We start from the raw sequence: 284492 nt of genomic DNA, 5'->3' as shown, positions 1-284492 counted from the left end.
TTGTGTCTGTGGTCTGGCCCCAGTGTTCCACACTGCATTCCACACTGCACGCTATTTAGCTTAGCATGTTCATGATAGAAGCTACAGGCCGCATACGGCTGCCGAGCCTGACTTTAGACAGCCGTGCTTCAGAGCCAAGTAGTTTTAAGCTTCAGTATCCAGGAGGAAAAGGTGTTACTGGGATTTACCGTGTAGCCAACAATACACCGAAATGACTGCTCACACGACATCTCAAGAATGCACAGTTTAAATTAACAGGAAACAGGAAATGCGGTGCAAGTGAAGGTTCCTACAGCAGAAACGGAGCAAAAAGTGAGAGAGTTGTGAAGCGTTATTGATGGCAGAGAACCAAGTGAAGTTACAGGTGAAGTAACGTATGCGATTATGATCCACACACATTCCTATGTAGCTTATAGTTTTGCATTGACACAAGGCCTGTCAATGCAAAACCTAGACCTGTCTTTTAAAGGTATGAGGCTTGCTGAGCCTGAATTCATTTCACTATTCTATGTCGACAGAGCGAAGCAGTAACAAGCTTCAATACTGTGACCCAGTTTAAAGGAAGTAAAGAAATAATGGCAAATATTTCACAAGCTGGACAGTTGAACTCGCTTATAGTTTAAATTAATTATTATTTTTTAATATTCATGTCAGTGAGAGCATATATGGAAGAGTACACAGACGCACAATTAAAACATGAAAAAAATGAATTGTCCTGAAGAAAGTAAACACTGTTTATATAACAACACTCTGTGTTACATGATGCACAAACTCGTCTTAAAGGATATGGCAGAATTATTTGATCTTATTACTTCAGTGCCCGGGGCATCACTGCGCTGCAAGGTAGTTAATTTAACATGGTAATTAAACATTCAATCATTTTCTCCCCGTTAAGTTAAAGAGCCGAGGCTTATGCTTGGTACTTGGGGTGAGAGGCAACATCTGTCACAAGGCCCATAACAACCAATCACCATCTCACACCCACAACTGACCACTGGGTTTTTTTAGACTGGTTAAACCAAAGCAAGCATCGGAGAAATACTAAGTCCACACAACAGAAACAGGTTCGCTCCAAAACCAGAGAGTCACAACTTCTTGATCTCTTTAAGTAGATGATATGTGTCTGTTAGACAACCTATGGTCAAATAACAGGTCATATAGAAGTAAATATTAAAGTGTATTTAGAGGTATATGTCAATTATACGCAGTTTTAATTCTCTACTTGTATTTAACATTCATTTTGGAGGGGAAATACAGACTTGAAATGTGGATTAAAAATAAGACTGCATTTTGTCAATGGTGAGAAAGCGATTTCCAGTACATAATTACAAATATTTAAAGAGTATTTAAATATTTTTATGATGCTGTATTAAGAAGAGTACACAGTTTAAAGGGCTTATATTAAAAATAATCACATTTTGATGTTTTCAAAAAGCTCATACATAGTTAACTCTAGAAATGAAATGCTATGACTTGAAAAATCAGCGGCACATCGCAATACATTATGTTAAAAAATGTAACTTTAAAGCTAAAAAAGGTAGCAAATGGATTTTACTTTTTAACACAGACAAGTCAAATGGTGCTTTATTATAGCTTAAATCAAAGTTGATCAGCCGCAATGTAATAGTAAGGTACGATGAGGGTTGAATTCTACAAGCCTGTAAGATGGCTACCATCAAACTTGCTGTTGAAGGTGTATATTCCAAAAGAGCCAAGACTTCACAAGAGGGATCAGTAGAAACAACAGCACTTCTGTTGCAGTTGACTGCTTTTGAAGCCCTTTAGCTTTGGGGATGTGGTGACCATCCAAGATGACACATTCACACTCAGGTCGGAGTGAGTCGGACTTTCAGATCAAAACCAAAGTTCAGCCATCTTTGTCACTCAACGTGACTGACAGGCCTTGAAGAAGAAAAAAAACCTCCCAAAGCACCACCAAGAGCAATGAAGTTTTTGTGGTGCTTTGTTTAAAATACGCACGTTGTTAAAAGATCGAGGTCAAGCTAGTATAATTTGTCTGAGCACAAGCTTTCCTAATGAGACAGAGGGGAAATTCACTGTAGCTGGCCAACAAATAAGCAGAAACTAACAGCGCCGCTACAATAAAAGCTCGAAGCATCAGCCAAACACTCGACCTCCCAGAGGATTCAACACATTTTCACATCTTTAAATAGTCTTCTGGTGACACCTAACTCTGCACAGATAGAGGCAGTTAACCAAGTGAACAGCATTTCAGTGTTTAAAAGGAACTAGAAACCCATTTAGATCTTGAAACCTTATGCATTATGAGACGAGTGGTGGGGGTGTTCATGTGAATTTATGGCATGGGCCATATGTTCTCATACTGTGGGCTGGATGCGGCCCACTGGCCTTGACTTTGACTGATGGGGTTTGGAGTCAACACGACAGGGTTTCCCTCAGTGCTTTGTAGTCAAGACGCTCTCTTTTTCTCACTCACAATTTAGTCAAAATCAGACTGAGTAAATGTTGATTGTAAGCAGCTACAGAGACGCAGCGCCACTTATAGGACTGGCATGTGTACTACATCATTTTATTTATTTATCTAAAGTTGTGTCCACTTGTTCCCTCTGTGACCCGTTTCTTTTTAACATTCCTCTACTGAAATACCACATGCTATGGAACCAAATAAATCTGCAATGTATGACTGCAATTTCAACAAACTTTTGAAGCAAGGAGAAAAGGACTGAACGAAAATGTGTCTTTTGCAAACACAACATTCAATAAAATCATTAATATGAATCAACTTCTAAGACTTGTCATTGTTTATGCCGCTTTTTAGATGGACATGCGTTCATAACTATGGATTTTCTGCAGATGAAGTAGTGATGTGTGTAACTGCGAGTGGTGTTACCACAATTTCCATTCACATCATGTCAACTTCTGCTTAACAGCCATACTGCAGGAGGGGAAACACCATTTTTTTTCCCTTGTTCACTACGGCTTTCTTCAAACCAGCTCAACATGCATTGCGATCGCCTCTCAGACGCGACTCCACTCTGCACTGTACATATTTTTAGACAGTTAGGACCAATTACGGCACATTTGAACCGCCAGTCTGCCTTGTACCGGCATAAACAATGAGCTGCAGGCCAAAAATCGTGAAAGAGAATTCCCTCCCTCTGCGATGGCACCCTTGCTCAGGCAGGAAGTTCACAACTAAAAGCGAAAAAGATGTTATCTGTGGCAAGACGTTGCTTTTTCCATGAAGTCATCACACGTGCCAGAGTACAGTGGCTGCACTGCTCCAACAAAAGGGCTACTGTTTGACTGGCACAATATGTGGCTATATACTCCACTTGGCCGGGCCACACATGCCAGACAGCAGGGAAAGGTGAGCAGCTGTCAACATGTTGAGCCAGAAAAATGAACCTTTTACTTCTGTTTCAGTCGGTGACATGCTCTCTTCATCACAGTCACCTGCCTTGTCTACTTCCTCTTGTTATCCTGTAATATGAACTGCAAAGTAAAAGACGGGCAACTGTTGAAAATGAAAACAGGTTGTTCGAGATTGACTGTTTCATTATCTCCACCGCCTCATCCTCACCTCCCATTCCTGCAGTCTGATCCTGCCCGCACTTCCTGATCCATGTCTGTAACTGGAGGATGTTTGTGCACGCACGCGCACGCACGCGCTCACACACACACACACACACACACACTTTGAAACTCGCATCTATACGGCTGACTTTTTATCACGACCTGGATAAGGTGACGTCACGCTACCGAGAACACCTTGAAGTGGTTCAACGAGGACGTGTATCCACATTCTTTCCAGACGTAAGGTACCACGGTCGTGTTTTGAGGGAAAAGGTGGCATTTCAAGGATGTTTTTTGAGACGCTCGGACTCACCGTTCGGCCCATACTTCTCCAAATGGCTCTTGACTTGCTCCTGGGTCAGACCGGTATTCTCATTCACCCCGAAGTTGTCCAGAACTTCGCTGGCGGGCTTCGTGTGCGCATTTTCCATCTTGCTGGGCGAGAATTACAACAACAGCTCGAAGTGCACGGAGAGGAGACACATCTACTGAGGAGCCGCGGGGGTTTTCTCTTGAGCGGTGAGGCGGGGTGGAGGAGGGTGGGGGGGTTCTTCAACTCGCTCAGGTCTCCCCGCCTTCGCGTAGAAATCCTCCGGTTCGGTGGATCCACACGCTGCTGGCGCTCAGTCGCTGGACTGCTGCTGCAGCTTCATCTCCATCTGAAGGTGTGCTGCGGCTGTGCCGGGCAGACCCGCCCCTTTCCGCGAGGACCCGCCCACCCGCGCTCCTATTGGCTGCTCGCACCTGAGCGCAACCGGCTGTCGAAACAGGTCACCTGACTCGAGCGCACGGTTGCTACATATGAAGACAAGACCATTCAGGTGATGTCATCAGGGTGCTTTTTTTTATTTAATTCATGTTTACACTTGATCCAGAATGAAGCACAAGGACAAATTATAATTCTGCTTGGCAATGGATGGATTCACTTCTACTCAACACCAGTAAGACCAAGGAGCTTGTGGTAGGAGGTTGAAATCGAGTACTCCAACAGCCAGGTGTCCACCTAAACAAAGCCAAAGTCCAGGTCATTCTGAATGAAGTTGAGGTCCTTCAGTGTGAGCAGATGTTGTCGCACTCTCTTGTCACCAACTCACTCTTCCTCTGAGTGGAGAGCTGAAATCTTTACGGGGAGGAGATGGATCTGAGGAGAGGAGGGACAGATTTCAGAGCATCATGATTTAACCCTGCAACATCTCTATTGTAGACTGTGGCAGAGGGAGAGCACCTCAACACGCATCGCCCCCTAGTCTATGCTTAAAGACGTGCAGGACTCGATTGGTCTGCCTCTCAAAATATTTGCAGCTTTATATGGCAGCTTTTTCCAGGACCTAAGATTTGCATCCACTGAAGGACGACAGCAGAGTAAATAAAGTATTTTCAACTCAGAGAGTAGGCCACGTGGTCGGACTCTTCTTATTAAAGGTTGCAAGGTCTTATTTCCTGAAGCTTCTCTGGACTTGATACAGTGACGATTTCCCCCCCATGAAAACAAGCACTCTATGCTGTTCTGGATGAAGTTTCCCAACAGTTAGCAGATTTCTGATGCTGAAGTTTTTTGTATTTTGTTCACAACCCTTTATCACCCATTGTGCTTCCAATTCCGCAGTTTCTACTGCCGATGGGTTTTCATTCAGCCAAAGAGAAGTTCAGTGCAAGTGGGATCAAGATGAGCTCGATACAGTCTTTCCTTCTTAATCTCACCAATGAGCGACTGCATCTTAAACAGCTGTGTTGACGTTGAAACGTTGCCGGCAGACAGATCGACACCCACCTAAATATTTAACTGCCACAGTGGCACTTCCTGCTAAAGGAGTTGTTTCCGGAATACTATTTAGCCAGGAGGGAAACACCAACAACACACACACAATTTAGAGATGAGTGTGGTTTGCCTGGAAAACAAACATCTTGCCTGTGTTTAAGACTATGGTCGCCAAGCCTCGGGACGTTGTACGCCCCCTACTGTTTTAACGGAATCAGAGTTTTGGAATTTAACTGAAGCAAATTTAAAAATACGAAGAGTCAGAAGAGTCAGTGCTTAAGTTCATCATAAATGGGAATAAGTTCTGATTCATAAAACATAAAAAGGAACGATGTGGGATGAGGTCAGTAACCGCCTCCTCAGTGGGGTGATTGGGACTAATAAAGTGCGACACAATTGCTGCCCGCAGAGCATCACATTTTCTGACAGCTGTGCTCTCCGTCTGTGCCAGACTACTTTTGGCCCGCCGCACTTTGTCTCCAAATTGTCTCCGCCCTGAAGATAAACTCTACTCCATGTGAAGTATTAAAAATAAACCACATATTTCTCAGTTTTCCAGTGGATAAAAGCAACATATTCGTCCAGCAGTCCTACTGCTTGTGCAACGGCAGCCATATTAGATTGTCTACTTGGTGTGGATAACTTGTCTGTTCAATAGTTGTCATTCATGATTAGAAATATTCATTGCATAATCTATAAAGCTATAAAGCCTCATGAATTCATTATAGTGTGCCTATTACGGTGCATCAAAGATGAGACCTTTTTATTAAGTGTAACCGAAATGAATGAGGGATAACAAGTGGACAGCATGTTTTGGAAGGTTTGGGCTTCTACAATCGTAAAGTCAGAGCAAAACCCTCCCTGCTATCTTTTGTCTTGAGTACTGAGCTGCTGAAGAACCGCTGGGCTGGGCAAACAAATGGACAAGTTTCATGCCATCTTGTGAAAAGTGATAATATCCTGGAGTGGCCATACTTATATGAACTATATAGGACCCGGGAAAGAACCTTGAGGGACCCCAAAGTGGATCAGGTATGGCACAGATCATCTACACTTTACCAGATTTGTGCCACTTAAAAACAAGACATGATAATAAAAAGTGTTTGATTTTTTTCCATTGTCGAACCCTTGAAGGAATTGACTGTAACATTTTTATAGACCTTTTAATCACATCAGCTCCTGCAGCACACTCACAACTGTATACAAACTAGAGATCAAGCAAAAAGTGAGTTTCAGGTGCGAGTACACAACAGAACAAGGTGCTCCAATTCTGTCAGCGTTCAAGGAAGACCTCATTTTTCCTAAAGTAAAATGAAAAAGGGAACGAAAGGTGAAATAAAATGGAGTTTATGTAACTAAAAATTCCAGCTGAGCTGTTGGTTGTTTGAACCTCTTACTCAGGTGATGTTCATTTCTGCATTGATATTCACTGCTTTCTATTTTGGGATATAACCCCCACAATCTCTGTAGACATCTGGTTTTATTATTTATTTAACTGTCCGCTCAGTGTGGGAGATCGTATCTGTCGTCACCAACAGCTACTTGAGCTTCCCTCAGTCTAGCTGACAACATGAGAGGGGAACGCCCGCAGCAGAAGGAAACCCCCATTAAGACCCCTCCTTCTCTGCGTGTCTTCCCTCAGCAGCACACACTGTGGGACTTGATCTTCAACACCAAGTCACACATTTCCGCACAGCACTTTCAGCAAATTTTGCTTCATTGCCTTCATTTGCATAGGGGAAATGAGTCGTGGCCTCCTGTGGAAGAAAAAAAATTCCCCCCACGGTGAAAGTGAAGCGTCACAATGCAGCATTTATAGCACCATTATTTCTCACTTCCCTTTCTTGGGTGATGGAAAGTTATTCAGAGCAGCACCGGGCCACACTGCATAGCTGACATCTGCCGCTAGATTTGATTGTTGTGGACAAACAGCTGCCGCCGCCATTGACTTTGAGTCAAGGAGAAGCGTCGTGAGGCGACCACAATCTGGAGCATCTGTGGCCGACAAGCAGGCGAAGAGGCGTATCACCGCCTCTCCATTAGCAACCTGGCCCACTTTTGTCTGTCTCTTGCTGCTCTGGGACTCAAGACATCTGACGGAGAGTCACTGCTTGACTACCTGGCTCGCCTTGTCACCCAGGAATAGTTGGAGGTCGGGGGAAACATCACAAAAATAAGTTCAACAATAAGATGCTCTTAATATTTTGACTGTTTTTATAACTCAAAACTCATCACAGAAACTGCCGAGGCTTTCACCCAGAATTATGGAACTGTAGCTCATGAACTGTGGTGCTACAGATTCACGAGGCTTATCTATCATTCTACTTGTAAAGTCTCAGCGACGGATTGTTGTTTTACATTTCTTCAACTTTTATTGGTTTCTGGCTCTGCCGCGATAACAGTTGTGAAGGGCTTTTGAAAGCCATCACCCACCTCGGAGCGTCAGTCTGTTGCTTTGACACATCGTCTGTACCAATTAACTCCTGCACTGTGAGCTGTCAACAAGTGCGTTCCACTTGATGTGACAGCGGCAAAAATATCCAGATGGAGCACGTGCGCTTCCTTAAGCAGAAATAAAGGATTTAAAAAACTGTAGGGGCAATTGCAGTAAAGTGTCATAATGTACTGCAACAACTTGAACAAACAAACTGTACTGCTTTTCCCATAACTAGTCACTGTGTTTTTTCCTCATCTCTGTGATGGAGTGACACATCTCTAAATGTACACTTTAACATTCTATAACTCCTGTAGCTCCGCCCACATCTCTGCAAATTAAGCATTAAAGCCATTTTTGCTAGACATTACATACAGATTTGGATACGGACAGAGCCTTCTGTCCGTGCTCTTCATTCCCTCTGTATTTCTACATGTTTCCACAAAGCTTACGGATGTGGACCAAACAGAGCAGTACCACTGGAAACCATGAGGGGCAGTGTTGTTGTTACTACCTGATACGTAACAATTTTCCGACCTCCACTCACGATATATTTAATGGCCTCACCGACCACCGTTTCCTACAACGCTGCCTCTGTTTTTCTCTTTTGTGCAGGAAGTACATTATCAATACTTCATGTTGGGCTTGAAGTTTGTTGTTCTCATAAACTTTTGTGTCTGGGATCCACCACCTGGTGGACATATTGGTGTACAGCAACACCAACGTGAGGAACACATCTAAGCATGTGATCACAGTAACATTGTGCGGTCACGGTGACGTATTAAGAGAAGCTATCCGAGAGGTAGCGCCTCCAAAGGATCTGATGGATCCTTTGACCGTGGCTTCCAATTCTTTTTCGGTATTAATTATTTTCCACCGTAGATAAACGGCAGAATTTCTGCTTTTCCAATCCGCTATGTCGACCCAACCGAGTCGAACTTTAGACCCGCCCCCAGCAGAATGAAATGCCTGAGAAACAGCGCGACAGGCGTCGCCAAAGGAGCATGAAGCTTCACACCTGCAAGCAGTGGAGTCTAATATGGAATAAGAACAGTAACTCAACCAAAGTGATGGCCCAGAGGCAAAAAGACCGTGGAAGAATTGGCTCTGCATCGATAGAGACTATGGGCCGAGGGACATGAAGGACTGTTCTGTCTTTTTATATGCAAGTCAGATCTGATATTGATCTCCTCTTCTTATCATTTCTACACTCTGCGGACGTTGTCATTATAGAGGATCATAATCTCCCTTCATCCTGTCAACAGGGGCTTTTATGTAAATGAACAATCCGTCCTCAACTGCCAGGTCACAGCAACAATAACCGAGCCGGGCCACGTTCTGTCCGACCGCTCTGGTGACTCATTTCTAACCTCCAGAATTTCTGTGGCTGTGAAGGAGGATCAGGTGGCGCTCGAGGCAGAGATGCTACACACAGAAGGACAAGAGAACGGCTGAGTTCAGGAAAGATTTATTTTGTAGCGCTAAAAAATCAGCGTATAACAAGGAAAAATATTCCTCTTTGGGATGCGATAAGAAAGGTGAAATTTAAAAGCGCGCGGCTGTAAGACAGAACTGAGGGCTTTTGACACACAGCGACTGCCTCTTCAGGCCTCCTAACAAGGAGAAACTCTTATTAGTCTTTGGAGGTTGTCTCGGCAGTCAGAGAGCGGCCCTTGATCCAAAGCCCTGGGGAATGGTGCTGTCAGAGTCTGTGTTAACATCTGACAGCCCATTCAGAATCACAAATTTGAGTCCAGTAGTGACCCCTCTCCTTTCATCTGCTCATCAATCAGCCATCCTGTGAGTACAAAGCTTGCTGTCACCTCCAAGGTTGGCAGTTATTGTATCTAATATGTCGGCACTTCCTGTCACAATTGTCTGTTTTTTTGGTGTTTTTAAATATATTTGTAAATATATTTCTGGTCACTTTTAACCATTCCTGTCATATTCTCATTTTTCCAACATTCTTCATCCTTCATATCCGGTCTATACTTTCCATGAGTCTGGCCTCTCCAACTTTTTACATCTGCTCCACCCTGCCTGCACTCACCTCTTTGCCCCTTGAACTCATCACTCTTTCACATGTATCTCTCTCATTCACTCCAGCAGAATTGCATTGGACACCGCTGACTCAAAACATCCTCAGCATTGTCCCGCAGACGTTGTAGGACCTGAGCCTCCTCAAGAAGTAGAGACGACTGTCCTGTTTTGTAAAGGGCCTTAGTGTTCCGAGCCCAGTCCAGTTTATTGTCTATGTGGACCCCAAGATATTTATAGTCCTCGACCGTATCCACATTGACCCCCTGGGATGGAAATGGGAGTCACAGGAGACTTGGTCCTCCTCAGGTCCAGCACCAGTTCTTTGGACTTCACTGTATCATCAGCAAACATCATCAACCATGGAGACTCCTGGCACATCTTATCAGTCCATCTTGTTCTTTATATTTCTCAGGGGTTCTGGCTACCACCAACACGGCTGTTATCAGTACAGTTGGCGCAGACTGTGCCACCTTGTTGGTACATTAGGCCACGCTCACCCCATGCCTTGGACCAGCACACTCCTACTCAAATTACACGCACGCAAGCATCATGTAACTGTGGAAAAATGTGTTGATATCTTTCGTGACTTGGAGAGGAGTTCCTAGGAGAGTAGGGTTAGTGTTATGGTATAGAACTTAGAAAGAAGGAACGGTGCCTCCACATTAAAATCTTAAGGTGTAAACATAGGGACAGCTATAGCTGTTTTCTATCAACTGTCTCTGTCTGCCTTTGAAAGACCTCCAGGCATTTAGGAGAAAAGCCCAAATGTAAATCATGTGTGTTTTAATGCACGTCTACCAACCACATTTTCTAATGTGGCCAGACCAAACATGCAAATCGAACTGGGGAGAGGCGGCTTCTCGCAGGCAAGGTCAGTGACGGCCAGGTACGACTGATAACAATAGTTGGACGAAACAAACGCATCAGTACCGTTGTAGCTCAGAGGGTCCTTGAGCTTTTAACCACCTTGCGCATGTGTGGGTTTCCTCCAGGGGTTATTTGACTGGTTGATGTGACCTGTCCAGGGTGTACCCTGCCTCCAAATAGCTGGCGTAGGCTCAACCCCTATTACGAGAAAATGAATGAGTGAACAACGTTGAGCGAAAAAGAATCCAATTGAGCCACATATGGGGATCCCTGCCTCTGATCTCTATTTATTCCCATATCCTGTCATAAATATGATCCATCTTCCCAGGGACGACGTTCCACAGCAGACACCTCATAGCGTGGACTGAATATTAAGAGAGGACAGAGCGGATCATTGGGCCCTGTTATGCTTTAATGAGCTGTCACGCCATCACACTCCGCTTGATAATGAGCTTTGAACATTTTTCGTTTCATAATATCAGCTGAAGGGATTCATGCGCAGCTGCAAGCGGAAGAGAAGCACGAAAAAGAAAGCTGAGCGGAGATTAAACTGTCGGGTGGGGATTGTTTTTTCGGGAGCAGTGCCTTAGTTTTGACTCGGTGGTCAAGACCATGAAGCTGCTGCCTGTTATGTCTTAATACAAATGGATGACATTAGGATGAGATGACTCATGGATCTGTTTTAGAACAGAATCCAAGTAGCATCACAAGTAAAGTGCGTCTCAGGTGAGCAGAAATGAACAGCCATTTAAGCCAAAATAACAGGACAGCATGGACAAGGGGCTTAAATATGAAATGCAAAATTCATTTTCGGCTCAACAGAAAAGTGCTGCAGTTGGTCTCCATTTAGAATAACATGAATGGCAACAGTTAAGTGGTAACTAATCTGAAGAGTCGTGCCATTTCAGGTGACATGAAGGATCCTCCTTTGACGCAGAAGAAAACTGTCCTCTAGTCCAGCACAGCCTCGCCGCCCGCCTCCTTTCTCCAGTCAGTGACACAGTGTGTAACTGTCACATCATACCAGCACAGAATTCTGTTTTCCCATGGCACATGCCGCCCCCCCTCAAAAATGCTGTCAGTTTTGGGACGCCTTCAAAACACTGCTCAGGATAGTGGTCACCAGAGAGAATTCATAAAGCGCCATACGTGCTGTTTAAGAGCACAGTGTTGATTCTTTGCCGGTAAAGGTCAGGCAAACTATCACGTCCTCATCCTATGTGTGGTTGATGTTGACAAAGAGGGCCGAGCGGCAGATCTCAGTAAACAGGTCCGGATCGGTGTGTTCATAGTGATGAGAGGCAAAGGTCATGATGGGGAGGACTTGCCGTCATCCACACAGCTGGACTTATAGGCCGTGAGGTTGAATTCAAGATGAAGATTGAATGATTCTACAGAACCTTTGTCAGGTGAAAACACAAGGACATATGACCCTTGGTGTCACAATATTGAAAGAGAATTGATCTTCAACCACATTTCTTGAGCCATTTTCTAATTCAAACCCTATAGAAGGGGCATAAACAGGAAGTTCACAGACCGTTGAAATTCAACAGGCAGAAACAAGATTTTAAACTTCTTTTCTCTCTCTCTGTTTTATCACTCTTAAAATAAAAGGCACCAATCTCATGAAACAAAACAAAACACAAAAAAATCACAACTTAATCTAGCACAACTAGAAGCAGACATCTGGTGTGGGCTCTGCCATCCCCACTAAAATCACCCGACACAGATGTTATCAGCACCTATCAACCATTCTCATGGGCCAGTAGATGTTCTATAGGCGAGGTTTAAAGATGCTTGATCAGTGAGTGTTTGGGTCAGTTTCATGGGTTGTGTGTCCTATAAAAAAGGTCCCACATCCAGAAATAATGTGCAAATAAATAGTGAAAAAACACTGTTAAATGATGGTCTAGTGAAATAATATTTTTGTAAATGACCCACCAGTTTAGAACCCAGTAAATAAGATGAGTTGACAAGAAATGACTAAATGTGAGCGACCTTGATGTAGTGAAGGTACCAGGTCCATGTGAGGGTGTCCAGGCTCAGCCACCAGAAGACCCTTGCTGGAGCCTGAAGCCTTTGTTGTGGTTCATCCTGGCAGTAAAAGAGGGACATATGTGGATGTTCATTCAGCCTCGCTTTGCCTCTCAGAAAACTATGTGAGAAAAGTCGGTTTGTGAGGACTTTTCCAACCACCCACCAGTGTGTGTGGTCCAGTGAGACGTGCGGCCAGCCTCCCCCCGATGACAGCGCTAACAAGCAGCACAGCAGCAGGTAGATTGCTCCAGATGGGCTGCAGCTCAGGAAGCAGCCATGCGTCTGATTAGAGTTGGCATTAGTCATCGGCGACCCGATGGTCACTTGGCACATTCTCTGTTAATGACACCACTGAGGAGACGCATGTCCGTTGTGGACGTGACTCAGGTTTTGTTTCCAAGTCTATGGTTCCTCTACTGATGGCAGCTTTTTATAGTCAGTCGCAGTGGCATTACAGCAGGTTATTCTGTGTGCAGGTTGGTCAGCGTGGATAAGCTTGTCCAGTGGTGACACTCAACATGTCGCAGCATTTTACACTGACATTAAACTTGAGATAATGGCCACGTCACCTTAGCAGCAGTGCAGAGAAGATCATGTGGCATAGGCAGCACACCATAGAAGTATTCAGAGTCATGGGATCCAAGGGGGTGAGGGTCTGACCAGGGCTCAGGTATTGATACTGTGAACGGGTGTGGCCTGGGAAGCTAGCCGGCGATGAAACAGGATACCTGGTTTGGACGGACAGAGGTGGTTTTTATATTAAAAAATAATAATGATAATGATAATGACAAAAAAAACTGTTAGAATTTAGAGTGAGTTCTTCTTTACATATAGTGATGCTGAATAAGGTGCTATATAATAAAATCCGACTTACGACTGGGATCGGTTCCGAACAACCGGTCGGACCAGAAGAGGTCGTATTGGACTTAAGTCAGGCACGTCGTAAGTTAGATGTTATTATGCATATATAAGTCCTTCCTTACGTTAAGAAAAGGCTCAACTGAAAAAGCTTATGGCTGACATTCATAAGTCAGTAAATATTCACAAAGATCATCACTAAGCAAAGTATTTCACAGGTACAGTCGTCTGTCTCTAGCTGATGTGAAAACATTTATGTCAAATACCCATCAAATATTGACAAAATAACTGAAGTTTCAGCAGCTGGTGACCGTCCTCATCCTTGTACTTTTACGAGCTTGACAGTGAAGGAGACAACAGACACCAGTCTGTTTACAGCTTTTGTTCGTGGAAGTCAGCGATCGGAGATGAAAAACCTGCCAGAGATGTTGGAGTCTCCAGATGACAGCGTGTGGGCATCGAACATCCCACTCACGTTGTTGTTCTGTTGAATCGCAGCTAGCGACAGAACTCTGCTGTTCAGCGCAGCCTGGCTTGCTCATTGCCAGGGAGACGGTACGAGTGTATAGTGTGGTGCCACACAAGTCACACTCCTCGGGTCAGACATGCAAAGCGCAAGGGTGAGGCAGAGGATCAGCACGACAGGAAGCAGCAGAAAGCTGTACGTCGCTCATTGGCAGCTCATATAAAACATTGAAGAGATTAGATTTGGACTTGTGTTCTAAACCCCAGCTCAGAATGTTTTTGTCGCACTGGCTCCAAAGGTTTGGAAGCAGCTTTGATCAAAAGTTAGGTGATTTAAAAGCTGAGGTGTCAAAAGTTAGTAGGAGGTCCAGTCTTTTCGATGATGGCTGTGAAGCGCACTAACCCCCGAGAGTAGTCGCTGCCCACGTTGGAGTCTTTAAATAAAACCCTGCCCTGGTTCTACTGCTCTCCTGCCGACACAGACGCACGGCTACACGGCCTAGATGCAGAGCTGCTGCCACAGGACTGAGCCGCCTCTGCCTCATCCACCTAACAGGGCTCCATGCATTTGACTGGAATATTTTGTCAAGATTGTTTCGACTTCTTAAGCAAGCTGCAGTCGGAGACTGCCTTAATGATGCTCCAACTTTGTGGTTTTTCTGTTGCCAGTAGAGTTATGTCAATATTTAACTACATTTTATTTTTATCAAGATGAATCTCCTATCAGTTTCATGCAAAGTAGATGGAATCCAATCCAAAAGAGGCCGTAAATCACATGTCATTTCACATGTCACAGTTATTTTTTGCTAAATGTTTCTGATTGGGTTGTGTTTAAGCTTTCTAACTTTTCAAAATTTTAATATGTCAAGCTCATATTTTAGGATATTTCCCTCTGTTATTTTCAAGTAACAATACTGACTAAGAAGACTGACTAAAAATTGGGGATAAGAAATGAGATTTGTTAAGTAATCAGATTTTGGCGCGTTACGTTACGTCGGGGACTTTGCGCTTCCTATGTGGGTACTGAAAGAGCTGCGGAACACCACTGCCACTATCTGCCTTTTTAATGTTATCGCAGTTAAAGGTATTTTAAACAGATTGTCAATATAAAAGAAATGGAGGTCAGTAATACTGGGTAAAAGAAATTACAATATGGGTGGAAACTGACATGTTCCGTGTCTACTCTCATGCTTTTATTTTGTTATTGCGTGTTCGTTTCTGTTTCCTTTGTTCCCACCAGCTCAATGGCCGTGCAAGCTTGAGCTCGTTTGATGATCAAGCCTCACAGATTTATACGCCTGGGTTCCGGTCTGCATGGCCAGATGGTTGCTTCGCGTGCTCACTGTAAAACTCCTTCGATCTTCGCTTCTCTAGTTTCCCTGTCGTTCTAAATTCAATACGTGCTTGACGACTTTTCTGAGGCGCCTCCTTAGTTTCTCTCGCTCCTTCATTTTCATTTATTGCTGTTCGCTGTTGTACAGTGTGTGAGTGTTATTGGCTTGACTCACTTTTTTTGTTGCTCCGCGTTAGAGTTTTTCCTTGTGTGTGCGTGATTTAGATCCATCCATCTGAGCGCTTTTCATTATTTGGGCCTCGTGAGTAACCGCCGAGTGCGTCTTCTGTTGCCCCCCTTAGTCAGGCTTGTAATTAATAACTGTTTTCAGGTTTTTTCCTGCCCCTGTTCATGTTTCCTCACTCCGCGTTTGGTGTGACGTGCGCAGTTTACAGTTCCTGTTTGTCTTTGTGTTTATATTATTGTTTTATATTATACATCCTAGGCAAGCCACGACAGAAACAAGCGACTCAGCAGAAGCATGTGGGCGTGTCCATGTGTATTTGCATGTTGGACATTTTCTACAGTGACAAATGTTACCGTAAGGATGGACGATGGCTTAATGTAATGGGCAGGATATGAATTTCCCACTCACTTCTTGAACTCTTATCGGACTGACCTAAGGTGAGAGGACAATTGAGTAACATTAAACCTCTATATGGCAAAGTCTTGGTTACTCTAACCTGCAGCGCTATGAATTGCTGTACAATATATCAATATTTAATGACCCACGGGCGACCATGTTGAGACGCATGTTGGTGTCAGTTACACCCCAGAGCTCTGTCACATATTACACTATGCTTCCAGCAGCACAAACATCCGGCTAATCGGTGCAAATACTTAAATCAATATACTATCACAGAATATGAATTCAAGACTTAACCGAGGCTTACTATTTCAGGATGACTTGGGTTTCGCTCAGGTCCGTGGCGAGTGACAGACCAAAAAAGACCACTCTCACAACGTCACAGTGACATTCAGCTGCTTATACTACTACATTTTAGTAAGTGCTTGAATAAAAATCCTGTACACTTTTCTTCATTTTGCACCATTCACTTCAGGTAACTGACCTCCTTGTACCAACAAAGTGATTCTAATGAAGAGTTTCACCTCCAACAACAGAGCCTCCATTCATTGTTGAATCTCATTTAAATGTATGCAAAACTACTAACCCAAGAATTAGGAACTTCTTTCAGTTTCATGTGGAACTTTAATTCACTGATGGGTATTTCTAAATGGATGGAGAGAAAGGTATGGTCTCGTTCAAGCACAGAAAGAAAAGAACGAGCAAGAAAGCAAATTCACTCCTTTTGCTGTGACTTGCTGCAGTCCAACATTTGCCTAACAAAGTGTGGCATGAAGGATGGAGACTGGATGCAAACAAGATTGGCATCTAGCAGACACGCTAGTCTGCTGTTAATTGATCTTAAGGCAGTGATTCTCAACCGGTGGGTTGGGACCTAAAAGCTGACCTTTTCCTTGCTAAAAAAAAAAAAAAAAAAACTGTTAGAATTTAGAGTGAGTTCTTCTTTACATATAGTGATGCTGAATAAGGTGCTATATAATAATAATAAGTATAAATAACTAGATAATATGCTGCTAACACGCATACAAGTAACATCCGACTTACGACCAGGATCGGTTCCGAACAACCGGTCGGACCAGAAGAAGTCGTATTGGACTTAAGTCAGGCAGGTCGTAAGTCAGATGTTACTTGCATATATAAGTCCTTCCTTACGTTAAGAAAAGGCTCAACTGAAAAAGCTTATGTCTGACATTCATAAGTCAGTAAATATTCACAAAGATCATCACTAAGCAAAGTATTTCACAGGTGCAGTCGTCTGTCTCAAGCAAATGTGAAAACATTTATGTGAAATACCCATCAAATATTGACAAAATAACTGAAGTTTCAGCAGCTGGCAGTGGAGGTGAGTTTGGGACAACAGACTTCCTCCAAGAAAATTGAGCATAGTGTGATTTAAATATGAAGGATTTTACACAAAATTTAGAAAATAGAGGATTTGGGGGCAATTCCTCTCCTTGAACAAATAATATATAAACAACAACAACACTGCGTCTTCTTCTACAACTGTTCAGGTGCACTCTACTGACACCCAAATGTGTCGCATAGCATTGCACGGAATGTTTGTGATGCTTTTTAAAAACTCCTTTTTATCACTTTCATTTTTTGTTTGTATTAATCCACACTGATTTCATTCTTCAGTTTTGTTGCCTCAAAATGATCATATATTTACGTTCATGTATCAGTGGGTAGCATCCAACAATGCACTTGTCTTTTACTGACCAGTTATTCCTTCAAAAATCTTGGAAGAGACTTCTAGAGAAGAAAGTCTTCGGGTTGTTGTTGAATGGAAACATGCTGCAGGTCCCAGCAAGGCGATCACTGGTTAAGGCTTGAGGTTGCCCTCTCTTTGGCTCGAGCTCTATTGTTGTGGTGTTCTCACCGCGCTTGAGTGGGCTTCCAGTGGGCACTCTGGTTTCCTCCCACAGCCCAAAATCACCACGGAGGTTAACTGATGATTGAATTGTTGGCAGGTTTGCACGTTGCCTTGAACCAAGCAGCCTTACTTCTCCAAAACTTGTAGGTTGTCCGGAAATTGCAAGGTGCAAAAGTAGGGCTTTGTTATTTTGAATCTGCGAGCAGCTCCATCTTTCTTTGGGGCTAATAGGGGTCACAGTCCAGATCACACTCATTTTGTCGCGACATTGAAGATGCGGTACTTGTTTGCCGTGAGCTTTACAGATGGGAATGAAGAGACTGAATGAGATCAGGACGGGAACTGCCTTCATTATGTCATCGTGTTCTCACAGCGAGGGGCGGGAGTCTTCCACACATGCGGCTGCCACACCAGACTCTGAGGAGCGCAGGGGTGTCACTGCCTGATCTGGCCAGCCGGAAATTCTGGTGCTGGAACCGGAAATTGCACATGTTTTACATTTACTGGTGAGCACTTGTGTACATGGTTATATCAGGCAAAGTGGATGAAGTTTTTTTTTACTTATTACAATATTTTTTTTAAACTTAAAATAGTCTACATTTAGAAATTGTACATTTTTATCTGATATTCTATTTTTTCTTTTTTTTAATCAAACAATATAAATGGACTCAAGCACTGCACCATTGTAGACTTAAGCCTCATTCGGGGACAGAGGTTCTCACTCCTGCTCCTGTTAAATCTATGAGAAACAAATGCAAGGAGAAGTGTTTCTCATACAACAATGATAATATATCGGAAGCAATACATTGCGCAGGTCAAATGTTTTGGTGGAGCTTGAAATGTTTATAGATTCAATTACGCTGGATTTATTTATATAGCGCAAATGTGATGACATTTTTTTTATGAATTAAAACAGTTTATTTTTACTTAAAATAGTCTACATTTAGAAATTGTATGTTTTTATCTGATATTCTGTTATCACCTTTGCTCGATATAGCCATGTACGCATGCGCTTACCAGTAAACGTTCGTTGGTAAAACATGCACAATTTCCAGTTCCAACAGCGGAATTTCCGGTGGACCACATCAGACAGGTGGATCGGATCAAGCAGGTGGACCACATCAGGCAGGTGGACCGGATCATGCAGGTGGACCACATCAGGCAGGTGGACCGGATCAGGCAGGTGGACCACATCAGACAGGTGGACCGGATCAGGCAGGTGGACCACATCAGGCAGGTGGACCGGATCAGGCAGGTGGACCGGATCAGGCAGGTGGACCACATCAGGCAGGTGGACCAAATCAGGCAGGTGGACCGGATCAGGCAGGTGGACCACATCAGGCAGGTGGACCGAATCAGGCAGGTGGACCACATCAGGCAGTGACAGAGGGATCAGCTGGAACTGACAGCGAGCCAGAAAGCTGCACGCTGCGTCCATTATGATCTGGCTCCGTCTCCCCACCTGTCACACACACATGGCGCCGCTCATCAATACAGGTTTGGGAGGAAAACAGAGCTACAGCAAAGGCCATTTTCATTTTTATAGACAATCTAGTATGACCATTATTTCCAGTCAAGCCCGGTGACACAGGTGTTGAATCAACCTTCTTATACCCATGAACCTCTTATATCCATGCAAGTATTCCTGCTGAAATCCCTCGACAGAAGGGCGACCGAACTGAGCTAAGACACGAGCGTGCACTAGTCAGAGACTTGGATATCCCAGTTGAGCACACAAGCTGGTCGTACTGTTTTTGGTCTGCTGCTCACGTCTGAAGTCATAATGGAGAGATTAATTATTAACAAGCTTCATTATGGGCGAACCTTCTTTGTATTCCAGGGTCGTTCAACAGCAGTTTTGAAGAAGTGAAGGAATTAAAGTGTCAGCTTTCAAGTCAATCGGAGGTCCTGGGGGCAGAGGCGACAGCTCAATCGCGACGGTGGTGTGGTAGAGGCAGACGAACAGGGTGAGCTGGATCCGTGTTTGACAGAGCTCCTGGAGGACCACGGCTGGAGGGCAAGGTGCCTGAGGAGGTCAGGGGAAGGCTCGGATCGGTCTCGGCTGGGTGACCTGACCAAAGGTGTCCGAGCTTCATGAGACCTGCAACATTATGAATTCAAGAAAAGTAACATCCCAGCAGGTGGGTAGTTTGCACGTATGTGAATAGAATTCAGAGTTTTACTCTTTCTGCGAGGGTTCTTCGTGTGTCTGCTGCGTGCCTTTACATGAATGAGACGGGAGATGAGGTGGCCTCGATCAGGACGAGGAAGTGAGAAGATTTCCCAGGAAGAACAGATGAGAAGATTAGATGTGACTAGAAAGGCGACGCGAGTAGAAACATGACCAAAACATGTCGCAGCCAAGGCCCTCGTACTAGTTTGTTGGCTTGTTTAGCAAGTCATTTCTGGCTGACACAGACACACCTCGTCAGCTAGGAGGCATGGGTGGTTTTGCCCCTCCACTCCAAGAACATCTCCGATCCCCTCTCCCACTTTTGGTCCATCCAGACTGCAGACGCCAGTGGTGACTGTTGTTGCAGAGAAAATCCACACGACAAGGAGCGATGCTGTGACCTCGTGATGTCACTGCAGCTGCAAGTCCATGGTGGCCCTCGCGCTCCTACTGTCCCCAAGTTTCAGGCAGAGGCAGCAACACAAAACAATGTGAAACTAACGTGACAGCAATGTTCCCTCTAAACTGCGCACCCAATTACGCACAGCTGATACAATCTCAGCACACGAAAATATCTACACTGCTCAATAAAAACTAACCCTGAATGTGTATATATATATATATATATATATATATATATATATATATATGAAGAATCAAGAATCTTCCAATACAATAAGTAAACTAACTCTAGTCATTGAGTAGAGTTATGCACATGTTCCGTTCCTCAATGTGAATTACACAAACTGTAAATAATTTTTTAAATATTTTTAAACGCTATTACAAACTATTGCAGCAGTTACCACAGCTGACAACGACAGGTCGCTCACAGTGGTTCGGGTGACCGCTCAGAGACTTGGTGTGTTTGCTCAGACACATGAGAAATTAGAGGGAACATTGTGTGACAGTGTGGCAGATGTGTTCATGTATAATGGAGAGATAACTAAAGTTGCTAAAGTAGTTGTTTAAGAGAGGCTTTCATGCAAAAATTGAACAGAAAAAACATTTTGCCGATCAGGGCGTGTGCCACCCTTCCCCTTCCTACGCAATTCTTACTGAGCAACTTCATACAATAAGGGATAGATGCAAATGTGTTTTTCCTACTCATTTCATTACTCGTTCATCCACTTCATTCACAGATACATGGCGCCCCAATCCCCCACTTCAGCGGCGATGGCACCCGACTCACTGCACGATCGCATGGTGTGCAGATGACCAGAACAGAAGCGCTGATCGAAATGACTTTTCTTTCCGACCCATGTCTCACACATTTGGCTGTAGTTCACTGTGTTCAGCTTGCTACATACGGACAGAGTCACTGTGCGACAGGCGCCGTATGTAGTGACACAAAAATGGACTTTTTCAAAAAGTCATCGACCATTGGGGGGGGCACGCAGGGTGGCCCGTCAGAATTCAGGGGGGTTACACGGTGGGAGTTTGGCCCATTTAGAGACACTAGTCACCTGGTTGCTGCTGCCTGAACATCCAACTCGACAAAGAATGTGGCGGCATGATCCCATAACTGACCATTAAAACTCACTAAGACTCTTTATGTAACCCCAAAACAATGTCATGAGAATCACTATCATTACTCTCCAAAAACATTCCTCAGTGTGTTGTGACGCACCAGGATCCTTTGTAGTCAGCAGAAGAGCAGGCTTACCTGCAACACTCCCCAACGTTCGCCCCAAAAAACATCCAAATGAGAGCCTCAAAAGAGCCAAGTGTGCATGATGGCAACTTCTATCCATGGACACCTACTTCCTCCAGCAGTTCAACCCTGCATTTAACCTATTAAGTCCCCCGCTAAAAACTGAATCCACATGTCGAGGATTAGCGGTAATGGAGCGCAAGCAGCGAAGCGTCTTCATTCTGCCTCGCTGCAAAGTAACAGGATCAATGAAGCGAACATTTCCCATGACTCGAAACCCCTGAGGTGAGTAACTGATGTTGGGATTTACATGGTGAAATGGAGGCAACATGGAGGAGAGGAGGTGGTCGACTCCCGAGGAGCACTTGGGTATGAGCAGACAAGAAGGGGAAGAGTGAAGCAGGTGAGTCAACAGTCAGCGGTGTGTGCAATGTTTAGGGCAGAGAGGAGGTTGGTGATGCACTGAGTGGGCGGAGTTACGTGTGACTGGACTGAGAGTTTGAGTTGAATATTTTAATACGGAGATGCTGAACAAGAAAATGATCTGTAACTTAACACTGACTGATCCATGCTGCTCTCAAAACACCTTGAACACAGTGAGAGAGCTTGCTGTCGATCGACAAGATTTTAATAATTTAAGTACAGATCCAGACGTCAGAAATGATCTATGAATAGTCTGGTGATCTTCAGTAACTTGGGAAAAATCATCCTTGCAGTCCTCTTCATGTCCTCCTCATGCAGACAGCTGTGCTGCAGCCACGTCACAGCAGTGAAAACAGTTACTGTAGTTACTGTAGAGTGCAGCATTTTTCATTTGAGCAAATCTGTCTGTCAATAAAATCAGGTGTTTATCAGTCTAATAAAGGTGAAAATGTGAGTTATCAAACATCCGCACACATCGCGAGTCCCGGACCACTGCACTGTGCTCCGGAGTGCAATTTTCCTGCAGCTCCTAGCTGCACACTTAAGTGTTCTGGGAGTTTGAGAAGTTGTTTTTGAACGATGTTGTGCGCCCAGACAGCGATCAGACCCTTTACTGCCCGACATTTATCATGTTTGTGTGGAGTCGCCTTGTGCACATAGTTTCCAGCGTCTAGCGCCGAGTCGCCTGACACGAGAAGCTCACCACCTGCTGAGAGAGTTTCCTGAGAGAAAGTGTAGGTCTCCAGCAGGGATCAAGTCGGCGAACCCGACTTGCTTGTGTTCACATCTCAGACTTCTGAGCTGACAGAGCTTTGTCTCGAGACGGAACCCGCAGTGTGAAAGCGCCCTTAAACTCTTGATGGTGAGAGCCAGGATGCTTGCTTCCACCTGTGGTTGTGACCCAGAGTCAGTGCATCTGTCCAGAAGTAATTGTTATTGGTGAGTCAGGTCAGAAAATAGCATGTCGGCTGGTCATCATCTTCATTACAGCCACGAGCTGCTCTGCTGCTAATGATCCAGATTAGCAAAGAGGCACGGTGCCGCAGCTGCCGGGGTGATCCATCACAGGTGCCGGCTCGGAAAGGTGTTCTCATCTAACCCAGTTAAAAAACAGCACAGAAATGAGATCAGAAGCCAGCAGTCTCACATTAGCCTGCGCCGCGCGGCTAAAAATGGCACTGTGGTTCTCACTGCGGTGAATCCTCCCGAGGTGCCTTAAAACAACCCAATTATCCGGGAGACTCACGAGGCACGACCCACCCCGACAGGAAGTAGGTCTCATTATGACAAGGTGGCGAGTCCTCCCCGGTGTTAGTCATCTGTGGCCTCGCAGATGCCAGAGGTGAACATCAGGGGGTAAACGCCAGTCGGGCGAGGGGTCCGACCGAAAACACGGTGACATTCCAACTGAAATAATGAGAGAGAAGCGGCTCCTGAGTCACGCTACAGCCGCATCTGTTGTTGGCTCTCAGTGCCTCCGTATCCACGTCAGCGTTAGGACACGTCAGCGCTGAGAGGAGGACTTCAGTTTGCAGGAGGGAGACTCAGAGTCTGTGTCATGTTGACCAACAGAGAAATCCTGACAAGCATTCCACCACCGTGTCGCCAGGCTGAGCTGTTTCAGGACGACGTCCATCATCAGGAGGAGGGGCCAGTTGCAGCCGTATACCGAACAGTGATGGCGACAGCTGATGCTGTTTTCTCTCAAGTAAATTCAGCAACACGTGACGCATATTTTAAGGAAAAAACTGACACAGATTATATCTAAAATATATACTGAGACTGTTCTGAGGACCGGAAGGGAATATTATTACTTTAGTAACAAGGAAACCATAGAAAAATAAGATAGAAAGTCAGAGTGGAATTACGCTACAAAGAATGTATTCAAATGTATACTGTACATGAATTTATTGTATTTAAGTATTATTAATATACATCATAGATATGTGAGGATTTTCGCCGTAAATATCAATTTTTTTCAATGTTTTATTTTATTTTTTATTTTTTTATTTTGACAAGAAAAACAGTCCTATAAATAGAGTCGTGGGCCCTTGGTTCTTCGGCCCAAGTCAGGTCAGGATAATGTGGAAATTAAAACAAAAAATAAAAATAAAAACACTTCGAGGGAAGAATTGACGCTAGTTTTCAAATGCTTATTGATAGTTGATCGTAGCAGTTTTCTCTGCTTATTGATCTGATTTTCCCTGAACTTGACTTTCCCCAAACTATTGACAAAATCCGACGCCAGGGCTGGAAAGTGCTGTTGCTTTGGTAGAAAACACTTACAGAGGCCTGTAATGTGAGTCCAGAATCAGCTGCAGCGACGTCGGCATTACAGTGGCACTGATTTCCTCCCGGCAGACGGAGCACCTGCTTCTCTTCAGCGTGGTGAGATGAGAACACGGGGATCCTAGACCGACAATCAAGAGCAGCAGGAGTCGGAGGAGGAGGGAGCGCTGACTCACTGCTGTGTGGGGGCTTTGATGGCACACAATCATCTGGAGGCTTATTGAATATAACCTCCATTTGCTGTCATTATCACCGCTGGGATCATCACTCTCCTCATCAGCACCGTCCCTCAGAGTCCCGGTTGCAGCGAGGAGAGGGACATGAGGTCAGGTCACGCCACTTGGGGAGGGAGCCGCAACGGCGGGATAAAAACAGACATTAAGAGAAACCAGTGCTTTACTCTCTGAGCAGATGCCAGAGGAGTGATGCTTGTGATGGGGGACCAAATCAGAGTCCTAGATTAGATTGCATGCGGTGTAGCAAGTACATCTTCAGAGGAAGTAAAAATACATGTTGCGGAGCGAGGAATGTGTCTGAACTGAGTCCCAAGTGGTGGTTAGAGCTCCACTAGAAAGATAGTTCACAGCGGAAGCCGCAACGAATACGCAACCTCACAACAAAAGGAAAAGAGGGAGAAAATCAATCCAAACAAAAGGTTGCTTTTCAAAATAAACCACTCTCAGTTGGTCCTTCTGCAACAAGTCTTTGTGAGTAGGATGCATTCGGGCTCTTTATAGCTCATACACTGTGTGGTCGGAGATAAAATGAAAGGAGGATCTCGTGACGCGTGCGGAGTAAAGTGGGCTGAAGAAAGTACGTGGATTTACCGGGTCACCTTTCTAATCCAGATCCAGGAGAACCGAGGCAAACTTTTCCTTTTTCTTCATTGATGACTCAGCACGTCTCCTTCACACAGACCGAACCCACTGGAGTGTGTGGGCTCACTGATCCATACATCACATGCTGGGATAAATAAAAAACGCTAAATACACACACACGTTTGTCTTCCTATCTTAGTGAGTACCGTCACTGACATACATTGACATAACCCTATCCCAAGCATCTCCCCCTAAACCCAACCATCTAAACAAACCCTCAAACTGAAGCAAGAAGTACAAGCACGCACACACACAGGTCCCCACGAAGATAGTGTGTTGTCAGGAAATGGTCCCCACGAGGCAGTATGAACAAGCACGCACACACCAAAAACGGACGCAGAGTAAAAGTCATTTCTAATTTTATTAGAAATGCAACTCAACAACGCATCATGCATACAAAATCAAAGTGTCCATCTGCCCGATACATTTCTTTAAGGGTTAATTTAAAAGTATTTCCCCAATGCAATCATTATTCACAGATATGTATGTACACACTAATTCTCTTCCAACAAGCGTCCACGTTAAAAAAAAAAGAAAAAAAAAAGATCAAAGGAAAGTACAAAATCTTCAAAGGAAACAAATATATCTTCTCTTTAAAAATAGAATTATCCACTAGAATGAGTTAAATTAGGATTGCTTCATTAATAACCGTAGGCACGTCGTAGATTTGAGGCTGCGTGTCTTCACTGCAGCGGATGGGTGTGTAAACAAAAGAGTTGTCACTTGGTTGGATTTAAAGGAAAAAAAAAAAAAGGATGGGAATTAAAATGAATGTTTCCTCGGCTTCAGTGTCTCACTCTCTGGTGTAAGACTCGCACACGACTCACAATGATCGGATTCTTTGGTATAAACCACTAAGACTATTCTTTCAAAAACAAATAAACAAAACCTCTCCATCATTTCGGTCTCTAGTCCTGGGTGTGAAACCCATCCATTTTTTTTTTATTATTATGGAAGAGTCCTGGATTTTAAAATGAGGTATTACAAGCATCGGTTTATCAAAAATGACTATGGACGACTTGTGTGTGTGTTTTACATAATGTGTGTGAATACAGTCTTCACTTCTGTGTAGCAACAAGGTGACACTCATGTAGTTTATGAACCTGCATTCATCGACGCTATCTGAGGGTAAAACAAGACAATAAATAAATAAATCAGTAGATTAAACTAAAACAAATAAAGTGATTTTAGTTATTTATTTAGGACTTTTTCAATGAGCTGCAGCGTTGAGGTGGACCGCAGTCATGATGCCTTCGCAGCTGACTGTTCTGATGTGTGACAGAGTCTAACTAGAAAAATGGATGCTGAATTTCCAGCGCTTGAACGCCACCTGGACTCCGGCGTTTCTTTGCATCCCGTCAATATGGCCGTGAAAAGGCCGATGGAGTCGGTCAGTGATTTATCTCCGGTGGTGACAAATGAGGCTGCGCTGTCCTGGACAGTATTTTTGGGCCGCTCAACATCTCCGCTGAGACCAGGTCAAGGTGACCTGCTTTGCTGCCGGTTAACTTATGGCAGCCGTTTGGCAGCAAACAAAAAAAAAAAATAAATAAATTTGGCACGTCCCCCTCAGCATGGTGCTCGGAAATAAAGATAAAAAGCTGGCGATGTTACCTGGTGAAAGCACATGCTGACGCGGTTGAATTAAGGCAGAAAGGGCTGTGAGTGAGTGTGAAAGTGCGCTTGGAGGCCCCGCCCCTTCCACCTCTGCAGATAGAGTCCCAAGCATGGAGGAGAGGAGGGGGCCTTTTCATGAGTTTCCTTTTGTACACAGTGAACCAGATCATCCAGCGCGTCGCCGTCCTCCCGTCTCACTGGGAGGTGTCCAGGAGCTTGGTAGATTTGTTTGGGTAATCGATGGCCAGGCTGATGGCGGCGATGTTCTTTAGCGCCTGCAAACAGAAGAAGACCGTCACATGGAGAACACGACCAAACCACATCTCTTCAGAAAGAAGCGACTCGACCCCCACACACTGCTGCCTCAGATACCTCGGACACGGATGTAAACACAGACACCCGACATGCATTTGACTCTCTTTATGAACCTTTCTTATCGTTCCGCATGTCACTTCCTGCTATATAGTGACCACACTGGTTCGGTTGGTGTGGGATATCTCTGCCATTGAGATTTGAATTCAAAAAACCAAAATGAATTAAAAAAATAATAATAATAAAATCCGAAAAATTATGTTTTGATGCCCTGTTTTGGTTTCAATACGAAAAGTTTTACATCATATTGTAAAAAGTTTAATATAGCATGCAAATTAAAAATTAAAGTAGTATGACAGGGGTTTTTTTTCAGTCTCAAATTGTATTTACAAATTCAACAGTTTTTTTTTTTTCAGATTCAAACCTTTTTTTTTACAATTACATTTTTTTTTTTTTTTACGAATTCAAAACTGATAGCACAGAAGTGGGGTTGAGGGTGTGTTCTTGCTCTGTGGGTGGAGCCGAATCAAGACTGACAGCACTCAGCACCGCGGTTTGAGGTGTGATGTTTCCAGGCAACACGGATATTGTGATGCTGTAAAAACACATGAATATGTGGATTAGTCACGTGGATGTTGGGAGAAAAAGTGCAGATGCAACACACTGCTCCAATGTACATGCTATTTAAGGTGCGACTTGCCATCAAACATGATATAAAAGAAGTGAATAATGCCACGCTGTATGATTCAAATTTTTTCAAATGTCCAATTTCCTCCAACGACATTGAATGCACGTCACTAGTGAAAAAAAAATCGTAATCATAAAAAAAAGTTTCGAATCTGAAAAAAACTTGAATTCGTAAATTAAATTTGAAACCGAAAAAAAAAACTTCTTCACTAGTTTTACTACTACTACTTTTCACGCTGTATTGAAAACTTTTTAAAATACTATGTAAAACCTTCTTTCGTATTCAAACCTTAATAACAGGGCATCAAAACATTATTTTTCAGAATGATTTTTTTTTTTCGAATTCAATTTGTTTTTTGTATTCAACTCTTGAAGGCAGAGCTATCCCTCCATGGGTCAACCCGTTTCTCAATTCAACACGACTCACTCGCCATTTCGATACACCTATCCACCGTGACCACCAGGGGTCACTGTGTTCTGAAGCTCACTGACGACAATAATAGCGCGTCCATGCACTTGAAACAGAATGTCCGGAACTGAAATAGAGTAAATATATTCCATAATCCATTAGACTAGACATTAGTTGGTGGTTTCAGCAACTTCAGATGAGACTCGCGGAATACGTTTGTAGCATTCGCCACCATGCTAACCAGTTCCGACACCGCACCGTCAGTTCCAGATCGAGCAGTGCTGCAAGGAGGTTTTTATTCTGCATTTGTCGAGTGTAGAATGTTCTAATGTGTTATCATTTTAAACCTTTTTATCATTTGACTTGGTTTGTTAAATGAGAGCATCAACTTCGTATGTATAAATCGTGATTTCCAGAGCAGAGCAACTCAGTTATATTTACATGTGTTGTGGCATTAATGGTGCTGAATGTGGTGTCTTCAGCTTCAGGGACGTGAGTTTGCCGAGCACACACACGAGTAAAACCATTTTTCTCTCAGTATGTGCGTCACTGTTAGTCAGTGTAGCTGCGACTTCTGCCCTTCTATAATTGTTTTGTTTTTAACGTGGTAACTGTTAGATAACAACTCAACACCCGACCACCCCACCACCTCTACCGCGTCACTAGTCCCCAGCACGGAGAGCGCCGAGCCTCACGCTGCCACAAAATGCTAATGGATCGCAATTACCAAACACATTAGTCCTGAGTGCAGCCCACACACGATGAAAACAAGGAGAGAGCTGCGGGGTGTCAACGGCTCGATGATTCACTGACCAGTGAGATTCCTGCTGCGGGCAGTTTAAACAGCACGACTTGAAGTCAGACCTTCTTATACAGTCAGAGCAGGAAGTGACGCGAATATTTGGTGTAAAAAAAAAAAAAAAAAAAAGTGCCAAACTGACAGAAGACAAACAAACACAGAAATAGCTATAGGTAACATTTACGTACATTTACTACGCAGCTACACTGTCACTTTTCGATTTCATGGTTATGAACTATCAATTCTACAACATGCTGCCTAGTAATACAATTTGATGAGTATTACTTCATTTTTACTGTGTGGGTTTTTTTTCCACAGTAGTGTGTGGAGTGTGCAAAAATGGAGATGGTAATAGTGTGAAAGTCCGCATCCAGGTTTTTACTTAGTACTGTACATAAATAGTGAGTGGCGTCAGAAGTAGGATGTTCATGTGAGGCTAGCACAACTATGCCAAGTGCGTTTGATGTTGTGTGGACATGCAAATAGCTCAGAACAAGGAGCATGTTGGGTCAAGAACATGAAGGATAAAGGTGTAGGATTCTGTGATCACATTTCAAACGTCCAACATTGAATGCAAGCTGGTTTTGTATTCAAACCTTAATAACGGGGCATCAAAACATCATTTTTTGGAATTAATCTTTTGTTCGAATTCAAAAGGTTCAGGATAAAAGTTTGGGGCATGTGACGACCGATTTTTGCAGGTATATTCTCACTGACTGTCAGGTCAGAGAGAAGGTATTTGGTTCAATGAGTAAACACAATACATGACAAATGAAGTCATGAATAAATCAACTTTGAAATTTGGAGCCACATTCAGAAGGGACCAGACGACAGCCACCTCCACGGAAGTGCCCCTCCTTCTACTCAGGTGGAACTCAACGTATTAATAGGACATTTCCACGTCCACTGATAAACATGATCAGTTGAACTTAATCACATTCTGGGCTGGTGATTATCTCATTTTTTAAATGTGTTTACCGCACAGACATTCATCAGCAGTTGTAATTCCAGTAAGAGACTCACCACTGCAGTGTGATGGATGAGCTGCTCGTCCGTGGTCATGGCTAACAAGTACTCCTGCAGCATCCCCTGTGCCTAGAACACAAGAGCACCTCCGCTGTTGAACTGGCTCAGAGCAACGTCCATGACATGACGGCGGTGTCACCAGAGGAAACAGGAGTGTTAACTCTTACAGGGTGGTTTTGTTTGCACGACACAATCGCACATCATTCAGTCGTGAATAGTAAATCCCAAAATACAGTCGATAAAAAGTGACCTCTTAAAGTCACTTTAAAATATTCACTTCAGATGAGTGTGGAGTATTAAAAGAGACATCTTTCCTCCTGCCTTGACTTTTCTCCGTCCCCAGGTGAACGCTGAGATTATAATCTCTAATATCCCTCCAAACTGAGTTGAAGAATGTCAGAAAGTCATTTCCCAGGATTCAGACATACCTGAGGTTATATAAGCATTAAAAGTTTGAAGGTTTGGATAAGACAAAAGAGGCGCTTAATGGGCTGTGACGGGACAACTGGATCTTTTACAACTTCAAATACATAAACCAGAGCTTTGTCCGCCACATCTATCCAAAATGTTTATGCTGCAGAACATCCTGGTGTAATTTGTACGGTCCGCGCTGCTCACCGCCCGAAAATAACCTTTGCTTCCTGAGGTGGTGGGATTGCAGTGAAATGGTCTGTGAAGTTTGTGAGTATAAAACCCACAACAGAAATAAACAAGTGGTGGGGTCGCATGGAGCAGAGCGACATCACAACAGATACACAATGACACGGACGGCTCGGCCATTGAGGTGACAAACTCAATCACAAAGGTTTGAATTCAGGCCGACTTTTTACTTCCTGTTAAAGGCAACTCAGTTTCTTGGCTAGGTAGATATTTTCTGGAAAGCCTGAAAGTTTACATCGGGACTGGAATTAAAAAATATATTGGATGCCAGGCCCAGTACTGGAGTCCAACAGAAAGGCAGTAGTTGTGTAAAGTAGTCTGCACACAGCTTTCTTCAGTATACATGTTCAAAGATCTTGCAGGCCACATGGAATGACTTTTCAGGCCGGATTTGGCCCCGAGACCTCAAGTTTGACACCATCGAAAACATAGTCCTAAATGTTTCTATAAGAATCGTTTCTACAATGAAGATATGATCTCGGTCTGTATAATCACCGAACAATACCTATTTATATTATATTTGTTCAACAACTGGCAGGCACAAATGCTTGCAACCTGTAGCCACTTCCTGCAAGGATGAACACAGTCATCAACAAGGCAAAAAGCTTCTAATAGCGAAGCCTGGCCTTTGCTTTTATTGGTCTCTGAAATGAAACATGTAGCAACCTCTACTTGCGACTGATCCTGTCGCATATTTCAAAGCTGATGCGTCACCTATTAGTGCTGCTACTGCCCCCTGTTGTTCGAGCAGAAAAACTACAAAATTCAGTCTTAATTTGTGGGCACAGTATAACCATGCTCTTTGCCATCAAAAACAGTTGAGAATTCGGATCTAACAATGAGCTGAGGGATTCTTCGAGATCAAGGAGAAGGACGTCTTCATCTGACAGACACGCATCTTAAAAACATCATCAGACATCACATGATCAACCATCAAAATCGGACAAACCTGTTTCTTAATCTCAGATGTAAACATTGCTGACAAAGTGGCAGGAAAATCAACACAACTGGAATTATGACTTGAATGTCATCAAATGTCACTTTGCCACTCCCGCTGCTCAAACAGAGGCTTCCATACAGCAGCGGCTTTGCCTGTTTGTGTTCCAGTCGTGACTCTACATGTGTGTACTCTACTTACAGCGGCGCGATCCTGGGCGATGAAGAAGAGCTCCGCGAGTGCTCGGTGTAGCGGCAGCAGCAGAGTGCCGCTGGTCAGATCCTGGCTCAGACCGCTCTCCATCGTCATGAAGAGTTGCCACAGAGGGCGCAGCAGGGTCAGCTCGCAGGCTCTGGAGCACAGAAAAAGAGTGATGCAGAACGCCGGAGAGATTTTGCATCGAGGCTTTATGAAACATGAGATGAAACAACCCATTCAGTAAGCAATTCACAAAGATTTAATTGTACAATGTGGAATAATAAAGACTTTCCGGGTAGAAACACGTTCCTGCCAAAACCTGTGCGCCAATCTTGATGATGCAAGTGTGAGATAAGAGCAAAAAATAAATGAATTTCAGGTGGAATATATAAAGGTTAATGATTCAATAGTCAAAAAGGGTATTGAAGCCACTGAAGTTGTACACTGATTTGGCTCGTATTAGAAACTACAAATTTTGCTATTTTGGTTTCGGTCACCGACTCATCTCAATAACTTGACTCCCTTACGTCTGTGACTGGCACTGCAGTAGACGAAGCAACAAGTGGATGGCTTTCAGCCTCTGGCTCCCGGTCTGCCGACAGGCCACGCCCACCTGCCACTCCCAGATGTCAGCCAATGGCAGGTGAACGAGCAACTTGTCATCTGCCAACATTTGCTTCAAAATCTCAAAACCTGAGTGAAGAAACACAATTATAAAAATTGAATCTTGATAATGCCGTACTGCACTGTGCATGGAAAACAACCGTACCTGTCTGGAATCGTCCTCTGTGACCACCGGTTACTGTAAACTTGTACCCCCACTCGGTGTTGCTCATATCTGACATAAACTTATAGTAAAGGGTGTCGCCTGAAAGAGCAACATTGATTATTTTTTTATCCAACAGTACAAAAATAATTTATTTTCTGATCTAACCATACAAAAAAAAGTTTTCAAGTTTCCAGTTTTCTCACCTGGGATTTCGAAGTCAGCCCATTTCTGAGGAGAACCGCTCAAGTTGTATGTGTCTTGCAGGAAATCACTGCTGCTAGACATGACAAGTTCATCGCAGCCTCCCTCTGTGTAGCAGCGGGAATCGAACTTGACAGAAAGATAAATGGCTCCGGGGATGTGCACCTTGTCCTGAATAATAGACGAGAATTGTTGCAAATGTTCGATGCACCAAAAAGAACAGCTTGAACACACCTCTATGTTAGTGTGGTTCTCGTACGGGTGTTTGGATTCCCGGATCTGCACTGCCATGCCTGGCTCCTCCATGAATTGACAGGCAGTGAGAGACAGACTGCACAGCATACTCATACTGCAGCCCTTCAGGACCCGCTGAAGAATCTGACCAGACATTTAATGTAGGAGGGTCAGGATATAAACAAACATCCCGTCATGAGTTCCAAGAAAAACTACCTTCTCCCACAGTGACTTTTCTTCAAGCTGCATCAACATATCGAGGATGTAGGCCAGGTGAGAGGCACCATTCAGTTCCAGAGCCTCCTCGCTCAGAGCTGCATCTGCAGGCCAGTCCGCCAGCAGCGTGGCCAGCACGTGGCGGGCGTACAAGGTGGCAATGGCCTGATTGACCTTCACCAGGTACTGACGGACAGCTCGGTTGCTCCGAACATCAAGCTCTTTGTGAAGAAGCGCCGAGCTCTTGGTCCGTCGCTGTTTGGCGTAGCTGAGTTGCCGGTCGCTCTCTGAATTGGTGATGAGCTTCTGAACCACAGCATTGATTTCCTCTGTGGCCTTTTCACAGTGACAGGGTTTGGACTGGAGGGACAAGAAACGGCACAGATGATTTCTAACCATCTCTCTGTGTGTCGTCATAATCAGCTGGACAAACTATGAGTGTGAGACAATTCTATGAAAGGATTTCTCACCACACACGACACCACGTTGATGTCGGTGTCAACAGCTTTGGCGTTCCGCTCTTCGGAGCGAGTGCGTCTGCCTGTTAGCCACTTCTGAGCGAGAGTGCAGACCGTCTCATCAATTTTTATTTCCTCACTGTCAACCCTTAGAAACAAAATACGGCACGTGATTCATCTGTGGCACTATAATTTCAAAACAGGATTGAATTTTAAACAAAAAAAAAAAAAACACTGATCACATACCTCTTTTCCATCTCCTCGAAGAGGGAATCGGTTCTTTTCATCTGCCGCTCATACATGGCTCGCAAGATGGGCAGCGGCGTATTTAAGGCATCCTGAGGTCAAACAATTGCAAAAATGAGTGCGCTGAACATGTGAATATAAGTGAGGTGCGATCTGCGTTCACCTGGATGCACATCTTTGTCTCTTCGTCGAGGCCTTCCAGCGGGTCAGACTTGTGTACATTCCCGTCATCTGTGCAGCTGCTGGAGTGGTCTGAGTCATGCTCCTTCTCCTGCTCTCTTTGGTCTCGTTCAGGATCCAGGGCCATAGAATGAATCTCCCGCTTGGACGAGTAAAGCATGATGGAGAGAATCTCCAGGTCTCTGAGAAGCCAGAGTTTGCTGAAGCCTGTCCCTTTGCTACACTTCCTGACCAGGAGTTGGGTCAGTCCTGACTTCTGGATTGCCTCCTGAGCCTCCTCCACGCCATTCTTCTACACACGAGATTAAAAAAAGATTAAAAAAAAAAGATGTCACTACTTTCTCAAGTTCTATTTGTACTACAAATTTCAGAGCACAAAAACGGAAAAAAATCCATCTGAATTTCATAATGCAGAAAAAATGTAACATCAACTTATTAACACCTGTCAACTGCCTCCTATAGGCAGAAATCAGGTATAATCCGTGTATATTCCAATTGCAATGAGCACAATTGGACAGCAGGTGGCAGTAACGCAACGGAGCTCCTCAAGCACAAGGGAGACGCAAAGAAGAAACCATACAGGAGAAAGTGAAAGAGAAAACGTCAAAACGCTGGTAGTCCACATTTTGTCACGATAGTTATTACTGTTATCTTCAAGGGGAAAATATCATATACAAATATCATATTCACTGAGTATTGCGGTAAATATGAAAAACTATTTTGCAATTACTGTAACCTTATGAAATCCAGCCGTTTAGATTGTGTTCTAAATTATCACCATTTTCAGTCATGACTTTTCTCGGATGCTGATAAACACCGTAAGGAGAGGCAGACGATCATTGGGAATACATTCCTATAGTTGCTTGGGAACTCTGCTGTTGTGTAGTGTTCAACGTGTGTATTTGAGTAATGCAATGGTACCTTAAGTGTGTTGTAGAGACCTTTGAGGGCCAAGGACAGAACCCAGGAAGACTCGACAGCATCAGTAGAGCTATTGTCTAGACTGTTTTGAAGCAGGTGACTGATGATGGAGACAAAATCGCTCAGGTAGAGGCTGAGCAGCGACTTTGAAGAGGACTGGGACTCAGGCTGCCCGGGGAGTCTGGAGTCCTGAGACTGGATCAATTGGTAGTCTTTGACTAAAACAGAGGAGATCACAAGTGAGATTTTGTTTTCTGTGAGTATCTTTATCTCACAATTTGTTTACCGGTTTTCCTCTTGCGTGTCTTAATATCCACCACTGCAGCATGGTTCTTCTCAGTGAAATGTTTCAGCAGGATCATATTGTGTTGTTCGTTGGCATTGTCGATAAATACTGTCTGGGTGCCCACACACAGAACCTTCAGGAGACAGGCGAAACAAAGTAACTCTGGGACTCAAGAACCACCCTATTAAGATGTTTCTAGATTGCTTCTTACCTCGGGGAATCCGACCAAAACCAGTAGAGTGAAGAGGTTGGTGCGTTTGAAAGACTGTGGAAGTTGTCGAACGCAATGATCAGTGAAGGCAACGATGACCGAGCTCCATTCAGGGCAAACATTTAGGCTGTGCAAGATGTCGGCCACTGTGCACGCCCAGTCCAGGCCAATCCGGCTGCGCAAGAGAGTTTTTTCAGTCATGTTTATGTTGGAATTAAAAAATACATTTCTACAATGAATGATCAAAATCATTGTACGTCTACCTGTCTAAACAGACGGCACCCAGGCTGAAGAGCAGATGAATAGTTTTCCAGCCTGGTGAGTCAGAGTTGGCAGCGTCTCCCTGAGTCATCAGCTCGTATTTGTCTGCCAAGGCCTCCGTCATGGCCGAGTCAGCCTCTGTTGGAGTGATTCGCAGCAGCAGTTGGCCGAGCAGTCCCAGCGTGAGGTGGTAGGTCTCATTGACCGAGCCGGCATTAGAGATGACCACTCGGAAAAGCTGGTGAAGGATGGAGATCACGCTGGGCAGAGACAGAGTAATGCCCTGCAACAAGAGCATAAATCTGAATTCAAAGGCGACTGACCACAAATCAAGTGTGTCTTCCTAAATTCTCTTCCCAAACGGCCTTGTCACATTGTCATACCGGTTTCACTGGAGGCAGCATGGCTGCTAATAGACCAAGAATCCTTTCTCTGGAGCATTCAGAGAAAACTTGTTCCTGTAAAGGAACCTGCGGCAACCTCGCGTTGGACTCCTTCATGATGTCAGAGACGGGTGAATTGATCGTTCCTGGTCCAGACTCTGAAGCTGAGAGCAGATCAAACATCAAGTCAGAATTTTGGAAGTATAACAGCAGTGCATCAGTAAAATGGAGGTTCTTACGTCGGACTACGGGAGACAAAGGATCTTCACTGGACACCGACGGAGTCTTACTGAGGCTGTTGGAGTCCAGAGTATCTTGTGAAACCAGCTTCTTCTTTTCCATTTCAATACTGGTCGGCGGTGAGGGTGCTTCTGAAGGTGCGCTGATTTCTTTCTTTTTCTCCTTGCCAGAGGGTTTCCTCTGTGTAAAAGATAAACAACATCATTGGTGGTAGGAAGGTAGACTAGTACTACACTTAATCTGTATGCAAAGACGCATGCTGTATGTGTCACCTTGTCTTTGGGAGATGACGGGGAGCAGATGGCTGCTGTGCTGCCTGGCAGAGACGAGGTATCGGTGGCAGTACTGAGCTCTTGGGACGACTCCGGAGACACTGGACACAGCTCACTGTCTGAGGCTGAATCATTAGACAACAGCAGAGCCAGCAGAGCAGAGGACCGCAGAGCTATCGAAGGAAAGACGCAGAACACATAGCATTGATATTTTATAACATGGTAATTTTCTGGTTATTCAGTTTTACATATATAGTTTGACATTTTCAGTCAAAATAGTTACCCTTTCCTGGCTGACCCTTGAGGAGACAATCAGTGATGAGCTGGGAGCAGCGTGTCTGCAAAGTCGCAGCCTGACTGAGGGTGCTGCTGTCTAAACATTCTCCCTCCGTCTGCATCCCGCTGTTCAGGTCTGACGTGTAGAGGGCCAAAGCAGCAAACAGAAGCCAGGAGTAGTTGTGGACGTAAGGCTGGATCAGTCTGTGACGGTCACTGATTCTTATGGTCACCATGGGATAAACCGTGATCCGATGTGTCGGCAGGTGACTAAAGAAAAGTTGTAATTTAATGTGTGACCTGTGATTGGAGAGCAAGGCTTATGCAGTATGCGTTACCTGTCAGGATACTTTTTGGCGTTGTAGCAACCAAAGCACAGGTCAAAATCCTCACACACATTGCAGTTAATCCTGCTACCCACGATGAGACCTTGGCAGTGGTCACAAGCGTACTCCATGTTCACCATCTCATGGTCGTCTTCGTGTCCCTCAGGTTTGGCGCCACCTAGTTCAGACCATAAATCTTAGGCTTTGCAAAATATAGTTCAGAAGACTTCAGGAGAACTCACTGAGAAAGCAGGTCTTGCAAAGGTCCATATCCATACACTGCAGGCATCGGTACCGGTGCCAAGGCGCCATTCTTTCACAGCCATCGCAGGAGATCACAACGTTGAGCAGGTCACAATAGCGAGCGATGAACATGTGCATCTGTTGACGGGGAAAAAACACAAACAATAGAGCTTAGAACTCTTTGTTTTAGCGGAAATCCAACAGTGACCAACCTTTCTTTTATCTTCCATCGCCTCTTCTTCATCGATTTTGCTGTACCACTTTTCAAACATCCCATCCATGCACTCATCCATCCAGTCTTGATTCCTTTTGTAGTCTGCAATTTCATCGTCTTCTGTCCACTGACTGGAAAAATAAAAACAAATCAAACACATTAATTTAATTCAATAAAACTCACAAATCTTCCACATTTAATAATTTCACCATTGTTTTCATATGTAGTCTGAGAAACCAAGGCTTATGTTTATTTGATTTATTCTCAGCATATTTGACAGCTGCAGAGCCAAACAAAAAAAAACTACACAATATACCTGATTGCAATATCGTGAACACTTATGTTCTCCTGGGACATGCTCAGCAGCAGGTCAGGAAGTTTAATTTTCAGGAAGAGATGAAGGTCCTCAACCTCCCAGCTCATGTCAAGAAGGTGCAACAAGCACGTTTGTATGCAGGACAAAGCTGGAAGAAGGGCTCTGAGGAGGAGCACAACAGAGTTGGTGACACAAATATGTAGATTTAACGTTTAATATTGTCCTCTACTTACTTCTCATTGAGACTGCTGAATCCCTGGACTGCTTCAACCAGCGTAAGAACAAGCTGATGGTAGGAATGTCTTACTTTCTCTCCCAGCTTTTGTCCATTATCGGACAGCTGAGAGAAATAACTGTGAAAGGAAGTTAATGTTTCATTATGTCCATTATGTGCAAGATCTACTCAACAGTTTGAGATGTTCTTCAGACGCACCTGGTGAAGTCCTTCTGGCATGCAAGCAGCTCCTGCAGAAACAGGATGCAGGGGGCTTGGAACAGGTGTGGCTTTCCCAGTGAGTGCAGACATTCTTGTACCATTTCCAGGACTTTGCAGACACTGAGAGCCTGGGCTTTGTTCAGTGACAAGGTCTGCAGAATGCTAGAACAGAACAGAAGAAATGCTGTAAGACTCACTTAATATTTACTAAATATCATAATTTGAATATTTTGTCTTTATTCATTAAGTACTGCAGTCATTTACAGACATAAGTGGAAGTTTCAAGATTTGTTATTTTTAGCTCCAACAAAAACACAAACTTGTGGGTCAAATTGAAAAGTTGCAAGCTGCAATGCTGCAAGGGACAAAAGTTTGTTCAGTCACCTGGATGTTGTCAGAGCCTGGTCTTTAATGAAGTTCAGGATGTCTTTGACGACAGGATAACGCTCTTTGATTGGAGGTGTCGAACGAGGCTCCTCCACAGAACGACAAGACAGAAGACGAAGCCGCGCCCGACTGAACATAGCTTTGCTTGGAAAGGTAGAAGGAGACGCTGGCTCCCCCTGCTGGGGAGATGAGAGCTCTTGTCCGACATGCCCACAAGTCGATGGGGCTTGGGGTTGAGGAGTGGCAGGCTGGCTCTGTTCTTTCTTCCCTTCACTGCTCTCATCATTTACAGACGAGACCCCCTGGAAGTCCTCCTCTGATATCGAACCTGAGCTGTGAAGACGAACAATGGCGCCCTCTGCCGTCTGGCTGGACATTCCACATGGTGCAAATCTGAAAAGCAAAAGGCTTTTCTCGACGCACATCTCAGCTGAGAGGAACAGAAAGACAAAACACTATTAAAATCACACCACTTGATTTTTTTTATATGTGTTAAACTACAGTTCTTACAAAGAGTTTCCAGGGTAACCTCTTCCTGACCGCCTTCTTTGTCATCAGCAACAGTCAGTTTGCCAACAAGATATCTTTGCTTCAACTCCAGCTGCAGAAAACAGGTTGTGTCACTTGGCAATAGGCGAAAACAAAACAATGTGGTATCATCATGCTAGTATCTTACCATCCACATTCTGATGCCATCCGCCACCAAATACAGCTCGACGAAGTCTTCATTTATACAGGATTTGCAGTCCTGGTTGACTATTCAAACAATACAGAATAAAACAAAAATTAGTCCCGAAAACAAATGATGGGACTATTGAAGTAGCAGATGATTACCGTAGGTCTTCAGAGCTTGGACCAGGGATGGTGTATGGTAAACCATGGCAGCCCAAATGGCATTCACAGCATGATCAACAACTGATCCAGTGGCGATTTCATTTCTGATAGCCTGTTTCTGACAGTACTGTATGAGGACCTTAAGCTGTTCTGTTCCACTGTCCGGCTCCTGGTCAGGATTCCATTGGGCAAAACTGAGCAATGACCTCAACACGTCGTCCACACTGCTGCTGTTCATCTAAACCAACATGAAAATAGGAGTAAGAAAATCTGTGTGCTTTCATAAACATCTGAAAACAGATTTGGTAAGAGTCCATACCACAGCAGTCTCATCCGAGCTCCGGCTTTCTAAAACTCCATGCCTGAGAATAGGTTTCCAAAGAGGCGAGGCCTGAACATGCGACATCTTTCCCGGGGGAAGTTCCTTCACTGAGCAAATCTCTGAAAAAACATGTAATATTCTAAGTTTAGGGGGGGAAGAACTGTATCCAACTAAATTAGCTATAACCTATCAATTGACTTTTGACATATTTCTGCCAAGTGCAGCGCAGCTTTCTTCCAAAGCCTAACATCAAAATGACTTAAATGTAATTTTGACAGTTAACCTTCCAAAAGTATGGAAGGAATACATATTATTTACCAAGAAGTAAGGACCTTTTGAACCCCTGCCTGACGTGGTAAGGGTCATAAATGATCTCGAAGTCAGGTACTTTGCCTCCCTTGGAGTAGGCTTTGACAAAATTTCTCTGCTTAGAGACAGTAGTTGCTTCTGATGACCCAAGTTGAACCCCCTAATAAATTAATATTCTCCACATTTGACAATGTTGGTTACACTTCCTTAAATACCCAATCGCTTCGCATCATGACAGTTCCACTTAGTTGGAAAACTGAAAAATGCTAAGAGGAGATCATAGATACAGTGTCAGAACTCTGGCTGGACCTGGCTTTCACACGGAAGCCTTTTATTCACTCCATAGCTGAGACCTAATCCTCTGGGCTGGAGGAAAACAAACCCTCACATTTCCTAATTTGCGCCGGGCTAATTTGTCAATAAAAAATTGCTACACAAGTCAGAAACACATTCTTGATTTTGGTAAGTCAATTAAAAATGGTTCCTGTGATGATCATGCTTTTTAGAAAGGCTAAAAGAGAGAAGCTATAGAAAAGTACTGAGAAAAGGTCCACTGAAAACAAAGTAAAAAAAATTGATGCAGTCTTACGAATCGTTATTGTCCGTACCGGACAACAGACTTGTAAGCTTGACATCTCTGTGTAATTTCAACGCTTGAAAACAGATAGGAAACAACACACTCACCCTGAGGAGACTTCAGCGCCAGAGTTCTGGAGGCAAGACGGCCCATCAGCCGAGCCACCAGCAACTGCACGTCAGACATCCAAGAGATAGTGAAGTCAGGGAGCCCCATGGCCGTGACTGAGAACTTGTATCCCCACTCATTGTTACTGCTGTCAGAATGGAAGAGGAACTGAAGCTGAGGACCAGCATCGAAAGTGACCTTCTGCAGGGGAAAAAAAAATAACAAACAACAATCAAGGTGTTCAGGGATTCAATGAGTTTATTAAACAGTGTTTTTGATGTAAAATTACCTTCGGCCACTTTTCTGTCCCAACCTTCTTATCATAGCGCACCTTTCCACCTCGAGAATCTGTGAACTCCAGGTAGTCGTACCTAAACATAAGTGCACCAAGAGAATAGGAGAGAATAGCTTTAATGAATAAAAATGTAAAAGAAAAATCTGAAATTACTTTGTGAGCTTCATCACCTCACTTCTGTCTCACAGCGCTCGTCGAACTCCACTTCAAAGGAAGTAGCTCCTGGGCAAGCAAAGATGTTGGTCTCATGGCGGCAGTTCTCATAGTTGTGTGGGGACTCCATGTTCCACGTTCTCAGCACCACAGGCAGCTGGGGATGATGCCAGCTCTCCTGGTCCATCTATCAACGAAGGGGGAACATTATCAAGCAATACATGCGTTTAGCATAGAGTCTCTGTGAGAAACATTTTTTAAAAACGTTGCATATCACCCAAAGTTTGCCATGAATGGTACCCTAAGTTGTCTTCCTGCAATGTTCTGCACTGAGGACAGCAAGACTTGCTTGGGGCTGTTATGCTGCCTGATGTGACTCTCTGCACCAGGTGTGAATGAATACAGTAATTTAGACTTTTATAGGTTTTACTTAATGCCACTGTTTTGTTTCACAGTGTGGATTCTTATACTACTATACCTGTTTCTGGGCCACTTTAGATCATTAATGGGGTGAAAGATCCCCTATCACTTCCACACCACTGTCCACAGTACCTGCATGTTAACTTCCAGTACCAATGCTGGCACTGTGTAAACTACTACATGATCTTGGCTTGCTGGAGATATCAACAAAATAAATGCTGACTCTAAAAACGGGGTTGAAATGATGAAAACAACTGCAAATAACCAAAACTGAAAACAATGCTGCCGGGGAGAAACGTCAAATGTCCCTGTTTAACCTGCAACACTGCACTGAACTTCACCTCTACACAAAAGTTCTGCAATAAAATAAGCAGCTCAAGAGCGGGATCAAATAATGGAAACAAGGGCATAAAAACAGAAAAAAAGCTGTCCAAGAAGAGTACGATAAAATCCAGGAATTGACTTCTGGTCTCATGAAAATGATAAAAAATAATAAGAGCGTGACACCACAGGCTCATGTTTTGTTTTATGCAACTATTCTAAGTTTATTTACAGTATCTATTTTAAGTCAAAATGGAAATTAAATTTTGTTCATATTCTTGATCTTACTTTGTGTGGCGGTATTGCATGTTGCATGACCAACTGCAAGAAATGGAACTTTCACTTGTTGAAATGACTAGTATTTTATGCATCACTAAAGCAATTATATTTTAATTTAACATGGAAAAATAGCTATTATTACAAAGAGTTAATTACTGGCACTAAAAATGTAAATACTATCAGAGAATTTTTACGTAACACTACAGAAGAACATACTGTGTAGCATTCATCTTTTTATATTCCTCCAATTGTAAGTATGGACATAATAAATTATTTAATTAGAATGTATTTTTAATACTGAGCAGAATGGTGAATTAAATCCAAACAATCAAAACAAGTCTCTATAGGTCGCTCACCAAACGCTGCAGAACAAGGCTGAACTTCAGACGTAGCTGTAACTTTAGAGCTCAGACAAAGCTGCTCAAAACTGAAGTAAAAGTTTGAATTACTGAAGGTGCTAAACACTCTAAGACTCTTAACAAGGTCGGTACTAAAGTCAGCGCTGCTATTCGCTTCAGTTAATACGGATATTAAGCGGTGGTGTGCAGGGCACTGAGGTGTTGCCGCATCCCTCTCTGAACCAAGTGTATTCAAGCATCAAATTGGTCCACAGTGCTTATCTGAAATCGATGTCTAAGGCAGTTGAATTGCCCGTCTGAAACCTTCAAATAAATCATTGAGAGGTGATCCATTCAGTTTACTGTGAAGCCAATAATCAGAGAGAAGTCCCCTCTATTTAATGGGAGGAGAGAGAGAGAGAGGAGAAATCGACACACACACAAAAAAAAAACTTACTTTTGAAAATATATCTCCTGTATCAACGGACATGCTTCTCAAGAGCACAACCAGAGAGGAGAAACTCTTCAGAAGCAGACTGTGAGGAATGTCCAAGGAGCACAGCTCAAGGAGTAAAATCATCTATCAGGAACAGAAAAACAACATTAGGACTGTCACAGAGCGCATTTCCATAAGGGCAGAGTGAGCGAATGAATCACCAGTTGTCTGAAGACTGTGGCAAGGATTGAGCTGCCAAGCTTGTTGATAATTTCGGCACCGTTGTAGCTCTGCAGGAGGGAACCAAGTGTTGTCTTGATACTTTCCAAGAACAGATCCACATCTAATGAGAGGGCACGACGAAATAAGAAAATTGTCTTTTAACAAGCTTCCCAAATAAAAAATAATTTACTTGAAATATATTTTAAAAAATTACATTTAAGCAGGATCTTCCGTGCGAGTTCCATGGCAGTGGCAGAAGTTCCTCCTTTCAGCTGCAGGTAGCACCAAGATACGAGGCTGCCCTGTAGAGCCCAGAACAAGGACAGCAACACAGCCCTGCTGTTTCCGGCTCCCTCGTCCACCATCATAACATTACACTGCAAGGGAAAGTTGAGATGCGAATCTGAGTCATGCTGAAGGGTTTCAACATAGAGTGACTTTTTTGGACTGCTGTTGCACCTCTCTTGTTGCTACTAGCAATAGGGTGTCCATGACTGACAGTATAGGGCTGATATCAAAGTCAGCTGGAGCTCCTTTTGGGGGTAGAAGGAGAAGGCCACTTGGATCCTGGTCACTGCGGGATAAATAATGAATCAGTACACAGGCACCTGCTGTCGAAAATGATGAGCATATAGTATATATCATGTATATATCATGCTGGCTTACCTGAAATAGTTACACAATGATGCAAATGTTAACTTAACAGACTCAGGCTGATCCTCCTCTGTGATGTTCTTCTGTGGAAACACGAAACTTTGTTTTGTCTCCGGACAAAAAGACAGTACTACCATTGAGGTAACAATATAATCATAATCAATTTGGCAGTATTTGCATGCCCCACGTAAGGCTAGTGAAAACCTCAAAATCACTAACAAATATTCAAATGTAGATTCAATTATTCATCTATCCCTACTATTAATATACATATCTTTTTTTTGTTTTTTTTTGTTTTAACATTAATAATTATTAACTACGATCACCTTTTATTTATTTTTTACTTGCAATTATAATGTAACTATTGTCACATACTTATTGTCCTTCAAAATAAATAAATAAATAATACAGTAGAAAAGAAATAACTTTTTGCACAATTATGACATACACCATTCAAATATATATATATATATATATTATTTTTTTCCACTAATTACATCTTCTTTCCCATTTTGTCTTATGTTTTTAAAATTTATTATTATTATTTATGTTTTCCAATTTATTAAAGATTTTTTTTTTTAATTTTAGTCTTGTTTGTCTGGTTGGCCCCTTACAACAGTCATAGTGTGTCATGTGGCTTTTTAGGAAATTAAATTGCCCACACTGCCCCCGGAGGGTCAATCACAACGCACGCACCACCACGCACTTAGACTACTCACGCAATGCCCGAAATGTTTTTGAATTGTAGGAAGAAACCAAAGAGCCTGGAGGAAACCCATGTAAATTGAGGAGCATTCAAGTAAACCTCCATGTTGTCAGGATCACAAAAAATGAAGTAACTTCAACAGTATAACTTGGTTTACTATTTTTCTTCTCTCTGAGTCCTTTTTTAATCAACTTCTCATTGTGCTCTGGTTCAAAACGCGCTGTGTAATTCCAAGCATGAAATGATTCTAATGAACCACGAGGTTGAATTCTAACCTGCTCAATCACATGAACATACATTATATTAAAATAAACAATCAATGCAATTAGCACGTATTTTACGGTGTGTGACAGTCAAATGAGCAAATAAAATTTAGTGAAGAAAATGAAATCCTTAATGTCACACTTTTACAAGGAAAAAAGGAAGTCAAATTTACCATCATGTGGAAGAGTTTATCTCGTCTGACGTGTTTGTCAGGGAAGAAAATAGACGCTCCATGAAGGACTGCATTTAATGCTTCTTGGTACAAAGCTTTTTCCATGGAGGTCTCATGCTCTTGATCATCCACAACTGACAAAGAAACAACTTGGCTTTAGTCATATTCTCACAAAGTCAGTGCAATATACCGTGTCCATTGAATCTGTTACTTTGGCAGAGGTGGATGTAGAGTTCCTTCACCGCCCTGAGTGAGTCGTTTGGGTGCTCGCTGCCGGATGTGGAGGGTTGAGCTCCTGACAAGATCTTCTCTTTGGCACCACCATTCTCCCCTGGGCTTCTGAGTTCCACTGGGTTTGGTAGCACAGGGAAACAGTTCTGCAGCAGCTGAAGCAGGAGAACTCTGCTTTTCAAGGCCTCTTCTCCTTCACTATGGCGAGAGAAAGATAGAAGTCAAAAGGTTCACTGCAGAGGCCTGATCACACTTCTACTCACATTGGCCTGAGTTTATTGTAGAAGTTCCAGAAAAGGCCAAGGTTCAGACCAGAGAAGTCCAATAGGTACTTTTGTCTCAGCTGAGAAGTATCCTGCAAGAATATTCAGTCATGAATCATAGTGATAAGCATGTTAATAATGTTTGTCAGAAATAATGCTTGGTATGCTACTGTTACAAGTTAACTTGTTTAAGTTAATATGTATGTAGGAAGCATTTGTATAAAGAAAATAATAATTTAAAATAATATTTAAAAGTGGGTGACCCTAGGAAAGGAAAACAACACCAACAAAGAAAATATTTTTAAACAGATTTGCAGGTGAACGTCTGAAGTGAAATACCATGTCCTGTGTTAGCTGCTGGATGAAGAAAAGAGTCTTGTTCAGCAGTTGATGGCCTGGGCATGGATCACTGTCTGATCTGTCTCCCTCAGAAGGCAGCTCTTCTAGGTCCAATAGCTTCTCGTGTCCAGAGGGCAAGTAGCCGCTGAAGGTCATGGACTGTACGCCCAGACGTTCTGCGTTGTCCTGTCTGGTGCAGAGGAACTTCACCATCAGAAACTGTGGGGAAAGAGAGACGTGGAAGGATCAAAGAGAGGTCGCAGGTGACACTGAACAAATGAAAGTGAACAAAAACCTAATGCTAAGGCCAAGAATGTCTGCAACAATATAATCAAAAGGAGTCATTGTGACACAGTTTAACTGGCTTAAATTGAGAAATAAATGCGAATAAAAATTAAATCAGGAAAAAAAACTACTGGGTGATATGTGTACCTTTGCAACACGACACTGCTGAAGCTTTATCTCCACGTCATTCCAGTCATCTTCCAGCTCAAACCAGCCAATCGGCTCGTCCTCGGACTGAGCAGGCATCCTGAGACTGTGGGTCAGGTAACAGAAGTACATCAGCAAAACATTCAGACCCTGCTGCGACCAATGAGAGTGACCTGAAGGAACACTGACGGAATGCATTACTGTTTGTGATGCAATTAATGTATTGGTTTCATTTACAAGTTGAAAAGTTGGCAACAGACTGTCGAGTACTGTTACAATTGTTATTATTATGATCATTCTTATTATATTATGTGTAGTATTTAACTTGACTCTCCACAACATTCCACCACGAACACAGGTTTCTAAATGTTTTGTCCAAACATAGACATAGCTACGATTCATTACAGGGCAGCAGCAAACATTTACATTGATTCGCTATTAATTCATAATAATGAAATTATTTTATGATAATTTTAAAACGAATGAATTTGTCCATTATATGGGGAAAATACTATAGCTTAAATCACAATTCAAACAGTAGAGCATAGACACATTTGAAACATGAATATTTTGAGTTTGCTCTTTCAGCTGCACACAATCCATACACACGGACGTACACACATTCCAACAATGAAAGGTCAATGTTGGTCTCTCTCATGTGTTTTATAGAGTGTACTTCACTCTCCATTCTAGATGAGACTTGTGCAGCACTCTAGCTGACTTAACTGATCATTTATATCATAAGGTTGCCACCTCGGCACAAATCATTCGCAAGGCCAGTTGGAATTGCATTTACACCCTATTTCTCAGTTCCAATCTCCCCTCAAGGAGTAAAATCAATTTCTCAGTTCTCAGCCAATAAACAACATAAACAGGGTAGATTGAATATTTTGTAACTGCATGTGCCTGGTGTAATAAAGAATGTAATATAAAAAATCAAATACAAATAAAACAACATTTTGAATTTTCCTGGCTTATAGTGGTAACATCAGACATTCGAAAAAGATCCAAACTGGCCTCTTAAATTAACATTTACCATTTAACTAACAGCAACTCACTTGTCTCGGACAAAATCTTTGTAGTCCTTGTAGTCCCAAGCATCATACTTTTTAAACCTCTTGAAATGTTTCTCGGCATCAAACACGTCGCGGTCTTTGTAAGCAAACACCAAACCACATTTAGCACCAATGGCTCCTTTTCGCACCTGAGTGGAAACCAAAAACACAGGTGAGAAATATGACAACGGTGAACACATGGTCAATCATCGAGGTAAAATGTCCTTACTATGATCCTCATCTGAGTCACTTGAAAGTAGCTCTGGTCCTCTGTTGATAGAATGATGCTGGCTTTCTTTTTGCCGCTTTCAGTTAGAAATCCTAGAGGGAAACATTGAGAGTTTCATTGAGCTTGAATAAGCACAATGTTTCAGATGAGAGAGTCAAGCATAAAGATGTCTCACCATCACCAGTGGGGGAATCGGCCAACATGTTTTCTGGTCCAGATTTCTCCTCCTTGCTCTTCACATCACATGCCTGCAGATGGAGCTGAAGAGGTTTCCCTGCAACAGGACAGAAATATTCATTGAAGTGACTGGAAACTAACTTATAATAAACCAAGGGAATAGTCTACTGAATGAACTATGAAGCATCTTCTTTTCCCTTATCAACCCTTATAACGCCAAGACTTGACAAGTTACCATTACGATATAGAAGGCGGAGCCGAACAGAGGCCATTGAGAGGATGAGGGAATTTGCCTTGTACTCGCAAGGTACATGGTCACTGATACAAGAGAGAGCCTGCAGGACTTTAGCAACACTGCCTCTTGCAAGAGCGAAGGCCAGGAGGGTCAGTTCTGCATCTGGACTTTCACAACAGCTGAAAGAAAGCAACACTTTAGATTTGAAACCATTCCATTTGACAAGAACATCAACTGTATGCATACAAGATTGACATTTTAGGATTAACATCCATGCTCTTTACATTTTTCAACAGATCACAACCCCCTAAAAAGCTAAATAAACAGCAAGGTTCAACTAGAAAATAGATAAATATACATTTTTAAAAATTGTAAACAGTATTGGGAAATAATTTACATGTTGACAGACGTATTGATTTTGTGCATTCATTGTCAGAAATAGAAAGAGATAAACAATAACAATGCACTGTGTAGCTTTAGCAGACGATACGTCAACGTCCATGACACGTGCTGAAGTATACAAACAGTATTTGTATCTGAATAATTAATAGATAATAAATAATAAACATGTAAAAGGAGAGCAAACATGGAAGACACATCGAGTCGACAATTTGTCATGCATAATCAAGGTAGGGGTTTGTAGCTAAATGAACAACTACAGATTCCTATATAACTATTTATAAGAACAATATTTTAGGTCCAAATAAAAATAATAATCTTATTATTATAATAACTTATTTTTCTTCAGTCTTTGACACTTTTTACTTATGTTTCTGCCCTGTATGTTAAAAAAAGCATTCCAGATTTATTCTAAGTGTTTTACTTTTAAACAGATGGCAAGACAGGGTCAAATGAAAAGAGGATCATTACTCTGCTATCCTGAATAGAAACCCGTCCACCTCCTCCAGGATGTTGGCGGAGAAGAACTTGGGGAACTCCGTGGAAGATGGTGTTAAGGAGAGTGGTGGCATGTGATGTAAGGCTTTTCTAAAAACAAAAAAAAGAAGAAATTATGTTTTAGTCTCTGTAACAGTTGAGCCTTGAACACTATTCATGAAAACAGCCTTACTGTGTGCTCTGAAGTACAGTCTGCGCCAGCGCGGGATTTGTCTCCATCGAGGTGGTGACCAGTGAGGTAAGGAGCGAAAGGTACCAGATGGCTGAAGCGTCCGAAACAGACATTTCTTTGTTCTTAGTGATCTGGTAACCCAGTGTCTTCAAGCCATGGACCCGAGTGTCGCACCCGTCAGTCAGGCACCTCTTGATGTTAATTTGGACATCTGGTGATGAGCAAAATAATTACGAAACTTGAAAAGCAAAGGAAAAATACCCTCATATAGCTTGGGATTTCTTCCAAGATACTGCATAAGATAGATAACTATACAAACTTTAACTCACTTTGAGCCTCAAGTTTGAATCTCTGAAATTGACCAACATTTCACTCGTTTCTTAGTCTTATCGCTGTAGCTTTCTGGCTATCTAGCCATTATTTGTGTAAGGAAAAAACAAAATGATCACTTAAAATGATCACTCAAGGTAAACACTTGATTCTGACTGAACTGTTTCGGCAATGTGCAAAAATAAAGAGGAAATTCTCAGGTAAAAGAAATATGCTTGATGACTCACAGGGGTGTGTAATGTTGGCATTCTCCAACAGTGCTACATATCCCGTGACGTTGCTGGGTATGCGGATGACTCTGATCTCATGCAAGGAATGCCTGCTTTTCCCCACCACCACTGAGACCAGCTGTGGCATGTAGCTGTGGTCATTGGCAGCTACTGCGATGGACAGACGCCTCAAAACCACGTCTGGTTTCATTTTCAATCTGAGAAAAATCAAAGAAACATTTTACTCTGCTGAGTGCACGATTCAATTTGATCTATGTTGCTGTTATATTTGCATGACAATGCTACTGTAAAATACAGTGATTAGATTAGACCTCAGTATCTTTCTGGAGATAATGTAGATTCACTCAACTCACAGTATAAACACTCACACCTAAAAGTACATTCTGATTTTATTATGAGCTTGACCCAATTTTAGCTTGCATAATACAGAATTTATGAAGCCACGTCGTTCTGAGCTCCTGTGCCATCTTGGTGGAGATTACAATCATAAATATTGAACTGGCGCTCTTTTATTTTAAGCACTCATCTTTATTAATAAAAAAATTCAAAATCGGCATTTGGATATTGCAAATTATAGTTGCTAAAAAGCCCGCAATGTTAATATGACCTCCAGACACAAGGGGCGCCGTAGCTTCTGCTTTTAGTGCAGCACAAGAATAGTACATTTTCTTGGAAAACAAACCTTGCATCCTCAGTTTTAATAGTCAAAATGTTGTGCAGTGAAATATATAACAAAAAACTACTACCTTTCCCTTTTCTTCCTGTCCATTCACCTCCTGCTGCTCGTCTTGGCTAACATTTCTCTTCTTTTTCTTCTCCAAACCAAACCAATTCTTGCCTCTTCCCGCCTCCTTTCCTTCAGTACTCTCTACACTGACACGTCCCTAATTCCATCCTGGTACCAGCCACAGAGAGTGGGAGCCTCTTCAGCACCACGATGCACGACACGAACGTCTCACCTGATCCAGTGTGAGCGCGCGCTACCGTCGGACTGCCAGTAAGTGGTTGTGTCACCGCTTGTCATCTTGTAAATATCCGAGATATTGGATGAAGCCTCGATCGAGCTGTAACACTGCTTGACGACTTTTATTTTATCCACTTCAGGATCACGGTCCAGTTCTGCCCGGTATTGGATGTCTGAATCTAGAAGGTCAAAAATAACAAACAAAAAGCTTGTTAAGAAACAGAGAGACACGCATTTCAAGATGATGAAGTACAGGAAAATATAGACCCCATTTGTTGCAGAACCTCTTTATTTAAGTTTATTATGAAAATATAAATTCTAATGTGACAAAAATGAAATTTAAATTAAAAAAATGTATATGACTAATTCCGTAAATACATAAAAAATGTTGAAACTAACAGCTACAGTTGGACCTGAGATAAATACTTTTGTATGTTTATTTGGGAGCACGACAACTACAGAAAGCTAAATTACAGAGCCGTGTTTACAGCATTCCAGAGAGGAAACCAGGGAAACATTTATTTGGAATAGTCAGTAGCATTCTTTAAAGAATCAACAGATGCTTGTGCAGCATTAACTGACAGATGTTTTTTTTTAGGTTTAGGAAGCTCGCATAAATAACACTTAATTTCTTGGTAACACATTTATCAAAGGCAAACCACAAAGAAACTTACACAGATCAGAATCAATGATTTAAACAATTACCGTTCTCTTTCTGCAGGACAAACTCCAGGTAATCCTGAACCACACTGGACCTCATCGTACAAATACTGTTGTATCCCTCCAAAATGGGGAAGGGTATGGCACTGCTGGGAATACGATTTCGGTGTAAAAACTTGAGGATCTTAGATGCATGTGCCCCTAGTCGATCTTTAGTCTTGGAAAATATGTCAACAAATCCTTGAAAAAAAAAAAAAAATGAGACAAAAACAGTGTTAGCGTCCACAATTAGAATTTTTTACCAAATGACACACCCAATGCAAATAAAGTTGGCTTTGTCTTTTACATACACAAATGACACCTCATACCTGGCGTTAGGGAGCACGCCTGTAGCTGCCTTATCACATGACTCAGCTCTCCTTGTAGATTCGCTCCATTGGAGTTCTTCAGGGCCATGAGCATGCTCTCGACATCCACCACCCCGTCCCCCTCAGCATCAAATTGTCCAAAGGCCTGGTACAGAGAAACACAGATGAAACAGACCATCAATGCCCCACATTGATTTGTGTCAACATGACACAGCAAACGAAATACACGCCAATAAAGTATACAAACTCTAAATGAAATCTTTATAATAAATAACTGTGAAAGAGTGTAGAATTTGGTGGTTAATTATGCATGTACTTATTATTCTCAGAAACTCAAACTGTGGTGTGTGCTGTCATTTTGCACTGTCATCAGTTCCTCATAGGTATCTCTTTTTGTTTGGGCAAGACAATAATAAACCCAGTCACAGACCTGACTCCACAGTCCAATGTTTCAGGACTGTATATTGTGTTTGTGTTTAGACATCCAACAAAAAGGCATGGAATTGACTCCATAACAGGAATTGGGAGTCACTGTATTATTGTTAATGCAGAACTTTGATCTTAAATTCAGTGACCTGACGTTGGAATGTGTCAGAGATAATAGTACTGCAGTGTCAATCAGTGGACATTAAACCCTGAGGAGGAAACCCAGCCCTCTGAGGTTCTGAGGCTCTAATCTCAACACTGGATTTTCTAACTCCTGTAACACCACTATTACTCTGGCACGCATCTCACTTGTACTTTCAACAGGTTAAAGTGGCCAACTTGATTCTAAATCACTCGCTCACATTGACGTGGGTTATGAGTTAAATGTTCTGCCAGAGAGTCATGTTGACAAGCACAGCGGGCGATCAGACTAAAGTGCGCATTTATTGGTTCCCTCTGTCACCTTTGGTTAAACAATAAGTGTCAGCAGGCAGGCATGGGAATGTCAAACGAAGCCATTGACAAATCACCCGGCCACCACAGATGACAAAGCTATTTTCACTGCCGCTGTCCCATTGAAAGCGAAACACAGCCCCGTCAAAGTGAGCTACTCCAGTGAAGACTGTGCTATCGAAGTGCATTACGTGACGTGACGGGGGTCTGCTTTCATACCTCTTCGCACTCAAATCTTGGAGCGTCTCTGCTTTCCAGCATCTCGCAGAACTGCTCCACATTGACGGACTCCTCTCCTCGGCTCAAGCGGTCCTCCAACCACCGGACCAGGGCGCTGTCGTTGCCGGCCAGAACCGACTCCCGAATGGCGACTCCTGCGTCGCTAATTCTGGCAGCCGCCTCTCTCAGTTTCACTTGCTCCAGGAGCACACCCGGGCTGGGTGGCCCGTTCGAGGGCACGGGCACTGTACTGGCTCCTCTTCCGCTTCTTCCAGAACCGGAGCCGCCACCGCCTCCAGCATTGGTGGCCGCAGAGGCCGGGCTGTCTTCCGCGAAGCCGGGGCTCTCGGTTTCTACGTCTTCCTCGTCGGCGCTGCCACCTCCGCAGCCACTCTCTGCGTTCCCCATGGTTGTTTTACGGGGTCGAATAAAGCCCGAGGATCCGTGCGGTCTGTGGACGACAGTTTGGGCGCACTAGAACCGGTCTGCGAACAGACCTCTCTAACCTACAGCCCCACTGTTGCTTCTCCCTTACTACCGCATTGACGCACACTACGTCAAAGCGTCGGAACGTCGAAAATGCAATTTTGCGCATGCGCGCAAGATGACACCGGTACAATGCTAAGCTATGTTATTGTTGTGCTGTTATCTGCTGTCGTTGCTTTTTACCTCTTTCCAATGGAGCAGCCATTAACGTTTGGAAATGGAGCAGAGAGACTGTTTAGCAAGAGGGAATTGCCATTATATGACGGGGAGGAAGGCAGCAAAGGGCTGTATGTGGCTGTACTGGGTCAAGTTTTTGATGTACAGAAGGGACTGAAGCACTATGGACCAGGGGGCGCTTATCACTTCATGGCAGGTGACCCATTGTTTATTCCTCCTTTTACAATAAAAAAAACACGTTGACAAACAATGTTTTATTATACAATATAACAATACAGTTATGAAGCGTTTCTAATCATACCAGGTAAAGACGCCTCCCTGGCCTTCATCACGGGAGACTTTACAGAAAGTGGCCTGATCGATGATGTGTCCAGTCTGTCTCCACTGCAGGTGGTGTCTCTGTTTGACTGGTTGGCTTTCTATCAGAGAACCTACCCAGCTGTTGGTGGGTAACCTTTTTTTGTCCAACTGTACTTGACTGGTTTGTTGTGATTTAAGTTTTTTTAATCAGATTAAATGGTTGACATTGTAATGGATAGCTATGGACACTGCTGCATGTGAATATGATTGGTGAATATAATTTGGAATTTATAGATGTAGGTCTCAGCATATTCTCTCATTCTCTCTGCTGCTGGCTTTCAGGTTTGGTCGTTGGTCGATTCTACACAGAGACAGGGCAGCCAACAGAGGTCCTGGAGCAAGTCAGGGCTGATCTCGCAGAAGGGCAGAGGATAAAGGCTCAGTCAAACGCTGAGATGTTGCTGTTTCCACCTTGTAACTCCGAATGGAGCCCTGCTCGAGGAGGACGAGTCTGGTGCTCAACTAAAAGGTAGCATTCATTGGTTGATTTTTATGAGTGGGCGTCAGGAGTAACTTGATTTTCTTCTCTTTCCAGTGGGGGTGTGGAACGAAACTGGGAAGGTGTTCCAAGAAAACTGTTCTCTCCTGGTTCGAGCAGCGCTCGCTGTGTTTGTGTACAAGACCCATCTGCAGCTGACGAAAATCCAAACCTACAGCAATATGAAGACTGTCCTTCTCATTCTGACTCGTGTACCATCAAAGCATTTTAGTTTTGGTAGAAAAAGGACAATATTTTCCCTGTGTTTTAGCAGCCGGTTCTGATTCATATGAGCCTTTAGAATAAAAAAGACAGATGCATGAGCATGTTGTATGATTACCTTTATGTAAATTGCCTTCCCTTTCACTAAAAGGATACACCAGGAAGAGACTGGGCTAGATATCTGAGCGTACAGATACGATACAATGTGCATAAAAGATTAAACAATGTGCATAAAAGATTAACAGAAGCAAGATTAAGGTTTGTCACACTGACAAGCACAAACTGCATTTAAGTACAAAAACAGTTGTAGTGGTCAAAAATATCACACATTTATCTGTACAATACTTGGAGGCCTCACAATCTGGCCATCACTTTACATTTTCCCAAAGCCATCAGAAATATCACATGATCTCAGTAAAGTGCACCTGTAAGGGTTTGAAATCAAGAAAAAGTATCACACGATAGCTTGAGACAGATTGAGAAATAATTGAATGGATCAAGATACACGCACACGCAAACAAAACACTCGTTCTGGCAACTTATGGAATGTGTAAATTGAGCGAAGAACGTTACATAAAGGCTACAAGTTCAATAGCGTTCTAAAGCATGATCTGCAACACGATCACGTTTGATTTTAACCTCATACATAATCATCATTTTTAAAAGTGATGATTAGAATCGTACAGAGTGGCTGCCCACATCAACAAAAATATTGCCACATATCAGCCTTGTGTTTTGGTTCTACTGGGGTCTGCATACTGAGTGGGAGATATGCTAAGTTTTTAGACATGAAAATAGATCCACATTATGGCCATGAATGTATCAGATAAAAAGATGTTACCATCTTTGGGCAGGAGTTGTGACCTCAAGGCACAAATGCCCTCAAGTATGAGACTTCAAAATTTAGACCAACAACTTGATCAAGAACCTCAGGGGGAAAAAAAAGGTTACACCGCCCACTGCTTTCATTAGAATTATTGGATGTTCAAACTGGACTCCTCCAGGAGTTGCTTGTTAGTATTTTTTGTTTGACATATCGGGCAGAGAAAGCGTCTGCTTTTGATGACTGGTGAGATCCAGGTCATGTTGTTACGACACCCCACCGAGAGTTAAGACGTCAAAGCAGATGTCGCACACTCTCACCGGCTTGTTTAAATCAAACTTGATGATGGGAATCTCCTTTATAGAGCACTTGTGGCACAGCAGGCGCCCACAATGGCGGCTGGAGCAAACAGACAAATGGTAGGGAGTCAATAGGCAGGATGATTGAAACATTTGTGTTTTGATGAGCATGCATACCAGTGATGTTTCCGTGTCGTAACTCCAAACTTGGCAGTACATTCATAGCAGTAGGACCCATCACACCAAGGGGGCTCTTTGGACAGCATATCTGGAAGAAGATTGAACCAAGAACAGTTTGTGAGAGTTAAAATTCTGAACTAAAAAGGTCACCATGACGTCTTTATCTATGGCATAATAACATTTCCTAAGGGCCACATTATCTACTGTGACTCTTGTGAAGGGCCATCAAGCCATAAAACAGGAAAGGAAAAAAAAAACAGTCATAAATGTTACTAGATTTTTGTTACTTTCCCAATACAAAACAAGGAGAAAATATGAAATAGGCAAATTGTGTCATGACATTATGACTTGATTAAAATTATTGATTATACATTTTATTTATTAACTTTTTATTCAAGGAAGAACATCCTGGTAATATATGGAAAAACATGTGAATATAATATATTTAGGAACTGTTTTACCCACTTTAATAGCTTTTTAATATCCTTCACTTTCATATGTAGTTATGCATTGACCACACATGGGGCCACATGCAGCCCTTTGCAGGCATTAAGGCCACTGTTTATGCACAAAAATGACACTCCCTCTTGCGAGAAATAAAAAGTAGTCAAAACTCACCTAGAAGGCGGAAGAGCAACTGTTTGGTTGCAACTTGGTAGTTAAAAATGTTGATACCCTGGTTGTTGTTGATTCCCAATCGAGCTCCTGCTCTCACGATGGCACGGCACAAGTTAGCGTTTCCCTTCATATAGGCCAAAAGCAAGACTGGAAAACAAACCGGACGGTCATCACTAGTCTCGCACTGCTGCCGGCAAAGACACGGAATCATCACTCTCGTACCCGTGTTCCCTTCGTTGTCTGGTTTGTCCAGTGGGTACTCAGGCATACACTCCAGGAACAACTCAAAAATGGCAGCAGCATTCTCTTTTCCATAATGGCCGAGCACATGCATTGGTGACTGACCCCTAACCAAACAACACAGCGGCAAAGAAGAGGTGAAGATACACTTGCAAAAACATTCTCTTCCCACAACTACATTTTGTATGTGTGCATTGCCATGTCCTTCTCAAATGTAGCTACCTGAGATTGAAGGCTTCAGCATCAATATTCGACTCGGTAAGAAGAGCTCTGACATTGTTAAGGCGACCCTGCATGACAGCCAGATGTAGAGCTGGAGATACAAGAAGGAGAACAATTTGGACATTGTGGCTGGGAGGCAAAACAAACATAGATCAGGGTATCAAATCTCAAAATAATACCTTTCTTGGTGTACAAAACAAGACATGACATCTAATTAAAGGTATAATCACTTCCTTTGACTTCTCTGTGAACAATAAACATTGAAAATGGAACAGAAAAATTATTTGCCTCTGTACATATCAAAACCTGGAAATTCATTGTAATCCACTCATATGAATTACATCTGATAAAAATACCACAACCAGCTTTTTTATTGAATGACAGCAATGAACGACGCATACCGTTATTGCCATTCTCATCTTCAGCAGCAAAGTCAACACCATTCTCCAACAAAACTGAACAAATTGTGGCCAGGTCCTGCTGAGCAGCCAAATGCAGAGCCGTCTGCCTGTGTTTGGTCAGCTCGTTTACTTTGGCTCCTGCTAGCAGCTGCAGAGAGAAACACAAATGTCATAGAAATTGACTTCAAAAAAATAAAAACAGCAGCAGCATATTTTGTGTCAGTGATGCACATACCAAGTTGCGGACGATGATCTCGGAACCCGCCTGCACAGCCAGGTGGAGAGGGGTGAGTTTGGCTGCGTCCTGAACTCTTGAATTAACGTTAGCTTGAACACTAATAAGGAAAAGGACGCTCTCAATGTCAGAATTCTGTACTGCAACATGGAGAAAGTTTCGTCCTTTGTTGTCGACCTGAAAAGATAAACAATATTGTGGGGCTAGAAGTCGTTCAAATGGAGATGCAACGTCTGTAGAAAACCAATGAGTGCAGCACCTGCTCCGCAGCACCTGGCTCCCTCTTCAGGATGGCCTCTGCTGCTTTATTGTTCTTGTGAGTCATGGCACATGCAAAGGGAGTCATTCCTTGACGGTCGCGAATGTTCAAACGGATGTCTGGATGAGAAATCAGGAGCTGGATGATGACATTGTGCTGGTTGCTAATAGCAGCATGAATGGGAGCTCGGCCCTCGGCATCCTAAGAAGAAAATGAAAATGCCTCACAAAAACAGTGGCAGAAGGTTTGTCTGACAGTGCAGTCACACTAACTTGTGTATTAACATTGGCTCCGAACTCCAGAAGGCACTGCACCACCTCCTCCAGTCCCCAGCTGCTCGCCAAGTGAAGAGGTGTTTGTCCATCTCGGGCTTCTTCGTCTCCCTCCCCGTTAGGTCCTGGTTGTCTGGAGCTGTTCACATCACAGCCACTGTACAAACACAAGCAGAGGAATGGGAAAGAATGTATGAAAGGCTTGTAATGTGACTTGGCTCAACTGGCTCATAAAAATAGACATAAATCAGTGTTGCTTTTCAAACAAAATAAAATTTCTCACACCTCAATTGAAATGTCATTTTAATAAAACAGATGATTGGACATGAAAAAAGACAAACCTGCGGATGAGGAAGCAAGCAGAGACCTCATTGTTTTCATCAATAGCTCTGTGCAGGAGAGTCTGCTGGCAGCTTGAGGGCCCTGGACTCCAACAAGTTGCATCACAACCATGGCGAACCTAAGGAGTCACAAACGTAAGGTAAACCAACTGAAACAATCCAAAAGAAAGGAAAAAAAAGCACCCTTAAAATAGTTATTTCTATACATATCTATTAAATCAGACACATATAAAGAACATAACTGTATCTTTTATCCAGATTAATGACCCATGTTTACAAATGGCATTCAGTAATTTCTCACCAGTGTAGAGGCAATATCTTCTAAACCACTCTCCAAAGCCAGCCACAAGGGGGGATCCCCTTTGTCATCCACCACTGACATGTCTGCACCTCGTGTGCAAATTGCATCCACCACAAGTGGTAACTGGTTACTAATGGCCAGCTGAAGAGCCGTCTGTCCCTCCTGGGTTCTGGAGTAAGAGGACAACATCAGTTTTTTTGTTGAGGTCTCCAAGTACAAACAAAAACGAAACAACCGACATTCAAGAGAAATTACCGAACATTGATGTCTGCTTGGTGTTCGAGAAGGAAAAGGGCACTCTTGCTGTCTTGTCTTTGGATGGCCATGTGAAGCAGCGTTTGTCCATTGGACATAGTGTCATTGATAGAAGCCCCTGAACCCAGCAGCTGAGCTGCTATAGTGTGCATACCTGGAAGGAGGCACACAGAGGTAATGAGCGTCTGATGACGTCAAAATCCGAGAGAACCATTCCACTATTTGAGGTTAACCTGTCCAGAGGGCCAAGCCCAGAACTGTCTGGTCCATCGAGTCTTTGAGACTGAAGTCTGGAATGATCTGGAAGTTGTTGGAGGCATGAAGTGCATTTGCTGCAATTGCATCATAGGAAAAAGGTCAAATATCTCAAACAAAAAGGTAACGAGGTTAACAAGATATGCATGACACAATTAATATTCGAGATATGCACAGAATGAAATCTCATTCAAATACAAGGGCTTAACAAGTAAAATAGAACTCAAGCTTTTACGTTTTCAAGCAACCACTCAACTTGTGAATTGAAACTAGTGAATTGAACTGACCTTTTTGCTCAAGTATGACGGAGACCACATCAGAGTGGTTGTGAGAAATGGCCATGTGGAGGGGAGTCTGCATAGCAACACCAAGGGTGTCATCGGGCAGAGACTTCTGAGTCTGCAGGTTGGGGTTAGCTCCCTGCTGGAGCAGCTCAGCCGTCAAGCTCGCCAGACCACAGCGACATGCTGTGTGCAGTGGACTCTCACCCTGCCAAACAAAAGCCAAACATACTTTGAAACTTGTACATTATTAAGTGATAGAGGGAAGATTTTGAACGTACAAAAACGTACCCTCTTTTTCTAAGGGTATTCTTTATTACAGATGGCAAATGTTATATCGTATATCTGCTATGTATCAAGGACTGTATCAAGTTCATACATACCCATTTGTTGACATGGTTGACCTTTGAACCATGTGTGGCCAGGAAGAGAGCTGCTGCCTCATTGCCAGCTCGAGCCGCTCGCTGCATTAGACAGTTTTCTGAGGGTGACAGAAGTAAACATCAGTGAAGGTACACCAATGTGCTTGTTGTGAAATACAATCTGACTTAAAACAACACCTGCGCTAGTGTCAGGGGCATCTGGGTTACTTCCTCTCTGGATTAGCAGAGCTGCAAAACTATTCTCATCGAACGAGGTCCCATTCATCACAGGAGAATCATCCTCAAATGGATTCACCGAGTTGTCTGAAGACACGGTGATATACTGCAGAGCCAGCCACAGAGCCGTGCTGCCTTCATGGTCCTTCAGCTCCAGATCGAGACTAAGTACAGACACAAAGAAGAGAACAACAAAATTATCATTTTTTTTATTTTGGATAAAACAAGGTGAAAGGTTGCCTGAACTCACTGTTTGCATGCCAGCAGCTGGTTGAAAACCGGCTCATTTCCTGAAGCCACTGCTTCATGCAGGGGAGTTCTAAAGAAGAGCAAAGGTGTTGAGGCCCATGCCATGTATCTTTTACAGTCACAAGACATTCATAAAATCTCATATCAAGTGACCAACCTGCCCTTGCTGTTCTGCATGTTGGGGTTTGCACCTGTTTTGAGCAGCGCCTCTGCTATTCTCGCCATGCCGCTCATTACTTCTGCTGAATGTTTCTTAGGACTAAAAGAGCAGACCAGGTGAAGCGGCGTTTCCACTGCGCCCACCGTAGCTGCGTTCACCTGAGCAGAGTTACGGATCAGGAACACAGAGGCAAACTCATCACCTGAAAGAAGACAAAGTGAATCAATAACCGATCAATGAGCACATTTTAAGTGACACATTTTAAGTTAGGGTGAGAAGCCACACCTCTTTGGATAGCCTTATGCAGAAGACTCCAGCCACTCTGGTCCACCATGTCCACATCAGCTTTGTTGTTCACAAGAGTAGTGGCAATGCTCTCTAATTTTCGAGAAAGTGCCAGGTCCAGTGCCAGATCGCCATTGTTGTCCAGTTCATTAAGCTTCCCAGGCAACTACAAAAAAAAACAGCATATTAAAAAGTAACTAATGGTAGTCAATATGACTAAACAAATGTAAATAAAAGAAAGACAGTGATGTGAAGAAATCTAGGCCATACAGCATGTTCAAAGGGCATACAGTATAACAGGGGTGGCCTCCCAGTCAGAGGCTAAGAACCACATTGTTTTACTGTGTTGCTGAAAAGAGCCACATCATACAAATATGTAAGGCTCACCTGAACAGCTGGTCACGTGACTTAGCAGTTAAAGCACATCCCTGTGTGCCACAAGGTTGATGGTTTGCGTCCGGCCTATGTCTCTTGTGCATGTATTTTTGAAATTAATACATTTTACTGTGATCCTCCTCGAAATATCAAGTGTCGTAGATAGAAATGTGTGCGCCACTTATTTTACTTCACAACGATCACCAATGAATAATAGGTGAAACACATGCCATACTTTTGGGAATGACAAAGTGAATGTCTTTGAACAATATTTTGACATTTCGCTGGAATAGTTCTGGCTTGTTCGTCTTATTTCCTGTATAAACGATCATCTCAATAGCAACTTGGCCAAAATCGCAGCCAGTTCGGCAGCTCATTTGTTACATACATACATGGACTCAGAATCTGTGAGAATTTGACAGCATGATTCCCACTGACCTGTGAATCCATCTCAATGAGATATAGGAAGACCACATCTTCTCGCTCTACTTTGATGGCTTTGTGGAGAGGATAATCTGTTTTGGACTTGATCATCTTGTAGAGAAGTTGGGCACTCATGGTGCTGAAATCTTCTTTCCTCAGGTCATCCTAATGATTACAAGAAAACATTGAGTTTATGGCCAAACATTACAAATCTGAACATTAAAAAAATAACATCAGGAAATAGTATTTAATTACTTTGAATTTTAGCCAAATTGCGTAAAAATATATCACTTGGAGGTGTCTTTGTGCCAGGATTTTTAATATAATGTGAATGTTATAAGAATTCAAACTGTGTTAAAAATGATTAATTTGTGAAATTAACATTCAGTTAAACATTATTTGCTTACTTGTCAAGAGAGATAAAACGTTAATGACATATATCGTGGAGTAACTTTTAGACATATGAGACAGTCAGTGGAGATTTTTGAAAACCGGCTTTCACGTTTTGATGATTTTATTCCCCATATGACCCTTATTCCTTAGACCATGACCATCTCCATCGCAACTTGTCACTGACCCACAGATTTACACGACAATTTAGCACTGCAAAACTATTTAGGAATCATTTTCATTACTGCAGTATATTTTGAAGGATAAGACTTGAGGTGAACCCAAAAACAAAACTGATTTAAATGGCAGAATTAAAGTCCTAAATATAGAGTCCTCCAGATCTTGAGTGTCCTGCTCACCCAGTGGCTAGCGATAATCTCTCCGCAGTAGTTCATCAGGGTCGAGGCATTTAACTCCTCGGCTGTCTGATAGAAGCGAATGCAGTTCCTGACGTTCACAGACGACATTACTCCTTTCTCACAGCTGGATCAAAAGAAAAAAAATACATTGCCCATAGGTTTTCGCACGTATGTGGGTGATCAACAATGAAATGGAAGGATCCAGTGACGCTAATGCTCACCGTTCTCTGAGCAGCTGAAGCTGAAATCTGTTGGCAAGCTTCATCAAGTCAATAAGAAAGCCATCCTCTTCATTAAGTTCAAGCTCATCGGTGTATGCCCAGCGTAACATTGCCATGGCAACCTCAGGTCTGCAGTCTGTAGGTAGTAAACAGTTGATTATTTGTCAAGATATGACAAGACGTTTTACAGATAAACACTATAAAGTATTGCAATTTTACATTTACGGTATATTGAAAAGAATGGCGAGCATTGCATTAAGATCACACAAACAAAAGCCTTCTGAAAAAGATTTCAGGCCCATGATGTCACATACAGAAACCAGGGTTTTGAGTAAAACTTTGGGAAAACTAACCAGACAGGTCCAGTTCTGAGGTAGATGCCAGATTGGACAAACTCCAAGCATCACTGCGAGCAGCCAGCACAAACTTATGAGCCGGGAGCTGGTTTCCCCCAACTTTCACTTTCATATCACTGAAAACACAGTAATCAAAACAGAAAATGAAAACATATTCAGAGATTTCCTGCAAAAACAATGTTGAAATACAAACACTATGGGTACAACAGTGAGTACCTGTACTGGTCTTGTTGAAAAAGATCCGCTACGATTTCCAACAGGCGGCTAATAAAGGTGTCCGCAGACTCTGTGCTTGCAGAACCTTGAGCAGAGGACAGAGCAGCAAGCACAGCACAGCGCCTTTCTGTGTCCGCTAACTTCTGCTGCATCTTTACATACTCCTGCCTGAGCAGGGCCAGATGCTTCTGCAGCTTGGCCACCTCCTCTGCAAAGGAGAGGACAAGAAGGACGGAAATCTTTTAACTCAGAAATAAAAAAAGACAGCCAAATACTAGATAAACAAGACGCAAATGTATAGGAAAGGCTATTTAGCTACAATAAAATTGGATCTTTGCCCATTTTTTTTTCAACTGATTCATTCAAATCGCTTTGTTTATTTCCTAAAGTAGGAGACAATCTTATCTTATAAAATAGAGAGGTTTTAATAATACATGTCTTAAAACTAACGATGAGGAATTCGGGACACCATTATGGCATAATCCCAAGAATTGCACAATGACTTCTTCTCATGGGCCAGCCCTCACCGCACACACCCATCAGTAAACTGCAGCCTTCCCACTGATTCATTAGCAATGTGAAAAGGGCAGCAGATTTGGATTTTGGACAGATGTTCTGATCTGTTCCTGGAGATTTGTCAAATAAGTCCTTTTTTAAGATTTTTATTTTGTAATTGGTCATAATATTCACATTATAGAGGTGAATACAAGTAAAAAAAAAGTAGAAAAGAAAAAAATAACCATGATAACAATAATGAAAATAACATCCCAATAATATAGACATAGATGTATTTATGTAAAGCCTGCTTTTAATACCATACAGAAAGAAATGAGCAAATTACAATTCTAAACAATAACAGTGCAGTGTGAATGACAAACAGACCTTGACAAAAACGTAACATTTTATCTCTCAATGGCACTTCCCTCTGTTAAAACCCTTATTTCACGTCTCAGCATAGCGCCAAGTGAGGCCCATTTCCTTCCTTTTAAACTGTAAAGTTTTAGTGAAGAGAAAACGCTGAGGTGGCAGCTTACTTTGTCCTCACTTGTAAACCGTTACGGATAGTCAGTGGTCACAAGGAGCAGAAGGGGAGTTTCAATGGCAAAAGCACCTGACAGGAAAAGCAACCAACTACTATATATTTTAAATATTTTAACTATATTTTTTGTGAACAGCATACACTGGTTAAAGAACATTGCATATATGAACAACAGCCCTGAAGCGCATCAATGTGGGTAACTGTTTCAGCAGCAGGTCTCCAGCAATAGACCAGCAAGCTTTTTGGGGTGCCCTCACCCCAGCTAACTGGGATGAGTCCCTGTGATGGGAATTGGGCGAATGAAACGAGGACTGTACCTCTCATCGCATTCTCAAAACTAAGAAAGCAACCTCTCACTTGAAGGTTATATCCTGGCAACCCACAGGGCTTTTGCTCATAGATAGATGTTGACAAAGACAATGTTTTCCAATGAAATACCACACAAATGGTGCAACCGCAGACAGTTCCTTCTTTGGATTGAGGTTAGTAAGGAGCTTTGCTTAGAAGGAAGAGCCCAGCTTACTAACCGAGAAGCCCAAGTGGTGTCCAAGAAGGGTGTTAAAAAGCGACAACACCCACGAACAGTAAAAGGGACCAAGCCCGTTATTAAGGAAAGAATGTGCACCGCTAATGTCACAACTAATATAAATGTTGACGTTCGGTGCCACTTTATAGGACCATAACTGGGGTTGTATTTCACCGCACGTTAAAGTATGTATTAGATAGTGTTTTTTAAAACCCAGCTGCTCATTTGCCAAACACGAATCTACAATTTAAATATGCTATACAGCTTATTTTAACACTAACTAACGGGAGCTAATGACTAGCAAAGTGGTGGTGACAAAGCGCTGGTCGCAAAGCTCCGTATGAACAACCAACGAATTGACACTGTCCCTTAATCGGAGAATATAGTGGGTCGCCACTCGAGAAGTTGAAAAAGCCTAAGGGGAGAAAAGGGAGTGGACCGAATAGAGGGGAAAATCAGTCTCATACCTTCCGCCATGTTGCTCTGCGTTTGCTCCGCGGCCTGCAGAGTTGTATCGCGATATGACCGGCCTCCGAGGAGACATGCGTGTTGAGTTCACGTGTTGGTTAAAAGTAGGGTAAAAATAAAAGGTGAATTAAAATCCATTATTTAACGTTGAAGATAAACTCGTAAGAATTCTCGTATAGAGCCTGATACAAACGACAACACAAACTTCCTTAAAATATATATATCTGGTTAAATACGAACATAATGCGATCTCTTTGAGTCAACAACTCACTTCTGTCCGTTTTTCACTGAACCAGGCTTGATTTCGGGTCTCAACACGAGCCGAACCACAATGCCTCCTGATGTCAGCTGTCAACATTTCAAATGAAAACGCATTCACGGTAACTGCAGAATATTGAACATCAACACACACTGAATGATCTCAAAACAGGAATTACTAAATGACCAGTTAATTTCTGACTAAAAATTACATTCTAAACAAAGAGCAATGATGAACTTCTGTATCACCTATTGAATTGTTCTATAAGGCTTTATCAATTACCAATTTTATTATATATGTAACCTATTTATTTGTTACTAACACACAATCTCACCTGCCATGAGTAGTAATTTTCAATGAATTGCTATGAATATCATAAGGCTAATCTTCCAAGCCAACAGAAACAAATTATGATCGCAGGAGTACTTATTACAGGTGACAATTTTATAACATGAGAAACATACATTGGCATTTGTCTTTGTACAGTAGACAAAACTGCAGTCAGCAGCCACCTCAGTGGATCAGAATAAAAACAGGAGATCAGTGAATGTTGAGCATACAGTACTATGAAAAATGGACAAAAAAGAAAAAAAAGCAAACATTCTTTTCTAAGGATGTTATCGCTACAACATATTTGAATAACTTTGCTTGAGTTGTAGGATCCGTTTAATTAGATTTTGCCGCACTTTTTAAAGATTGAACACTTTATTAGAGGGTGAAGTTGCCAAGATTTTTATTCAGAGGCACTTAAGAAAAAAAGTCTAAAACCAAGAGTTTTGCATGCAAAAATGAACCAGCATATTCTTTCGTACGCAGTGTGATGAGCAATTTTAAGAAAATAAAACCAGTTTTAAGCAAAAGAAAATGGGTGTCGTAATTCATCAAATGTAACAGCAACAGGTCACTGAATCAAATTATTACATTTAAAACAACAACAAAACAACTAAGAGTAAGACATAAGGAGGAAAATGGAAAAAGAAAAAAAAACAAGAGCAAGTGCTGTTCATTTGGTCTGTCCAGGTGATCATGGTGAGGGAACGTATATATTATCCAGTTAAGTCTGTGTTATATACATGTCTTTACAATGTCGTCCTGAATGTTGAAGCAGTTCGTAGGCTTGGAAAATGTTGACGTCTCGGTGGTTTTGCTCTTGTGTTGAGTTGGCACTTGAATGACAGTGTTTCATCCGACTTTTTCGCCACCTTTGTGTTCTATTGCAGCCTGCAGTTCCCAGTCTGGTCCAGCCCAAATCCGAGTAGGGGCCTGACAACGTGTGGAAGAGTCTAGAAAACAGTGCTGTGTTGACCTGGTGGACAGGGAAAACAAAGTCAGACCATTTGCACTTTGTAAAAGAAATAAAAGTTGGTGTGATGCACCCCAGAAGTAAAACAATTGAGGCTATCTTGGTTAATACTGCAGCGGTACAGAACAGAGAGATTGCATGCAAGTGTGAGTGAGTGTAAAGTAAATTCAGAGAAGATGACAATGTTCACTTTGGAATGTTCTAATTCAAATTAGTGGGACTTTCATTGCCTAAATATACAATATTTGTACGGGGAAGAACATCAAGCCTTGTGTGTTTGAGAAGACAAATCATCTACGTGCCATTAGTGGAACACTCATACGTTTTTAGAAAGGTATATGACAAACAAACCACACAGTATCTGCTTTCCAAGGTTAAAAGGAGTACAAATAAGAATACTTGCCCTGAAAACATGGAGCTTAATTCCTGCTAAACATCACTCAAATGCAGTCTCTTGGCTTTTTCGTACACAGCGAGCAACTTTCCGTTTGAATGCCCCGTGTCTGTCCTCTCTCCACTCTTTCTGCAGGGAGGCAGAGAAAAACAGGCTCCATCATCGATAACTGCAGGTTTTACTGAAAAAAAATAATCACAAATCCTTACCGCAGCATCTACATTAGCTGGTGAGTCACCGTTTGGGTCTGCCAGCATTGAGATAACACTTATCATAATGGTCTCAACAGTATGGATGGGCAGCCAGCGTTCTTCGGGTTTCTCATAGCCGTACCTGTCGGCTCCAGGCTCATGTAGAATAGAAATGCAAACATCCCCATTCTTCTCCACTAAAGACAAGGTGGGAGAAAAAAAAAACATTGACGCTGTGACTTTTTTTGTTCTGGAATGAATAAGATACATATATTGAAACTGGCATTTTAATTAGCACAATTTCTTTAACTGCGCAGACGAACCAACAAAGCCACCAATTTCAAAGAATTTGGACATTTTATCAATACCTTAATGTTTCAGACTTCACAGGCTTGAGTTCTGATATTTGGAAGTATGCACATGAACCAAGAGCACACGTGAGAATTGTTCTTTCACAAATCAAGGTCACACTCACTGGCTGCTTGGATGTGCAACACAGCAAATGATCGCGAGTGAAATGCAGTTGCAGACCAGATTTGCTGCGACTCCTCCAAAACATAATGAGCCGCTCAGAACATGAACTGATAGCAGAATGGGCCTGTGAACTCCAACCCATCCCTAGAAATGAAACTAGCAGTCACCTTGACTTACCATTAGGATGCCAAATATCTGTGATGAATTTCATTTTGGGTGGCCTGAGAGGATAGTCTTTGGGAAATGTGAGATGAGCTTTGAACACACCACCTTCACTGTACACAAAAAGAAGATAAAATCAAAATCTAATGTTACACATTATAAAGATGCAAGTATAATAACCACAAGAGGTGAACTGAATTATTTAAACAGTCCACCTTCCCATGTAAATGTTGAGCCCTCAGTTTATTGTGCTTAATTTGCACACTGAAATTTTTCTCAAACAAGTTGGAAATGAAGCTTTTAGAACAATGAAAACTACATGCATGCAGAGACATTACTCAGATTCATGCAGTATGTTAAAGCAGTCAACACTGGTTCTTTGCCAGACCAGAGGTGGAATGACGAGGACGAAACTACTTGTAACTTGCTGTGAAAGTAGAAAAAGATTTAAAAAAAAAGTCTATGTTGGGTAATTTTATGTGTTTTTTCTTCTTTTTTTAACATAAAGTCACTTTATTTTAGTATGAAATTCAATATTTTTTTGCTTTAAAAATACAGATATTTCATACATATTGTGGTTGTGATCAGCACAAATACCTCAAGTTCAACCAAAGAATTGGCAATTGACCTTGTCAAATACAGAGGAAAAAATACTTACTAAAGTGTGTCAGGAGGCCCAATGATGAGAACTTCCCATCTATACAGATCGTTATCCTCAATGAGGCCTGCGGAAAACCCCTCCACTGGATTTTTGTTCAGCTCTAGATGGGGGAAAAATATGGAAAATTAAACTGCGCACTAGATGGAATTATCATATGCAAGTTCTTTAAAAACATCCATTTGATATTAAACCGCATCATTGCATTACAGACAGCCTCTCCTCCTTAACAAATCAGATGAGCACGTTTGTTATTAGGCAACATGAATTTCAACTTCACTTTCAACAGTAACTTCAGTAAAGCCAACATGACAGAAATTGGAAATGTATGGCCTCATAAAGAGAAGACGCATGCTTTCATCAAGGCTTGGCTTCAACACCAGTGACCCGAACTGATCGCAGCTCAGAGACAACGCAATAATTTTAAGTTCTATTTTTAGTATTTTTAACCTCACAATCCAAGTTTAAACCTGAGAATCAACTGCATTTAAGGCGTCAACAAATAGATACATTCAGCAAAAGGCTTTCAACTAAATGGTGAAGTGCAATACAAGTGTTCTGTAAACATGGTGTGTTGACTTACTGTATAGAGCCGTTGCAGTTGTCTAGCAGACTTAAGAAAGCGTACTAACCTTATGAAGCGAAATAAATGTAATCTCGTTTTATTAGTAATCTAGATAACAAAGATGAATGTTTGTTTAAAAAAAAGGGTCACCTCGTTCTGGTTGACTTAACATAAGGACTATGATCCAAACGCACCTGTTTGAATGAGGATACTTAAAAACTACTCTAAAATTAACTAGTTAGGATAATGTAAGAATGCAACCGTATTTCGGGCTCAAACGCTTCTATATACACCGTCGACGTTGCCAAAAATACCAGTTCTATCACAGACCACACGCCAACTTTAACCACAAAATGTGCACTTGGTTACACGACTCTGTTAAACCACTTCCATTAACACCAAGCTAGTCGACTTAGCTTCCCTCCTTGCAAATTTAAAGTTTCATTTAATTCCTCAAACTTGAACCAGTCGGCAATTCAGTGGCAGGCAAAGACGAATTCGTTACGGCAGAAGTGGAAAGTCCAATGTCACCCAAACGCAAGTGTTTGTTTCCAATTTCCGCGCGGTGTGAATGTTGTCGAAGACTGTTGAAGAAAGCAGAGACGTTTGAATCGCTAGCTTAGCAGCCAGCGCCACTTCACGCCAAGGTTTGGTTACCTGCAAGCTGCCTTCTAAGCAGCAGCGCTGACTGGGGCTCTGTCATACCTAACCACCTCTATTGGAGCTATTTGAACCACTGATATTTTGAGTGTTGAATTCCCGTTTACTGCACAGTCCTCGCTCCACTCTATTTTCCGTATAGATTTTTCGTCATTCTTCTTCGCACTCTCCCTGCTGGGACTGCCGCTGCTGCTTCTTCGTCTACGGTGAAATGTACAGCAGCGTAGATCCCAGTTAAAGCAACACCGCCATCGTCTGTCCAAAAGAGCGCAATCTCCTGACCGATCCCTTTTTCCAACTTTCTTTCCACACACATTTCAGTCCTCTTCTGGTTTTATAAACTCAGGTAAACAGATTTTGTTTCATTCCATTGCGAGTCTGTTATCTGTGTCTTTGAATCCTCTTTTTAGTACCAATGTCTTTGTGACCCATCATAGCTTCGCTGCTACAAAATATTTTTCCGTATTTATCCATCTGTTCTTTACAGTTAACCCGCTTTGCTGTATTAAGTAGATATAAATAAATTAATACGTCTCCATTTGGACGATATTTTCGATGATTACATCCTGAATTAATATAATAAATATATTTTTGTTGGTTTAATTTATGTAGCAATATGTGGCTGCTTTATTTTAATTGTTAAAATGTCAAGCGTTTATTTTTGCTGCTATGATCAGCGATTTCCCCTTTGTGAGATTAATGGGGAAATAGCGGAAATAGCTGTCTTATCTAAATAACCGAAAACAGGCATGAGATAGAAAGAATTCCTACTTGTTTCTGGGTTGTTAATAGGAATTGTTGTAGTATTTTCTGTCTATATGTTGTATTTAATATCAGAAAAGTAAAGCACAGTTGTGCATTTAGATCATTTAAAAATGCAACATATATTTTTGACATTTAATACATGACCCCCACATCAATGGTTCTTTGGTTTTGGGGTCCTACTTCACAACTAAGTGACAAGCGATCAGAAAAATCAAGTGAGGGATTACTTAAAAATAATGCGGCCTCACATATGACTGTTAAATTCTAATTCAATAAAATGAAACCAGATTTTTGCAACCCCCTGAAAGCGGCTTTCCGATCCACTTTAGGGTCCTGACCCCAGAGAATCTCGGCTGTGCAGTGTTTTTGGACATGAAATATAACTCCACATAAGAATAAAAACTACTACTTCTACTCCTTAACTCGCCTTTTTGTCGCTTCGGTTTGCCACATTTCACCAGTGAATATAACAAAAGGAGGGCGTGGCAAAAGTGATGTGTGACTTGTTTACATCATTTTAAAACAAGGATCATCTGTGCTTTGGCCTATGACCAACCCACAAGGGGCGGTCTTTTAGCTAACTCAATATCTGCAGGCATTGTAAGATTCTTTCACTTTGTCTATAAACCAGCATGAAGTGAAGGAGCCACTGACTGCTTTGTGCATGGAATAACAATATACAGGCCTCTTCTCCAGGTATTTCAGCATCATTTTTATTTATCACCAAACGTTATGTCTAGTATTTGTGACCTTTCGAGGTATCTGTGTGAAGACAGTGTTAAATATGTCCATATTTGTACATTTATGTTCAGTAACATCATGTGCTACTTCCATAAATGAAGTGAATCATCAAGTGAGGAAATAATCGCAGGACACCATGGAGTCGAACGGATCAGTCCAGCCTCCTGATGAAACAGACAGCCCTGAATGGCTTACGAGTTCCCACGGACACTATGGCTCCACGGCAAACAGCATGCTGTCACTGGCGTCCAGGCCGGACGGGAATCCTGTTGTGTCCCGCACACGAGCTCACATCATTGTAGCTGTCCTGTGCTACATCAACCTGCTCAACTACATGGACCGCTACTCACTGGCAGGTCTGGAAAGCTGTTGTGTAAACACAGCTACGTGTTTGGCAATCACAATAGCCACTTGTTGCTGACTCAACTTTGGCCTTTATAATTTTTAGGAGTTCTTCTCAACATTCAATTGTTCTTCCAACTGAGTGACAGCATTGCTGGGCTTCTGCAGACCAGTAAGCTCTCACGCGCACAAAAAGACCACTTCATTTAAGTGTTAAACAATCATGCCAGTCCTTGTGTGTGTGCTTACATGTGTGACATTTGTGTGTGTGTGTGTGTAGTCTGGGTGTTTGAGGTGTTAAATGAACAAGTGGGTAGGTGTAAGGAGGAAGGAGGAATGTAGATGTGAAAAAAACAGTTATTTATGTGTAAAATCTAGGAAAATAGAATGATAATAATGACGTGAAATGTACAGAGAAGCTCATGATCTCTAGCAGTTGAAATTGAAACAGTTATCTTGGCTAAGAACAATGCAGTTAAGATATGTTTATTGTCCAGTAGTACTGGATAAAAATCTCATTTCTGTGGCTCAACACTGCCAGCTTTTGATGGCTGCTTTTGAATGTGTACTTTAACTTGATGATAAATGAATGTAAGAGATTTGAAAATCAGTGTTTCAAAACAAAATCTCAGACAATGCTGATATGAGAGTCTGACTTTATGGCGGCCTCAATATTAAATTATGAGATTTAATCAACACTGTTGTGGGAGATTCTCCTTCCTGAAACAAACATGCTCTTCTAGTCTTTATCTGCAGCTTTCTGCTGGTTGCACCTCTCTTTGGTTATCTGGGCGATCGCTACAACAGAACTTACATTATGGTCTGTGGTTTGCTGGTGTGGATGGTAACAGCGACAGGAAGCTCTTTCGTCAGCCAGTCGGTAAGAGAGAAGTAAATTCACACTGACAAGAAATATTCTGCTGCTCAACCGTAACAACCCAGCTAGTTTTTATTTGCTCAAATCCACACTGCCATTTTCATTTGAATTATCTAAATAAAGAATTAGGTTAGCAACACAAGATTAATACCTGGAGGTTATGTTATGTTCAGCTAATATTTTACTTATTTATTTTATTATTACCCAAGACCTGAGGTCTTTTGAACCTTTTTGAAACAGATGAGGTGTGCAAGTTCACCGCAACTGAAAGCTGTTGGTGAGTGATGGAAATTTATGCAAACCAAGTCAACACGTGATGCTTGATAAAAAAGACACATTAAAGCCAAATGTTTGGGGGGCATGTTAGGAACACATGTCATTCCTAAAAAAAAAAAAAAAAAAAAAAAAAAATTTGTCATGCAGAAACTTTGTTTCAGGGCGGACCCTGTGTGTAGTAAGCGCGGAGGCTACCCTTATGAATCTTGTAGCTTCTGTTGAACACATTTGCATAAGACGAAGTTTGTGTTGACATATGGAGGAACTTGGCTGAAGTGTAGAAAGACACAAGTATGTATGTCAGGCAAAACAAGCCTCCATGTCTGCTGTAGATTCTAGTCTGTATGACAATATACAAATATTATTTTGAGCATACACTCATATGATTCAGCTCCACACTTTCAATCTTTTATTTAACATCATTCATCGATATCTTTATGCGAACATTACCTTTTTTTTGACATACTTTTATTACTCCCTAAAGCAATTCTGGCTGCTGTTGCTGCTCCGCGGCCTGATCGGGATCGGCGAGGCCAGCTTCACCACCATTGCTCCAACCGTCATTGGAGACCTTTTCACTGGACAGAAACAGAGCATTATGATCTCCCTCTTCACCATCTGCATGCCCTTCGGAAGGTTAGATTGAATTATATAGGACACGATGGTACCTTAATTAATGACGAGGACAAACTCAATTGTTCAGTATTGAACTGAGAAACAAACCAAATAAAAATATTTCTTTGGTTTATATAAGAAAAGTTAAGATGTAAAAAAAATGTTCTGTTTGTCATAATTTAAACTTTTTTTTACTTATTTAAATTGATCTATCTATTTCTTATTTAAATCTATTTAAATGGAATTTAAATTAATTTCATTTTCTGATTTTGTGTGTTCATTGTTATTATTTAAATAAATTATTTACTATTTCTTGGTACTTATGGACTTCATTTTGATCCACCCAATTGATTGATTTACTTTGAAAATCCTGAAAATTTAAGCATTTTTTCCCATCAATACTGAGACTTTTTGGTTCAAATTATTTCATACATATCAGATTTATAAATGCATGTCCTGTTTCCTTTCATTTCTTTATTGTCGCATCATATATTTTTCCCAAAAATGAAGGGAATAAACGCCTCAAAATGTAATGTAACATGTGTATTTTCTCATTTTTCAGTGGCCTCGGTTACATAGTCAGCTCATCAGTAGCTTCCCACACTGGTGACTGGCGCTGGGCTCTGAGGGTAACACCACTTTTATCTTTTGTAGCATAATGATTATCTTATTTGATGAACATGCCTGTCTCCACAGGTGACGCCAATCCTAGTTTTGTTGGGCCTCATCTTGCTTTTGATCACATGCCCAGACCTGCCCAGGGGTGCATCTGTCGACCAGCCCACCAGGCCAGGTTCTTACTGGGACGATGTCAAGTACCTTGTGAAAAAGTAAGTGAGTGTGAGCAGATTTTTTTATAGTTGCCATTGCACTAAGACAAAATGATGGTCTGACTTGCTGGTCTCTAACTGAAGCCCACGAATGATCCTCTGTTTTCCCTTTAGCAAAAGCTATTTCTGGTCCACCTGGGGTGTGACAAGTCTGTGTTTCGTCATTGGAGCGCTGTCTTTCTGGATGCCGTCCTTCTTGTACAGAGCTCGGGTGACTCAGGGTCTTTTGGCGCCATGTCTGGTACAGCCGTGCGATTCCACCGACAGGTCAGTAGGTCACCGGTCCAACCACGTCCTTTTAAATGACCTGAATGCTTTTTGTTTGCAACAGTAAGATCTTTGGAGGCGTGACTCTTGTAACAGGATTCCTGGGAGTGATTGTAAGCACCATCCTATCCAGGTGGTTACGGCCCAAAATGCCTAATGTGGACGCCCTCATCTGCTTCGCAGACATGGCGGCTTCGCTACCGTGTGTCTTTATCGTCATCTTTGTGGCGCCATCTAGCATTCCGGCTACTTATGTAAGTGCTCTTCTTACAGACTCATGTGCCCCAAGATGGGTACTTCAGGGTGTCTGCTCTCAGCCCCTTCTTGTTTGGGGGAAGATTAGAAAAGTTAGACACAAGATGATGCTGAAGTTCTATCATCCAGCCGAGATGAAGGGCTGAGGAGTGTAAGCAGGGTTGAACAGGTTTCTAAGTGTCAGCAAAAGAGAGCAGGAAGTGAGACCTGACAGGATGTATGGTTTAGAGAAGAGGTAGGCAACTACATTTCCTCAGGGGGCACGTTATACTGTGATTGTTTTGTGTTTCTGTCAAGCATAATAAGGACAAAATTAGAAAGAAAAAGCTGCAAGATTTATTTGAGTGGTGAGTATGTCAAAAGTAATTATTTATGATAATAATAGTAATAATAATAAGTCAAACAAAGTGAGGAATTCACCTGAGATATGGAGAGGAAAGGCAGCCATAACATTGATATAGAACTGAAGATGTTTCATGCAAATGGAAAGGTTGAAGTTGCCTTCATGCTTTTTGTTGGAGGATCTCCAGGTTATGAGATTAAATTCTCTGGAATTTCTCAGTCAGAGCTCACGGATGAAACTGCTTTACTTACGTAATGATTCTTTCCTGATTTCAGGTCTTCATTTTCATATCCGAGTTGCTGTTGTTTATGAACTGGCCAATCATTGCCGACATGGCCCTGGTAGGTATGAATCATTATGACAGCAACACTCAAGTCGTTTTGTGATTCTTGTTTGATATATTTCCTTGAAGTACGTTGTCGTTCCGAGGAGAAGATCTTCTGCTCAGGCTTTCCAGATCACACTCTGCCATCTCCTTGGCGACGCCACCAGCCCTTACATAATAGGAGCGGTATGGAAAAGACATGAAGGTTATACAACCCTGTGATGCGCGCTATAAAAAGCTTACACAGCACCTGCACCCCAACAGATCTCTGATGCCATCAACAAATCCAAACTGGACGTCACTGAATTTTACGGTCAGCAGTACAGCTTCCTGGTCCTCCCTGGGATCCTGGTCCTTGGCGCGCTGTTCTTCTTCATCACCTCACGCCACTTGGAAAAAGACAGAGTGGCTGCTCAATTCTCGGATGAAGGTACATGAGAAACCTGCCGCTGACGCCAAAAGTGTCAGACCATCAACTTCTCTTTCTCATTGCTGATTCATGATCGAAAGTTAAACCAAGTGTTAGGATCACAATGGCATTCTCACGCTAACAAGAACAATCCTCTCAAATCAATTTCAAGACAAGATGCGAGTCCTCCGCTGACACAACTGCACCATTGTCGCTCTCAATTTGAAATGGAATTGTTGTCATCCTGATGTGGAACTGTGACTCATTTCGAGTCCTGAGACACGAGTTAGCATAACATGACATAACCTGGTGCAGAAATAATCATGTTTAAATTTCTTCAGGACTTAGGATTGCAACCGTACTTATAGATGTTAAATTCATTGAGTAAGAAACGAAAGCGGAGCGGAGGTGAAGCTGTTCACAGCTGGTGATCTTCACTGTTGTGAAACTGAATCATTGTTAAAGTTTATTAAATTGACCTGGTTTATTTATTATATTTTATTAAGAGAAATGATTAGTATTTTGAATATTTATCAAAATATTTTGCCTCAAATTTACCTCATTTCTTTTATTTAAATTGCTATTTGAAGGGGTATAGTGTTCCTATCCTTGCAATAGTTTTCCTTAAATAAATCAAGGTACTTTGGTCATTACTAGCTAAGATTCTTTGTACTCATTTTTAATGAACAGTCTTTCTCCAATTCTAGCTATTCTGCTCCAAAATATAAGATGTTGTCCTGTCTAACTGTATGTGTGGAGTTTTTTCAACTCTCTTCATGTGAAAGAGGAAGTTTCACATCATTTAAATACGGTATTTATGTTGTCAGATTCTCCCCCGTGTGACTCAACGTCTCAACTTCCTGTGCAATCGAACGGCGAACAGAAGATGTGAACGATGGCTGTTGCAGCTGATGTTCTGTTGAGAAGTTAAATATAATGTTTTTAAAACATTGTGTTTAAAACACAATATATTCGTCCTTTTAAAAAAATGTTGAACTATTTTAGTTTCATTGTTTTTATGGCGCACGAACAACACACTCATCTGTTTTCATGTAAATAAATTTCTTTGGAATTCCCAATAATTAAGTCTAACTCTTTTTACAGGCTTCTGGCAATTGATGTCTTTCTAGAAAATGAAACTTTGTATTGTACATATTCTAACACACATTTGCACATTAAATGCTGTTTAAATTTTTGTGTCTGTCTTGAGGTGTTTGTTGAACCATAAAACGTAATAATAAAAGCTTTTTGAAATGGTTTCAGCGAGTAGTTTCTTCTGTTTTTGATAAATTGAATGTTGAATATTTTTTTTTAGATGTAAGTCAGTTGACTTCCATTATTAACGAACTTCATTAGGTAGTTTTTAAAACTGACGCTGAATCCCACCGTCGAAATGGACCTCCAAAAATGCTGATATGAAAGTGCCAACGATGAGAAACATTATTTTCTGTCTACGAAGCAACATCAGCCTCATCATGACCGCAGGGGCCTGATGCAAGAACCTTCTCATTGTATTCAGTGTTTAAAGCGATGAACGCTATAATTTGTTTTTCCTTTGAATTTTCATTCCGGGAAAGACGTTTTATTTTATTGTTAATTATTATAATAGTGCATTTCTACGCCGCACATTACCCTTATGCTGTTACCGTATATGACCACGCGAGGTCGCTGCAAGCTCACTATTAACGTCAGCGACGTCTTCAAGTTGGACCAGCCAGATGTTGGGTCCCCCGGGACTGCAGCAGCGCTGACCTCAGCTTGAGCGTCTGTTTTCATCTGCCAGTTCAGCATATGTGGTGATGGTTCATCTGCGTCCTGGGCAACCGGGCTCCCAGACAACATCCCATCATAACAAGCAAATGGGTTAAACATTATCTGCTGACAAAGCACAGATCATTCCAGCCTTCCTAGCTTTAAGACCTTTAAGACCTAAGAACTAAAAATGTAAAATGTGGGATTGCACATGTAAAACAACAATTACAAAGATGAAGATGAACAAAAGATCAGCTGAATTATAAATTCTACTTAAAGAAATTATTGAGCGCTTGGTTGGCACTTTATGTTAACTGTAAATAACCACCTAAAGTAAATGTTATTGTGAAGCATCACGAAGAGTTTGAAGAAAATATTGTAACATACCAAGCAATTATATTAAAAAGTCAGTTTAAGACTTGTAAATCCAAGTGTCCATCGGCATAGACGGGAAACATTTACATGGCCACCGGCGGCTACTGCATGTCAATCAACCTCTAAACAGTGTGGACAGCTGCTGCTGGTCGAAGGTCCGCTGGTAAATTCTAGCAGCTGCATGCCATCACATGTTCCGATTGTTTTGCTCTGCAACACGCAGATGATTCCACTGGACGTGGAAAGTATTCGTCTATTTGCATTCTTGGGCATTAGCTTATCACCTGAAGCGAGGTTTACACACTAAACCTCCAGTGCTTAAACTGAACATCTTGTAAAGTTGTTGTTTTTTTTTTTTTGCACGGCTGTTGCTGTTGGACACCAGAATAACCTTTGCCATCTGAAATACAAGTTGAAGAATTGTTAGCGCATTATGGCAAAGTTTCCATGGCAGGTTGCATTCATATATATATATATATATATGTATATATATATAGTAAATCTTCTTTGACATCAACACAACTCAAAAATACCAAGGAAGTTTAAATGTGAATAATGTGATTCAAATTCAACAGTGAAAATACAAATAAATAAGTAAACTAGCAAGTTAAGTGAAATTGATTTATCTATTAAACAATTATTGTTGTTGTGTTTAACATATTGAGCATTGAACCTGTTGTTACCTATTTTCAAAAATGTTTTGTCAAGTAACATGTCCTCTCAAGTCTGGAAATGAATATACATGAATATGCAGGTGCTTGCCCCGCACAAACAACGTGCTGAAAGTTCACCAAGAGACAGAAGATGCTGAAGCAGCAGCAGGTGTTTACTGTGACTGGGATTAGAGCCAGATGTCACGCATCAAGATTCCACACCAGGAAGCAGGTACACAAAATAAAAGCATGGAGGAAACAGAAACATGATACTGAACTTGAAAGGAGTGGAGAGAAATGAGGAATTGAATACGCTATGGAGTAAATAATGAACATTGAAACATTGTTTTGGTGGAAGCACGATATTTAAATGAACACTAATGGTTTGACACTTAACCGCTGTGGTGCTAAGTTAATTCTAGGTTCAAGTTTTCCTACAATACATCAACAGTTGGAATCTATTTACTGTATCTGAATCCAAATCTTAAAGTTGGCATCACTGTCTGAACTTGAACTTCTCTGCTTGTTCAAGGGCAACACACCATTGTTACACCTCTTATTCATTTACGGTACACTCTCTGGTATTTCCTTTTGTTTTGGGTCATTTTCCCTCCGAGCGTGTCCTTTTCCAGAACTCCAATGATCACTGTGTATGCCGAGGGAATATAATGACCAGAAGAGTTACCTGTTCAGAAACACAAACGCACAACAAAAGGTATGTGGAAAACATTCTACGGAGGTACCAGTCCAACCTGCAATTAAAACACAATGGGCATTGTGCGACATGTTTCGGAGCACTTTGTCTGCATACCTCTGCGTTTCCCCTGTCGACTGTGGCTGTACAGGAAACTGTCACAATGGCTAATAAATTGCCGGCCCGATCAATGAAGGAGCCGGGAGGCGAGGGGAGAGCGGATACAGACTGTGTTTATACAAGGATGGGGAACATTTGACTCAGGAAAACAGTGTTGGATATGAGGTCGATACGTTTGGCTGAAGCCCCTCATTGGAATGTTGTCACGAATTTGTCTGCAAGTCAGAGTGAAAAAAAAACGTGTTTCTGTCATCCCTTTTGACGTTGACAAAAACACACATGTATAAGTCATGTTTAGCATTTCCCTTATCACCAGAAAACTGCTGCAGTGACATGACATCATGGACAGGATGAGCCTGCTCCACCCACTGTGTGGTAGCCCCATACTTGGAAATTTACATCACGCCAGCCCACTTATCTCGACACCTCAGACTCTAGCCATCGTGTGTTACGCAATAAATAGGTTTGAACATTGGTAGGCATCATATTTGGAGTGTGTTACCAAGTGTATCCCTTTTTGAGACTCTATCCCTGACTGTGACTATAGTTTTTTCAGCCGATGTTTGTGTAGTTCAACCTTCATGGGCTTTCAATGGAACCCTAAAGGTAACTTTAATGTACAATAGTAGTTCAATAGTATACAGGTATATAGTTTGGGAGCTGCAGCAGGGTGGTGCGCTTCTTTCCAGTGTCATGCAAATGACTTTGTCCAGAACAAAGAATAATGATGTGGTCAGCAGAGAAGCTGCAGCCAAAGCTGAGGTTCTCCTATAATGGCATATTCACAATCAGCTCCTATGTATTTAGCATTCCTGGTTCAGAGGCCCGCTTGGCTGCCGGGATGCAGAGAGCTGATTCACAGACACAACCGTGGTAATATATGGGTAATTACAAAGACCCATGTAGTCTATAAATACAAGCCGCGGCACCACATGGATCTGGTCTTTGCAGCAAGTCAACATCAGCCTCAAAGAAGCTCAAATTTCTTCAATTAGACCTGAGTTTTATGTAACTTCTAATGTTGCATAACACAACTGCCGTGAAATTATGAAATAAAAGGAGCTCTAGTCAGGAGCCTGCAGCTTTATGTTCTCAGATCAAAGACCAACAGCTCAGGTCCAAAAAGTCCGGCAAGGATTTGGCAGTTGAATAAATAATGTAAGGCCAAATAAAAGAGCAGACGATCCTTTAATACTATATTTAGTCTGTCTTCTCTCTGCCTCCTGTGGCTGCATTGTGCAGAACAGTCCTCAAGAACCAGACTTCTGAGGAACACAGAGACGTCAGTCCGGGTCTATTCCGATCCTCAGCTGCTCCGCTGACAGACACTGTTGCTTGAGTTGACGAGTAAATGGTGGGTGTGGTGCGCGGTGGGAGGGGGGTGTGTCTCCCCTCAGCAAGCTTACAATCAGGCAGGGACAGCAGAGGTCAGGAGGTCTCAGGGGACGAGAGGAGGTCAAAGTGGCAGAGCCCACACCTCGAGAATGGCTGAAGTCGAGACGGCACCAGATCAAAAACACTAGCTCTGGGAGAGGTTTTGTGGAAGGGTGGTCTTGTGAGACCAGGACCTCAATAACAGGGCATAATGGTCAATGCTTTCATTGAATGAAGAAGTCTTGGCCAAGGTACTGGTTGGGGGTTTCCGTGCCCAAATGGAGTCCAACTTAAGGGAACTCTTCAGATGAATTGGGCCATATAAAAACAACAACAGCACAAAAAGAACCCAATGAACTCAAAGAAACAAAGATACTTATTACAATTTGACTTTTTAATTGTTTATTTCCTTTTTTTATTATTTATATATTTCATTATTTTACTTTTAATTGTTTGATTAATAAAACATAATGTCTGTCATTCATAAATAAAAATCAGACATATGCATTAATATTATATTATATTACCATGGTTATTCCTGATCATTGCGTTGAATAATTACAGTTGCACCATTGCACTGAAAAACCATGCATGAAGACAAGAAAAACAAGTGCATCGACAGCAAATAAAACGCCTTCACTGAAATTTACGAGTCATATTTTAAACAAAACCAGTTTCTGGGAGGAAGTCTACAGGTTAACAAGACATATAGGAATTTTTACTATACTTTAATGTACACAGTGTACTCAGAAACACAACCCTACACAGTGTGTTCCGGAGTGCGGGAAAAAAGGTAAATATGTCTTTGCTGGGCGTAAACAAGACGGCAACAATGGGGGAAGAATCTGAAACGCTCGCTGTTTGTCTCCCAGGCTTTCCATTATGGACTGCCGTTTTAAAATGAAGAAGCTAGCGCTTGTTTTTCAAGACGGAATTTAGAAAACTCCAGGGGCGACACTGGTTTCCAAATGCAAAAAGGCAGAATTTTCTTTCAAAAGATGAAAATATTGCAGAAAATCCCTAAAATAGTTTCTATTTATTGAGCTTTACTCGGACAATCCAGAGTCACCATAGCGGGCAAGAGTCAGAGGACACAATGTTCAGGTGGCAAGTTCAGTGAAACTTACATGTAAGTCTGCGTTGCCATTTAACCTCAGCATATTTCTTTTGGATTGTGGGAGGAAATGGGAGGAAACCATGCAGGAAGCCTGCGCACCACGAGTTAACTGGGATAGAACTGGATCATCCTGCTGCCCGGCTGCACCAGGTATTATAATATAGGCAGCTCACAATAAATGTAGTGTAGGACTGACCATAATACTCTAAATCACAGGGTTGCCTATACGAAACCCAGTCATGTCAGCGTCACATGACATCTCAACTATATTTAAGTTGAACAACGACTGAGCTAATAACCAACAATCCTGTTATTAGAGCGATGGAAATATGGACTGAACCTGCCAATCTTGTGTATTTTAAAACGTTGCCTCACTCAACAAATACACATTAAAATGAAGGTCGAGGAGGTGAGGACGTGTTTACAGCTGATAGACACGTGTCAGTGGGGCATTTAAACTACGCCGGCGAGCTCGTGTCAGACAGTAGATGAGCCTCAGACTTATCATACAGCAGGCGCGGGGCCCAGCGATTAGCAGGTTATCTCCCATCCTGCACTGCAGGCTCAGCCCAGAGCCGGGGCAGGAAGGAAGGCTCGGGGCTTCCACTCCGGGCTGCGTTTCAGAACCATGCCAGAGACAGGTCTTCCAGTTCAGAAGAACACACAGGGTCCCACAGGCATGAGCAGCATATCAAACACATGCCAGAGAAAAGAGGAGGAGGAGGGGGTGGGGGTTCACTGAGGGAAAGGGGATCAGTGGGGTTCTCACTGGCTTCTTTCCCCACTTATATACACTTCGAATTAAATCTTGGTGAGCTGTAAACCAAAATGTATTTCGCTTACTCATTTCAGTCTTGGATTGAAGCCATATTTACTCTGAGGATGTTGCTGTTTGAGTTAGTGATGTACACTTTCAAATTCATAAGCCAGAATGAGGTTGATCATTTGGTTTATAGCTATATGAGGTGTCAGGAGGAGATAATGCTTGTTAGTCATAGCTACGCATGACAATTTTATAACTTCATCAGCAGTCGCAAAATGACTGACTTCAACTGGCTCTTGGACTTGCAGAGGGCCCTGAAACCGTTTTGAAGGCAATTGATAACATATTTAACGCACAGATATTTTTCAGATGCTGGGAAGAATTCAACTTTGAACAAAGAACGCCAGAGAGTTGAGTCTCCAACTGTGATATCGCTCAATGCCAAAAGGCTGCCACGCAGAACAGCAATCCTTCTCGACTGGTGCCAAAATTCAGCCTCAATCTTGACGTCTCCCTGGTGGATCTGATATCAGTTTGAAAAGATTTCTGTGAGCAGGTTTCTGGATCAAGTGTGGTTGTTATTGACATAACTAATTCGATTTATATGTAAGCCATTAAAATGACATTACATAATATCAGGAACGTTGTTATTATCAAAGTGCATCAAAATATTTTTTTTTGAATCGGCACTGTTAGGTTTTCCAGTCAGGAGATGGAATAATGGAATAAATAAACACTTAGCTGGACAGGAGTTGCCGTGACAAAACACAGGTGGCACCAACACAACCATCTGCACGCAGCTCTGGATCTCTTCCAAAACATTCGGAAGCATGTCGCTCCCTCAAGAGCTTTAATGTCATTACAACTTGTTTCGGAAACTTGCCTCCCAAAAAATGTGGCGACGCCCTGCTGAAATTCTTTGACTAGTGAGTGTCGGGCTCAGACAATGTGCAGTAAAAGTGAGGAAAAACAACGAATGATCCAAAACACAATTTCCACCGAACACTCTGTCACAGATGGTGGCGAATGATTTGAACACAAACAAATGCAGCTACACAACTCAAGTGTTTCTATTCCTATTATGAGCATGTGCGGGGAGTAGCTGTCCATCCCAACTACTCTGAGGACACCCGGGACTGTTCGCCACAGACCACACATCAGGAACTCACACCTACAGATGTATGCTCTTGGACAATAGCAAAAGATCCAACATATACTGTAGAAGCTTCATTGAGAAATTCTTTTTACAATTGCCATAGTAAATAGTCAATAACTATCTTAACCAATCGAATCTGTTATCAGGAAAAATAAACCAATCCCTATGAGATGTTAGGCATTGAAAAAAGACCTTCAATATCATAGTGTACTGACTGAAATAGGAGTGGAATGTTGGACCCAAACGCTACAGATTGTAAAGTGAGATTAGAAGGAGCCTGGTCTGACATTGATAAGACCTCATTATTTCCTGTATACACTCTGTATGTAAATGATATGAAAGCTCGCATGTTAAACATCAACATCCAGTTTCCGAATCATTATGAGTTATGTACCGCAAACGTAATCTGAGTTAGACGTGTGACAGGGAGAGCGTTGTGACACTGTTGTGACGCCGGCAGTAGAGCGCACAGCAGTTCTGCAATTTAAATAACTTGGTTGCATTTTTACTTCTTTAAAATTTTCTACCAGGATGAAATAGATAACCACATTATAAACATGAAAACCGATTAAATTACATTGAGTAAAGGCTATTTTTTTTCCTTTTATTTATCAGTGCTGTGAAAATGAACTGATATTATATATCGGAAATTGTGAGACAGGCTTTCATCATGCTTCTTTCATTATCATGACAAATAAATAGCACTTATTCGTCAGTCATCACATTAGGGATTGCAGATGTATAGTAGATATGTGTGTTTGGCAGGTTATTTGCATAGGCGTGGTCAATCATCTGATAAGATTAAATCAGAGAATGCTATCTCGAATTCACAAACACTGGTCGAAACTGTAACCGTGAGTCATGACCTGTTAAGTTATACATGTGATACATGTGACCAAAACGGGCGACTGGAGATGGAGTCCGTCCAAATATGTCATGTTGAGGGCCACGTTTGACTTGTCCTGGGACCAAACTGAAGCTTTTCGCTCCATATTGGTTGGCATTCGTGTGTCATTTAGAAGCATAGCGGTTCACTGGGTACATTTCTAAGATACTCCAATGGACGTTCACAATTCAGATGATCATTATTAATTTCAGTGTATTGAAGTCAACAAGCTTAAACATTTTGCAGTCATGAATTTGTTAGTGATAAAATAAGAAGGCACAAAACTTTACACAGTGCTTCACTCACACATGAAATATTTAATATGTAATAATATAATTATGTTATTATTATTATTTTTATGATGTTAACAATGTTCTGTTGCAGTGAGGAAAATTCTTGAGATTGAATAAGGGATTCGTCGAATGTTGTTCTAAATGAAATTCACGAGGTATTTGAAGTGCTTGGTGGAAGGATGAAGCGACTCTTCCACCCTCCACAGCGACAACAGAGGTGTTCTGCTCCTCTCCCAGCATCTGCAATCAGGTGCGTCTGCGCCATTGGTGGCTGGCGGCGGGGGGCGTGGTCTCCCCTCGGGGGCACGCCCCCTGCACTATAGCACTCAGTCTTTACTGGAGAATAAGTCAGGAGCGCTCAGCCCGTCACTCACCGCGCACTGCTGGAAAAATATGATCCGTAGAAGAGAACCGTCTAAACAACCTCTCTGACTCCCGGAACCCGCTCCAAGTCTTTGTTCAACTCCTCCAACGTCCAGACGCTCTTCTCTCTGCCTGTCGTCTCCCTGCGCTGGAGCGCCCGTGTCAGAAAATGTGCGTGGAGAGCGATGGATGCGAGATCGAGGGTTGTAGTAGTTCGGATGAGGTGCGGACTCTGTCGGGCAGCATGAGTCCCGCGCTGAAGCCCAACCCGGACCTTCACCCCTGCAGACCTGGACACAAATTCCGCGCCGCGCTGCTTCGGTGCCGCTCGCCGGCTGCCGCCGCCGGGATCCTCAGTTTCGGGAACGTCCTCAATTACATGGACAGATACACTGTAGCCGGTAAGACTCTCTCCCGCGTTGCTCGCCTCGGAACAATAGCATCATCCTCACTTGTCATTGTTTGAGCCTCATGATTAAATCACACATCTCTATCAGGGTGGGAAATGACTACTGGGCTGTTTAATCTTGATCTTAAATAGGTCTTTTTATTATCTTATCATAAAGCTGAGTGGAGATGCTCATCTGTGTAATGGACTTGTAACATTACTGAGAAGAACCAAGTGTAGTTCAGACCAGCCGGGATGTGTCGGCTCTCTGCGATGCTGGGATGGAACCATGTGGTGTTGAGCTCAGGTTGATTCTCACTAGGTTTTCCTTGGTTTTACAAGCATCTTATCTTCTCAATAAAGGGGCACTCGTGAGTGAACTGTGGCAGTGAAAAGGTTAAAAATACTGCTGCAGCCCAGTGTGTATTCACGCCACAAAGAGGTGTATCTGTGTGCAAAAGACATCCAAGTAGTCACCTGCCAGCTGCTCATCATCTGAGTCCGGTCTGTCAACTGTCTGGATTCAAGCGACAAAGCTTGAGGGCTCGGTGGATCAGGACGGTTCAGCTGCTCCACTCACAGACACTCGAAGAATGTGTTGATGTACAGTGTGACTGCTCATCACGCCATCGAAGTAGCAGCACTCGCTCAGAGTAGCCTCATCATGCTGGAGATCTTCATGGCTGTAGGAGAGAAATCCTGTGCTGAGCTGGTTCTGGAGTTCCCACTGTGCTGTGATTAGATGAGGAGAAGCTGAAGAGGCGCTGAGAGGGAGGGAGAGTTGATGGGACTGAAGAGTGTGCACTTAAGTGTGGTGCCACAGCAGCTCGCGCATGTGGCGGCGGGAGATTTTCTCTGAAAACATGGATGGTATTAGACGGCAGACTCAAGAAAACCTGCTTCTTATGTGGAATCAAAACATTTCTCTGAAATATGAAGCAAAAACATTGGTTCAGTTTTGTTCCAATATTATATAGAAGAGCAACATCCATTAGCTCTCGTTCAACCTCCCTCCATCTGGACGTTTGCCACTCTTCTGTGTGTGCTCAACCAATTGAGATCTTTTAGCTCAGCTCATGACACGAGTAACAAATTTCATATTATTTCTACGTCCTCCTGGACATGCTTGTGTGTCCAATATGGCCTCCCTCTTTCTCAGCTCCCACTTTCTCTCCTCTCTCCCGCGGTGTGAGCCACTGTGCAGTAGTAATAGGAGCAGTGCAGTAAAGAGTGTGCACAGGGGAAATGGTGCGTCTCTGTAATATCTGCTGTATGTGTGAAACCATGTGACGCTCATCTTGGATTTTCAGGACCAGGTGGGATGGTTGTAAGCTTCTCACACTCACCTACAGCTTGGAGTGGCCCCTCCTTATCCTGCAGGAGCTGAGAGCGCATCACAACTCATAGATCTTAGTGACAATTACTCAAGCACGAGCGCACACCCACCCACGGAAAGCACACCCCGCTACTCCAATAAAGAATGAATAAGAGCGCGAGGCGGGGAGGGAGGGAGGGGCTGCTGCAGAGGCCGGCCATCCAAAGCAAAGTGCACGCGGAATGGATGGTAGCGTTGAGCCGCGGCGTCAAAAGGTCTTTGTACCAACGGCCATTACTGTAGTGTGTGTGTGTGTGTGTGCATCACTATGGCATTGTCGCCCAAACAGAGGGTGACTGCTTCAGACACCGGGGCTATTCTGCTCCGCAACAATGATGGGAAATTTGTACCCAGGGAGGGACAAAGAATTAAAGCTCACTGTGAGTCCTTGGTGTCAGAGGTGAAGCCAAACACACACAGAAGTTGACAAATGAGAAGTTTTCAACGATCAGGGTTCACATAGAAGAGCTAATAGTTTTGAGGGGGGTAGATGGATGAACATGCTTCACACGTCTCTTTAGAGGTTTTGGTGATGGACTTTGTTGTTTTCCAAAGTCTGGCTGGCTTTTATGAGTGTCTGTGATGCAGCCAAGGCAGCACCGGGTAAAGTCTGGGGCAGACAAGCTTTGCTTGTACATGTTTTCTCCATTACTTCAATTACTCGCCCACTGCATCACCGAATGCAGCAGTACACGCAGGTAAATCAGATGTTGATATGACGCTGCAGGATTAAACCGGAGCAGCTGCCTGAGTTACGACGCTGCGTCTCGGCCGCTTTATGAACTTTATTCATACCTTTTTTGAGATTTAAGGGAGTGCTATATTGAATTTAATTTGAGGCGGCTTTGAAACCTTAATTCCCAGGGTGGGTTTCTGGGTAGTCGTGGGGCAGACAGACGGGGCTCCCCAAAGGCTTATCATACAGAGAGGATTAAGTGTTTTTCAAGAGAATATGAGGATAGTTGAGGCAGACACTGAGCACTTAAAGTTATTTGGTTGCTTAGTTAACCTTGATCTGTGTTAACTCTAGACACCCCCTGCCTTTCAAAGCTCCCCAGTCCACAACAGAGCCATTATAATCTTCATTACTTCTCCAGATACACACCGTCATCTTAACTGTCTCAGTCAAGCTGTCATTCTGGAACGAAAAGAGCCTCTTAGTGGACAGGATGGACCTTTGCATGTGAACTTTTGGCAGTTAACATCCCAGACAAAGATGAGCGAGCGCGAATAATCCTCTTAAGACAAGCTGTTTGTCACACAGTAAATGAGATGGGAGCAACTTATCCAGTCTGGCAGGATGTGTGATGCCGTACCTGATTGCCTTGTCCAGCTCCGGCATGGCTACTCATTATCACCGCCCGAGCCCATTCCCTCGCATTCCATCACTCAGTTTTACCCCACTGGTGGGAGTTTTTCCAGTGATGCAGGTTTGGATGCGGGTTATTTGACGGGAAATGACACAGAGCAAAGACACATGAGCGTGTATGAAGCATGTGTGTATCTAAAGGTGAAGTAAAACGAACATAATACTCATTGGATCTGTCAATAGATGCGAAGAGAAGGGCTGAGTGACCTGCTAAAAATACAAGTAGGACCAGCTTTAACACACAAATGCTTCCATTGAGATGGAAATTCAAGAGAAGTTGCCAAATAGAGGTCAGTTACAGGTTTATCAGGAGCTACATTTCATCAATAGTCTTACATAATAGTGCACTGAGATAACAAAATATTGATAGACTGACTTCACATCTTGTGTCTTCCAGTATAAATAAGCTTTATTTTGTGACGGTTATCCATTATTTATTCAAATATTGGAGAATATGTTTTATGAGATAGATGTGTCAGTCATTTTAGAAAGGAAAAGGTGTCAAACTGAAGGCCCAGGGGCCAAATCCGGCTTCCCAAGACATTTTTTGTGGCCGCAGCCACCAGGATTGTCTCAAAATAATTCAGCACAAATTTAAAGTGGACTAAAAAAATGGCATGTCAGTATAGCTTTGCAAGGGGTGGTGATAAATATGCCACAGCTAACTAACCGCAGAAATACTTAATAGTAAAAGTAGCCCTTAATAAAAGAGGAGACAAAAGCTACTCTCTGTCTTCACAACGTTCTCCTGAAAAACGTGTGACAACTATGGCAATAGATGTTGATCCCATTGGAACACTACATCTCTTTTGTTAGCCAACTCTAAGTTAAAAACATCTGACAGCATTAAGGCTTTCTTGTTCTCACTCACAATTTTGCCTCAAAATAAAACTGACTGAAGTCAGTCTGTGAGGTAATACTTTTCAGTAAATGTGGTTAGAAGTCTAGACACTAGGCAGCATTGAAGGGAAGCGGGACATTTTATTTGAGGGTCATTCTTAAGTGACAAAGGACTTCCATCATTTGTCCAAATTGCTCTGAGGGTGTGGGAGAAAAAAAACCTGAAGACGTCCACTACACCTCACTCGAGTTTTAGATGGTAAAGTGACGACAAACCCTTGAGCAAACGCGCTTGAGTGCAGTCTGTTTATTGTCAATGAACCACAGTCATTAGAACTGTCAAATAGAAATAATGCAGCTGGGAGACATGGCTGTGCGCCACATATATACTGTAGTTCAATGACACATTGCTACTGCAGAAGTCTTTCAAGTTTCACCCCTCTCCATTTCATCGTGTCGTGTTTTTATAGCCGTCACTTTAAAGATCCTCCTCGGTGCAACAGCAGCTGCAGTGGCATTCAAAAAGACATAGCACTCCCTTGTAATTGACTTTATAGGACTTCTCCAGCGCCGTTTCCATCTGATGCCGAGCTGCTTCAAATTAAACACCCCCTCCACCATCGTCACTTCTTCAAGTGTCAACTGGCTTCTTTAATTTTGACAGCAGCGCATCAACACCAGCGAGCAGATGTTGAAGCTGACTGATTTTACGGCAGCGACCCGTGCGAGACTGGTTTTCCACAGTCATCCCAGTAATCTCTTTACGTCTGCTGCTTTTCGAAAACAGCCTGTGTGTTCTTGGACTTGGCTGGAGCCAGCGTCTGTCATAGGAATCCGTAGAAATTGTTGAAACTTCGTGGCCTGCCAGCGCTTTCATGTGGCTTCTGGAGCTTTTTGCCGTCATGCAAATATACTTCCCCTCGCTCACAGCGTTTAACCCATGACCCCCTTTAGCTGCGAGTGCCCCCACGTTCCATGGCCCCTTTAGGTTGACTCTTTGACACCGTGCTTGTGTACAGCTGTTATTTTGGCATCAACCCAGCTTTGCATCCCGACATCACTCATCACAGCTTCGAGTTTGTGACGCGTCCTGCATTCTAGGGAGGATATTTTTACTCACCCTTGTCTATGCTACTGCCACTGCATCTTGAAATCATAATCTTTGAACCTCCCTGTGATCCAAAACATAAACAATGGGATTCTATTTGAACCAAATTGATTTAGCTTGAGCCATTTCCTGATTGCGTCAACCCTTATCTTGTTTGAGGACCAGTAGCTTGATGGGCCGACAGTGCTTACTCAAGCTGCCTGTTGATCTTTGACATGTGCGGGAGAGCCGCCGTGATAATCGCTGACCTCCCCTTTGTCATTACAAAAGTGTGAGCCGGCTTTGTTGCTCCGCTCCACAGCATTTGCTTTACCACCGCAGCGATAAGGTAAACAAGGTGTTTGCTGAAGTCCAGTTTGTGGAGCGTCCATTGCATTCCGCGTCAAAATGGCAGCCGTCCTTCCTGACCAATTATCTGGAGAGATACGAGTGTTGACCTGCTGAAAGAACTGAAGTTCATCTCTTCAGGCTGAGGGCCAGATGACAGGAAGCAAGGGGGGAGATTAGGGATGTGTTAAGGACTCTGCTCTGTTTGACAGCCTGTCAAACAACAGCTCTAAAAAACATGTTTGGAAAAATATCATTACTCCCTCCCTTCAGTTCCCCTGAACTTTAGCACCTTTAGCTGAGGAATTTGATATGATAAACACACAAAGGCTTTGGGCTGTTTTTTTCAAAAAGTGGGTGCTAAATAATGCCCCCAAAACTCATGCACCATCCGACTGTCAACACTATTATAGGTAGAGATTTTTAATCTAGTCTATATTCCTGTTAATAGCATGCTCATTTAGAGGAAATCCAATCAATATTTATTGATGACTTGTTCTCTGCCCCTTTCAAAATTGATTTTCACACCTCGGATCTTTTCATTTTGGCAAGATGCAGCTTCATAATGCGCTAGCCAGATGTTGAAGAAGGAAGTTTTACAAGCCGAGTTAGCAGTAATGTGAAGGGATTCTGGCCAAAGTCTCTGTTCCTTTTAACTGCTTCGGTCTATTCAGCAGCTAAAAAACCATTTCACTCTTACAAAGCCTCCAAAAAAACACGCTAAAACAACACTTACTTGCCTCAAGGTGTAATCTGAACTGGCAACGGTGTGATGGAGAATATATAAACCGCAGAAATCCATTTCACGTTGTGACTAAATATCGATCTCTGGAACAAGAGATTCAAGCGATGAAGTTCTTATGACTTAAATCGACTCAAGGAATCTGAGTATTAGTTTTTTGTTTACAGCATTTTGAAATGTTGATCTGATTTCCTCTTACTTTAGGTAGTCGAGGGATTATTTAATCTGCGTGTGGATTATATTTTTGGAAATGTCATCCTGTCACCAGCAGGGTGGTGCTTATGTTGATTGAGAATGTTGACCTCAAATCTTTCCGGTGAGATGTGAACACACACACACACACACGCAGACGCACGCCTTCAGCTCATCCATCTGCTGTGAAGATAGAATTCCACTGAGAATGTGCGACTGAGACATTGTTAACTGCCAGGGGTTGAGAAATATGCGTACATGACGGCATCGATAACATTTCCTCCAAGCCGCACCTTCCTAATTATTTCTCCATAATGCCGCATTCTGCACCGTCAACAGACACACATTTGCATGTGTAGTTCTTCTGCTGGCACTGCAGTGTGTGAGAACGCTTACAAGACAATGACAGGTTGGGTTTGGGTGTTTGTTTCTGCAGTGCACCACAACGCCTGGTTCCACCTCAGTGACCAAGCTGCTTTATTATCCTTTGATTCTTTCGTTGTTTAAATGCTTTCGGGTTGATGTTTCAGCGCTGCAGGCTGGTTCTCACCGCACCACTTCAGAAATACACTCCAGAAACGAAGAGGAACACAGTGAGATTATAGTTGGGCTGGTTGTGGTGCTTGTGGCTCGAGGCCATTGGCTCTTTTTGGACCCAATATAAGTGGGAGTTGGTGTGTAAGAGAATGGGTTTGGGTTTATTATGATCCAAAACAAATGCAGCTGCTTCTGGTCAAGAAAAGTGACGTTGCTGTGGAAGGCAGGTGTGGGTGCTGTCAATTTTTGACTTGGCTATATTGTTTAATGGAAAACAATTTTACAACAAGTTTAGGTCTCTCATGTTACTTGTCAGGTAAATGACTGACCAGGTCAGGCAGTGACGTGTGTGTGACTTGAGGCTGTGTGGAGGTGGAGGAGGAGTTCAGCGAGGAATGAAAATGATCCTCTGATGTGTCTTATTTTGAAATTCCTGCTCACAATTCACAAGCTTTTAGTTTCTCTTTAAAGTTGATGATCCAGTTTATCTTTCAGGCGTTGGTTTACAAAACACAGGAGGCAATGTGGTGTGGCTCAATTCATCCCCGACTCGAGTTATTGTTGGTAAAATGATGTTTCTCAAGTGGTATGTGCACGGATGTAGAAAGGGCACCTTGCGTCTGTCGATCTGTCTTTGCCGTTGGGAAAACAGAGGGAGAAATAGACGCTTATTTTCTCGTCCTAATGATCCATCCTCCGCAGAAGTCATAGTTTTATGAGCAGGCAGACGTCAGTGTGCCCTGAAGGAGGAGGGCCAATTAGTCTGGCTATGATAATAACACTATAATTCACAGTATAAAACAGAAGTCTCATCGATTGTTTGCTTATTGCTGTTAGTGGCGTCTGATGGCCAAGTTTTCCTCCAGCTGCTTCAGAATAGTTTGAGCTCGATGGTAAATCGAGCCTAAAACCTGCAGTCCAGACTCATCCATCATTTCAACGGGGCAGCTATGATCTCTTGACGGCTGGTTTGACACCCGGCGAGTTTAAAGGGGTGTCAGATGATGGAGGTATCCGTCAAAGGGAGAGCCCCGCCGTATAAACTCCCCCTCAAAAAAGACAAGAATGCTTCGCCGCGTTATCTCTGTACAATTATTTTTGGGTTAATGAATAACCAAATTGAACAAAGCTCCTCTGTGATCAAGCATCAAGGCTACCAACCGCAGCGATTTTACTACTTCATGTCGAGACAAGCGAAACAGCCGAAATAAAAAAGCTCATTACAACGCAGTTTGGTGACTCTAATCCTCCTCACTGTTATGTAAAAAAGGATTAGCGAGCGCTTTCTCTGACTTTTGCAGTCGTGGCATTATAAAACGGCCTGTGCCTTATATTGACTGATATTTATTACCGAGCCCTGACCCTGAACTTAAAACCGAGGCTTGCAGGGAGAGCTGGTGACACAATATATTTATGTCCCCACAACACGAGGAAAAGCCTCGGCGTGACTAAGAGACAAACCAGTATATGCACCAAACCTTGCATTTGTGTAATGAGAGGGAGCTCTGCGCCAAACTCCGTCTGTCTCTCGCTGGGCAGCAGGACGTCGCTGCTTGGCGTGACAGTCGGTCAACCACTTTGGTCTAGACGAAAATGTGGATTGCCTTGAAATTACGCTGAGGCTTTTATATCCTGAGGATCAGTCCCTCCCTTTTCATTTTCATTGATCGGTCACATGCAGCGCTATTTATAAAAATAAAAAAAAAAAACAAACAAACAAGAATATATTTTCTTAAATGTTATGAACCAATGGCACAAAAAATAAATATAAAAGAAAAATAAAATTTAAAAATTATAGATCTATTGCAGAGCTTTTATTATTCACATCATAAACTTATGATCCATCTTTGCCTCAGAAAGTTGTTTACACAAACCGTAGCTGCAGGCGTTGTTTTCTCCAGCAATTTTAGCAATTTTATTTTCTTAAATGTTATGAAACAACAGCACAAAAAAGAAAAAAATATATATATAAATATCAAACAAACAAAAAAAAAATAGAATATAGAAACATACAGTGTGTATGTGTATATATATATATAGCAACACTTTTCTTATTGACATCATAAACTTATGATCCATCTTTGCTTCAGAAAGTTGTTTACACAAACCATAGCCGCAGGCGTAGTTTTCTCCAGCAACTCAGTGGGACATTTGGGACTTAGTTTGCTTTGAAACAGACGTCAACTTTAAAAAAATTGCTGTGAACAAAATATAAAATCAACATCTTAAGCATTCCGCTCGGGGAAGATCCCCTGCCCGCGCTCTCATCTCAAATACCTTTGCTGCGCTTCACTGATTCTCCATCCAAAACCTCTGATGCATTATCTCATTGGAACAAGTGGGCTTTCCTTGTGAATGTATTATTGATGAGCTATAGGTCCAGTCTGCTCCCTGCTGCTTCACCATGTATTCTCTGCTGCACCATCAAATATTTAGCAGGGACTGGCTGGCACGTTTGCACCGCGGCGCATCAACGGAGACAGGCTTTTGATTAGTGATATAAAGCTGCGTGTAAAAAGTAAAGAGCCAACGAATGAAAGCGGTGGAGCTCGCAGACCTGCTGGCTTTCACTGTGGATTTTGGCTTTACAAATGTGTATTAGAGTAGAATACTGTCTTTGTTGCTGGTAAGAATAAATGTTGAACTCCTCCACACTGGATTATTTGGCCTTCAAAGTATTAAAATAGAACATTTACAAAGTTTTTTTTTCTGGGATGCAAGATCTTGTCATTCTTTATCCCTGTATGACCTCGGTTTGGTCGGTCATTGTTTAAGGCTTGATCTAAATGGATTTGGAGCCGTTCAACCTTGACTGAATGCTAATTTAAACTACAATTTTGAATATCTTATTAATACGATTTGGGTCAGTGAACCTTGAAACTGGTGTAATAAGATATTAACAATAAGTGTGAGGACTTTTCTTGGGTAATTTGAAATTTTCAGTGGTTTGTTTAGTTACATTTCTCACATGAAATTTAAAGCCTTTAATCATCATAATACAATCACTCTATTGCACTATTAAATAATTAAAATTAAAATTTGATTCCCGTTTTTTTTAACTGTTCATGGTCACTCTTAATTGATTCAGAAATTAATTAATAATAAGTTTAAATTAATAATAAGTTTATTTTTGAAATATCTTGAACACATAAAATAAAATAAATTAAAATGACCATCTTCTTTGTATTATATAATGAGAATATATTCATTTATTTTTTTAAATAATACCTCTTGTATTATTATTACTATTTATATTTATATTTTTTTATTTTTTACAATGACAAGAAATAATTTTGTAAATCAAGTAGCAAGACCTTATCACACATTCCTAAAGCAGTGTTGTACTTAAAAGATGGGATTTCTGTCAGCCAAGTGTCATAAAAATAGTGTTTGACCGACAGAATGATCATGTTTACGTCCATTTCTAAATTTAAAAAGTGCTTCGTGAGCTGTACTGCTGCAATATTTTCTTGTGCAGTGTGCAGCCAGGCTGTAGCAGCTAAGAACTGCTGTGAATCAGGCCTGTCACCAGCGTGTGTTCACTGTTTCCCACACCAGTTTAGCATGTTTCCTTCTGTGTGGCATGAAAGGAAGCGGAATGGAAAAAACGGCCTCCACACCCACTGCGACCACATGGCAAAGGAGGAGAGCAGTCAGGAGCCCACGGGCCACAGTCGGGAATATTTGTGGTCAGCTTTCTCCCCGCTGCCGTCTCCAAACGCTCTGCAGCTCGACCTGTTTTTCACTCTCCAGCCCCAAAATCTGAACACAACCTAACATGCACTTTTCCCTCATTCATTATCTCCTCTGTTCCGCCGGACTATTTATACTGACAGAGCGACACTTGAAACGGAATCACCCCCTTTGCTCGAAGGCAGGGAAACGATCAGCATCAGCAGTGCGGCTCACCGCAGTTCCTCAGACTCGGGCCAGAACCAGTGGCTTCCATCCATTGGCTCCATTTCAATCAGCCACATACACAGAAAGATCCGGGCACAGGCAAACACACATCCTATATAGAGATATATATAAACAATGGAAACAAGCTTTAGTGAGTGATTCAAGCGCCGGGTGACCTGGTTCAGCCACCATCTACTTCCTTCATTTATTTCCTGTCTCTCCTTAAATGAAACTGCCATCGTCTCCTTCCTCTTAGCCTAGTTTCTCTGGGCAGAAATAGATTCTGCCGTTGTCTGTTGGGGATTTGATATGAAATCTGTCCTGGGCACACTGACAGAAGTCTCCCTCTACATGTCTGTGTTGACACATGTGTGTGCACCATGCATGTGTACTGTATTCACTCTGATGCCATTCAACCAGTACTTTTTTATCTTGTTTATTTTCATTGTTAAAATGATGTAGAAACCGTCACCAACCCACCCCAAAGCTTCCCAAAGCTGGAGTCCATGTATTGGGTCCAGACCTTATGAGTTGGACGGCAAAACATCAGCCGAAATGTAGAAAAACTGCAATATTCAAATTCAGTTTCTTTTTTTTTTAGAATTTACTGGAAGCGTGAATGACACTGCCTTTTTTGTTTTACAAGGTGGCTTCCCATATAAACAGCTTAATCATGTTTCAGTGTCATAAAAAATATCCTTTTTGTTACGTCACAACGTCAGTTTGTTATCCACGTGGTTACAATGGCAGGACTTTTGCGGCCTCTCAGGGGCATGAAAGTGCTATTCATATTGAAGAATGATCATTCACCGCCATGAAGGCAGCACTTGTGTCATGTTTACCAACTTGAGTCATTGCTTTTTAAACTTTGTGGTCATAAAGGCAGACCTTTATGAGAGGGTGGAATAAGTGTCAGCTGTGCCTACACAACACTTTCGGTCAGCCTTTAGACTCAGACCTGCCGCTCCAGCATCGCAGCAGCGTCACCAGAGGGGTCATTAGGTGACAAAGCGTGGCGGCTTTGACTTCAGGAAAAACAAAAAAACGGTCAACAAACAGAGGAGGTCTGTTTAAAAACATAAAATAAACAAGATGTAGAACAGTCTTTTTGTATGCCACAAAAGTCCAGACAAAAGGAAACTAACTTCTAGTTTGGGGTTGTGAGTTTAAAAAAAAAAAGGAGGGAGTGTCTTTTTAATGTAGCTGTCACTGAACAATGAAGCTGAATGAGGCCGGAAATGTTATTTTGCGCTCAGTCAGGTAGGTCTGCATTGTTTGGCAGCGGACTCAAAGACATGGGAGGCTTGAGAAACTCATTATCGCTGTTCACGTTAGTCGCCTTTTTGTCTGACGTCGCCAAACCTAAAACACTTGGCCATAAATTCGGACTGATACCTGAACTCACACCACTCCCCTATGACTCTCTTTCACCATCTTCATACACAGACTTCCATATCAGTTTCTTGTATTGTGATGAAGATTCCAGAAGGTTTTGTGATCTTATTCTATTCTTCTGCAGATACATTTAGAGAAGAGATCCTGAGCCTTTGTTGACCTTGAACCACACTGCTACAGTTTTGTATATCTTGCCTATGAGAGCCTGCTGGCAAAAGAGTTTTAGTTGTTGCAAAACCCTTTTTCCAAACACTGCAAGGACAAACTCGGAGATTTAACAACTCAGCTCCATTGGGTTTCATGACCTTTATCTGTTTCAGAGTCGGTGCAATGGTTGCCATGGCAACCTAGCTGCCAGCTTGGGCGAGGGTCCATCTTTAGATTACGTCATCACCTGACAGATTGCTAATTCCGTCTGCAGTCTTGTTTAAAAAAAACAAAAACATGGTGTCTTTGTTGAGTCGGGGGGAAACAAGGAACAAGCTGTGTCATTAGGAATAGAAGAAAAAAAATAAAAAGGTTTGTTTTCCAAGATGTAATGGTCCTTTCGCTGAGAGCGGAGATGATGGTGGGGATAGGCTGTTACACAAACACAGCTCTGCCTGCTCTCTGTAATCCATCGCAGATTAACGCAGTTCATTACACAGCTCATTGCTCTTGAATATACAGTAGAATAAACAGCGGCGCTCTGATCCGACTTCCACCTCTTGCTAGATTAGATTAAGAGCGCAGATTACCCCTCGGCGTTATGCAATTGTCTGAATAGTGACATTTGCGAAAGATGAGATGTTGGCGTCGCAGCTTTGTTTTAGCCAGCGCTACCTTAATTGATCGTCTGGTTAACTAGACGGGTGTGGCACGGACATGCAGTCGACCGAGTCCAGGAGGGACGCTCCACCATCTGGTGCAGGAATCCCCCTCCCAGCATGGCACCTCATCCTGGCTTATTAGAGCACGGCTGACTTTGTCCTGTGTGTTGCTAAACACTGTTGTTGTTGTCGGTGCCTGACGTGGTGCTAGAAAACAGGAGAGCTCTGACATGTGATGTCATATGTGAGACGGGTCGGTCGCAGCATAGCTAGCCTGTGCACTCACAAGTTTTCTCCACTCTCACTCATCTGATCTCCAACTCATGTGATACTATCATTCTTTGTCCTCTCACAACTGAAACCTCTTAGTTCGACTTCAATTGAAGCTGAGTAGCTAGACATTTCTTTGGAGTCTTCCTGTCACTTTAAATCCAAAGTGTGGCTCAGGGGCCGCAGGCGGGTCTCAACCTTTATTTATTCGGTCATCAATGTGGAACTGACTGTGTGAACTGTTGTCATTTAATCTGTTTATTTATTTATTTACTACTAAATTGTCCTTCAAATTGTACTTTTATCTTTATTCTCCTTTAGTTTTTCCTCCACAGATGTTATATGATTAATTATTTAGTTTTCATTATTTATTATTCATGTTTTTATGTATTTGTATTCTTTTTAATTTATGATTAGAAAGTACTGTTGTAAGTACCATACGTGTTCAATTTTATCAGGTGGAGTCCAGATACTGCTACTTTAAAAGAACATCTGAAAACTCTGAAAATAGAATATTTTAAAGAGAGAATATTTTTTTCACTTATATTTTTCATAATTTTTTAATTAATAGTCAGGATCTAATGTAGGAATGAGCAGTAACATGAAAAATATATGCTTAAACAAATGATTAGTCTTTAGCCAAAATATATTTTTATGTCGCTTCATCGCAGTTGTCGCCATTTTTACACGAAGTATTTTTTGATTTATTCACTTATTGTGCCCTGCTCTTTCTGAAAAAACAAAACAAAAACCTATTTCACTTCATAATTATATATCTTTTCCTTTTTCCATCCATTGACTTTATTTAATATATAAAAAACAAGTTTTCCATTCTAAATATTGTGATTTATTGAAGAACTGAAGGTAAACACCCAAATTATCTTAAATATCAATTCTTATTTGCCTTGAAAATGACTGTAACTACCACCTTTCTAGATGGCGGGGCATGTGTTTTTGACTCTGTGATTTGAAGTCAGGGGTCTGAGTTTCGTTGAAACTCGCCGACGATGAGCGTACAATCACCTTAAACCCAGGTCATTATTAAAAGTCAGCCAGCAGTTAGTCAAGCTTCTGTACAAGAATGTGGCCAGCAGTGTGAGAATGTGAGCAGGTGGTTGACTCAGATGACAGGAATCTGACGTATGTCACCGACTCTGGTCTCAGTTCAGCTCCACCTGCCTGCACACCACATTCATCTGGGAAACTGACAAACAAATACAGGCCTTTTATGGCGTTATATCGGAGGAGCGGAACCACAACAGCGAGAAATTGGTGTTCAGTTTAAAGGTCAAGTTATTCAGGTCATGCTCAGCTGAGAGGAGACTGGCTTCTTAAAATGTTAGACATGCTCCTGTGCTTAATTACATCTGCCTTCAGTTTCAGAGAGACTGAAGCATCAAGCCTGACAGAGTTTTGTAGCACAGAGACGTCCTTCACTTTGAATATACTGGCTGGCAGGGAGGCTTTGAACCAGTGGAAGCTGGAGGTTTTATGAAAGGAAGAATTCATTTCATGTTCGTCATCATGTGGAGAGAGAGAATTTCATGTCAAAAGTGATTAAAGGCGAACGTCCCAAAGTTCCTCCTCTGGCTGAACTCCAGGTGACACTGGCTTCAGAGCGACGGACACAATGTGAATTTCCGACATTCCTGCATAACTGCCCTGATAGGGTTACAGAGGAGAAGCTCTAAGATGGCTTCAAAGTCTTTGCTCTTTCTCACGGTAGTTGTTGCGATCCTGCTGTAGGTCTGACTGATGAGAGTCGGCAGATATATTTAACCTCACTCCACTGGCTACTGTGTCATCTGGATCACCTAAATATACTGGCTGAGCTCAGCACTTATTCTGAACGCTCAAAATCTTCTGCACGTTTTAAAAAGAATCAACTGTTCAAAAACGCTATGATTGAATTTGAAAGACCTTGCACAATAAAGAAGATTTTAAAAAGAGGTATTGAGTGGTCCCCCTTGAAATGTGTGGGTTTCCTTGAGGGACACTGTTTTCCTCCCACAGTCCAAAAACAGAGGTGGCTTGAATTATGCTGTTTCAGTGAGTCCACTTGGATCTCTTTGATGCTGACAGTAGCTGGGTAAATTCTAACAAACATGATTTATTATTATTATTATTATTATTATTATTATTATTATTATTATTATTATTATTATTATTATTATTATTATTATTATTATTATTATCATTATTATTATTAGAACCCATTTAAAAGGAGGACATTTTATGGCCAAAATATGCAAGACAATATATAACACTCTATGGTATGATGATTTTATATATATATATATATATATATATATATATATATATATATAGAGAGAGAGAGAGAGAGAGAGAGAGAGAGAGAGAGATATGAAGCTTATGTGATTACAATTTTATGAGGGAACTCTTGAGCTTAATATTTGTCTTGTTATTTAAATAGTGTGCTTCTGGTATATTACTATCAGCCAAAAATTATTATTATAAACATGAATAAATTACAAATACTTCTATTATTCCAATATTTAGACATAATCTCAATATTATAGGGAAAATAACTTTCAAATGTGTTTCAATGAATTGTATAAAATGAAAATGTTATTGAAACAGTTCAGTGTCTAAACATCAAGACTTCACTTTAAATGCTTCTACATAGTGACTGGAATGCTTTCACAGTGCCTCCCTGGCCCACAGTCCTCACTTTTCCCCACATCTGCAGCACCTCAGAGCGCGCAACTTCATTCTTCCCCTTGAAAATGAACTTGAGTGAAAGTCAAAATACTTTTCTCCAGTTCATTCAGGAGACACTTTAACCCAGATTCTTGGGGGATTGCGGTGATTGACAGCTTCAATCTAATATCTACAGTACATCATGACTTCAATAACTATGACAATAGGCCGCGCTACAATTACTTTGGCTCCAAATCAAAGCTGAAATAATATTTGAACTTCAGTAAGTAAGCCCAAGGAGAAGCAATTATCAAGCACATTCCAGTTTTTGTCACTCAATTCGTCTCCTGCCGTCTAGTTTTATGAACTAATATGTCTTTTTTTAATGGCATTTCCAATTCTACAGATTCTTTAAATGAAGGAAATGATGCTGGGTTGTTGAGACATCCCATTATTTTCTGGTGACAGCTACAAACGCTTTGCTGTGTCTTTTTAGGTGGTCGACAATAGGTTGATGGAAGGTTAAAGTGCCCTTTTTCTGCTCTATCAAAATAATGAAGGTCACTGTACGCCTTGTTTTTCACCTTTTCCTGTGTCTATTTGCGCAGAAATCATGTTCAACAATGCAGCATTCACCCTGCTGTGGAGAAAGGTGCTTTCAAATAGAAGCTGTGTGGGTTGTCGTCTGACATGTTGTCACCGTCCGTCAGCACCTTCAGTTCTATTTTTGAATTGTTTCCTTGTTGCGTCAAATGTATTGATGTTTTGCTTGTCGTTGCAGGGGTTCTTCAAGACATCCAGCGGCATTACGAGGTGTCAGACAGTAGCGCTGGCTTGTTGCAAACAGGTAAGTCGTCTTTAACCCCGTAATTACACAGTCCAACCTCAGCTCAACACCTGAACACATCCCACGCATCCACATGTGTAGCTTCTCTGATGTCTGCTGGCATTTCCAAACATGTGAAGGGATCATGTTTGCGGAGTATTTATTAAAAGCCTTCGTAGGCACGCTCCGAGCGTGGCGTTTCCTCACAGAAGCAGCAGTGGCAGGTCGGGTCAACAGAAAAGAAAACAAAGTCAGGAGCCAGGCTGTCTGTTTTTCCTGAATGCCGGCCATGTATGTGCCAATAAGTGGCTGCAGAACTTGGTTCAAGGGGCAGGGTTTCCTCCATTCTCGACACCCATGAATTCAGCTTTTTAGCGGGCTAGCGAGTGACGGGCCAGTGCTGGTGGACAGTGGGCCGTCTTGTCTTTGCGTGCCCTCTGAGTCGTTCAAACACCAACAAACTCCAACACAAAGCCGCATTGAGGGTGGGCAGGCCGCTTGGAGGGAAAGAATACACCCCAGTGTTTCCCTCTCATGGCCTTGCAAGATGCTGCTCTAAAACATCATAAAAGTAGTTTCATTTAATTCACTTTTTATTAACTATTAGAACTGTAGAATAATAGAACTGGAATATGTTGTGGATGTGGACTGGGTTACACCTGAGGTCTTAAGTCGTAGGTCTTGTCAAGAGAGACTGTATTTCCAAAGGGTCAGCAGCCTGAGGGCAGCCTGCTGTGTGTTCCTGGCCTGTCGTGGCCCGTCTCCGCTTGGCCCCTGATCCCCAGGCGACCCCTTTCTCACAACAGCCTGAGGAATGCTGGACGTCCAGGTCTCGGACTGTGGGAGTGGGTGGCCGCAGACAGTGTAAAGCTTGTTGGGTGATGTCATGAGTGTGTGCATATCTGTGTTGACACTCTATACACAACCCTTCCGGGCTCCTGAGCCCCCGACTTCCGTCCAGAGCGCGAACAATTCCAGCCTCTGTGCGCACCTGCATGTCTGGTTCTGTGCTGCCCTCGCTGCACCTGAGCTCACGGATTGCCAGCGCCACCTCCACAACTTTCAAAACATACTGACCACACACTTCAGGACATTAATCTCAGAGCAAACATCAGCTTGAATCTTGAGCTTTCTAAGCCAGGCATGTCAAACTCATGGCCCACAGGCCACAGCACACCGGCAGTGTAATAATACACGGTCATTTCCCATCACTAATATTCACCCAAAATATTCTTGTCTACAAACATAAAGAAAGAGTTTCAAGTCAAGAGTCAACACTTGCCGAAGAAAATTAAATTGAAAAACAACTATTTTTTGAGTGTGGATACTAGTTTCATAATGCACTGCAACATTTTGAATTAAGTTTAATATATGTGATATAAACCATGTTTGTCCCTGATGATTCCTTTTATCCTATTTTAATGTAAACTCTTGACACATTTTGAGTCATTTTTAGAGCCTAGATTATATTAGATTTTATTATATGAGATTAGATTAGATTGTAAACAAACTCTTGACTGTATTCAAAATATACAGGGTATTAAGAGGTGGCTATACAGTATGTACAGTAATATAAATTATTGTGTGTTGAGTCATGTTCATATATTAGAAGCAAAGTTCTGTGTGGTGAGGAAAAATGTAAAAATGTAAATGTATTTTTTTTTTAGAATAAGAATAGAGTGCTTTTCTGTCTATAAATCTTCAGTGACTATATTGAAGATGGTGAATGTATTATTTGCTGTTGTATCCAGGGTTGAATCCCAGACGACAAAGTTCATTTGCACCACAGTTATTCGTGTTATTTGGCCACAACAGAGAACTGACATGAGAAATACACTCGTGCCTTTAGTGTGTGCACATGTGCTATTATTATGTGAGCAGCTGACGCCGGGACTCTTTGTGCGAGGCGCACATAGCTGTCAGTCAGGTGGAGGCGGGGAGGCTGCGCCTGCAGGTAGTCTCACCTGAGCTGAGTAGAGCTGTCAGGGCTCGGGACAGTCTGAACTCAGACCTGGAGATGACAGGCGTCTGTGCTAATGGCCCTGCGGCAGCCACAACACGACTGAGTGACACCCACAGCTGTGAACGGACCTGTCCCCAGGGCAGCAGAGGTTAATGCAGGAGGGGCCTCACCTGGACGCCGGTACCTCTTTAATCACTGTGAAAAATCAGATTTTCAGACTTCACAAGCTTTAAGTCTTAATGGGATAATTGATAGCTCGTGATGGAATTTGCCGTGGTAATGACTCTCCACAGGCGCAGCTTGGACCCTGGAGTTATTGGGGTCAGTGGAGCTTGTTGTGCAGAAGGAGCCGCTGCTCCAAACAGCTCGTGGACTGTCTGCGTCTTGTTCTGTGTGTGGTTTGCCCACCTTGTACGGAACCTGACACCGTAGACTCTCGCACACAGACGCCAACTGACGGTGGCCCCGCCGTCCGTCTCCTAGCACGAGAGGCCACAGGTGCCTCTGGAGACTTTCTGTTTCACTCCTCATGTGAAGGAGTTTAGAGGCTTAGGCCCTTGTTTTGAGGTAATGAGGGTAGAGAAGCTCGTATGATGTAGCATTCTGCCACGCATCAGCTCCACTCTTCGCCTCTTTAAAATAGAACACCGTCTATTTGTAGGTGTAATAAGACCACGGATGCAAGTATCAAAATGGGTTCGCTTAACCGGGCGACTGACCCACTAGAGACCCAGGTCCAGAAAAGCTGCACCCATCAATTAAAACACTGAGCTGATGTCTTCTTATGACAAGATCATAATAACAGTAATAATAATAATAATATTAATAATAAAATATGCCACATGAGTACAGAGAAAACCTATTTAAATTCTGTAAAAATAATAATATAAATAAATAAATAAATAAATAAATTACATTAAATTATTTTTTAATGGGTAATGCTCATTTTTAAAAAAATAATTAATACCAGATATTGAAAGAATAGTGTACCTATATATCATGTTATTATGTCTTAGCCATCTTTCTGTGACAAGAAAAGACGAACTTATATTGAAAGTCTTAAATAAAATTAAATAATATAATCATATAATGATGTATTTATGGCTTTTAGCCACAAAATCTTAAGTTAAATTTATGACTGTTTCTTATCTGTGGACCCAATGGTAACTGGTTCGACCCACCCCTGGACTTGGGCTGTGAACTTCCATTTTATTTGTACTGTTGCTAACAACATTTCTTTAGAAGTGTAAGGTGTGTCCAATTTTATCAGAAGGAAATGCTACTTACTGTAAGTGTTGGTGTGTTAGTCACACTGAAAGAATTGATCACAAGCGTGTTTCACTGGCTCTCGTGAGCAGCAACCTCTGAGTGTGACGCTCTGATTTCTCGTGGAGTTTGATCAGCTGTTTCGGCCGCTCACAGCTGCTCTTATTTTGTCTCCTGTCCTACTTGGCATGGCTCGGTACTTCCTCCCTGCCCCTCTCTCTCTCTCTCTCCCCCTCTCTCCTGGTCGCTCAGTCTTTCAATCTTTTTTGGCAGCTGCTGTTGCCTGTTGTCTCTGCTACTTGCACCTCATAAGAGAGACTGATGGAGGTAAATGGAAGGGAGGAAAGTGCCACCTGTGACTTCTTGAACACAAGCAGAGTCTAATCTGCTGCACTATTGATTCCCAAATCCCTGTAATCACATTGTGATGGTGTTGGGCGCCTCCTTCCCCGCTGAGATCAGAATAGCAGCATGACCTGATGCCGCATCCAAACGTGTGCGTCGCTATATCAGGACATATTTTATAGGACACGTCTCTGAGGAGAGCAGCTGTTGGCCGATGACTGGCACCCTCTCCTCGATCTGTCAACAAACCTATTGACACTGAGTGAATGTCAATCAGAAATGGAATGAAGTTTTAATGGCTGGACTTGTGACCCTCTCTGCTTAATAGACACTCTGAAATGAATTGGGAAGGTTATGCTACGTGTTGGGTATTAGCATATATTAGCATATTTATGAGCTGTTTTTTACTCTGCTATTAAATTAGAGTATTTTTCTTGTTTAAAGTAGATGTAGAGCACCTTTTAAAAACAGGATTTTGACACAAAAAAAATAAGAAATAAATGAAAATAAATTCCATGGCTATTAAATAGCTATTAAACAGCTTTGAAAGCTTTAAAATCTTAAAAGAATGTTGTGCCAAGAGAAGCAAAACCGGCTCTTGTATGCTGTTATCATGGGTTGCCACAGCAAGTCTGCCTCCTCCACCTTCACCTATCTTGATCCTCCTCCCTAGTCCTGCCTGTCCTCTTCATGTACTCCTCCATGAACCTCAAGCTTCCTCTTGTTACCTGGTCTCTATGAAAGGTCTATGCTCGTGCACTGCACACAACTGAAAAGCATTATAATGATGAATAACCACTGGGCAAGTTTCAGACAAATATAATCATGGCCCATATTTCTCGATATGGTATCTCTAAATGATGAAATTCTCTGCAAGAGAACCCAGAATTACCTCATGCTCTCCCCGTTCCAGGTGGAGCTGCGCTGATAAAATCTGAAGCTGTTGGTGGAAAACAATAAAAGTAAAATTTTCAAATTTCCGTTGTTTTTTTCCCAGCATGTCCTCCTTATCTCTAGTCTCCCCTGCTCTCACCGGGCCATTTGAGTGCAAGTATTTATGCAAATGCAATATTACCCACAGCGTCTTGTACTGTCGTTTTATTTTGAGTTTCTCTTGAATTCAAACGAGGTGAAGCCTCACGCTGCAGGAGGCTTCCTCACACCTCTGCCTGAAGAAATAAATGGCACCTACTAATAGCGGACCACCTCTGTGAGTCAGGTCCGAGTCAAAGCGAGACGCTTGTGAGCCAACCCCAGTCTTCAGTCAAACTAACAAGGACGCAAGCGCCTCTAAATGGCTCAGAGCTTCACAGCTAGTTTCTGTTTTCAAGCTTCTCAGACGGGTCGCACCTTTCTGTATTTGCTGCATGTGCTGCAGGGATGGTTTTCCATGGCACCCAGGCTGCCTGGTATTTGTAGCAGCGTGTAATTCTCTCCAGCTGCAGCTCTAACTCCGAGCAGGTAGAGGAGATCTGCTAAAGCCGCAGTGACAAGCATATGCGATCTGCTCTCCGAGAGGCTGAATGAAATTACAGCGGGTTTAAGACTGGGAAGCGCTTGGCGGCAGCTTCTGCCGGAATTAGCTGCTGCGTTTGTCAAAGTAGAAGCAAGTTGAGTGCCGTGGGGGTATTTCCCAGGATACATTTGGTGTTGATCAAACGGCGGCCTGCAGACGGGTAATCCAACACGGGCGAGGTTTTTGCGGGGAGAAGTAGCGGTAATCAGAAATGCTAGGAATGTAAGAGCAGAACGAAAGGGGGAATCCAGGAGGAGGACGCATGATGCATGGGCACGTCTGAGTCCTCTCTCTTGTCCGGCTCCAGACTGAGAAATGTGCCACGCCCTCCTGCGACAGGTTCATTAATCACTGCAGGTGGAGCCACACTGAACACACAACTGCTCTTATAAATACACGCATTGTTGGTTACAATAGCAAAAGGGCTTTACAGAAGCCAGTTTACTGAACTGCGAGTGTAGGTGCAGGTTGTCTGTCACAAATGGTGTTAAGAGTGGGATGAAAATCTGATGGATCTGTTAGCTTACCCAACGAACAGCACGACGCACACAATAGTTGTAACAGTAACTTGAGGCCAAGTCCAAGACCAAGACTACAGAGGGGCACAAGATCATGACCAAGACTGAGACCAATCTAAATAAAGAATACAAAAAGCTAAGGCCTATTTATCGACTGACACAAACGTTTATTGCTGCAAATGGAACAGTCATTTTTCATATGTTTTCTTTAGAACAAACCACGGTCTTGCCCCAGAATGATTTTGGTCTTGACTTGGTCTCGGGTTTGGTGGTCTTGACTACAACAGTATGAGGTTCCTGGACGAGGTTGCCACCACAATTGGTGTTGAGGTTCAAGACCAAGTGCAGACAGACACCTCTTCCCTCTGTGGCCACAACTATCTTGCAGATATGGCCTATGTTGAAACCCCCTCTCCAGACTTGGCCTCCATCTCACTCATCTCTGTGGTTGTGATTTTCTCCCTCACTCCTCTTGACCCACATCCTCCTCCCCCTTAATCTTGGTGCGTCCAATCCAGCCGTAGTGCACACATGTGCGCTTCGTCTTAACAGAAAGCAACCACACAGAGGGTGAAACATGTTGCGAAATGTGTCACAAATGGGTTTATTTGATACATTTTTGCTCATAAAAAGCTCAGAGGTTGATATGTCGACTTGTCTCACAGTGTCACTTCTCAATGTTCTGAATATTGGAGCTGGTTGTCATCCTATGGGTGATAATGCAACTGACAATGTAATTTTTTTCAGTTATTTATTGAACCGCTGAGATGATAGCAAACATTAGTTTTCGGTTTCTTCCTGGTTCTCACGACTCCTCATCTCCAGGTGATTTCCACAGCTATTGCTTCATGTGTCTCCGTGCACGTGTGCATGAATGTGAGTTGTGGAGTTCAAATATTGAGTGCAGATGCGTCAACTGAAATTATTTTTTGAGCTTCACACATCTTTAACAGGTTTTCTTGCTGAGGCGTATGCTAGTAATGGAATTCTGGGTTGGGTTTCTGAGCATCACCACCTGTACTCTGCCCAGAAGAGAGTCGCAATCCTTCTTACTTAGTGGCTAAAATACCAACTGGGCAGCCGCGCCGACGCCTCTGTGACAGGGACGGAAATGAGATCTTGTTCTCACCTTTATTAAATGGTGAAAGATTTCTTTCCTTTGTAGATTGGATTTAGTTTGTCAATAGGAGAGAATTGACGTGAGCTATTTATAACAGGTTAGTCATCTGTAGTCCGGCAGCTGCAGACAGGCTGGGATGGAAGCAGGAACAAAAGGTGTAGGAGAGTCAACAGATACCACAGGGCCACATGTTTGCAGTGTGATCAACACTGGCACACCTTGTCCACGGCAGACGGGTCACGCAGTGATGGACAACGCCTCGTCTGAAGGCAGGTCCAGACCTGCCGAGGGGACGCGCTTCTCCCATTCCTCTAATTTTGTCTGCGGCAGCTGACATATTTAAATTCCTTGTGAGTGTGAGGTTTCATAGCTGGAAGGATGGTTCCTTTACCGTGGGAAAGGTGGAGACAGAAAACGGAAACTGAATTGAAAGACGCTGTCTCAGAGGATAGTAGTTACTGTAAGCAAACAATAGTCCGTCACATTGTGTGCGTAACAGAATAATGTGAGGAATGTGAGGAAGCAACACAGGGGAATGGCACATTTAAATTTAAAAAAGGACACAAAGAAAACTGAATAAAAAGTGGCCTATAAAAATGATCTTTATTTAATGTTTTTGATAGCTAAACCAGTGCCATTTCCAGCATTGCATCGTTGCATGTCATCGGTCAAAAAATACAATATTAATAAATCCCTGGCTCCGGAAGAGAGTTAAAATTTTCATTGGCTATAAGAGGAGAATATATATATATATATATATATATATATATATATATATATATATAAGAGTTTTTGCTGGTTAGTTATAAGCATTACTGTTGTGTGTGAGTGAATAACACAGGTACATAACATAACCTGTGACCTCATGTTTGTCAATCATATTGATTCGATCGATTTGTTTTTGTCAAAAAGTACTAATGAATTCTTCGAATATACAAAAGAATACTAAAATTCGAGCAGTGCTCAGTGTTAAAATTGTGTAATGAACAATGAAAACTACTGCCTTCCATGAATACTGGGCTGAAGCTCTATTATCAGACAGCACCACACATGCTATTTTTCTGGCGTGGTTATATTAGACGGCACCTATTGTCCTTATGCTCCATAGTGGTGCACAACGTGCGATCCACTGTCCTGTCTGCCATGCTACGGAAAACATTTCTTACGCCATGGAAACGCCTATGCGTCAATATTCAACGCTAAAAGTCAATGTACGGCGCAAACCTCCACTTCTCAACGTCAATATACTATGCCATGGAGGAAGAATTTGCACGTCTAGCAAAGTATAGATTGTATAATGATCATTATTCATTGTATCAGAGTCATGAGATTTGTAAACATACGTTAGTTAAACCACTTCATTATGAAATAAAGGGAACAGTATGTTTCATTTCACTTTCCCATTCCAAACTGCTGAGTCATATCGAAATGGCATCTGGTGTACATTACTGGCACAAGCCATTTTAATGTCTTGGTAAACATGAGCCTCGAACGCACCACGTCTGGGGGCTGTTCCTTGAATGTATCAGCAGCTCCGTTCACAACACTTGGCGCATCTTTGACGCCACTGAAGGCAAACGTCCGGTGTTTCCCTGTATTAAGCAGAATAAACACGAAGACAATGGAGGCCAGCTGAGGAATGTTGCTGGTTCGGCTTGACTGCATATTACCCATGATTCATATTCATAAGTGTTTGTCGTACACAGGAAAGACATTTCTTCCTTCTGCCATTCACTGTGATTGACGATTAGTCGAGATGAGCGATGAATTATTGATTGAACCGGCAGTCGCGCCAGGCGTGTCCTTGCATCCCGGTGGACAGTTTTGGGCTCCGTGTGGTTCTCCAAACCTCCATTCACTATTGATTTCAGGATCTTGTGTGCGATGCTTTTCATTCCTTTGTAACTTCGATTATATCTCTGCAAACTTCGCCGTCAAACAGGTGCTGCAGCATTTAATCTCGGACAGTGCGGACTACAAAAGGAAGGAGAATGTCACGCTGTGAAAGTGAAAATAAAAAGTAAAATAGTGTTGACAACATGCTTTTATAAGCCTGTAATGATTCCATTTTATGAGACCTGGCTTATTGCTACGACACAACCCTGGCTTATAATTTATATCTTAGACATATACTATCATTAAGACACTAGGAAACACAGGTTTAATTGATATATATATATATATATATATATTTTTTTTTTTTTTTTTTTTAACATGACAATATTGATCTACTCTTGAAAGATCTGTGTCCTTTCTGTGAAAAGACAGTGGCGCGGATGCTGCTTTTAGCTTTCTAAATACAAAAAAAAAAACCGAATAAATCCATCACAGTTGCAAATCCCATTCAAGCATAATGGATGTGTCCATTTGGGCTTTTAGCCCTCGGTGAGGTCTGACGCAGGAGCGCGAGATCATTTCACAGACGAGTCATGGTGGTGACCATATAACCCAGGAGCGGATGAATCGCCACAACGGGTTATATCATCCGCTTTTACTCACGCTATCTGTTTTAAAGTTGCAATGATTCCGTTGGCCTGAATACATTTCTAATACATTTAATGGAGCGTGTGATTAATTGGAATAAAACTGCAACTGTTGTGCCACTATTGTGCTTTTGCCACTCAATTCTGAAGAAGGGTGGTGAAATAATGGCTTGGAGAAAGTGTTCTGTGGATCAAAAGGAAGGATACAATGTGTTTGAAATTGTATTTAATAATAGTTTACTTTGGTCTGTTGAGGGATTATTAGACTTAGTGTTTTGTTTGTATAGAACCATGGTAACAGAGTTCAGAAAAGATGCCAGAAATACTTGCAAGATCCAAATCCACAGGTGTGTTTCATGACAGTAGGTTTCATTTCCATAACATTTCCAGCATTAAGGAGAACTTTACATAGGATAATAGCTTTAGCATCGACATGTTTAGCTCCCATACTTCTAAATGACAGGAAGGTTGGCACTTCATGAATGAGAACAAGTCCGTGTGACCCCTTTCATTAGCGTCTGCTGCTCCACTGTGAGGTGATAATGAGGTAAATGCCACATCTTATCAAAATACAGTGTAATTACACACTGATCTTTGGTCCTGCTAATAGCAGCTATGTTTTTTTGTCAAGCCACAAAGAGAGAGTAATGAGCAGCAACATGAAACAGCTGGTGGAGGATTGCGCTCTGCAGCAGGCTGCTCTTTGGCTCTCTCTCTCTTTTTGTTTTGAGTGTGTGTGTGTGTGTGTGTGTGTGTGTGTGTGTGTGTGTGTGTGTGTGTGTGTGTGTGTGTGTGTGTGTGTGTGTGTGTGTGTGTTATGAGTGATGAAGCCCTCCGCAGTGTCAGACAGAATCATCAGAGTCATTTAGCATTACACAACAGACCTGCAGCACTTTAGCTACATAAATTCTGATGATGGGACAAAAGACAGATGAGGATGGACACTCCTCCTCCGAGACTGTGACCTAATGAAGTCACATGGCCTAGCTACACTCGCAGAAGGATGTTGTGTTATATGTGTATCCATATCACGTAACACTGGCTCTTGATATGTTTTCAAACCTCCACCTGCTGCTTTAAAATGTAATACAGTTTACATTGCACATGAAAATATGTGGAGCGGACATGGCGCAGGGGGCGCACCAGCCCAGAACGCTCAGTGCAAAATCTCCTGTCTGCGCTCATGTAGCAGCACAAGACGAGGAGACATTTGATCTAGTTCAAATTCAGGGACATGGATTTAGAAATTCTCCACCCTGGACTCTGGCGTCTTGAATAACTGCCACCTCTCCTCCCACCCTCCTGAGCCCCGACACCACAGCTGTCAACTGTACCCCCGACTTCATCCCTCAAACATCTTGATTCCTAACTATCAATATGCTAATATGAACGGGTGATGATGATTCCGACCTTTAGAAAGTGGGAATAAAAAAGTAAAGTTCAGTGTCACAATTGATGCAGTTCTCTGTTGAAGTTATGAATAAAAACCATCTTACTGCTTTGTGAAATCCTCTTTTTGCCAGAAATATCTGCACTCTCTCTCCTATTAGCATTAGCATAATGAACATTTATGAGGCCGTCAAAATGTATTCTGCTGTCAAAACCAATGTTCTGCCTCTTTGTCTCGTCCACAGTCTTCATCTGTAGCTTCATGGTGGCAGCTCCCATTTTTGGTTACCTTGGTGACCGCTTCAACAGAAAGGTCATCCTGAGCTGCGGCATCTTCTTCTGGTCCATTGTTACGCTGTGCAGCTCCTTCATCAGCAAAGAGGTAGGACATTATCCGGCGGCCGCGGCGGCACAATGTGCTTCTGTCCGACTGCCGGCTCTTTGATACGCTCGTCGCTGGCGAGCTAATTATTCTGCTGATGTGGATATGCTTGATGTAGGGAGCGGCGAAAATGACATGACACACTTGTTAGATGACACATCCGCGCCGGTTTTGTGGTCATTTTTTTAATGTAAGTGCCTCTCATTTATTAGATTTAGTCACTTTACTAAAAGGCTTCATTAATGTTCTTGCTTCGTTGGCTTTATTTTGACAAGAATAGTTGAACCAAAAACACCCAGACAGCAGCTCAAAAATATTCAAAATATTGAAATATTAGTGTACAACTTGAGGCCATCCTGACTTGGTGTACAACTTGCTGCCTTTTTCTGTGGAGCTGTGTGATGGGTTACTCACATGGTTCAAAAATTATCGGTGATGATGATGTGCCCTACGATGTAAGGGTCTCCCGAGTCATTCTACAAAAATGATATTGCTAAAGATGAATCAACTTTCATGTGACTGTGGCCATAAAATGTGTTGTCGTCGTTCGTTCGACAACATATATTAGCGTCTTGCAAATACGACCCCGGTGCTTCCCTGACTAAGATCTGATGTCATTTTAATGACCCCACCTTTAACTGTCCAAAAGTACCGTAATTTCTGGACTATAAGCCACTATATATTTTTACGTTGTGACTTATACAGCATCGCAGCTAATATATAGATTTTAAATTCTGCCAAAATATTGAGCCTTGTCGCATCAAACCGATGAAATCTAGGAGTTTTATTGATCTTAAAGCGTTGTTTTTTGCCCGCGTGTCTACGGCTCCGGAGACGAGAAGCAGCAGCTGAGACCGGCTGTGATGTCAGAACCTCAGACACATGCGTTATGCGAGACAAGCTTTAATGTAAATAAAAGCTGTGAGGAGTTCATGATTCAAGTTCAGAACATTGCTGTGGTTGGTTCATGAGTCAGTCTGCATGCTGGACCCTGTTTTCAAAACAAGTTCAGAAGTGTTTCTACGGTGCAAACAGCACCTCTGCACCCACGGCTTTTAGACTGGGGGCGGCTTATGTATGAACAAGATCTATTATCCTTCTTAAATGTAATATTCCAGTGCGCTCTATAGTGAGTATTTTTCATTTGTTGTAACACAACAATTGAGTTGTCCTCCGCTTTTAGTAAGTTTGAAACAAACCTATACATAAGTGACTCATGTTGCGGAGGAGCTGCAGCAGAGAGCTGAGCTTTTAGATTTGACTTCAGTAGAGCAGCATCTGAGGATCCCCAGCGTCGTGTCTCCTGTGAGTAAGCACCTCTGAGACACTGACAGTCGAGAGATGCGTGTCTTGACATTCTCCGGAGGGCGTCCTCTGACATAAATCCCGGGATTGATATGTCCGCTCAGGGACAAAGTAGCAGTTTAACAATTTGTTCTGCCTTGTAATAGCAGAGTCTAAAATAAATGTGCTCCTTCCACTCTGACTAATGCGGCGCTTGTTTGACTGATGCAAAGGCGACAGGAAGGCAAACACAGCTTGCTGCCCTGAACCCTCCACCCTAAAGTCATTTTTCCATTTACGCCAATCAAATGTGACAATGTTGCCTGCGCTTATGTAAGGGCTCCACAGGAGACTTGAGGGACTCGACAAATGAAATGTTAATGGCTGCTTACAGTCCTTTCATTTAAGACATCTCCGAGGCGCTTTAGAAGGATCCGCTGCAGATATTCGATCTTACGTAACCAAAAACATGTGCCTGTCATTGATGTTTCATTTTCTTTCATCATTTCTCTGCACCATCGCAAAAGATGATGGTCTAAAAATGATCCCAAACAAGGAGCTGCCTGACTCTTTCAGGAGATGCATTTGTACAGCTTGTCTTGCTGTTTTAAATCCAGCATGAAGACATTCATTTTCAGCGGATTAATTTGGCGAAAGAAGTGCGACTGTTTGCTCAGTGGGTAGTGAATTACGGATATTACTGACAAATTAATGCGAATATTTAAAAGCGATTTCTCTTTTTATATGCCGTCTCATTTGCGGTGATAGATCTGTCGATTTAGCGTCAAAGAAACAGCTAAACCCTCATCATTCCTCTGGCCCTGCTGCTTACATTTTGGTTCCCGCTGCTATTTACATTTCATTTCCATGCGAGGATGCTGAGGGTGGCGACTGACCGCACACGCTCAAACACAATCCATCATGATGTGGTGGGTGTTTTGAGCCTCGGCATGGACGTAAACACGCCGATCAACATCAGTGGAAGCTTATGAAGAAACATCATTTGAACGTCGCATACAGAGCCAACAATGATTCACTCACATACCACAACAAAGGCTTTAATCGGATGTGTCCCATGAGCGTTAAGAAATATGTGGGTATTTGTTCTGGATTAGGTCTGTGATGTCATGTCCATCCACCAGCCGGAAACATTGAGTGACTGCTGTGGTCTGAAGGGAGAGAAGAGGTCTGTGTTTCACCCCGGGAACCCTCATGAGTCACCCCATCTTTGCACAATATGAGTGAAAAAGATGAGGATCCCTGACTTGATATTGAAACATAAGATGAAAATTCACTCTGAAAAAATGCTCATTTATGTATTAAAATCCTTAATAACATCTCACATTTTTAATATATTGCCTCAAGATTTAGATGTTAATGTCAAGACAGATTAGAGTTCTTTGATGTGTAAAAAGAGTTTTTGGGCCACATTTTGAGTTGCTACTATATTCTTCTTCATTTAGTGTGTTCAAAATACACTATTTTATCAATTACCTTTCATTTACTGTATTTTACAGGGAGTAAGTTTGCTTTTTTATGACCGACTATGCGAAACAACGCAATGAAAAGTGAAGAACAAGAGGAAAATCACAAGTTAATGTAATGAAAATGAAAAGTAAATATAATTTTGGAAACAAAGAAAATAAATTCCATTCACATGAGTCATCATAGAAGCTAATTGCAACAATGAAAACACGCCTGGCATGAACTTCATTTTCGGTTCCTCCTTCTGGCCAAACCCCAACCCTTCTCCACTACTGTTTCCTCTGTTGGTGATTCACCATGATGACTGATAAGACAAACAAAATCATTAACCTTTAAATCTCTTTATGATTAGTCATGACGGAAACACTGTGAAATTTTCTCTCCATTCTACTTTGTAAGAACTATAGCGTGCAATGACTGATACTACCATTACTAGATGCACACACAAGGAGTTGTGGTTGCTATGGAAACAGCTCACAATCCCTTCGCCTACGCCTCGAAACACCTCCTATAAAAGTATGCATCATTTTATGTATCAGTTTCAAATGACTATAAAGTAGCTGCCCTACTAAATAAATTGTGTCATGAGTCGCTCAACATCTCAGTCAGACGGTACTTTTGATCACTAGTTTGGTCGATATAGAAGTGTTTGACTGTTTCCGCTTGTCTCTGTTTCTGCAGTACTACTGGCTGTTCGTACTCTCCCGGGGACTAGTAGGCATCGGTGAGTCCAGCTACTCCTCCATCTCGCCCACCATCATCGGAGACCTGTTCACCAATAACAGCAGGACCATGATGCTCTCTGTCTTCTACCTGGCCATTCCCCTGGGGAGGTAAGAGAAGTGCCATGCAAGTGCTGCATTTTTCATGTTTTTATTTCACTCAAAAAAAGAAGAGAAGGGATCATTGAAAATCCTCTCACAGACTAAGTCAGGTATCTCTGCGGCAGCAGGCGCACAAAAGGCTCAGCCTCTCTGCGGAGAAAGCACACACTCGGCTGTGCGAGGCTTTCAGGAGGGTGGGGAGAGCTTTCTGCGATGTGGTGCAGGGGTGTGGGAATTGGGGGGCGTTATTAAGCCCAAATCACGAGCCTCTGCACTTCAATCAATCAAGAAAAAAGGGGCCTGCGGGAGAAAACAAACAAAGCCCGGGCCATAAAAGATGAACGCGCTTGTGGGTGCAGTGCAGGAGCCACTTGAGGATTATTGTAACGTACAGTGCGGTGCTCGACCTCGTGTGCAGTTGTCAAGAAGATGCTAAGGAAAGTGGAAGTGTGCTGCGGGCGCTTGAAGAGTCCTGCCTCTCACTGAGGCGACGTGACCAGAGGACGTTGGGGAACTTTTTGTTAGAGAGTGCAGCGGTGATGTAACTGTCCGCGATGATAAATCGCCACAGTTTTGGAAGCGCAAAGGAGACGTGTCGAAATGTTTGGGTCGGAGATAGTCGTCTGACCTGCGTTTGTTTTGACCTCAGCAGTGGAAATGGAATCCCCTGCTTGTGTTTATGCCCTTCTATTATCAACTGAGTTATGCGAGCATATTTTTACACCCCAGGTTTATTGTGGGTGGTGGATGCTCTGGGTGGACTGTGATAAGATTAGCAGTTAGTCACTCTGAATATCAGTGTGATAAAGCAGCACCAAAATAGTTTCTCCGGTCTTTATTGACACTGTAACCCAGTGATTCTTAACCATAGGGCCGGGGCCCATGGTTGGGCCGCGAGCGCCTCCTCGAAGGCCACTAGAAGTTTCTTTGTTTTACACCTTTGGGCCGTGAGACGCTCAGTTTTAATACATTAGCCATGTATGGTGGCAGTAGTGTGTCACTGAATTGACTTGACAACTGCAAATCTGTGATAGTTACCAACTATGGAGAAGTTCTTAAAAAATAAAAATGATAAAGAAAGTGATGTCGCCCCCCCAGCTGTACAAAATGTTCACGAAAACACCTGTTGAAACATAAAAATTAATTGGTGATACTGTTATTTACACTTCACTTATATCTTCTTTGGAGTTTAAGTAAAATATATTGTTTTTATTTTATGATATCTAGACATGGTTTTATTATATTTACTTCATTCCGAATTTTATTCCTTTTTTTCCGACTTCTCAATATTTTGCGTCCAGTATTTTTTTTCTTTTTTTCTTTAGTAAATTCGATGAGCATGACTTGCACCTTCTTCTGCTGCTGGTTGGACAAATAAATATCTTTGCGATCACATGGTTTCATGTAATTTCAAAAGGTTAAGTTTGTTTACGTGAATATGGTTGAAATCAAGAGTCATGAATGAGTTCTATGACTTGAATGGGCCCCGGGCCCATTTGTTCGGGGAAAGGTGGCCCCCATATTTTTTCAAATACTGTACTCTATTTGTTCATCTTTCTATTGCACACAGTTTCTTTTCTTTTTTTCCGTAACATGATTGAAGGGGCACATATTAACGTTAAACCCAGATTTATCACTGTCATACCATCCTTGATCATCTCCAGCCCCTTAATCTGCTCTTTAAATGAAAACAGCAGCAAACAGAGACCCCCCCGAGGGGTGGTGAGTGGGGGGGGGGGTCACATGTGTTGCCACATGTTGGCAAGGTGTCGGACCACCGCGGACCTGCGGCGCTCTGCGAGTGTTCCTTGGCATGGACTGTGTGAGTGTGTGCAGGACGACTGTAGAAATGAGAACCATATTTCAAAACAGGCCACTGTGGGAAGATCTGAAGAATGTTAGGCCCTTCCACGTCTCTTGTGTTTCCTGGAGTCTGGAGTACGTTTTCAACTGTGGCCAACGTTGCAGGGGCAGCAATCTGACTGATTCATCACGCAGTTATCCAAATCTCACATCATTCTTCAGCATGAAGCTGACCACACAACAGCAGGCTGGAATCCTTCCTGCCTTTCATCACTTCGCTCTTCTAATCACCTCTTTATTTCCTATTATCATGTCATTACAGATACTTCCGCATTCCGCGCATACATTAGCGAGTTTCAATCGTCTTTGTCTTGTAAACGCTGATGCTTATCCATCTCAACACTCGACACACCTGCTGTTATCTGATAGGCATTTACACAAGCATCTCTTAGCAGGTAAAACAGGAGGAAACCAAGTGACACATCCATAAATAGACCAGCTACAGATCAAAGGACGGTGACTTCAGTCAGATGTGGGAGTTGATATAAATGTGCTGTGTCCTTCATTTGAGATGTTTTTGTGTTTCGGCAGTGGTTTGGGGTACATCCTGGGAGCGAGTGCCAAGGAGGCTGCAGGGGACTGGCACTGGGCACTAAGGGTAAGGGCATCACACACAAATACACACACAGATATAGATCCAGTGGGCGTAGATCACAGGGCCTGAAGAACCAGAGCAAGCCTTTCCTGTTCGCAAAACACCTTATGGCTGTCTGGAGACTCAGAATTGCATAACAAAGACCAGAAATTTCTATTTGAATAGAAACACTTCTTCCATTACACGACAACAATGAGCAGTAGAGTCAGTCTCCGCCTGAGAACCAGAGGTCACAGTGACTCAGACCTGTGTGAACCTTCACAAGTCAAAGGTAGTTACCCTGCCATCAAGAAACATCCATATTAAGATGGAAATTAAAGGATTAGTGAAAGCTTTCATGACCTGAACTAGTGTTGCTGCAGTCACTTAGGGCAGTAAGAGGTTTGACCAGATCCAGAAAGAACAAAAGCCCCACATGTCCAGGAGCATTAATCTTGGACAAGATTAATGAATTAATGGTTTGGTCCTCAGGAGGAAGCAGGTGAACACATTTGGTTAAGTGTCGCAGGTGTTGTGGCACACAGGGTGGCGGGGAACTCTACAATGCTGCTGCCAAAATCTCACTTTATTATGGATCCACCACATTAAAAATATTCAATATTTTAATCTAGAGTTTATAGATTTTTAGTTTCACCAAGTGATTCATCTTGTCAGCTGCTAATGATAAACATAAGCTCTCATCTATTTCTAATGACAGTTGAAGGGAAAATATGAGTTGCAAATAAATAAACTCAAGGAATTACAGATGGTTATGTGAGCATTGATATATTTTAGACTTCACACCCATCTATTCCAGTACATGCTCTCTTATTGATATACTTTTATTATACATTTATTTCCACGTGTGTATTTGTTTTTTTCCCCATATTTATTGTTTTTGTTTATAATAATAATAATGTTAATAACCAACAACAATTATTATCAACAACAATAATAATAAGCGTATTATTATTGCTATTGTTGTTATTGTTATGATTTATTTATTTATATAGCACTTTTTAGAATGCTGTTCATGATGTTCCTTTGAAGACACATTTTCATGCATATCTTTTTTAAATTGTTTTAAATTTGGAATAATGAATCACATTTACATTAGATTATATTTATCATCAGATCATAGTTAGAATTAACCAGGCTCCTCTTGACACCTCCCACTGTCCAAACAAATATGAATAAAATAAAACAGAAATTTTAAATAATACATAAAAATATATAAGAAAAAATAAATAAATGTAAAAAATCTATGTTGTGTAATACCTTTCCCAATAACATAAACATTCTATGCAATTGTGTTTCACACCAGTGAAGAGAAAAATAAATAAAATAAATCTAATTCATGATGATTTAGACATACATATACACTGTATAAAAGTATAAAAATTGATAACACAAGTTATCAAGACCAACATGAACTCATAAAATCATACATTTTAGAGCTTGAGTTGATAAAATGAGACAAAATATGAAGCTCTAAAGCATGAACCAGTTTAAATTGCTCTGCTTATTTGACCATAAGTGACTACAGTTTCCTGTATTCGGGACACAATGCCTTTCCGTACTACGACTGAATTCAGATTCATGTAGTCTAGCGTCTACAAAATCCGGGTGGGGATCGCAGTGGGTTGATCACCTGACCTGAAGGTCGCCCAGGCATTTAGGGAGTGACGACCGACTTGACGTTTCTAACATTTGAAGGAAAACATTTAGCTCTCCCTGATGGACACATTCCTGGATGTGGGAGCTCTGTGGAAACAGGACGTTCATTTGATCTGGTGGAACATTTTTTTATTTTTTTTTTGAACCAACAACCATGAGCAGGTCAGGTCGTTCCACAATGACATTCTTATAAAACAATCTTGAAGAAAAATTAATCACCATTGAGGCATGAGGTGGAGAAAAATGCCAGCACATGAAAGAGATATGCACAACAACATCCTGCTTCCAGTGGAAAAGCTGCCAGCGCTTCCGCTTGTTTTTGCCATGTTCCCGCTGCCTTCCTTGAGAAATGATGAAAAAGGGAACAAAGGGGAGGAAAGTGCAGGAATGAGACGCAGGCGAGGCTCATTTGTTCGATTGCCAACCGTCCATACAGGAAGTTTCTAATGTGGCCTTTGGGAGTCGCAGGTCAAGAGTCAGGGTCTCGGTGAATAAGGATGTAAATTCATAAATTTGACTGCAAACATCTGGAGGGTCTCACACACACATATACGTCTGTCAAATTGAGCAGCTCCGACCAAGCAGATGATTGAGGACGATGCAGGAAACGACGAGTGTAATCCCCTCACCCACGAGACGGAACTGCACTGGAGACTCGTATCATGTTATGAGCAGCACTTCCTTCAGAGACTCGCATCACATATGCATATAAATGGACTTTTATGAGCTGTGGAACATAAGACAGAAGATTTGCTCCGACAGACAAAATTGGTTTTGGGAGTTATTTGTGTGAGTTGGCCCTCTCCCACACACCCTTATCCTGTCTTTTGTCTCCCCCCACACAAACACACAAGCACAAACATGTCTCTTTGCAAGACTTTAAAGGAGATAGTGAATAGCAGATGTCCACCTTTCACAAACAAAGCTGTTCTCTTGATGTATACCACACGAATTAGCGGTCATAATAGCAGAGCTAGTCATGTTACCATTGAGTGGGAAGACCAGCAAACATGTCGAGGCGTATATTGTCTGCTGAAAGTCATATAGGTTCAACAGAGAGTCTGTTTGGTCGCTATTCCAGACGTTCACTGAACTTTAGCAGTAAGAGAAACCACAGAGATGCTCACCCGCAATCGGAATTACCAGACATTATACGTATAATCTTGTGTCGTGTGAAAATAACTGAAGTCCTCTTCTGTCTCCGTAGGTTTCCCCGCTTTTGGGGATGACTGCCGGAACTCTCATCCTAGTCTTTGTCCCGGAGCCAAAGCGAGGCAGCGCTGACAAGATCGCCGGTCACATTAAGACCCGAGTCTCCTGGTTAACTGACATGAAGTCGCTCGCCAAAAAGTAAGTGCTAGTTAGTCATGGGGCAGATTATTCTCGTATACCTGTGAACTAGTGATGGGTAGATGAGGTTTCACAACACACTATTGAAGGGTGGATGAGGTTTCATGAAACAGTGTCGTGATTTTCAGAGGCCACCAGATGGCACTGTCCACTGTAAAATGTTTGGACTTGGCTGACAACTCATTCAATTGTTTAAACCTCCCATCATTTCTAAACCAAGAGCGCCATCTAGTTACCTCTGAAACTGTTTCAGCAACTCTGGGATACTGTCCCGGATCACAACACCTCATCTACGCATCACTAACGTGAACCAATTCCAGGTCCACAATCTTATACAATGTGACGTCGTAACCAAAACATCCGTGATGAAGGAGAATAAATCAGATCCCACTGATAGACGGAAAATTTTAGTTGATAAAAATGTCAGGATGGAAGCATTCATCCAGTTCCGACTACTACAAACTTTACTTTTACTTAAAAAAAAACTGAAACAAATGCTATGTTTAAATGTGAAACCATTTTTGAGAAACGCACGACAACATCTCTCAAGTTTGATGTTCACATTCTGGACCTCCACAGGTTGGAGTCATGAAAACTTCAACTCAGACATATGAAGTGTTTATCAAGCTCAGCTGTGAAGTGCTATTAAAAAGACCAGCAGCTACGTCGGTTCAAATGTATAGCTCTGTTGTTTTATGGCTTCTATTTCGGGGGCCTTCGTTCGTCTGTCGCCCGCTGTGACGCTTTCAAAACACAAACGCCCACATTCACCCCGTCGAAACTTAAAAAGTGTGAAAACAGTGAGCCGTTTTTATCTGCAAACATAAAACTGTCAGCTCCACCTGTACTCATTTTAATTCTGCTTGCCAGCTGCTGTAAATTCTTCTTTTATCACTGCAACATGTGGATCTTTCAGGGTGATGTTGTGAAGCTGTGATTTATTTGGGTTTTTTTTTTTGTCCACCAGCCGGAGCTATGTGTTTTCCTCCCTGGCGACGGCGGCCGTGTCGTTTGCTACAGGCGCTTTTGGGATGTGGATCCCGCAGTACCTGGTCCGGGCTCAGGTGGTGCAGAAGCCTGACGCAGCCTGCACCGAAGATGTCTGCAGCAGCACCGACAGGTAGAAGACGCTTGATATTCCAAGGTTGAAACGTGTTTGACTCACTTTCACATTACTCCAAGCAGCCTGATATTTGGGGCGATCACCTGTGTGACTGGACTCCTGGGAGTGGTCATTGGCGCCGCTACGACGCGCTTCTGCCGTCAGAAGACGGAGCGAGCCGACCCGCTGGTGTGCGCCGTCAGCATGCTGGGCTCCGCCATCTTCATCTGCCTCATCTTCGTCGTGGCCAAGAAGAGCATCGTCGGCGCTTATGTAAGAGACACCACCAGTGTGTTCACAGGCGAGGTCGACTCACCGCGCAGTGACTAATGCTCGAAATTAAATCGTCTTCCAAGAACCATGGTACCTGCTGTCAGGGTAAAGGTGCACCACAGAGGTGTCTTCAGCGCAATGGGTCACAACCTGTTGCAGGTTTGATGTATCAAACTTTAAGAAGGAAAGCGGGAATGCAGAATGACGTGTAAAAGTGACTCTCAAGTCCTCCGTCTATAAAGCTCCATGAATATATACATATATAACTGTTGTATAGCTGCTTCAAGCCAGATGGACTCGAACCCGACTCCACTTCCAATATTCCTCATGCTCACAACTGTGCATGATTAAATCATCGCCCGGCAGCGGTTGTTAGTGATCGACTCAGGTTTCATGCCGGAGCTCAGACAGATGTGGAGCATTATGAGGCATGACATGCTTTTAGCTCTGCTTTGTTGGGCCAAAATGACCCATCGCAGCTGCTGTCTCGCCACACATGAACTGTAGATACTGTCTGTTGCATGGTCTGGTTGTAACATCAGAACAGTCCTGTTTGTGTGCGTCTAAGTTTGTTTGTGTGTGCGCCGGGTCATTCCCCCGACAGGAAAGACACGTTTGCCAACTGAGTTACGCTGCGCCAGACTAAACCAGCTCCTATATAAATATATATACTCCAAATCAAGAAAGTCCCTCAGGGCTGTTTCGCAGCGCCCACTCTATACATCCACTTCTCACTGGATTCAGCTGCGTTTCCAGATTTCAGATACTCAACATGCAGTTATTCCATATCACAGTTTGACAGACCAACATGTTGAATCATAGCTTCATTATATGACATTGCTTTCTGTTTAGATCTGCATCTTCATTGGAGAGACGCTGCTTTTCCTGAACTGGGCCATAACAGCGGATATTTTAATGGTACGTACTGACAGCCTACACTGGAGACAGATTAGGAACTCGAATGTATGTTCAAGCTTTTAAACAATGGAATTAATATCTCAGATATTATGGAAAACATTAGTCTAAATGAAAATGAAAATGGAGGTTTAATGATAGACACCCTTTAAAAGGAGTATACAAGGGATAGAGATCATATTCACCCAATAATTTCAGTTTAAATAAAATTATTTAAATTAACTGTTAGAAAAAATATATATTAAAAAATTACAAAATGCTATAATATATTAAAATAAATGTGTATATACAATAAGAATAATATAGCCCTAAATGTGTCAATAATTATATATTAATTCACCATACTTTGTCTCTGTGCAGTTCGTTGTCATTCCCACGCGGAGAGCAACAGCCGTGGCCTTCCAGAGCTTCACCTCTCACCTGCTAGGGGACGCTGGAAGTCCCTACCTGATCGGCCTGGTAAGACTCTCGATGTTGTTTGTCGGCAGCGAAGGGGTAATCTTAACCCACAGCTATAATGCGCCGCACTAATTCCAGTCTCCACTTCCATACACTTGATGCATTCACCCTTTGCGTTAAGTGGGCGAGTGTAGAGAGACGGACAAGAGCAGCTTTTAGCCAGACTCTCGGGAGACTCGCCGCGCACACTTGTCACTTCACCGTTGCTCTTCTGCACATCAGAGCACTTGCTAGTTAAATTTCATGGTTCCCAGGAGGAGCCAGCGCTGCTGTGAGCTGATTGGCCGGCACACGTGGCCTGTACTTGGACTCTTCAAGGTTAAAGTCAACCCCCATCCGCGACCTCTTGACCTGTTTAAGAGTCAAACAGCGTAGTGCTGCTCAGTGGAGGGTGAAAGTGGATCCGCATCATCTTGGATTTGAATATTTGAACTGAAGGATGATTTATGTTTCTGTCGAAATCACACAAGTGAGTGAGTCACTCAGTTGTAACTGTTTTAAGGAGCGTAGAAGTGTACACTTGTGGTGTTTATTTGTAGTTATTTCGAGCCGGCGTCCCACTGAGAGAGCAAACGCTGGTGCTGTTTACATTATTGCGCTCGGCTGTGGTGCCGCCGGCTGCTGCCGACTGGGAGTCTTTGATTAGTAAATCAAACTCATCTTTGGGATGCTGTCGGCATCAAACTGTTGGGCCTGAACTGCGTTGTTTTTCCTCCGACCGAAATGGAACTGTTGAGCAGATAAAAGAGGAAGCGAGTTTCTCCAAGTTCTGCTCAGCGCTGTGGAAGATGAAAGGATCTCTGTGTGTCTCCTGTTCAGTCGCAGAACTACCAGTGCACTCGAGATGTAGATGAATAAAACATAGAGATTGGGACCTCCTGTTGTAAACAAATCAAATTCCCGAACCTGAACCTTGTTGGAAAAACAAAAAAAATTTTGGATAGTAGCCATAGTATTTTTAGAACAGCCATTGAAAGTGAGTGCTACTAGTATTTTTCTTCTCTTACTTTATGCAGAGACACAGAAGATACCATGTTCTCAGACTCGATGAGGTAATTTTCATGGCAAGAGTTGTTGGTGTTGTAGCTGTGATGCACAGGCGTGATGGAGCTGTGCAAGCTACACTTCAAAATCCAGGTCAAAATCTGTCATTTGTTCCAATATAATGGCACAAGAAATCTAGATAGTGTTTTTTTCCATGTGAAAAATTTGGTGTTTTGAAAGCAAAAAGTCAAAGAGGAAGCAGAGGACTGGGTGAGAAGGGGGAAGATGATCTGCTGAAGGGACAAGTCGAAAGAAAAAGAAGAAGAAGAAGAAGATAAACCATAGTAAATTCCACCCCAAATATGAGATATTAATAATAGCCCTCACTATAACCCAGTTTCACTGTGTAAATGAGGTTATGGACGCACAGGAAACAAGGCATTGAGCTTCCTCCATTGACCGACAGTGGTGAGCCATGAGGCCATGATCCTCACAGACAACACACGTGTCTATAACATTCAACCTATCAAACTTGTGCTTGTTTAATTCAAAGACAGCTGAGCTCTGTTTTTTTTCCAGGTTATTTTTCATCCCATCGATTTATCATTTTGAGGGCTTCCTCTGATGTGGTTGAGTTTTCAAAACAAAGGAGCTTGAGCTCTGTGATGCGGAAGGTCGTACTAGAGCTCAGACATGATGAGTAGCTGAACAATTGTCGGAATCAAACAGTGGACAGGAAGGTTAATGGTGCTGGAGAGCCACACTTCTTCATCGTTCATCCATAGATTCTACCAACCAGTCACATTTACAACATATTCAATTGCTTCATCTCTGACTAAAGCGCGTGACGCACAAATCGAGACGCACACGTGCGACTAGCAAAAGAGAGAATTTCTCAGGGAAAGTCAGCGCTGAGCAACCACAGACCAAAGTTGTGAGTCAGTCTTATTTGGCCCGGCGCGTGAAGGAACGGACCAAAGGATGATGTGTTCCCCTCTGCAAACCAATGTGGTGTTTCCATCGCACCACAGTCGCCTGCAGATATTAGCGTGAGCATGCCACATCACTGCCACTTCCTGTTTGGGTTCGAATGGCCTCAGGACATTAGAAACTCTCTGGAGATTAAGCTAAGATACCACTCCATCAAGCTGGAAGACAGTTATCGCATAGACATCCCCGGAGAAGCACATAATGAACTTCTGTTATACCACCGGAGTACAACATGGCCGCCGGCTGGGGAACGCCAGGAACAATAACTTAACTGTCTACCAAGAGAAACTCTTTCCAGCCAGCCAATCCAAGTGCAACTTTCAAACATCACCAGAGAGAAAAGAATCCAAATTCAAGGTTGCACAGCAGCAAAAAATGGGCCGTGGAATGGAATGGTGCTACCCAACTCCGCTGAGCTAACTGACTAGCGTCCGGCTAAAATCCTTCAGCTTATTCACTTTTAGGAAATAGATGTCTCATATCTTCAGCAGCTGAAACCAGCTATTCTGGTGAAAACTTAAATAGACAAGTATCAACTCCTTGCTACTCCTGTCAGCCTTTCCATGGAGAATCACATTCTGCTGACGTGAGCATAAAATCACCGAGCTCCAGCCTCTGTGACCCACAAGCTCTTCCCATCGCGATCGGCAGAGCAAAGCCCACTTTCCTCCAGCTGTGTGTTCTTCAACATAGTAATCTATCGCTCCTCTCATCTCCACCATTGGAGGGTTGATGGAGGGTCGGCGTATGAGAATGTATTCTCCATTCTATAGCTATTTCTGCATCTCCACGGCAAATCCTTCGGTGGAGTGGGAAGAATCTCGGCTCAAAAAATCGCTGGTTCTATGCTTCATGGCTTTGCTTCTTGTCCTTCAGGGCTAGTTTCAGGATCAAGCCACATCTGTGTGCAACCCTCGATGTTGCTCAGAAATTCATGATTCATTTGTGTCTTTGTGTGTTTATTCAGATTTCCGACGCCCTCCAGGAGAGCTACACAACATCAGCGCTGTGGCGGTTCCTGAGTTTAGGCTACGCCCTGATGCTGTGTCCCTTCATCATCGTCCTCGGAGGAATGTTCTTCCTGGCCACCGCGCTCTTCTTCCTGGACGACCGAGAGAAAGCCGAGAAGCAGTGGGTGACTCATTGTTGTTATATTATTTAGAGTTTCCCCTGCTGTAAATATTTCATACACTTATTTACCAGGTTAAAATCAGGAGAACAAAACCGCCCACAAACTGTGGAGCCCAAAGTCAGAGTCAGCAAAAAGTGGCGGAGAGCTGAGACAAGCTGTTCCAGCCATCAATTTGCTTTAAGTGCGCTCACTCATTCATATTTTCCTCTGACACGCGAGCAAGCGGGAGCGGGCCACTTCCTTAAAAGGCGAAAACAAATAACTCCTGGTGATCGCCGTCCAGAGACACAACTTCTTGTTTTCCTTCTGGTTTATTTGGTCCAACTATTTTATCGCGTTGACATTCTCCTGCCGCTGCCAGCGCACCCAAAAATGACTTCCTTCCTCTGGACGACAAGGGACGTTTTTAGACAGGATGGCAGTCGGATGTCTGACGCCTGTCTGTAATCTCCCTTTCCTCGCCCTGTGGACTCGGCCGCCGCTTGTTCCCACACTCACACGTATTAAAACATATTTTCCTTATTTCCACAAAGGGAGTTCCATCAGGGAGCTTGGCACGGTTGGTGGAAACCATTAACTTCAGGATTGTTTCACTTTTCAAACCAAGAGCGAAGGCTACAATTTAGCTGTTAATATTTCCCCTGTGTGATGTTGATGTGGCTGGTCGTGCTGCGGCTTCAGCTGGATCGCGTCCAGGATGAAAATCGGAACATAAAATGTGGGACAGCGACCAATAGCGCAGTTTTTCTGTCACAGTGCCAGTCAGTGATATGAGTCTGTGGCCGTATTTGTGGATTAAGATATCTAACCGCTTCATGGCTCATGGGCCAGATGGCACATGTTCACTCAGACTGTATCAAACCACAGTCACACACACAGTATAGCCCAGTTCAAAAGTCTCCCAGGGTGTTCGGAATGATTGCCTTGGAAAACACAGCGCTCACTTCACGCAAAGTATTATAATGGAGGGTAGCTTAAGTCATTGTTGCAGCCAAAGTGTTTTAAAGTTTTTTCAAACATAGAACCATTTTACCACATTTCATAAACCTTCTTCAAGTGCTCTGTGATCATGGACGGTGACTTTCAGAGCAGTTCATCCTGAGATGAATAGATACAGATTTAATTTTGAATTTAACTGTTAAGATATTCTTTTGAATCATGCCCAAGTCCAGTGAGTGTGCGAGGCCAAGTCCAAGACTGAGACGAAATGCAAAAAAAGTCCTATAGAATGGCACCTAAATTTGCTCATTTTCAACCAAACCTGAAAGTTTTATTAAAATACGCTTGTCTGTTTAAGAGTTAGACAGACCCCCAATACAAAGTGGCTGACGTAAATAAGGTAAATTTTTTAAATTTATTTTCAGATTTTTTTAAAAATCACAGCTGCTAGGGTTTTGACAAAAAAGAGTCCAGCATAGCTGAAACAGAGACAAGGCTAAATTCCCGAGACCAAGACATTGTAGTTGTGGTCTTATGTCTGTCCTTCAAACCACGACAAGTCGCAGTTTTCCAACACTATCTGTCTGTTTACAGCTCACAAGGTGCCAAAAAATGGCTCACAAAATTAAGACGTCTCTTATGGAATGACAGTTGAATAACAGTTGAAGTTCATAAATTTCGTTAAAATTATGGCACGTCTGGGATTCCATACAGGTTCAACATAGGAATAAATATAGTTTATACATTTTTATAAAAAATGTATAGATTTTTTATAAAACCATTTTTTTTATTTATACAAAATAAATTACTAAAAATAATTTAATAACTTTATATTTGATTAGAGAGTACTGTATAGAATGGAACGTGCACCTGTGGAATAATCTTAATCCTAATCTTAATCTTAATCCTATTGTATTTAATGATAACTAAAACCACTAAATGACTGAATTGTGTTGAAACTTCTCCACCGTGTGCGCCACTGTGTCTTCTATTCTTGCCGTGCTCCTATAGCCGAGCTAATCATTCACCGCTCAGGTACATAAACATATGCAGAGCAAACACTGGGCTGCCTCACAGACTCCGACACAGACCTTCGCTGTGCTGCTCACTTTTCTCCCAAACATCCCATTGAGCCAAAACAGCAGCAGCTCTTATGTAAGGAGCTGCAAACAACACCCCCGAGACCAAGACAGATGACAGCAACTACAACTTGGTACAACTCGACTCGTTCCTTGGCGGGATATTTTTAGATTCCATTCACGCTGTAAAGCCCCTGTTTCATAAAATTCTACTCTTTTCACTCAAGACTTTTTTCCCCACCCGGTTTCCTCCAGTGCTAAAAAAAGGAAAACGGTACAAGTTACTCACTGGAGCAAGGCTGGCTATATTTAGCGTTTAAGTGAGCTGTATTATTTCTAGGTTGTTAGCAATTCTCGCCTGTGGGGCTTCTATTTTTAGCTCCGGTTCGGGATGTTCCCCGTCTTCGCCCGCGTCTTCACCCAGTCTGCTCTTCCAAGGGCTGATGTGCCAACCAAGATATGTCTCAGTACCGCGTTGGGGGTCACAGCGGGCTCGCAGAGGGGAGAAGAGTATTGATGTGTTCCATATTGCACGAGGTCCGACCACAGCAGTGCAACCTTAAAGTGACCTCACATAAATACAATCAATATGTTGCACTTGTAAAAGGTCACGACAGGTCAAATCCAATGTGTATCCCAATCAAAACAGAATGAACTGAAAAAGTGAGCACTAAAAATGTTGCTCTCGCGACCTTTCGCCTATAGATTTGACTCTTTCCAAAATGAAGTGAAGTGTTTCAGGCAGATCTGCAACAGTCCTGACAGCCTTGCGTACATCATGATCAACTCTGGCCAGGAGGTCATGTGATCGTTGGAATTTGTTTACCCTTTTGTTGGCTAAAAACAACAAAAATTTTGAGCGCTGCAGCGTCTTCTTCGTCCTACTGTGTGTGTGCAACCATACTGCCACCTACAGTCCCATTGTGTTAGTCGCGATCAACAACATTTCTAATGTTAAAAAGGCATGAAATTATACAGATAAAAGTCAACTTAGGCTATTATATTGTGTACAAAAGTATTGTTTTCTGGGTTGAAACTGGTGTCTTCAACACATAGATTGTTTCAACTGAAAGTTAGTCCGCGTCCCACTAACATCGGATGGCAAGTGAACGTGACTACTGCGCATAAATGCACCTCTGTTTTGAAGGAAAAGGTGGCCGCGAGGAAGTTATTGACCTCTCTAACACTCATTCTTTCTGTTCGCAGGTTGAGCCAGCTGTCACGACAGGCCGCCTCAGTCAAAGTATAACCAGGTAATTTCATCAACACTTAGCGCTCTTGTAACCAGGGAATCATTAGGAGGCCTCAGGATTCCACTGCATGTTGAAAGAGCCTGGAGCGAACTGGCTGACCGAAGTGTGTAAAGACTTGTGCGGGTCTCCGCTCAGGGTTAAGGTCAGGGTCTCAACAGGGTGCGACTGGTGGACGTCAGCTGCTGTTCGACTCGATGGAATGCTATCAAAAGTCAAGCGGCAACTTCCTGCCCTTTATCAAAGTCAAACACATGTCGGAAAAGCTCTTTAATTATTAACTACAGGGGGAGTGGAGACAATGAAGGGCAGCCCACCGGCCGGACAATGGGGAGCTACTGTAGCAACAACAAGATTAGACTCTGACTCACTGATTAGAGGGACAAAAAGTTCACAGACCTATTTGTTGAGGTTATCGTGCGGGGTGAAAGGTCAAGGCTTGTGTTGGAACTTAACTTGCTGCTGCGACGTCTGATGGGCTCAACAAAGGGTCTTGAATACACACCAGAGTCAGAGAAATGCAGCGCTGTGTTGAAAATGTTCCATGATAAAATCCCACTCTGCTGTGAAGCCCAGTGCAGCATGTGGGTTTGACAGTATGGTTCGAGTTCCGTGGAGGAGGTTTGTCGTCGCTGAGCAAAATTACACCGGCGTGTCATATCTGGGGTCAACAGCAGGAATCGGGTCAGGCTCCAAACTTCCTGCGTGCACTAGACTTTATTCATCAACAGCAACATCTCTGCGCAGGTAAACACAAACAGTGAAAAGCTCCCGTCAAAATTAAAGCCTGCATATTAGTTCTGAAGCAGCAAACAAGGATTATGCATCAGGCAATTTGCATCATGAATACATAAGACTCATTATAATGGAGCATTGTAATTAATTCATGGATTTACATGTTAAAATAATCAACATAATGGGTAATTAAAATGTATTCTAATGAAATAATAATAGTCAAATTGCATATTCATTTTCCAAATGTGCAATATTTGCTATATCTATCTCATGAAATGCAATAAAATTTAATTTAAATTAATTTTGCAAAACCAATTTCTGTTTACTGTTTGCAGGTGGTTCACTGAAAACAACAGTGATGGGGAAAAAAAGAAACAGGCAGTTTAACAGTTAAAAAAGTGATGTTTTGAAAGCCTCTTTTTAAATCACTAAACTAAAGAAAGGAAGACGCCTGACTTAGTTACGGCGATCGACATGCAGATTTGATGTTGTGTTCCACACACCACTTTTGAAGTGCAGCCTGAATTATGTAGAGGAATCTTTGCGAATGCTGTTATGTTAATGTGCAACCCATTAGTTGTCGCTCTCCTGTACTGCAACATTAACACACTTGACGTACGTAAAAGTCTCCCACGCCGTCGGAGCCGACTGTGTTCTAGTCCTCAGTCGTCTGTCACTCATCCTGGCTTTCAAAGTGGGATAATAACAGAGGACAGCGACTACAGCAGCACAGGTCGGAGTTGAAAACGCCTCAGAACCGATCGCGCCACCTCTTTATCTCATTTGTTTTGGACAGTCTAAAACCAGGATCAATACAGTCACCGCGCTGGTGAGAACATGAACACACACAAGGAAGAACTGTTGTAAAACCTGAGCTGAAATGAAGCTGTAATGACTTAATTCTGTTGTGAATTACGAGCTATTAATCTCTGCAGATAGAATTGAAGTCAAGATGGGATCTAATTATTCTCCTCTGGAGAAGCGAGAGACCTTGTCTGGCCACGCTGCCCCGCACGATAAGTAAAGAACATCTCCCAGCTGTATGCTGTCGTGAGGTCTTTAAGCTCATTTATTCAGCCACCACAACCTCCCCTGCACCCCGAGAGAGGAAGTGCACTTTGTGAATTTTGCTCGCAGATTTTCACCTCACAGTTCCAGGAGCGTTGACAAGTGTTTGCACAGCTGCGCAGCTGAACTTCCCTCCTTCACGCTCTTATCGTTCAACAATAGTTCAGAATAGTCAGGCAGCAGAGCGGAGAGGAGGAGAGGAGCGAAACCAGCGACCACACACACATGAGCAAACCAGAATCGAAGCCATGATTCATGGCCCGGCGAATATAATATATCGACCCGTCAATATGTCGGCCTCAATAGTCTAGTACTCAGTGTCTCCTTCTTGTCCCTTGTTCAATGCCAGCTCCCCTACTGGTGGAAAGTGTAATGATAAGGCAGGCCGTGTCAGTCTTGACGCTCATGCGTCATGTATAAACAAGCGCCCGATATGAATGATGCTTCATCGTTTTCCAAAAGCGGCTGATCCCTCTGCAGCAGCTAATTGTTTTTTTTTTCTTTGTATTATGTGTAGCTAATTGTCCGGAACACACCAGTGTGTAAGCTAAACTGCGTGTGCGACTGGGGGGCTCTGGATTGGATGGTTTCCCACTAAGCTCCCAGTAATCCTCCTCCTGCAGCAGCAGAAGTTTGTGTAGCGTAGCATCATAATGTCGGAGCAGCAGGACGCGGCACAATCGCAGCCAAGTGATCGCAGGCGTGGTGCGGCGAAGTCTCGCAGCTGGCACGTTCCCCATGGCAACACATCCACTGTTTTATGTAACTTTCCGCATCTGGAAGTGGTAAAAGTGGAGATTGAATCCTCATAAACAAGTATTATTAGTCGGAGGGTTTATGGGCTCACATTAGGATTGAAACGAATCTGCTAGATCTGCTTTTATGATGCCACGAGAGGACAAAGAGGGCTCACAGACAGGTTCCTCTTTTATTAAATAAAAGTCATTTCTTTTTACGTGGTGAATAATTATGCTCCACTGGACTCATGTAGAGCTCTGCTACGGTTATGGTTAGACACGCTCCAGAGATCATTTGGTTCCTTCAAGATGCCACGGCTGGCTTTCAATAAAGATGGAGCACCCCGATGTCCGTTCAGTCATTTTAGTGACCTGCGTATGACATTTGGCCGTAACATTTGGTCGACAATATTGACAGAACATTAACGTCTGTTCAAAAAAATTAGCATTAGCGTTGATTCGGCATCTGGCCTACTCCTCAGAAAGGAAAGTTGCTATTGGCTGTCTTCAGAAAAGTCGCTAGTCGGCTGTGTCCATGAGATTTTATATTCCCCCCGTAACTCTTGATAGAGAAAAAAGTAGAGCACATGATGCATCACACGGAATGGAACACATTCTGACAGTTGTGACATCACACAGTTTGGGTCCCCCCCAACAAAGACTTCAAAGCATTTGAAAGCAAGAATCAGAGACGTACAAATATTGAGGACAACAACTCGTGCTTTAAAAGGAGATACACATTCTGACAAGGATACAGAACAAAGCACAACAACACTACTCTTTTTGCCCTTACCACCATGGTGATGGGGCTCACGGCGAAACCCACTGTTTGATGAAAATAGCCGTAATATGTGCTTGTGTAAAAAAAGTCTCTAGATGAGTTTCTCAAAAGAGGTCGCCAAAGGGTTCGAAAAATCACCAGTTATTACCACAAAACTGTCAAGTTAGCGACACTTCTGTTGAGACAAGAGCTGCAGCTTGAACGCCATTTTTTTTCTTTGTTTGTTGACTGTGTGTTGCTTAAGCTATTGCCATGTGCCATCCTATTCAGCTCAGTTGAATATGACTATTTTAAATGGTAAAATAATATAGCTATAATAAATGTGGGGCAGTAACATTTTTCGCCTTAACAGAGTGCCTTTCTTGCTTTGTTCATACAGCTGACAAAATACTTCTCTTGCTAGTAGTTTACAGCTTTCAATTTTTGTAGTTGGAGAATGACTTTCAGTTCCAGTGAAAACAAGTAGAAAATATCAGACGTTTTTGTAGCATTTGAAATAGCATTGATGGCAATGAGGCGAGTTGGACAGCTGGTGGCAGTAGCTTTATGGACGTGCGAGGAATTGCTACAAATAAAACTAGCATTCAGATTGTAATTCAAAACTGAATCACCAGTTCCCAGTATCACAATAGATATCACAATTTATTTGAAATCTGTTCTTCCTTTTTTGAGTCGTATGATCTAAATCCGCAGTTAAAGACCCAACATGATACTGTTAAATAATGGCATCGCTCTGCTGATGTATGTATTGTTTTCATCAGGACAACACTGAAACCGTTCTAATCCTAATGCAGCTGGTAGTTCTGTACGATATCCGCATTGATTTAAAAGCTCCATGTGCACATCTGGACGCTGGTGTTTATATCAGTGTGGGGGAGCAGCTCTGTGTTGGTATGCATGGAGGTAAATATTTAGGTCACAGGCTGGTCCGGGTGTGCGGGCATTATCGGGAAGGTCCTGACAGATGGTCCGGAGCTTTCCCGACCTCGCCGTTAATTACACGTCCCGTGGCGAGGAGCGACTCGGACTTCACCTCTTCTCTGTCTCTCTCTGCTTCTCAGGTGACAACCCGGCGAGGAGCCATCTGAAGAGCAGCCAAACTCCATCAGATTTAATGACGATCAAAGCGGGGGCAGCTGAACCCCCCTTTTTTTTTTTCTTCTTTTTTTAAAGACCACAGCTGATTCTTCACGCCGTCATGAACTTACTTTTCCTTCCCTGGTTTTGAAAAAAGGCTGCTCAAGACGAGAGCGAGGAAGCGTCTTGCTCCTCCTGGAAACATCTCTCCAAACTGGTGAGAGTGGACACCGCCCGACAGTAGCTGTCCTCTTCCCCTCTGTCTGCTAGGAGCCACTGAACCTTCGGGGGAGGAGGGGAGGGAGGAGGCGACCATGTGATCCCTCCCAGTCCTGCTGCCATACTACTGAGTGCTGACCACGAACCTGCCCTTCTGCCTGCCTGTAGTGTATGTGTTACCTCGGCTATCAGTCTGCACCAAGTGCCATAGCCTCATTACATTCCTCCAGACTTTGCACTGACCACTAACAGCCCTCATGACGTCGCCGCGCTCTGCGTTTACATGCACACGGTGAGTCAGCAAGTTGAATAAAAGAGGCCTTATTTGAAAATTGGCGCTGCTTTAAATCCAAAAACCAGTTGGGGACACAAAATTTGAGTCCTGTAAGATCCAGAAAAAAGGGCCTGGAGTTGGACGTAAAACATCGCTACCATGTGCATGTAACGCACAGCTGCCAAACCAGGAGCCAAAAAGTGTCACCGTCGACCCGGTCAGTGAATCAGCCTTAACAATTGGAGCTATCACATGATCAGCTGTTTCCATTTTGGACCCTTCTCTTCTTCGCTTTTAGCACTTAAGTCGTTGCGGACGGTGCCGAGATGATTTCTGCACATGACCTTTTTTTTTTTTTTTTTTAAACTGGAGGGTTGCGATTGTTTCCGGAAAAACAATCTGGGTGTTTTTTTTTTGTTTTGTTTGTTTTGTTTGTTTTTTAAACAACACTGGATTACATATTTTATAATTTATGATGCCTGTCGTAACGTTTAAAAAGGGACAGTGTCATTTTCTTGTACATGTTTCTTTTCTTCTTTGTGCGTGGAAGCTTTTAACCCACTCTGCCTTATCAGTGAGCCGGATTTCCCTTTAAAGGGGGGGGGGGCTCTCTGATGGTTTAGAATTTCTGCAGTCACTTTTAATGATGCTGGTTACAATAACAAGTATTGTTGGACGAGACGGCCCCCTCGCAAATGTACATATCCCATTCCACTATAGGAGCTTAGAAGTCAATCGCGAGTGAAGGGAATCACAATCCCGGACAGGAAGAGGAAATGTAGGATAAACAAGGAATCTCCACCTCACTTTGAAATCTTATCAGTCTTCCCTTGTTTGCCCACGTTCCCATGTTTTTATTCTTTGGACATATCTCTCTTGCTACACTTTGACCTGATGCTTTGTGTGAGTCTCGTAGCACTTGAACAATGCGGTGTGGAGTTGTTGGTCAACAACACAGTATGACGTGAGTCATAGATGGACGACTAGATCTCTAACTGATCCATAAAAGGGCCGCAGGGTTGCAGGTTTTCGTTCCAACCGTGTAACCTGATTGGTCAACCAATGTGTTTGAGGACCAGTTTGAGGCCCCAGGACTAGAAGATGGTTGAGTACAGGCTTATATCAGTGGCGTCACACTCAAAAAAGGGCCAAAATCTTGAACACAATCTCACAAAATGTATTTAATAGTGGTCAGACCAGGTCTCTGGAGAGAAGATAAGGCTCCCTTTAAACTTTCGGAAGCTAATTTAGTATATTTATATCTGTGTCCAGTGATACTTCCAGCATGTTGCTGCATAATAATTGCATCTCTGCTGGCTGTCCCGGGTAAGCAACTGGGATTCTCAAAGGTGCTGGTTTCAACTTCATTCTAACTCGATAATTCATCACGAGCAAACCAAAGTGCAGGCCACATAGGTTAAGTTGGTGGGCCGGACTTGGCCCCCAGACCTTTCGTTTAACAAAGCTCACAAGGAAAGGCGGAGAACAACATTCCATTTAAGGTATAGAAGCACTGCAATCTGATGGTCTAACTGCTTAGTCCACCCGAAGCTCTGACCCGTCACCGTAGTGAGGCGACACTGCGTCTCTTTTAGGGGATATTTGTCACTAGTTTGTGAGATGCAAAGCGAAGTGGACATCCATTAGCTAACAGTCGTGTTTCCATCAGCGGCTACTGAGCATCTTCACTGTGGCTCTCAACCGAAAGACTTGGAGGTTCAGTAGTAATGACTGAACAGATCGTGACTGCTCACGCGGCAGCTGAGCGGTTCCTGGGCGTACTAAACCCGTTTATCTGCCAACACTAATGTGATTTTCAATCTTCAAAATCCGAGCACTTTTCAGACCACCGAGGAGATGCGGGAGGTTGCGGTGACCTTGGCGGGGGAATGAAAGAGAAGGTGGATCTGGTAGCATTGATGGGTGACTCACGGTTGCGAGTGGGCAGATGTGTGGGCTCGTGTCCTTGTTGCCGGATGATTAGCTTTAGCTTCTTCTCCAACTGCGTGGAGCTCTCTGAATGTGATTCTGTTTACTACACCTGCTTCTTACCTTCCTCTTTACTTTGTCCTTTTTTTATTGTAACCAAATGAGCTTGTTTTGTTTTTTTTATCACAGAAGTATATACTATATGATGCAGCAACTTTAATATATTGTAAATGATGGCTTGGATGCAATGTATTTATTTGTTACCACGATGAAGAATAATCTACAAAGGGACGTGTGAGGTTGTTAGAAATGCCTGTTTGTTTCTCCTGATGTGCAACCAAACTAAGATTCACCCCGTCGACTGTGATTTCATGTCTCACCAACAGTAGGGAACTGCAGTGTGTCAGTTTCGTAGACTGGATGCTCCACTCTTGTGTATGTTTTTGTTTGTTGTCAGAGCAGCCGATCACATTATTTTGCACATTTTCTGTTCAGGGATTTGTTTGAACCGTAGCCCCGCCTCTGGCTCAGGTGGTGGTGCTGACATCATCAACCATCTGACAGGACGTCGGTGCTGGTCGGATGGGTCATGAACTGAGATTCACTTTTGCCAAATTTAGTCGTTTTTTAGCACCAACCCTTGAGTCTGTTGTCGATGTTAATAATCACTGAAGTGATTTATTGAGAATGTCCTATTTCTTGTTATACAAGAATTATGTATAAAAAAAGCTATTTCTGATGTTGATAGAAAACAGAGGTTATTTTTATTTTTAGTCCAGATAGGAATGAAAGGATATTATTCTCAAGCTGAACTGTGATGCTCCCGTCCGGGGCTGATAGAACATGTACATGTCTGTAAATCAAATAAAACTATTTAATCACCTCATGCTGGTCTCTGACTGTTTCAACTGTTCGCAACACATCCATGAGTGAGTCGCTATCTAGAGTCATCAGTTTACTTCTGTGGGAGGAAAGCAGAGTGCCTGGAATAAACCCACACAAGCAAACAGAAATAAAATAAAATGTGATGCTTTAGCACTAAAATGCATTGCAATTTTAATATTTAGAGGATAAGAAAACTATCAAAATACAAGATAAAATGTATTCTGTTCTCTCCAAAACCGACACGTCTTTCAATGAAACGTAAGGAGTTGGTCACGGCCACTTATAAGTGTTTTGCAGGTTGGTTTGGATTTACAGACGTTCTAATTTCCGTCATTCATTTCTATTACTTCTGTTCACCTGACCAGCTCATGTATAGTTACAAGCTGGAAATTGTGACTTTATATAACACAATATTCAATCGAATCACTATTAAAATTTCATGCATCTGTATCAGCGTCACTCAGGTGTCGTTTTGAACACATTGAATTCTATTGATAAAATGCATGTAGGACAATAATATGAGAATAACAGTTCTGAATTCTATAGTTTGGAAAAAGAGAAGGAACTTATACACTCGCTTCACTACATTCATATTTTCAAGTAATTCAACTTTTTTGGGCCTTTTTTGCAGTTTACTTCTCCACAAGCTATAATTTTGGTCAATAACATTAAACATGTTTGAGTGCTACAAAAAAAATCTATATAATATGATAATATTTTTTATTAGTATTGCAAAAATTTAAGATACAGTCATGAACAAGCCCATCACAATATCAAATCACAGGAAAATATGTTCCTTTAATTGCGTTTATTGACGTTTCCATTAAGTAGCTACTTTGATAGAATGTAGTATAGTAGTATAAGCTGCACTTACTAAGTAACTACCCCAATGTTCATGAAATGTTATATGATAAAAATATTAAGCAATTGTTGTTAAAGTACTTTATGAGTATATATATCAGAATATAGAGAATAAAAGATAGAAATGTGATGTGTGGAGCCAGACTTTTGTGTTGTCGTCTGTGAACTGTGAGTCAGTCGTCCTCACTTTCTCTGCGACTCTCTCAGACTTCCTCACTTGTTACACTTGTTCCGATGTGTTCAAAGGTAGCAAATGAATGGACAGACTGTTGTAAAATAAACACCACTTGGGGGAGAACTGGATCCTTCTCTTCTCCGCTCTCCTCATCTCAGCAGTGACTCACAAAGGCTTGATTTTTATCACGGTGAGAGGAGAGTCGGGCGAGTCCAGGAATGAACTAGCGTATTGTTCAGGGGCACTCAGGCAGGCTTCTGTGAGCTTCAGTTTGTCCAGCAATCTTGTCGTCTCCTCACAGACGCTCTGACACAGGGAACCATCCCCAAATACATAATATTTACCAGCGCAGGAAGTGAGGGAGCTCAGAGCTAAACGCTGTCTTTGTCTTGAGGCTCATTAGAAGGAGCCGCGAGCGGCACTGATGGAGCCGCAGTCTTCAATTAGGACTTAAAACGTAACTCCTTCACTTGAAAGAAGGAAGATTATAAAGCAGCGGTAGGGAGGTCAGCGTTGAGACTGAAGTGGTGGATGACCCACAGACACCCGCACCCTTCCCACAGCCTGGAAAGCATGCACCCCAATGTCAGACGCTGCAATCTGAAAGTCAACACACCTAGTCATGCGGCGGTCAGGAAACACCGGGGCGTCGACAGGAAGACGGGAGCCATTCTAGCGAGCGCTGGAATTTCCATTTGCACTTAAACTTACAGAGGACAAAGTTTGCTCAGCGGCGGGGTAAATTTAGTTTGAAAAATAGCCAGCAGTGGACGTGATGCTTCAAAATGTCAACCCCTAAAAAGCTCCTTTGTGTCCACTCTCCAAGTTTATATAGACTATATTTAAATGTTCACATGAAGAGGGGAATAACATGACGTAAGAGCAAACCTCTAAAATGGCTCCTGTTTTTCTCCCCTATTCAATCATAAATAACAGACAAAATGAATATAAAAGTCTATTCTTTTGGAACTGGAACTACCCCTGCAACTTGATGCAAGAGCCAGGGACACCCTAAAAAGGTTCACGCCAACTGGAATAGAACCAACAACCTTCTCTGCAGCTAGGTTGCAGCACTAACCACTGAACCACAGCAATATCCCAAAAATATCTTCATCAAAATGAATTTAAAAGCCGATGGTGGTAGATGCTAACCAACACTTGCAGCTTTTGAAAACAAAAACTGAGTCATTTCTTTCTCATAGTGGCATCACTCCACTCTAAATGAAGCTGGTGTGATAACTTGCCTCGGAAAAGACTCCGAGCACAAGAGAAATAAAAATAACCTCAGTGACAGCTTCTCACTTCCTCTGTCTCGCCTCTCTTCCTTAGCTGTGATTTTGCCACGGTCACCTCTGCTCGTGGATAAGCACCACAACGACTCTCTTCTTCGCCTCGGTGTCAATACCCTGCTGCATAAATCCGCGGTTGAAAATGAAAAAGTTCATTGAATTAATCTCAAATATCAACATTCTGATTGGAGGTTCTGGTTTGGCTCATTATTTAATTCATTACGAACACCTGTTCGTCGGCACCCAGGATGGCAGCTCTCCAGATCCAGCCCAACAGAAGACTCCATCCATCTGCTGCTACGCTGGAGTGACACATCAAGGCGGGCAGAGATATGAACCGCCATACTGGCTTTTCTGTCCCTACACAGTCAGCAACTTCCAAGAGGAGAATAGACTCACTTGGCTCAGCCTTGTCCAGGTGGAATATACATGACTCCTCCCCAGATGAGATGAGTTTATCGAGTCAGCAAAGTTGTAGCACGTGAGAGACAAGTAGTGTTTTAAGTCACAATGATGCCGCACCAGAGAGTCCTGGAAGTCACAGGTCCATCTATCGAATTGGGCATTCGCCTTGTGAACTGAGAGAAAGAGGAGGATGGGCAGAAAATAGGAGGGACACTGGAGCATCTTCCCTGATCGCCCTCTCACAAAGCTACTTGCTTGTCTTGGGAACACCGCGGAATTCTCCCCAAAAGAGAAGAATTCAGCTGAAGCACAAACTCTGAACAGATCAAAACCACCATGGTATGCTAGCCAGGACACTAACCTTTGTTTTGCTAAATACAGTGGTACCTCGCTTTTCGAACGTCCCGGAATTCGAACAAATCGGAGTTCGAACATAAATGACTTTGTCACGGCCAAACTGCACAGAAGCGCACATTCAGAGCTGGACACGCACCGGGCACCTCTTCACTTCTGGAGAGACGTCACTCACTCGGCAACCCCTCCCACATGCAGCGGCCACACACATAGAGGAACAGCACACCTGCAGCAGACACTCTACATTCACTCCTACAAAAGACTATTTTAAGGCTTGGAACTGTCTCTAAATATGTATCTCAAAATACATACATGATTTGATGTACAAGCTTCAGAATAGCAATATTTGTCATTCTAACGCTTCGTTTCATACACTAAGAATCAGAATCAGCTTTATTGGCAAGATCAGTGAGGATCCCACCAACTAGGAAAAAAAAGAAATAAATAAAATAAAATAAAATAATAACTTTGATTATTACACTTTATATGTTTATTTTATTTCACAGTTTATAAAAATGAATGCCATGAAACAGTAGCCTCCCTTTTGCTAAACGTTGTGGCAACCTGATGGAGGCACTGAAAATGTGGGCCTAAAATGCTGCAGCTGGATTTCCGAGATTCTCGTTTCCAAGAAAAAAGTAATTGAAAGTGTACTTCATTCTTTGTCCAGATTATTTGGAATATTCTGCTTCTTAGTTGAGTGAACTTTGACTTCAAGCATGAGAAAGTGTGTCTCAGTAACACAACACCCTCCAGACACTGCAACAGCCCGAAATAATTCCCATTTAAGTTAAGTAAATTAACCCTTTACTTCTGTGCAGACAGAGTTCACATTTGTTTTTAAGAGTCCACTGACTGCAGCGGTTCCTCAAGTGTGACACGGAGCCCCTCGCCCTGAATACATTCACTGTCTATCAAAGCTATTTTCAAACGCTGGTTCATGCGGCTGACGGATTTTCTTGTCCTCTCGCCTTCATCCTTCCACTGTTTGCTCGACTGGTTTCATGTGTGAATGAGCGGTCAGCCCCGAGGAGGCGGCTAACCTTCAGCTGTCAGAGTCAGCATTAATGCCGAGTGCCGCATGTGTTCCAGAGTCATTAAGGAAGTTGACAGGGAAGGCATGAGACGTCCTCCTCCTCCCTGCTGCCTGCTCGCGTGGAAGAAGATTCACGGGGAGTTGAGCAATGTAAATGAAGGGAGGCAACAATCGTAGGAGGCAGGAGACGTCCTCTGCTCAGGGGTAATGATCAGTCGTCTTATCTTCAGATCCAGAGCATCGCAGCTAATGTCAGGTTTGCGCTGGAGGGCGGGGCTAATTTGATGAGCTTGCTGGCTAACAAGGACGCTACGCAGGGCGACAGTAGAACAGCGTGTGCGAGCAGGAGCGCTGCTCCCTCTGGGCCTCGCGGCGGATGCGGCGCGGGGAAGTTATGAATCGAGTTTTCTGAATTAAACATGAGGGGCTCACGCTTGACTGCGGTGAACGAGCGAATTATGTTGCTTGGCTTTCGCGGCCATTTTTAGCTCGCAGGATTCCATTTTTAGAACAAAAGCCTCCACCGCACCATGAACTGATTCAGGGGAAGACTTCCACGGGCTATTTCTGTTTGTACTTGCTCGACCGCATCTGCCTTTGTGGGTTCCACACGTAGAGCTGCCTGCTCTTTGAATGAGCGATGGATGCGTGCTGTCACGGACGCCTGGATAATGAATGGTACGACCCCAGATGAGTGAACGGATCATTCTGTGTCTGCGTAGAATGTGCACAAGAGAGAATGTGTTGGACACGGAAGCACACTTTCAGAGACATGGATCACATGGTGATTTAGGACCAGACTAACTGCAGTTATGGAGCTTAGATTCCAGGTCAGCCTCTGACCTGAAGAAGCTCACACATGTAGCAAAACGGTCACGGGGATTGTTCAACACTTGCAGATGAGTTTCAAATCACGGTAACACAACACACAAAGATGGTAAGGGGCAAAGTTCCAGAGAAAGTAGTTTAAAAAAACTCTCTTTTTTGAGCAATACCAATACCTGGGTTCCACAGGGGTCTGAACTGGGCCCTGGTCTTCTTGCCTTACGCTTCACCGTGGTCAACATGTTTCATTCCCAGTGAAGGAGGCGGGCTGAACACCCGATGTCTCTCGCCCGAGACTAGGCCAACGACCTCCTGCTTTCACCATGACCACCTGGCACAAACCATATAGACCCTGCAGAGACACTCCCTACTGCCATTATTGTGGCAAAAACTAGCAGCGAGATACTTCCTTAAGGTGCCGTCCCACCAAGCAAGATCAATGCGACTAAAGCGCCAAAAGCAAATGATTTACATTCCCCAACAAACTGTGGCGACAGAACGATAAGGTTGCAGCTTCAGCGCTTTACAAGTGAAGTTTTTAGGCGACATCTGTTGGGTCAAATGCTGCAACTGAACATCCTGTTTTCTATCAAGACATTCATCATTCATTTCACAGTGAAAATCCCTAGAAAGAAGGAGTGAAATGGTCCAACAGCTTGTCATAGCGATTGGCATTCACGACATGCCGTGCGACTCTTACCAATCTGAGGGACCCAGACACTACAGCATCCAAATCGTTTCTTGCTTTTAATAGACATCCACAGTAAATAAAGGGTTACAATTCCACCTCTCTTTCCTCAAATTTAAGAGCAGAAGCAGGCCTCCGCAAGTGACTGCTAATAGCTGAAGAATGAGACCGATTGATTATTGATGATGGAGGGTGATTCAGAGGTCAAACCAGCTGCTGTCAGACACCCACCGCCTGAAGATCAGCCGCCCACCTCAGTTTGAAGTTCACGTTCGGCTCATGTTCGACCACAGGAATTGTCTGCTCCGTCTGTGCACATGTGGAACCCTGTGAAAAAACAAAAAAAAACACTTTAATTTTCCTCTGAAGGAGATGGACTCCCAGTCTGGATATTCAGTGGCACCGTAGCCCTGAAAACACTGTTTAAAGAGCAGGATTCAATTAGCCAGAGGATGTTAAAATAAACCTGAAAAATTAAACCCTGGCAGCTCACTGGAACATTAAAATATACAGTGTAACCCTGCAGAGCTTCACAGGCTCGGGCCAGAAATGCCTCCACGGATTCACAAATCAATGTCATTCAATAAAGAGGGTGACGGTGTGTTTTTCATTTCCTTATTGATCAGCAGTTTCCACCCTGGCGGAATGAATTGATACGTCTTGATAATAACAGCCGCGATAAAGTCTTTCCACCTGACCTTTGAACTGGGAGAGCTTTCAAGTGGGACACTGCGTGACCCGGCACCGCTAAAAGCTTGAGTCTTAAAAACATCCGTCCCTTTTGTTCAGATTCGATAATTCATCAGCTGTAATGCACCAATTCTCACAGGGGAGATTAACGTGCCGCTATATAATGGGAGTATATTGCGATGTAAAATATTAATTCAATCATGCTTCCATGCGTTCTTCACGTTGGTATTGCGGTAATGCGCAATATATCCAGCAGGGGGAGCAGAGTCATGACAATGACAAAGAAGTACTGATAATGTACTGCATGCACAAAAGAGTAAAACAGAGGTCTGTGAGGCTGTTACAGTTCATTGCAACTGGAGGACGGAGAATTTCTGCCATTGTTACGTCTTCTTCGTCTCTCACCAGAGCTACATATCAGGTAGTAACAGCAACACTGCCCCCCATGGTTTCCATGGTACTGCTCTGTTTGGCTCTTGTCTTGGAAACGTGCAGAAATACGGACGAAATGAACACAACGATGAAATGTTTGTATCCAGATCCATATGTAACATGGGCCAAAATGCTACCCCTTGCTTCCAGCTTTTGAGCTGTCCAATGACAATATGCATCCAGCTCACACACAGGGTTTCACACTAGTCATTCACACCTGATTTTACCCGTGTTTTTAGCGACTCATCATATTTCCATTATGACGTTTATGTTTTAAGCAATTCCCAATCGCTTCTTTCTCATTTTCAGTGAGTGCTGTGGTGGTTTAAAATACTTCATTTGGTCTTTTTCCACTGTATTCATGGTTATCAATGGTGTCAAGGTTAAAGTTGTGCTACTTCCTGAGTCCATTTTCTGCTCATTTTTTTCTTATATTACTTCAGAATCAGCTCAAATTAAGAGTGTTTTTGGCAAACGTCTCTATGATTCATGTAAAATAAAACACCATGTCCTCCTTAAGTGCTGCCACAGTAACGTCTGGTTTTGGATTGTGCCGCCAGAGAACCCTGAGATCAGACTTTCTGGGGTGGTTAACGGCACTTTCGCCTCCACACAAACTCAAGTGTCGCACTCACAAACATGGAATTGAAAAGCATTCAGACTGATGCTGCTGCTTTTCAAGATGGGACGAGATCCGTGTGTCAGGTGTGTTGTTGAATGGTGCGTTCCACTTGTGCTCAGCAAATTCAATCAGAGCTATTCACTGTCACTTCAAAATGAAATTGGACATGTTGGTTTCATTTATCGATGTAGCTGTTTCTCAATACACATTTCAAAGAGAATCTGAATTCAGAACAGGCAGCAGGAGTGGAAGACCAGTGTCACGGGACATGAAACATCTAGATCCTGCTTCATCATGCACCACTCACTTCCATTGTCCTCGGAATCTCTGCCAGTGGGACGTCCATTGGACAGGGCAGCATGTCCGTTGGCAGCTAACCGAGGGCACGTCTTGGTTGGCAGCGAGACAGGCCTGACTCAAGGTGCATTCACATGCGGCACAACCTCAGCCCTGACCTTGAGCCCAGGTCTCCTTTGATACAGTGGCCCCTGGACCAGACTTTGAACATGCCTGGCAAAGCATATCCCGTCTGTTGCGTCAGTCGACCTTCACTTGGAGTCAGCACCCCACCAACAACCTGCCCTTTTTATTTCATTTTGCAGTCCAGATTGGAGAGAACCCTGTATGAACCTGTCGCACCCGCTGGCCTTCACTCTCTTGGACATTATTCAAATTCACATATTAAAATGCGCTGCAGCGGTCCGGACCTGATAAAGCATGGATGACCTTTCCGAAGACGGCGGGGACGGGAGAGACATTCCTCGGCCGTCTGGTTTAACACATGGAGTGAAGTCACCCGAGCGCAGCCGTCAAACCTGCCTGAGATGTGTAGGAATAGTCTACAATGATGGAAGTAGACTTCAGTAATGTGAAGGAAATATATTCATATTGTAATTTTACGTTTTGACTTGGTCTTTGCACTTCGCCAGTGTGAAAGGAAGGAGGTCTTGTGATCTCATACATTTTTATTGTTTTAGTGTTTAGTTTCCAACCATCGCAGAATTTAATTTTGACTCCTTCAAGTTTCCCACTTTGTGGTTTCCACGCAGCGATGGATGCGGCGGCGGCGGCGGCGCAGCTGCCTGTGGCGCAGGAAAGGGCAGCCAAATGTGTGCGGCAGGCAAGATGCCACAACATGTTAGCATGCTGTGTAACCTTGTCATGTTTGCTGAGGAGAAGCCAAACAGGAAATGATTGGGACTAAACCCCTGGATCTTTAAAGGGGCGCCTTTTCACTGGCGCAGAGAAATTCCAAGCCATTCTTCTCACTGCACAGATGATGGACAGCAGTGAGCAGGAGGAAGCGCATGTGCCACTAGTGATGACCTCAGCTGGAATCCATCTGAAGGCGTCAGCAGTCAGCAGAGGTCTCCAGAGACTGGCTCGCAATAACGTTGATGAGGTATTAGTTTGGTGACTGTCTGCAACTGAAGAGCCTGACAAAAACATGGCTCTGCAGCAGCCATTGAGAGTCACAAGACTGAAAAGTGTCATGGTATTCTTGCATATATTTCCACTTAAAAGGAGAAGATATGTCATTTAATGAGAGCATTTGACGTAACTTGCTGTTTGCAAAAGACATTTCAAAGTAGATTTTCAGATACCATTTGTTCACTCCCAATTTGCTTTGAACTCTGAATGGTAGCTCCATCTAGAGGCAAGTCTCAAAACTACTGCTATAGAAGAAGTACCAGCAAAGGGCTCATGAGGTTTCATGAAACAGCGTCCTTCATTTCAGAGGCCACTCACTGGTCTTGAAGGCATATAGTGTGGAAGACCTCAAACCATTTCCAAACCAACAGCGCCACCTAGTGAGTTCTGAAAACACTTTGGTGAATCACCCCATCGCTAGAAAAACCTTAACACACCTAAGGAAGGTTTAAAATTGCAAGATTGACATGTGTCACGGCTTCAACAGGCGATGCAGGCAGAAAACAAGCTTTTATAAAGATTTATTTAAAAATGTGACATGAAGAAACGTCAATGTAACACAGGGAATGCTTTCTTTCACTAAAAGGCCTCAGTGATGCACAAAAATTGCTTCAAACTCAGGAGGGAACAATGACTCAGGATGAATTTCCGACAGAAATACAGCAGACATTGTGAGCAGGGAAGACGGCGTCTGCCGTCCTTCTTAATTTAGGGGGGGCCAAAGGCAATTTTCCACCTGACAGAATCATGATACTACGAGGTTTCCATTGGAGCTGATTCTGAAACACAAGAGCAGAAAACCCTAAATGAATTTCATATTTGCTGCTTTATGAAAATGAATTGAAATGTTTCAGTCGGTTTGTGGCGCCATCTAGTGTCTAGTCATCCCATACATCTTTCATACAAGGTTGCTTCGTACTGTTGAGCAAAGGAACAATTTGCCAAAGTACTACTTTCAAATACACCTGGTGAGAAAGAGCTGCAGGGGAAACTCACGTGTTTCATTGAAGAGGAAAGAATCCTGATACTCCTTCATGTACTGAGAGGACCGGGCCTCATCCAGGAACAGAGAGTAAACCCGTTTAATGTCCTCCACCTGAACCTCCGTTCCCTGAGACACGCAGAAACAAGTGAGCAGGGGATTCCAAGTGATGAACGCGAGGGGGCTTCATCTAGCTACCTTGCGTTTACGACACACCAGGCCTGCAGTGCTGATGAGCTGGATGGAGTAGCGCAGCGAAGTCTCCATGCCGATCCGGGTCAGAACAGTGTGAGCCTCCTCGCTCAGCTCCACGTCCTCCTCCTCACAACTTAAGTGGGACACTCAGATTAACACCGCTGTTTGAAATGCAGGGACCACCAGTGGTTGGTGCTGATGCACACGCTCACCGGATCTTGAGGATCTGCTTCATTTCTTTTTCAGTGTACGGCGATGTGGCGATGATGAGCAGCCGGTCCAGCAGGTCGATGGGGATGCCGTGTGGGCTCTGGTAGTTAGTGCCACGGATACTGGAAGAAAAGGTCACAACATCTAAGCTTCATGCGCTCTATAAACTCATCAAAATGAAGAGGAGATATTTACCGAGTGATGCCTCTGTTGGTGGCCATGATGAGGACAGGAGACAGGTCACTCTCCAGCGCTCGATTCAGGTAGGAGAAGCACTCGATGTCCAGCATGTGGACCTCATCGATGAACAACACCTGGGAGCCCCACAAGCCAGTGAGCCACACCACCACAAACCAACACACGACTCTGATCTCACCCCTGGTATGATCTCAGCCTTGCCTTCCTCCCTCCACTCGCAAACTTTGGCGTTGATCTGCTCGCGGACCTCCGACTTGATCTCCCCCGTGTCCCCAGAGAAGAGCGCCAGGAACCCCTGTGTGCGACTGTTGATGACATCAATCTCATGGAGGGACACGGTGTGAACCACTTCCTTCCTCTTCTGCAGCTCCCCCTCGGGACACTGGACGAACTGCGTCTGCAAAACAACAGCAGGGTTAAGAAACGTTTTCTGCACACATGATGAATATTGCGTGGTGTTGTTCTGGAGGGTACCTGAGCTCCCATGGCGTCGTAGTCCCTCGCTCTGGTGAAGGAGCGGCCCATCTTGCTGATCTTGCCGGTGGCTTTGTCAATAGTTATCACATCACTAGAATGAAAAAAGACATTGTGAGCCCACTTCCTGTCAGGTTTATGTGTTGCAATAAAAACCATAAAGATCAAGTTACCCTGCTTGAACTTTCTCTTTCGTGAGGCTCTCGATCATCTTGTTGCCCAGGTCGTATATTGTCTCCATCTCAGTGGTCTTCAGGGTCAGTTTGCCGACTTTAGCACCCTAAAGCCCCAAACCATTAGTTGAGAAAACGCGCTCCACAGATGCCACTGAGAACCTACCGTTCCAGTCGCTGGTCTGTCGATCTGGATTTCCACCACTTCTCCCTCGATAATCTCAGTCTCCTCCCTGTAGGAAAAAAAAACATCCAAGATAAGTTGACTCAAACACAGTCACATGTTGTGTGTCTGCCTACTCACTTGATCCTCACTCCGATGGCTTTTCTGAAAGCCTGGCTCAGTGCCTCGGTCTTGCTCATCTCTAGAGAGAAGATCTCGCTCCCGGCCAGCGCTGTGAAGGGAGTGTCAGGGCCCAGAGACTGAGCGATGCCTGCAAGCATAAACATAAATCTGCGCTCAAACACACCGCCATTTCAATGCAACGGAACAAGGGGGGTTTCTTTCACAGAAGCCAGGATGAATATTTCAACAATCTCCACTGCGACTCACCCATAGCAATAGCAGTCTTCCCGGTGCCAGGCTGGCCAGCGATTAGCACAGCCCTGCCAGCGATGAGGCCATCTTTGATCATCTCCAAAATGACCCCCGCAGCCCGACGGGACGCCAGCTGGCCCACCATCCCCTGGGAGACCTGTGCAAAAACAGCCCGAGTAAGAATTCACTTCCATTTCATAAGTAGGTCGCCGAGCCAAAGTTGATCATTTAAATAAAAAAAAAAAAACAATTTTTAAATGACAATACCGGTCTTGGCTCCAAAGCATCATCCAAGCCCAGGCCACGGATGTGAGAGTGAGCACCTGGGGAGAAAAAAAACTTCACTTATCATATCACATGTATCGTCGGTTATTGCATAATAATGAATAAATATCACTTAGTTTAGTTACAGGGAGGCAACTGGACTTTAGGTTTACTCTTGAAAATGTCAGTGAATGTACTGTCGTTTCTGGGAACAATAATCTGCCTTTTGCTTTCACATTACATAGTGCATTCAAATATTGTACTGCGAACATATGTCTGTACTACTAATATATATACTACAAAAAACTGCAAATCCCATTTAGAAAAAGTCCAAATCTGAACCTAATCCAGTTGCTCCAATTGAATCTCTTTTGACTAGAAAGCAAATTTATGTGAACATCGATTGTAGGAATAATATCAAGATTGTATGACGCAGAAGTTAATTTATTAAGTATCCTCACCAATTCTCTCGATGCGTGTGATGTCACGAACCTCTGGAACCTTTGTCGTCGCCATCTGTGGAGATCACAACATTTAGTCTCCTTTGACTAATATCTGACCACAAAATCCTGTCTTGGATAACTGGTGTAACAGTGAGTTAATCCACTCATAGACAAGCCACAGAAAAATGGCCATGTTTTCTCGCCCACAGTAATTACTATATTTTTAATAAGCATTTGCTTTTTGAGTTTGCTTATTGCCCATTTGATGATTCATAAATGATACGATCATAGCTCAACATTTATATAGACATTTCAGACGGGAAGCATTGATAAACGTAATAGACAAGATTAAACGAAGCAATTTGAAGTAATAGAAGCAATGTCCGATGAACATAATATGTGAAACAGCAACCAATGCGTTATAAAATGTTTATTTCATTTTCTTCAAAGGAGGCCCTGTACTTTTTTGTTTCCGCTTTCCGTTTGTTAGTGACAAACCGTGTATTGTTGTTTTTTTTTACAGAAGTATAAAGGCTTAAACGCTCAAAAAAGATTGAACATATTCATTTCAAGGATATTATCTTTTTTAAATTGATATTTGTGGCACTATCTGCCTGCAGTTTTGTTTTCTAGAAACGAGAGTAGCCGTTGTCATAGAGACCGTTGTATGGAAAACCAACACAAGACGACGAGAGCCAAGTCGTATTTAGCCATTTTGAAAAAAGATAACAAAGTAGCAATGGCAACAGCCTTTAAAAGCTATAGGACACGTTTCATTACAAATTAACTATAAAAAGTCAGAAAAGACCGAACAAAACACACCGTAAACATGAGCCCATGTTGTTTTAGCACGCTAGCCCCGGTTAGCCTCATTCAATTACATTGTTTTGGTGTGGTTTAAAATCAAGAAAAGACGGCTATATGTAATTTCGTGTTATAGACTCAAGCTAGAAGGCAACTGTTGTTGAATATTTCATAAACTATCGGAGTAATGTTTGAGTTCACTCACCTCTGCAGCCACACTCCAGAAAATGTGAGAAAGCGCCGCTTCTTTCGCTGTGTGCTTGGCAAATATGTCCGACGAGAAACGTGGATGTATATATTTTTTTGGTTCCTACTATGACTTTTCTTTTGTATTGTTTTGTGTTTGGATTAAGCTTAGCTGTTTAAAAATCTTAACTGCCGTGTTCTGAACTATTTTTACAGACAAGATAGATTGGTTTACAAATCAGAAAAAAAGTTGAAAGAAAACGACTTTTTCGTGGCCATTTAAATAGCACGCAAGTCTCCAGTAGATGTCGCACTTAAACACATTTTGAAAGGGTTAAAGTGTCGTTATCGGACTTGTCGGGAAAATGTACCATTTTTGCAGTATGATGGTTAAATCAGCCACAGCCAACAATTTTTTTTTGTGACACCAGCGACACAGTATGAAGAAGTAATCCAACAATGCTCACCAAGGTCTCAGGAAAAATTCTGGGATGGTCTGAATAATGAAACATTATGTTTAAACTTAAAATATATGAAGCTTGTTTCCCCAGCAGCAAGATTCAGAGGCACAGTTTTGAACCCCAACATAGTAGGTCTCATACTGTGGCTCTCCATAATCTTACAGACTCCAGAGAACTTTTTAATATCCGCTCTTGAAAGCTGCCCTTCAGGTCACAGCTGGTCTCCAGCAGACAGTTTCATGTTCTCACTCTAGCAGTGATCATCCATGTACAGTGTTAGTGGTCAGTGCTCATGTATTACCATTGGCAGTTGATTAAATAGAAGGATGCAAATTTCTTGAAATCAAGTTTTAGTCACAAAATCGTAGCTGGTTCACAGTCACTCTGAGGTTGATACAAAACCCTTCTGTAATGGCAGGCTTTGCAACACAATGAAACATAAGTCAATTCCAGCTCAAAATCTGTCTGCGAATGAAGCTTTGTCAGAAACATTTCCTCACAGTTTGAAAATGAAAAACATCTAAAGAGGAGAATGAGAAAAGGAGGCCTCTTAGTTTTGAGAAGGTGGAAGTGTGTTTGTTGACTATGTCCAATAAAGCAGGATCTCAATAACATGACCTAAGCTTGTAGCAGTTGGACAGGAAAATAAAAGAAAAAGTGAACTTTTTTTTCTTAGAGGTTCTCACCTGTCAGTGAAATAATATCCCAAACCAAATATCTGGAGGAATGAATGTTTATATGTTGACTAAAAGACTCCCGTTTTTAATCAAACACACCACCATTCAAGGGACTTCATAGTAGCTACACAAGTCACTGAATGAGGCAGTAAGTCACGCGTGAGGAGGCAAACCAAAGACACACACGGTGCTATTAAAGGCATGACTGCGCCATATAGAAAGGAAGCAAAGACAAGAATTAGATGCAACAAAGTCATAGCAAGACAAAAACCAAACTGAAGGCTTAGGTGTTGAATCACATACACACGTGATTTCATAAACAATACATACAAACACACTCACTGGACTAGAAATTTACTTCAAATATATATATATATTTTTTTTTTTTGCAAAGAGGAAATCAACATTATTTGGATAAGAATCAGAAGTAAATAGCACAAACATTTTATTTAGGTATTAGATGCCTTGTTATTTAAAGGTTTCTAATACTTTTCAAGCAACCAATATACATATTTTTACAGCTTTTATTTCCTCATACACAAACCTAAATTGGTTGTTGTAGCGGTTATTTTAATGACCGATGTTTTGTGTAGATATATAGATTTGATTATGCGAATGCTATTTGTAATGCTAACACAAAGAGTAAGATTTGCCGTTTAACAAGTCAGACCTGTGTCCTTATATATCTATGTTCATCTTAATTCAGAGTTAAAAAACACGACACCACAATTTGTAAATGATAGAAAACTTTATTGATAAAAACCTTCATACAGTACAATCACGTATGTAATCTTCATAATCTTTAAATCCTTGCATAAAATCGCTTTATTTTGCTCATCAAACATTGATTTGTAGAACAGGTCATATAAAAAGGAACCTTGGCGATCGAAACAGAAATCAGCGTATTATTTCCTTCATCGATTACTGGCAGCAACTCAGAGCTGAATGAGGGTGATGGCTGATTCGTACCAAACCCAGAAGCCGGGATAGACGGGTTCAGTGAAAGAGGCCTTGAAGCGGTGGATGAGAGACATCCCTTCTCCCACGGCATAGAAAGAGAGAGTCCCCCCGGCGTGATCCAGGAAGACCCCGATTCGAGAGGAGTAGGGGGCATTTATCTCCATCTGGTCTTTGTTGTGGCGAGCGGAGTAGCTTGAGTCGGAGCAGAAGAGACTCCAGGATTTTCGGTTGTATCCGATGCGGCAGCTGTCTCCGTACCCAGTCCTCTTGAGGTTCTTGTAGGTGACGCCGATGGCTGCGCCCTCCCCGCTCCAGTCCACCTCCCAGTAGTAGGCACCACCAGAGAGATTCTCCATGCAGAGAACCTGGGGCAGGGAGTCGAACCTGGCGCTGCTATCAGGGTACGATTGGGGGTCTTTCTTTAGAGCGGCTTTCCTGTTCCCCCGGGACAAGTACAGTTGTCTATAGGCAGTGTTTGGGTCCAGAGTCAGCTGACACGCATCTGGAAACACGACAAACATATGAGTATCCAGAAGCACCATCATGTTATGATGAGCAGAACCGTTCACCAAGACACCAGCAGAATTTCATCTCAACCCTGGTGGTTGTAATGATTTGGAGGGAAAGCAGAAGCTCCTCTGGCTGCACACATGAAAATCAGAGTCACCTCAGGAGTGTTAAGTTGATCACCTGTGGGCTGTGTACCTCCGTTTCTGCAGGTCACAGTTGGTGAGACACTCGACGAGGCCGACTAGATCTGTCCGACCTAGCATCTGGAATACCAGAGGTATCGACACCGCTCGTGAGTTTGAGCCCAAACAGACCGACACGTCATGTAAAATAGTTGCTGACGCTGCACAAAAAAACCCTCTCACCAGGCTCAGCAAAGGTTCACTGGTTTTGCCATAGCTGGTGTAGCTAATTACTGACTAAGCTTGAGTCTCACTTTCACAGTTGGTGAACCTTCATTTTTACCTTCTTGTTGTATTGTTTAATTGCTAACTTTCATTTTAAATCAAAAACATTTTGATGGGATGCTTCCTTTTAACCTCCATACAATCACTCAAAGACTGTGTTTTCACTCTTAAATCCATGTTCAAATGTTACTGAACGTCAAGAGTTTGACTTCTATGAAAAATAAAAATAAAAATAAAAATAAAAATAAAAATAAAAATAAAAATAAAAATAAAAATAAAAATAAAAATAAAAATAAAAATGGATCTGAGCGTCAATTGTCATCAGTTTCTGCCATTTGGGACATGACTTAAACTCTTTCTTTCTTTCTTTCTCTTCGTACGCCGCAGTCATGAGAACTCAAGCAAATACAATGAAAGGAAATTGATTTTCTCCTTGAACTGATGATCTAAGAAGTCCACCCAAACTATTCTCTTTTTTCAAAGCACTTGCTCAGACTTAAATTCAATGCAGTCCAATGATATTTAAGTTTCCTTCTGTTTAAGCAGAGCATTTTGATGCTCTTGATCAGTGTCTTTGTATTTATAGGTAGGCGTTGTTAAAGTGTAATTTAGGTGAAGGAAACACCTGAATACTGCAGTATATATATATATATATATATATATATATATATATATATATATATATATATATATATATATATATATATATATGAAGTCTGATTTTGTGGTCAGCCAGAGAAGCTCTTGTAAGACTCATCAACTGAACCTGGCAGGAAGCATTGCTCAACAGCAAGAAACACAATGAGAGAAGCCGGGACTCACATCTCAGGAAATCGTCCCGGTGCTGCGGCTCCAGGACTTGCATCGGCTTATACATGGGGGCTTCATCGCCTGCTGAAGAAAGGCAAAGTCGAAGGGTTTATTTCTTTCATTTCGTGGAGACTTTTTCTGATTTTACCAAACCTCCTCTTAAACATTTGCCTGTGCTTAGGGTCCATAATGAAAGTAAACATTAACGTCAGTGGCTACTGAGTGACCTCAGGTTACCCTCTGAGGACATCGCACTGGAAACGTGAAACTGTCAATCGCTCTGACCCGCCCTGGTCAAATAAGGAGTTCATGCTGCTGCAACATTTTTCTAAAGCTCTGTAACAGTGACAGGCGTTGTATTTAGATCAGGGGTGAGTGACTCAATTTACTACGGTGCTACATCATAAACGTAAAGAGATGATGAGATTGCCTCTATTCTGGGGGAAATCTTAAACATTCAGGGCATTCACGAAGCCAAAAAAATATATATGTTATTGGATATAATTTAAATATACAGATTATTATACAGATTATTTTAAATAGAAATCATAAAGGGACTATTGACAAAATGTGTAAACATAATATAAAAGCACTTTATTTTAGGAAGAGGAAAAAAAGAGAAATTAGAACAAAGGAAAATGAGCTTTTAAACTTTAAAAAGTCATATTTAGAGTGGAACTAGTATGAATAATGAGGAAGACTAAATCCCATTGTTTGTCAGTTGGAACATTTCCACATCACAAGTGTTTTATAGTTTCACTCTGGCCTTGAGAGGGCCGAAAAATACAATCAAAAGGCTACAAAAGGCCCCCGGCCTTACTTTGTCTGCACCGTTTCTGATAAATCCTCAAGAGCTTCTGTTGTATTTTCATGTCAGCCAAGAAATAAAGCACTGGAAATGCAACTCACCTTTCATTGAACGTTTCTTTTTGGAGTCCTCCAGTTCACAGAAGGACATTTTGTTGACTGTTTAAAAAAGAGAATGAATGAAAACACTTGCTAAGTCGTGAAGTTACAGTATACTTGTGAGTGTTTGCTCACTTGACTTGGCCACCTTCGCCAGTTCATCATTGGCCAATTCGTTCAAATGCTGCTTCATCTCGGAGACGGTTTTGCTCGCTTGGCCGAAGGAGAAATAACGGTTGACGGCAACGTTGGGCAGCTCCTCCGCTTCAGTCTGTGCGATCAGCACGTGGTAGCTCTGGCGTTGAGAGGGGTCTGGGGTTAGAAGACATCCATCTGTGCGGTGATGGTGTCGCGCCACAAACACTCACCTGGATGAAGTGAATGTGGTCCTCGGTGCGGGACAGCTGGGTGATCTCATCGTCTCTCCTCTTCAGGTCGGCGATCTCGTGGCTCAGACGCTCCATGTGGCTTTCGGCGTTGTTGAGCGCCGCCCTCTTGTTGGACGTGACCAGCTTGGCCATCTCCTGCTGCATCCTCTCGATGGACCGCATCATATCTCCGAACATCTTCTCGCATTCCTGCATGGTCCTCTGTGCTGACGTCTGACAAAACACAGTCAGCGGGTGTGAGACTGGTTCTACAAGTGTTACCACACAACCAAGGAATGTTGTTGGCAGGTGATCTCGATTCATGTGTCGGGCCTAATCCCTGTAGTTTATGATTGAAACAAACCTTCAGCGAGTCCACAGCTTGTTTAAGCTCTTCCATCTGCTTCAGCCGGTTGTGAATCTTCTCCTGGATCTCCGCCTGGGTGGCTCCCAGTCTTTGCTACAAGGAAGACAAATATTGCGTTGACGTCTTAACAGGATTAATTTGGGTTAATAAGCGTAGCAGGCAACACAATGTTTAAGAAATATCTCTAAGATAGTGTAGAAAGTTTGATACGAATGGTCTTTGTTTAGCCAAAAGTAGCTCAGAAGAGCTTCTCACCTGTTCGTCGGATCGCTCTTGCTCGGCCGACACCATGTCATGACCTTTATGTTCCTTCACCGTGCACAAAACGCAGATGCACATTTGGTCGGTGCGGCAGAAGAGCTCCAGACCCTTCTGATGCTGGGGGCACACCTGCCTGTCCAGGTTGTCAATAACATCCACCAGCTTGTGTCGCTTAAAAGTGGCTGAGGAGTGGGACCGGACATGCTTCTCGCAGTAGGAGGCCAGGCACATCAGGCAGCTCTTGACTGCCTTGTACTTCTTATCGCTGCAGACGTCGCAGGGGACGTCATGCGGTCCCGCCATGTTGTAGTCCGGGGAGGGAGGCGGCGGCGGGTAGGGGTCGGAGTTGCGTTGCAAGGAAGACTGTCGGGATCCTCCGAGGCGCCTCGGCGTGGGCCTCTTGTTGTAGGTGACCCGACACTGTGGGCAGAGGTAGGAACCAGTGTGGTCGGTGTGGTCCCAGTAAGTCTTCAGACAGATGGAGCAGAAGATGTGTCCGCAGGGAATGGACACGGGGTCCCTGAGGTATTCCTTACACAGGTAGCAGTTGTCCAGATCTGAGGCCATGGAGTCTGAGCTTCAACTCAGTGCGGCTGCCAAGACAGTCAGCGACTTGTGACAGCGGAGAGGCAAAGTGATCTCGCAGCTGATGGTGGTGCGAGTTATAAAGAGTAAACAGAGAGAGAGAGGCTAAACTGGTTAAGCCGAAACCAGTAAAACAAAGGCGGGGCAAGGGAAGGACAAAGTAAATTCCTTCATCAATGACAGAATGTCACTGTAGCGATGGAAAACTTGTGGCCAAAAAATGCATCAGACAGTGTAAGAAAGGTATAATATTTTAATATAAATATGAAAAAAAATAAAGGAGTACAATTTTCCACAAAAATTTAGGAAAACATACATTATTATAAGAGTCCATGAGTCTTCTTCGAATTAAAACATTCATTTGTACTTATCTCAAGTTAAATATTATATTTGCCATAAACAGTATCATGCAGTACTCAACAAACTCAATGAACTTTAATTTTAATCAATTTTTTGGATCCAATATTTTTGTTACAACGAAAGGTACCTAAGTGGTGGATTTGTCTGTTATAACATTAAATAATAATGATAATATCATCATGATCATCACAGGAACATGGGTTGAATGGGTTTCAAGTGAGAAGATTTAGAGATTTTTTCTGGTGCCATATGCACAGATTCATTTCAGTTTTCTTGACACTACATTCAATGGCAGATTGAGCACCAGATTGTTGAACTTCCAGCCTTTTCAGGCTGTTTTCAACCTTCAACTTGTTTCTTCTGCTGCTACATTTTAACTGTGACGTCCTGCACTTTTTCCCTCACTACGAAGAAAGTAAAAGTCAGCAGCGCAGACAGGAATGATGCCCCAAACCATGATACTCCTTCCCGTATGAGTAGGGTTTGGAAAATGTGGCCTTTGTTGAACTGAAAAGGCGTTTGTCTTCAGACAAATTGGGCTGACTGAGTGAAATATGAACAGACAACCAAATCTGTTTGATGCAATTCATGGTGCTGTTTGAACAGAACAAATGATCGACAAAGGGCTCTCGTCTTTCACAAGGTTGATAGTTAGACATGTTTCTTGATAGAGAAGTCTTCTCCGTGTCCCTGTCTGATGACAGAGCTCCACTCTGTGGACTGAGACAGCAGCTGAGGAAATGGATCTCAATGCAAGTTCCTGAGATCTTATCCTTTCAGTCACGACTCAGCACTTTAGATCAGGAAACTGATCTGAAAACAGAGTTGACTTTTTATTTTTAACAGACAAAACACTGTAATAAAGTGAAACACACACACTCTTTAGTACTTTACTTCTCATTTTGTTCACTTGAGGTCACAAATACAATGATCCACTACAGCCACCGCCGGATGAAAGACTGAAGCCATGATGGCTTTAGACAAAACAGCTGTTTTAGGACCTGTAGATTGTACCGTAGCATTTTAATGTATTTATTCATATTTACTTTATTTATTTTAATGCTACTTGTGTTTTTTATTTGATTAATATAAATCATTTAAATTAACTTCAGCAGGACTTTTTGGGATGTTAATTGTCCTTTACAATATTTTTATACTTAGATATGAAAAAATATTTAAATTAAAAACCCATTCAGAAATGCATTTTTTATATATAATTTTACAGAGATTGTTTTTTTTTAAATCATCATCTTTTCTTAATGTTTACCTCAAATGTTTATAGATCAATTTTGAAAGTATTTACATTAACTCGTAATTACAATTATTATTCCTTTTTATTAGCATGTCCTCGCCTTTTTACCCTGTCATGACTTTATTAAAATATAACTTTATATAGCTTTTTTAACTTCCTTCCCATTAAGAAAATCATTCTTAAATTATCCTCTGTTCTTTATAAAAAAAATATTTATGAATTTATTTTGAATGTTACACAAAAGCACCTTGTGCCTTTGTTTTCATGTAAGTAGTGCGCCAGCCCCTCCCAACAGTTCAAGGACATAATATTCTTTTTTCAGAGCTTAAAGTGCCCAACCCTGGCATAAGCTTGTCTATTGGCTGCACCTTTCATGGGTCTCTTTGCCATTGCAGGTAGAAACCACTTCATTTGTTGAATTCTAAAAGCTCATGTTGAGTTGAGTTTCAACTGCAGGTTTTTATGAAAACTTCCTTCCACCAGAACTTGGCCACGGCACAACCAGTGACTGATGTCTCTGTAATGTTGCACATCATTTAGAGAGAAACATAGTCGTATTACTTGTATTTGCTTCCCATAAATCGATTCCCCAAAAGCCAGAGCAGCACTTCAAAGAGGCATCCGTGAAACTGTAGCTGACCACAAGTGCACTTCAATTCTCTATTTCTCTAATCGTTGAGTGCGACAGAATCAAAAGAGACACACTGCGACCCTTCGGGCTCCTGGTGACTTCCACTTGGACGACAATAGAAACTGACCTCACAGTGCACACCTTTTTTTTTTGTCTGTAAAAGATCAACAGGTGATGCGTTGAAGCGTAGAGCTGCAGGATAATGGGGCTCTTGTTTGGGGGAGTTTCACTTGGTGGGAGAAACAAGTGACATTTCAACTCCCCTCACCTGTAACTTGTAAATCATCAACTGGTTATCGATGCGTTTTAGAGTCCAGCGTTATTGTTGGACTAACAATGGAAAAGTCACAAAACTCCAGCTGACTCCAACGCTAAAAATATGGCCAGAATATTGAATGAATTTTACAACTGCCTGTGCATACTACAGCGGACACGCCCCCCGACACACAGAGTTTCAGGGTTGTTGAAATGGAGATAGGAATGCAACTACACTTGATAGCCCAGATAACAGGAGGGCCGAGAAAGCATGCCTGAAAGATTCTATTGTGTTGGAGCCAAGATGGCCGAGCCAAGCGCTCCAGATGCAGCGGCTGTCACTACGCCACACGTCGAAAAAAATTTCTTTTGTCGCAGATTAAATCAGGTTTGGAATGGAGCACAAATGCGAGTATCACTCTTGTAAATGTTTCCAGTAAAAATCAATCATTATCTTTTATTTTCAATGCCATAATATTTCATTTACGCCCTTAGATTTCACTCCACTGTAGTGCGAAGGTTGGGTTTGTTTGAGCTCATTTTATTCAATACAATACTGGCCTTTTGACATTCACTTATATGACGTTACCATACAGTTATATTCATTTTTAACATGCCACTGGACTTTGCAACTGTAACTATAGAAGGAGGAAAATATATGGGGAAGATCGTACAAGGTCCTGTGAGAGTTCGCTTGTTGACTGACTGACTGAGACTGAAGCAACTCCTGTCTGCAACATTATAGTATTGTCGTAAGGCACATGACAAGCACATCACAGTCACGTGACTTTGCTCGCTTCCACCTACGTCACTAAATTGTCAACAACTTTCCCTCTCTCAATTCCCTCGACACAATTTTGGGTTACAATTTCATTTATTTTGCTGATGAAATGGTTTATGAGGGAGATAAATCTGGGATCAAATACCTGCAGGTGACTGAAGGTCCAAGTTGGTTGTATGACGTGTTTAGTTCCAGCAGTTTGTATTTGTGCCTGCCACTTTGCATCAGCTGACCCTGACCAGGACAAAGTCTGGACCTAGAGGCATAAACTGGGAACCATACAGCAATAAAAATGTTGACATAGAAAATGTGCAAGAAAGATGCAATGATTTTTTTTTTTGTACTATCTATTGGTTTTATTCTTTATTATTTATGTGTCATATTCTCATGGGTGGTGTTTTCTTCCAGTGAATCGCCAGTTTTATTTTTGAAATTGCACAAATCTTACTCCTCCAGTTCATATTTCAGTTTAAAAAATATTATTGCATGATACAAACATTTAATTTTAATATCATTTTATCAGTCTGAAAAGAACTATATTCCTTATTTGGAGTAAAAACTATTGGGTAATGGACCAACTCGTGTGCAGTTTTATCAGAAGCCAATCCAAAGTTTCCCCAAAATTCTGCGATATTTATTATTTCTAGCTGGTTTTTTTTTGTCACGCCCACTTTGAGAGAACCATCCCTCTTTCCTGTTATGTAATCTTCCTGCACATACCCCCCCCTCAATTTATCTTAATTCAAGTTGACCTCAGTCCTTGAGCATGAACTCCTGAAGAGTTTCGTTGCTGTTACAAGTAGCTCCAACAATCTTGCGTCAATCACAGAGAGGCAAAACAGCAGTGTTTATCAGCTGAATCCAAAGTTGAGCCTTCACACGCAGGTGGTTAATCTATAAGCATGGGAGCCTCCTAATACTGAGGAAAGGAAGGACGGCCAGCTTATCAGAGACATGACCAAATATGGAGCGGCGAAACTACCTTGTGGATAGAGGAATCCAAGATAAGCTCCTGTGAAGTCTCTCTAGCTTCACACTAAATGTCGGGAATTTGCACTGAAACATTGGACAGGAAACCAGCAGAGCCTGGCCCACGGAGGGCGATGATGTCAGCAGAAAAAAGGCACAACGGGAAGCAGCCGAGCCTTCGCGCTGAAAAATGTAAAACATTTACACACCTGTGCTGAACTGGAATGTTCCGTGTGCACGTGTGTCTACATTCAAATGGCGTTTCCGCTAAACAAACAGATTCCATCTCCCTCACACTGTTACAATTTGACCCGTCAAGGTGACGGGACCGGTCCGACCAGTTACAGTGTAAATACTACAACCTTGCACATCCCAGGCAAACACAGTCGATCCTCAAAAGTCTCCGTTCCTGACGGATAAAAGGAGTCGGAAAGTTGGAAAATTTCCTGTAACTCTGCTTGAGCTCTCTGTGTCTGTTTGTTTATTGGGTGGTCCCTCGAATTCCGTCGGTACCTAAGGCTGAAGCTGTGTTTGTTGGACCGCAACCGGTTTAAGACAATGGCGATTCTGTCCTGTAACAATAGGTGGAAATGCAGCTGTGGCCAAGTGCGCGCACTTCATCCACAGATGAGCCTCGTGAGGAAATTTCAGAGAGAAGGGAAGCAGTGAGGAAAATGGAAGCCCTTTCAGGCACATTTCATGTCACTTTTTATGTCGGTAATATTTCATTCAATTCTCTCATGCTCCGTTTCCTGTCGGAGAGCTCTCTCCCTCCTTCCTTGCCCAACCTGCTTATCTGAACTGGGCAGGGCTCCACAGACTCTCAGCGCAGGGGGAGGGCCTTGCCTGCTTTCAATCAATAACCTCTGGAATTCAGAAATACAAGTAGGTCCGGTCTCTGGCAGGCTGCTCCAGACTCTTGAGGGCGGGCTTCCAGGCAGCCTCGGCGGAATCTCTCGCTGCTGCTGGCATTCACTCTCACAGACTTCCACGGTGCTGACTCCTCCGAGTGTGGGTCACAATGGCCGATCACACCTCTCAAGACTACTTCAGCTGTACCTTATGTCACAGCCTCCTGCGGGATCCCGTGGCTATTCCTTGCGGCCACAGTTTCTGCATGGACTGCATAAGCGGCTACTGGAACGAGGCGGACTACACTGGGATTTACATTTGCCCCCAATGCAAGATCACGTTCACACAGAGGCCAGTGCTGCGGCCCAATGCCACCTTGAGCATGGTGGCGGAGAAGATCAAGAAGAGCGGGCTCAACCTCAACGTCAGCCCTTCTCAGGTGAACAATTACGCCGGATCCAGCGACATCGCCTGTGACTTCTGCTCCGGGAAGAAACTCAAAGCCCTCAAGTCCTGTCTGAACTGTCTGGCGTCCTACTGCGAGAAGCACCTGAAGCCGCACTATGAATCAGCCACCTTCAAAAGACACAAGCTGACGGATCCCCTGGAAAACATGGACAGGAAGATCTGCCCTCAGCACCAGAAATCTCTGGAGCTCTTCTGCCGGACGGACCAGATGTGTATCTGTGCCATCTGTACGGTCAGTGAACACCGGGGCCATGACATCGTCTCTGCCGAGGCTGAGAGGAGTGAGAAGCAGGTGAGAGAGCTTGAACCGAGCACCTGTTTCTTTTGAATGACCGGCCAGGGTGGGATGTCAGCAGTGGATAACTGTAAATCGGTCAGTGCTTGGGGAGAAGTGTTTCTGCCAACTTCAACTTGTACTTTGACCCATTTCGCCAACGCTATCAGCTACCCGGGCAGACATTCACCGCCAAAACAAATCCGGCTCTCTGATTAGCTATTTAGAGGACAGGGGGAGTGTCTGTGTTATCACCTCCTCTGCTCCACAGAATGTTCCAGCTGTGGGACACAGAAACTGCAGCCCCGCTTCCCTCCTGTGGGAGTGGGGATTGAAACAATATTGGAATTTCAGGGAGTCAAGGCCATCAGACCATGATCTTGAAGAGCTTGACTCACAGGACAAGCACGTTGAACAGATACTGTAACATACGTTCACGTCGCTCAAGTTAAGTCATCAAACATGAGTAATTTGGGAGCGGAGCGTGAGGCTGCTGGAAATGACCCGGGGAAAAATATGCTTGTGAATGGTGTGACTTGGCTCAGATCGGACAAAGGTCAGCTATCCTTTAGAAATTCCCCTTCCTTCCCTTCCTTTTTTCTCAGAGCAAAGAATCAGGCACAGGGGGTTTGGCAAAAAAAAAACCAAAACCCAAAAACGAATTTTCCAAATCTGTCTCTGATCTTCTCCAATATTTTTACTGCACACCACTAAGGCTGAATGACAGTTTGTCAACATTTTTGACCCATGTCTTTTGGGTCTCTTCCTTTACAATCCTCATTCACTTTTGCTCCCTTAGTTTCTAGGTCGTCTGGTTTCTCTCATCCGAAGGTCCGAACCTGAGTTTCACACATCTTACTCCATCTCCCGCTCACTCCCTTCCCCCTCTTATACCCCCCCCTCCGGATTCCCTACATTCCTCAAGCTTATCTTGAAGAATGGGTCGGTGGGCTTGAGAAAGAAAAATAGTGAATTAGAGAAGCCCTCTGTCCTGCCTGTCAGTGCTATGTGCACCTTGAAACATCTTTTTAAAAGTCGGTAAGCGGTACAATCACATTCCTTACGTGGCCAGAATTCCATTGGAGATCACCCCCCTGATCCCCACCTCTCTTTTCTCCCCCCGGAGATGAAAGCTGCCTCTTATTGAGAAGATTCTTTGGGTACATTTTATTAGAGGCACAACATGAGCTTGAGTATTTGAGGAATATTTCTTAAAAAAAAAAGTAAAATAATCTCAGCTACAAACATGGTTGTGGTGCAAGTTTCTCAGAAGTCGGGTATTTCCCTAAAGGCTTTATCAGTGCTAGACACAGACTCGGGAAAGGTGAAACCCTTCCTAAAAATCTGCATGTTTGTGTCTGCTAAGGAGTCTCTTTGTTCTCCTTCTGTAGAAACTCCTGGGAATATCGACAGCTGAGATCAAACAAAAAAGCCAGGAGAGGGTAAAGGAGCTGGAGGAGCTCAAGACAGCTGTGGACTCTCTGAAGGTATGACCCTGCAAGAGCGCTTTGGACCCCCATCTGCGGCTTCCCCCCGTTTAAAACCTTGTTCTCTCCATCAGAACTCGGCCCAGAGAGCCATGCTGGAGAGCCAGAAGATGTTCGAGGACATGATTCGCTCCATTGAGAGGATGAGGTCGGAGGTGACCAAGCTGATTGGCATCAATGAGAAGGCGGCATTCAACCAAGCAGAGGCTTTGATCGAGCGACTGGAACAAGAGATTGACGAACTGAAGAAGAAGGAGTCCGGACTGAAGCAGCTTTATAGTACAGAGGACCACATCCACTTTTTACAGGTAATGGACCCAAGAAAAAGAAGGTTTGATTGAAAGAGCCTTGAATACCTTGAGAGACTGCTGACATCTCCAGATATCCTTTTTGATCGCTATCAAGTTAAACCTTCAGTAACAGATAAGTGGTTGATAGCAAGTCACCATGTGAGGGTTCATCTCCAAACTGACAGCGAAAGAGATGTGAAGCCGGTGTAAAAGTCCACCATTAAGAAGCACAAAATAGATTGGGGGATGTTGTTTCCACATGTAACTGCCTGACTAACCATGATTTTCTCTCTTGCATGTCAGAACTTCAACTACTTGTGTACCCCAACGGAAGACGCCTTAATCCCCAGGGTCAGCGTCAACCCGGACTTCTCATTCGGTGGGGTCAGGAAAGCCGTTGCTGAGATCAAGGACAGACTGGAGGAGTTTGGAAGAGAAGAGCTGCTCAAGATCTCCAAGTCAGGTCCGTGAGTAGAGTTAATACTCTGATATAAAACAATAAAAAAAAATGCTTAATTCGTCGTGACTGTGTTGTGACCTACAGTGAACGAAGTTCCGGTCTACACTACTGAGAGCAGAACGTTGGAAAGAAGGAGCAGAGGTGAGCTTCCAGATCCCGAGGCATTGAAGGGTTAATGGTTACAGTTTGTTTGCGGAGATAACAGCTGAACATGGGGGGTGGAAGACGCGTCTTGCAACATAATTTCCCGACGTCAAAAACTCTTGTTTGAACGCATAGACTTAGCTCAGCCTTTCCTCCCTTCGAATGCGCACTACTAGTTTACTGATCAAATAAAAGTATGTTTGTCATCTTTATATTTAGCCTCCTTCAACTGTCAGCTTTATTTGGCGTCTGCTGTATTATATACTGCACTTATATTAGACTACTCCTGCACACATTAGGACTGAGCATTGGCTTGCGATACGATACGTATCACGATATAGGAGTGGCGATACGATACATTGCGATATATTGCTATACTGCAAGTTCTGCAATATATTGTAGTAAAAACCATCTATTTAAGGGGGAAAATAATATAATGCAGCACAATATGATGTTTATGAAAGCTTATTGTTATGACGTCAGTCCAGTTAGATTTCAGTTATATTTTGCACTGAATCACTCACAAAGGCAGAGGCATAGCCAAGTGTGACGTATTGATCGAGCCGACATAAAATTGCGTCATTTCAGCAAAAATATTGATACAATATCGCACAGTCTAGTATTACGCTATTTGAGTGTATCGATATTTACCATGACATACATTAGGCATACTTTCTCCAAAAAGGGAAAAAAAGTAGGTCAAGCGGATGCCAAATATTTGCCCCTAGATTTGACGCCTCTTACGGCACACAAATGTGAATTTAGTGAAATGTGAATTACTCCTATCTTCTTCGCAACAAGTTCAGTATACCATCGTTCCTGGTGAATAAAAGGCAAAGCTTGATTTTGAAGAGGAATAAGTCAAGATATGAGAATGACTACTTTATCAATCATATGCAATTATTAAAATACGTTTTGTTGTTTATGACAGTTCTCAGGAAATAACAAATATATTCACATTGGGCTTTGTTCAATGACTTGTCAAAAATAAGACAATGAGCTCAGCAAAATGAACTGATTTAAAAAAAATCTGCGAAGATAAAGCTCCTCAAATTTCTCTGTTAATGATGAGCTCCGCAATTCAAAATGCAAACATGACATTTGTACGTGCCTCTTTGCGAAAACCATCAGTGTATCCATTTGCGCAATGTAAGCATCTCAGGTGTTTTGGAAGAATGTCTCAACATACTTCTCTCACCCTGCAGGCAGAGACTTGGCAATGACCACTGTCGACAACGCGCCTGCACCAGAGCCCAGAACCAGAGCGGACTTCTTAAAATGTAAGTTTGTGGGGGTAAATAAACCTGCTTGGTGAAGGAACCGAGGGTTACACAGTAATGCAAGCTTGAGACTTAAAGGGGGGAAACCTGAATCTATCCGACCCAGGTGATAATGACATGCTCGATGTTGTTTCACCGTAGACTTCTGCCAGTTGAAGTTGGACCCGAGCACGGCCTATAAGGAGCTGTACATTTCTGAGAGCAGCAGAAAGGTCATCCGCACCAGAGAGCTGCAGCCGTACTCAGACAACCCAGAGAGGTTCGACAGCTTCGCCCAGGTTCTGTGCCGGGAAGCCTTGTCGGGAGGTCGCTTCTACTGGGAGATCGAGTGGAACGGCGAGTTCTCCATCGGGGTGGCGTACAAGAGCATCAGCCGGAAGGGCAAAGGCTCGCTGTGTCTGCTGGGCTACAACGATAAATCCTGGAGCCTCCTCTGCTCAGACACGGGCTACTCAGCCTGGCACAACCGAGTGGACAAAGCCGTCAACGGCCCCCACTCCCCGAGGTTAGGAGTGTACTTGGACCACACAGCAGGCGTGCTGGCCTTCTATAGCATCTACAGCAGCACCATGACCCTCCTGCACAGGTTCGAGACCACATTTGTCGAGCCCATCTACCCTGGTTTCGGAGTCGGAACCTCGGTCAAGATATGTAATCCCAAGTGATCCTCAGTACTTCAGATTAAAATTGCCTATATTATTCAGTTGTGCTTATGGAAAATTATATTTTTGCTAGAACCTTGAAACCGTACCAAACCACAGTATGAGTAAAAGTTATATTAGGCAATGTTAAAGTTACTTTTGTGTTTGTACCAAATCTGCATATGTTGAATACTTGATCACAAGAAAATGCTAAAGGTCTCATCCTGTTAATACAAACTGCTGGATAATGTCGCAACACCTTGCCTCAAACTGGAACGAGAATATCACACATAGCTAGGAATATTACGACAACAAGGGTGTGAGCTTTTATGGCGGGTCACACTGTAGCCAGACAGCGACACGCCACAAAGTCGTTGCATAATATTACAACTTATAATGAAGTTGATCACTTCCTTTCAACGCCAATATTGTTTTGTTAACTGATAAATTCAACGTTGTGATATTAACCGGCAGTTAACTGCTGAAACTCACCACTTGAACTAACTTTATTTAATTCTGTGCATGTTTACTTACAACCTATGTTAATGGACCACCTGCATACTTTTTTTTCATAAATGAATTTTTATAATAACAATAATCACTGGAAGTTCTAAATAAAGAGCTAAATACATGGATGTCTGTGATTTTTATGAATGAATATAGTATTGTTGATCATCATCAGAAGGACACGTGTGGATCGAACCAGCGGCCTCCCAGTTATAGGGAGATCACAATGGAGAAATACATGTTGCTCAAATATTACAAGAAATTTGGATCAAATGTAAAACAGAATATCTAATATTAGGTCACTAAATTGAAGGTGACAACGGAGTTCAAATAGTTAATACATATTTGTTTATTGGTTCCCAAGAATTCTGTAGGAAGTCAAACGTACAATGGCCTAGACACAAATAGAACAAGAGCGACAGTCCAAATTTTACACAGCGTATCCAATCAGGCCTCCTTTGCCGATGCACTCTCCGATGTAGAACCACATCAACACTTCAGTTGCCACCAGCCCGTTCCTTAAAGCGTCCTAAAGAGGGGGAGAAATGAAGAACGTAACTATGAAATCTTTTTTCATGAATCCATGGAACATCGCTAAATAACTAAAACTGGAAACACATTTTAGTAAAGACACAGCATTCTTTAACTTGACTAAATTCTATAACATATTCTTGATGAAATTTTGACTCCACAATATTTTGGTGCAGAGGACAGAGTTGGCTAGCAAACACAAATGTTACTTCATTTAACCTTTGGTTTTATCATTTGTAAGTGTGCATAATGAAGCATTTTGACTCAAGCAGATGGAGCCTTAATTATAAAAACATTAAATAGAAGAGAATCATATAAACATATTATAATAATTGGCAGACTTATCTGGCAATGAAACAAACTTAAAATGCATCCAAAAACTAAGTAACTGTTCGTGCACACCTCCAAAATGTAATTAATGTGTAGTTAAAGAGAAAAGTTAAGATTTAAAACACATATTGACAGTAAATATAAAAACAAATTAATATTTTATACAACAATCACAATGTTTAAATCAAAGACACAATATACATTCAAGGTTTTTGATTATTTCAAACAAATATCTAACAACCTTCATGAATCATGTGAGAGACACGCAGCACTGAATGGGTAGTTGTGAGTACTGAGGAGCTCGACCCATGCGCCTCTCATCTGTGCTTGTGCAGTATTACTGCAGAAGTCCTGTGGCGTACAATGTCTAATAAGAGGTTTCCCAATGGTCACTTTGAGAAAATTATTACTTAATTTATTTATTTATTCGACAACACTACATTAATGAGTTCACAGCTCACATTAAACACTTCACCACAGCAAACGTAGGGGAAAAAATAAGTTGATGAAAATTTGCATCAGGACTGCTTAAAGAGTTCATATGAATGTAACATAAACTTACAATCAATACTATTTATTTGAGTATTTGTTGCGTTTCATGAATTGTTATTAGACTTAGACTTTCTTTATTGTCATTGCACAAAAACATATCACTGTATTATGGCAACGAAATTTCGGTCTGAGGCCTCCGGTTTCCAAAAACAAAAACTATATGTCCAAAATAAATATCAGATAAATACTAACAAAAAATAAATAAAAAAAATAAACAAATTATATATATATATATATATATATATATATATATATATATATATATATATATCGGTAGTGTGTTGGTGCATTTGCTGCTTACTTTGTTTAGAAATAAACATACAAATACAATCACAAAAACATCAATATATTTTACTGCTACACATTTTGCTGCTGTTGCAACTCATCCACCTTCAGCATTGATTGATGGGGGATTCAATTCTGGCCTTACCTTCACAGTGGTCTGACCCAGGCGCCCGCTCTGGAAAGCCTTTACCAGGTTTGATGCCCCTTCAATGGCCTTGGGGATCTCCGCAGGAGACGGTGGGACAAGTTCCACACGAGCATAGTGCCAGAAAGTCGCGAGCCGGGGTTTGGAGTAGGTGACAGCGGCTGACAGACACAACACACACGCTTGTTTACAGCACCGCAGATGATACTTAAGCACGTTGACAATCGAAATATAATGGAAGAAATTCAACAAACAAAGTCTAACGTTTCCAACAGCAAACAGGAAAACGATACAAGGTCAATATTTGGGAAGGTTAGGGTTGTATACAAATGTAGCTGGTAGCTAGGCTACGCTTGCCAATGAAGCTACTCACACATTTTATAGTCTAATGAAACGGAACAGGCAGTAACTACTGCCGAAATTATGTTGGCCAAACTCACCGCCGACTAGTGTCGGTACTTTCGCAACCATTTTCTGCACCGCCTGGGCCATTTTAACAGTTTAGATGTTGACTGTTTCCAATGGTGCTGCTACACGACTGAATGTCACCTCCAGTGGAGCGGAGCGCCGCAGCCTTCCTTGTTGGTTATAATCGTGCCATGCTGGTGCGTGAGTGACTCCTGCAGGTGCGGAGTACAAATTACACCAATCCGATCGAGCATAAAATGTTCATTTACCGTTGTTTTGTTGTCTTGTTGGTATTTTTTTATGGCGAAGACCGGAGTCGTATTCATTGGGAATGCTTAGAAATTCATACAGATTATACTGATCGTTTCTGTATGCGAGGATGTGACTACCACTAGATGGCGATAGCATTAACATGAAGCCCAAACACGACAAACTGAATTCCAGCGAAGAAACAAGTGACGTCTGCTGTCGTAAACAACGTCAAATGGCTTAGCGTCTATAGCTAACAACTTGAGCGCTTTTTGTTTTCTTTTATTTTCGTTTGGCGTCTTTGAAATCTTAATAAATGGGGACGAGCCATTTACCATGAAACTCCGGGTGCAGTGTGACAGGTGAGATGGTTTTCTTGTCTCGATGATGTGGAAACAACTGCGAGTTGTCATTGCTGACGACGGTGTCATAGTCGTGTCGATAGACGGAAACTTCTTTGGTGTGAATGTTCTTGTTTTATGTCACATGTTTTTGTGTTATGATCAGAACATGATCCAAAAGCAAGTACGTCGGTATTCAACAGTACTTTTTGTTTGTAAAATGGAAGGCTGTCGAGACTTCGAGTTTCGTTTTGTACTGTCGTGCCAGTGGTTACAACTGTATTGTTATGAATGTAATATTATAAATAAATAAAAAGTCTGAAGTGACATATTTCTGTCAATTTCAATTCTTCCATAGTAGCACCACCGCAAACTGGTTCCTTATTTTAGATGAGAAGAAGAACCTCTGCTTAGACTGAACTGAACCTACTCTGCAGTCACGTCTTGAATTCCAGACACAGAAACTTTAAATTGATTAAATATAATCGCTATTCATTAACGTGATCACTATTTCAGACATTATGGATTGCAGCTGACATCATAGGAGCCATTTTCTTTAACCAGTTTTCCTCATATTGGGGCCTTCTTTGTGTGATGATATTATATACAGTGGTACCTCGGTTCTCGACCACAATCCGTTGCAGACGGCCATTTGAGAAGCGAATTGTTTGAAATCTGAATCTATTTTCCCCTTTACAATGAATGGAAAAAGAAAGAATGCGTTCCAAGCCTTAAAATAGTCTTTTGTAGGAGTGAATGTAGAGTGTCTGCTGCAGGTGCGCTGTTCCTCTATGTGTGTGGCCGCTGCATGTGGGAGGGGTTGCCGAGTGAGTGACGTCTCTCCAGAAGTGAAGAGGTGCCCGGTGCGTGTCCAGCTCTGAATGTGCGCTTCTGTGCAGTTTGGCTGTGACAAAGTCATAAACCAAGTAACTTAGCTCTGTCCCAGACTCGCCTCATCCCTGTCCCAGCTCCGGCCCACAACAGGACATCAAACCCTGGAGTGAGCTCCAGCCTCGGAGGTGTGGAGAGCGAGCACCTCCCCTGTGACACTCTACCACGGTCCAGTGTGGAGACAGGAAAGGTTTTACACCTCAATATGAAGAAAAAACAGTCAGTAAATGTAGCTAACGGGACACATATGCATACTGAGGCTGCGTTACACACAATAACAATTGTGTGCGGGCGCATCGGGGTCAGCTGATTGGTCCGCGCACCTTATGTTTTTCCGGCTTTTTTCGGGGGCGTTCAAGCGAAATTATTGTTCAAACTCCTATTTGTTCGAAGTCTGGGACGTTCGAAAACTGAGGTACCACTGTATATGATATTCTATTAATGATAATTATATTTCTGGGATGACACAAGCGTTTAATCTAAAGTAACATTATTATCCTGGTAGTTTGCACTCAGCACATTTTTTTTTATGTTGTAGGAATGAATTCAGAAGACCAGCGAATCTGATTCCAACTGTAATGCAGCCTAATTCAAGCCACGGGAGCTCACAGGCAGCTGCAAATGGTCTATCCCTAACTCTGCAACCAGAGCTCCTCAACAGGCCTTTGCCGTCTACAGCCGCTGCTTCCACCTCAGAGATCAACGAAGTGAGAGTATCCATGACAGGGACTGAGTCCAGCGGAGGAGCATCATCCAGAAGGTCAAGAGCCCACTCCCACAGCCACTCACATTCACATGGACACGTGCGGGCTCAGCGCTCCACTTCTGAGCCAGAGCCAGACTCGCCTGAGTCTGATATCGACTCAGGAGAACCCAGTACCTCTCTGTCGGAGCTGCGTTACCTCCTTAGGTGGCTTCAAAAAAGCCTTCCTTTTCTTGTCATCCTGTGTGCTAAACTGGTCATCCAACACACATTAGGTAAGTTCCAGCTCCACTGTAGGAAGCACATTCAGCCTCATTGGTCTAAACTCTTATTCTCACTAGGGCTTGCTGTTGGAGTTGGACTCTTCATGACTTTTCTGTACGTGAATAAAAACATTCAAACGCAAGTGTTTTTGCAGGTGAGACCAAATGATCCAAATCTGCCTTGTCAGATTATTGTCATTCATGCTTGTCTGTTACTGCAGGAGCGACATTCAAAGCCACAGTGTTTATGGCTGCTCGTCTTCCTTCTCTCTTCTACCGCCCTGCTCTACTACACCTTTTCCACGGAGGCACTTTACTACTGGTAATGTAGTTTACTGTTTATCATCCTTTTTTGATGTCAAATGTCACATTTCACCTTTCTAGCCTGGTCTTTCTCAACTCCACGAATGAGCCACTGGGATTCTGGGATGTTTTATGGGCAGTCGGCATCACCAACTTTGTAATAAAGTTCATTTTCATGGGGCTCAAGTGCCTTATCCTGCTGCTTCCAGCCTCACTGGTGACCTTCCGAGCCCAGGTGAGAGCTCCTCTTTTCTTGGTACCGTTGAGGTAGAATATTTACGCGTATGTGATCTAAAAAAACTATGCTTTATTTATTGTTATGCTGGGGATTACACCTGCAGAGATGTGCTAGCATCATGCAAGCACATCTCCCATATGCTTCCTGTAAAGATATTTTGTATTTGTTCTCTAACCGAGTGCATATTTAAAGAAATCCATTTGAAAACATGACAGACATGAAGAACATGAAGAAAGCTGTTAGACATATGGGTCTGTGTTCAGGGTCGTTGGCTGATGATGGCAGAAGAAACGGGTCAACTTCACCAAGCGATGGCTCCTGTCCCGCTGTGGTTCCGCTACCTTGTCACCTACCATGAGGCTGACGGTGCTCCGGGACTCACTCTGGGGATTCTTCTGGCGTTGCTCTACCTCATATTGAAGGTACAATATGGCCCTCAGAAGCTTTGATACCAGATTCCAGTTGTGATACCACCGTCTGTTTTTGTTTTTCTCTCAGCTTTTGGGACTGTATGGGCAGTTGACGTCAATTCTGAAGACTGTGAAGTTGGTTCTGAAGGGCGAGGTAAGTCAGGAATCTTCTTTTGTGTGCTCGTATGTCAGCCAGCTCATTGACCTGGATGGGTGTGTGTGCTCAGCACACGGGCGCAGCAGCGACTAGGAGTCAGTGCAGTGAGGCCGGAGATGTGTGTCCCATCTGCCAGGGAGAGTACAGAGAGCCCCGCGTCCTGATCTGCCAGGTGACTGATGCGACAACAAGCAATTTTAATGAAGTGAGTTTCACTGATGTCTCCAACTTCCTGTGCAGCACATTTTCTGTGACGAATGCATCGCACTGTGGTTCAACCGTGAGAAGAGCTGCCCCCTCTGCCGCACCGTCATCACAGAGAAGGTGTACACTTGGAGGGACGGAGCGACGTCACCACACCTGCAGATTTACTGAGGAGTTCAGCTCCTCGCTTCAATTAATGTGATGTTAAAGTGTCAAGGCCCACTGACTGGTAATGTTGCACGCACTGTTGAGTCATCAGAACCAGACGATTGTTCTGTGAACCGAACTGCAATTTATAAAAAGAATCAGATGGTTACTGCATTTTTCAATTTTTATTTTGGGAGTGTTTGACTGCAGTGTTTTATTTGGATGTATCTAAACTCTCACACTCCCACATGAACACTCTGGAATGTCGCTGCGTTCCAGATGCAGTAACATAAACACCCAAATCCTGGATGCAGTTTCACTTAAGGTTCATGACCGTGTCACATTTTTCTTTTACCTTTTTACTTAGTGTGGTGGTGTTTATTTTTACCTTCTGCCTTTCCTATAAGAAATTTGAAGGGACCTTTTTATTGTATATAAAATAAAGAGTTATATACCTGCAAATGTTTTTCAACATTTGATAAATCGATCATGTATTTAACATGCAAAACAATCCTTCTGTTTTTATATTTTTTTTCCAAAGTATGAACTGGTATTACGCTTTCCTGCTAGCTACATATTTGAACTGATTCATTGGATGTGACGTGGTGAGTCGTCTTATTCAGACTGATGAATATGATGCACATTTTTTTCCTCTTAGGAGAATGATTTACACAGAAATTATTTTTCTACATTTAAGGTTGTATTTTGTACAAAAAGCCAAAGATGAGGAGAGGCATCTATTTTGTTATGAATGAGGACAATTTCACTGAATTTTCAATCCATCTCAATAAAGACTTTCACTTTAGAAGTTTGTGTTGTGTGCACTGTTTTATTCAAATTCGTAAAAAGGACTCAGTACCTTGTTATTTGCGTCGCAACTCGACTTGAAAGCGCCGACTTGCGGGCTGAGGGGGACAGTTCGGGGGTTACTGCTGTGACGTCATATTCATGCGCGGTTCCCATGTCAACAATGGATGAGAGACACTCTGTGATCTGTTTACTTCTCGGCCTGTGGCTTTATGCCAAACGCAGGTCCGAAGAAAGTCGGGAAAGGTTGCGGGCGGCGAGACAGAACACCTTGGCAAAGTATCGGAGAGTTTGGGAAACCATCCTGCAATACGAAGCCGAGGAGCGGAGGAGACGAAGAAGACGCCGTATGTGGGTATGCTAATGATGCTAATGCTAATCACGTTGTCGTAGCTTGAAGTTCTTTTCTAAAACGTTTGTGTATTGTTCTGTCAGGTGGCTCTCGCTAAACGATACCGCTCCAACCCGTCGCTCTGGGCGCATAACAGAAACTCTTAAGTGGTGGGATGTTGTTGTCCCTGGCTTCACCAATGAGGAGTGGCTGCAGAACTTCAGGATGGCTGAAGAAACCTCTTGTGCAAGAAAGTGCGTACAGCAATGGAGAGACGACACACCACTTTCCGCCTGTGTTTGCCGTTCAAGAAGAGAGTGGCTATTGCTATGTGGAAGCTTGCTACTGGCTCGGAGTACAAGGATATTGGAGAGCGCTTTGGAGTCGGCATCACTACTGTGCAGCGGTGTGTGCTGGAGTTTTGTACTGCGGCAGAGACGCTGTTGGTGCCAGAGCAAATCCGTTTTCCAGGTGAAGCCCGGTTCAGAGATATTGCCAGGCACTTTGAGAACACATGGGGGTTCCCACACTGCTATTGATAGTTTCCGTATACCCATCACCACCCCACACGACTGTCTTGATTCTCTGTGATGGACCGGGGTTATTCTGGAACATGTTTGCTGCCCTGTCTGGTAGTTTCGGTGATGCTCGGGTCCTGAGACTGTCCACACTGTGGGACCTCCCGGGGAAACCTATTTCCATCTGACATCAGAGATATCAACGGAGTGGCTACTGGCTATTACATCCTTGGAAACACCGCTTATCCCAGGACTGGCTTTTGAAGCGGTTACGTGACAACGGACCTCTGACTGAAGGTCAGCTCGTGTTCAACCAGGTCTTCAGTCAAAGACATGAGGTTGTCGAAAAAGCCTTTGGTAGGCTGGCAGGAAGGTGGCGCTGCCTTCTCAAAAGGATCGACTGCGGCATCCACTTGGTCAATTCCGTGCTGCTGACCTGCTGCGCCTTGCAATATTTATGTGAAAGTCGTGGAGAGACTTTCAATAGCACATGGGAAGTCCGTGCTACAGCGTTTGAGTGCCTTCCAAGGTGAGGAAGAGGCCGACGAAGGAAAGGATTTAAGAAATGCTCTGATGCAGCTCATGTGTTCTCACACATAACCAGGAACTGAAGCGTTGGAAATGATTCACTTTCTGTAGAATGTCATTGTTTCTGAGTTGCGTTCCAAATATTTCTGGGTTGCAGGTGGGCATCCAATTGTTACGGATGCATTAGCTGTCTGAAGGTGTGTTTTCTAAATGAAGATTGTCTATTTTTTCACGCCTGTTCACTTTATTCAAGAGTAATAACATTTGTTTTCATCTTCAAATAAATGACCAATGTGGGCATTTACATCGTACACAAAGGCTGAAAGTTGTTTTTCCACCATTCTCACATTTTGTTAGGTAGTGCAAATATATAGCAGTCAGTTTATTTTACAGGTCAACAAAAATAGAATATGATTTAGGAATAAAATGCCAATTCGAAACTAGTGTCTTATAGCCCAAACAAGGTCAGACAGAAGAGGAGGACCAGCAGGCAACGGCCTGTGAACTTTCCACCTTCCTTAAAACAGCTACTCTGAGACATGCAACATCTCTGGGACACCTCTCAAATAGCTCTTCTGGCTGTGCCCGGTACAATGTGTCTTCATGTTGCATGTCTTGCAGAACAGGAACAAGATCTACTTTTCTGATTGGCCTTTTCCTGTTCCTCCTGAATCCACGTCTCACTGTTTGTTTGTAGATTGATAAATGCTTTTAGTCCTCGTCGCTCATTCTAGCTCCATCTGAACATCATCGTCCCGATACAATCCTCAATGACTGATATCATTTTCAAACAAGATTCATTTATTCTCTCATGTTGATGAAACATATCCACACAGTAAAACACAAAATAGAACAAGTCTGAACACGTACTTTACATTTTAAAGCACAAACTATATACAACCCCTTGTGAACAAATGACACAACACAAACTAGTGTTGGACCCCTCCCCTATATACAGCAATATATGGAACTGTACAAACACTTTTCTCTCAGGAACAAGGCACAAACACACATTTGTTTTTGCTTTGTCAGGACTGTGCAGCGACACAAAAATTCAAGTTTCAGTCACAGCTCAAAAAGCTTCTGTGAAAACAAAACAAAAACACCGCCCTTGAATGAATTGTAAATATAATACATTTGGACTTTGAAGCATGTGAGAAAAATACAAAAGTCAAACATGATAGAAGAATGCTGCCTTTATGTTAATAAATAACTTGTTTGCATAGAGATTAAAATTCACAATAGAAACTCAACGGCACTTCAAATAAATATTGCAAACACATAAGTGGTCCTGAAAACACAAAGAATGGAAAAACAACAACCAAATCCAACATTTAAGAGGATGACTGTTCACATATTAAGATGAAGCAATAAAAAAAATAACCAATTCAGTTGGTTGCTTAAAACAGTGGCATGGTCAGTATGTATTGCTGTCACCAAGCTAGCAGCTTTAAATGAAGGAGTCGTGGATCTGATGCAGATTATCAGGCTACAAACAATACCTCGTTACGGAACATGGTACCACCAGTCAATATGTGTAACTGAGATCTTATTTAGATATTTAAAAAAAAAAAAGGTGATGAATAAGGTCACTAATTGGCTACATTCAACGTAAATAGACTAGTGGTGCAGTTCAGAATTGTGCTCCAGCGAACTCTGGTAACCTCACCTGTCTTCATTCTCGAGGTTTCAGAAAGTTGTTAAAAAAAAAAAAACTGTGCCAACCGCTCGATCAGATTCCAGAAAGTGACTCGTAAACATAGCATCGTAGGCACTTGTAACACAGGATGATGGTGCCCAGCGACCTTTTTTTGTTTCTTCAAGCCATTATCACAGATGTAGTTGGCGATGCGCCTCATGCAAAAAGTGGCCAGAGTGAAGGCCACAGTGGAAAACTATAACGGCTCGCAGTGAAAAATAAACCATCATAATTCCAGCTGGCCGGGTCACCCGACGGCAGATCAGAAACAGCTGGTGATCGGCGTCAACAGTATCGTTTGGAAAGGAAAAAAAGGAATTTTAAAAGCCCTAAATGTTTCATGAAACCCAAACGTCAAATGTTCATGCGTAGATGTTCGGGTCTCTTGGAGTTCAGGGGAAAAGCTTGTTTTTTGGAAAACCCAGCGCTCACTCCCGGCGACCGTCTGATGGGAAGAGGTGCCGACACCTTGAATGTGCCTGTATCCATGTGCTCCACCGTCGACTGTTCCATTGAAGAATCTGGACAGCTGTAGGTGAGCAGCGGTGAGGTGGAGGTCAGCGAAGGTCCCCGAGGCCAGAAGTCTCCGCTGGCTAACTTCACCGGGCTGCAGAAGGGAAACCTCCATTTTAAATTCATCTGTAATCATGTGACATTGAGTACGGGACACCACTCTCACCTCACAGGTGTCCTTGGACTTCCGGGAAACTTGCGCGGGGATCTGAACTTTGGCTCGTAGGAGAAATTCTCTTTGACGTTCTCTAGCACAGAGGGGGCTACATATGTGAAACCCTGAGGTGGAGACAGAGATGGAGATCAGAACATCCTGCATTACAATCTGCCACACAGCATGTTTGAGTCAGAGAGTGGGACATTGAAACAGTCCAGCAGTGATCTTGAGAGCAACAGTGCGACCGTGTCAGTTGGAGACCACGCATGCGTCACTCACAAGGAAGACTTGATTGGCGCTCTCGCTGAGCGTGGAGTCATCAGGACTGTCCACCGGGGCCTGGCTGGTGAACTTGGAGTCAAACTGGCTGACATCATCGGCCGATTTCTGCCAATAACATTCAGTTAGATTCAAATAACCAAGAGTCATAGGTAGCTTCAAAGAGTGGAAGAGTGTGAACAGTCGACTCACCAGGGTTGGTTTGAAAGGAGGCTCCACTCTGTGGGCCAAGAGGTCGTCCCACTTGACGTGTCGGAAGAACGTGTGCGTCTGGAGGAGGAGCGATACATATTTAGTATGATCATAGTTTTTTTCGCTGATCAGAAATATAAGCCGCTCCTTTAAACACATTGGAATGTTGAATTGAATCCTTTTTTTTTTAAACGTGGGAGGAAATCATAGGAAGCCCGCACTAGCACAAGGAGATCACCCCAAAGCAGCAGACAAGAACTGAAGAAATGTTCTTTGACTAAAACCTGGTCCATTGAAATGACCATTATAAAGTTCACCTCTCAACACTGTCGGCTGTTAGCACAGCTCACGGTTCCAGTTTGCCCACCATGGTCTATATTTTAAAGCAGCCTTTGCTGCCACCTACAGTCAAGATAAAGAATATCAATCCGTTTGTCAGCGGCAGGTTTCTGGGAACCGGATTTGGAGCTGGGTTATGAAGTAAAATAGGATTTGTCTCCCATAAATTGACTGTTGACTGTCTAGTTTCAAAATCATTATCATACTAAAATAGTTTTGCAGAATACTGTGGAGTGATTGCAAAGCAGTAATTGGCACCATTGAGGTACAACCTCTTACAGACATGTGCACCTCTCGCTGCTGATGTCAGCTTTTCTCTGGCTAATAATGAAAGGTTTCCGATGCGTATGATGAACACACCTGAATGTCTGCAGCATCTCCAGGCCCTCCACCGAGTCGGTTGAAAGAATTCCGTTTTAGCAGCTACAACACACCGAAGAAGAAAGTTAACTTCTGTGTGCTTCAGAAAGACTGTGGACGGCTCACCTTTTTCAAGAGGTCGCGAGCCTCTGGCGTGAGGTAGGGTGGAAGACTCAGTTTGCACTTGAGGATCTTGTCGATGGTTTTCTTGCGGTTCTCAGCGGTAAACGGAGGCTGTAACGGAGAACATAAGATAAGCATCCGGCAACAATGTATCAGAGTCAAAAGCAAAAACAAGGAATGCACACGCACCGCTCCTGTCAGCATGTCATACATGAGCGCCCCCAGGCTCCACCAGTCCACTGCTCTGTTGTGACCACTTCTGGTGAGGATCTCCGGAGCCCTGAACAAGACGTCACTTTAGCTCATGCCTACACATCAGTGGAGTCAATGCTCTTGATCTGAGACATACATGTATTCAATGGTGCCGCAGAAGGTGTGTGTGACGGTCCCGTCGTGGATGGACTCTTTGCAAAGGCCGAAATCAGTCAGCTTCACGTGCCCTAGAGAGACATTAGAATTAGACGCTGGAATCTTGTGAAAATCAATCAGATCAGTTGAGGTGAAATAGTAGTACCGTTTTTGTTGAGCATGATGTTTTCTGGCTTCAAGTCTCGATAGATGATGCCTTTCTGGTGCAGGTGACCCAGCGCCATTGAAATCTCAGCCAGATAGAAACTGCGAAAACGAAAGGAACCACATTCCATGTCAGTCCACACGCAAAAATATTCTTCAGGAATGTTACTTGTACACAACCCGCTCTGGTTTCGGTAGTGAGCAAACGTCAAACTGGATTCTTGCCAGCAGATGTGTCAAAAAGTTCACCATGTATAATTCACTAGCAATGCTGTGTCATAGAAACACAACTCAGATTTGCATGAAAACAAAAGAAATGTTAACCATATTTGTATATATCTCTATCAAACTCTCGGAGGAAGGTGTATGAACAGTTTAAACATGCAGCGTGCTAATGCTCTCCCATCAACACAATGCTCAGCTGAGACAGCAATCTGATTAAAGGCTTCTTTACCACACCCAGCTTTGTTTCACTTGTTGATTAACTCTACTCTTATGCAAATTGTCGACCCCCACAAACCCACAACGCGTTGTTTTGTATCACTCAGCAGCAACTTATATAGTGTGAAGCTCCTATAAGCCGGCAGCGAACACAAACTTGACCAATAATAAGAAAAACACGGTAAAATTGGAGGGAAAATAAAATATCAGCATAATAAAAAGTACATATTTTGATCAACTAAAACAAGAAAATACATGTATTTGTCATTAATAAAAACAGATGATACCATGCCGTGTCTTCCATGAAGATGCCTTCCCTCTCCAGCTGCATGAAAAGCTCACCCCCTGTAATAAAACACATTAAAATCTTTAGGAAAACAAACTCCCAAACCACTGGGTGATATTACTTCACACTCACCACTGAGATACTCCAAGATCAGGTACAACTTCCCTCCGGTTTGGAAGGCATAGATGAGGTCCACGATGAAAGGGTGCTTCACTTCCTCCAAGATGTTCCTCTCAGCTTTGGTGTGAGCTGTGTCCTTTGCATTACGCACAATCATCGCCTGGAAATGGAGTGGAAACACAGGATCAAAAACCAAGCGCTTTGATGTTGCCGTGCTGTTCTGAAAACATTAAAGTTCAACTCACTTTCTTCAAGACCTTCATGGCAAATATCTTCCCAGATGTGGTACCAGTCACCTTCCGTACTTGGAACACCTACCAAACCATAGAGAGTTAGTGGAGTCATTGACAATGAAAGCTTACTTTACATGATACTGAGAATCTCACCTTGCCATAGCCACCTTTGCCCAACACTTTTAGCAACTCAAAACACTCCGGCCTGATCTTCTCCGTGCCTTTGTTCACAGTGTTCTCCGAGATTTCAAACTTCTCACAGCCATCCATACTGCGGACCAAAAGTGAGGGCACATTTTCAAACTGTGAATTAATGAGATCACTCATTGTTGACAACATCAATCGTAGGCAGGCGTGAGATCCAACCAACGGAGGTGTTACCACACCCAGCGATCACATTAGCAAGTGTGGCAGCTCTGGTGCCAGGACTTATATGTGACATCCTCTACTCACACTTCATAGCCATTGCTTTCATCCATGGATTCAGTGAAGGGGTCCTGAAACAGCAAAACAAAAGGTTTAAACATTAAGTAAATTAAAAATTTCAACCATATTGGTTTTATTAGCAGGATAATATTCAGTGTTTTGTATTCGGGAGTGACGCCGTTGCCAGTCATGGATGACGCATCAAGCATCATGTGACGTCACAATGTGCTCTTTGACTGAGAGCGTAACAGACATTAAAGTCTTCACTTAATAGTAAAACAATTCACATATTTCACGCATATGTTCAAAGTCTATACAGAAGCTGCTGTCAATATGTTGAATGTGAGATATACAGCAACACATCATCGGACGCGATCGATGAAACGTTTCGAAAGTTCTATTTGTTTCTGACACGCGTGTTTTTCCAAAGCCTTTCGACAACAATGTCGACTGTTGCACTCTGTTTTATGCACTTCAGTGCTACATCCGTGAATATAACAGCGCGCGCCACAGTTGAGAAAACTGCTCACGAAGAGTCGAAGGGGACACGAGCCCATCCGGAGTTTAACTTTACGTTTCATGGCTTTTACTCGCTAAACATGCGTGGGGTTTTGGTTGCCTCTGTGAAAGCGTCGCAAACTCCGTGGGCGGTTTACGGGACAACTCTCGAATCCGCGGGAACAAGGCGGAGGAGGTGGCGTCCGAAAATGGAAGCACCAGCGACGCAGGCCTTGACGGGCTGCTATCCTAGCTTAGCATCGAAGCTAACAGCAACTCACCTCATCCTCGAGTTCGTCGCCGGAGAAATCGATATCCGGCTGGTCCAAATCGATGTCAAAAATCCCGGCCATCGTCCTGGTACTTCGCTCAGAAGGCACAGCGTTTCCCCCCTGTTTCACGGCTGGTCCATCTCCCCTTCCCACACTTAGATTAGCGCCTCCACCACCGGCCCGGCGAGTACTATTGATTAGGGGCGTGGTTAGCCGGTGTGGAGGCGTGGTCTGCGAGTTTCTGGACTCTGATTGGTCGAAACTGAGAACGTGGACAACATCTGCTCTAGTAGAATCAAAGACACAATAATCCTTGTCTTGCTTTTAAACGCCAGCTACGACTCGTGACTTAACTGACGAGTTTAACGTGATTACAATAGACAGTCTTTTTCTTCATCGTGATGAAGAATCAAACACCAAACAATTCAGTACACAATTTCCCGTGGGATTAATAAAGTTTTTCTGATTCTGATTCTGACAAATTCAACTTGTCACAGCAGCAAACTTAAAAAAAAAAACATTAAAGACAAACGCTAACCTTTGATCAGGTTCCATCCTGAGTATTAAAGGTCTTTTCTTTGGTTTAAATCAAACAACCCAAGATGTTCACAGTGTCCAATTATATTATATTATATTATATTATATTATATTATATTATATTATATTACCTTCTTCTGCCGCTTATCTGGAGTCGGATCGCGGAGGCAGCATTCGGAGCAAGGAAGCCCAAACTTCCCGAGCCACACAAACCTCCTCCAGCTCCTCCCGGGGGATCCCGAGGCGTTCCCAGGCCAGACCGGAGACATAATCTCTCCAGCGAGTCCTGGGTCTTCCCCGGGGCCTCCTCCCGGTAGGACATGCCCGGGACACCGACCCGGAGAGAGCGGAGCACCCCCCACAGGACACCATGAGGTGGTGCAGGAGGACCACCCCGGTCTGCAGTACCAGAGGTACTAATATCCAGAGGCCTCTGGATTGGCTCTGGATATTATGTTATATATCACCTTGTTCTCTTGGTCACGGGCAGAAATTGAGAGTTTGAAAACTGAAATTGAGTTTGGCTATCTATATATCTATCTATCTATCTTTCTTCATCCATCCACCATCTGACCATATTTATTTTACATTTAACATTGAATCAGTCTTCTTCAAGTCGACAATTAAACTTTATAAAGTGGCTTGTTAAATTCAGGAGCACAGAAAAGTGGTGAGGAGAGACCAGTTTGACGATCACATTGACATTTACATGAAAAAGACAACACTTTCTAATGTTTTCTTTGCATTTACCGAAAGGCAGACTGACGTGCTTGTGTTCTCTTGCGCTTTAAGAAGCTCATTTACACAATGCTTAGACTTGAAAGAAGCCTAAATCATGTGTTAATTCCTCAACAGCTGTGGTCTAAATTTGCATTCAACCAGTGAAGCCTGAATGGATGAGACTAAAAAGCAGGTAGAAAACAATATAAATGAATAATAATTCAGCCTGACGGCATCCCTTACTGCCCTTTGTCACCGGTTCTGTTCATCACTTTTATGGACAGAATTTCTAGGCGTAGCCAGGGGTCGGAGGGGATCCGGTTCGGAAACCACAGAATTTCATCTCTGCTATTTGCGGACGATGTTGTTCTGCTGGCCTCATCGGACCGGGACCTTCAGCATGCGCTGGGTCGGTTTGCAGCCGAGTGTGAAGCGGCCGGGATGAGGATCAGCACCTCCAAGTCTGAGGCCATGGTTCTCGACCGGAACACGGTGGTTTGCTCTCTCCGGGTTGGTGGAGAGTTCTTGCCTCAAGTGGCGGAGTTTAAGTATCTCGGGGTCTTGTTCTCGAGTGAGGGAAAAAGGGAGCGTGAGATTGATAGACGGGTTGGTGCAGCGGCTGCAGTGATGCGGTCGCTGTATCGGACCATCGTGGTGAAGAGAGAGCTGAGTCACAAGACGAAGCTCTCGATTTACCGATCGATCTACGTTCCCACCCTCACCTATGGTCACGAGCTTTGGGTAATGACCGAAAGGATGAGATCGCGGATACAAGCGGCTGAGATGAGTTTCGTCCGCAGGGTGGCTGGGCGCACCCTTAGAGATAGGGTGAGGAGTTCGGTCATCCAGGAAGAGCTCGGGGTGGAGCCGCTGCTCCTCCACATCGAGAGGAACCAGCTGTGGTGGCTCGGGCATCTGATCCGGATGCCCCCTGGACGCCTCCCTGGGGAGGTGTTCCGGGCATGTCCTACCGTCTGGCCTGGGAACGCCTCGGGATCCCCCGGGAGGAGCTGGAGGAGGTTTGTGCGGACCGGGAAGTTTGGGCTTCCCTGCTCTGAATGCTGCCTCCGCGACCCGACCCCGGATAAGCGGCAGAAGAAGGTGAAGGTGAAAGGTGAATAATAATTGGACGCTGTGTCGGTAAAGGGCCTCGTGTGGCTCACGTGGTCAGAGAACAAGTTAGGAAAAATCAAAATAAACTGCGAGTTCACCTTTACACCAGCAGGTGGGAGCAGACGAGGGCATTTGTTGGTCCCCCATGACGCCCGTCATCGCCTGAGTGAGAGTGAAAGAGGAGGCAAAGATAAAGGTATATCTCTATTATTTAAAATATGACGTGTAAAATCATATTTTCAATATAGATATTTAAGTTCAAATGGACGTCAGCCCTCAGTAGTGTATGTCTGTGCGAGCAAAACGACAGAGCTGGGCCCTTCCATCCGCGCAGGAGCCTTCATTCAGTTCACCCACATTGGAATTAAGTTAAACATTTCAGGTGGAAGTTGCTGCTCGTGAACAGGTTGGGACGTCGGTGCACACAGATTCTTGAACGCACCAAGTGCAGTTGCTGATGATGAAGCTTGGTGAGGAAATGTAGTCACTATTTTTCGTACCATATTATTTTGAAGTCAACGGTTTCACTTGCAACCCATGCTTGAATTTATTCACATTAAAAACACCTCAGACGTTGAACTGAAATATTCCAGAAAGTTGAAAGGAGACGATATTTGCAGTCGGATCCCCGACTTTCGGACGGATATCCTGCGAGCTCAATAATCCACGTGGTAAAATAACGCGCGAACAAACACGGATGAGCCTTGTTCTGCTCAGAAGCAGCAGCGGATCCTTTTGTCTGGCGTGTTGATCGATCGCACTAAGTGACAGGCTGGTGAAATATGAGGGGGCTTTCTTCACCCGGTGCGAGTCTGTATTGGCTCGTAAAGTCTGTCAATCCGGCGTGAATGTGTTTTGGCAAAGACAAAAGGGAAGCAGCCGAGACCTGACCAGGAATTCACATTCATGAAAATGAACTTTCAAGCAGCTAATTTTGATTCGTTTTGAATTTGTGTTCTCTTTTATTTCAAGCTGAGGTTAGTTTGATTTTCAATGATGGCCATTGCCTCTTTCAATTCAGAATTATTTCCACATTTTTGTTCATTTTTTTTTTTAAATTGTGATACCAGTGAATCGTTCACTTGAGAACTAGATCCTGAGACCCATTTATGACTGAGGACCTTGCTCTGGGACTCGAGGAGCTGATGCTCTTCAAGTAAAAAGATTCATTTTCTTGTCCAAAATTGTGAAAAGAACATTTTACAAAGTATGTTTTGGAACCGTACAAGATCAATTTATATGTCTGAGCTCAGCCCGCAACAGTGCACTGAATGATAGGATTTATCAGTCAGCGTTTGGTGGAGTTATGATACTGTTCTCTACTGGAACCCAGTAAATTATGAGATATACGCCGCCACAGTTTAGATGGAGCCCGCGAGCGCGATGGGAAACTCAAACACAAGAATCAGTTTAAATGCTAAGTAATTGTAAAGGACACGGAACTCCAACCTCAAGGCTTCGCTGTGGGCCACAACAGAGCGCGGCGACCATCCACCAATGTCTGTTTTAGTCATAAACAATAGCTATCAAAGAGAAGAACACACAGAAAACACATGTCATTACTGCCGGCAGCTGCTTTCTATCACAGAGCACTTGAAGTTAAACAAACTATCGGTTCTCAGAGCTCCAACCGGATTGATCGAACTTGACGGTGAGAATTCGGATGGACCCAAGTCGGCGGACCTCTGCTTTTCATGAAGCATTCAAAGTTAGCGCCCAACATGTCCGGCCACAAAATGATTTTTTTTTAATAGCTACATTATTAAAATCATTAATAATCAGGTCAACAGCTCTGTGAGACGCTGGGTCACAGTGAAGACTTCTTCCCATTTGTATTCCCGGCACTTCTCAGAAGCGGAATGCTGGAGATGCAGTGAAACATTCCACAGTAAATATTTGGTGGATGGCATCACTTTAAGTTAGATTGGAGCCGTAGAATGTCAGCAATCAAAAGATTAGCCCGGTGACGTGGGCTCATTCCAAACAAGCGTGTGTTGCAGCACATTTCTACGCTGTCAGGCTTGTTTTATGATGCGTTCTTCTCTTACAACAGCGCACACTGCGTGTCGGGGACCCACCTGAATGACGCAGGTTTGCTGGCAGAACATCTCACACAGACTGTGAACTGCTGTTTCGACTTCTGATGAAAGGCACTTGGGTGAATACACTGATGTATAACAGATACAATGACGCTCTCCTGAGTTCCGTCAACAACGGTTGCCATGTAAATCAAGAAAAAAATTGGTCAGGGTTCTACCCTTGTGATAATTCTGACAAAATGATGTGGTTTTCTGCTCACATTTGCTTCTTAACAAAGTACAATGATGTGAGCTCAACAACCTGCCTGTGTCCTACATGTTGAAACAAAACAAAACATTTGAAATATATATTTTTTCTTTTCTTAAAAATTATTTATATTTGGGAGTGAATCCCAAATATCTGATGTGATCGGAGTGAAATGAGAGGTTTTTTTTTCTGGCAAAACGCTTAACTCTACTGGTCCAAACTAAGGGTGTTTATCTGCGATCTACCGTCCTTTGATACTGTACATTCATTTCAGTTCACAGCTTCATAACGCAGGAATAAAAGGCGACCAAAAAGCCGACCTTGTTGTCATGACACAACTAATTTTCTGGGCTAAATTTGCAGGTTTGGACAAGCAGAGTCAGAACATCACAGCGTTTTACTGCTTGTTTCAGCCATAGATATGAGGCCAACTTCTGATTTGTTCAGTATCAACCACTTATTGCAACAATGGGGTCGTAGGGTGAGAGGCATGGGACACCCAGGGCAAGTTTCCAGGCCATCATGAGGCACATGTGGGCAGGTAAAAGTGTTCCTCAAGCTGGACATGAAATATTTCAAAGACTGAGCGTCTCATTGCCCCCAAAAAAAAGAGTAAAACAGTGGTAGACAGCAGAGTAAAATGACTCATCAGTTTTGTTTCAATCATGAAAGATCTTCCATATGGTGCTCGGGAAACTGTTCAAACACAAAATTTTAATTTCAATAATTCACTTCATGAAGTGACAGATCCAACTGAGAACCTTAGTGCGGTTGAAGTCAGGTGAAATGGGGATGTTGACACACACTGCATTGACATGGAAGCCTGAATATGAAATCTGCAGGCATGAAAAAAAATCAACTTCAACACCTCATAATAAAACATTTTCTTATTTTAAGTTACACTATTAAATACATAGCAAAGTTCCCAAACTAATTCATGTAAATTAAGGGCTTTACTTATGGAGCCTAATGATTGAATTATTGCCAACTCAAGCTGACAGAAATGAAGAAAGAATTTAATAAATTTCAACACAAACAAAAGTGAAGTGATGTACAAGAAGTATTTTTTAATCTGCCATTGCATTTGTGAAACGTAGAAGAAACATTGTGTTGCTGGTATTTTTATTAACCTGAAACCATTCAGTCACAATTAAATTAATAAACAATGTAATATATCCATTAAAACAGCACACAATGTAATGACAATAACACACGAGACCTATTATGTAACCACAAACTGAAACTTAATAATTTAATATTTAATCTGCTGGTTGTGGAGTTCCATTGTAGAGTCATTGTTAAAGTAACAGGATTTTTTTTTTACATAATTTATACTCACATAAGTATAGTTTTTTTAGATATTAAAATTGAATACATTTTAACTGAAATAATTTAACTTTTTAACAACTAATGGTTTCTTTATCAATTATCAAGGCAGATAAGCCTCTTTGACTTATCTCATGGTATTAATAATTTAGTAACTTTTATTGTATTTTTTAATAAATTTTGAGGGTTCCCATGTGCATCAGTGTGTGACTCAAATCCTGTATAAAGATTAGGATCATTATGTTTGAAAGTAAAGTATGAAGATTTACAGTATGTAACAATTACTAACATTGTTTTTTTTATGCATTTATTAAGGTGAAAATCTTCAATTACTGCCAAAGCATGCCAAAGCAAGGTTTGCAGAAAGTCTCTGAACATTTTACGTAGTTATCCAAAGATGAGAAATGATTGAGTAATAATTGATTTATTTAGTTCTAGCGTAATGCAAGTTCATTTTCAGCAAGGTTTTATGAAACAGAATGTGACGTGGAGAACAAACAAGTGTGGCAGAGAGCGACCCTTCAGCATCCCACTGAGGACGAGGACTGTGAGGAAGAAGCACGTGATTCGGGCGTCACTGAGCTCATTTCATTTTGTGTGTGTGTGTGTGTGTGTGTGTGGTTGCGGTGGGTGTGTATGTGGGGGGTGGGGGGGTTGGGGGTGCCCGGGAGAGAAACTCAGTGTCATGTCACTCGTTCACCTGGTCAGACAGGAGTCACAAAGGTGTCAGCCCAAAGGCAGGGCAGGTCCAGCAGGTAGACGACTCCATTTTGGGTGTGGTCGCTCAAACTCTTCTCTTCTCCTGGGTCCCTTCAGTGGCCTTTGCACACGTCATCAGACAGCAAGTATGAAAGTGAAATTCTCACAAATATATGAATTCCTATTTGATTAAACATGCTATTTTAGTTATAAAGAAATATACATCATAGTATTATTATAGCTACCACACCAGCAATTTTCTTCTCTTATTATTATAAGTACTATATTTTTTCATCTATAAAGGGCTGATTCAAATGATATTTTTAGTGAATATCAATATCCCAAAACAACCAGGCAGGTAGGAGACTTTCAACAGCAGCATTATTTTAATGCAAGTTCTGTTCATTGTATGTAAAATAGTGGGCCAATAAAAGTACTTTGCTTGTTTGTTGACTTCATATAAGCATTGAAAAAGGTTCAGAGTTCACAACTTGTTAACATTACACTTATTAAAAATATGTATTTATGTATTTAGTTATTTTCTCCTTTAAATATGTGGTGGTTGTGAAACTGTTGGGCCTGATGCCTGGAGGTGAAGTGAGGCTTTACTCGGAGTGTGAAATGGAGATGATGTCAGTGCCGAGAGCGAATCAGTAACACGATCATGTTTTTAACGTGAAACATAAGAGCTGATGCAGACTCGTGATGTTCTCCCCTTCAATCTTGCAAGATTCTTTTGGAGACTTCAGGGTCAAACAGCGACTCAGTGTGGTCAAGATTCACCGCATAATAAACACAAGACAGATTCTCTTTTCGCTCTTTATTGAAAGACAGAATTGAGGAACATACATTTTTACACACACACTCACAGAGCTCATCACTGAAACATCAGAACAACGGGACTTTGTGAGGCTGCCAGGAGAGGAGCTTTGAAATGTTTGTGTGGCGCCTTTAAATCTTTGTCTCCTTTTGTTCCACGAGAAGCAGACAAAAAAGTGTATTGAGCAAAGCTGTCAGTAAAGGAGAAGTGTGAAAGGGAAGAGGAGTGAGAACTGTGTGTGAGTGTCACAACGCATGGTGTTGCAACAATGTTCCAGGATTGACTGCAAATTCAATAGAACCGAGCCAACGCACACACGTAAAGAAACAGACTGACATCACCACATCTGTATTTGAGCACATACCAAAACAAAGACCCCTCGAATGAAGCCACACAGGCGTCAGCGTGGAGGAAATAAACAATGGAGCCGTGTCTACGGTGCCTCACGGGCAGTTGGGATAAAGGGAAGTGACATTGCCGCACACGCCTCTAAAAGGGAACCGAGACGAAGGACAAAACTGGTCAGATGAAAGAGCCCGAAATGTCAGACAGCCTACAGACTGTTGTCGCCTTGCAATCTTAAAAGCCAACACCAGTCTGATAAGCTACCCGACAGGTCGAGAGAGACAGGAGGCACGGCAAAAGAAAAAAAAAAAAAAGGTTAATCCTACTTACCAAAGGACGAAAAAAAAAGATGTGAATATTCTGAGCAGGGCTGGTGAGCAGTGCAGGCTTCGGCGCGCTAAACACTATCCCTCTGTTTTGGATCTACTCGAGTGATTCGTCTCCTGGCGCCGTGACTGGGGCAGTGCAACGAGTTCATTCGAAGGTTCAGCTGAGGTAACGGCAGAGACGCTTTTCACTGAGAGCGGGGAGGATTTTTTTCCTTCCCCCTCCTTCCCCCGCCTGCTCTAGCGCCCACTGCGCTCAGTCCAGCGTAGCACAGCAGCGGCACAGAGTTAGGGAAAAAAAAAATCCATTTTACTGGAAATGACTGCCTAAAAGGAGACCGAGCGCGGCGAGAGCCAGTGAGTAAAAGAAGACGAGGACGAGGAGCTGAAAAATCTCAGCCCGCAAGACAAAGAGAAGGACTTACCACCACCTCACTGACAGAAACCAGACACTATCAGCTCAGCGGACACACTACTCATCCATCACTGCAGCAGAATCTGCTTTAATCCTCAAAAGACTATAGAGAGAGCAACAAATGTGGAAGGCACACACACACACACACGGCACGCACCGTCTCTCTCACCGTCACCCACAGATCTGATTGGAACATGGTTGCATCTGGTAAAGTAGCCCAGGGCTGACTCGCTCTCTCTTCCTGGAAGCGGAACAATGAGGACAGACAAAGAGACCAGCGGGGTGGTACATGGACCATTTCTCATCTTGCATCCCAAAGTACCACAAGCACACACAACAAGGCGGGCGAGCCCAAACAACAACATCCTCGCTATAAGCTGAAAGGGAGCTCCACAAAACATCCATCTTGTTTCAGACGCACGTGTGTTCAACATGGAAAAGAGGGAGCGGTGACATCACCCAGAAGGAGAGTTCTCAAGAGGCAGACTCCCAAACATCCAACGGATTCAAAGCTCAGGAAGTCCACCATCAACAGAGACGTGTTGCTACAACGACAGGAGAGAAAGCGGATGCAGGGTGATATTTAGCCTCCGATAATGGAGGGGTATCAGACTGCAGCAAGAGCGTTTGAAGTTGATGCCTGCTGCGACAGCGAGGCGGCCTTCGCTCACTCTTGACATAACTCCGGGTCACGGAGTTGACAATGGAACAGACAAAGAAGCATACCACGATGACCACAGCCAGCCACGGTACTCGTCTCTCCCCTGCCAGGAGCCACGGCGGCGGGGGGTGGAGGGGGGGGGGAGAGGAGACCGGTCAGCGACCCCCACCTCTCCTTTACGCGCACTGATGCTGTAAGCTAGGTGGGATCCAGCTCCATGTGCAGGACAGATAGAGATCAGGGGTAATAAAAAACGCAGCAGCCCCCGCCATCCTCCCTCCGAACGCCCTCGATGACCCCAGCCTGCAGCCTGACTCCACCACGTTAAATTGCCTCGCTTCTCTCCTGTAACTGCAGAAGGCTCAAGTTACCAGAAAAAAAAGGAACATTGTTCTGGAAAATTCCTTAATCTGTCCTTGTGCAACTGAAAAATCCAAGCTCTTAAAAAAGTGGAAAACAAATGAATGAACTGCCGAAGAGAGGATCAGAAGGCAAAGGAGGAGAAAGCCTTTGAAATCACTGGATCTTTTTGATCCCGGATAGGCTTTTCTGATGGATTGTCATTAGTTAAGGAGGGGGAAGGCCCCCGCCCCGGTCTACAGTCAGTACTTGGTTCAGGCGGGGCACGGAGTGCAAGTGTGTGCGCGCGAGACTCATAGGGGAGTGACCACACTTACACACACTCCCAATTGGTACGATGGAGCATGAGTCAGCACACAGTAGTAGAGTGGTGTCGGACCCCACACTGGCCTCCGTCCCCCACTCCAGCCCGCCCAGAAACGCTCCCAACTATTCTGCCACAAACAAGCTCCTGGACCCTCCTAAGAAGCATTCAAGTGCTATCCTGTGAAGTTCAGGTGGCACATTTCGCCGACATTTCTCGGCAGAAAAGATAAGAAACGGAAAATTCCAAAGAGACCGGGTGAGGTCAATGAGTTTGTGAGGGAAAAAAGGAAGACGTGGTTCAAAAGAAGGGAACAGAAAGTGGAGGGAGAAGGAGTACAAGAGGCATCTGTAAGGGGAACGCATTCTTGTTTTCGGCGCGCACACGTGAATGAATAGACGCTGTGAGTCGGGGGCAGAGGCCCCTGTACTTACAGTTGGGTCCCGCTCTCAGGAGCCGATCGGCCTTCTGAGCCTCCAGCGAGTCCCCTAAGGGCTCCTGCAGTGCCGCACCCAGCCCTGCTTCCACCAACACAGAGGTGTGTTGAGGGGGAGAAAGATGAGAGGGAAATGGGGGAGAAGACATGGGTGAGACAGAGAAGGGAGGGAGGGGGCACGAATCACGTCACATCATTGTTACTCACCAGCCCAAGGGCAGCAACAAAGAGAGGCATGTGTCCTGTCTCCTGTACTGATCCGCTCTCCCTCCGAGGAGAGAGAAAGACAGATAGATGACTGCTCGTCCACACACACACACACACACACAAACCCACGGACATGAAAATAAAACGGTACAAACTGTACCAGCGCCTGAAAAAAAAATAAAAATAAGACATAAAAAAAGAATAGAAAACAAAGTTGGCTGGAGCTCAGACGGCAGCGGCGGCGGCTGTAGTCAAACACATTCTCCCGCTCTGCTTCTCTCTTCTCTGTCTCTCACTCACACACATAGCCAGCTTCCTCTCCCTCACACGCACACACACATCGGTGAACTCGTTCAACTCCCCTGCAGTGCCTCCTCTGCCGCTGCAGTGAGGAGAAATGAATGACTTCTCAGAACTCTCACATTTATCACACGCGGTTCCTGTAAGAACTGGTCTCAGCCAATTAATGAGGAAGTGAGTCGTACTGTGTCATCACTGGCTGAGACCTGGGGGGGTGGCCCACAAGGGGGAGGGTGCTCCTCAAAGACGGCCCATATTAGGAAACCCTTAGATTTAAGCTACCAACTACAAGCCCACTGCCCCCCCACCCCACTCCCCTCACCCCAAAAAAAAAAAAAAAAAAGAGACTGCGGAGACTTAGAACAGTGGATCAGTGGCCCATCCCGCCGATGGAGCGAGTGATTCAAACTCCAAACAAATAAACACAAAAGAAATTCACTTCTCCTGGCTTAATTCACTCAGTGACACAGTCGATCCCGCCGCACACCTTTTGTTCAGGTCGCACACACTTCATCAAAGCCGCCGCTCTGCGTGGGTACTGGTGTCACACACGGTTTAGTTTACAGCTGATAAGTTTCTCTCCCTGAAGACTTCCGACGCACAAAAGACACGGGTGTTAAGAAAAAACTGGTTGTGTTTAGTGAGTTAACAATGAGGAAGTGCCTTATGAATGATTAACTCTCAGAGCAGGTAAAGAAATGACACACAAGCCGAATAAAAGACGCTTCCATTGGAAAGCAATTAAAAACCCTCTAAATAATAACCAACATTTATTTTGTTTTTTGGAGGGAAACCGTCTCACTCTTTGTCCATCTTTACACAAGCTCATCTAGATGGTTGATGGACAAGATGGACAAGAAAATACAAGTTCAGAAAATGCAGAAAATCATCACACAAAAGCAAAGAGTGCCTTTTTCAGAAATGGAGCGCGAATCATCTCCTACACGATGAGCAATAGTGAGTCATGATCCCGGGCAAGTCCACGAACAAAGACGCTGAGATCTACTAGATGAAAAGCCATCGTAAAGAAGGACCAGGTCTCCAGACTTCACCATTGAAACTGCTTTGGAGGACTGTGTTGAGAACTATTTTCTTCATTTTCAGACACGACGGGAGCTTTGAATTTCAACAGTACTTTACAAGTGAGTACCTCAGTGGTAGAGTCAGGGAAATTATTCAATGCTAATTCACAAGAGCAGACCACTGCTATGATGCTGGTAAATAACTTCAGAAGAATTTTAACCTCAATGTTATGAGAGTGTTAGTAGAGACTGATTCAGACGAGAGCTATCGTCAGGTTACCTTTAACATATTTCCCATGTATAAGAAAATGCTGTTATCCTTGTGATACTGTTCATAAAAGCAAAATTAAAAACCATATTTGCACTAGAAGAAAAATACAAAACGCTTTATCTTAAAAATGGTTTCATTAATAATACTAGTAATAGAATTTATAGTGAATTTTGCCTTCAGCGTGAAGTCCTGAACTCTTCAAAAATGACGGTAATATTTGGATTTTGAATTGCTTGTCTATTATCTCAAAAGCTTTTCAGTTAATAAAACATAGAATTGCAACCAGATCTGAGATTATCCGGGACGATAATGTCTGATTCTCCTCAATGCCAACCTCCAAATAGACAGAACACAGCAGTTCGAAGAATAAAGGGCTTTAAAATGAGGTTTTGCAGCTATAAAACACTGCTGATGTCGAGCCTTTCAAACTTAGCCTAACTGTTGTTCTCAAGTAGATTAAATTACTTCCAGAAGTGAAGCGAGAAAAGCACGAGAAGCGTCACTTTTGCTGGGTGATAAAAATGATTCCCAGTGTAGTTTATGTGTCTAATTATTCACTCTTTTTTTATTAACCTGCAAGTATTCTTAAGCATAAAGTGAGTGGGTGACGTTTTATTGGCCAGTCAACGGCTTCCAGATATGACAAACAAACATTTACAGCATCATATTTCAAATTCAAATTTCAAACTCTTACAGAGTCCCAGATCTGGCCTCTGGACTCGAAAGAAAAATAATAACCTGAGAAAGACGTATTAATTCTGATGGACTATTCAGTGTGTGTGTGTGTGTGTGTGAGAGTGAGTGTGTGTAGGTGTGTGTGTGTGTGTGTCCACTTTAGAAACAGAAAACCTACAACCTTTTAACTTTTTATATTATCAATGTTTAGCTTCTGCTGCTCATTATATACTAAAATATGCAAATTAAAATGTCATAGGTCTAACGTTTTTTTAATACGTATATTTACTTAATAGTATATTACAAATACAAGAATAATCAAGTAGAATGGTCAAACATGGACACTTAGTGTGTCCTTGTTTGACCATTCTGAGACACTAATACACACAGAACACTAAATGAATGTTGCCACAAAGTGTGTGTGATAATACAGAGGGATAAAAGTTTACTACTGTATCATAACTTCATTCTAAAAGAATAATGTAACAACACAATTTGTATTTAAGTGAATATATTAGTGTAACAAGGGCTGTACGATAAACCTCTGTGCCACTGTAAATCCCTGAAAATGTGTCTTTATTTTAGCAAGATGCTGATGAATAAATGTAAAATTTCCAAAACGTTTTGGTGTGTTGTGAGTCTTACTCTTTAATTCCAGTCCAAATACAGTGATGGATGAGTTGACGGGGGGGATATTGCATCCACATAGTTACCGTGAGCAACTCTTTCATAAGCAATTGTGAAGGTGAATTTTAATTTGTCGAGCTTTTTGATGACAGTGTATCTGCACGTGTTCTCAACATCATCTAAACAATATCTCAACAGCAACACATCCCATATCAAACACATACCGCACTAGGTGTGTAAATATTTTGAAACAAAGCAACAGTTCCTCAAACACAAAGTAGGTATTCGCTCTGACTGCTGTCACTTTGAAATGACAAGAAATGCATCCTGCCCTGCTTCATGAGAGATGTCGCTCTGACAGTAAATATTTGAGTCTGTGAAGGGCTAAACACTCCCTGACTCTCTTCTCATACGACCTTTGCTTCAACATAACTGTGGCCAGCGTTGGTCTGCTCACCAAAAAGATTGTCGGGGCTGATCAACCATCAGACGGAGATGAGCACGGGAAACCCCCCACATCCACTGACTTCCTGCTGCCACTTCAACTACCATCATTTCCTGCCCTTGTCAACACAGTGGACGGACATGAATTTATAAATCTTGTGTTTGCTGGCCCAAAATTCCACACACAGTGAGTCAAAGTTGACAGTCTTCCCCTGACCAGCGGAAGACTCCAGACAGCAAGCGCTCGCATGGCGGCTCGACCAGGTCTGGTTACAACATCAGCAAAACAACTTAGGTAACTCTCAGTCTTGCCTAACCCTCCTTGAAGGGTCCACAGTTCACACCTAACATAACATCACTTTGGTGAAACTGTACTCTGACCTCAGTTGTAATAACAAAAACTATTCCCCCTCCCTCACCTATCTGTGGTTTTCACTTCATAACTTATTGGGATTAATAATGAAATAATGGAATCGTGGCATGAGGAGAGCATCACGGTGAATAAAGGGAAAAATCTAAGTCACGTGCAGATACTTGTGTGTGTGTGTGTGTGTGTGTGTGTGTGTTCCTCCAACGGTTCAAGCGGGCTTTTTCCCAATGACTTCACCACTTAAATATTAAGCCCACTCCTGGATGGAGATCCCCCAGTCCAGGGTGTTTATCACATCCCTGCTTCACTGCCATCTGTGCCAGACAACAAACACACAAAAAAAGGCGGCACACTTAGACACTCGGCATCCTCAAGGGTGCCAGGAAATCAGGGGGCAACAATCACAGCAGCCCTTTATTCCTACAACTTCCCAGACAGTCACCGAGCCCTCCTCCTCCTCCCCCCCCTCTGAAGTGAGTCCACATAGACTCATTGTTTGTGGTTGTAAAGGTGTGTGCAGCTGGGTCACCAGGTTACACATCCTGGGCCCCGATGAGGTGAGACAGCACCTCAAGACGGGTTGCATTTACGAAGCAGCAGTGACTGGAAACAGGGGAGGAGGAGGAGTGTGACAGTGATGTCACGCCAGAAGAAACGGTCACTGTGTGTGATCTATGCTGGTTCCACTCAAAAGAGTAGAGCAGCCACGCACCTTTCCTAAGTACATTTGACTACGTTGCACACCCTTAAAAACAGAAGCTACTACTTTATTAACAGTCAAAACCTGAATTCTACTTGACACTACATATTCTGGAGCATAAGAATTTACTTTCTTTTGCATTTGATGTCACCAAAAAGAACTGAACACTGACTGAACACTACGAATAAAAGAAACACTGGACTATTATTCCAGTGCAGCACAAAATAAGAAAATAAATTATTCACATCATATCCTCTAAAACAAAACAAAGACTTGACTCAGGCGTCAGGACACATCCTGAAGACGTCTTTATGTCGTTTAAATAATTCCAGTGCCATGATTCAGATGATTGACGACCACATTAAAGCGTTTATATGGTGTGCCATAAACATAATGTATGTCACTAATCTCACACAACAGGAGGGCTGCGGAGCTGTGAATAGGCTCTGTTAGCAGTGTGACATGCAGGCCAGGCGACCACATAGGTAACAATGCATGAAGCCCAGAAATGACACAGCATCACGCTCTGGTCTTATTCAAAAGTACTTTTCAGGAGTATGACAGCGTAAATAATAAAGAAATAAAGACTACTTTGATAACTTTATATGGTTTGAGGTCAGAATTTACTTTCATTCTATATATTGAAGAATATATTCAAGTGTGGGGTCACGCTTTGGGCTCTCATTTACCAGGCGACTGTACTTATAATGACGTAAAGAAAAGTTTGTAATAGAACAAGATTCAGATGTTCAAAAGCAATTTCAATATTCTCACTCTTCTTTATAAACATAAAGCTTACGAACCTATAATTTAAGAGCTAATGCAAAGGTCGACAGGTGGTGTTTACACAGCTTGGTTTTTCCTTTTATATGAGTCGTAACTTATGAATGAATATTTATTTAAATGTCCCGTAACACATTGTAAATATCTTACAAGACACATATGATATACTCAATATTTCTAATAATTTCTATCAGTGGTTGTGTGTAGCTTGTGTCTGTGTGAGTTTTAGTAGTCGACTTTTATCATCACTAAAATCAATTATCATCGAAGCAAAATATGTCTTCAACTTAAAAAAAAAAGGGTGCTGCAGGTCAATACATTTATATAAAAGGCGATTTTAATACATATATACATTTGTGTAAACCCCTCCAGTATCACACTACGACCTTTCTTAAGGGCTCACAGTATGACTAAGAGGCAGACAGGGTGGGGAGTTAGAAGGAACCGGGTGGTGGGTGGACCGGCCTCTGAGTCAGGGTCTGTCTGGTGTGACTCCGCTACACATTCATGACAACTGGTGAAACTACAAAACATATGACAAGATGTGCTCAACAATACTTTACACAGTACAAGGCTGATGAGCAACACAAGGTCACGCGCCGTGCCCCTGACATCCGTGCTGTTCTAAAAGTAAATCAATGGACCTCTGTGCCCCAAAAAAACACAGAAGTTGATTGTCGCTATGATGACTAAGGATATTACTAACTCCGGAGTAATGAGTGTGTGTACACAATACTTGATGAGTGTGCAGCATGTGAAGTGTGCGTGAGACGGAAGACCAGGCTGACGAATCAATAAATACACTGTTATCAAGAAAAGCCCACTGAAGAAAGACAACTGTGTCAGAAGATGATCACACCATGGAATCTGAAGTGGCTGAAAACTTCTGACTGGACAGTGAGAGCAGCCAGCAACTGGAATGTTCCTTATCTTTCAGCTATTTGTACACAACTGTGTTTCAAGCACAGATGTCAGTGCAGCTTATACAGTCAAGAAAAAAGCCGTAATAACCGTGAAACTCACTTTGCTTAACTGAGCCACTCCGCTCGGTGGAAAAGATGAGGAGAGATGTGAAGAACACTGAGGTAGGGGGTCTGTGAGGAGAGAATAACTTCATGAATAACTGAGTAATGGAGATGTAATATTAATTTATACATCAAAATAACATATATTTGTAACACACACACACACACACACACATATATATATATATATATATATATATATATATATATATATATATATATATATATATATATATATATATATATATATATATATATATATATATATATATATATATATATATATATATATATATATATATATATATATATATATATATATATATTGCATTCAACAGAGGTCATTTCAGTCCTGAGGAAGCCATTTGGGTTGAAGGCTGAACTTTCTCAATATCACAAGATCACAGAGTTAATTTTTTAAAATTAAAAGGTTTAAAAGCACAACTGAAGAGAGAACCAAATAAACTCTAGCTTTATTGCCAGAGGCTCCAAAATGTAAACTTCACTCCACTTTATTTCCCCGTCTAACTGAGGTTTTACAATGCATTGCACTTTAGATGCGTTTCAGTAAATCTATCATTCCATTTTAAAGTATTTTTCTTGCCATTTAAATGCAGGACTTGTAGACTTAAATCTTAAACATATAGTGCCACGATTTAGGAACTTAAATTTGTACGTTGTGGCCAGAATAACCTTGAATTTGCTGTGACCTCTATTGAAGTTGCCACAAATAAAAACCTGCTTTTTGAGTGACAGGAAGTTGAGTTTGTGTTTGCAGAAAGACCCTTCAGCTTTCAGTCAGCTCTTTCTCTGACTGTTGCTCTCACTATACTTCTGTCAAAGATTAAACCCAGGTAATTTTGGAAAGGAAGTCAGGGGCAGGGGGGAGGTTGAGAAAAGGGGTGTCCCCACAGGCCTCGCATTAAAGCTAGCGACAGTAAATAAAAAAAGAGAGCCGCTTTCAACGTCAAAACCAATGGCCGGCGCTGTTTGCTTCTGATCCCATCAGGCGTCCAGCGGTGTTTGAGAAGGTCTGGTCCTGAATAGACTGATCAATACCATCTTTGTGTCAGGTCCCTTCTCAGGTGACCTGGGCTGCCGCTGACTAATAGGATCAAAAATACTGCTCGGCTGCAGATTGGGCGAACATGGAAACTTTGACATATATCTCAAAGAGAGTTATTTAAAGTGGCTGTGTATGAATGGTTAAAGACATACGTCGACTTTAGGGGATTTCCGAGAGTTTAAAAAAACAAATAAAAAAGGTGTATGTAAATACGAACTCAGTAGAGGATAGAAAATGCCATTTTATTCCTTACAATTAAGAAGTACTTAAAATAATTCTGAGTAAAAACAAAGTTTGCATTTGAGTGAAGGCATTGAGTTCTACAGATACGTATTTCGCTTGCTGAAACTATCAGTTTATAAATAGTGAAATTTGCATGAACACGGCGAAGTGTTCTTCTTCTTGTAAGGGTCACAAGATGGACAATGTCTTGAAATGTTGCAACAAAATCTCTCTCTATATATAGATATATAATCTCTTAGTCAGGTATTTTGTTAGCGTAAAAAATGATGGTCAAAACAAAACAGAAACCAACAAACATTAACATAGATATAGAAGGAATGAAAAAATGATTTCTTACCAGCAGGATACTAAAAGTGATAAGAAACTTTTGACCAAGATTTTGTTTCAAAAGACAAAACTTGAAAGTAATTCAGAGGATTATTTTATTCTGGGAAATAATGCTGATGTCATCACCATTTTGGTTTGCGTAAAACTGCGTTGTGTATGAGCTGCAGATATTCATTTGAATATAACTGCAGTGGTTCTATAGAGGTTTAGTGAAAACTACCGGCCGAGCTGCTTCATGTTGTCAACCTAGAAAGACGTTCACTTAAAAAGGAAATTACCATTAGCAAAGGCTTAAAACAAGGCTGCTAAAATGAGTCTGATGATAACTAATGTGCCAGGAAACGGAAACATGATGATTTTTTTTTTTTAAGAAGAGAGTTGTGCGACCCCAAGCAAAGAAATTCCACACTGTTTTCAACACATAGTGCACAAAGGTTTATGAGCTGACGCAGCTAAAAAACACATCAATAGTATACACTGAAATTCAAGTTAAAATACAAGGTAATATTTTTTTTTCTCAAAATGTTATCTATTGAATTCAACTAGATGCAGGAACATTTTGCTGTGATTATTATAAAACAATACACCGGGGGAATGCGCTCAAAAGAAACAGTGTTCTCTTCCATTTTATATCTATCAAGAAGTGGCTTCAACACCAGTCTTTGCTCTCTCTTTGCTTGGGGTCAGGGCCACTGACTGGGCCTCCCTCCGAGCGGGACGGCCTGCTGGGATCCCCTGATGCTGCCGGTCTTGTGCGTCAGGAACAGCCATCTGCAGGTCCATTGTGCTGGTAATGGGCTCCTGCCTAGAAGATGGGCTCACATGGAAACGGGTGCATTCTCATGGAGACGTGCAAACTCCCCCCCTCCCAGGCCCGTTTTCAAGTCTTCGCGAATCTCAATGGCTGCCTGTGACGGCGGTCCCCCACCCTATTGACGGATGTGTCTGAAGGATTGTCAGACACAATGTACAAGATAAGGAGAATGGCAGACTTAATCAAGAAGACGGATTCTTTAGGGACGTTGTTTTAAATGAGATTAAAACATGTCTTTTGTAAAATAATTCTCCCTTTCAGTCTCGCAAACAAAAGAGCTGCCGTCAGGTAACTGATGCCCCCAGTTTAAAAAAAAAAAAAACACCTTTTTTTTGTTAATTCACCATTGCAAAGAGGCAACAACTGATTCATACACGGCAAAACTGTTGAGGAACTTGATGCCGATTTTGTTGGAGTAGCTGGAAAGGACAAGATCAGAAAGGCCTGACAGGGACATCTCACGTGAAAAAGAAGAGGAAGGACAATGAGGTTCATGGATGGGATGAATGAGGACATGAGATCAGGAGGAGGAAGCTGACTTGCTGTGGCAACGCCTGATGGGAAATGCCAAAAACAATGATTTAGATGAAGAAATTGTCGCAATTTGCTGAGTCACATCCATCCATTTTGCTGATGGAATTACTGACGTAAAACCTTTGGCATTTGAAATACATGATAATCCTTTATAGTCGAACATGTGACAAACTGGAAACTGCAACACACATTAGCTAGCAACAGGAATGTCTGGTGTAGCTACTTGTTCCTGCGCTCATTCACACCATTAACTGTGGATTCCACTCACAAAAGCCTCAAATTCCTGGGTACAAATAAGTAATGATTGGCCAGCGAGCTAACAAAACCACAGGGAAGACAGTTAATATTTAATGTGCAGTCGCTAATTCTGAGTTATTTCATCAGCTTCTCCTGTTTGTTGGAATCGTTCAGAAAATCAGGTGTTTATTGAAGATGTGGGACTCGATAAAAACAATATAAAATAGAGCTTTAAAATGAATGAATCGTGGTTAATCACATTTATATATTTGACACCAGAATGATGCAACTGAAGTTGAATCTGCACTCATTGCCTTCAACGGGTGATGAGCAAACTCTTTACTATATGAAGTGCAGACAATATTTTTGTCTTTTTGTTTGGGCCGGGGAAAAAAAAATTCTCTAATATATTGGGATTTTTTGTTGTTGTTAAACTTAAGCAAGTTATTTCCAAACACCAACACACCAACTGTTGTCACGTGTCTAACAAGGACTAGTTGCTCGATTCAGGTAGCTAATGCTAGCATGAGCCTCTTATGTCAGAGTTTTATGCCGGTTACGAGGCCCTGTGCTAACATGTTAGCGCTCTCCGCTAACCACTGCTAAGTATAGCTCTAGAGGATGTAGATACTGAAATAACGGTTGTCACTGCCTCATGTGGTCCGCCTGCCTGATGCGGTTTGCCAGAAGTTCCGGGACTGGAACCGGATGTTAGAAACACGCATGGCCAAGGTCTACGAATTGTGTTTACTGGTTATATCGCGTAAAGTTGTGGGGGTTTTTTTAATAGCTGTTAAAATAGTCTATATTTAACAGTGAAATCTGGAAATTATACGTTTTTACGTGCATGCGTAAGTAAGATCTGGTCCGTTTGCCCGATGTGGCCCGCCGGAAATGACGGTGCTGGAGCAGGAAGTTACGAACTAACCGGTTTACTGTTGATGCATGCGCACACCAGTAAACGTGCAATTATGTCAATTGATTTTTTTTAGGATTAAAACATATATTTGTATATATTTTAATCCCAAAATAAATATATTTTATATAATATATTTGTCATTGTAATCTGGAGATTGCACGTTTCTATCTGCTATTATAATGTTTTAATCCAGTATTATTGAATCACTAATCATTTCAAACTCCTCCAGTACATTGACATGCGCTTTGCATTGCTTCCGATACAATACTGTGTATGGGAAACATTTCTCCTAAAATTTGTTTCATATTGATTTAAAAGGAGCAGGAGTGAGCTCATCTGCTCCTGAACAAGGTTTATGTCTACCGTTTATGTTGTTGGATTAAAAAAAAAACAAAAACTAGAATATCATATAGAACATACAATTTCTTAATATAGACTCCAGAAGTAAAAAAAATATTTCACTAAGTAAAAAAAAACTGTGCGCCTGTGCGCGATATAACCATGGACGCATGCGCTTACCAGTAAACGTCAGTTGATAAAACATGCGCAATTTCCAGTGGACCACATCAGGCGCCGGTCTCTCTCCCGCTGCATCTGCACATTGGTCTGTGATACCGCAGACTCACAATCACTCAAACAATTTAGCCCCCCAAATATTACTGACAGAACCTGTTCGCACCTTGCACATAAGCTGCTTTGTACATATATATTATATTATTAAGTGAAAAATACTCTTTATAAAAATACAAATACAACCACGGTCACCACTTTGACCAAATGTTTGACAGAAACCATGATGGGAATTTTTATTATATTATTTTTAAATAAAAAAAATTCACTCGTGATATAAAAAGTGTTGGACAAAGAATCACAAGATACAACAGAATGCTACAGATATTCATTTGAATATAACTACAGTGGTTCTATGTAGGTTCACTGAAAACTACCGGCCGAGCTGCTTCAGGTTGTCAACATAAAAAGACGTTGACTTAAAAAGGTTATTACAATTAGCAAGGGCTTAAAAGAAGAAGTATGATGATAACTAATATGTCAGGAAACAGAAATATGAAGTTTTTTTTTTTTTTTAGAAGACAGCTGTATGACACCAAACAAAGAAATTCTGCGCCGTTTTCAACACATAGTGCAGAACTCAGCCAGGGTCTATGATCTAACGTAGCTAAAAACCACATCAGTAGTCTACACTGACATTCAAGTTAAAATACAAGGCAATGAACCATGAATGAAACCATGATGTCAATTTTCATGATCTTATTTTCCAATTTAAAAAAATTACTTGTGATATAAATGGTGTTGGACAAAGTAACACAAGATACATATATATAAATAGAATCAGCACCCAAGTATTGGGAAATGCAAACCCTCCCAGCTTCTAGTTTCTAGTTATCTGTTATCTCAGTCCAAGTTTATTTATGCTCCTTTGTTTGTGACATCACATTGTGGTGCATCTAAAAATGTAAATGTAAATTGTTCCCTATAAAACAAACTTAATATGTGATTCATCTGCATTATTTGTGTTAATTGTTATTACTATTTATTACAATAGATAAGAACAGATGACAGTTCTGGGTGATCCCAAACCTACTTGTGTTCTGTTCGTCTAGGTTCTTAAAGTAAACTGCCTTTACTGATGTTTTATCCGTCTTGTCTTTTTTAAACAACTGAGTAACTTCACCCACTGTCTTTGTTCCATTCACACGATTCTTTAGGATTGACGATAAAAAACTGCAGACTAAACACTTTCCTGAGTCACTGGACATGTAATTGTTCCTCTTGGTGATCAAAGCTCCGGGTTTGAGTTTGCATTAGCTGGTCCAGACTGAAATGATGTCTGGGCACGCTTGGAAGGTCCCGAAGGAGACATCTGTACATTAGTCACAGGAGGTAAAAAAAAAAAAAAAAAAAAAAATCTGTAACAGCTCAATCTGCTTATCACCTCCTGAGATCACAGACAGTAGGGAGGCTTTCATTTGGAAGGTCACGCTTCGCAAATATTTGATGGGAATACAGGTTCTGCCAACGACAGTATAGGATGTAAACTCTGAACAACAAAAGAATGGTAGCCTGAAATCTCAAAACTTCCAAATAAAATTCATGGTTGCAAAAGCATAGTACATGCGTGTACTTCCTCCACCCCGGAAACTCCATGAGAAAGTGAAAATTTGCGATCCAGGATAACAACTTTTGGTTATGAATTGGTAGGGAACGAAGGCAGGGTTTCAGGGTGTGGCAGTGCCTGGCTGATCCTGCCAGTACCATGTTTGTCTGGAAGACTAAGCTATGCAAGTGGAAGTATACATGACCAGGACAGAGACAGAAATGAAGAGACACTTCTTATTCTATGTTTTATTTGGATTTAGTTTTGTGTTATTTAATTTAGGCAAGATGACAATTAAAGGACAAAAATGAATGCTGCTGTTTTGTAAAATATCGCTGGTTGTGATATATATGAAAAAAATCTCATAGATGAATTGCGATCTGCAAAGTAAAGTAAAGCCAACTAAATTCACATAGGTAGCTCTGGATAAGAGAAGGCAAAGACTGTCTACTGACAAAATTATTTCTGGATGTCAGATAATAATAATAACAATAACAATAATAATAACAACAACAATAACAGTAATGATAATAATAACAATAAGAACAACAACAACAATAATGATAATAATGAACTAATAGTAATAAAACAATAATAATAAAATAATAATGATGATAATAACAACAACAAAAATAAAATCCCTCAGTAAAATTTTATTTTTAATTTCTGTTCATTATTCATGCCACGACAAACAAGTCAAATATGCACTAATGATATTTCAAAAAGAACTGTAAAAACTTGACTTTGCAGTTTGCTATTAACTTAACATTTCTTTGGATGGGATCCTTATAGTTCATTGACGGTTTTATTCTAAAATAAACTAGAATTGCATGCGAGTATGATGAAGTTGTGGGCCGCCTGTGTGCATGTTGTACGCTGAGTCATTTAGCATTTTAAATCTCACAGTCAGTCACCCATTCATAAGGTGAAATGTGAGTGAGAATGAAAGAGGTGAAGGTGGAGGGCCCATTGAGGAAGGAAGCCGACGGTTACAAAGTAAAAAGTGAAACTTCCCTCTGAGAAGGCATGAAGTAGTGAGTCAATGCGAAACTTGCAAACAGCCAATGAGAAGAGACTTGAGCTTTTCGATCAATGAACCATAGAACAGACTCGCATGTCATGATAGAGCCGACAAAAGCATCATTAAGTTCCATATAACCTTTATATAAATGTTTACTGCACATGGTATGTATAGCGGACGGATTTATATTGAGATATTCTAAAAATCTGGAGCTTCATAATCAATTTTATATTTATGGCATAACTTTCGTGTCATTGGTTATATCTTTATTATATCATTATTATCACGTATGGCTCCCATATTTATTTTTGCACGAGTGACTTCTTGTAAAGAAATGAGTGAATTCAGTTAAAAAAAATTATAGAATGTTGAAATTAATTGATAATGCTGTGGGAAAATATATAAATGCCATACATGTTGAAGAATATGGCCTTCTGACAAGAATAAATGCATGAGTAAAAATTACAAACATTTACTTAAAAATGTATTATTATTATTATTATTATTATTGTTATTATTATTATTATTATTTGTAGTAGTAGTATAATAAAAAACAAGAAGTTCAACACTAAACTAATAAAATATTTGTCTGCTATGTCCATAATTATTCAAATACAATGAAATATAAAGGTGATTTATTTTTAAATACATAAAATACAAGCGAATAAACAAAAACACACAGCATAAACAGAAGGTGTCCATCAACTTAAAATGAATTTCAAGTTTCTGGCTTGATGTAAAGTGAACTCAAAAACCTCTTCTCAAAGCAACACTGGCACTTCAACTTCAGTTTGCATCCTGAATTGAAGGCTTGAAGAATGCGCCGCTCTTCTTCCCACACATCTTCCTATGTACAAAAACAACTTGTTCTCATTCATTCTAAAACGCCACGTGAGTCTGTTCCTGTAAGCTGAAGACACGCGAATGACGGGATTAATGCAAAACTGGAACGTTCAAGGACAACAACATTGTGGCCGACAACATGCTTAACTTTCACCCAGAGCAAACAAACACACCCTGAGTTCAGAACCAAATTCACCAAAAGACAATCTGGCAAGCTGATGCAACACCATACCCGGCACTGAGTGTGCGTTCCTGTTTGAGTAATCGATGGCACTCCCACCTGCAGGTGTGTAAAGGGCAGTTTCAACTCGCTAGGGTTGGTGTCGCACATCTTGGCACAACATAGACCTTTAAAAAGTACAACATTTGCACTACACCAGGCGCCACAAGACTTGTCTGTCAACGGCATCCATCTCAGTCAGCACTCGTGCACGCATGAAGACACGAATGAGGCGCGCAGGCGTTGAGGTAAGGAGACAAATAGCCCTCTGAAACATCCAAAATGGAACTTCAACATCTCCTTCATGCATCATGATTCAGGCATCGTGTCAAACTTCTGGAAGATAACAGTAAGGCCTGCGTCATCGAGGGTCTCATCAGAGATGAACCAGAGACCGTGTCTTGTGACTGACAGAAGCCTATTTGTAGAAGAGCCCGGACATGTCCATGCCCATAGTCATCCAGTGGAAAAACACAAGCCATTCCTCGCCATTTACACCGGCGCATGGGAGTGTGGAGCTGCGTGCCAGAGCCAGGGTCTGAGCAAAGTCACCCGGGCGTGAGAGCAATTCATCCAAGATAAGGTGTGACTACAGTAAATGTTCTTCTTTATAGTATTTAATCATTAGTTCCTGTTTGTAGCATCACTTTTTTTAGACCTTCAAATGTTTACTCCACTGAAACATTAAACACATTCCTAATAAGACGATGATAAGGTAACAATTTCTCCAATATATGAAATTGAACAGCGACATTTGGAATTTAAAACATGAGGAATACATAGGGAGGAAAATGAAAGCTTTCCATAAATAAATAAAAAGATGTTTATTAGGATGGTCAACACCCACTTGCAATAATAATAGTGATTATAAATATTTTTTAATGTCTATTTTTATAGCTAAAATGTGAAATATAAAGAATGAATGAATTATAAATGTAATAAAATGTCATTTATCCTTTTTATTATTATTATTGTTTATTTTCTATGTGCCTTTTAATCCCTAGCTTATATACACTCCCAAGAGTTTGTCTGCTGCAACACTCCAGTCATTTCGCTTTGTTTTAATGACAAAAAAAGTTTAGAGCCCGTATTGTGGTTTTGGTGTAATCTCAGATTCTTGTTGTTGTGTAACGCATTTCTTGCACAATCACTTGCTCAGGACCTTTTATTTCTGAAGTCCTGGGACAGAAAGTGCTACCCCAGGTTCTTTTTCAGGATTCACCACTTTGTCATGAAATAAGAAGCCATTTTTTTCAAAGTAAAATGAACGCATGTTTGTCCCTTTGCAGAAAAAGATGTAGTTGAGCAGTCAGTATTTGCTGCCTCGTGACTCTACACTTGAAAATATTTCTCAGAATATGAGAATAAAGTTGACAAACAGAGGAAAACTCACCCTTGAAAGCAACCATCTGCTCCAGTAGTGAAAGTGATGATCACAAACGTCTCCTGAATGACAGGGAAAAACAAAATAACAGTGAATCAAAGGTGAGATTTGGAGGTCATTGTGTGGACTACAAAACAAGAAACCACTTGTCATCTCAATTCACTCTCCGTTCCGTCCAACACACTTTGATCAGAAACCGTCCAGCAAGATGCTGTTTTGTGATCATGGCCGAGACGCAAAAGGAATTCATGACACATCACAGAGGACCAGACAAGTCATACAGCAGTAATCAAAGGAGGTGTATAATTGCTTTAGGGGGGTATCCTGCTTAGTCAACCGGTGCGACGGCAGTCAGGCGAGGGGCAGCTGTCCGGCGGGGGGCATCCCGTCGCCAGCCACACTGGTCCAGGTTGCTGCTAATTCCGGCTGCTACGTTGTTCCAGACACATGTGGGCTGAAAATGTGCTGGGATTCAGGAAGGTCACAACTCTAAAAACACTGCTTGTCTGTTATTACAAACTTTAGAGAAAAGGATTGTTCGAACCCACAGGACTTTGTTTGAACTTCAAGTCCAAGCCCCAATGTCTCCAAAAACCCTAAATATATACGACTAAATTACAGGGAGAAGTGTCCAGAATGATACACAAGGCATTTCAATGGGCTACTTTTACTTCGATTCAACCCCAAAAGGCCACAGATGTGACATTCATTTATTAAGGAAGGAGAGTTGCTCAATGTGCTTATCACTAGATGCAAAATTCTACAACTCTAATGGAGTTAAAAACATGAAAAAACATGAACATACATGAGAGTAATTGAATGTACTTGCAATGGAGGTCACTGTGTCAGCGATGGCTGCTTCAAGTCAGAAACAATCTTTAAATCAAGGGATGTTTATGCTTAAACTTAGTTGAGAGAGAGGGTTAAAATAAAACCAATATGTTCCACATTCTTGGCCCTGCTTCGCTCACCTGTTGCCTTGGACTCTTTGGAGAACAAGGCTACAGCTAAAAGTTGAGCTAAGCTAAAAGGCGGCTCTCATGGCCCCGATGTCAGAGATCAAGACGTTACAATTTGCTCTCCACGTTCAGGATCATTGAGCCAGAGCAGGCTGAAGCAACTCACGGAAGCTGACTCGGAAATCCCCCAAGGTACCTCTAACTGGCATGGAATTAAAAAAAAAAAAGGCAATAAGACATCCACCTAACTTGAGTTCAGTACATCCTCCAGTAATAAAACCATGAAGCAGCACCTCAAAATATTTATTAAGCTGGAAAATGATCTGTCCCTCTTGCCATGTTGCCTTCAGGTATTTGGTCAGAGGCCTTCCTTTTGCATGTTCCAACCTCAAGAGATATTTTTGGGCCAGGCCTTTCACCAGCGATTCAAGCTTCAGAGAGGAAATTCAATTCCATCACGTGGGCTCAGGACATCAAACTGAGTGCGTCACGAGTGACTCAAGGAAAGAATTTAAATATTTTGTGATTCTAATTTTTAAAAATGAAAGCGGGTTTGTCATTATAAAAGCATTATGGGATATGTTAGACGCAAGCTAGAAATGATATTCTGACCGTCCCTCGGAAACTCCAGAGACATATAGTATATAGGAAATAATTTCAAAAGATGTCAGTTTTTGCAGGGAAGAAAAGAATCATGGCATTCAAAACGCAGGTAAAAAGATTTTTTAATTTCATTAGCAATGAGTTCTGAGTCAAACACAGAGGCGCCTCCAGTTTAACACTGGTGTGAAAGTCTCGCCAAAACGCCACGGAAAGATTAATGGTAGGAAACAGAGCTGTTTTACCAGATTCTGGAAAAATATTTCAGATTTCTTGAAAGCCACCAAATAAGCAAGACGATCAATACCAAAAAGCATGTCGGGGAAAAGACGAGAAATATTTCACCTAATGTTCATATTGTCTTCAAGTTTACGGCACTGTAAGGTGTTAAATGCATTTGTATTGATTTGCCGCCGAAGATGCCGCATCAGCGATTAGTCAAAGCCACCAAAAACCTGGTTACACAACCGGAGGAAGAAAGCCAATATCAGCTAGAGCTGACTTGTGAGGCGCCGGCCCGGAGAGCACGAACATCAGCAGCCACTTTAGAAATTTGTGCGTTTGTTTAGGTGTTTATGAAGTCAATTTCAGTTCAGTTTGAGAGAAACGAATGAAATAAAACTTTTTAAAAATTGCAACAAGACTCTTTAGACGGATAAAATTTCTAAATAAACCAAACTGGGAATGAAGAACAGTAAAACTGCACACAGAAGCTACGTTTAAAAACCTGCACCACTGCGTCTGTGTGTTCCAGGATTAAATCTGAACTCAAATCCATTTATATTGCTGGACTATTGGATATCATTAACTGATATTTCACAGGAATATAAAATAATACTACTGTGTATACTGTCGAGGATTTCCTCATGTGGAACCAAATCCCAGCCTGACGGACTCAAACATAAACAAGGTTGTGAAAGACGAGCAGCAAGACTAACTAGTGAGCTGAAATGGAAGAGTTAGTGAGTGAACAGTCGTCTCGCATCGACGCCAGCGCAGATTCAAATATGAGGCGTGTGTACTATCAGAAGCAGGCTTCCAAAATATCAGAGTTGAGGCACATGAACCAGGGCGTGGCAGGCAGAGCCATGGTCCTGCCATGCTGATGCCAAAACACACGCCATGTCCACACACACACACACACACACACATATCACACACAATAAAAGAAACAAGCTAAATGTTGTACACTGTACCTTGCGCATCACAGTATACAGTACACAGTGCACTGAAGTCCAAAACTACCCAAAGCAGTATCTCGATGCTCGAGGATTGTGCTGCTGCTACACAATTCCAACTGACTTACTATTAAAAAGTCAACCGTGAGGCAGTGGTATGTTAAAAATGAAGCATGAAATTTAAAGTGAGTGATGTTTCACGCCAAACCAGAACGTGTCACAGATCACATGCAAACTGGCTGCTGAACGTATCAATCATTACAGTGCGACAGCGTCCAGGCAGGAGGGTCGTGTGGCTCCCAGCAGCACCCGTTATTGTCCTCCTCCACCACACCTCACATGTTCAGATCGGGGTCAGTCTCAGGGGGCACGGCAAAAGTGCACGTCCATGACATCACCTATTCATCAGCATACGGACAATCTAATGAGCATGAAAGGCCATTTCCTCTGAGACTGCTGAGGACACACCTGAAGCTCAGGTACAAACCCAGATCAAAACCTCTCTTTGAAGCGCTGATGATCACGCCCACACAAACCCAGTCTCAAAATCCCCTTTTGTTCCCTCTTTTGCCGCCAGGGAGAACATCACCTGCTCTCATCTAAATACCTTTTTCAGCAGTCTATAAAACATTTGCATCAGGGGGGGAAAGAAGGAGGCAGGAGATCAAGGTCAAGCCTTTCTCGCCATGAGACAAGGAGGCTCACACCTCTGTCACCAGGGGCCCCTGGCACCCCAGCATCTAGTCTGGTCCTGCACGAGTAACCCCTCCTTACTTTCCTTCCTCTCCCCATCACCTCCCACGGACAATGTTTATCTGCTCCCGTTTTTTCCCTCAGTTTGGCCCGTAACAATGCTGTAAGCGAATGATAAGTAATGGGGCCGAGAGGGGAGCACTGCCTCTGCCTTCAACCCTGCGTGTGTCACAATGAGCCACTTCCAGCTTGGGAAACACAGAGGAGAGCCCCAAGACGGTAACACACATACTGCAAATTCCAAGACATAAATTGAGGATTTTCCAGGATTATAAAGCCGAGGCTCCGGGCAGAAGCTTCCAACCCACAGGTTAGCTTGCATATATTACTCTCAATTGACTTGCTGTGACGGTGGAGATGCTGCGCTGTGCCAGCTGCGCACACAAAATGGTTGACTCCTCTCACTCCGGCTACACAAAATGGCCTCCCTCCTGGCAACTCACTCGCTCTCTACCGTTCTTATTTGCAACTCCAGGGTGGATGGTAATAAAAAAGAAGAGAGGCATATTTTTCACAGCAATATTTCCATTAATAATTTAGACAGCCATAAAAAATGTATCTGGTGTCCGCTTACCTCATGCAGCTTGATAGTATTTCCAACCGCATCCAAAAAAATGATAAAAGAAAGGCTCCATGTCAATCCAACAACAGGAGAATGGGATCTGTAGATTGACACAAGGGCTATTTAATAACTTAGAGACCATTATTTACACACATATATGTTCACAATTCATCTATTTAAATGTCAAAAAATAATATGCACTATAAATAAGCATTAAAGCTGTTTACATAGGATGATTCTTTAGGGAATTCACACTTTATTCATGAATATTATTGAATATATTTTTGTCTTTTTTGCTATTTTATTATGAAACAAAGCTTTTGTCCAGTGTGCTACACATTGGCAGTTGTAATAAGACTGTTTAATTGATAGTTACAGTAGTTCCATTTTGCTGAAAAGTCAAATAAATAATCCATAACTTTATTGTTAAATAATTTCTCACAATCACAGTTTTAAAATGACAGGAGCACATTATGGGAAATACTTTTTTAGACAGATAATTCAATTTCCATAAGCTAAAACCAAAGGAGAAAGTGAGGTTTTATTTGATGTATTTTGTTTGGTCAGCACACACTTTTCTTTGAGATCTATTGAACTAAAACACTCAAATAATGACAGACTTGAGTAATTTATTTCAAATTAAACACACATTTTATACAGATAACTTGCTGAAGTATTTTACTTAAGTATTCAAGTATTTTGCCTTCACCTAAAAACTTGTGTGTGACTTACTTAAATGAGTAAAGGCCATAATAGACAGCCCTGGATGTGTGGCACAGCTCCGTTCAAATACCTGCAAGAAATAACAGCAAATAAATGTCATTAAACACTGGATAAAAAAAAAAAAAAAAGCTTACCAATTTTATTGCATATATATGTTTTAGTTTCCCTTTAGATTTAGTGTCTGAAATGAAAACATGAACCATTTATATCATTCAAAATTAAAATGAATAAAGTTGTGACTCTTTTATGGTTGTTTTATATTATAATTCGTTTTAATTTATCAGTCATTGTATAAACACGGACATTATACAGGAAAATTAAACATTTTTTTAAATTCAGATTTAAAGCCATTTACAATTATTAAACAGATATTAAGTTTCTGCCTCTCAGAAGGAGTAATTTTAAAAGTTAAAAAATGACTATTGTGACCATCAACACTTCTTTAAATTAATGAAAAAAAAACTTTCAAATAATGCAATGATTTACAATGAGGCATAAAAGCCTTTCTTTCAATACACCCTTTTATGGAGTCTCCCTTGCAGATATTGCTGTTTTCCCTTAATTTCTAGAATCTATGAAACATATTTTGACTGAATACGTACAGGACAAATATGTATAGGGGTAGAGAAAACGAAAAAGTACATTTGAAAAATTTATATCGGCTGGGTTTAAAGTAACAGGAGTAAAAGCAGCATCAGACACAAGAGGCAACGTTTCCTCTTAAAGGGCTTCAAATATCAAAAAAGGATCATGAAATAAATCTGAAAAAATATTCAATCTAATCTTTAGAAACTTCATTACACATTGAAGACAGAATTATTCACATTTTTCTTTTTAAAATGAAGTTTACAAACTTTGTAAAGTTAATAATTCCAGTCTTTTTCACTCTGAATTACAGAAGAGAATTTGAAATCAATAGAGGAGCATTTTATAGAAACTATATAAAAATGACAAAATATATCATCTGTTCACCCACAATAATTATTTCTTCCCGACATAAACAATTTAAACATCTATTGTTATGAATGAGAGAAAATTAAATTGTGAGTTGCTGAAGGAGCAACAGAACAGAACCATATTCATCAGTACTCTGAATTTACTGAACATGAATGGATGAATTAGAGATGTTTTAGACCTTTTCAACAGGATGAGAGAAAACGGATGTTCCTTCATCACAATCTCACGGTCAAACACTATTTATTTCATGTACAAAGATGAGTTGCTGCTTGTTGAACCGTCCGCGCCAGATATTAATCACAAAGTTTTCAGACGGCAAGCACAAAGACAGGACTTTTGTCATCACACTGACTCATAAACTTTTGCATTTTCGTCTGCTTTTCCCAATTCACTTTGACAGCAAGACAAAAGACTGCTTTCAGAGCAATGACACATTTCCCCCCCCCAATATACCTTTTCTGGGAAGAGGAGCCCTTTTCTGTTAGGACCTTCTTTCAAGTAGTTCTGGGAACAGGCATTTTGGATCAAAGCACTTCAGGATCAAGCATTTAAATAAAGGTAAATGATTCATACAAGTATGTTTTAGTTTGTTATTCAGAAATATTTGTAATTTCATGGTTTGCTTCATTGGTTTAACAGTTAATTTATTTTATAATGTCAAAATCGCTGTCTGCATTTTTAAATAAACCATATGTGATCAAGTATTTGTGTAACTTTTTAAGAACAATAAAAAAAGATTTGAAAACCTTTCAGTGCTTTATTTCAGTATTTAAATGTTTAATAAAATACATTAGAAGTCGGAAATAGCATTCTAAAATATATTTATACATTTATCCCCGGACAATATTTGAGACATAATAATAAGCTGAAGTATATGATGAAAAGTTTGGGCTTTTAAAATACTGTTACAAGTGGAAACACCAATTTAATTGATACATCTCTGTAAGATAAATGATGTAGTAAATGATAATAAAGACCTGCCTGTTTTTCTAACCATTTTTTAAAACAGTTAATGCTGACTACCACTCATATCTGTGTATGAATTAATATATTATTAACCTGTGATGTAAAATGCATTAATGCAGAAAGCATTCATTTTTTTCAGCCAGTTTTGGCTGTACAATTACAATAATTAATATAATGTAATTTAAATATATATATATTTTGATCTTGAAAACGTTTTCATTTTAACTAATAAGGATTTATTCATATTTATTAGAATAAAGCCTGAGATTAAAGCCAATTTACACCAGTAATTTAAGGGGAATTAACAAAGAAAAAATATTTTTATGGGTAAAGATGGATGACAACTTCACTCAAATAATATATATGGCACATGAAAAACCAGTGACATAATTCTAATATTTAATTGCTATTAATATGTGGAGTCTTTATCGAACCAAACTCATTTCCTTCATATAAAACACTTAGAGATTATTACAGATCTTTTGTTTTCTTTCAAAATTTGGGCCTCCGATCCTAAAGCATCTTGTAATAGGAAAAAAAAAAAAACCTGAGGGAGGGGCCTGGCATTTCATGACCTAATATGGTCAGGAGAACCAGTACAGTGTTGACAGCATTCTTTACAGGGTGCAACCCAGCGGATGGGAAATCTGAGAGACATGGGGAGGTCGCCTAATAAGGTGGTGGGGGGGCGAGGGGGGTCGAGGGCTAGTGGGTGAAGCCAGTGGACGCAGCATTTCATTGGTTCATGTTTTGAATTTCTTCTGAGCTCATGTCCAATGAGGAAAGTTTTCTGTATTTTTAATTTAAGACTGTCGCTGTGCTTCTGTGTGAGTGGGAGTAGCTCAGCTGGGGTACCAGGCAGGGGAAAGTGTGCGCCTGGAGAGCAGCTGACTCTCTGGGGACCGGTCCTGGAGAGGGAACACCTGACTCGGCTGAAGTCTGAGCACAGACTGGACCTCAGAGAACATGGGGATCTGAAGGGGGAACTCAGTTCTGTTGATAACAACTGCCAACAGCCAAGCAGAAGTGAAGAGACATGAAGTTGAAGAAGTAGAGAAGAAAAGCTTTTATCTCTGATGGGGTCTGAGCCACAAAGCCTGGTGGAAAATCACCATCCTCGTGCTTGTCATGGATCGCCACCACTGCCTGTCCCACCACACCCCTCCACCACCACCACCATCATCTGCAGCCCAGTGGGCTGGTCTTGAAAGCAATTACATTTCGGAAGATCTTGTCAAGGCATCATTTAAGTCGTGGAGGTTTCAGAGATGCCTTACTCAGCAAGTTTTCAGTCACCCCACATGGAGTCACGCCCTGGGACACATAAAACATGCCTTTCTTTAACTGCTTAGTCCAAGATGCACTCAGAGAATTATTATCATGTTCCTAAAAAAACTGCTTCATTGGAGTCTGAATAAGCCTTCAGCATGCTGACAAACTATATTTTTCCAGAATTGAATCCCCCTTTTTTTATATTCTCAAAGCAATGTTAATGCGAATTAGCTGACTCATCAAACACGGGATTTTGATTTAAGTTACGTGTATATATATATATATATATATATATATATATATATATATATATATATATATATATATATATATATATATATATATATATATATATATTTTTTTTTTACTTAACAATACTTGGCGACACTTTTAAAAAGTACTGACTTGTGACGAAATATCTCCTATTACAGATTTCAGTTCAGCTATTTTAAGTAATGACATAGTTATAACATATAATTATATAAAAGGAATTATTATTATCATTATTATTCAGCATGCTGACAAACTATATTTTTCCAGAAATGAATTGCCCTTTTTTGTTTCCAAAGCAATGTTAGTGCAAGTTAGCTGACTCATCAAAAACAGGATTTTGATTTAAGTTAGGTATATATATATATATATATATATATATATATATATATATATATATATATATATATATATATATATATATATATATATATATATATATATACATATATAAATATACATATATATATATTTTTACTTAACAATATTTTACATATACATATATATATGTATATGTATATATATATATACATATATATTTTTTTTTTTACTTAACAATATTTGGTGATACTTTTAAAAAGTACTGACTTGTGACGAAATATCTGCTATTACAGACTTCAGTTAAGTTATTTTAAGTAATGTCATAGTTATAACATGTAATTACATTAAAAGGATTTATTCGCATTAATGAGAGGCTAAAATGACTGCTAATAATTACATATTCAACAGGTTCAGTTGTTCAGTTTAATTTTATTCAAACACCTGAAGAGTGACTGTAAAATAAGTCACATTTTAAGTCACCGGAAACTGATGACACCTTGAGAAGTTTTCATGAAGTCTAAAGGTCCAAAGTTCAAAGCCACAAAGGAAACAAGATGAAGACACGTGCGGCACAAGGAAAAATCTATGCATAGCGAACACACGAGCCGCCACCCACGCACATTTCTCTCCCCCCTCCTCCTTTCTGTCAATGAGTTTTCTTTTTTCTGAATGAACGTCTTTCATCCAGGAGACACACACACACACACACATATCCCCGGAACAGTCCCGAGCGCGACATTGGGACGGCTAAAGTTCATCTCATTAGCTCCTGACAAGCCTGCGCCCGCTCTCTCTGGAGCAGGAAGGGGGAGTGAATGAGCACTTCTGACGCAAGCCTCGCTTCAGTCCCTTTTCGAAACAGAGGGAGGGAAAAGAGAAGATCTACACATTGGAGACGACCCGGGCTCACGCACGCACTCGCACGCAGAAAAATGTACCCCTGAGTCCACGTTGACAAATTCTTTAACAAGCTGTGGTTAAAGGGAAGCTGGTTTTACTCTGAGTCACCCCCTCCTTTCAAACAGTTTACTGGAAATAAAGAGGAAGGCGGAGGGAGGGGGTACTTTCAGAGAAGTCACGTGACGGGGCTGGGCAAACCACAGCACACTGAGTCTTTGAGTGCAGTAGGCCAGGGGGGAAGGCAGGCATACGCCCAGCGCAGATGGCCCTGATTTGAGTTACAGGAGATACGATCCTGGGAGTTGGCAATGGAGAATTCACAGCCTGTTAACCCCTTATCAGCCCGAGAAAAAAAAAAAAAATAGAAATACAAATCATAGCAGATGGATCTGACCCACGCCTGGATCCTCCCGTGTTGACACGGAGGATTCCTTCCTGGTTCATCATGTGTTTTTGGACCATCCTAAAGATTTAAGAGGGGAAAAAGCTGATGTTCATGACATCAGCGTCTGGAGCCGCTCGAAAAAGCATGACTTCATTATTGCGCTGCCGAATGAATGAGAACATATCTCTCTGTGTGTTGTCGTGAATCACGTGCGTCTGTGGCAGGAAGTTGGCCCGAGCTCCCTTTGACAAATACCGCTGGGTTTAAAGTCAAGCTGCTGACCCAAACCTCAGAGGAGGGGACCGAGTCAGCATCTTCCCCCCGGACCAGTCACCGACACTTGAGTCTATCTTCCCAAATCCTTCTGGTGAAAAGTGTAGCAGTAGGAACTTTCAAATGAAATGGGAGCCTTTATTTGGATTTACGTCCAAGTATGCTAAAATAGACGGACAAACTAGTGAAAAAAATGACATGAATCTACAGCAAAAAAAAAAGAAATCCTGGGAACATCCGAGACGCAGTAAAAGCCCTGGAAAAAGAAAATATTTCCTCGTGCGGCAGGTCCACACTGATGCAAGCATCCTGCCTCCAGATGCCGTCCATTTACACGACCGAGCATCACTTCCATACACAGCGCTGCCAGACATCGGCAGGAAGCGCCAGAGAACAAGCAAGTCACAGTAGGAGTCTAACGGTGCGTGAGAACGCATAAGAGCATAAGAGGAGATGGACAGAAAGAGAAACAATGTCAGCAAGTGAGGGGGAGAGCGAGGCGAAAGCTGTGTACCGAGACAGCAGCATGCGACGTCACTTCTAATCTGCGCTTGAACGGACGCGAGGCGACCGGGCGATGCTCCTCCTTTGCGCCGTAACCTCCGCTTGGAAAAGACAGTTCAACACAGACGATCACTTGTTGGTCAAATTTTTCCACACGCTCCGCTTCTTTGTCAAACTTCACACTTTAACAGCAGGTGAATTACGTCTGAAGTCCAGTCTCTCATGTGAGACGCTGAACCCAGGATGGATGTTGACACCCAGCTATCTGTGACTCACGTGCTGCTTTGAAAGTTGCTTCTATTCTGTTGGGAAGCAGTTCTTCACTATCAAAGCAACAATTCTGAATTCAATGTGTAAACAAAGTTTTTTTCATAGCAAAGAACTATATGTCAATTGTTCATAAATGTACAATAAAGATGACTATTTAAATGTGTTTTGATTCCATCGTGCTTTTTAATATCAAGAGTGTGTAATTACATTGTAATTATTAATGCTTGTATTCATATGGGTTTGTGGTAGCTTTGAAAACAGACACATTTTTTCAAACAAACCTTCAGATTCAGGGGAACCGATGATACCATAAGTAACGTACATATTTACAGTTAATAATCAGTATTTATGTTATTGTTTGGAGTGAACTTTCAGTGATCACAGTAGCGCAAAATACAGACAGGCTTAACAGGATGCTAATAAGTACTTTACAACTTCCTTAAACACAAATGACAAAGTAGTTTAGTTAAAGTAACGGGAATATATATTCCCGAATAAAAAACGTAGCGTAATTATGCAGCAAAAATATAATACTTTGTTAACAGAATTCTACTGAGGAAAATAAAATAAATGTAAAACTACATGTGTAATGCATTTCAATTTAATTCATTTGCTTCCACATGCGACAAATACATCGTATGTGCGCGCTGTAAAATTTTAATAGTTATGGTCATTATATAATCATTTTTAAAATTCATTTATGAGGAGTTGATGATCATTTTCAGCACTTATACTTTACATTCACCATGTACACTTTCAGTTGTGTTTATTTATTATATAACTACAATGGGAAAAGGTTCTCAGAACAAAAAGGTCACAGCTTATTATGTATATAATATGATAATAATAAATATAGCTGCAGTTATTCTTAAAGCATATTGCATGATTTAATACACTTAATATGCATTTCTTTCTGGTCCATTTGATCAGACGATAATCTCTAAACCATTTTCAACAGGACTGGCATCAGAGAGGTGGACGGGACAGCAAGCATGAAAATGACTCGCTTGCTTTTCCCATCACAGCAACACACCATCATGAGATCATTCAATGATGTCGATTCCAACCATCTCCTGTTTAACCTTAAGGCGCTAAATGTGCTCTCAGCAATGCTTCTGCGGCAACGTCATTCACACTTATTTTACACTTATTGCTAGTGTTTTGCTGCACTTGACCATATGACCTGAAATGCTGGAGAGCGATTGGACATTCCTGAGGCTGCCAACTGTCACACCGGTCGGGACACAGGGTAGGACTTTAAACACACATGGACCTATTCCCACATTCCTGTCTGTCCATTCATATTAGCGCCACTAAAAAATGCTGACTCACAACAGGTCGGGGGATCGTGCAAACGCTTGAGGGGTCAAGCAGTCACGACTGAACGTGGATGAAAAGCACTAAGTCAGAAGATAAACCATTATTGAGCCTAGATTTATCTTAAATAAAACTCAATTTTAGCCTCCAAGTGCCCGTTGGTCCAGTTAATCCACTCCATATTCAAAAAGGTTTTCTGCATTATTATTTTTATTTCTGCATTATTATTAAATTTCCAATGACAGGTTGCTATCTAGGTTGATTGTTTTTTATTATTTTATTTTTTATTAAAACCTGCGCTGATTTCATCTGACTTATCCTGGATGTAGGGAAGACAGAACAATGAAATTACACTTTACTTAAAGGTCTCATCTATAATGCATTATTATTACATTCCTAAGACATTGTAGTGCATTTATAAGGCTTCATAGACGATACATGTTTGACAGCAACAAGGTTTATCATCATCTTATAAGGTGCAAAATTTGAAAGACTTTAGAAATCGTTCATAAGTCGCCATCCATTATTATGAACATTCATACCATCTTTTACAAAGCCTTTTAAAAGGGTTATGAATGATGCATTGTAGATGAGAATTTTAAGTAAAGTCTGTCATAACCTCTCATTGAAAAGGGGGAAAGAACATATAGCTTGCAATTGCAACATCTGTATTCAACCATAAAATGTGCTAATCTGAGGTTAGATTACAGAGCACATGCGGCAGGGGTGTTATTAATATGACTGAAATGCAGGAAGTTGAAGGTAAGATTCTGCAAATATAACATTCGAAAATACAGAGAGATCAAAACAGATCCATGGATTCTCAGGTGAGAGTTGTGTCGTCATTTTAGCAAAAGAAAAGTCCAACTGAATCAGTTGGTCTTCTGCTTTGAGCTACACCTTCATGTTCCCATCTCTCAAATTGTTCTTTCACATCATGCGATGTTCCAAGCTTCAGGTGAGGAAGTCCAGCGTTCCGAGCTGGGAAAGCTAGCGGCAGACGGTGGTCCAAGGTTTAGCAAGTTTAGTGCTGATTTTTCACCTGTCAATTTCCCTCCTCATGTGCGACATCATAAGGCTCCGTTTGGCTGTTTTGCCAGGGATGATCATGCACACACTAATATCAACGTTCATCCAAAATAATTTTGGTTGTTCAGACGCAAAATTGGCAGGAAGTTCAAGTAGGCCACTCATAAAAGGGAGGCAAGATTAAAGATTATCGCGTCAATAGTGTCATATGTCTATATTTACATGCTATTAAAGTTAATACATAATACAAAAAAACCCAAATGAATATTACAGATACTCATTTGGGAGTATTAAATGAAAGACTCCTTTCCAACCCTGTAATCCCACCTGAGAGCAGCCAATCTACTGAGTCACCTCTATGTACCTGGTCTGATCTGGAATATCATCAAACGGGAGAGGCTCTTCATCGAGCGTTTGCCGACGTGTCGTCCGTCTGACGAAGCCGGGGTTCACCTATCGCCGCAGCTGCGCCTAGCTGGTTAAGAAACAGACACACAAACACAGATTAGATTAATGACTGCTGTTGGGGTCGTGTTGACGGTGCTCTCTGCCATTAAGTGTTTTGGCAACAAAGGCTTTTGTGCAGTTGAGGCAAAGATGTTACTCAATCTGTCGGATTTCAGCAGTCGGTGATAGTTGATATTAAAAAAATCATATCAATAAACATCAGGACACACCGTGGGGCTGAATTTGCTGAGCTCGACCTTTTTATCAAGATATTGCGTGTTTCAAAAAGCTGTTTATTGTGCGCAACTGGGTGCAGAGATAGTTATGCGGTTGTCCCAGTGACAAATCTTATAATGGGGATGGACCAGTGGACAGGCTGATGCGAGACCACATGTTCCAGGATAATCTGGACAATTACAAACATAAAGAGAGCTGTGAAACACTGAAATATAATGTACTGTATAGCGTCAAAAATAAATAATATCTTTGCAAAGCTGCACCAATCCATAGAGGTGAAAATATTAGGAGAATATTTCAACCTTGTTATCTTATTTTCCTATTACACCAATAGTGGTTGTTGTCAGGAGCAGCTTCATGTCTCTGAAACCCACAAGATCTTAGAAACCCACAAGAAGTACTATTAAGTTCCACAGTTACACAACAATGAATATTTTGAAAAATGAAACGCTGGAAAGTAAAGTACTTGAACGCAATGCTTAAGTGAAAGTACAAGTATCTTACCAGAAAACGACTTTCGCCAGCAATGACTACACTGGAGTATCAGAAGTACTCAGATATAGAATGTAGTTAAGTATACAAAAGCATTTAAACCAAGTGAGCGGCTCAATTTTTTTTTTTTTTTTCGTCTATTGACAGAATCTCTAGGTTCATTCTGGACTGTTGGCTCATGACGTCACCAACACAAGGCCAGCAGATGAGCTCACAGCAACAGGTCCTTGCATGGTTATCACGTCGATAACGGTACAGGTGTGACGTACGTATACTATTCTTTTGGTGGCCATTCATGCGTACAATGTAGTCAGTCTGAGCAAGATGCTGATAAGTTCTGTATAATTCATGACAGGTTAATATGAAGGTAATACACATACATATAAGTTGTGTTACAGTACGTTATGGGTATGGTATGCTCCCAAATCACATTGTAAAATGTCATTTTAAAAAAAAATTGAAGTTGCAAAAATGTAAAATAAAGTGATGAAGTATGTGAAATATATATATATATATATATATATATATATATATATATATATATATATATATATATATATATATATATATATATTACAAGGTACTGGATCAAGCACTACAGTTTTGCATCACATGCCTAGCGATTTAAAGGGCCATATAAATAGCACATCAACATCCACAGCATTTGTAGGACTATGGAATTTAAAGCAGTAAAAAAAAGGCATAATCACACAACAGGAACGTTTTTGAAGGAGACCAGTTTCTAACACTTATTGTTCATGAGTAGACTAATATGTATATCTTGGTCGTTCAAGTGCAATTTTGTCTCGGCCGCATGCAAATCGCTTTCAATGGCACGTAACCATGGTTCCCAGGGACTTAATGGAGTAAATATATCAATATATCCACTTGACAAAGGACCTTGCACGGCGTGTGACCTGGGTGCTAAACATGGGTAAAAGACGAAAACATTTGCATGAAAAAAAACTGGTTATGAAACAGACATGGATCCATAATGCAGCGCTCCAAGGAAGGTGCGGCAGGAGACGATGGTTGAAGCCATTCGACAGCTCACCACTGCGTTTGAATCTGCTTTGCACACGTGGAATGCAGAACTTGTGGAAAATGTAAGAAGAGCAAACAAGCCCAGAGGGGTGTAAAGAAACCAAGATATCGATATCTGACAGCATGAAGGAGCTTTGGGCCGTAAAGCGGGGAGCCGCTGAGGTTCAGGGGGGCTTAAAAGGAGGAGAGCGGAAGTGATTTGGGAGGAATAAATCCTCAGCACTTGGTTCAACAAGTTCATGCCGCCAAAAACCGAGAGGAGCGGAGGGAGCGGAGGGGCTCAGGGTTTGAGACTCAATTAACACAATGAAAACAGCTGCCAAGAAAGCAGCATTTTGGGAGTTTGGAGTCACTCACAGCTCATTACTTTAATGTTTCGAGGCACACGGCGGGAGCAGAGGGGCGGCGGTTATGCCAGCGATAACGCTACGATCCTGCGGGAAGCTACAATTACAGCTCATGAAGAATCCGGAACATCATCTTGTGAGTCGGACTGAACTCGGGGTCGGACGCAGTCGACTGGATCAAATGAAGCAGAATAAGCCACGGCTGAACGTAGCGAGCTAATCGCCGCCAAATGACTTGCGTGTCGCGGGATGGCCAAAAGATGATGAGGGACTAGTTAGCCACCATGGCAGCGACAACAAGTCCAAACAATTATTCACGGGGCCGCCCCCTGCTCTTCCAAACCCTGGCAGGCTGCCTTTGTAATCCGGACGCCCTGTTCTCTTATTAACACTGTCGTCTTTGATGCAATCCGCCAGATTCCTCTTTTATTGGAGACATGCATTAATCTCTTTGGCAGCTGCTCCATTCAAAATCGACTTGTTGAGAGTGTTTGTGTTTTGAGAAGTCGTCCGCCAGAACAATGGGCCCCAATAAAATATTCAGCTGAAACAAAAGGAAAATGTCAGTCATTGAGCCAACGATTACGGAGCGGGACTTGATATCAGAAATGCAGCGTGGTGCCCAACAATACGCCGAGCGCTGCGTGTCCGAACAGCAGCAGTAAACCCCGCTGTAAGACGAGCGCGGCGGGCTTTCATGGCGGCTGGCTCGCTGCCGTGACTTTTTTCAGGGTGGTCCTCGGCTGCGCATCCATTGTGCTTTGCCGCAGGTGCGTCTTCACAAACAGGCGGCCAAATCCTCATTTGAGCTTCAAATTGATTAAGTACGGACGTTTGGCAGCTACAATAGTAAACATACATGGGTTTTGCAGTACTAGTGCCTTGATGTGATTCTTAAAACAGCTTGTTTTTCTTCTGCCTGATCCTTTTTACAGCCTTCAAATTGGCTGACTGATGCTTCAGTGAAGACTGCATTGTGTAATAGCACTTTGATTTCAGAAATTCAACTTATGTAACTTATGTATTCAAAATCTAAACACTATATAGGTGTAATTACTCACTCATGCCTGCAGTAAGATAGATTAAATAAATAAATACACAAAATATGATAAATAAATAAAACAGGCTAATATATAATAATAAAATAATAAATAATACATATAATAATAAATACATAAAATAAATACATTTAATCTAAACACTGTATTTATGTAATTATTCAGTAAGATAATAATATATTATAACAATAAAATAACAAAAAATATATGTAATAACTCACTATAATAATAACATAATAAATAAATTAAAATAAAATAGATAAATGTAATATAAACACTCTGAGTAATTACTAACTCATGCCTGCAGTAAGATAAATAAAAAAAGTAATATATAACAATAAAATAATTAATACGAATAAATATATAATAACTAAATATAATAATAACATAACACATAAATTAAAATAAATAAATAAAATAAAATACAATAATGTGATATATAATAAAAAAATATATATATATATATACTACCTAAATATAATAATACAATAATAATAAATAAAATAAGATACATACATTTAATCGAAACACTCTATATGTGTCTCACTCATGCCTGCAGTAAGCACAGTGAGGGTACATTGCATTTTAATGGCTGCCTCAGGTGAGCACCTTCAACTGTCTTAGTGTTGTCATGCTGATGGTTGTGTGAAGGTCTTGCCACAGTTACAAATACAAATAGCGATGATGAACAATCCCGAATGTTGCATAATTGCACCGAAGCAGACTGTGGAGTAAAAAAACTGAAATATGATCTTGAGGACAGTGCAGGCAGCAAAATGTTCACTCTTATTTGTCATTGTTTTTCAAGTTTAACTTGTGCTGTATGACACTGTAGCTGCATACGTCCTTCAGTTGCATTATACTTGCCATGTTTGTTTTGGAGTTTGTCGTTGTCATACATTTTGACCCAGGGCTGCTCCCCTGGTGGATATATGGGTGAATCTGTAGCTCAGTCTCCCATGCAAAGCACCCCTGCTATTCAGTACACACTTCTTAGCAAAGTCAGATCTGCCAGTGACTTAGATACATTTTTAAACATGAGCCACATATTGAAGAACCAATCCAGGTCTGATTTTTTAAAATCTTTTTCAGAGGTCCATGAACTGTCACCATCTTATAGTCATTGTGTTCAATTTACTGTTTTAACTTCCAGGAGGTTCATAATTCAAACTAAAGCTGTAGTTTCTCCGTCTGCTCCAGTGCTCCACACTGGTTTACCTGTCAATAATTTGCATTCAGAATCAGAAAAACTTTATTAATCCCCAATTGTGTTTGTAACATGCTCTGTGCACAACATATCACAATAAATAGTACACAATAAAGAAATAATATTACGAAGTGCAAAAAAAAAAGTGATCTTCGAAAAACAATGTGCAACAAATGCAGTTCAAGAACAGAAAATTCATCAGTGAATTAAGTACAGATCAATTTGAATTTTTAATTTATTGTGATATGTTGTGTACAGAGCATGTTACGAACACAATTTCCCTTGGGATTCATAAAGATTTTCTGATTCTGATATACGGTATGTATTTAATATTTGAAATATTAATTGAAATCATAAAAATAATAGAAAGATCCTTTTTTTTCATATATTTTTTTCCATCATGCAAAATTAAAACATCCGCAGTGATGAGTGATATCTCTCGCCATCTAATGTGAATTTAAGTGAAGTCAGCTTTTGGGAATAGAAAGGCCGAATAACCGTCAGTAGAAAAAGTTGGCGTGTGTGCAGTTTCCGTATTGCAGCAAAGCATCAAGTTAAAAAGAATGGTGAAAAGCCTGACGGGTTCCCGTAACACATGTGGAATGCCACAGAAAAAAAGCTGCCGAGGATTGACGTTTCCCCCTGATCTAAGCCATTTTCACGTTGGTCAGAACTTTAAAATAGACCGCGAGGCGTTATTCAAATATCGTGTGACAATGATCAAATTCAGTTCTTCAAAGTTCATCACTTTCATCACCTCATGAAGAGAAAAGAAAACCAGAAGGGCGAGGAGGAAAGGAGAACTAGAAAGCCAACATGGAAATACATTTACAATAACTTGACAATGAGGTGTTGGACACCAGATATTTCTGCAACACTCTGAAAAGGGTCACAAGGGCGTGTTCATAGTTTCATCCTCACACGGTTCACTGAACACATTTACAGCAATATATTTCAATAATAATAATAATAATTCTCTATAAAAGTGTGAGGAGTGTAGTCGTTTTTATTATTTTTATTATTTAAAAGTGTTTGATGAAACAAGGGGAGCATTATTTTTTGGAGGAGTTTTTTAGCAGAAATATAATTTAATATAATTATTTTGAATAGACAAATATAGCACACTGTATTGAGGTTGTATTAAGTGTGTCACTAAGAATCCACTTCAAACAATGCAAAGAAGCCACATCGGCAGGACTGAACATGGTGGATGGGATGCTTTCGAATGCACTAGAAATGTTCAAGAGTTGCTGTGCAACACTCACCAGCACAAGATGAACTTTGTAGATGAGCATCTCACTGTGGGTGAATGGTTTGGGGAAGTCCACAAAGCCAGTCTTTGTAGGCCTCAGGGTCACTGATGCTCAGTTCCTAAGAACGACAGGTGACAGAGAGAACATGAAAGCAGTGAAAAGGCGTAGGAGTGTATTTCTTCGTGTCACTTCTGAGTCAGGGGAAGACCCCTTTATTATTTGGAAAAGAAATAAGAAACTCCAAAGAGAGAGACAGCACACCACTGTGCTTTATCTTCAGCTCAACGTGCAAAGCTGAAGTCAACACCAAAATTCACAAATGGTGATTTAGAGACATGAAACCAGGCGAACACAAATGGTAACACCAGTTACAACCTCAACTTTTTTGTGACTCCAGATCTTATTATTGTTGTTAAATACATCCACAACAACCCGCTTTATGAAGGAAGTCAAACTCAACCATGTGAAAATGAGGAGAGGGCGTGACAGTGTTGAAAATCGCTTAAAAAGCAAAATGCAGTCCAATATACTGTTTACAATGCGTGTGTTGTCTTTAATTCAACTGATTTCTAAAGAACAGTTGATAGAGTCGGTGTGAGAATGAACACAAGCTCTGGAAGCAAATTGCCAGAGGTTATTAAATACTGAGTCATTGCAAAAATAGGTGTGATAACATCATCAGCGGGCAGCAATACTCGTTTCTCAAACATCCAACAGGAACAACGGTCGTGTCCCTTTGCATTTCCTGTCAAGACACTCTCCTTAAACATCCAGATAACCTCTGAATTGACAGTTCAAACAAGTGAGCAAGCGGTGAATAATCTTAGCAAATAAAGGCGGAGGCTTCCAGTGGAAAGTGTGTCAATCTGCTCCGCCATAATCGTACTTCTGTGTACAAACGGTTCTGCTGTTGACGCAAACGGTTGTTTAGGAGTTATGCAACGCTCAAATCTGGCAAACCAGGGGTGAGGCAAGAACTTCCGGAGGTGGCCATCGTCATGAATGAGGGTTGGGTGCGGAGCAGAACAAAGAGGGACACGAGCCTTGTGTTTCTGGGTCACGAGGCTTTTCATGGTGATGGATAGGGCTGCGAGCAGCGCAGGAAAACCAGGGATCACCTTCTCTTGGAGAGATGTTCCCAAGTCATATCATCTCGTCCTCCTCTGGAAAAACCCAGAGCTTCAGCATCAGTCACATGTCTGACAGAGCTCCAAGGCTGTTCGCTCAAGATGTTGCTGAAAGTCTATCCAAAAATAGGAGTGTCATTCATGTGATTTTTGAAGGAAGACGCTCCTAGCAAGCGACTGAGAATACTATAGCACTATCAACGCATATTTGTCCAGCAGTTTGACTCCACCATCAGAGAGAGATGATATTCCACCTTCATCTCGTGTCATGTCTGTTTGCCTGGCACAGACTGTTGCGTGACTCGGAGTGGCCGCGCTGCTGCTGCCGCCGCCGCCTCGCCGCTGCCTCTCACCTTACACAAAAGCCTTGTGCTCTCAGGTTGTTCAGGTGAGTCACAGCCAGTCAGCCCACGACATCCAGGTAGCTGCCTGTGCTCTCAGTAAGTTTCTGAAAGTGGGCCATGACACACACACACTGACACACACATTTCATCTCTTAGGAATGAAGAAAGGATGACTAATGACAGGAACGGTAACGGAATACACAGGAGAGGAAGCAAGTCTTTGTCTTGGGCTCTGAGAAGCCATTGTTCCGCCTTTTACTGTACGGCATTTATCCGTGAAGTTGTCGGAGCTAGTGGGTGTCAGTTCCGCGCGCACACGGACATATTTTAAAAAACAGAAATGGTCGGACTCTGAATTAAATCGTGGGTTAATTTCCATTCAATAGTGGAAGTTGGTTTCTGTTATAGCTGCCACTCATCTCTACTTTTAAGGAACTCACAAGATCATAGATTAATAGATTATATTGGTAATTCTTCACACTCCCACGACTCTTGAAGTCTTAAAAACTATTCAACAAGCCTGTATTTCACAAATGATGATTTAGAGACACGAAACCAGGCTGATGCTAATGCGAACACAAGCTACAACCTCAGCTTTTTGTGACTCCAGCTAGAAACTTCAGACCTTATTATTGTTGTTAAATACATCCACAACAACCCACTTTATGAAGAGAGTCAAACCCAACCATGAAAAGCCATTAAATGTGATGTGTCAGCAACATTTTGGCCCTTTCTTTCCCGAAAATAAGCAACAAAACGTGGTAATGCAGAAGCAGTGTCGGGAACACAGTACTTTTTACACTTTCTACTATTAAAATCCACATTATTTAACCATCAGTTTAATGATTTAACAAATCCAAAAAGTCGGCAGCACATCATTTTCACTAGGTGTCATTACATGTGTGGAAATATAATATCAAATATCCTTCAACAAATGCTGTTTATAAAAAGTCGTTGATGAATGAGTGAATCTTCTGTAGAAGTTTTAATAATTTATTATGCAAAAAAAATAAAAAATCCTAATGATTTGACCTCGAATCTGCATTTTTATTCACACACCAAAGTTACATATTTTGAATTGGGGGACGACTGAAGAAAAATGTGGTCCAATTTAGGTCCTATTCATCGAAATTCTTAAGAGTCAATCGAATTTTCAGTTGTGAAAATAATGGGAGAAAACGCATCCTAACACAGAAACGCTCTCAACACATGTTTGGCGCGGCCGCTGACAGGTCACCGTGGTTGTCCAGAGCCATTACAGCACATTAGCCATGGTCTGACTAGCATAACCGGTTAACTGCCTCTTTAAATAGGAGTCAGTGAAAGAAAAAGCCACCAGGGCCAACTGGGTCTCCCACGAGCACCAGTGAATTTGTGATAAATCTACTGCAGCTTGTACAAAATAGGTGCAAGAGGCAGTAATAGGGGTTTTTCTGTCAGGATTTTTTGGTCACACTTTAGATTATCGAATATTTATTACCTTAAACTACAGATTCATACCAATATTTGCAGTATATTAGGGAGTAATTAATCATTATAAAGTATTCATTTGGGTCAGGTTAAAACTGACCAGCTTTTACCCTGGAAAATTCACCAAAACTTCCCTCTAAACACCACCAGAATCGTCATGTAGTCCTCATAAATATTAATGGTTAATACTTGGTCATTATTCTGTATATTAATATGTTCTTCTTAAGCAGTGTTTCTTTAATAAAGTTAATTTATTGAAAACATTTTGTGTGTGTCAGAAACTGAATTCACTGAATGGCAGTGACATCACATTCCTGCTTTGTCCGTTTGTACCTCTCGCTGTCAGTAAGTGACTTTCCTTGCTTTTAGTTTCAGAGAGAAGTTCCATATATTTATTATATTGTCTACATGGTTAGGTGAATAAATATGAGCACAGTTGACATCTAATCTTGGAAGTCAGTCACTTAGATCTGAGGTTTTGAGTGAGTTCAGTCGAATAAATATGAAGTTAAAACTTTTCAGTAAAGACGTTTTAAGCAGCTAAACACTGAACCCACTCTGGCCAAGGGAATGTGTGTGTGAGTGTGTGTGCGAGTCGTATTATTCTTGGTATTATTGAGACTCCTGAGGCCTTGAAGACACAGACAGTAAGGCGCATGCCACGGATGTTTGAGATGTGGCAATAGCTATTAGAAACCGTCACCACACACGATCAGAACACTTCCATCAGAGCCAACTAATCTCATCCAGTTTGCAAACTGCTGCTTTGTTTATTAACGTGAAAAGAAATTTCAATCATTTCTGACATCATCCAACAGAAAATCACAGTGCCAGAAACCCTGTCCCCACTGTTTATTATTATTCTCTGTAAAGTTTTTTGGCAGAATGACACGCCGCCGCAGCGCAAATCCAGGTGATAACACCAGGATTCAGATTTTAAAAATGGATGGCCTCAAACTAAAGCTAAAGCGCTGGGATCTGTTACTGTTGGCTGTCTGTCAGCGACTGAAAGGAATGACTGAACCTGATCCTGATGTGTCACTTATGTTCCAGGTAGCATGCATACCAGGTGTCAGCTCTCCCTGAGAGAACACGTGGGCTTGGGCCGCGCTGAGTCACGACTGAGTCAGAGAGGAAAAATACAAGAGACCAAGATTATTGGTCAATATTTAGAAATTCACAGTACACACCCATCAGGAAGATGCGACAGCTTCAACAACATCCAGCAATTGTCTATATTCATTTTTTTGGTGGACTGGTGGATATATATATATATATATATATATATATATATATATATATATATATATATATATATATATATATATATATATATATATAGCGCCTTTTGTGAAGCCATAATGGTTCACGATTATAAATGCAGTAGCTCTTCATTGTCCATCTTGATGTTTAAAGTGACTCACAAAGGTGTGGAGAAGGTAAAAAAATGCTTTATCAGCATTTTCTGAAATCCATACAGAAAGAATTATTGGCAAGGCGATGGAAACGGTGTGGTATTTAATCATCAATGATAACACAGCGAAACAACCTTTCATGAGAAAGACACAATATTTGTTTCTGCAGCTTCACGCATCAGGAGACGCCGAATCATCAGGCAGTTTGATTGCACTTTTAGTCAAGGTAAATTTTTATTTCGACTTTAAGGCACAAAGTTTCTCATTCCATTGTTCAATGTATGAAAAGTCAACAAGTGAAAAAACAAATTTTCTATTCTATTTTATATATTATATATATACTCATCTAGGACTGAGTTATCGGATTCTAAAGTGATGTTAATGCACTTTAGTGCAATAAATTGCTGTTTTTAAACACAAGGCAGTTTCAGTTATGACGTTATAACAGCCAATGTATTCCACAGCTATTTTCTGACTAGCTTTCTTGATCTTTTCAGAAGTGTAATGTGATTCTAAACTTTTACCACTCAGTACTCGAGAACACATTCAAATAGATAAACAATTGCTTTTTTGAAATGCGCTTTTCAAATTGAAAAGAGACTTTATAGACACCGTTTTACTCATTTATAGACTAGATTAAGATATTAAGATCCGTCAATGGAGAGCAGCAGTGGAAAGTGATGGGATTCCATTTAAGGCCAAAAACGAAATCTACACAAAGAAAAATAGTACTTGATTCTTTATCAATGAAATAATCCTGCCTTGGTTGATGAAAATAAATTTTGTTTCAACCCTACTGTCTGAAGAAAACAAACGAATTCAATATAAATGAAATATAAATATAAATGTCTCTGCATGCAGGTATTTTTTTTCCTTAAATTATCACCAATAAAACATTCAACAGGTGAATTTTGTTAAGAATAAAAAATAACAATACAATACAAATGTTTAAAACAAAAGGTATGAAACTCATTCATTCATTAAAGCCTATGTCCTCAGGATTTCTCAGGTCACTCTAGTTCAGGAACTTTTTTCAGCATTTTTTGGTTTGTATGTACTGCATATTTGGTATATTTGGTAAGTATGACAAAAAAAATAAATCAATAAAACCCTTGCAATGACAGAAAATAAAATAAATAAATAATTAGATTACTATTTGAATGAATAATATGATTCTTAGAGCAATAGAATAATTAATAGATAAGAGTGCCTTTATGTACTTGTTGGCATCAAAGGTCTATTATAAAAAACAGGTATAAAGTTTGGAACGTAAACATTTCATTACAACTGATAATAGCTGTGGAATTACAGACTCACAAAATAGGACAGTAAATGAATTCCTCCAACAAAGAAACGATAGTTATAGGCTACATTGAAAATTAAAATAGACATGAGTCATTTTAAAAAGGTCACAGCAGGAAAAACAAGAATCAGAAAGCAGTACATTTTAATATAAAGCTGGGGTTAACTGTCAACGTTAGTATAGTTTGGGATCGTGTGATGATGAACTGAGGCTCTGTGTGTGTGTGTGTGTGTGTGTGTGTGTGTGTGTGTGTGTGTGTGTGATGAACGTGATCTCAAATGGAGCAAGTTTCTCTCCTTCACTATGTCACCATCCAAATGAAGCAGGTATCAAATACCTCACAGCCTGAGAGGAGGAAAATGCCCTGTGACAAGCGCCGTGCACGACATCAATCTAACAGACTTGGATCCTTCTTTGTCTTTAATTGAGCGTGAAGAACATCAACTTCCATGCAGCCCATAATGACTTCATGACAGCAGGCGTTGCTGACGTGACTCAGTGGAGCTCTGCCCAAAAACACCTCTTCATCCTCCCCTTCTCACGTAAAACAAGGTTTGCTGCTGCAAAAGTGATGATTTCAGCGTCATACGTGTTACGTCATTCATTTCGGACGGCAGATTCATTCGCATGGAAACTTTCTGCGCATCATTTTAATATCAATTGTTTCCAGATTGTTGAGTTGAATAACCCCGATTAATGAATCCATCTCAGGTTTTTCATTCCTTTTGTTTGGTGGCCAAATAATTTAAAACAAGTCTTAATAATGGTAAAACGCCACTGTGATTTGGAGAGACTGGAAAGGCAGCAGCTTATTGGCTCTGGCGCTCCCTCTACTGGTGGGGAGGAAAAAAACGTACATCATATAACAGCGACTATTTCTTACACCTGTCCATCAGGAGAAGAATCATCCTTTCAGCACCATCTTTTACCCACAATTCTCAGCCTCCCGAGCGTCTTAATAGTAACAACAGTGTAATAATACTGTTAACAGTAATAACAGTGTTATTACTGTCAACAGTGTAATCTCAGTCTTGATCGTTGAGGTGAGGTTAATAAGGTGGTTCAAACAGGACCGAGCCAAAGATGATCAATGAATGTGAGGTTGAGAAATAGGACATTTTGTCACCCGGTCAAACAAACATCACAGAGTCGAGAACTATTTCTGCAGTGGACGCGAGGCAGTTTTCCAACTGAAGAGGAGTTTTACCAGGGGCCAGATCAGAAAAATGGAATAAGTAAATTGAACATAGCTTTCTGTTATTCAATTCAATGAGCGAGGATTTAATATGGGAATGAAAACAACTCAAAAAAGGTACAATAACACCCTCTGCTGTTACTTTGAAGTATGTTTCTGAACACTTTCAACATGACCATGTTTCATATTTATTTGTAATCACAAACATTTTTGTTTTCATAAACAATATTATTGTGTTCCTTAGATCCACATTAACATCTCAATGGCGTCTTTATATTGAAGATTTATTTTCAATTTTGCATTTAAAAATCGGTGATCACTCAAGGTGCTTCCCAATAAAATGCTAAAAAATATTTATCAGTGGATTCAGTTTCCTGCTCGGAGACATTTCAACCATCGAGAGGCACCTGTCCCCAGAGAGAGGCACCTTTGCTTTTGCTTTTATGCATTATCAATACAATAATGCAGGCAGCTAAATACAGAAAACTGATCGCAAAGATACATGATTTTGGCTCCGTGTGGAAGAATAATGTTAGAGAACATCTGGACATTTTCATCCACAGACTTCAGTCTGTGCATTTCTGGACTAGTTCTGCAGTAAAAGGCAACACAGGAAGCACAAGATGACAGTCAGTCACATCTTAGATGTTTACGACGACAAGCGCAAGTAGGACCTCGATTTAGTAGCCGTTTGATTTATAGCTTATCACCTCTGTTTTTATATAATAGGAGTCGATTTAAAAAAAAAAAAAACTTTCAGAGTTGATTTGAAACAAGCAAAATTAGAAGTGATATGATTTTAGTAGTGTTTTTAGTAGTGGATTAATAAATGTCCACTAAGATCCAATGGGAAGGTTTCAATGGCCAGATGCAGTTCAAACAGACAGAAAACGAAAACTTTGATACAATAAAAACACAACATACTGTTCTCCCTCCTGCCATCCGACAGACGGTTCCGTAGCATCTGATGCAGAACCACCAGATTCAGGAACAGTTTCATTCCTGGTGCTGTCAGGTTGCTGAACGTTGGACAATATATATATATATATATATTGTCCAACGTTGTTCAACGTTATATAAAATAACAGTAATATTTGTGTTTATTTTTTATTAGTATTTATCTGATATGTATTTATTTTGGACATATAGTTTTTGTTTTTGGAAACCGGAGGCCTCAGACCGAAATTTCGTTGCCATAATGCAGTGACATGTTTATGTGCAATGACAATAAGGAAAGTCTAAGTCAAAGTCTAAGTCTATCCTCCACTGAGCGGCCTCTTCTTCACGTGTGTCTCATCGCAACGTCGTAGCGCTACCGCCATCTGCTGTCCGTATGAGCTCATTGCACGCGGAATATTTAACGCGACTTTTATTGAGAATTATTCGGGGTTTTGAAACTATAGTTGTGGGTGCAAATGAGTGGCTGTACTCTGCAAGATGTTTTCTAGTTCGCTATCACGTTCGGTTTGTTCAATATATAACTGAATTCCATGTCCCGATTTTCACTGTCTCTCCTCCTTCAGTCTCTCCAGTGCATCCACTCCTTGAATGTGAGTTGTGTCATCATATAAGAGCCGAGATAAAGACTAGCTCATCCTGAGGAAAAAAAAAGTTTCAGTTCTGTTTGTGCAATTTGGCTCCGATAGGACATGTGCTACTTCAGAATGGGACCGCATGCCTCGCATGGCTCTCCAGAAAATATCTGTCGAGATGTAAAGCCGACACAAATCACTCAAGAATCTCAATGTGCGGTTCCCCCGGAACAAAGAATATGTCATTATCATTCCCCCGAGGTCAGATGTGTTTTTGGCGTCAGGGCAGAAACAAGATCAGACAGGGTTTCTTATTCAAACAAATATGGCTTTTGCCGAAGAACCGAAGCCAACACAGTTCCAAACACAAAAACACAACAACATAACAAATGATTCGCGGGAACCACAGGGTGCTTCATCCTCATCTATCTGGACGTCTGAACAAAATAATGACTAGTGTGCGGTTGAGCACAGCTGCTATCTCCAGGCTGATAAAAGGGCAAATATATATGTACCAACACATCACTGTCTGAGAGATACACAAGAACACGTTCCCTTTTCAGTCTATTTGAACTTGAAAACACATCAATCTTGGGATGTTTTGACAAACACGGTTGACTGTTTAGTCTTCAATTTATCTGTCTATCTGAACAAAACAATTCCCTGTGTGACTAAACACTGTATAATATTTAGACAGCCTACAATGCTTTCCAGACGTCATGTGATATTCCATTTATCAATATATATATTTGCATATATATATATGTATTATATATATTAAGCATGAAAATGTTTAAGAGTACATTGCAGTTTAGCTCATACCAGCCTTTAAAAAGGGCATCAGTCTGTCGAACCCAATAAAAATGCAGGAGAGTAGCTCCAGCAAGGAGCACTGAGTTCTGTCATGAACCCACTGACACCGGCAGTTGCTGTATGAGTTCTATCCACAAGATGGCGCCATTCCACAGTTCAACCTTGTTGGGTAAGTTCGCGGGGCCTCTGAGAGGATGTTAAAAATACTCTCGAACAGCATCTGGGAAAAGTGGCTTATAGAAAAGCGAAATGGAGGACACACTTCATATAAAGGTTCCAGTTCAGTTGACAGTGATGACAGATGGACCCCAAGACACGCAGATGTTTTGGAGACGCTGCAACCAGAGCAAACACTGGAGGACAAACACGAGTGAGGAAGAGCGATCAAAGATGACGAGAAAGTGAGAGTGACTGACGCAGTGGGACGCGAGAGGAGAAAGAACACCGCGCGGGGCGGGAGAGAGTTTTTTATCCTCATGCGCACCAAGTCAAAGGGTCAGCGAGTGCAATTGTTCCCGCACTGCCTGTCAAAACAGCGCGTCTCCCGCCGCATCTACCTACATTCATCACCCCATATGAGCGGAATCACATGCGCGTCAAAAAGCCTTGCGTAACGCGCCAGTAGAAGTCAAGTCCTGCGCTGTCAACGGGACATAGGAACTGCGTCACAATATCAACAACCACCACGCTTCTATCATAAACAGGGAGGAAGCAGCAGCAGCAGCAATAGTGAGGAAATGTTTAGTGTTTCTTACCTGGTGTGAGGGAGAAGTGCGTCTGAGTGGATGCAGAAGCTCGAGGTGCGCCGCAGCTGCTTCTTCTGCTCCTTCCTCACATATAGCGCGTATACTGCAGGGGCCAGAGAGAGGGAAGATCAACCACATGGCAGACGCACATACAGAGAGTGCGAGAAAAACAAGGAAGACAAGGGTGGAGGGGGCACCAAGAGAGGAGGGGAGGGACACCCAGAGAGAGAAGGTAGAGGAGTGAAATGGTGCAAAACAGAGCACTTTAAAGGGTGAGCGGGGCCAAGTGTGGAGTTAGAGAGCTTGTTGTTGACTGGGGATGACAGAGCCGTGGGGTAGGAGAGTTCAGCTGGCTGATCAACAGCACCATTATTTCTGTCTGCTCACAGCCAGCTCTTACACAACAAGCCAAGGGAGACCGCTCTTTCTATCACTTTTGCTTTTTGTTTTGGTTTTTTCCCTTTCCAACTTGCAGCACAATCATTGCACCGGCCCTTCTGTTTACCGCCCCCTTCTCGCTCCTGCAAGACAGGTTGCTTGAAGGAGGAAATATGAGTGAGGTGCTTACTGGAAGGGGCCAGGTCGGGAATACACTGTTTCCCAGGAAGTCTGACAAAACACAAGCAAGAGTTACTGAAAAGAGTGATTGTAAGGGATTACTGGGAACTACTTTATGATTCTTGAGCGCAGAAAAAGTGGACGGCAGCAAGGGTTAAATGACTGCTGATAGACTCTCCCAGAAGGTCACAGTAATGCCGCAAAAACGCTGACATTTTCTGGCTTTTATTGGGTTTTGTTTGAACTTTTTATGATTCAACTGTGGAGCGCCAGAAACAGTGCTTATTTATTAGAGTTATACAACATGTTTGTTTAGTCGCAAATATGTGTTGGGGAGGCTACAATGAGGAACTTAAAATGTAGCTACAGCAAATGTAAATAAATAACGGAATTAGCACATTTTCTGCTCATTGACTGAGTTAAATAAATCAACATATGGTGTTGAGGAAACAAAACACAATCCGAAAAAAAGGCAAATAAAGGTGATGATTGCCTTTTGTCCTCTTGAGGCCACCGTCTTTGGGAGACTGCCGCTGCTGGTGGTAGCACAGTTCATTTTATAATAGTGGTACGGATTATAAAACCTAAATAAACTTGTTCATGGAACATAATTCATGACGTGAGTCTGTTTAATTCGAAAAAATATTTCATGTAACAGCCCCCAAAAATAAAACAATTCAACTACCAGCAACTGACACTAAAGAGTACTTCAGCTGTGTACTTCTACTTCACAGCACTCCAATTAAAAAGTGCATGCTTAAGGTTTTAGTGTCACAGGTTTAGTTGATCCTAAGCATAGCATTATTTCATAGGTTTTTTTTGTTCTTTCAGATTATGATAAAATGGAAACATTGGTCTAATAAGACACAAGTGGCTAATGAAGGCTCAATATACCGTTCAGAAACAGAAAAGGCAACTGCAGTGAATGACTTTGGGTGAGCGAAGACATGTCCAACTAATATATGTATTTTACTTTTTAACCAGGATGGGTTGTGGGGGGCCCTTCCCAGCCACACACAGACTGATGTTCACACATCTGGGGTCAATTTACACTCATCAATTTCTGCTGTATGTGTTCGGACTGGGTGGGAGGAAACTGGAGTGCCCAGAGGAAACCCACACAAGACTGGGAGAACTACGAACAATAGGCTTTGGGCTTTATGACCCCACAGAGGAAATTCATTTTCACACCTCTTCAGTTATCGAACAGCACTTGACTCCTTTGTCCATACATACATGGAATATACCTATAGTTACGCTTCCTCCCCAAAAAAATCCCAAAACAATATTTACTCCACTGACTGTTGGTCTTTATTGACCAATAAAACTCAATCATTTTAGCAGAATTATTTGTTGACTGAAACGGCCATCAGATTTAATAACTGGACCCCAAGCTAAGCTGCTCAGTTAAACCAGCACAACAGTAGCAACTAAAGTTACGATTGGAAAACGAATCCCTTCAATAGCAGGAAATACAGTCCAGGCCCGTAATTCGCCAACATAAACCAGCAGTGACACTTATTGTGCGCTTGTGTTCACGCTCACAGGGAGGACGTCTGGCTGGACCGCGGTGTTAAAACAACTCCAGTTTAGTGAGCAATGCCAGCACGTTATTAGCAGTGACAGGCTTTGTTTAGAACAGCAGTGCAGTTTTTCTTCCTCATTGATTCACTTACCGGAGCTACGGCATCAAGGGTGACTGACAGAGTGACAGTGACAGGCTTGAACCCGGTGACCCTCTCTCTCCCTCTCTCTCTCCCGCCCTCGCCGGTGTGTCTCTCCCCGAGCTCCCTGATAACCCGGTCATGACCCGCAGGGCTTCCAAGAATCTTATTTTCTTCTCCCTTGTATCGCTGTTAAACAGATCTAAAATTTACAGCCATGGCTCAAGACAATAGCTGTTGCATATATATATATATATATATATATATATATATATATATATATATATATATATATATATATATATATATATATATATATATATGTGTTGCATATATATATATATATATGTTTATATATATATATATATATATATATATATCTGTTGGACAAGAAGCCAGAAGTATGAACCAGGACCATTACTGGGAGTTCAGTCTCTGAACAACTGACCTTAGGAATGACCTTAGGTCAACAACAGCGTCAGGAAAGATCATCTTGGACTCAGTGTCCTTTAGAGGTGACTGGAACATGTGGGAGAGGCATACGGTCTGAGAGTCTTTGGACCCAGACAGTAAAGAGGCAAAGAGAAGTTGAAGTGTCCCAGAAACAAAGACCGTCTGGCTTGTTGAACGTCCAGCCTCATAGCTTTCCTTGGTCAAGTTCTTGAGGTCTTTGAAGATAGTGAATGGAGCTTTCACTCCTTCAAGCCACTGACTCTTTCCTAGCCGCCACAACCAGTAGCTTGTGCCTGCTGGAAAGCAGGAAAGCTTCCTGGAGTACGCACCTTGTTGTCCGACAGGTTGTGTGATGTTGAACATGAGGCAGGAGTGGAGGTGGTCTATGGAGCAGTCGTAAGGGTGATAAGGTGGATTGGACGGACATGGTCTTGGCTGAAACCCTCACTCAACTGGTGATATTCATCAGGGAGAGAGGAGAGATCGGGGGAGAGACAGGCAGAGCAGTGTGGGATGAGGTGGACGATGAAGGTTGAACCAGGGAAGACCTGACCTGAGGAGTAGGGAGAAGAGGTGACCAGGATTAGGCCTCTCGAGGGGGTAAGGGAGCAGTCTGGGGTTAGGGAGCGGGCTTCCATTGGTGGAGCGAGTGACTTCAGGTGAGCCCAAGTCCTTAATCAATACAATTGTCGGTGGCACTGGAGTTGATGAAAACCTGAGCTGGGTGTGGTGAAGAGTGGAAGTGGCTCCAGGGTAAATACAGGGTGAGTGATAGTTGTGGTCTGGGTGTGACTCTCCTGCCTTGGTAGCATTGAAGGGCAGAGGTTAAGGGGGGCGAAAGAGTCTCCATTGCTGGAGAATGTGGCCCACGAGTCGTCCTTCAGGTCTGAGGAAGCCTCAAAGGTTCAAGCTAGAACGGGGAACCCTCAGGAGACGACACCTCGGGAGGGCAAGGGGTCAACACAGGACTGGAATCTTGGCAGTTTGAGTAGTGCTGATACTCTACCACAGTACCCAGTGGCATCTCAGGACTCATGACATCTCTTCAACCTCTGATCAGCATCTACGCCTGGTCACCCATGGTAACCACTGAGGGAGGACATGAGGGAGGACACACAGGTCACCAGGGTCCTCACTCACTCTCTGGCAGCTGAGCTTTAAATCAGGCCTTCACGCTGCTCGGCAAAAACATATTGTCACTGCATTTATTCAGGGCCGACCTCTTTGTGTGTTTACAATTCAAGCTACAACACAAAGTCTGTGCGTTTTAAGCGTCAGCTCGCTTGGTCAAAAGTCTTCTCGTAGTGCCTGTGGCTCACCACATCCTTGTGTAGCTTAGGAAATAAACACATCATTCTCACACAGCGGACCGCAGAGGCCTCCCTGCCACGACACTGAACTTATTTGGGTCCCTCAGTGTCAACAAGGTTTATTCAGTGTGCGCCAGACGATGTTTTGGATGAACAGGGTATTTATTATCACGCTGGACGCTGTTGCTTTGAGGCGGAGCTGAAGTCAGACAGACCTTGTGAGAGCAATCACGGGCAATAAGAAGGCGGGAGATGATAAGCAGCACCTCTGATGTCTCTTTCAAGCTGGATTATATGTTTCATTAGTCCACCGATGGGAGACCAAACTGTGAGCCACCAGGCCATTTGGGCTGATAGCAGCCAGACAAGCAAGGTCACCTCCTGTCTGTGGCTGTTTGTCAGGGAGGGAGTGTGGGGGCTATTTTTTGACAGCCTTTGTGTAGCACCCCTGAACACATAACAAACCACGGCGGCTGAATAAGACGCCATTCATTCATTCATGTCTTGAAGTGAGGATTGTTAAATATAGAATGAAAAAAAATGTCAACGGTGTCTCATAGAGGTCTGCGCTTAGTTCCCACTCTGGCCAGGGAATGTCTTGGAATCTTCTCTCCCTTGGTGAGGGTTATATATATATATATATATATATATATATATATATATATATATATATATACAGTAGTGCCTCGGTTCTCGACTACAATCCATTCCAGACGGCCGTTCGAGAAGCGATTTGTTCGAAATCTGAATCAATTTTTCCCATTACAATGAATGGAAAGAGAAATAATGTGTTCCAAGCCTTAAAATAGTCTTTTGTAGGAGTGAATGTAGAGTGTCTGCTGCAGGTGCACTGTTCCTCTATGTGTGTGGCCGCTGCATGTGGGAGGGGTTGCCGAGTGAGTGAGGTCTCTCCAGAAGGGAAGAGGTGCCCGGTGCGTGTCCAGCTCTGAATGTGCGCTTCTGTGCAGTTTGGCTGTGACAAAGTCATAAACCAAGTCACTTAGCTCTGTCCCAGACTCGCCTCATCCCTGTCCCAGCTCCAGCCCACAACAGGACATCAAACCCTGGAGTGAGCGCTCCAGCCTCGGAGGTGTGGAGAGCGAGCACCTCCCCTGTGACACTCTACCACGGTCCAGTGTGCAGACAGGAAAGGTATTTATAGGTAAGGTATTATATATATAGTTTTTCAATAACAGAGCCCGCTCACCTGTCAGTTTACTTTGTTCCGCCTCCTTGAAGTCCCTCGCCTCTGATGTTCTCCACCTCGTCTTTCACACTTTGCCATCTTGTCGCGCAGCTGCAGCACCTGCGAAACTAACCTTTCAACACAACATATATAAAAAATACCCCACTCAAAAACTGTTCAGGCCAGAGTGGCTCCAAACCATTCATTTCACGATGTAAAATGAGTCAGTGGTGACATGTTTCACAGGAGCGCTATTATAAGGCGGTTTCTTCTTGTAAAACTTATAATAATCTTGTGTAAACGGCAGAAAACAGCGTTACATAAAGGTTTATTTATAGGGCTGTAAACATGAGTATAGGGGAGCATGTACGCAGTGTCCCGGCTCAGGTCTCCAGGGAGCCCTTGATGAGTCGAGATGAAGGCTCTCGCTTTGAGAAACGCACTTCACCATCTGCTGGAAATGTGAGTGTCTCTACATACAGACCAACAACCTACCTATGTAGCATAATCTTTATTATTATTTGTCTCTATTTATTAAATGAAATGCTATCTATTATGGTGTTCTATCATTTGACAGATTTCTCTTTGGGTTACATGTCAATAAAATGAAAAGAAACTCTCTTTTTTTTCTCCTCCTGGTTGCATAATATGGCCACAAGAAAAAGATGGCTTTTTTTTTTCACCCGTAGCCTAAAACCTTTTGCAAACATGCACACACAACACTTTTTAAACACAGCAGATCAAGTCCACTCTTGCACCGAGGAGCGCAAAACTTTCTCCCACTGGAAGTTCAGGAGAATCTATTTCTCATGAGCAGTAATTTGAAGAGACAACAGCAGGTTTTTGCGAAAACACAGGCCTCATCTTAATCTGTGTTATGGGTTTCAAACGGCGGCACCTGTAAACTGTTATTTCAGAAATGGCAAACACTTCCTTCTGTGATACCCAGTCGCCGCAGTGCCCCAGCGCTTGGTTGCGCAATAGTCCTTTAGCCAAAACAACACCAACCTGTTGAGTAACACTTGAGAGAGGGACAATGAGAAACTCAATACTCTGCATGCAAACCTCAGGTTGGGGAACGTGAGGAACTTTTGAAGGCCTTTACATCCTAAATAAGACGATCCTTGAGGGTTTAGGGAGATTTATACATCCTAAAAGGGTCTTGCGTTTTTGTCGTATCACGCAGAGAAAGCAAACTCACCGATGGGTTTATGATTAATCCCAGCTGAGCTGAAATTAACCTGCAGTAAAGCAGCGGAGCAAAGGGGAAGTTTGCAACTCATAAACGGCATCACAATTTCAGCGGAGGGTGTGGTGGTGCAGGGGGCCACTGAGGGTTAGAGGACTGCTGCACAGGAGCTGGCAGGGGGAGGGGAGAGTGACAGAAGCACCAGCAGAAAAGAGATTTATTTCATCAATCGCCTGGTGCCCCCATCTGGGAGCAAGTCTAATTCAAGCGCTATAAATAAGTGGATGGCTTTCCTGGAGCCTCTTCTGACACTTTTCCAGTTCTCAGAAGACTGAATAAATGGAATTTGGGCACATCAATTGAACTAACAAAACACCGGTGATAAATCATAAGACAAAGACATAGCACACACCAGGAGGGGGTGGGGGTAAATAATAGTGTGGTGAGATCAAGGGCTTGAAATGAATCCTGCTTCTGGAGGACGGTGATGTCACGCTCCTCATTGAAAAGTCAATCGTGTTTCACTTGATCCGACGGTTGATTCCACCTGCATCTCCAACATGCACCCGCTTGATCCGCAAGTCCGTTGAAACAAAACAAAAATAAAACGCGACTTTTGCAGAAAACTATATTTAAGGTTCATCATTCAACTGTTATATCCCTTTATTAAGGATACAATATATTATTATTCATCATTATTGCTGCAATACACAATACTTGACGCAAGATGGCGATAGTGCAGACGGGAGCACGTTCTACTTTACAGAAGAAGAGAAGTCTCCTTCTTCTTCTACTACTTCCATTCATGCTGTAAACACGCCAAGTATTACAGCAGGTAGGAACAAACGTGTTTAATGTGTTTTTTTTGTGGGACGTCCGCTGTAATTTGGCGACAGAAATATTTAATCTCTTTGGTACCGAACGTTCGTCTTTTCATTTTCAGTGTTAGACACGTCATGCGGATATCCAGTTATGCGACCAATAATTGATAAATTGTTGTTTAAAAAGCTACTGCAGGTGTGTAACACTGTGTTGTTCTCATTTATTAATAATTCGCGCATTCGAATTTGTACTTGCTTTCATAGTTTTACGGTGCTGATAGACGTAGCAATGCTAGGTGGTTAAAAGTACACGTTATGAATAGGAATAGTTTGAATAGTCTGCTATGAAAACTTATGGATTTGTGGGGTTTGACCTGACGTGTTGATACAAAATAAAGCCATGGTTTGTTGTGTGTTTGACGGTCACACTGGTTCATTTAGGGCCCATCAATGTTCCTGACTTAAGTCTGTGTTTTCAACTGTATTGACTCATTGAAAGATCTGGATCAATGTTCGCAGGTTGACATCATGGACTTGCTGTACGGCCCGGTGGGCTTGAGTGTGGTTGCCGGACTCGGCTGTGGGCTTCTCCTGGGTTGGCACCTGCGTTCGCGCTTGGACCCCACATTGAAGACCCAAATGATGGCCACGGACAACAGCGCCGGTGACGCTGACGTGATGGGAGAAGGAGGCGAATTCAAGATGATCCTGGTGGTGAGAAATGACCTGAAGATGGGCAAAGGGAAAGTGGCGGCGCAGTGCTCCCACGCCGCCGTCTCGGCCTACAAGCAGGTGCAGCGCAGGAACCCAGAGCTCCTTAAGCAGTGGGAGTACTGCGGCCAGCCCAAGGTGGTGGTCAAGGCCCCGGATGAGGACACTCTCATTGAGCTCCTGAGTCACGCCAAGCAAGTTGGACTTCCTGTCAGCCTGATTCAGGACGCGGGGAGGACGCAGATAGCGCCAGGGTCACGCACGGTTTTGGGCATCGGTCCGGGCCCTGCTGATCTGATCGACAGCGTCACTGGAGACTTGAAGCTGTACTAGACATGGTAATGAAGCAGGCTTCCGTCTTTGTAGTTTAGGAAATTGAACTACTTTTTTTAAGTTCTTGCTTTGTGTATAAAAAGAAAATAAATGCTTTCCTTGATCGACTGAGAGCGTTACATTTTAGGTTGAGTGAGTTCTTTAAAATATGCACTTCCGCCATTGACCTTTAGAGGACGCTACGTTCCCATTCATACTTCTGTCTCCTGGTTCAGCGCCTCCGATAAGCAACATGAACCGCATTTTTCTACGGCTGGGGTCTCAAACTGATCCACAAGAAGCTGCAGTGTGCGGTTTTTGTTCCAACCAATAGGTTAAGCGATGAAGTCCAGCCCAAGTGACATTCATAGTTTGCACGGTCCCCAAAGTTTTGACTGAATGAAATGTAGTGAGGAGACCAGCCTGAGAATATTGAGTGTAAATGCACTAAGAAAGAGCAGCACGCGGTTTCTGACAAACAAGAAGCCTTTATTTTTCTTTTTTAAGTGGATAACAAAACGCTGTTTCATTCATTTGTTTATGCACAATCAAATAGTTTAAGTGCACAATTTAAATCTAAGTTATTTAGATAAGAATATAAGTTTCAAAGGAGTTAATGATTGATTTACTGTATACACGCAAGCCTTTGAATAAAAACTTCAAATTACCACAAGTCCAGGGAGATATCAGAGCTGGATGAGTCCGCCGAGGTCAAAGGTCGACCTCGGCAGGCGGCCGGACGATAGTGAAAACTGAGATACAGGGAGATACAGACTTGGGTCCAGTCCCTCCAGAGGCAGAAAGGTCCCGTTTCAGACACATTTAAAGCACATGAAAATGTCTAAATGCAAATTTGCTGGAGAGTCCTGCATAGGTTTTGCTGGAAAGACGCGGCCTTCCCTGAAAATCGTATGTAAAATACTCTCTGGGGTTCTTCAACAATCAGCCCTGAAGGTTGTGCATGGTGGGGACGCGACTGCTACAGCGTAGTGTTGAGGTGGTGGTGATGTTCCAATGAGGACACAGATGCAGTTGTGTGTCTCACTATACAACAATGGGTTTTTTTTTTTACAGTCCAACAGGAAGCTGCACACACGCACCGAACGAAGAGGGTCTACGTTAATTCCTTCTCACTACAGAGTGCAAATCAGATGCTTCACAACAGACCACGTTTCTTTCTAGGAAGAGGACTCGCTCTTCTCGCAGCACCCTCCCTCCCCCACTGTACAAAACCAGCTCCCCGCTCAAATAAAATAGACAAAAAGAATCGAATCAATGTGGAATGTGAGAAAATGAATCATCCTTGCAAACAAAGTCCTTCATGACAGTTAAAAAAAGAGAAGAAATAAAGTAAAAAAAAAAAAAAAGAAAGGGGAGGGGTCATTTTCTGTTTATTCCCAAGATCCCTGCGAGGGCCAGAGACGGTCTGGAGGACTGGACGATGGGTGGATGGGCTGCTTAGGCCTGCATGTGGAGAGGAGTCGGGGGTGGGGGGTTTACATGCCGTAGCCGAAGCCCGGCTGTGCTGCTGGCTGGCCGTATCCTGCGGGGGCCTGGTAGCCGTAGCCGTAAGCCTGCTGGGGGGGGACCGGGACACTGGGGCCTGCGGTCAGCATCAGCTGGGGTGTGCCTGAGGAGGACACGCACAGGGTCAGCAGGAAGCACAGACGCAACACAACACGGCCTGCCGTGAGCTCCAGTTACCATAGACGATGGGTTGCGTCTCGGTCGCCTGCTCCTCTTCTTTCCTTAGAGACTCTGAGGTTTCAAGTTTGTCAACCTGCAAAACAAAGTCGTTCATTTAGATCTTTAAAAACACTGACAAACTGAACAACATGCTTGAAAACTCAAAGAGCATTCATTAGTATGGCCACCGGATCTGTCACGAAATGATAGAACACACTTGGATAAAACCTGCCAATAAATGAGCAAATCCTCGGGTGAGCCACGGAACTCGGGGTGCAGCGCTCAAATGCAGTTAGATTGAGGGAGGGCGAGTGACGGGGTCTGACAGGCAGCAATGTAATGCATCAGCACCAGCATGCATGAGACACAACTAACACCCAGAGCTGAAGGAAGCTCCACTTCACAGCCTTCTCAGTTCCCTGGAAGGTTTCATCATGCGTGACTGACGACTGCATCCTGGCTTACATGTTAACAGTGCACTGAGTCATGTGGCTGCGCAGTCAGCAACATTCTCAACGCTCAAGCTCCCTTTCTACTACAGTTCCTCCTCTGGGCTTCTCTTTTCACTTCCACAAACCAGATTCGACCATCACCATCGCCATTATTCTACTCATCTTTATAAGAAGGAAACCAGCACATTTTAACTCCAGCATTTAAAAATAAACATTGGATCAATCGCAACGCTCCTCTCCTCACATCCTGTGTCAGAAAGCTGAGCAGCTACACTGGAATCCACCCCAGAAGGAGGCAACATTCACTCCAACCATACACTTGGATCAAAGCTTCTCATGTTAAGATGACGTGTAACTGTGGTAGCAGGGGACACAATGCATAGGTAAGGCTGCATCCTCTGAACCACAACCTGATCACACAGAGCACTGACTATCACCTGCTCTGTTATGGCATCAATCTGCAAAAGAAGACAGTCACATACACAACATCATGAAAGATTAAACTCCAAAGATCTTGGACGTTCACACTGGCACCTCGAGCGACTCACCTTGCTGAGGTACTCCCTCATGACCTGAATGAAGTAGGGCATTGAGAAGTCCATGATGTTGTGCCTCCAGGTGGTCTCCAGCACCACGTCAGGTCGCAGGAGGTCGTAGCAGGAGAACAAGCAGGCAGCGAAGCACTCCTTCTTGTTCTCCTGGAGAAACCAGGCCAGCAGCTCCTCAGCCAGCTCCGTGTCCTTGGACTCGGAGGCGTACTGCATGGCATCCTGCGGGACGAGCAGAAGTGGAAGATGAAGCAACACCCGAACACGTTCACAGAGCTCAACCGTACCTTGTAGAGCTTGTCCTTCTTGCAGAGCTCCACACTCTGTTTCCAGCGGTTGTTTCCCTTGAAGAGGTACGCAGCGATTCTCCTGAACTCGATCAGCTCGTGCCTCTCCAGGCGCTGAGCCAGTGAGATGTTGTCGAAGTTGTCATAGGCATCTATTGATGTCCTCAGTGCCTGGGTGGAGGAGTCAGAGCAGACAGCGTTAATGGCCTCAGGACAGCAGCTGGGCAGGGGGAGGCTCTCTCACCTGATAGTCCTCCTCTGTGATGAAGAGGTTGTTAAGTGCTTCATTGACAGACTTGTTGTTGTGGTTCTGGACCGAGCGCAGGTAAGGCTTGACCAGCGGCAGCTGCTTCACCTGTTTAAACAAAAAACGCATGAGGAGATTCGGCTGCGGCTCTCCGTGACGGTTCGGCTCATACCTTGCTGAAGAAGTTGACGGCGCGGGAGTGGTCCAGTCGGGGGGAGAGAACGATCAGCAGGTCGTTCAGTAACAGAGGCTTGAACTCCAAGTAGAACTGAATGGCTTTGTAGTACAGCTCCACATTGGCCACCTGCACAGGCGAGACACTTGGATTCAGCCCTGAACTGTACACAGGCAAGTGAATCCTTCAGACCTTGGTGATGATGTCCTTGAACTGGCCCTCCTTCCAGGCGTCAGTCGGGTGGTTCATCATGGTGATGATGGCATTGTCGTACTCCTCATACTTGTCATAGAGGAAAACCAGCTCAGCCCACAGATGCGCCTGCTCCGCCGCCCGCAGGACTTTGGGGATGTTGACTCGAGACCAGAAGAGCTCCAGATGTTCACGCATCTTCTGGGGCTTGAACTTGGAGTAAAGGATGGCCAGCTCGGTGAACATTCCCATGTGAGCACGCTCCAGACCCAGCGCCGCCTCCAGCATGGTGATCAGCTCCTCAAAATAGCCACGGTCCTGTGGGGGGGAGGAGAACGCCGTCAAGAACTGCACCCCAGGGCTCTTTCTCCGGGCGACTCACTTGGTAGTAGTTGATCAGCTCCTCCAGTTCGTCGGCGTGAACCACGATGTGGAGGCCGCACATCTGAGCCAGTCTGAATTCCGTCCCGTCCACGCACGCGAAGCAGACTTCCTTCCAGGTGCGCGTGCTGTTGGCTTTCCGAGCCCCGTCCACAGCGGCCTGATACTCCCCGAGGTGCACGAGAGTGGAGGCCAGGCGGCCAAAGTTGGAAACGTTGTTGTAGAGCAGTTTAGCAGCCTCGTACATTTTCTCATCGTAGCAGCGGTCGCCGACCTGCCGGGGATGGAAACAACGACTTAAAAGGATGACCACGACTCGCTGCACAACAACAACAACCTGGAACGGCAGCTTGCCTGTTGGATGTGAGCATTGTTCGGCCCGTTGATGAACTCCTCCAGTTCTGCCAGGCGATTGGTTTTCGCCAAAGCAAAGATCAACTCTGTCTCCACGTAGGACTCGCGTGCCTTCTTGCGGGCCATCTGAAGGAATTTGACCAAGTCCTCCCAGTTTCCTAAACAAATATGTCCACATCAGTTCTTTTACTTGCGCATCACCATCAAAATGAGTCTTTTCTCAAAACCAAATGAAAATTTAGCTGATCAAATTTCACTGAAACACACATCAGGCATGAGCTCACCATTAACTAAGGCTTCACTTGGGAGCCATTTTGCATCAGTTGGGAGAACGTACCGCTCTTATCTGCCGCCTGCACCACCTCCATGTACGCAGATGGGTCATCAGCCTTGATGTAGGAGTCGATAGCTTCTTTCACAAGCCCCTTCTGAAGCTGTGCTTTGGCCAGTTGGCTCCACACTGCAGGCTCATTGCAGCGCTCAGCAAACTCATACGCTCGGTCCAAGTTGCTAATGTGTTCAATCAGCACCTGAGGACAGGCAGGTTTTCATTTAACAACCACAGTAGATCAAATGTGAATGTTGCTCCTGGATTATTCACCTGCACAGCAGATGTGTTGACATCAAACTTCCTGAAAATGGCAAAGGCTTCCTCGAACAACTCGTTGCTGATGGCGATGTTTGCGATATCGGGAGCGTCGTAGTTGTCCAGCCTGTTGATGTATTCCATCACGCGAGTGCGGTCAGCTTTGATCGCAGTGAGGATGAGCAGGTTTTGCAAGTTCCTGAGGAGAAAAAACGTCATTTAGATGGTCCCTTACATCGATCCTCTGCATTATTGTGAAATCCATCTTGAGCACCTGTGTTCACTGAAGACAGAGTTGTCCAACACAATCTTCTCCAGCAGCTCGATCAGCTCATTCGGAAGGTCAGCAGTCATGAAAGCCTTGACCGTGACCGACACCTCCTCTGGATCTTGAGTTTCAGACAGAGCCGTTTGCACCACCTGGGATAACAACGTTCACAGGTCAGGAGAGCAGGATTCACCTGACATGATTTAAAAGCCAGGCAGCTCTTCCTTTACCTGGTCGATAAGAGGACGTCTGTAGGGGTTGGTCTCCAGCAACACACTGCCCCACAGGTCAGGGTCTTTACGGCGGACCAGGTAACGAGACAAGCTCTTGAACAGGGAATTCTCATTGCACACCTATAGAAAACAGATGGTTAACATTACTGCGATAAAGCAAGGCTGGCCGAAGCTGAATCACGTTCAAGCAGAGTCAAATTGGTAAAAACTCACATTGATCAACTCCTGGTCACACTGTCCCCTCTCGTATGCCACACAGGCCAGATGGGGGTCTCTCTTCTCACAGTACTTTCCCACGACACGGCTGTCATAGTAGGGGTTTTCCCTCAAGAAGCGCTCGGGGTTGTTGTTGCTGTCAATGTAGATCTTGGCCAAGGCATTATGGGTGGCAGGTTCCTCACACCCCTCATGGATACGAGACTCCAACCAGGGAAGTAACAGCTTCAGTCTGTTGGGGAGAAGGAGAGGAGTTAAAGTACCTTTAGTAAAATCAAAACTAACATTCAAATAGAAACACTATTTTGTATAATCATCACACCGTTGTTGATATGCCTCACCTGTTCCTCTTTTCCACTTCAGCAACCAGTTCATCAGTGGAAAACTGTCCCCTGACAACAAGGATCAGGCTCTTGATGACATCTTCTGAGCAGTCCACATCCAGCAGACCACCCACGACAACAGGCAGACGGCTAGGATTCACCTGTGAGACACAATAGTTCGGTATTTTCATCGCAAATAATGAAAGTCAAACCTTGAGTTAATCTTTATTTGAAGGTCAGAAACAGCCTTACCTTCTGCACATAGATCTCAATGTACTTCTGCAGGTTGTTACGGTACAGGTAGAGGACCAGGTCGTGAACAAAGTCGAAGCGATCACAGACGATGATGAGTGGCAGCTGATCCGTGAGTTTAGCTTCCTGTCAGTCACATCAAACCAAGTTGTTACCAACAGATGATGAACAGAAAAAACTCATTCTCCCATAGAACTGTTGTCTACAGACAAAAATAAAGACGATGGCCGAGGTGTGATGAAAGTAAAACGAAGGTACCACACAAAACTTAGCTAAAACAAAGCTACGACTCGCTGTCAGCAATTCAACACTTCTGTCTCCAGACTCACGTTTTATCACAAGTTGGAGTCAGGGGAAAATAAAGGACTTGTTACTACAGAAACAAAAAGGTATTTTCTGTCATGACTGCCGGTGAAACAGCCACAGGACACCACTAGATCTCGGAACCATCATAATGCAGTGGGGCTGGCAATGATGCCATCCACACAGGATTAAAAAAACTGGGATTATGCACTGTTTATTACCCATAAACATGCAGTGCGAGTCTAGATACTACACACAGACACTTGTTAGATTCATAGAAGATCTAAAGTCAAATGGTCCATGGAACCTTGTCTCCTCTTGAAATGGCACAGTACACACAGTAACTCAAACCAACTCTAGGGGCGCTGTGCGTGTATGGAGCATGTGTATAGTATATACACAGACATACCAATCCCAGTTTCAATCCTTTATCTTGAAATAGGTAGGAACGGTAACAATGGGAACCTGCACTGTAGGGAGGGTCAAATTACCTGATACATGTCCTGCCATTCCAAAGACAAAAGAGGAAAAGCAAGAGAGATGATTTATTGCCCTCAGGATGGCTGATAGAGCATATTTTAACCAACATTTTCTTTTACTATACTATTACAAAATTTTGAGTTATTTAAAAAAAAGCCAGTGGAATGATAGAACATCTCCAACAATTATGTTCTCCACTCAGGGATGCTACGACATTAAGTGTGAACTAAAACACAAGACTAAGACAAAATGCGAGGCTGGAATGATAAATGGGCCGTGACAGACTTTTCACAAAACCGAAGCACATTTAAATACTGCAAATACGGCTCATTTTTAAGGGATCTGTATCACCTTGAGAAAGTTCTTGACACGCTCTGGGTCATAGCAGTTGCTCTCTCTACAGATCCTCTCCACCTCTTTAATCTGTCCCGTCTTGCAGGCAGCCTGGATGTATTTGAAATGGACCTCAGGATCCTGGCTGAAGTTGACAATTGAGCCGAGGAAGTAGAACAAGCCTGTGACAAAAAAAAGAAAAACGTAAACAAACTGTGATCCGAAGCAACACAGCAGTTCAAGGTCCAGGTCTCAGTAGAATACCACGCCAGATTAACACGAACCAGATGCCTGCTACGGGTTAACTGCCCTAATAATGGAGCCCATAAACTGCCAGTATTCCATGTAATGCCCCCCATTAGTCAACAAAACCAAGGATAGAGATGCCACATTTTCAAATAGGATTATAACAAAGTGTTTATGGAACCTCTCTGTCCCGTCCTGGTAATCTACAGCTCTGTCCTCCATGTTTAACTGGGCATGACGAAGCGTCATAAACACATGTTTTAGATCACATCTCACCTTCAAAGCTTTTGAAGGACTCAAAGAGCTCGGTGAGAGCCTGAGTGGTGAGCTGCTCGTGGTACTTAGAAGCCACCTGGACACATATCTGCAAGTTCTGGCGGATGTTGGCAGACAGCATGGCTCTGAGACACTCTAAAGAGTCCTCCACTGACAGAGAGCCAAAGAAGTTCACCAGCCACTGGATGAAGAAATGACAAGTGTCAGATACAGCTCAGATGTCCAGCTTGTCATCAACTCCAGACAGGCGAATCAAACGTTTTTTTATGGCCTACCTCCGGATTAAGAAGATGTGTGTGGACCACTGCACGCTTGATGTCATACAGGTCTGTGTAATGCTCCAGAGCCCTCTGCAGGAGCCCAGCCTTCTCACAGAGTTGGGCAATGTGGGCACGGTCGTAATTGGTGAACATCTGGTTGCCAAGAATTGCATCTGCAACCTGATTTTTGAGATCAAACAAAACAGCACATGGATTACAGAAAGCAAAAAACAAGTTTTCCAGAGGCTTCAGAATTTTGCTGACCTGTGGTGCATGCATGAGATTCATCTCAAGCAGACGTGTCTGCAGGGGCCCCTCTGATGGCCTGTTATTCTTAAGAGCATCCAGGAGGAAGGAAGTGCACTGCTGAATCAGGTTGTACTCCATAAACACGTCCACAATCTGAGGATAGAGGAGAAGATGTTTTTAAAATGTAAACAATAATTGAAAAGAAAAAATATACTCTATGCAGCCACACATTCTGCTTTTACCTGAGTGATGTCAGCCAGAGGCTCTTCATCCTGGACCAGCATCTGGGCAAACTGTAATCCCTGCTCCGGGTTAATGCGCATCACATTCCTCAGGAGGAATATCCAGTCTGGAGTGTAGCCCACCTGTGACAAAAACACATTTTATTTCAATAGATTACATGATGCTCATGTAATGTTTATTAGTAAAAAGGCAAAACAATTTGCTATTGCTAACAGCGGCTTACAGGATGATGTTTAGCTGTCAAGGATACACACCTTCTTGGCATAAAGGACAATCTTTGGGAACTGTCCTGTCTCAGCAAAGCACTGAATAACCTTATTGGGAACATTGGCCCTCAGATAGACACTAAGTGCCAGTGTCGGGTCCACTGCTTTTACGAGGTCTCCTAGTTCCTCAGAGCATTCCAGCTGAAAGACAATCACAGAGTCACACGTCACATTACAAAAACATCAGAATTCCAAGCAGTCATTCTTATTACCTTGTCTTCCTTCAGCCACTTCTCCAATAGTTGTTTTCTTCCCTGTTGGAGGACAGGTCTGCAGAGCTCCAGGGACTCAAACTTGTTCAGCTGGCCTTGGTCCAACAAGATGCCGAAATACTGCAGTAAAGGGGAAGTCTGGCCGGCCTGTGTTGGGACGCTTTGGAACCTACGAATAGTATCTGGGGTGCGCAAAATGCCCTACGATGGAGCAGATAAATAAGCTAATAAGACCTGATAAAGCACAAAAAAGGAGACCATTTCCATAATAGAGATAAAAGTACCTTTGGTGCATTAGCAGCCACCTTGGCGGCTTCAGAGTAGTTGCCACCAGCAAAGAGGTTATTAAATTTGCGAGCAAACAGCTCTTCTGCCCCCGCTAGGTTGTTGCGGACGGCCAAGCGGAGAGCCAGGTCTGGATTTTGCAGCACGTTAGTGATGTATGGAATAATGTTTTCCTCTTCCACACACACAGACAGCACCTAGGAGGAAGTAAAAAATTTTTTTTTAAGTCAAGGCAGTTTTTTTTCTTATTATTTTGACATCCAAAATGTTTTGTTGGTTATGGCCTAGGTTTTCTTCCCCATCAGGACTGCTTGTGCCTTCACTTTTCAAAGCGCTTATTAAGTCAACTCATCATACATACCACTGACAATGAACCATCTAATAAGGTGGCATCACCTGTGCTGACATAAGATGACATAACAACAGCAACTATGAACTTGGCACATTTAAATACATGCCATCAATATGCAGGGCAAGCACACAACTAAATATAACCCAGTCAGAGTAACTCCATCAGAAAGGTTCCAGGAGTATGACTGCAGCTACTGAATGTAAATGTCATCTGAGTGGGTCAGTGGAACGCATAGCTTTTGTGAGTGGTCTAGCAGCTGAACAAGAAAGGATGCCAAAGTGAGCGAATGAATGGGGAAAGGGAGGGCAGAGGAGGGGGAGTAATTGGGGCCAAGGAGAATAGCAGTCTGTGTTGGCCCGTCTACAATCCAGTGCAGCCGAGCTGAGCCTTTGATTCCAAAGATCATGAACTAAACCCTTACGGTTTCTGCTACTCCAGAAAAACCTGAAAATGACATTGGCTGGGAAAAATAATTTGGACGAGTGAGCAGTTGAAATACATGGACGACATACAAGAACCACTAGACTATAAAATCTGCCCTTGTTTCATACAGTGAGTTTCTGTTCTGATTGTACATGGTAATATGTTCTGCATAAGCATCTAGTAATAGAATAGTAAACTTTAAAAGACAGAAAATGGGGGGAATAAACATGAAAATGTATCTTTCGTAGTCTCCAGTTGCATTATTAGTTATCAGGCTGCCAGGGACTGGTAGTCCCAACTGGGACTAACCTTGTCTGGACAATTCTTCTCTTAGATCAATGACAGGATGCTTGTGCGCCCACACACACACACAAGAGCATACATATACTGGTTCACTGCCTCTGCAAACAGTGTAATATGTCTGCACCTGAGATCGGCTTTCTGATCCTCACTCAATTATTTATGGCATGTGTGGCCTGACTGCAAGATTATACATCAGCTGATTGGATCTGGTTCTCCTCTCCTGAGTAACTTTACGTGAGCACAAAGGCGCAAACATCTTTGAGTGAAACACCACACCTTGGACTATCTAGAATGTTTTCCTACAAAGTTGATGACATTAAAATGACTGAAGAATTTGAACATTATTGATGCACAGAAGGACAGGCCTCAATTGTCACTGAGGCAACAAAATGGGATAAACTTCCACATCTTATTTAAATAAATAAAGTATTTCAATCACTAATTTGAGCTGCAGTGAAGGTCAACGTACCTGTCCCTTCCTGTTGACCCCGATGATGCCAGATGTGGCTTCATGTGGAGCAGTGACAAAGATGGTCTCGCCGCTGATGCGGTTCATGTAGATGCAGGTGCCAGTTTCCAGGTCATACAGGTGAATATAGCCATATTTGGTTATGAGGAAAACCACGTCCTGCTTGGAGCTTATCTGAAACAGAAAAAAAAGGCACATGATTATTATTTTTTTTTTTATTTTAAGCTGGAACATCTCTTTCGTTGAAGACTGAAGAAATCTCACAGGAAACAGAAATAAAATAATTTGAATGAAAGCAAAAATATTCAATATTAATTCCCTCAAATACTACAAAAAATGTACAATATATACAAATCGGTTCCTTAAGACAGAGGATTAAGACCCCTTTTTGTTGCAACAGACATTTGAAACAATATTTGATACGTGTTTTACAATCCTAGCTTCAGCCAGCAATGTGTCAAACTTGCATAACACATAACGCAATCATTGTAATAGTAATAGACGCATGCAGCAAGGTTGTTCCACTTTATTTAATTATGAGTAACTTATTATTTCTTGTTTCTATGCTTCTGCGAACCCTAACCCATGGACTAATTCAATTACACACACCTGCATGGCCACTGGAAAGTCATTCTGAGCTTCTGGAGGGAAAAAAACGTCCACAGCTTTCTTTGGAAATGGCTGGTTGCCAGTTGGTGGAGTTCCAACCTCGATGATGTGCAGCTGCAGGAAGAACATTGAAAATGAAGCCTCATCTTTTCAGCAGCATGAAACAAGTAAAGACGTCCTCACCTTGCCTCCTGCCTGGCCTCTGACAGCAAAGCAGAACAGAGTTGACTCCTCGGAATTACCTTCCATCTTGAACTGAGCAAAGCTGGCAGCATGGCCCTCAATGGGCTGTGACACTTTTCTATCCACAGAGTACAACTGCATGGCTCCCACTACTCGATTTTGCTAAGAAGACAAGCACAAAATTCAATATATCTTCCCGGAGGCGTTTCATTTTATGAATGGCTGCTTGCACAACCCACCTGGGCTGAAATGCCAATGAGAAGAAGCCATTTCTGCTTGGCATCAGTGCGGTAGTTGATAATCTGGCATCCTGCCAGGCTGGAGTGGCGGTCGAAAACTTTCACAGGCTGGGAGTCGCCCTCCATGCTCCAATGGTAGACAGCATTGTCAGTCACAAGTGCAACAGTGTTGAGTGAAATCCACTTCCAGAAGGTGACATCGTCTGTCATGGTGTGTGCCTTCATCTTGCTCTTCATCTCAATGTTGAAGATTTGAAGAGTTTTGGCAGCTAAACGGAGAAGGAAGAGGGCAGCAGCAAAGGCCCAAAAGGCTGTTATTCTCTTTATCAAGACAAAATACGGACTAACATGTTCACAGAAAAAGGGAAACACCATATCTTAAAAGAAAAAAGACTGAATTTGGAAATATCGGAAGTCATGGCACAGTGATTAAGTGACAATGCCATGACTGTCAGATAGGGGATGCCGCACATGCTGTAGTCGGAAATATAGTCGTGTTTAAGACGCAGTTTAAGCAGGCATAGTAAAGAGACAACTGCATGGCTTCTTAACTAACACCTCCCTCTAACTCTTCCCTCTAACACATCTGGGACATTACCAGTAAAAGCGAAAGCGAAAGTAAAAAAATCACCTCCAAATTTGTCATGTCAAACAGAATGCTACCTTATTCTTCCAATCTGTTTACATTGAACAACAGTCAGACACTTTAAAGATGTAGATAACCAAAGGACTGTGAAGATACAATTTGTACGAATACCTATTTTTAACTTGAAAGAAAGCATCACAGGCATTATATTATAACAGTGTTTGGTGGATTTGGTTGCTCTCTTAATTGACTGCTTTTGATTCGTGATAAATGCAATTGTCAATGAGGGAGTAAAATAAGTATATACAGTTTAAAATGTACAGCACAAATATTGATTTTATACTGAGTTTAAGCATCACATAAAAGCATAGCTTCAGAATCAATCTCTTTATCAACGATCACGGAGGAGGGGCATCATCACCCCTCACTGACGCCATTGTAATCTTGGTGCTGTTTTTTGGACGTACTTCAAAGCAAACCATTTCAAGCTATTATCAGAGGCTTTGATGTAAAATAATGCTCATATACTTTTATGTCCGACTACACGGATCACCCCATCAAACTGAGATTCCTCACAGACAGAACATACAGCAGACAAGGGGTTTGCGCCACAAACAATTGACAGAGAAGGCATACATCTGCAATCAGGTTCTCATATGTAGCGGTGAAAGACGACAGTAACACAGAGTCACACTTAAGGCGGAGGAATGTGTTTCAAACAATTGATCAAGTTGTAGAATTAGAGTCCAGACTGTTGGAGGATTGAGCTAGAAATATTTCCAGTCTGCATAGTACAGTATAAACCACAAGGAATTTAGTTTCACTCACCTGTGTTTAATTCTACATGTTAGTCAATTTAAGGGCTTCATTTAGTAGCATAGCGGCTTCCTAGTTTGCTCAATACTTTCAAGTCATTAAACAGTGAAAAATCATTGTGACGTTATTGATCAAAGAGTTGTGGTCATGAGCAGAAAGGCAAAATTAACAGCAGCCAAAACTTCAAAAAGCAAGCAAAGGAAATCAAATTCATTTGTGAATCGGATTGTCTGTCTGTGTATGAGTCCATTCTATACAAACTGTTACATGAAACGATCACAACTAAATGGTGTGTCATATTACGAGGTCGACTAAGAAATGGTGGATTAGAAAAAGAGGGGGGGGGATTTGATGACTTCAAAGAAAAGATTACTACAAGGGACTACACCCAAGACAACCCAGGCTGAAACACATTTCTCAAAGGTTTCAACAATAGCCTAATAAAATGTACTTTAGACAAATCTGTTTGGGTTCAGTATAGCATTCCAATTGAACTCTACAAACATCCAGATGACCTCAAGAGAGGAGTAAACTATTAATATTAAATTAAACTCAACAGACCATTGATCCAAGTAAAGACCTAGCGCCAGCCACACACAGTCCTGCCAAAATGTTGCACACTCAGGCTAAACATAACTGGCATGTTTAAGAAAATCTGGTTTGCTGGATGATCTGGCCCCAGTTAGATGTGTCTGCAAAACCACTCAGCCAGGTGGCCTCAAGCCGTGCCTTCATTAAAACCAACATTATGACCAGTCCAAAGACTTGGTTGATAACCAGAGATATAACAGTAACTAAATTGATACCTAAAATTAGCATCTGACTATCAGGAGCCAAATATAGTGGAGGGGGAAAGAAAAAAAAAGACAAAACACGATGTAATAATTCTTAAAAATAAACCTAAATACATTAAGAAAGACATGACTGGGGAACAAGCTCTCAACACACATGGATGATGAAATGGATTCTTAAATGAAAATTGTAAAAGTCAATTAAGGTGAAATAATTTCCCAGTGTTCTTACCAACTGTCTTCCTACAAATCACTCATAATACTTAGATATAGAAATGATGAAATGCCAGCAAGCTATGAGGTTGTGAAAGCTAAATCCTGTTTGGACAGTTACATTTTCATGAAAAGTTAATTCAACAGATGTAATTTCAAAAAGAGCAATATTTTTTTTCCCCAAAAGGCCATTGAATACTTCTGAAGAAACACTGTCTTGAAAACAGGATTTTGCTTCCACAATGAAGTAGGTAAATTTTAACTCACCGTCTGCAAACACATAAGAAAGCAGTAAAATAAAGAAAATAAAAAAGGAGAGGAACATAGAAAAGACAAAAACAAAAAGTCAAAGCAATCATGGATGCCAGACAAAAAGAATAAAAATACTTCTACTATACAAGAAATAAATGTTTTTCATTAAAACCTATGTCACATGAAACAAAATTTAAGTTTCTTTACATTAACAGACATAAAGACAAAATAATATTCACAGCATATACAAGCGGAAATATACAACACTAAGCACTTCTTGGCCTACAAACAAATTATGCATTTGTCAAATAAAAATATGACGTACCTTTCAGTGCAATGACCTTGCTAGCAGGATTCATGATGGCGCTGTCGGCAGAGATGGGCCGGCGGATGGGTGTATTTGGGTCGGCCATGTCGATGATCACCACCTGAGTCTGCTCCCCCACTTTTTCCCGGACACAGATGAATTTATCTGACTCCATGGTCAGCGTGCTGAAGCCTATGTTGGCCGGATTGATTCCCAAATTTTGGAGCTGAAAAAGAAGGGACGGAATTTTTGTCACATTATTTCAAGCTTCATAGTAGGTAAATTTTAGTCACATTATGTTATATGCCAAGTCCTACTGTCAATTAAAAAAAGATTCTACACACAATTAACACAATCTTGGTGACAAAGTTTAAGAAATGCACACACAGCAGCACAGCTTGTCTTTTGTGTGCACATTCTATTACATTTCAAGTACATCTCAAATAAAAAGCAGGTGTATATAACTGAACTCGTAACTCCTGTCAGCGAAATGAATAACATCTTCTTCCTTTACTTCTATCCACCAAATTTGCAATGGGCTTTCCACAATTGTTTACTTATGAAACAATTATTGATAAATATTTATATTGCTGGAATGCATTGAAATGGTATATTAAACGTATACTTCTCTTTATCCCCAACGCAATTTGGATCAGACATGCACCTTTTGTAATTTTATACTGCTCTCCTTTTGATACATTTAATGTTGCATGCATCCGCTTTTAAACTCTCTATTGACCATCTTTAGCCAAAGGCAGCATGTTGACTACATCACCACACCCAGCGCTGACCTCAGTCCAGAGGGCCATTTCAGTTCCAAATCTCTCCTATGAGTACAGAAAGGTTTGCATAGCATGTGAAAATGTAATGCCTTAACTACAGCCAGGAGGAAAAAGACACACATTTAAACAAACTGTCCAGATTATCACTAAGGGATCAAGGATCACGCATGAAGTTAAGCTAAAGCTCATAAGGGGCTAAGTGAAATCTCTAAAAGTACAATTTGTGTAAAGCAAAGTTTACACAATTTTGACAGTGGTGTAAAAGTGTTACATACACACATGCTTAACAGTTTTAAATGTACTTCAAAATGACATCTACTCTGCAGTGAAACCAAGAGTAAAAGTGAGGAACATCTTTCCAGCTTCACATAAACCCTGACACAGCAAAACCTGAACTTGGTGGGAGCAGATGGCTCTGTGCAGTAACACACACACACACGTCACAGCTTGAACATGCACTGTTACAGAGTGATTTTGTTTGCGTAAGAACATTGTAATGATCGATAAAACTTTTTATGGAAAATATAGGAAACATTGAGCTCCAAGGGCAGCTTCGTAGAGAAGTCAATATTTAGCGTTGTTTATCTGACAATTCTAGCTGTGTGTGTTGGGGGCGGGATATTCCAATCAGCAAATAAAAACCTGTTCCGGGAATCTGCATGCAATAGGAAAAACTAATGTCAATGAGTGGCCACACCTTTTTGTGGGCTCAGCCACACCTACATTTTTGACTTGTGTGTAACCTGGTTTACTTCCGACGACACTGATAAAAGAGCTGGCAGAACAAGTTTAACAAGCAGCAATAGGGAAGTGAATGAAAGTGGCAGCTTACATGTTGCTGAGGGATTTCTGTCATCCCTTTGAAGGCAGGGAATATTTTGTGGCATTGTTGCTGCTTTCACGACCCCCAAGACCATCAATTATCATTGAATTTGTGGCCTATTGTTTTTAATACAATAAAAACATTTGATCAGCAGCAGATCCATAAGACCTGTCTCCTCACATTGTTATTCAGTCAACCACTGCATTCTAGTCTTTTTGAACTGGCTCCATAATTCTGAAATCTGTCAGGTCCACAACTGTCAAATCAAAATTATATGAAACACTTTTGTTGAATAAATCATTTCCACAGCTCCTACTTATTTCTATGTATCCACTTTTTCAAAGGTATGAAACAAACACGTTTCAAGAACTTAATGTTTTCAGAAATGATGCTTTATCATCTCTTCTTCAAAGCTATAGTAAAGTACTTCAACACTCATCGGGCATCACTGCCTCGATCATCAGCACTGGCCACTACTACTCACATTCTAATATGAAAAAGTTTGCAAAAGATTTGGGGCAGTCCAGTAAATCCCAACGGATTCTCGTCTGTTGATGCAATCAGTTTGCTACTTCCTTCAACTGAACAAAGAATCACGGTCAGCATTATTTAGTCTTGTGTGCATCAAATACATGCAGAGTTCAAGGCAGAGCAGGGAAGGATGTGTCATGTAATGTGCTGAGGCTTGCAGCACTATATTGCTATGTTCTACAACAGGAAACCAGGCACTCATTGTCCAACAGGACTGAAACAACAGGCTTGGCAGACTTGCCTCCCCAACGAACTTGTGACATTGGTGGAGGTCATGTGACCAGCACAGGGGTTCGGAGCAAGAGGGCTGCATTGACTGCTGAGATAAATAGACGGGGGAAGGAAGGAATGCATGTTTTTCTGGAGCCAATCCACAGATCTCTGCTGAAGTGGTCACAGAAATGCATTTTATGTTTTCTGACACGGCAAAATGTCAAATGTTCTACACAACCATGACCTATGTCAGTCATGAGATATCACCTGCTCTTTTAGTGGACCAGATCAAAGTGCAGTCAGCAAACCAAGCATGGTTATATTAAGAGAGCTTGCCACAATAAACCACCATCCTCTCATTAAACATCCTCTGGGGTGATACACTGACTGATTATCCATCATCATTACTGAAACGCTTGCATAACAGTGTCAACAAGCTTCATAGCATACAGGAAAAATCTTTAAAAAAAAGAGACCATTCACCTTTTAAATAAAAGTATTTGTATTCAAATGACAGACTTAACAGCATTCAGATTAAAATTGTTATTTTTTTTTAATTGAAATGTTAATTGACTTTGAAACTAACTTGAACTACAAATCCATTTATAAGACAATTTAAACAGTCCAAACCTGCATTTATTGTATCAGTAAGTGTATCTGTGAGGTAAGTCCATCACCTCTGCAACAGTTTGGGTTTTCCTACTGCAACTCAACTGTAGCTAGTTTGCATGGGAATTAAATATCATTAACAAAGCTTTGTATCATAAATACTACTTAAATAAAATAAGATCATGTGTGTAATGTTGTCACTAAAACAGCAGTATTTACAGCAAAACATATAATATATCCACATCTGTATTCTTTGTGGTATCAAGTGCAACTAAAACGCAGACTACAAACAACAAATACATGTTTAACAATAAACAAACTTCTACCACATAATTAACTCACTTTACTGAGGTGGACAACACTATATAAATGGATGATATATAAAAGTGCAAGCTGTGCAAGTTGACCGGATGAAGGAAGACACAATTTAAAATTCACAAGAGGAGGGAAGGAGAAAGAGGCCAACAATTCTGGAAAGTGTGTTGCAAGTTTGGTGCTGACTCAGTTTAGTCAATGCATGAAATACATCTATGAAGAAATATTTAAGCAGCCAGAGAAAATATATGCAGCAAAATCTTCTTGATGCATTGTTCATATTGTATTAATGTACATATAAAATAGTTTCCAACGCTACTGATGCAAGATTGTCGTAGGTTCAACCATTTAATAGGGGAGAATCACAATCAAAAAGGTACGTATGTACAGTATGTTCATGCAATATATTCTGAAAACGCAGAAAACAGATGCAGTGCATACAATTGGATACATGTGTTTTCATGGTTACTAACATTTTTCAGACTTTTATGTTATCCATATCATAATCAACACTTATGCTGAGCACAGGCTCCAAAGTTGGGGGAAAAAACTTGACAAAGCAGAATCCTGGGGTTGAAATCGGGTTAAAGTTTCCATGTTCATGTGACTAGGGTTGTGATAAGACTTCCTTCCTCCTCCAGACAGGAGCATCACCAGCTACAAATAATACCTGTCACACGAGCTGAAACCAGAACTGAAAGAATCTCTCTCATTCATTTTAGGACCATTTACCGCTTTCAGCATATTTATTGACAAGAATTCTCAAGCTCATCACAATAAAAATGAATAACAAAAATATTTGTCTCAATACCAAGTTGCTGGAAGAAACAGTTCATTTGCCGTTACTTGTGCCACCTGTCAAAAGTGAGTGAGTACAGGCCCATTTCATGCTCTTGGGTGGCACTTATAAAATGTCTCACTTTATCCTTCAACAGTTCATGAATGGTTTGTATTAACATCCAGCAAGGAGACAAATAGAGCAGTTACCTCCTACCAGAAGTGGCTTTATTTGCCACTTATGTTGAATAAGTGAACAAAGAACTCATGTTAAGTAAATGAAACTGAATCACCAAGTTCTGTTTATTTTATCAATTGTCCGGCACTGTAACTGAATACTACATCTAGACCTGCACGTGAAACCACTGTCATGTGACCAGTCTTTTCAGCCTTGACAGTTTAGAGACTGGATCTCTTTTAACAATTCATTCATCTTCAACAGTTTAAAGAGTAAACTGTTGAATACGTAATGAATAAGGACCAATGTATATGATAGGAGTGTTAAAACTATTGAAACATTACTTTCACTTTAAAATCCTTTGATACCAGACCTGTCTCGGTGTCAGGTGTGGATGCAACTTTGATGAAAATAACTGGGTCATTTTACAGTTGCTCATCCGAATAATGTTAATGTTGTCATTTTAGACACGGACGGATTTATCTTACAGGTCTTCAGAAACTACATTGTCCAACGCATGGCTCAACTCGCTTATTACCGGGGTGAGGAGCACTAAATAAATATATGAATTAATTCATAGGACAGGCCTCAAGGGACCTTCCACGTACCAAATCCTCATGGCAAGATTAAATGCATAAGTCTGAGGAACACCTTTAGTTACAACAGCCATCTGACAATGAATGAATTGAATGTGAAGTTGTCAACTGATAATCCTTATCGCGCAGTGTCAGTGACTACTAACAACTGTTAGCTGTAACCTTACTCCGAGACAACTATTACGCTTCTTGGAAGGTGCTCGGAGTCGGTGTAACATGAGAGGACCGTAAACTAGCATCTTATAATGCATTAATGTGAACGTGTAGCATTCGTTTAAGCCACTATTTTCTTGTATGACACAGAGGTCGACATCTCGCTTAAAAGGGTGGCTAAGTCAAAGCGTTAGCATGGAGGCTAGATGCTAGCAGCGATAAACGTCATCCACCCAGCCGGACTAGAAAGCGTAGCTCACACCAGGCTGACTTCACATGTTAACCAAGGTGACCAATCTCCAGGGCGATGACTGGTTGGAGGCTACCTCCATTCATTCAGACACGTACCTGCAGGTGCTCCTGGAAACGAATAGGCAGGATCTGAGCCATGGCGGTTCCTCTGACTCTCCTCCGGTTTCTAAACTAACTACGACGACTCGTCTCAGATCCTACCCGAAAACCCAGGGAACGTCTGGTCTCGAGTCCAGTGAATGAGTGGTGTTCGGAAACGGTTGCCGGTGCGATGATAGTGTTTATTTATGCGGTTCCCTTGGCTAACGACTAACTGCCGCTACACCGACTCCCTGGACCTGCAATGGCGGAGGAGGTTGGTCAGCGGAGAAAACATCCCGGAAATGAGGCGGATGGATACCAACTCACACGCTTGGCCTTCATAAGTTTCCACTGGACATTTCAACTCGAATCTTCATTCGAGTTATTTCACAGTTTAGGCTCTTAACCATAAAACAACATAGAAACTGTTAACTTGAGCTCAGTGGTGTCACGACGTCACGTCCAACTGGAACTATTTCTTTGTCGTTTGGTTTTTGCCACATCATTCGTCTGAGTGACTTCACGTCAGAACTACGTTTGTACACTTGTTCCTCTCAGCCAATCAGATCACTCCAATCTCAGACTGCCATTGTCACTAAGTATTATTTAATTTATTTACATTGTTTTATGGTTGAGTGTTTGTAACACGAGGTAAAGCAAATAGCCAACACTGAAGCTCTTTCATTTTCTATTTACGAGATGTCCGCTCATAAAACTCTGCCAACCAGACATTGGCATTATTTACTTTCATTTTCTTCATCCAGTTTTAGCTTTTGAAATCCTCTTTTATTTGTGTTTAAAATTATTTCTAGTCTTATGTTCTATTGGTTACAATCCCACCTGCACATTATTTTACCTGTGACCTCAAGATTTATTGGAACAGTTAAGATTTTGATTAAAATTATTGTGACAAATCCAATAAGTAAATAAATAAAAATGCCTTCTTGTGCCATAGCGCTGTTTAATGAGGAATTACACAATCATTCATGTGTAAACTGTGAAATCCAGTCATCATTTCCCCTTTTAACATCCACAATTTCAGTTGCCACAGGATGTAACTTCATTACTCAATCCTGAAACCAAATGCAAGGGCAATGGGTCGGCCATTCAGCACCGATGGTGGATTGCTGAAGCAGCAAAATACAACAACAAAAAACTAGTAAAGAATGAAGTGGTCACTCACAGGCGTTACCACCTTTTACCTTTCCAATTGAAATTATATAACACACTGTAATGTCAAAGGACAGAGTCAACCTATTGATGATAGTCATTTTATGATGCTGTTTAGCTATTTTTCTCAATAGTTGTGATGGTTTTATTTTTATTTTATGACACAGCTTAAAACTCAGTGTCTCAAAACTGGCGCTACATTTCATAAATATATAATGATAAGTATTCATTTTCCTTTTATTTTTGCACTTGATCACAACACAGAGTAACCATTAAAATATAAATGTTTTCTCACTTGCACGTCAGTCACATGCAAATATCTATTTAATCTACAATAATATATAAATAAAATAATAAATAAAATAAAATAAAATAGTAATATGTTTATAGAATTTCCCTCAGGATTAATAAAGTTTTTCTGATTCTGATTTGTGATTAATAATTTTATTAAATGAAGTAGAGTGGTGACCGACCAGAACAGGCCATTCATTCATCGGTTACCATGGATATTCTAACCCAGACACTTCATTGCTATCACACTGGTCCTGGAATGAAAGCTTTATATAAGAAATGGACAAGTCTGGTTCATGAAAATGGTATTTTAGTGTCACTAAAGCAGCATCAAACCATGCCTGGGGGCAAATTTTATACAAACAGGTACTTGTCCCTGCTACATATATTTGACTGCTAGTGCACTGCAGCACTTTGGCAAAGGTTCAGGCCCAGATGGGAGCCCAGTCTCTTCCTGTGTCCGAGTGTTTGCTGACACTTGGACCTGGGAACCATGATTTAAAATTCCTTTGAAGGCTTCTTCAGCTTTCACTCAATATGTCAAGCTGCAGTTAAAGGTAAAGCTTTTCTCGTCATTGGTACTTAAGGCTCGTGTCACACTATTGTATTATGGGTCTTTATATCACCTACAAAATAAATAAATAAATAAGCAAATGTCAAGGCTCAACATCATGCAGCCAATGATTGCTTTTTTTCTATCCTATCTGATTCATTTCTCGTGGTTTAATAATGAATTTCGAGTAGTTTGCTTTCAAACCTTTGAACCTGTTAAGTTACTAATTGACTCCGAGGGCCTTTGTACCCTGCAGCCTCACACAAGAGTGTTAATCACTTCACAGCCAAAGCCATTTAAGTCCTAATAATTTTGTAATTTGAAATAAATCAGATTTGTAAAACTGGAAGGTAAAAATTCGGTAATAAAGCAGCAGACAAAATCGCCCATTCGACTTAACCGACAAACAACTTTTTTTTAGATAAATAAATAATAATTTGAGACAAGAATTAACTACTAATTTACTTAGTCAAGTAAATACTTTTTTTTTAAATGACAACAGCAACACGTTCTACCGAAGTTTCAGGTTTGTTTTAATGCTAGAAGGTTATGGCTGCCACCTAGTGGTTAGAAGCTTGAACGACACCATCGTTGCGTCACGTCTCTCATCGATAAATCGTTATGCTACAGCACTGCTGACCTCAACAACCTTTGTTTTATTCCACTGTCGAGTGATGTGTATTTTCACAAACGTATGTTTTTCCCCCATGAAAACAACGAGTGTTGCTACAGCCGAAAAGGTCCGTCACACGTCACAAACCATCACCTTCACGAGCTTACACTTGAGGTGAGTTGGAAGCCTCGATATGTCACTTTTTTATATTACATTTAACCTTCACCATGTTTCGCTTGTATTCCTCCCCAACACCCCCCAGCCGGCTACAACTGTTCCGATGTGATACTCCTCCCCTGACCTCAACCTTGGATCTCCCGTTCAGCCTTGTCCCGCTTTAGCAGAAACATAAACACACAAAGCGACCCGACTTCTTGATAGAAACCAAACTCCTCACCGACCGGGGAGCGATACTGTAGCTGGGATACACATTGACAATCTATGTGCGTTGTGACATTAATGTTTCACGCTGTTTAAAGATTAAGCCTGGGAGGAGTCTCAACATATGTGTGAGTCTGAGTCCAGGACAAGTAGCACATGACTGTGTCTGTCACGACCACTGGGACACAAGATGAGCTCAAGCACAGGTATGACAATTCTAGCTCTTCTTCCTGTGGTGCAATCTTTCTTTCTGATGTCTAATTTATAGGCAATAATATGCTTTACATGATGCAAATATCTTACATATATGATGATGAATAAGTGGTTTTTACCAATGTATCATCTGAATTAAAATCCCACTGTGGGACATCAAGTATCACAACCACTGTCCACAGATTTTACGGCAACAGTGAAAATGGACATGCATTTCACAGAAGAAAAAAAGTTTTTAAAAGTATATATTTTTTATTTTCAGACCGTGGAAAGGATAGATTTGATGACCTCTGCTCACTTTGTCCAAGATCAAACCATATTTTAGGACAAACACAAAGCATTTTGGAGCCAAAAAGTGTTTGTTTAACAATCTTACAAATGTGTCGTACTCATTTTCTGATATAGGTCAAGCAAAAATCCCCTCTGGACTGTTTGCCTGTTCAATATTGAGTTCAGTTTTAGCGACCAGTCAACGCTTGTTGAACACATCTTTTCGAATTCTTTTTTAGTTTTTGTTAAAGGTCGCCAAGGATCAAAGTGATCGCAGATTAATAGGAATAAAAAAACACTCCTGTGAGGGTCTCCTTCAAGTCAAAACATAAATGTGAATTATGGCCTTGTTTTTATCTGTGGAGCAACAGTAGTGCGCTCCTCCATCTTGGCCTTGTGATAACTAAGATAGCCCTGACTTTTATTGGTATTATTCTAAACATGAGGAAAACTTGAAACGGTTACATTATTTTAATATTTATAGTGTCTGATATTACATACATAGTGATGATCACCCATCCATCATGTCAGGCTAAACATGATGTCCAGGTCATGGAGCATAACATCAGCTCTGACCACATCATTCAACCACAATCTCAGGTTATGAGGGAATAAACTATTAAATCTTGCCATTAGCTCCCGGTATAACTGGCACCAGAGTAAAGTCTGGATGCTGCATGACTCCAAGGGGTGTCAAACTCAATCACACATAACATGTTAAACACAGCGAACAAAATTAATATTTATTGCATTGTAATATCAGTGTGCGTGTCAGAATTCTTATCATCCTATCTCAGTGTTTGGATATAGAAATTGTACTCTTTAACCACAGTTTTTTCATGTGTTCATAGACTTCACAATTCTCTGTGAGTCTCTTTCATTTAAAATTCAATTTGTTGACTAAATATTCCAAGCCCACAAAATAATTTGGCATATATTTGGCCCTCAGGCCTTGAGTTTGTCACTGTGAGTGAGTTCAGTTTTCTGAGAATCTCATCTCTACCTCACCAAGTTAGATCTGCGCCAAGACTGAAAGTTCAGAATGAGTTTCTTTAGGAAAAGTTCAAGCAGTGGTGGCAGGTGACACAAATTCTATTGGCTTAGAAATGTTGTTGTGTGTGAACATGAAGCACATTCATTTTAAAACTTGAGTATAGTTCCCTTCTTCCCACTGTCAAAGGAGTCACTCTCTGACTGAATATTAGGGGAGTTTCCATCCCATATCTTGGGGCAGAAAAGTGCCCATCTGGCAGCAGATTCATGTGTACTGATAGGATGAATTTCCAATGCCATGTGACCATTTCAGTGTCTATGACTGGCTCAGCTGTTGTGCTGAAAGGGCACTTCTCACAGTGCCACACAAGCAGTTTGAGGAAACCAAAGTATAATTAGACTTACTCAAGAACAGTAACAGAGTTTAATAAAAAAATAAAAATAAAAATAATGCTTGATTCAGATGTAAATAGACCAGGTACCAGTCGGCCACCATGATCCAGAAATAATGCAGACAAAATAAAAAATTAATAAATAAATAAATTGAAATATTATAAACGAAAACTGAACGAAAAAAAAGCATGTGGAGGTCAAATGTCACTGTGTACAGGCGGAACATTAGCTTTACCTCTGCTCTGTATTCCAGCCCTGATTTAAACATCCGCCTCCATAGGCGTTTTCACAGTTAGTGCTCGTATCCTCCCCTCATTTGAAAAGGACAAAGGCTACAGATAAATGTTCTTTTATGGTGCCTACTGTCAGCACTTACTGTGCCAGAGGAGTTATTCCGATGCGTCCCACCGAGTCAGGAGGTTGTGCAGACACTCGCACAACTGTAAGTCTCTACTGGAGTGCGTAATATCCTCTACAACTTATTTGATCCCGGGTTTCAGGTTCAGGTAAATGTGGAAAAAGTGTTGTGATGTATTGATCTGCTAACTGTATCTGCACTGTTTCTATCCTCACTAGGTCCCGTGGGATTTAAAGAGTAAGTTTTGAATCTTTTTTTTTATTTTTATTATTTTCTTGATTTCTTTTTCAACTGAAAATATATTTAGCATTTTATTTCTTGGTGCTCAATTGTCAGAACTTTCAAAACTTGCTTTGCTTGCAATTGACATGGCTCGTTCTTCGAGCGACTCAAGATAAGGTGTCGCTGATAAAATATCGATAAATCCGAGCTGACAACGTTCACGTATCAAGCCTATTTAATCGCAATTACGTTGGTGGAGACTCCCATCTGTAAACTATTGAGGATGGAGGTTCAAAGCAAAACACACAACAAGGCCAGCAGCGACTACAGCATAAGAAGCTGTGTCGACATTGACATTTTGTAGCGCTCACACCACCACATCCAGATCACACTTGTATTGTCTTTGTGTTTTGTTTTATGATTGTGAGTTTTGTTTTGGCGATTGTGACTTTTGTCTTGTGATTGTGAGTTTTGTTTTGGCGATTGTGACTTTTGTCTTGTGATTGTGTGTTTTGTTTTGGGCAATTGTGTGCTTTGTTTTTTGATTGTGTGTTTTCTTTTGGCGATTGTATGCTTCTTATGTGATTGTGTGTTTCGTATGTGATTGTGTGTTTTGTTTTAACGACTGTGCGTTTTGTCTTGTGATTGTGTGTTTTGTTCTGTCGATTGTGTGCTTCGTATGTGATTGTGTGTTTTGTTTTGTGATTTTGTTTTGTTTTGTGATTTTGTGTTCTGTTTTAGTGATTGTGTGTTTTGTTTTATGATTGTGTATTTTGTTTTGGGGATTGTGTGTTGTGTTTTGTGACTGTGTGTTTTGTTTTAAGGATTGTGTGTTTTGTTTTAGTGATTGTGTGTTCTGTTTTAGCGATTGTGTGTTTTGTTTTGTGATTGTGTATTTTGTTTTGGGGATTGTGTGTTGTGTTTTGTGACTGTGTGTTTTGTTTTAGCAATTGTGTTTTGTTTTAGCGATTGTGTTTTGTTTTAGCAATTGTGTTTTGTTTTATGATTGTGTGTTTTGTTTTGCCCATAAAATGCTTCATATGTGATTGTGTGTTTTGTTTTGGTGACTAGGAATTTTGTCTTGTGATTGTGTGTTTTGTTATAGAGATTGTATGTTTTGTTTTTAGGGATTGTGTGTTTTGTGATTGTGTTTTTCGTTATAGGGCTTGTGTATTGTGTTTTGTGTTAGCGATTGTGTTTTGTTTTAGGGATTGTGTGTTTTGTGATTGTGTGTTTCTTTTAACGATTGTGTTGTGTTTTGTGTTGTATGCTTCATATGTGATTGTGTGTTTTGCTTTAACCATTGTGTTTTGTACCTCTCAGTCACCATAATTGAGACATAGGTGATGAAATCAGAAACTACTTCTCTTAAATGTTTTTGTACTGGAAAAACTGTTCCATCCCATGTGATGTACTCCTCTTCTCCCTTTACAGGAGGTTCATTTTTAACCCCAAAGAAGGGATCGATAACCCAGCAATGGTCATCACAGACGACGCAGGTATCTTGAAATTGACCCTGAAATGGACCCTTGTGCATGGCTCAGTGCTGACCCTCTCTGCAGCAACAACACCCAGTCCGCGGTTGTGCGTGCTGAAGAAAGATGAGGGGGCGCCATTCGGCTTCCACTTGTTGGTAGAAAGGGGTCGCGCTGGTCATATCGTGAGTAAGGTGGCGTCTGGAGGAGTAGCTGATCGAAGCGGCCTTCAAAACGGAGACAGAGTTTTGGAGGTCAACGGCTGCTTCATCAATGACGCCGCTCACTCAGAGGTGACACTGGAGTCTGACACAGTGACACGGAATACGACATCTTTTACGAATCCTCTTCAATTCCTCAGGTTGCCAGGAAGATAAAGCTGAGCGGACACCACCTGTGTTTGCTAACCTTGGATGGTGATGAGTACGAGAGGGTTTTGGCTCGAGGTCAGAGCCTCGAAGAGCTGGCAAGGAAACATGAGGGAAATGGGCGTGAACCACCCCGACTTTGTCACATCACCAGGGATCCCTCCACAGGCCTGGGTATCCGATTCACACCTGTGGAAGGTAATGTTTATAGTTTAATGCAGGAAAGACTCCACATCCAGAGAGAGCAATCTCGTACTTGGGGTCATGTTCTATGGGCTATAAATGGGAATAATAATTGATTCAGTTGACCACAGATTTGCCGAGTAACTTTGACAGCTCAACTAACACAAAGAGTACTGCGCCCCAGTGTCTTTGCGGTGAACATGTCCTTCTTATAGGCAACAAAAGTCGCTTCTCCGTGAGCTTGTTGGAAGGAGGAGCAGCTGAGAAAGCCGGAGTACACAAAGGAGATCTTCTAGTCTGGATAAATGGAGCAGCAGCGTCTGATCTCACCCCCTCTGCTCTCACTCGGATGGTACCTAGCCAGAGCGGGCTTTTTTTTACTTGGCTGATTGACTATTTCGCACCCTTCAGGTCAAATCGTGCGTCTTTGCAGATGAAAAAATGCGGCAATCACATCACCATCCTTGTGATCGACGGCGACAGCGATAAGATCTACACGCGCAGGAAGATGCCCGTTCTTCCTAGCATGGCTGTTCCTCATAATCTGCCTCACAGAGCCAGAAAACTCCGCCTGACCACAGACACTGGGTCCTTCGGTTTCTTCCTTCGCCTGGAGAGGACGCCATCAGGACGCACAGGTGAAGCAAAATAAAGCTCATTGATACTGTGAAAATAAAAATAAAACCTCATAATGGATGATGGGTTTGGACAGCAGCCGTGTGAGTTACGAAAACAGTCAGCACGTTCATGTCGATCTGCTCTGCAGCGCACACACTACAAAGCACGGACAACGACAGTCCAGCCTCGAGGGCAGCCATGAGGAGTGGAGAGCTGCTGCTGGAGGTGAATGGAGAGTGGGTGGAGACGCTGACACATGAGGAGGTCGTGGAGTGCGTGAGGAAGAGTGGACGCCAGGTCTGTCTCACCACCATCACTCCTCAGGGACTGGAGTTTTACAACCAGGTTGGTGTTGCAATGTGTTTTATAATGTAGCAGTTCAAAGTTAATGCAGCAATATTGATCGATCCATTATGTCGGTTAAAATGATAATGGATGCAGCGAGGAGGTGACATCAGGCAAATGTAAATAATGTCATAAAGTTGCTATGAATTGTACAAGGAAACTAATATGATGGAAAATATTTCAAGTATATATATGTATATATCAGTGGAAAATACTGTCAATAATTATGCATCAACATTTTAATATAGATTAAAAAGATATGTGAGTATGATATGTTAAAATATCCTATACTTCCTTTTCATACAAATATTTAATTTAATGTTTATTGAGAATAGAATTCTCATAATTGAGATACATCAAACATGCTGCATTTCCTATCCTTTGGATGGAAATAATACTGGCATGATACAATCCATCTCACCAAAGCCCATCAAATATGTATCAACAAACCCCACAACACTGAAGATAGTAAAAAAAAAGAACCCTAAAACAAAGCCTTATCAACAAGAATAAGACTGAATGAAGAGACCTCGAAGTAAGGATGAGAAACTCAGTACTTGCAAGAAAATCTTTTTGTAAAGTAAATATCTTGTACAAACTACTGACAAAAACATTTGAAATAAAATAAATAAATAAATAAAAATAAAAATAACAACAACATAACAATTCAGATTCGAACTTGTGAGTGAAACATTTCCATGTTGTCACTAGCATCAAGACAAGACTAAAAACACGGCTACTTTTCAATAATATAAAGTCAAATGAAGATGGACCAATGATAGAAATAATGACATCAATTACTACTAAACCTTGGTAAGTTTTATTTCAAAAGCTGAATTCCCATGACTCTGTTACGGTCACATAACACAGTAATGAAATATTCAAAAGTCCTTGATGATCCACATTTCTTCTTCGACCCTTTTCCCTCCCACAGATGGGTCTCTCCCCTCTTCTCTTCTGTGATGATGATGATGACGGTGATGCCCCTCAGACGGAGCCAAAGACCAGAAAAGCAGCTGCACTCCACAAAGTGACGGGTGGCTCAGCCAGTCCTCGCCTCTGTACCCTGCAAAAAGGCCCCCTGGGGTTCGGCTTCAACCTGGGACAGTCCCCTCAGCATCCTGGGACCTTTGTTAGCCAGGTGGGGCTGGAGTCGGGTGGAGCAAATGAGGATGTTCAAGTGTTTCTTTTCTTTTAGGTTTCAGAAGGGGGTCCAGGGCAAAGGGCAGGGCTTCAGCAGGGAGACGCTGTCTTGGAAGTGAATGGACAGAATGTGGAGAACAAGTATCTGGAGGAAGTCATCATGCTGGTGAAGAAAGGCGGACGCTCTCTTTCCCTGCTGGTTGTGGATAACACAGATCATGGGACACGGGATTCAACACACAATGTAAATATGTATTTCACACGAATAAATCAGATGTAATGTCATTTCCTGACTTTTATGCACCATTTTGTTTGCAGGAAGAAGTGACCCGCTTGTAAGAGTCGACTGCTGGCTGATGTTTACTCCTCCGTTCGTGACAAATGTGATCATGACTGTGCGGCTCAGAACTGAGATTGCTCTTGTTAAAAAGTGACATAGCCAAATGACATGGCCAAGCATTGTAGCTCGCCGTGACACCTAAGCCAGTGTTTCAAACTTCTGATAGACAACGTAGAACGTTGGTTCATCTCAAGGTTGCAAATGTCTTAAATGAATCAATGGAAAATATCACAAGTTATGCTCATTCAAGGTTGCTCCTCAATTGACCTGTTTAAATTGTGTGTTTCACAGAAAGTTTGTCTGTGATCCTTGGCTGAAAAAAAATCTACCGGAAACTCCAGTAAAAATACCTAAAATGTCTCGATGAAATGAAGTTGATTTCAATACACATGTATCATTTTTTGACTCATTCTTTCAAACCCACCAAAATCCATTATACCATGTTGACAAGGTATAATGCAGTACTTATTTATTACCCTTTATTACACAAATCCTGGACTGCAGGTTTATAAGAAGCCAATATTACAAATGTACTACAGTAATGAAGTACTCCTCTCACCAAGTAATTGCCTGTATAAACATCTTGTCTTGTCGAACATATAATCGGAGTTCCAAAAGTCAGTCCGTCACATTGCCGAAACCCGGGATCGAACCAGGGACCTTTAGATCTTCAGTCTAACGCTCTCCCAACTGAGCTATTTCGGCCTGCTAGTCAATATGCCAGGCACTTTGTTTAGATGGAATACTGGTATGATACACTCCACCAAAGCCCATCAAATATTTACCAACCACCCCCAACACTGAAGATAAAAATGTGAAAAAAAAACCTTATGACCCAAAATAAAACAGAATAAAGAGACCTCTATATTAGGATGACAAACAGCTCAGTATTTGCAAGAAACCTTGGAAGTCTGGATACTTTCTTTCAAAGTATCTTGAAGGAATGTGGCGTCAAATTTGCTGTCATGAAGGTCACCCAGGGATAGAAATAATATCAGTGACAACTGAAGTTATGCTCAGTCTAGGTTGCTCCTCAATTGACCTGTTTAAATTGTGTGTTTGACAGAAAGTTTGTCTGTGATCCTTGGCTGAAAAAAAATCTCTCGGTAACACAAAAAAAACCTAAAATGTCTCTGTTGCACTCTGTGAAATGAAGTTGATTTCAATACAAATAGATACATGGTATAATGTAGTATTTATTTGTTAAAGTTGTGAAGTACTTCTCTAAGTAAATTATGGTGTGTTTAAAAACCTCCACTGTACAACACATTATCCGACTTCCAAAAGTGACTCTGTCACGCTGTGTTGCCGAAACCCGGGATCGAACCAGGGACCTTTAGATCTTCAGTCTAACGCTCTCCCAACTGAGCTATTTCGGCCTGCTGAAGGTCCTTACTATCGAAAACACAAGTGTGCAGTGGCATTTTGTTTGCATGGAAGCAATACTTGTATAATACAATCCATCTCAGCAAAGCCCATCAAATATTTACCAACCACCCCCCACACTGAAGATAAAAATTTGAAAAAAAAAACCCTTATGAACAAAAATAAGACCTCTATATAAGGATGAGAAACAGCTCAGTATTTGTAAAAAACATTTTTTTTAAAGTAAATACATTGTAAGAAGTACAGACATACCAACCACCCCCTTCACTGAAGATAGAAATGTGGAAAAAAAAACTTTCTGAATAAAAATAAAACAGAATAAAGAGACCTCTATATAAGGATGAAAAACAGCTCAGTATTTTTTTTTCAATTAAAGTAAATATAAGAAGTACAGACAAAGACATTTTAAATATATTTCTTGACAGATTTTTAAAATAAAAATGATGAATTAACAGATTCAGCGGTGTGAATGAAACATTTCTTTGTTGTCATTAGTGTCAGATTAATGCGAGCAAATGACTTTTTGAGTCCCACAAGCGTAACCTTGGAAACGGCATCAATTTGTAGAAGACTAAAACAAAGTATCCAGATACTTTGAAGGAATGTGGCGTCAAATTTGCTGTCATGAAGGTCACCCAGGGATAGAAATAATATCAGTGACAACTGAAGTTATGCTCAGTCTAGGTTGCTCCTCAATTGACCTGTTTAAATTGTGTGTTTGACAGAAAGTTTGTCTGTGATCCTTGGCTGAAAAAAAATCTCTCGGTAACACAAAAAACCCCTAAAATGTCTCTGTTGCACTCTGTGAAATGAAGTTGCTTTCAATACAAATAGATACATGGTATAATGTAGTATTTATTTATTAAAGTTGTGAAGTACTTCTCTAAGTAAATTATGGTGTGTGTAAAAACCTCCACTGTACAACACATTATCCGACTTCCAAAAGTCAGTGAGTCACATTGCCGAAACCCGGGATCGAACCAGGGACCTTTAGATCTTCAGTCTAACGCTCTCCCAACTGAGCTATTTGGGCGGGTGATAAAGCGGTCTTCGTATCCAAAGGCAAGTTTGCAGTTGAATTTACTTCCTGTGGGAATAACAGTCCATCCTTGTTCTGAATGCGCGGTTCTAATATACAATGCTGCCGAAACGCGAGGTCGAGCCATTGAACTCTACCAGCTGATGCATTTCGGCATGCACATTTCGCCGTTAGATGGCGCTGTTCTCACAGGTAACGTAGTGTATGTTCAGAGGGAACTCAACTGAGAAAGCACTTTCCGATGACCATGTAGACAGGGATTCAAGCGCGATGTCATTTCCAGAAGACGATTTAAAAAACACAAAAGAAGTAACACATGCTGCCGAAACCCGGGATCGAACCAGGGACCTTTAGATCTTCAGTCTAACGCTCTCCCAACTGAGCTATTTCGGCACATGACACGGAAATTGACCGTCGTCAGGTTCCGACTGGATAATATAAATATAAAGGGATAATCTCAATATTGGATCAAAAACAAATATGATAAAAATAGCAATGAAAATCTTAATTTGATGGTGGATCCAACTATGTATATCCCTTTGTTGTCACGTTGATGTAATGTTATTGATCCGGGAAATATATTATTATGATTATTATTATTATTATTATACCGAAAGATATTATTTCCCTCACGGTTTTTAAAGGGCGACGCGTCTGCATCTCTATCGCCAGCAGGTGGTGCTGTAACACAAGTGATGAGGAGAGGCCGAATAAAGGTGTCAACGCCAACAATACAAAATCAATGTGGCATGAATTTACCAACATTTAGAGGCATGGCTTGGAAACTGTCAATAATAATAGTCCATAAAACAATAAACCATGTGAAGAAAATGTATTCAGTAAATCATTCTACAATAAATCGATCTGAACAAGGTTATAATCTTTAATTCAGACTCGATTTATTCTAAATGTCCTCAGGGTTGTTACTGCGAGACTTGGTTATTGATCAAATATTACAATGTATTTATAACTTACCGCTGACTTTTAACATATTTTTCTGTCTCTGCAAGCTCAGCTATTTGCTCATCCAGTGTGTCTTGAGGAATGACACCCTCCTCATTACCATTCAGGCTGACGCCCGTGACCTGACACCTCTGCTGTTACGGTGACCTCTGAATATCATCAACAACCTGCTTCATTCAAAGCTGTGGGAACAGAACGCTGTCCAGCAAGAGTCTGTGTGATGTTTTCGCTTGGCTGCTTGTGATTTCCCAGCAGTGGTCCTCCCTCTCCACCACACACTTCACTTCTCCCCGCCGCTCGCTGAAGGCCAGAACACGCCAGCCCTAATAAATCCTCCGGTGGGGATGGCGGCAGCAGCAGCGGGCCAGCATTCTTCAGGAGCCAGCACTTTCCCTAATCTGCCCTGGAGATGGAGCAACAGTTGGCCGGGGCGCAGGGCGGAGAGGAGACCAGCGACAAGGGAAGGATTTGTTTGTGAAAACATTTGGAATGTTGGAAATGGATGCAGCCGTACTTTGACATGGAGTGGGACAGATGTGCTTTGGTCGCAAGTCAAAAAAACAGCATGGTCCTGCTTGTGAGTTCTTTGACTTTAACCACCCCCCCTTTTTTTTTTTTGGTGTCCTAATTTGACATAAATGTGCCTGTGACATCCAAGAAAGGAAAGAAAAAAATAGAAATGAGTGAAATACTGCACAGCAACGCAGCTTCTTGTGCCGGCCAGAAATCTTTTTTGGCCCAAACGTGGAGCAATAATTCAACATCATAAATCGCTAAGTAATGTATCATAGGAAAACCGTGTTGGATAAGTAAGTAGTAATATAATATAATATAATATAATATAATATAATATAATATAATATAATATAATTAGGGTCGATTAAAAATTAATCTCAATTAATCACAGTTTAATCGTGTAATAATATTTGCCACATTCTTCAATTTGAATGAATTTGGTATATTACTGAATCAAATGATGGAGCCATACATACATTTAAACAACAAAATATTGTTTATTTTGCATCCGTTTGACAATAGCACAATAAATCACGATGGTGACTACATTCAAGTTTTTATATCGCCTTATTTAAACTAAAACTCTTTTAATGTCTTGAAAATATTTGTATAAGAATTTCAATTTTATAAGAATTTCAAGTACATTCAGAGTAGTGGAAACCCTGGCCATTATGTAGTGAAAAACCTCCCTGAACAAAAGCAAACAGATGCTTTTTTGTCCATGTTTGTTGTTGTTGTTATCATCCTAGCTGCCACGTGTCTTGTGCATCAGTGTGATCAGTGGTCCAGGAACTCCTGCACTTACAAAGGTTCCCTGTTGTCTGGAGAGCAAACTGTTCAATTAAATTAAAACGTTAAATGCGATTAAAATATTTTAATGCATTAATTAAGATTATAATATAATATAATATAATATCTCATCACATCAGAAAAGCAAAAAAAATAGTAAAAAAAAAAAAAAAGTATTTGTAGTAGTAGCATTGGTGGTGGGAAGTAATGGTGGTAAAGAAGCCAATTCAGCTTTTGAGTGGTAGTGGTGGAAGTAGTAGTGAAAAGTAGTGGTAGTAGTATTGTTAATGGTGGCTATCATAATATTGGAATCAGTCGTACTTGTCGAAGAGCCAACAACGCAGCTTCTTGTGCCGGCCAGAAATCTTTTTTGGCCCAAACGTGGAGCGATACTTCAACATCATAAATCGCTAAGTAGCGCATCATCGGAAAACAGCGCAGTTTTATCTCCACCTTCAAGATGTGCGTGCCACTGGCCGAGTGTGAAGGTGGTGAACAGATGACTGGGTGACAGCGGCTGCTTAGAAAGAGCCCTGTTTGTCTGCGTTTCGCTGACACAGCCTGTGTGGGCTTTATAGAGGTGATCAGGCCCCTGTGAATGGATTCCTCTCTGCTGGTTTCTTGTTTCAATTGATTGCTTTAATTTGGCCTTTAATGAGTTGAATGCCTCCTGCCTGCAATTAGTCCGTGTGTGTGTGTGTGTGTGTGTGTGTGTGTGTGTGTGTTCGGGGTCTGTGTTTAATTACAGGAGCTGATGGGTGCTGTGTGGCCCAGCAGGAGTCTGCAGGAGCCAGAGGATCTACAACCTTTCTTGGCATCGACTTTACCTTCCGACTTTGCGTGTCGGTGCCAGGACTTAACCGAAGAGCTTCCTGTCCAAAGATCCAGGGTTCTTTTTACCTCCACACTGATCCAAGTGTCTGACCTGCTGTGCTCTGGCAGAGGGGATGGGCCTCCTCCAACGTTTGACATAACCTCCTGCCTCAAGCCGCTCATCTTCTGTTTATTAAAAATATGCTTCAAAAGTTGTCTCGCTTTTCTCCGTGTATAGTTTCAATGTGAAGTGGACTTGTTGCTCTGTTTATTATTATTATTATGTAAAAGAATCACAGACACGGAGTGGAACTGTAGCTGCTGGTTGATGTAGAGCAGATCTGGGCGTAGTGCGGCCTGGGGGCCAAATCCGGCCCTTTGACTGTATTTATGTGGCCCTCCAGGAGTCAGAGTAAAACTATAAAACTCACATTTTTGTCTTGTGCATTGTTTTTTGTTCATTATGATGCAACTGAAACATAACTTTCTCGTTTGATTATTTTTCTCAGTTGTTCATCTTTTGCGTTGGATATTTTAGGAGTATTTCTTGTCCCTTAAAATACATCAGAATTGAAAGTAAATT

At 42.1% G+C, this 284492-nt stretch overlaps 17 protein-coding genes, 1 long non-coding RNA gene and 4 other non-coding genes across 37 annotated transcripts in view; 8 read left to right on the top strand and 14 right to left on the bottom strand.

Moving 5' to 3' along the window:
* The window catches only part of atp2a3 (ATPase sarcoplasmic/endoplasmic reticulum Ca2+ transporting 3), a 42265-nt gene extending 38053 nt beyond the window's left edge, over positions 1–4212 (bottom strand). For all 3 annotated transcript variants that reach the window (XM_053846813.1, XM_053846815.1, XM_053846814.1), the window contains exon 1: positions 3872–4212. In XM_053846813.1, coding sequence (XP_053702788.1) covers positions 3872–3989 — 118 coding nt within the window. In that variant the 5' untranslated portion in view covers positions 3990–4212. The remainder of the gene's footprint in view (positions 1–3871) is intronic.
* Positions 4213–25602: 21390 nt separating this feature from the next.
* zzef1 (zinc finger, ZZ-type with EF hand domain 1) lies at positions 25603–53574 on the bottom strand. Of its 3 annotated transcripts, none has more exons than XM_053846179.1 (54): positions 53036–53574; positions 51938–52082; positions 51615–51809; positions 50905–51088; positions 49943–50142; positions 49386–49596; positions 49187–49303; positions 48317–48495; positions 48080–48178; positions 47905–47996; positions 47679–47824; positions 46621–46726; positions 46189–46407; positions 45850–45941; positions 45567–45784; positions 45356–45489; positions 44226–44296; positions 44019–44133; positions 43774–43936; positions 43559–43680; positions 43359–43481; positions 41561–41730; positions 41385–41466; positions 41095–41296; positions 40099–40220; positions 39780–40017; positions 39622–39701; positions 39456–39546; positions 38943–39375; positions 38556–38720; positions 38356–38475; positions 38123–38284; positions 37805–37937; positions 37592–37730; positions 37362–37527; positions 37031–37293; positions 36748–36920; positions 36475–36655; positions 36236–36399; positions 35855–36135; positions 35592–35766; positions 35381–35513; positions 35095–35312; positions 34157–34465; positions 33994–34085; positions 33760–33895; positions 33290–33649; positions 33074–33217; positions 32842–33010; positions 32639–32737; positions 32397–32562; positions 31873–32023; positions 30072–30143; positions 25603–27116 (listed from the first exon to the last, which is right to left on the bottom strand). In XM_053846179.1, the coding sequence occupies exons 1-54, from the start codon at positions 53441–53443 to the stop codon at positions 27036–27038; spliced, it is 9009 nt and encodes a 3002-aa protein (XP_053702154.1). In that variant the 5' UTR covers positions 53444–53574; the 3' UTR covers positions 25603–27035. The 3 variants fall into 3 exon arrangements, with proteins under 3 accessions (XP_053702154.1, XP_053702155.1, XP_053702156.1); XM_053846180.1 differs by having other exon boundaries at positions 44226–44293; XM_053846181.1 differs by lacking the exons at positions 50905–51088; positions 51615–51809; positions 51938–52082; positions 53036–53574 and adding an exon at positions 50692–50887.
* Positions 53351–55349, top strand: LOC128747934 (neuferricin). 2 transcript variants are annotated; one of them, XM_053846187.1, is made up of 4 exons: positions 53351–53894; positions 54003–54143; positions 54341–54527; positions 54594–55349. In XM_053846187.1, exons 1-4 carry the CDS (start codon positions 53615–53617, stop codon positions 54766–54768), a joined length of 783 nt encoding a protein of 260 aa, XP_053702162.1. In that variant the 5' UTR covers positions 53351–53614; the 3' UTR covers positions 54769–55349. The 2 variants fall into 2 exon arrangements, with proteins under 2 accessions (XP_053702162.1, XP_053702163.1); XM_053846188.1 differs by having other exon boundaries at positions 53410–53894; positions 54089–54143.
* Positions 54863–65484, bottom strand: ankfy1 (ankyrin repeat and FYVE domain containing 1). Its single transcript, XM_053846182.1, has 25 exons — positions 65406–65484; positions 63374–63581; positions 63155–63273; positions 62802–62937; positions 62581–62704; positions 61847–61996; positions 61034–61199; positions 60746–60950; positions 60590–60658; positions 60301–60503; positions 60124–60221; positions 59747–59948; positions 59438–59536; positions 59205–59358; positions 58950–59118; positions 58649–58767; positions 58308–58464; positions 58036–58236; positions 57777–57953; positions 57542–57689; positions 57141–57231; positions 56901–57025; positions 56679–56825; positions 56058–56148; positions 54863–55980 (listed from the first exon to the last, which is right to left on the bottom strand). Exons 1-25 carry the CDS (start codon positions 65413–65415, stop codon positions 55848–55850), a joined length of 3501 nt encoding a protein of 1166 aa, XP_053702157.1. The 5' UTR covers positions 65416–65484; the 3' UTR covers positions 54863–55847.
* A 538-nt stretch (positions 65485–66022) lies between these two features.
* On the bottom strand, positions 66023–70445 carry ube2g1a (ubiquitin-conjugating enzyme E2G 1a (UBC7 homolog, yeast)). The gene is made up of 6 exons (XM_053846189.1): positions 70070–70445; positions 68848–68950; positions 68205–68302; positions 67572–67750; positions 67372–67491; positions 66023–66971 (listed from the first exon to the last, which is right to left on the bottom strand). The coding sequence occupies exons 1-5, from the start codon at positions 70113–70115 to the stop codon at positions 67405–67407; spliced, it is 513 nt and encodes a 170-aa protein (XP_053702164.1). The 5' UTR covers positions 70116–70445; the 3' UTR covers positions 66023–66971; positions 67372–67404.
* Positions 70120–77375, top strand: LOC128747933 (protein spinster homolog 3-like). 3 transcript variants are annotated; one of them, XM_053846185.1, is made up of 14 exons: positions 70120–70418; positions 71469–71533; positions 71709–71934; positions 72027–72092; positions 72664–72800; positions 73558–73709; positions 74251–74317; positions 74385–74518; positions 74633–74785; positions 74850–75039; positions 75659–75724; positions 75796–75894; positions 75973–76138; positions 76945–77375. In XM_053846185.1, the coding sequence occupies exons 3-14, from the start codon at positions 71715–71717 to the stop codon at positions 77007–77009; spliced, it is 1515 nt and encodes a 504-aa protein (XP_053702160.1). In that variant the 5' UTR covers positions 70120–70418; positions 71469–71533; positions 71709–71714; the 3' UTR covers positions 77010–77375. The 3 variants fall into 3 exon arrangements, with proteins under 3 accessions (XP_053702160.1, XP_053702158.1, XP_053702159.1); XM_053846183.1 differs by having other exon boundaries at positions 71680–71934; XM_053846184.1 differs by having other exon boundaries at positions 71650–71934.
* Positions 77376–85644: 8269 nt separating this feature from the next.
* Positions 85645–139260, top strand: spns2 (SPNS lysolipid transporter 2, sphingosine-1-phosphate). 2 transcript variants are annotated; one of them, XM_053846587.1, is made up of 13 exons: positions 85645–86064; positions 102358–102423; positions 113248–113384; positions 116835–116986; positions 119372–119438; positions 122299–122441; positions 123409–123561; positions 123627–123816; positions 124669–124734; positions 125092–125190; positions 128132–128295; positions 131521–131567; positions 135947–139260. In XM_053846587.1, the coding sequence occupies exons 1-12, from the start codon at positions 85833–85835 to the stop codon at positions 131561–131563; spliced, it is 1512 nt and encodes a 503-aa protein (XP_053702562.1). In that variant the 5' UTR covers positions 85645–85832; the 3' UTR covers positions 131564–131567; positions 135947–139260. The 2 variants fall into 2 exon arrangements, with proteins under 2 accessions (XP_053702562.1, XP_053702561.1); XM_053846586.1 differs by having other exon boundaries at positions 123624–123816.
* A 9329-nt stretch (positions 139261–148589) lies between these two features.
* On the bottom strand, positions 148590–153835 carry ruvbl2 (RuvB-like AAA ATPase 2). 2 transcript variants are annotated; one of them, XM_053847333.1, is made up of 14 exons: positions 153692–153835; positions 151573–151627; positions 151115–151170; positions 150863–151004; positions 150614–150743; positions 150476–150542; positions 150310–150416; positions 150137–150230; positions 149841–150059; positions 149660–149778; positions 149467–149586; positions 149258–149387; positions 149074–149188; positions 148590–148856 (listed from the first exon to the last, which is right to left on the bottom strand). In XM_053847333.1, exons 2-14 carry the CDS (start codon positions 151625–151627, stop codon positions 148831–148833), a joined length of 1380 nt encoding a protein of 459 aa, XP_053703308.1. In that variant the 5' UTR covers positions 153692–153835; the 3' UTR covers positions 148590–148830. The 2 variants fall into 2 exon arrangements, with proteins under 2 accessions (XP_053703308.1, XP_053703309.1); XM_053847334.1 differs by having other exon boundaries at positions 152564–153815.
* A 605-nt stretch (positions 153836–154440) lies between these two features.
* ftr83 (finTRIM family, member 83) lies at positions 154441–158920 on the bottom strand. Of its 2 annotated transcripts, none has more exons than XM_053847262.1 (7): positions 158266–158920; positions 158008–158103; positions 157644–157877; positions 157411–157570; positions 157279–157335; positions 156382–156450; positions 154441–155144 (listed from the first exon to the last, which is right to left on the bottom strand). In XM_053847262.1, the coding sequence occupies exons 1-7, from the start codon at positions 158836–158838 to the stop codon at positions 154618–154620; spliced, it is 1716 nt and encodes a 571-aa protein (XP_053703237.1). In that variant the 5' UTR covers positions 158839–158920; the 3' UTR covers positions 154441–154617. The 2 variants fall into 2 exon arrangements, with proteins under 2 accessions (XP_053703237.1, XP_053703239.1); XM_053847264.1 differs by having other exon boundaries at positions 154442–155144; positions 156382–156453; positions 158266–158843.
* A 5053-nt stretch (positions 158921–163973) lies between these two features.
* ftr82 (finTRIM family, member 82) lies at positions 163974–169651 on the top strand. Its single transcript, XM_053847776.1, has 7 exons — positions 163974–164716; positions 166090–166185; positions 166260–166493; positions 166779–166938; positions 167020–167076; positions 168285–168359; positions 168501–169651. Exons 1-7 carry the CDS (start codon positions 164126–164128, stop codon positions 169022–169024), a joined length of 1737 nt encoding a protein of 578 aa, XP_053703751.1. The 5' UTR covers positions 163974–164125; the 3' UTR covers positions 169025–169651.
* A 181-nt stretch (positions 169652–169832) lies between these two features.
* Positions 169833–171959, bottom strand: atp5l (ATP synthase, H+ transporting, mitochondrial F0 complex, subunit g). Its single transcript, XM_053847777.1, has 3 exons — positions 171791–171959; positions 171351–171511; positions 169833–170036 (listed from the first exon to the last, which is right to left on the bottom strand). The coding sequence occupies exons 1-3, from the start codon at positions 171840–171842 to the stop codon at positions 169938–169940; spliced, it is 312 nt and encodes a 103-aa protein (XP_053703752.1). The 5' UTR covers positions 171843–171959; the 3' UTR covers positions 169833–169937.
* Positions 171960–172212: 253 nt separating this feature from the next.
* Positions 172213–176453, top strand: rnft1 (ring finger protein, transmembrane 1). Its single transcript, XM_053847492.1, has 9 exons — positions 172213–172369; positions 173778–174217; positions 174284–174360; positions 174427–174527; positions 174590–174743; positions 175010–175168; positions 175245–175310; positions 175384–175485; positions 175554–176453. The coding sequence occupies exons 1-9, from the start codon at positions 172344–172346 to the stop codon at positions 175686–175688; spliced, it is 1260 nt and encodes a 419-aa protein (XP_053703467.1). The 5' UTR covers positions 172213–172343; the 3' UTR covers positions 175689–176453.
* Positions 176454–176630: 177 nt separating this feature from the next.
* Positions 176631–178215, top strand: LOC128748801 (uncharacterized). Of its 2 annotated transcripts, none has more exons than XM_053847794.1 (2): positions 176631–176822; positions 176907–178215. In XM_053847794.1, the coding sequence occupies exons 1-2, from the start codon at positions 176635–176637 to the stop codon at positions 177391–177393; spliced, it is 675 nt and encodes a 224-aa protein (XP_053703769.1). In that variant the 5' UTR covers positions 176631–176634; the 3' UTR covers positions 177394–178215. The 2 variants fall into 2 exon arrangements, with proteins under 2 accessions (XP_053703769.1, XP_053703770.1); XM_053847795.1 differs by having other exon boundaries at positions 176631–176826; positions 176907–178208.
* Positions 178216–178628: 413 nt separating this feature from the next.
* rps6kb1a (ribosomal protein S6 kinase b, polypeptide 1a) lies at positions 178629–184556 on the bottom strand. The gene is made up of 15 exons (XM_053846775.1): positions 184309–184556; positions 183557–183600; positions 183257–183374; positions 183116–183184; positions 182883–183030; positions 182752–182809; positions 182025–182125; positions 181860–181950; positions 181700–181790; positions 181514–181621; positions 181388–181450; positions 180689–180766; positions 180497–180604; positions 180227–180339; positions 178629–180154 (listed from the first exon to the last, which is right to left on the bottom strand). Exons 1-15 carry the CDS (start codon positions 184378–184380, stop codon positions 179902–179904), a joined length of 1515 nt encoding a protein of 504 aa, XP_053702750.1. The 5' UTR covers positions 184381–184556; the 3' UTR covers positions 178629–179901.
* A 10951-nt stretch (positions 184557–195507) lies between these two features.
* Positions 195508–240235, bottom strand: LOC128748242 (uncharacterized). Of its 2 annotated transcripts, XR_008412777.1 has the most exons (8): positions 240074–240235; positions 230132–230237; positions 224399–224509; positions 215580–215640; positions 214860–214947; positions 210805–210857; positions 201070–201140; positions 195508–200997 (listed from the first exon to the last, which is right to left on the bottom strand). It is a non-coding gene; the product is annotated as an uncharacterized LOC128748242 (long non-coding RNA). The 2 variants fall into 2 exon arrangements; XR_008412775.1 differs by having other exon boundaries at positions 195508–201140.
* Positions 240236–247133: 6898 nt separating this feature from the next.
* ptrh2 (peptidyl-tRNA hydrolase 2) lies at positions 247134–248429 on the top strand. Of its 2 annotated transcripts, none has more exons than XM_053846873.1 (2): positions 247134–247259; positions 247765–248426. In XM_053846873.1, exon 2 carries the CDS (start codon positions 247774–247776, stop codon positions 248287–248289), a length of 516 nt encoding a protein of 171 aa, XP_053702848.1. In that variant the 5' UTR covers positions 247134–247259; positions 247765–247773; the 3' UTR covers positions 248290–248426. The 2 variants fall into 2 exon arrangements, with proteins under 2 accessions (XP_053702848.1, XP_053702846.1); XM_053846871.1 differs by lacking the exon at positions 247134–247259 and adding an exon at positions 247338–247441 and having other exon boundaries at positions 247765–248429.
* Positions 248430–248742: 313 nt separating this feature from the next.
* On the bottom strand, positions 248743–268764 carry cltca (clathrin, heavy chain a (Hc)). 2 transcript variants are annotated; one of them, XM_053846870.1, is made up of 30 exons: positions 268490–268764; positions 263183–263390; positions 260200–260468; positions 259961–260122; positions 259778–259891; positions 259169–259342; positions 257621–257818; positions 257337–257537; positions 257113–257265; positions 256858–256980; positions 256631–256768; positions 256382–256546; positions 256107–256287; positions 255603–255766; positions 254469–254594; positions 254235–254377; positions 253891–254125; positions 253675–253797; positions 253451–253596; positions 253192–253375; positions 252928–253120; positions 252591–252748; positions 252238–252510; positions 251856–252173; positions 251661–251792; positions 251486–251596; positions 251242–251412; positions 250955–251176; positions 249973–250048; positions 248743–249898 (listed from the first exon to the last, which is right to left on the bottom strand). In XM_053846870.1, exons 1-30 carry the CDS (start codon positions 268529–268531, stop codon positions 249765–249767), a joined length of 5037 nt encoding a protein of 1678 aa, XP_053702845.1. In that variant the 5' UTR covers positions 268532–268764; the 3' UTR covers positions 248743–249764. The 2 variants fall into 2 exon arrangements, 1 of the variants encoding a protein (XP_053702845.1); XR_008412781.1 differs by lacking the exon at positions 248743–249898 and having other exon boundaries at positions 250955–251071; positions 251113–251176.
* Positions 268765–271191: 2427 nt separating this feature from the next.
* On the top strand, positions 271192–278762 carry nherf4b (NHERF family PDZ scaffold protein 4b). Of its 2 annotated transcripts, XM_053847740.1 has the most exons (12): positions 271192–271275; positions 271581–271688; positions 273928–273946; positions 275366–275430; positions 275494–275699; positions 275768–275972; positions 276173–276309; positions 276391–276595; positions 276724–276920; positions 277855–278061; positions 278119–278307; positions 278382–278762. In XM_053847740.1, exons 2-12 carry the CDS (start codon positions 271673–271675, stop codon positions 278400–278402), a joined length of 1467 nt encoding a protein of 488 aa, XP_053703715.1. In that variant the 5' UTR covers positions 271192–271275; positions 271581–271672; the 3' UTR covers positions 278403–278762. The 2 variants fall into 2 exon arrangements, with proteins under 2 accessions (XP_053703715.1, XP_053703714.1); XM_053847739.1 differs by lacking the exon at positions 271192–271275 and having other exon boundaries at positions 271494–271688.
* Positions 278763–279035: 273 nt separating this feature from the next.
* trnaf-gaa (transfer RNA phenylalanine (anticodon GAA)) lies at positions 279036–279108 on the bottom strand. Its single transcript has one exon. It is a non-coding gene; the product is annotated as a tRNA-Phe (tRNA).
* A 601-nt stretch (positions 279109–279709) lies between these two features.
* Positions 279710–279782, bottom strand: trnaf-gaa (transfer RNA phenylalanine (anticodon GAA)). Its single transcript has one exon. It is a non-coding gene; the product is annotated as a tRNA-Phe (tRNA).
* Positions 279783–280749: 967 nt separating this feature from the next.
* Positions 280750–280822, bottom strand: trnaf-gaa (transfer RNA phenylalanine (anticodon GAA)). The gene has a single exon. It is a non-coding gene; the product is annotated as a tRNA-Phe (tRNA).
* Positions 280823–281148: 326 nt separating this feature from the next.
* Positions 281149–281221, bottom strand: trnaf-gaa (transfer RNA phenylalanine (anticodon GAA)). The gene has a single exon. It is a non-coding gene; the product is annotated as a tRNA-Phe (tRNA).
* Between the last annotated feature and the right edge of the window lie 3271 nt (positions 281222–284492).

The sequence above is a fragment of the Synchiropus splendidus genome, chromosome 17 (genome assembly GCF_027744825.2).
Source record: "Synchiropus splendidus isolate RoL2022-P1 chromosome 17, RoL_Sspl_1.0, whole genome shotgun sequence".
NCBI lineage: Eukaryota > Metazoa > Chordata > Actinopteri > Syngnathiformes > Callionymidae > Synchiropus > Synchiropus splendidus.
Note: the sequence above shows the minus strand (reverse complement) of the source record. Positions and strands in the feature narration are given on the sequence as shown.

Excerpts from the sequence above, each read along its gene's own strand:
- rnft1 (XM_053847492.1), top strand. The coding sequence starts at position 172,344 with ATGAAACTCCGGGTGCAGTGTGACAG. Across the intron at positions 174,361-174,426 it reads AAACGCAAGTGTTTTTGCAG|GAGCGACATTCAAAGCCACA; the intron begins GTGAGACCAAAT and ends CTGTTACTGCAG. Across the intron at positions 175,486-175,553 it reads CCCGCGTCCTGATCTGCCAG|CACATTTTCTGTGACGAATG; the intron begins GTGACTGATGCG and ends CTTCCTGTGCAG.
- ftr82 (XM_053847776.1), top strand. The coding sequence starts at position 164,126 with ATGGCCGATCACACCTCTCAAGACTACTTCAGCTGTACCTTATGTCAC. Across the intron at positions 166,186-166,259 it reads CAGCTGTGGACTCTCTGAAG|AACTCGGCCCAGAGAGCCAT; the intron begins GTATGACCCTGC and ends TCTCTCCATCAG. Across the intron at positions 166,494-166,778 it reads ACCACATCCACTTTTTACAG|AACTTCAACTACTTGTGTAC; the intron begins GTAATGGACCCA and ends CTTGCATGTCAG.
- ruvbl2 (XM_053847333.1), bottom strand. The coding sequence starts at position 151,627 with ATGGCGACGACAAAGGTTCCAGAGGTTCGTGACATCACACGCATCGAG. Across the intron at positions 151,005-151,114 it reads ATGCTTTGGAGCCAAGACCG|GTCTCCCAGGGGATGGTGGG; the intron begins GTATTGTCATTT and ends GTTTTTGCACAG. Across the intron at positions 148,857-149,073 it reads TTTCCTCTTCAATGAAACAC|AATCAGCTCCAATGGAAACC; the intron begins GTGAGTTTCCCC and ends CTTGTGTTTCAG.
- zzef1 (XM_053846179.1), bottom strand. The coding sequence starts at position 53,443 with ATGGGGAACGCAGAGAGTGGCTGCGGAGGTGGCAGCGCCGACGAGGAA. Across the intron at positions 43,482-43,558 it reads CCACAGTCTTCAGACAACTG|ATGATTTTACTCCTTGAGCT; the intron begins GTGATTCATTCG and ends TGTTCCTGATAG. Across the intron at positions 33,650-33,759 it reads TCAACGTGGTGTCGTGTGTG|TCCAAACCCTGTCACTGTGA; the intron begins GTGAGAAATCCT and ends TTGTCCCTCCAG.
- nherf4b (XM_053847740.1), top strand. Across the intron at positions 275,700-275,767 it reads ATGACGCCGCTCACTCAGAG|GTTGCCAGGAAGATAAAGCT; the intron begins GTGACACTGGAG and ends TCAATTCCTCAG. Across the intron at positions 278,308-278,381 it reads CACGGGATTCAACACACAAT|GAAGAAGTGACCCGCTTGTA; the intron begins GTAAATATGTAT and ends TTTTGTTTGCAG.
- ube2g1a (XM_053846189.1), bottom strand. The coding sequence starts at position 70,115 with ATGACAGAGCCCCAGTCAGCGCTGCTGCTTAGAAGGCAGCTTGCAG. Across the intron at positions 68,303-68,847 it reads GGGCCTCCTGACACACTTTA|TGAAGGTGGTGTGTTCAAAG; the intron begins GTAAGTATTTTT and ends TTTTGTGTACAG. Across the intron at positions 67,751-68,204 it reads AGATATTTGGCATCCTAATG|TGGAGAAGAATGGGGATGTT; the intron begins GTAAGTCAAGGT and ends CCTTGTCTTTAG.
- rps6kb1a (XM_053846775.1), bottom strand. The coding sequence starts at position 184,380 with ATGGCCGGGATTTTTGACATCGATTTGGACCAGCCGGATATCGATTTC. Across the intron at positions 182,810-182,882 it reads GATCTTGGAGTATCTCAGTG|GGGGTGAGCTTTTCATGCAG; the intron begins GTGAGTGTGAAG and ends GTTTTATTACAG. Across the intron at positions 182,126-182,751 it reads TTCATGGAAGACACGGCATG|TTTCTATCTGGCTGAGATTT; the intron begins GTATCATCTGTT and ends TCGTTTTCGCAG.
- atp5l (XM_053847777.1), bottom strand. The coding sequence starts at position 171,842 with ATGGCCCAGGCGGTGCAGAAAATGGTTGCGAAAGTACCGACACTAGTC. Across the intron at positions 171,512-171,790 it reads AGTACCGACACTAGTCGGCG|CCGCTGTCACCTACTCCAAA; the intron begins GTGAGTTTGGCC and ends TGTGTCTGTCAG. Across the intron at positions 170,037-171,350 it reads TGGGTCAGACCACTGTGAAG|GACGCTTTAAGGAACGGGCT; the intron begins GTAAGGCCAGAA and ends CCCCCTCTTTAG.
- LOC128748801 (XM_053847794.1), top strand. The coding sequence starts at position 176,635 with ATGGATGAGAGACACTCTGTGATCTGTTTACTTCTCGGCCTGTGGCTT. Across the intron at positions 176,823-176,906 it reads AGACGAAGAAGACGCCGTAT|GTGGCTCTCGCTAAACGATA; the intron begins GTGGGTATGCTA and ends TTGTTCTGTCAG.
- cltca (XM_053846870.1), bottom strand. The coding sequence starts at position 268,531 with ATGGCTCAGATCCTGCCTATTCGTTTCCAGGAGCACCTGCAG. Across the intron at positions 251,413-251,485 it reads TCACAGAGGAGGACTATCAG|GCACTGAGGACATCAATAGA; the intron begins GTGAGAGAGCCT and ends TCCTCCACCCAG. Across the intron at positions 249,899-249,972 it reads GACGCAACCCATCGTCTATG|GCACACCCCAGCTGATGCTG; the intron begins GTAACTGGAGCT and ends TGTCCTCCTCAG.
- LOC128747933 (XM_053846185.1), top strand. The coding sequence starts at position 71,715 with ATGGAGTCGAACGGATCAGTCCAGCCTCCTGATGAAACAGACAGCCCT. Across the intron at positions 74,318-74,384 it reads ACTGGCGCTGGGCTCTGAGG|GTGACGCCAATCCTAGTTTT; the intron begins GTAACACCACTT and ends CTGTCTCCACAG. Across the intron at positions 74,519-74,632 it reads GTCAAGTACCTTGTGAAAAA|CAAAAGCTATTTCTGGTCCA; the intron begins GTAAGTGAGTGT and ends TTTTCCCTTTAG.
- spns2 (XM_053846586.1), top strand. The coding sequence starts at position 85,833 with ATGTGCGTGGAGAGCGATGGATGCGAGATCGAGGGTTGTAGTAGTTCG. Across the intron at positions 123,562-123,623 it reads GTCTGCAGCAGCACCGACAG|CAGCCTGATATTTGGGGCGA; the intron begins GTAGAAGACGCT and ends CATTACTCCAAG. Across the intron at positions 123,817-124,668 it reads AGAGCATCGTCGGCGCTTAT|ATCTGCATCTTCATTGGAGA; the intron begins GTAAGAGACACC and ends CTTTCTGTTTAG.
- ankfy1 (XM_053846182.1), bottom strand. Across the intron at positions 60,222-60,300 it reads TGCCCCTGACACTAGCGCAG|AAAACTGTCTAATGCAGCGA; the intron begins GTGTTGTTTTAA and ends TGTCACCCTCAG. Across the intron at positions 56,149-56,678 it reads GTTGCTCTTCCGCCTTCTAG|ATATGCTGTCCAAAGAGCCC; the intron begins GTGAGTTTTGAC and ends ATCTTCTTCCAG.
- LOC128747934 (XM_053846187.1), top strand. The coding sequence starts at position 53,615 with ATGCAATTTTGCGCATGCGCGCAAGATGACACCGGTACAATGCTAAGC. Across the intron at positions 53,895-54,002 it reads CGCTTATCACTTCATGGCAG|GTAAAGACGCCTCCCTGGCC; the intron begins GTGACCCATTGT and ends TAATCATACCAG. Across the intron at positions 54,528-54,593 it reads GTCTGGTGCTCAACTAAAAG|TGGGGGTGTGGAACGAAACT; the intron begins GTAGCATTCATT and ends TTCTCTTTCCAG.
- ftr83 (XM_053847264.1), bottom strand. The coding sequence starts at position 158,838 with ATGGCCTCAGATCTGGACAACTGCTACCTGTGTAAGGAATACCTCAGG. Across the intron at positions 157,878-158,007 it reads AAGCTGTGGACTCGCTGAAG|ACGTCAGCACAGAGGACCAT; the intron begins GTTTGTTTCAAT and ends GTGTTTTGTCAG. Across the intron at positions 156,454-157,278 it reads AAAGAAACGTTCAATGAAAG|CAGGCGATGAAGCCCCCATG; the intron begins GTGAGTTGCATT and ends GCCTTTCTTCAG.
- ptrh2 (XM_053846871.1), top strand. The coding sequence starts at position 247,397 with ATGCGACCAATAATTGATAAATTGTTGTTTAAAAAGCTACTGCAG. Across the intron at positions 247,442-247,764 it reads TGTTTAAAAAGCTACTGCAG|GTTGACATCATGGACTTGCT; the intron begins GTGTGTAACACT and ends CAATGTTCGCAG.